Source organism: Pinus tabuliformis, chromosome 6 (genome assembly GCF_031772625.1).
Source record: "Pinus tabuliformis cultivar Carrire ecotype Pingquan chromosome 6, CPIR1, whole genome shotgun sequence".
Taxonomy (NCBI): Eukaryota; Viridiplantae; Streptophyta; class Pinopsida; order Pinales; family Pinaceae; genus Pinus; species Pinus tabuliformis.
Window position 1 is genome coordinate 201,827,595 of NC_142292.1, and position 288,358 is coordinate 202,115,952.

At 39.9% G+C, this 288,358-nt stretch overlaps 1 protein-coding gene and 1 long non-coding RNA gene across 3 annotated transcripts; both read left to right on the forward strand.

Annotated features, from left to right (window-relative positions):
- The first annotated feature begins 13,129 nt into the window (after positions 1 to 13,129).
- Positions 13,130 to 206,316, forward strand: LOC149258158 (ATP-dependent caseinolytic (Clp) protease/crotonase family protein). 2 transcript variants are annotated; one of them, XM_089414863.1, is made up of 8 exons: positions 13,131 to 13,584; positions 17,200 to 17,369; positions 61,100 to 61,174; positions 92,723 to 92,813; positions 92,972 to 93,023; positions 205,293 to 205,396; positions 205,554 to 205,630; positions 205,834 to 206,316. In XM_089414863.1, the coding sequence occupies exons 1-8, from the start codon at positions 13,287 to 13,289 to the stop codon at positions 206,008 to 206,010; spliced, it is 1,044 nt and encodes a 347-aa protein (XP_089270989.1). In that variant the 5' UTR covers positions 13,131 to 13,286; the 3' UTR covers positions 206,011 to 206,316. The 2 variants fall into 2 exon arrangements, with proteins under 2 accessions (XP_089270992.1, XP_089270989.1); XM_089414866.1 differs by lacking the exon at positions 92,972 to 93,023 and having other exon boundaries at positions 13,130 to 13,584; positions 205,298 to 205,396.
- Positions 206,317 to 207,723: 1,407 nt separating this feature from the next.
- On the forward strand, positions 207,724 to 209,632 carry LOC149258159 (uncharacterized). The gene is made up of 2 exons (XR_016246007.1): positions 207,724 to 209,188; positions 209,290 to 209,632. It is a non-coding gene; the product is annotated as an uncharacterized LOC149258159 (long non-coding RNA).
- The last annotated feature ends 78,726 nt before the right edge of the window (positions 209,633 to 288,358 follow it).

Sequence of the window (288,358 nt, forward strand, 5' to 3'; positions counted from 1 at the left end):
AATGCTGGAAGCGATGCCCAAACCCCAGGCGAAATTGTGGATCCTTATGCCATCTGGGTTCAGTATGACACCTCCAGCACCAGCTCTTCCAGGGTTGCCCTTTGCAGCCCCATCAAAAAATAGAGAATGTCTCGGATGATTTGTAATCCAGCCCTGGAACTCTTTTGCTATAGCCCTTATCTGCCAATCTTTGGGGAGGGAGATACTATTTGCAACATTTTGGAACTGAAGATCGAGAGAAGAGTCCCAATTTATATCTTGTTGGCTTAAACTTGAATCGTCTTTATGCTCTCTAAGACACTCTTTAACTGGCATTTTATCTTAACTACTACAAGCTTGGCATCTTGACCGTAGTTTCTGAAGATCCTTTAATTTCGCTCAAGCCAAACTTGCCAACAAATTATTTTAGGGAAAGTAGACCAAGCAGATTTGATAATCTTGTTTTTTGGTGGGGGACCAGGGTACCTTTGCAGCCAATTAGCGAATAGATCAGAAATGGAGGATGGCAGTGCGAAGTTGGAGCTCAAAGTTCCCAACAGCTCGGACCAAATTTGCATTGTGAAAGTGCATTCAAGCATAAGATGAATTACGCTTTCCTAATTTTCCTTACACAGGCTGCACCTTGAAGGGCTGTGGAAACCTTGCTTATGAAGATTTTCATCAGTCAAAATTTTGGAGTGGCAAAGCAGCCAACTGAAGTAGTCGATCTTTGGCAAGGAAGGATAATGCCATATCCCCTTCCACGGCGCTGGGTTCGTGGCCACGTGAGGGCACTCACACAGCTTGGCATAGCCAAGAGCTACGGTGTAGCCACCAGCCTGCGCACCCCATCCTCTTGAGTCACGTTTTCGAGCCAACGTTGGAGCCGAACCATGGAGCTTGGATAACAGGACATCGCACTCCATAAGCAGCTCTGGGGGCGTTTGAAGATTCCAACCAGCCCAACGAGGACCATGCCATATGGAAATGTCCCACAGAGAGCGCAAACCAACCTCGTTCATCCATCTACGTAGCGCTTGGAGTGAGTAGTAGTCTTCCAACGGATCATTGTTCATTATCCTATCTGTCCATAAATTGATCCTTTTGCCATTACCAGGAACCCAGTAGGCATGAGCATTGATGAGAGGGCAGGCTTTGATACAGAGCTTCAGAAAAGGTGAATTTGAATGCGGCAGAGGATGATCTAGGCAGCGAGAGCGCTGGCCTTTGAAATATTTTCTCCATAGCGCTAATTGCGCCCAGCCTGGATTAGGTGCAATGATTCTCCAAATTAATTTAGCACCCATTGCAATATTATGATTGCAAAGATTTTTGAAATTCAAACCTCCTTCCAACAACGGTTTGGAGATGGATTCCCAATTGACTAGCAGTATCTTTTTCTCATTCTGCTTGCCCCCCTTCCAAATTTTTTTTCGAATGGTCTCCTCCATTTTTCTGAGTATACCAGTGGGAGCAAGAAGGACAAAAAACTGAAATAAGGGAAGGCTGTTAAGAATAGATTTGATGAGTACAGACTTACCAGCAATGTTGAGCCAGGAAAAGCCCAAGGCAAGCAACTTATTCTTGAATTTCTCCAATTGGGGGAGCCAGTCTCTGTTGTAGGCTCTTTTGAGAAAAACAGTGAGACCCAAGTACTTTAAGGAAGTCCAAGTTGAGGAGGCAGTGAAACCAAAACATCTAGAAATGGAGTTGAGCAAACTAGGCGATGTATTCCAACAATAGATGTGGCATTTTCCATTGTTTAGTATGCTTCCCAAGACCCTACAAAACTCATCCAAAGCTCCTTTAAATCTGGAAGCCATGAGCACAGAAGCAGCTCCCAACAACAAGGTGTCATCAGCAAAGAGGGCATGATTGATGTTTTTAACGCCTCTTGCTATGCAGAGCCCAGCGATTTCCTGATCCATCATTTTCTTGTCTAAATAAAAACTGAGGACTGAGGCTTGAAGAACAAATAGTAGGGGTGAGAGAGGGCACCCCTGCCTGAGGCCTCTCGTGGCTTTGAAAAAATCAGCAGCTCTGCCATTTACTAACGGGGCAATCCAAGGCTCCGAGATGCAAGCCTGAATCTAGTTTATAAAGTTCGCACCGAATCCAAGCTTATGTAAGACTTTCAGTAGAAAACTATGCCTAACTCGATCAAATGCATTTGCTAAATCAAGTTTGACAATCATACCTTTTTCATTGCGACTTAGACTTGAGTGGATTGCCTCTTGGACGAGAATGAAATTGTCCACAATCTGTCTACCTTGAATGAAGCCTCCTTGGCTTTCCAGAATGATTTTGGGGAGGATGAGCTTCAATCTATTAGCGATTACTTTGGTAATCAATTTGTATCCCATATTACAAAGCGAGATCGGGCGAAACCTGTTGAAGGAGTTAGCTCCTTTCTCTTTGGGGATGAGAGCAAGAAAAGCAGAGTTCGTGCTGCCACCGATTTTCTAGCAAGCTTGGGACTTTAGAACCATTTTGAAGCGATCTTTTTCCACAATCGACCAACAGATTTGGAGGAATCTGGCTGAGAATCCGTCTGGCCTATTGATGCCTCGAAAATCGCTGCATCAACATCGGGGAAAACCACTCGGTCCGGACCTTAAAGGCAACTCCTTTTCCGTTTGGTGTGGTGGCTCCGACTGGATATAATGGGACCAGTTTCCCAATGATTTATGAATGGGATGGATAAGTGTTTAATTTACTTATATCTAATGGAAAATGATGAAAGATTTATTCTAAAATGCAATAATGTAATTAACTAATCTATCCCGGGAAGTCTTTGTTTTAGTGCAACTCTTAATGGTTCTTATTGAAAAGTAGGCATGTAGATGACTCTACTTTTAAACAAAAATATTCATTCATATGATAATTACTTTGTTCAAATAGTTGAACAAAGTAATAATTAAAACATTATTGCACTAATCTTTATATATCATTGACACATATATAGATGAAAGATAACAACTCTTGAACATTCAATAGTGATAAGTAAAAGAGATTGCTGTAAGAGCTTATACATACATCAATAATAGCAAAAATGAATGAATGCTAGTTCACATAAAAGAATGAAGCAAAACATAGATAATAGTACCATATGTGTTTGAATCCCCTCCGACATGAATTTGCATTTGGATTCCACCTTCTAACTTAGAAATACTCTTATAGGAAGCAGTAGTGCATATCAGACAAAAGTACTCTTCATTAAAAGCTCAGAATTCAGGTCCAGTTTCACTAAAAATATATATTGGAAGCACAATAGTGCAACTTCCAATCCAAGTCTTCATACAAAATTTTAGGACCCTTTCTAAAAACATGAAAGGGTCTATAAATACTATCTAAACTAACTAACTATGAAATAAAAATGCTGTGAGCTGGTGTAACCAAATCACAAATACATGAAAATCTCCCCGAAATAGATATGCTTGCAGTCGGTAAGGATGGTTCATTGTTTCGGCTGACTATCTTTTGGCTTGAGCTGGCATATGGTGAGCATCGGTTGCAGTTTTGGAGGATGACTCATATGCGAATGCAGCTGGGTAGTATAGGTGGCATCAATAATTTCAGGAATCATGTAACCGATTGCATCGGTCATGCATTTGATTGCTGTCCTTTGACTATATGGTTTCACAAGGAAGAACCAAAAGGTTTCCCATGTTAAAGTTTGGATGCCTGCGATTAATCTCTGCCTCTTTTCCAGCTCCTGTTTCCATGTCTGCTCCAATGCTTTGACTGATGGTAATTTCCCTGGGGTACATTCTGAAATTAAATTTGACAAATAAAGAGTATTATTAATCAATTCCACTAGATTACTAGTCGCCGATCTACATCTCGATGTTGCCCTTTCTGCTTTCATCAGTTGAGATTGCCACTCAAGGAACAAGATTTCCTTGTGTGATTCCAGAATTTGAGGCAGATTTGCGGCTTGTCCTTCCTTGGTTTCTTGCCAGGAAAGAAACTATATTAGTGTTTCATCTGCCTGCTCCAATTTTTGTCTATCGTCAACTGACTTATCAATCATAGACAAGGAAATTTCACAGAAGGGAGGAACAAGAGAAATATTGTTACATAACAAGTTCAACTTAGTAGATAATGCTTTAGTAATTCGAAGAACCTCTGATTTGAATTCCTCCACTTGAGGAAATTCTTTGAACCTTTCTATTTATAAAGACAGTTGAGCAATCTGTTCATCTTTTGATTTGCTCAACTATTCATTCATTGTCTTTAGCTTGTTCAATGCTTGAGACAATCTTTTTGCTTTTGAATTGCATGTTGGTCTATCCTCTGTTTCTCTTTTAGCAATTGCTCGTTTAATTGGTCGTTTGATTACTTCTGTGTTGCTAACTGCTGCTCTAACTGCTCTATCCTTTGTTGTCTTTCTTGTACTTGTGTCTCTAGTGAGATGATCGCTTGATCCTTTTCTTTAAGCAAATTGCTGACTTCCGATGCCTTGTCCATAGTAGCTTTTGTATATGCCCCGGCATACTGAGAGAGTTTAGTAAGATCTTTGGAAGGGTTGACTTCCTCTCTCCATACCACATTAGTTATCTCCATTTGTGTAGGTAAAAGAGAAGATTGATCAAGTTTTCTTTTTTTCCTTTGTCTCTTTATTACAACCCTATGCTTAGGGTTGTTGAGACATCTAAGGGTGGTATTTCTTCTACACGCAGAACAATCTCATCGGAAGGGTTCTCTGGAATCATTTCAACATCTGTTTGGGTCATGGACGGGCCGCTAGTTCCTTCAGTTGGAACTATATTAGTTGTTGTCTTCTGTCCAATTGTTACTTTAGGTGTACTAAATCCCTGCAAGCTCTCAGTATTGCTGATAATTGAGTTAAACTGTTGCCATTCTTTGAGTAGTTTGGGATCAATATGAATATCTGAATCAATAAGTTCACTGCCCTTTTCTTGTTCTTGCTCCTGCTCTGGTGTTTTTTTCCTTCTTAGGAACTTTTTCTACTGCAGGAGCTTTATCAACAACTTGTTGTTCAATTTCGCTTGACTGGACTGTCGGGGTTGTGGCTAATAGGTCTAAGGGCAGAGTTTGCAACCTCTGGTCCCTAAGCCTATTAAACGTTTCTAGCCCTTCATCTTGATACCTCATCCTGGCCAATGTTTTAACTTGAAATAATGATTTATCTGAGGAAAATAGATCATCGAATTCATCAGCTTTATGATCAAACTTAGCAAGTTTGGCTTGAGACGTGACATTATAAGCAACCTGTCTTGGATCATATGGCCTGTTAGGAATTGTGGCCAGATTCAGCATTAGCATCTTTTCTGTCTCCTTCTCTGCATGCTTGTAGTCATGCAGAGTGAAAATGTCGCACCGTAAAGGGAAGATTGGCCACATGTGCTTCTTTGAATCCTTAAGGGTTCTGGATGTCCCTTCTACTGTTATTTGGTAGGCCAACTCCCGAGCTAACAATTTATCAGGCACATACAAGGGAAGAACATGGGGTTTAGTAAGGCTACCAAAAAGCCTTATATAAGTAAATTTCTCCTCCCCGAACCAACTGCCTACTGCTGTTAAATCAATTTCTGCTTCCGGGGATATCCTTGGAGCAGGTTTATTAAAAATAGAATAATATACAGGGAGAATAAAACCATTGCAAATTTTATACAAATGATTTTTGTAATGTGCCTTCCATAACTGCTAGTGGTAAATATGGATTGGATTCGGGTCTTGAGGAGTCCATTTCCACCCAAGTATTGGATATTCAGAATTAAAGCAAATAGTATCCATAATATAAGCATTGTAATAGAACGGGGGGATAATCCGGAAGTTTTATGCGCATTTGTTCTGTATTCTAAAATTGTTGTGGCTAGTTCATCGAACAAGATATTAGCCCAATCCATCACATAACCATTGATTGCAGCTTCCATTAGGGGGACCATTTCTATGGTGAATTTGGCCGAATCATGTATTCCCCACATCCTACACATCATAGCCCCAACATAACAATAAGGGGAAGCCAAAGAGTCAACAAAGTACTTACCCGATGACTTATGCTTGTGCTTTTCGGGGAAATGTCTCCATTGCTTTATCGGGGTTGACTCTGAATCATTTTCCTTGGCAAACGCTTCTAAGAACACCTTGTTGTATCACTTCTCAGGTTGAGGTAAGTGGTACATCTTCCTGAGATCTTCCGGCTGGAATGAGCCAAATATCCTTCCATCAGCTGTGCAAAAGGTTCTGTCTGAGACTGGAATTTTTTCCACCACCCATCTTACTACGTTAGTATATGGCAGGATTTTAGTCACGTTGCTATTCTGTGAAGATAGGAACAGGTCAATTCTTTAAGAGTTCCTTCCAATTTGTTAGTTGAGTCAGTTGTGGCTTCCTCTGATAATTCCTCGAGCTCCTCTGCTTCTATTAGATTGTAAATGCTCTCCCAACTAGTGTTTCCTAGACCAAGACACGTCGTATCTGAGATTAATCCTTTCTTGCTTGGTCCGGGATCTTTGATTGGAGGAGCTGCTGTTGTGGGCTTCTTTGATTTCTTACCCATTTTCTCTGGATCTCTAGTTTCGAAAGAATTATGCACAAACAATTGCAAACCGTGATACAAAGAAAACACTGCTACAAGCCAATAAGATAATGAATAGAATTACGTCGATTGGCATATGATAAATAAAATATAGTTAAGGATTACCATGGATAAAATCCTTTGAAGGATCCATCCTTAATTGCAGTATTGAATAGCCGTTTAAACTGTCAATTGTGGTAAATACATCATAAATGCCCATCATGTCGTTTATATGTCGAATGATTGTTTCAAGCGTGCCTTAGATTTTATTGATCGGCAATCAGCGATAAATCGTTGATCGACAATCGGGAGTGTCAAAGGGAAGGCTTTTAAAACTTGCTTTAAATATCTTCGATCACTGAAAGGTGATACAATATAATGCATGCAGACTTTCTTAATGTATATTTGCTTTTCGAGATGTGCGCCCAATTAATAGATCGCAGTCGGGATTTGGCATGGTCTTTCATATCTTTATCATGTGACTCCGCCTAGTGCCGATTGCGATTAGCTTTATCGCATTGGGATTTTTTGGTTAGGCCTCTTCATATGTCCCTTTATTATTGACACGACCGATTTGCCGATTGCAATTTGCTTTATCGCATCGGAGGAGTTGAGGGGCTTGCTTTATTGTCCATTTGGCATTTGTTCCCCCCTATTTGCCAATCGCAATTACCTTTTCGGATCGGAGAATTGGGTGAGGTTTTGTTTTTTGTGTGTTTCCCTTAATATTGCGATATGCGATCTCCGATCGCTTTATCGCAATATAGAATGGTTTTATAATTTTTTAAAGGAACACTTTATTTCTTAAAAAGGTTCTATAAAATGATTTATTTACATTGGGGCTTTTAACAAGGATTTTCCTTGTGATGAGATACATACCATTTTATTCACACATCTAACTAAGTTTATTTTTTAAGGGACCCATTTCATATTAAGATTTTGTATAAAAATTGTACGAAATGGGGGGTTGTTGTACAACACAACACGACCCAGGGGCTTTGTCTGGGTCCATGGCAAAGAGGGCATCCTTTACTTCATTCTTGGTGACTTTAGCTTCAAGGAGGTGGTTCATTTCAGCAGTAATCAAGGAGGGGACCACGTCTATCATATCAGAGTTTTGGTCCAGATCTATATCTTCACTATACAGGCTTTTAAAGTGAAGGGAGGCTGCTTTTTTTATGTTTACAATATCCTTGTGAATGGTAGTACCATCTTTGATTTCGGAGATGGAATTGGTGCATTTCCTTGCCTGAGCTTGCTTGTGGAAAAAGGAGGAATTCCTGTCCCCTGCTTTAAGCCAAAGACTGCGTGACTTAAGCCTCCAGTATTCTTCCTCAGCTAGACAGGCCTTGTGATAGTTTTGCTGGAGTTGGGCTTCTTTATCTAGAATCTCTTTTGTGATGTCAGCTTTTTCAGCCTGGAGATGATGGTTATCCAGTGTGCATTGAATTTTTTTCTTCGTTGGCTGGATTGGGCAGAGATTTGGCCCAGCTTTTCAAAGCCCTTTTCACTCTTCTGAGCTTCTCCTCCCAGACAAAAAAGGGGGAGCCTTTGACCAGCTGCAACCAAATGTCCTTAACTATTTGCATGAAATCAGATTCCTTAGCCCAGAGCGGGCTAAATCTAAAGGGAATAGGCCCATGATCAAGCTGGGCCAAGAGCTCAAGCTTGATGTGCATGGGAGAATATGGACTCTAGCCTCTAAACCAAGCAGAAGAAAAGAGCTTTGAAGAAAGAATCTGTCCATCCTAGCAGCAATGTGGCCAGGGCCAACTCTTTATTAGTCTAAGTGTACTTACCAGAGGTTGGCTTGATGTCCAGCAGGTCCTAGTCCTGCATAAGATCCTCCGCCCATTCCCTTGCCGGATTGCGAACAATGATGCCTCCTCTCTTATCTGTTGAAAGAAGAGTGAGATTTAGATCGCCGACAATGATGTTATTCTCCAAGTTCACAAGGTCTGTTTGGTTTCTTATGGATTCCCAGCAAGCCTTTTTTCCCCCAGCGTTCACAGGGACATACACGTTGAAGAGACTAAAAATCTCTTTTGAGTCTAAATGCTATAGTTTTAAAACAGCCAGTGAGAGTTGAGGGTCTCAGAAATGACTGAGAATTTGCTAGCATTCCAGAGAGTGCCCAACCCACCGGAAGCCCCTCGGGCTGAGATTGCTTTCACCTCACATTTATTCCAGAGTTTCTTACTTGCTTGAAGGAAGGCAGAGTCCTCCAGTTTGGTCTCTTGAATGAGGAGTATGTCAAAAGCTTCTATCCTTATTAAACTTCTGATAGCTTCTTCTTTGATTCTGCTCCCCATACCTCTACAGTTCCAAGAGACGATCTTCATCATTTGTGTTTTGGTTGGCTCCCTTGGAGCCTTAGGGCTGGTTTCTCACCATCTTTGGTTTTGACGCTAATAGCTTCTCAAGAGTTGGCTCGCTGCCTTGTAGCTTATCTTTGAAAGTTTCCTACTCTCTTTTTTCCCGATCTATTTTGCGGCCTCTTGTGGATCTCCTTATTGAAGCTTGGGATTCTCCTATTTCGCCTTCTTCCTTCGAGCCTTCAGATTCTTGCTCCACTTCCTCAATTTCTACAATGTTTCCTTTGGAGCTCTCAGCAAGACTTGCCCCCTTGGGAGAAGAGGGGGTACCTTTTGCGAGTGGGGTTGATTTTTGGGTGTCTGCTTCCTGTGTTTCCTCTATTTGCGAGTTTAGGGGGGCGAATTTATTTTCTTGCTCCATTCTGGGAGGGGGTTGCTGAGCAGGGGCCTGCTGGGGGCCTTTTCCATTTGGACCACCGTGCTTGTGGGTTTTGTGGGAAGTCTTGGCATGCTTGACCTGGTTCCAGCCCTCTTCCTTACCCTTATCTGGCTCAACATTGGATGGACATCCTTTGGCAAAGTGACCGTAGACATGGCATTTTTGGCATTTGAAGGGCAGCTGCTCATAATCTAGCTTCTGCACATGAGTCCAGCTTCCTACGTTGATTTTGATGGCTTCCGGGAGTCCCACCTCTAGGTCTACTTCTACGCAGATTCGGGCACAGTCATATTGGTCTTTGTTGTTTGCCCGATCTATAAATTTCCCAAGGGCATTGCCGATGTGCTTCAACGAGTCCCAGTTCCAACAATGAACTGGGAGGTTTGGAAGCCTAACCCACACCAGGACAACCATGGGAACGTCGACTGCAGGGTCAAAATTCAGTGTCCATTTGTTGAGATAAAGACCCTGGCGGCCCATGAAATAGGGGCCATTCTGGAAGATCAGATCCTTGTCGTCCTTAGAGGTGAATTCGAAGAGGAAAAACCCTTGTCCCAAAAAATAAGATGTGACACTATTCTTGATTAATGGTGACCAGTTCTTGTTAACCAAGATCTCTGTGGACTTAGGAGATGGCCATAGTCTGGTGAACTGGCCAACGAGGGCACGCTCAACTAAGGACAGGGCGACTTGTATCGAGGCCTTTGGCGGCATGGATATTTCAGGAATATCCTCGAGCCTCTTAACAACTTGGCTGCTTCACTCTTTTTCTTCTGCGACAAAACGACCAAGAGCCGATTGAAGGCTTCGACAAATGAAGGTGGGGGGGGGGGGGGAGGGGGCTTGCCTAGGGCGAGCACAGGACCTCCATGGGGGCGAACCCTAGCTTACGGGCCACCTCCCAACAACAAACGAGCCACGCAGTGCACAACGCAGGCTCAGATGTGCGCAAGGACAAAGGGCACAGATGAGGAAGGTAGAGGGCCCAGGGCCACAGGGTCGCAGGGCAAAAGCTCCTAGGGCGCAGAACACAGAGGCGTTGTTTTGACTTTACTTTAAAATAATTTTAAAAGTTATATAATGCAGAAATATTTTATTTATAACTAAGAGTGAGAGTGAAATATTTTTACCATATACTCTTTCTATTGGGTTGTAACAACCATAATACGTTCTATAATACGTTTAAGTAAAACTAATCAAATATGTATATTTTAATTATAACTAACATTATTTTTTAATTTCAAAAATATTTTATTTTTTATTTTAAAAGGGACATGTGTCAACTCCAAGTTGAGCACGAAAGGAATTACATATCGCCATTGGGCTATAGAATGAGCCACTCAATTCAATAATATTAAAGGATAGCTAACATGATGTCTCACATTACTCAATTCAATGGATTTTATGTCACATCTTCACACCATCTTGAAAATGGCTTTGAATATGAAAAATTTAGTAGTTAAATTTAGTTTATAAGTTAATTTTCTAATAACTAACTTAGATCCATCTTAACTCCGGATTTATCAAGCGTTGAGAGATCAAACTTCTCAATGTGCAAACCTTTTTATTGAGTGCAAAACTTAAGGAAAGTTTTGCACCTCAAGATATTTGATTCCTCTCGGCTCTGAATAGATCTGAAATTAAGATAGATCTAAGATGGTTATATATATATATATATATATATATCCAATTTTAAGGTCATAGCCAACCTAAACACCAAATTGGTGTATGAGACCTTCTTGTTTGTGGGACATGTAGAATTTCCCACTGTAGATCACCTGATAATGCAATATACTAAAGCAAAATACTTGATCTACTTCTACAAACAAACTTGCGGAAGCTTAATCGATTTTGAGCAAGATCAAATAGAACACATATAACAGAGAATGAGAAATCAATCACACATGAATATAGAATAATACTCTGAGGAAAGCCTCAGCTAAAAACCCCGATCTCTGTATTATCATACAAGTGGAAATATGTCTGGATTACACAAAGCTTTAGCTCACAAGCTATCCAACTCTCAGTACAATCCCTCAATACTGCGCATACACAGAATAGACAACACTTGTGCCTTTTTTTAGTCCTCCAAACCTCCTATTTCCTTGTGCAGTTTCTCTTGGGTCCTCTGGTTGCCACATGTGTGAATTAACCTCTCACACAACTCACCAAACTTAGAAGTAACTGCGCAATCTCCAAGGAATGAATTCCTTCTGCATGCAAGAGATATCCTCAATGGAATATTCTTGCAACTGATAGTACACTATCCCATCATCTGATCTCAACTGGGTCTCTGACCGAACTGACATGCATGAGTTATTTATGAGAGAATATTCAGTTATCAACTGGGTCTCTGACCGAACTGACATGCATGAGTTATTTATGAGAGAATATTCAGTTATCTGAAGTGCAGTAGTTACATGCATGCATGCATTAACTAACTAAACTCACAATCAGTTCAACATACTATTGGAAATAATCTAACTGGACTTAACTCAGTTAACTAAGCTAACTAATTACAACTCAAAGTACAACTCATCCTGATCTCCTTAATCAAGGGATAACTTCCTCAATCAAAGGGAAACTGTTGCATGTCTTCACATAGACTTCATGTTTGATTTTCTACAACTAATTAACTCAAGATGAATTAATTAATTATTTTACAAACAGCTGCTAAGATCAAATTCGAATTTTAATTCTCAATTTCTTGTTGCTATTTTCAACCGGACAAGGGACCCACCTCCGCACAATGATTTGATTGCTAAGTGTATGAAGACATACGTACTATACCCACCTTTGCTTTTGAACCTGTGACCTCTTACGAGGAAACACATGCTTTTAGCCATTAAGCCCACTCAAGCTGTATATATATTCAATGATGATTCATGGTCCAAATACAAATTACAAAGAGTCTTTGCTCTTTTAAATAGACTATATTACATAAGAATACCTTTGGAAAAACCATGGGTTGTCAAAACCTAGAGCCCAAAAACCAGTAAATTGACTCCATGACCTCAATTTCACTTGAACCACCTTAACAATATTTATAAGCATTAGTTTCTTATAATTTGATTTCACCATTTTTTTTTTTTTTTTTTTTTTTTTTTATTTTTTTTAATTTGGTCGAGTCAAAATGTTTACATAACATTACAACTCTTCCATGTTAGATTGGAGAGCACATTTCGACATAATTAATTAATTTTCAAAATTTTATAAAACTAACCTAGATCCATCTTAACTCTATCAGGTGCCGAGAGAGATCCAATCTCTGAAGGTGCAAACCTCTTTTTTGAGTGCAAAATGAGGATCTCTCAAGGTGCAAACCTTTTTTTTGAATGCAAAACTTGGGGACATGTTTGGATTTGCATTTCCAGAGATTTGATCCCTCTCAACACTTATAGACTTGGAGTTAAATGGATATAGACTAGGTTAATGCTTGGTAGATTGAGAATTAAGATGGATCTACACTGATTTAATTATTAATTATAATTTAAAAATATATAATTATAATTATTATGTTGCTACTTTAATTACCCCTTTATATATGTTATAATTATTAATTTGCTAATTTAATTTTCTACACACTTCGTTGAAACTTCATTTCCACCGCCATTAATTAATTTGCTAATTTAATTTTCTACACACTTCGTTGAAACTTCATTTCCACGGCCATTAAGCTAATGCTGACACAGGCAGAGAACCTTACATAACTTGATGAGTCAATTTAATTAATTGAAAGTAATTTAAAAGTGTAATAGACCATTTATAATTTCTAGAAATTAAAATATTTTCAAAAATAGTATATTGAAACTTGAAATTTTTGTACATTATGTAACTACAACAATTTTTCATACCATTATTAGTTTATGATCAATTATGTAATATGCAAAAGGTAACTACTGTGTTTGAGAGTCCTGCCTTCAGGGACACAGTTTCGGAGATTTAATGTACAGTGATACAGTGAACGTGATAGTATTTGGAAGAGTCGATCTGTTTGGCTCTGAGAAACATGAATCGTGTATTGCAGCTCGCTAAAATGCGTCAGGGTGCTGAGAACATCTTCATCCGCGGAGCAGCACGATTAGCTGTGTCTGACATTCACGTATCCTCAAGTTTCGCAGCACCGTCTTTTCTGGAGCGAAGATGGAGAAATCATGATGATGCTTCAGTTCGTCGAATTCACGGCTCACCAAGGACTTCGTTGTTCCCGGCAAAAGACCAGATTGGGGGCCAATTAAGACGATGTCTCATTGTCGAAACCTGTGCAGAGCCCGTTAAAGTGCAAAGGTTATCCGGCTCTGATTCTGGTACGTCTTTCATTTTTAAAAGCCTCTGTAATCGTTTACTAAATTTGTTTCAGTGTGCGTTGAAGGACACATAACGTATGCCTGGATTAAATTTACTGGCACACACACAATACCATGACTCAAGCAAGTTGTTGGGTATGGGATTATCCCATTATCTTCTGTTTTTCTCCTTCCTCCGTGCAAGGCAATTTTGTTAAGTTGGTCTTTGTCAAGCATTTTTTGCTTCAGTTGGTCTTGGCCAAACTTTTCATTGATTTGTTTTTCAAAAGTTGCTTCAAGAAAATGCCGTGCGGTAGGGCTGCACCATATAACAGGGCTTCCTTTGGCTATATATTCCACCAAATTCACCTCAGACTTGCACCTGGTCTAGCTATATTTTTTGACATGCCATTTGGGTGGAACGGATCACAACCAAAAATGAAACCCTGTTTGAACTGCTTATTAAAAAACCAATTGCAAACCCTATATTTTTTAATTTATTTTCATATTGTCTCTCTATCAACATTGTTAGAACCAAGTGGCAAACCTTTTAGTTTTTAATCTATTTTTGTATTGATTCTGTCTATCAACATTAAACTTCAATGTTTGGTTATGGTTATTTTTCCATTTTATTTTATTAGCATCACTGATGTTAGGTGACACATCATCTTTTCCACATGTGAGTGGGACTTCATTTTCTATTTCTCATTTTATTTAATTAATGTTGGAGAGGTTACATCTCTTTCTTTCACCTGAGGTTTAAGACCCACTTGTTTCTCTCGGTGCAGTCAAGCTCACTAGTGAACCCATCTCTTCCACCTAGGGTTTAAGACCAATTTGCTTCTCTTGGTGCAATCAACCTCACCAGTAACCAATCTCTTCCGACTATGCTACAAGAGCATCTTGCTTCTCTGCCAAGTGCCATGGGACTTCAATTTTTTTTTCCATTTTATTTTATTAGTCTTGCTTTTCTTCCAAGTGCCATGGGACTTCAATTTTTTTTTCCATTTTATTTTATTAGTGTTGTGTAGGTTACATCCCTTCCACCTAGGCTGTGAGAACACCTCGCTTCTCTTGGTGCAATCAGCCTCACCATGAGACCAATCTCTTCTACCCAGGCTGTAAGAGGACCTTGTATCTGCTCCACATTTGTTGTGGGACTTAAGTTTTTTTTCAGTGTTACCCCAAGTTTCTGGGATGCGGAGTGGGGAAATGCACATTGGGGATGTGTGGGGACACCCCCAAATTTCAGGGAAATTCATGGGGGATGGGGACATTAGGGACCCTAGCATAAGGGGCCTTGTCTCCAAAATTCATCATTGTGCAATGTAAATATTAAATTATAATTTCTAAGTGATATGGATGCGATTCATCAATCACTATCGGTATTATCGTATTTCACATTGAATCAATGATAGATGTACATCGAAATTTCAAATTTATAACTATCAAAATGAAATATATTCATTTAGATTCACCATTCTAAATAATACTGAGTAAAATTTAAATACTACAAATAAATAGTAGATACCACAGTCTGATAGTAAATTAAAATTGCGAAAAAAATGGTAAAGAATGACGAGTCAAAGAATCTCTCATCAGTGTCTAGAATAAAAAATTAAAATTGAAAATTAATAATGAATACTGACACTGAAAACTAAGGGGCTAAAAGAAATCAACATCAAATGAACATTATGGAATCAATGCCATTGACTAGTCCTTTACGTCCGTCTGCTGTATGAAGGCATCAACACTATCAATGGGTATCCAAGTTACGATCACTCTAATGAGTAACTAATGGCGTACCAACCATACCATGCTGTTGCTTATTTGGTCCAACCTTCTCATCTATTCGTGCATCTTCCTTTGGATCCACATCCCATCATGTTGTTGGTCCCCTTCAATACTCCAATGTCTTTGTTTGTGCAAGACATAGAGTGCTATGCACTGCAACTAGATTCTCTGCTCTCCTAGAGGTAAGTGGATGAAGCTATATGTAGATCAATTCCTCTCTATTGTGGAGGATCTAGCAATCTGAGACAATAAGCAAATAGCATGATGTTGAACCTTTGGAGTATCATTCCCATGCATCTTCCACTAATTGATGAGGTCATCTTCGTCTATGCCTCTATGACCTTCCTTCACATTAGGCTTGTTGAAACGACCGTTAATACCTGCAAACTAAATCCACTGCCTTTGAAGTGCTCTCCCCTCATTCGTATTGCATATCTTTGTAATGGTGGCTTGAAATACCTTCTTGATTTTTGGATCAACAATGGGAAGAATTCTACCGGGCCTTTTTATACACCATTTTGTGTTGAGTGTATGCTGCCATGTGCAGAGATGTGTTCATTCAATCCCATATACATTGAATAATGGGTTAAATTTGGTTTGTAACTTTCCAGTGACTTTATTCCAAGCCCAATCAATTGGCTTGGAACAAGCTCACTTGGGGTATATGTTTAGTTGACATTGAACTTTTTCATTCCCATGGAATAGCTAGTGACCTAAGTCACAAGACACGTCCCTCAGCATCTCGTGTCTCGTATTTTACGTGTTGGACATGAAACGTGCCCTAAAACGTGTCGAAAACGTTTTTCTTCGTGTCCTCCAATCGAGACACGTGTTTTGGACATGGCAAAAATGTGCCCTAACATTTTTGGCTCTTAGTACACGTGTCCCATGAAAAGTCGAGTTTGCTCGCTGTCGAAATCAAATTTGTTGTGCAGTGTGAGGAATTCCATCATATTCGAGCAAAATGCTCACAACTTCACATTGAGAGCACAATTCACAACTTCACATCGACCTGGACCTGGAGATGCAGGAGACGAGTGTTCGTGTGCTTTGTTGAGAGTTTGGAGCACTTGAATTTCTTGTAAGTTGTGTTATAGCCTATGAAACTTAACTTTATTATACACTAGTGACATTTTATGACCAATGACCACGTATAGATCGTGTGTTAAAATAAAAATCCCACCTCCCCACCATGTGCTCACTGCTCACTACACCTTCGAGGTCTAAAGGGAGGGAAAGCTCGATTAAAGTTTGGTCAACTGTGAAGTTTGAACACAAATTTATAATTTATAAACTACCTTCTGTGAAGTTTGAAGTTAATAACAGAAGTTATTACATGAACAATGAACATTGAACTGTGAACATCATTGATGTAGTAAATTAATAAAATAACTAGTAAATTACTAAATAGTAGATATAATCATGATTCATATCTATATGGATCAAGCACTATATTTCAATATTTTTTTAATATATATATATATATATAAACTGTGTCCCTCGTGTCCTGGCCTCTGTGTCTTGTGTCTTTGTGTCGAATACTCGTATTTACGTGTCCTCTGTGTCTCATGTCCTCGTGTCATGTGACTTAGCTAGTGACTGAATTCATATTTAAAAGCTTTCAATTTCTTGATTTTGTTGGCGATAGTTAAGCTTATCAATGCTATTCTTGATAGTTTCTTCCATAGCAGTTGCATTGATTTAAAGTGAACTGCATAGTCCAGGGCTTACCTAAGAGGTAATTTCCATGTGACTTAATGTTTATATTTTGTTTATATAGTTGAATTTCTCATTTATGTGATGACTATTTATATTCCGTCAACTTGGATTAATATGTGGCAGGGATCATTGAGGTGACTTTAGATAGGCCTGGGGCCATGAATGCTATAGGGACTGATACTCTCAAATATTTGCAACGTATCATCGAAACACTAAATGAAGACTCTTCTGCTCGTGTAGTTATATTGTGCAGTTCTTTACCTAAAGTATTTTGTGCAGGCGCTGATCTGAAGGTAGTTTTTGGTTGGTACACATGCAGTTATTTTGTCATTCGAGGACTTTGTTTCCTGAGCTTTGGCAGATTTACTCTGAGTTAGAAGTGTTGTGCTTTATAATATATAAAAGTTCAGATAGCCATGTTTTTTATTATATGTTATGTTGAGGACTAGTTGTTTTTCCTACATGAGTTCTATGAAGGCCTTCTGGTTGTTCAAGTGATTAAAACTTAGAATGTTTAGGGTTCAACGCAAACAATTGATTCATTTACCAATATCTGAAGTGTTTTGTTTGTGCATCTGGATTCTCAAGTTTGTGTTTTCTCTGTGGAAATTGGACACATCTAATGATTCATGAGAATGGATAAGCAGCCTGGTATTTTTACTTATGCCTTCTATCTTCCATTCTCTAAATTGTCATTTAACAAACTTTAGGGCACTAAGATCAATGTTGTTTGAAATCTGCAAGGAGGCCCGGTAATACAACAGATACTGAAATATCCTTGACATGTTGACTTATAGCTTCCAGATAATCCAATATCTTTGATTTTATAGTTGATCCATAGCCTTTAGGTAATGTGCTTGTATGCAGAGTGGCACTGCTACTACAAACTATAAAGTTAACTGAAAATAACAGTAAATACTAAATACTAAAGATGATAGACATAAGATAAAATGGAAAAATAGAGCACAAAGCACAAAAAATAATTGGGGGCACTTGCACACTTTTGTGGATTGTGTTTGCAAACTTGATGTATGGAGAATTTAGTTCATTAGATTGTTGAAGTTTCAAAAAAGTGTGGGGAAATCCCTATTTATTCAAAAAGAGGAATTCTATTTATTCAAAAAGAGGGATTCTAACTTGAGGTTCAAGTTACGTTAAGAGGGTAGTTAGGCCCTTACTCTATGAAAGATGCCTTTCTCTCATTGAATTACAATGCTCAAGACTAAAATTATTACCAAACCATGGACTTATATACGAAATGTCTTTAATACATTGCACTTACTTGGATAATAAGATGTTATGTTTAGGAACTGTTACAACAAAATATTGCACCTAGTGCAAAGCTTCACTAGGTGACCTAGACAATGTGAAACACGCGGAAGTGTTACCATTGTCACTTTAGCAACCACTTCCCTCTCTTTAGTGAAGGACACAGTCCAACACAAGGGAGGCTTCCTTGGTAGAGCTTAGGGATCATGTAATCCAGCGATATTAAGCTAAATGCCCCCTAAGGATCCTACAACAAAATTCCACTAGATAAGGGTATGACAAATTAGGGTTTCAGTGCATGAAAGAGTAAGTTCAAGACTTGGGTTCGAATTGTTGATGTTTGTATCTTGGGAAAGTACTTCTGCATAGGCCTAAGTGTCTAGGCATGTAGAAGTCGCCCAAGATCTCCTTAGGACACTTTCTTAAGTGTGAGCAAGTTGCTTTGGTAACTTAGCCTAAGTTCAACTTAGGAAAAACACATAGTTATTATGTTGGCTAATTGAGCTAAAGTAAACTTAGGAATAGTGAAATAATTTACTTCAATGGTTATGTTTTAATCTCAACCATTGATTTCAAGTGAGGCGAGAGTTAATCTCAGTCATCAATCACTTTGGAGATTATCGTTAGGGATTTAGCTCGATGTAAAGTTATAAAAGCAAGGCTAAGGAGAGGAGAAGACACACCATACAATAACACATGATATTGAGAGAGGCATCTTAGTGAGGAGTCGAGAAGGACTTCCATTTTAGTGTGCTGGGTCGGAGGAAGTCCAAAAGTGTAGCTTGGAGATCCAGATCAGCTAAGGGGATCGAGAATCGATCTGGGGCCTATTACCCACCATTTTGTGGGTGATATCCCTAGGAGAAATTCGTTCTCCAAGATGGTACTCATCCGACAGGCATCAACTCCTTCCAGCCACCAACTAGCTCGTTGTGCCATATCTCCGCCACTTGAGCTAGCCATGTGGTCCATGTGGTCCCTCACCCATTTGTCATGATCGTATGTTTGAAGGTGGGCCTTCCAAACCTAAAGGCATGCCTTGTCATTTGGTAATTAAGTAATGTAGTTTACTTATCATGGAAACTTCCGGGCATGGATTAATGGGGGGATTCATCGGAAAGAGTGGGCTAAGCCTGTGCTCTTGTCCCTTAGACTTCTTTTGCATGTTACCCTTGGATCCTAGTCTCATGGGATCTCCTTTACTAACCTTTGGGTTTTAGGGTGGTTCTACATGGGAAACCCCGGTTTGTGAAATTTTTATCTATTGCAACTATTGGAGGTTATTCTTCTAACTCAAAAACTAATTCTGCAGTTAATTTGAGTACGAAAAATAACGAATAAAATCACTGTTGCAATTTTCACCATAAAAATACTGGAAACAGAGAAATTCTAGCACACTCACAGTAAAATTGAAACAATTATTTTTGGACAATTGTCCCTGGAAAAACCCAACTTGGGAAAACGACGCAACAGATGAGGGTTTTATTATTAATGTTCAACAACAATTATGAGTACAATAATTTAGATGCTCAACAGGCAATCTAATTTGAGGAAAACACTTGCAAAAATATTGTGAGAATTTTTCTTACCCCACAACTATTTTTATGCCTTCGAAATAACTTCACTGACCTCTGCGCTGAAATGCCTGCGTCAGCCTCTACGCAGTCCCTACGTTGGCCCTCTGAAGATTTCAACCTTCCTTCCTTAGACTCTTCCAGGAACTGAAAACTTCCTCCCATAATGTTGTTGCTTTCCTCTTCCTCTTGCTACTCACCCTGTGGCTCTATCTTCTCTGCTGAACTGTTGCTACTGAGAAAATCGAACTGCCTGGGCAACTGAGTATCTGCACTTGATGATGTCCACCGTCACATCGACTTTCTTTTATAATCCACTGCTGGAGCACCAACGACCAAGATTAAAACTTAATTAATGGCTAGGATCATTTCTGGGTCGATCTGTGTGGCTTTCTAGATGATTCTCGCCTTATCTCAATTAATACTGATTAATTAACCATATTCCCTACTTAGGAAATATTTAAAAATTGGTTAATAATCTAATTGAGACACTTCTAGGCGGAATTTCATGAAATGATTTTTGGGTTTTGGATATCTCATGTTTTCTAGCCTTTCCACAAAATTTCGTGGCTAGAACACATCTGATGCTACAAAAATTAACACTCTCTTTTAGCGAGGAATGTAGGTTTTTCATTATGTTTCTTTCAATGTTACAATACATATTTATACATGCCGAAGCATTCAGTACCATGGACCGAAAACCATTGCGTCCAAAACCATGTGCGAAAATCATGCACAAAACCATAGGTAGGTCCGCCCAACCTAACATAGGTCCAAAAACAAAATTTTTTGGGGCGCTGGACCCCATAGAGTGGGTTACTTGCACCCCTCAAATCCCTTGTGATCCCCCCGGTTATGCAATCGGCGCAACGAAGGGGGGGCTCCACCCCCATTCTAACCCTCCGGTTAACTACGTGGGCTAGTCGTGGAAAGAATATAACACAACCCAACATTTTCTCACTTGTTGTTTTATTTCCACAGGGGGCCATAAGAGAGCTTAGTCATTTATCCAGCCCTGTAACGCCCATTGTTTCTCTACACCAAGAGAACTTCTCGGAGCTCATAGATTTTGTCAATGCATCTGCAGTATTCTTCAAAGTGTCCATCTTTACTAGCAACACCTTTTTGTCTTCTATCATATCCCTCACAAAGTGATACTGAACATCAATGTGCTTTGTCTTTGAATGGTAAGCAGGGTTTTTTGCCAAGAAAATTGCACTTTGGCTGTCACAATGTATCCTTATAGCTCCTTGTATTAACCCCATACTTGAACACAATCTCTACAACCAAACTGCTTTCTTGCTTGCATGAGTGGTTGCCATGTATTCTGCCTCTGTAGTTGATAGTGCCACTACAAATTTTTTCTTACTCATCTCACTGACTGCACCTCCAAATAGGTTAAACACATACCCACTTGTAGATCTTCTCTGATCCAGATCTCCAGCCCAGTCCGCATCAACAAAGCCACGAATATTCAAAACTTTGTCCAATCCTGGTCTTCCTTGGTAGCACAAACCATAATCACTAGTGCCACGCAAATACCTGAAAACCCGCTTCACTGCTGTCCAATGCTCCTTCCTTGGTTTTGACATAAACTTGCTCAATACTCCCACTGCATGTGCAATGTCTGGTCTAGTACAGACCATCGCATACATCAGGCTACCGACTGCACTTGCATATGGAACACGAGACATGTCCTCTTCCTCTTCTTGTGTCTTGGGACACTGTTCAATAGATAACTTTACACCTACAGGAATAGGAACCTTCACCGATTTACTATCCTGCATATTAAATCTCTGCAATATTGTCTCGACATACTTCCTCTGGTTTAACTAGAGCTTCCTCTTTGTTTGATCTCTTTTAATTTCCATGCCCAAAATATAGTTTGCAGCAACAAGATCTTTCATGTCAAATTTGGAGGACAAATGGGTCTTCAAATCCTGGATAATTTCTTTGTCATTTCCAACCAACAACATATCATCCACATACAAGACCAGATAAATAACACGATAACCAATTAATTTAAAATACATACAGTGATCTCCTTTGCTTCTGGTGAAGCCAAGTCCCTACATAAATGTATCAAATTTATGATACCACATCCTTGGTGACTGTTTTAACCCATACAAAGACTTCTTTAACTTGCATACCAGTTCTTTCTTACCCTTCATTGTAAAGCCTTCAGGTTGCTTCATGTAGATTTCCTCTTCCAGATCCCGGTGAAGAAACGTTGTCTTCACATCCATCTGTTCTACCTCAAAATCAAAAGCAGCAGCAACAGATAAAAGTAATCTAATAGAAGTTACCTTGGCAACAAGAGAAAAAATATCACCAAAATCAATTCCCGACACCTAAGAATAACGTTTTGCTACCAACCGAACTTTTCTATTTCTCACCTTTCCTTCTGCATTTGTCTTCTTCTTGAACACCCATTCGCTGCCAATGGGTTTCCTTCCAGCCGGCAATTCCACCAGATCCCAAGCCTCATTTTTGTGCAAAGATGCCATTTCATCAACCATGGCCTCTTTCCAGAGTTTGCCATCCTCTGAATCCACTGCATCCTTCACAGTTCTGGGATCATCATTAGTAATAGATAAAGCAAAATTTGAACAGAAAGCAGATGGACTATACCTTTCTGGCTACCTTCTTTCTCGTACTGATCTTCTCACACCCGGAGTTTGTGGCTCTTCATCTTTTGATTTCTCCTCTGCTGTAGAGTCTAATTCCTCTTCCTTTAGCTCAAACTATATCTTCTCAGGTTCCTTTGGTTGGACTTCATGTTTAATAACATCTTTCACCTCTTTGAACACCACATCTCAGTTGTACACAACCTTCCTTGTTACTGGGTTTCAAAGCTTATAACCCTTTAAACCATCTTTATACCCAATAAAGATGCACTTTTCAGATTTACTATCCAACTTGGTTCGTTTCTCCTTTGGAACATGTACATATGCATCACATCCAAATACCCTTAGATGTGAAAGAGAGGGTTTCTTACCAGTCCATACCTCTTGTGGAGTCATCCTCCAACGCTGATGAAGGTGATCTATTGACCAGGTAACATGCTGTCTCCATCGCCTCTACCCAGAATTCCTGTCCTAACCCGGCACCACTGAGCATGCTTCTTGCCCTTTTCATCAACATCTTGTTCATTCTTTATGCAACTCCATTTTGCTGAGGTGTATATGGAGTAGTCTTCTACTGTGCTATACCACACTTCTTACAGAATTCTTCAAATTTTTTACTGCAAAAATCTCCACCGTTATCTGTCCTCAGCACCTTTATCTTCTTCTCTGTTTGGTTTTCCACCAGAGCTTTAAATTCTTTAAACCTGTCAAAGACTTCAGATTCTTCTTAAGGAAATATACCCATGTATTCCTTGAGAAGTCATCTATAAATGATACATAGTACATAGACTTACCTAGTGATGGAATCTTCATAAGTCCAAACACATCATTGTGCACAAGCTCTAATATCTGTTTCGCCCTCTTACCATCAGAGGGGAAACTCACCCGATTCTGCTTCCTATATACACAATTTTCACTGGAATCAAAATCCAGAGAGCTATTACTCATACCTTCTGCCATATCTTTACCATGAAGTATTTGAAGGCCCTTCTCTCCAATATGTCCAAGCATTTGATACCACAACATGGTTTTCTCTCCAGAGACCACTAGATTTTCTGCTCCACTTTCAGGAACCACAGAACTGTTGCACCCATCAACAACAGTGCTACCTTGCAGCTTGTATAGAGTTCCAATTCGAACTCCTCTCATCAATACCAGTGCTTCCAGAACCATCTTGCAGGTATCTTTCTTAAATACTATTTTGACACCTGTATCATCCAACTTGCTTACAGAAATCAGATTTCTGGCTAATGCAGGAATATGCAAAACACCCGGAAGTGTTCTAACCCTTCCACCTTGCAACTTCAACTTTACTTTTCCGCGACCAAAGATTCTGGCCTTCCTATCATCTCCCAAGAAGACATCACCACCATCATATTTCTCATACTCGCAGAACCACTCTCTATGGGGAGTGAAGTGAAAGGATGCACCTGAGTCAATCAACCATGCCTCATGATTTATATGTGTACTTGAAGAAGCCAAGTACACATCCCCACCTTTAGATGAGGTGGTTTTTGCCTCTGCAGAAGGAGCATCATTAGATCCCTTTCCTTTGTCAGGAGTTTTAGATTTATAGTCCCTTTTGTAGTGCCCTTCCTTTCCGCATTTTCAGCACACCACCTTTACAGGTTTTCCTACAGATTTAGATCTCCCTCTAGATTTAGATCTACCACTATATGATTTATTTTTGTTTATGTTCTAGGACTGTCCTCGTACAGACAAGGCATCACCATTCTGGCTCTCCATATTTTTCCGTCTTATCTCCTTCGTCAGCAAGGATGAGACTATTTCATCAAACTGCAAGGCAGTTGCATTGCTACCTATTGCGATAACTAGACTATCCCACGAATTTGGTAGAGAACACAACAAATTGATGCACTTATCTTCATCTGAAATTTTGATATCAACAGACGATAACTGACTTACCACAGTATTAAACGCATTCAGATGCTCTGTCACCAAGTCTCCATCTTTCATCCTTAGGTTATACAACTTTTTTCTTAGGAACAGTTTATTCACCAGAGACTTAGATTGGTACAAAGTCCTTAATTTGTCCCACAAAGCCTTTGCCGTAGCTTCCCCTGATACATTCAACAATACTGAATTTGAGACACACAATCGTATTGTGCTCTTTGCCTTCGGATCCAACTTCTTCCATTCTTCATCGGACACTCCCGTTGGTTTAGTACCTGGATCTACCCCGATCCACTGATCTTTATCCACCAACAGATCCTCCATCTTGAGTTTCCATAATTCAAAACTCTGACCATTAATTTCTCGATCTCTATCTTTCCACTGCTCGCCATCTTTTTTCACCACCAGAATCGATCCCGCACATCTCCCACTGAATAGGGTCTACCACAGGCCTGAGCGAAACCCCTCAGCAACAAAGGCCTCCCCTTGAAGCCAAAACAGCTCTGATACCAAATGTAGGTTTTTCATTATGTTCCTTTCAATGTTACAATATATATTTATACATGTCGAAGCATCCAATACCATGGACCGAAAACCATCGCGTCCAAAACTATGTGCGAAAATCATGCACAAAACCATAAGTAGGTCCGCCCAACCTAACATAGGGTCCAAAAACAAAATTTTCTGGAGCGCTGCCCCGGACCCCATAGAGTGGGGTTACTTGCACCCCTCAAACCTCCTATGATCCCCCCCACTATGCAATCGACGCAACAAAGGGGGGGCTCTGCCCCCCTTTTAACCCCTAGTTAACTACGTGGGCTAGTCATGGAAAGAATATAACACAACCCAACAAGGAATGTGTTCTAGTGTTGCTGCCCCCTATAGCAACACCCTGTCTCTGTATCATCTCCTGTCACGCTGTTGATGTCTGTCTGTTGCTGCTCACCAACTACTGCGCAACTCTGATATTTGTTGCATCTGTGCTACTACTGACCCTGCCGTATTGCAACATCCAACATAGCTTGTCTTTGCTACTGAAACAGGTTCTCCACCATACCCATTTGTTCTCTGAAATAGACGAACTTAGCTCTCCCTAGAGCTTTCGTGAGTATATTTGCAACCTGCTCTTGTGTGGGAACATACTGTAGCTGGACTGCTCCTCAATGTACACAATCTTTGATGAAGTGACACCAAATATTGATGTCCTTCGACCTGTCATGAAACATTGGATTCTCAGAGAGATTTATGCAACTCTGATTACCACAATAAACACTGGTTGCTTCCATCCTCTGCCTGAACAAGCTCACTAGCAGCTTTCAAAGCCATATAGCTTTGCACGTAGCTGTGATGGCTGCCATATACTCTGCTTTTGCAGAGCTTAGTGCTACTGACTTCTGCTTCCTACCACACAAAGAAACCATCCCTGATCCAACACTGAAGCAGTACCCGAAGGTACTTTTGCTGTCCACTAAACTGCCTACCCAATCTGCATTTGTGTACCCACAATGTCTGACATCATCCTCTCGAGTATATTTCAACCCATACTCATCTGTGCCACGAATGTACCTCAAAATATGCCTCGCTGCTTCCCGATGTACCATTTCCGGTTCCACCATGAACTAACTAAGGGTATTGACTGCGAAGCAAATGTCTGGCCTAGTGTTGACCAGATACATGAGAGACCCAAAGAGCTATCTATAGTATATACAAGGTGGGGTCAACATCCTTGTATCTGATGCATCTATCTTCTTCCAATTGGTAATCATGGGTGTAGACGTGGGTCTACAATCCTGCATTCTGAATCATTTTAGAATATTTGTAGTGTATCTTCCTTGCACAAGAAAGATCTCCCCACCCTTCTGCCACACCTCCAATCCTACGAAATAGTGCATTAACCCCAAATCCTTCATGTCAAATTCTGCTGCCAGGTTTCTCTTGCAATCGTCTATGAGCCCTGATGATCCCGTCAAGAATAGATCTTCCACATACAAAACTAGAATGAAAGGCTCATCCTGCACCATCAAATAGTAAAGGTTGGGATCTGTGTCACTCTTGACGAACCCCATCTGCTGCAAGTAGGTGTCAATTCTACCATACCATGCCCTGGGAGTCTGCTTGAGCCCATATAGAGCCTTCTTCAATTTGCACACATGTGTGTGCCTTTCATGAGTCTCAAAGCCTTCTCGCTGTTCTATGTACACTTCATCCTCTATCACTCTATTCAAGAAGGCTGTCTTGACGCCTATTGTTGAATTTTTTAAGTCTATCCGTTAGAAAATTAATCTGTATTTAGCTGGTTTATTTCTTCTACTTGTAAATTCTGAACAAGTTATTTAAAACATTTAAATACCGAAATAAACACAATACAGTGACAACATCTACAGATCATCCGCTGAAAGAAAACAAAGACACAAGTGACACCGTAATTTTTGGACAAATGTCCCCGGAAAAACCCAATGCAGGAAAACCGGTGCAACTATTTTGAGGGTTTATTATTATGCAATATTTCCTTGAGTACAACTAGGTGCCTAACCAGCTCACCTGACAGAGAAAAATACATGGCAACAATACCTCTATATTCGGAAACAGGTATTCAAAAAACCTGTCCCACGAAACCCTCTTTGGCGACTCTGAAGCTCAGCATTGGCCCTTTTGGCCTATGCGTCAGCCTCCTGCTGACCTGCGTTAGCCCCAGGACCCTCTGTGTCAGCCCCAATACCCTTTGCGTTAGCCTCCTGTTGACCTGCGTTAGCTGCAGGACCCGGTACGTCAGCCCTCTGAGGCACTGCGTAGCCTCTACATGGATGACGCAGTCCTTCTGGTCTTTGCGCTGTCTCTGCTAAGCTCTGCGTGGCCTGAACTGGCTGCTGCTCTCGCTCTCCCTGCTTCTGTGCTGGTCTCAATACTATCTTTACCTCACTGTCCAGTACTCATTGCCCCTTGCTGCTGATCACTGATTCGACTTTACTTAGCAAACCCCGCTCTAGTAAATCAAATCACTGATCACTCTGGTGTGTTTTCCAACTGACCCTCAAGCCTCCTCTTATACTTTTCCTGTTGGTCCTTCAATGACCGAGATTAAATCTCTAGTCAATGACTAAGATTAGATTTGGCTTGATCCATGACTTTTGGAACCTTCTAACCTAGTTTTATATTTTCTTTCCGCTGTGGTTCACGGTCACTGAGTGGCCGCTACATCCACGGTAAATATCGGAGCAGTTCCACCCGAAGGGATCTGCCCGTCGGCCAATCTTAACAGGCCTAACCCCGAGGGCGTCGAGGAGATTTGACCTCGTGACCTCCCAACTGGGAAAGTGCTTAGCAACGGGAACTAGACCATTTGAGCTATCCCTTGGGGCTATCCTAGTTTTATATTAATACCCATTAATATTTTATTTTCTTAAGTTTAGACTTAGGAACTCCATTAAAAATATTAATTATTTTAATATTATTCCAAACCAGGTACAATCTGTCCAAACCATTTCTGGGTCTTGGAGATCTCATGTGCTTTAGCCTCTCCACCAATTTTCATGGCGAGAGCACATCCGATGCTACCCCAAATCAACACTCCCTCTTAGCGAGGACTGTCCTCTAGTAATACTCCACACTGAGCATCACTCTGATTTTACGACGCCGATACATGTGCTAATGCTAGGCCTCTCCGTCAACATCCTCTGCATTACTGCATCCTGTACTGCTGCCCATGGCCCTACCACTGCCACTGCTGCATCCATATGCAGCTCCCTCTACATCCGTGCTGCTATTGGTCCATCCTCCCAACACTGCATCTGCACTGCATCCCCCTCTCATCATGCTGCATCATGCTACTGCATACGGCTACTGCACTGCAACTCAGTTACTGAGAAGTAAGTAACTGATCCTCCCAACTTCTGACATCCCTGTCAGGCTAGAAACACTCCCGATGCTGAAGCTCCCTCTGCCGCTAACAAATGCTCTCTCTACTGATCTCTGCGCTGCTACAACTCCTTGCATCTCGCACCGTTGCGAACCTCTCTGTGCCATCCTGCACCGTTGCAACACTCCCGTGCCTCTCGCACCCTGCTATCCTCGTGCTGCCCGGGGACTCCTGCACTGTAGCACTCTCTGCCGCTTCATCCGCATCCGTCTCTACCTACATCTGCCAGTCCTGCTACTCCTCTTTGGGGCTCCCGTAGCAAGGTATAATCCAAGAGGTTGGGTACCTCAAGGATCCTGCCCCTCATCGCCTGTAGTCCTCCTGACTACAACTTGATGTCTCCCCACTTCTTCTCTAGTGGCACATGAGCACTCATGGCACAATCGTCATCCTCCTCGACTTCTTTCTTCGCCTTCGCTGGCACTGCCTTAGAGTTAGAAGCCTCTCCCTTACTCTTCTTCCTCGGACACTGGTTCGCATAGTGACCCAGTTCCCCACAGTGGAAGCACTTGACCTTGGAGAGGTCCTTCTTCTTCCTCTTCTCTTGCTTTCCCGTAGATGCCAGAGCCGCATCCTCTTCCTCTTCCTTCTTGATCCTGACCCCTTTGCTGCTACTTCCTGTCTTGGTCAGCTGTTTGATCTCTTCTTGACGAAGAGTTGCCCACAGTTCTTCCCAATCTGGAAGACTCACCTTGCCCAGTATTCTATGGACAAATGTCTCCCACTCCTGGGAGACTGCGTTAAGTGCGGTCCTCACCATCAACTCCTAATCCGGCGTGGCCCCTATGGAGGTTAGTTGGTCACGGATCTCCTTCAACCGACCGAGGAAGAGATCTATCTGCTCTCCCTTCTGCATCTGGTATGACCGTAGTTGATTCTCCAGGAGCATCTTCCTTTGCATGGAAGTATGCTGGCACAATGTCTTCAAAGTGTCCCACATCTCCTTTGACATTTCCTTCTCGGCAATATGTTGGACCACATGATGCTTGACCCCATCAAGGATGATGCAGTTTGCCTTAGCCATTGCCTCCTTGTACCTTTCATTAGCTACCGGGTCAATTGAGATAGCCATTAATCTCAAGGCGAAGCCCTTAATATGATGTCTGTCTAGAATGGACAAGATCCTGGCCTTCCAGGCCACAAAGTTGGACGCTCCGTCTAGCCTGACCTGATCTCTCAGCCCATTCACGACCATCTCTCTGCTCTTCTCTGTCGACTCCTCCGAGTCTGTCTACTTTCCGCCTTGAAGTTCTCGGTTCGACTCCTGCTGGGTCTCTCTACTTCCCATCTGGAAGTTCTCGGTTCAAACTTCTCGTCTGGAAGTTCTCGGTTCGAATCATCCGAGTCTCTCTACTTCTCATCTAGAAGTTCTCTTCTAGACTCCCTCTGAGTCCTAATTTCCCTCCTGGAAATCCTTCTGCCAACCGTCAAGTTGCCCCTCTCCAATCGTCTGTGCAGCTGCAACACTGATCGAAATTCCTTGGCTAGAAATCCGCCTCGGCAACAACTCCCTCTACCTTGGTTTTGCTCTGTTAAGTACTGTTCTAATCACAGTACCCCACCAGCTTCGCTCCCACAAACTGCCCACAGCTTCCTTCGCCCCAGCAACTGAAGGATTGAGCCTCTTGGCTTTGAGCAACCCTGGCATGGTAAAACAACTCCCTCAGCCAACTGTGTCAACCCTCTTGGCCTCTGTGTGGCTCTTTGTGAGCCTCTCTCTGCCCTCCTCAGCCTCTGCGTTGGCCTCTCTGTGGCCCAGATTGATGACGCAGTCCCTCTGCGTCAATCCTTCCTCTGTCGCTTCTGCAAGGATCAACTACTGTCACTCGGGACAACTGATTCTGTTGCAAATGCTCTGCTTAGCTGATGCCTTCATCTCTCCTGTGATCTGCAACCATGCTCTCATACCATGTTGAATTTTCTAAGTCTATTCGTTAGAAAATTAATCTGTATTCTGCTGGTTTATTTCTTCTACTTGTAAATTCTGAACAAGTTATTTAAAACATTTAAATACCAAAATAAATACAATACAGTGACAACATCTACAGATCATCCGCTGGAAGAAAAACAAACACACAAGTGACACCGTTATTTTTGGACAAATGTCCCTGGAAAAACCCAATGCGGGAAAACTGGTGCAGCTATTATGAGGGTTTATTATTATGCAGTATTTCCTTGAGTACAACTAGGTGCCTAACCTACTCACCCAACAGAGAAAAATACACGACAACAATACCTCTATATTCGGAAATAGGTATTTAGAAAACCTGTCCCACGAAACTCTCTCTAACGACTTTGAAGCTCAGTGCTGGCCCTTCTGGCCTCTGCGTCAACCTCCTGCTGACCTGTGTCAGCCCCAGGACCCTCTGTGTCAACCCTCTGAGGCACTGTGCAACCTCTGGGACCTTCTGCGTCACTCCAGCAGCCTCTGCGTGGATGACGCAATCCCTCTAGCCTCTGCGCTGTCTCTGCTGGGCTCTGCGTGGCCTGAACTGGCTGCTGCTCTCGCTCTCTTTGCTTCTGTGTTGGTCTCTCAGTACTATCTCTGCCTCTCTGTCTAATACTCACTGCCCCTCGCTGCTGATCACTGATTCGACTTTACTTAGCAAACCCCGCTCTAGTAAATCGAATGACTGATCACTCTGGTGTGTTCTCCAACTGACCCTCAAGCGTCCTCTTATAATTTTCCTGTTGGTTCTTCGACGACTGAGATTAAATCTCTAATCAACGGCTAAGATTAGATTTGGCTTGATCCATGAATTTTGGAACTTTCTAACCCAATTTTATATTAATACCCATTAATATTTTATTTTTCTTAAGTTTAGACATAGGAACTCCTTTAAAAATATTAATTATTTTAATATCTCCCCAACCAGGTACAATCTGTCCAAACCATTTTTGTGTCTTGGAGATCTCATGTGCTTTAGCCTCTCCACCAATTTTCATGGCTAGAGCACATCCGATGCTACCCCAAATCAACAGCCATCTAGTGAATTTGCCATCCCATCTGAGGTGTTAGAGATATAACTGACTCAATAGAAGTGTATCTGGCAACTGGGGCGAAGGTTTCCTCATTCTATCCCTTCCTTTTCTGCATACCCCTTTACCACTAGCTTAGCCTTGTACTTTTCCACACTGTTGTTTGCCACATACTGATCTTATAGATCCACCTCGATGGATTTCAGTGTGCTTGCTCTTGGAGGATTTTTCTTGGTCTTTGGAGGGCTTCTACACAACTTGGACTTGTATACATTTACATAGGCTCAATAAGACCTTTCATTACACATGACATGACTCTTTGACATGTAAATAAAATCCTAAAGACATCAAGAAGAAGTCTTTGACCTACTGACACTTCTTGTGAAACCCATGTAGCAAGATATACAAAATAATTTATTATGTTTATTACATCATTCACAAAGATCATGTCATTATGAAAACCGAACCTAGTTACATTTTTTTCAACAACATTTGCATGAAGCATTAGTTTAATTTGGGGAATTAACACAATTTGCACTTCATCTAGGCATTTTAGTATAGGAAGGCCCCAAGCCTCATTAAAACTTACCTGCAACTTAAGTTGGTTGAATAGACTTTTAGGGACCCTCTACCTCTATTGACTCCTCATTGTGAGATCTAAACATTTGAGCGAGGATGAGGTCTGAGGACTAGAGTTCAATTGTAGCTTTGCGTTAGCACTAATTAATAAAATGAACCAAGAGCTCATTCCATCACATTTGCTTTGTTTGCAAAGTTCTTAAATTTCTTGCTATCTTGATGGTTTAAAGTCTCTCATGCAAATCTTATTTTAAGAGGCACTTTGGATGCAAGCATTGGAATTCCTTTTAATTTTGCAACAAGTTTAATTTTTCTTGTACTTGGAAATTGACTCCTCTTGTGGTTTAATTGCATATTGTCATGAATGGTTGATTTCACTTTCAAGTACTATTATTTTGGGTTGCAAACTTAATTGCATGTTGTCATCTTGGTCTAACATTTGAGTTATTTTTGTATCCTTTTGAGCAAGATAGTTTCCATTCTTTGATTTGTAGACTTATTCATCTTGAAAGCATTTATAATATCTTGTGCTAATAATTTATTGTTTCACTTTTCAGGATTATTTTGGCTTTCCATTTGAAAGCATCTCACTTCATTTTAAGCAAATACAATTTCATTTCTTAAAGAGCAATACTTTGAAGGCACTGGTTGTTTATGTATTTCAGGCTTATTTTTTGTATTGATGGTTATGGCTCATATCAGTTTTTGCTTATAAATCAATAAAGAAATAATTTATTTAACTCTAACAATTCTCCTAGAAACTCACATCCTTTTTAACTTAACTTTTCATTAGGGACTACCCCCTTTAGCTAACCTAGGAGATAGTTCAAATGAAGAGAGTCGAGATTAGTTTGACAACCCCTTCTCTGAGTTCCCTGCCACCAACCACACCTTGTGGGGTTGAAGGCTTTTCTCACTAACTTGTAGGTAGGTGTAGGCGGCAGGGTCAACAGGACACACTTATTTTTGGACACAATAGTCTCTGGAAAAACCCAATGCGGGAAAACCAGTGCAACAGTTCTGAGGGTTTATTATTATGTAGGAGAAATATCTGAATATAAATCGATGATGCTCATCTAGCAATCCTTTACAGAGAAAATACCAACGGAAAATTTTAGTGATTTTTACCTCACTTCACTTGGCAAAATTTCGGCTGATCCGATACAAGATTGGCTAACCCCGGCTATTTTTGCGCTGGCCTTGCGTAGGCTATGCCTTAGCTTCTCTGCCCTCTGCATCAGCTATCCCGGTTGTTCCGGCAGTTCTAGATTCTGCGTGACAGGCAACTTTTCTGCTCTGCGCTGGCCCTTTTGGCTCTGCATCAGGGCTGCGTGGGCCCAAACTAGCCTAGCGTCAACTCTCCCGGCTACTGCGCTTCCTTTCTGCAAGCTCTCTCCGCCTCTCTGTCAATATTCTTCGGAAAGTCCTTCCTCGGATTCTCACTGCCCTTTTGCTGCTGAATGATCACTTAGTTCGAATTTCTCAACTTCCTAGCTCCAAAAATCGATCTCTAGATCAATTCTGTGTGTGTGTGTGTGTTTCCAAATGAACCCCAAGCCTCCATTTTATACTTTTCCCGTTGAGTCTTCAATGGCCGAGATTAAGTCTCTAATCAATAGCTAAGATTAAAACATGACTTGATTCGCCTTATAGATCATTCTTACCCATATTTTGACTAATACCCATTAATATTTTAATGTTCCTAAGTTTAGACTTAGGAACCCCATTAAAAATATTAATTATTTTAATAAAATACAATCCGGGTGAAATTTCACCAAACGGTTTCTGGGTTCTTTAGAACTCATGTGCCTTAGCGTCTCCACCAATTTTCAAGTCTAGAGCACTTCCGGTGCTACCAAAAACTAACAATGGATTTGCAAAATGCTCACAGGTTTATTCGTTCTTAAGATGGGGCCCACCATGATTCATTATGATAATTAAAGTTGGATTAAGCTCTCGGAGAATCCAGTGTTTCATGACAAGTCCAAACACATAGAGATTAAGTACCACTTCATCAGAGATACATCTGTTGTCCTTGTGCTATTATTTTGATAATCGCTTGATGAACTTAAAGATAAAAGAAGAACATAAAGATAAAAGAATCACAAGTAATTATCTATATAAAAAAATCTTTCTGCCTTTCTGATTTTCTAACACCATTTGTGCCTCTCCTAGACAGTGAAAGAGAGACCCTTACGAAGATCATACTGGACTAGAGACACATGATAATCACCAAGGTGAAGGGAACAATACACAACCAATAGCGTCAATAATCCAATTTCAACTTGTGATCCATACTAGAATGCCTCAAACATTAAATGAAAGCACTTGAATGCAAAAATGGTTAATGTACCTCATAATAGATGACCCACCTTCATTTGAAGAGTAGACTAAATCATTGCATACACTGTCCGGAAAATGGATGAGGAGCATTTGAGGCTGGTTATCTGTGCATGACGGTAGGGCTGCTGGCTGGAAGCTGCAATGTAGGAGAAATTTTTTCTCATAGGGTTATCCATGTATATGGATGGGTAATTGGAACAAAGCATGTGCACATTCTCTAGGGATAGGTTATGCTTCTCTCACATTTGCTCTAATTCCTTTGGTTTGTAGAAATTCATAGCTCCTCCTCATGTTCTCCTTGCCTATCACATGCCTTGTTTTTATTTAAATGCACAGTAACATGCCTTCGGCAAAATTAAGACCTAGGTACCACTTCATCAGAGATACATCTGTTGTCCTTGTGCTATTATTTTGATAATTGCTTGATGAACTTAAAGATAAAAGAATCGCAATTAATTATCTATATAAAAAATTCTTTCTGCTTTTCTGATTGTCTAACACTATTTGTGCCTCTCCTAGACAGTGAAAGAGAGACCCTTACGAAGGTCATACTGGACTAGAGACACATGATAACCACCAAGGTGAAGGGAACAATACACAACCATTAGCGGTCAACTAAGTTGCACGAAACGGGGAAACGGGGAAGCGAAACGAAACGCGACCTCCCCAAATTTTGGAAACGGGGAAACGCGAATATATATAATAATAATAATAATAATAATAATATATATATATATATATATATATATATATATATATATATTAAAAACATTTAAAAATTATTAATATATATATGTGCAATCATAAAGCATTAATGATACATTTACTTAAACATTTTAACATTAAGATTAAATTTACATCACAATGATCACATTTACTCATGAGTCATCACATAATGAAAATAAAAATATAGGAACTGGAAAATCCAAAATCAGCCTTTATTTATATTAGTATATGAGGCTGCAAGTACAATAAAGACTATAAGGCTGCAAGAACTATAGAGACAAGTCACAAAAGACTAATCCTCATCATAACAATCCTCATCAAAAATAGAAGCAGCAGAATGCTCAACAGTGGATGGTGGTGCTGAAGAAGATGATGCACCAATTCCACTTCCAGAATCCTCCTCAATATTCAGGGCAGCAAGAGAGAGATCCAAATCAGGATTTTCTGCATCCACATCCCATTCTTTAGAAGGACCATTGTTGTATTCTGGACCCCTACGAGATGCAAGGCGAAGGTTGGAGTGCACATAAACAAGATCCTCTGCTTTCTGTGAGCCCAACCTATTGCGCTTCACAGAATGAATAAAACCATAAGTGCTCCAATTCCTTTCTGCTGATGAAGAGCTTGCCACTTGTGAAAGAATACGAATGGCAAGGCTTTGCAAATGTACACCATTTGCTCCATGACAAATCCACCACCTAACTGGATTCATGGTGCTTCTCTCCTCCAAAGCTGATATATCTGCATAATCATCTATTCCTGCAGCAAAACTGGCAAATTCCTCCTTTACCTCCCTATGTAGATGAGAAGGAAACATTCTCATTAGTGCTTTTTTCACCCCAGTAGCCACCTCTCTATCCTTATGGGGTGCCTTCCTCTTCCCATTGCTTTTAGCAATAAGCTCCTCATCATAAAATTTGGGGTTCAAAGCATGTGCTAAAGTGTGCAATGGTGTATTGAAATTGTTCCACCTGTCAACAATGATTTTCTTGATCAAACCAGCAAAATGATCATCAACAAACAGAAGTTGTGGAGACTCCTGCGAAATGATTTCCATAGTTTTCTCAACCATGGAATCCATGCCATCATATACCTCTCCCAAGAAAGGTTGGTCAGTGTCAGCACTCCGGAGAAGCTCAAATGCAGGGGTTGTGAACTTTAGCAAGAAATCTACCTTGCTCCACCAATCCTCATCAAGGCACAATCTACGCACCATAGATCCCCGCTCTGAATCTGCTTGTCTCCACTCAATCCACAGTTGACTCACCACCATAGAAACTAATGCATGCTTAACCTCAACAAGGCGGCGCAACATCACGAAGTTTGAGGCATATCTTGTCTCAGCAACTTTTAACAACTCCAATTTGGAGTACTCTCGAAATATGGCCTAAGACTGGTGGTGGTTGGTGATGAATTTGATAATCTCCCTTGCTTCCCCTGTGACTTCCTTTATCCAGGAAACTTTGTTGTCGATCTCCTCTAAGATCAGATTCAGATTATGGACAATGCATGGTGTCCAAAAGATGTGGTCATACCTCCCCTCAATAATTAAACCTGCAGCTTTGCAAACTGGTGCATTATCCGTGATAACTTGCACCACCCTGTTAGCCCCTATTTGTTCAATAGCTTTTATAATAACATCAGCAATGAACTGTGCATCTTTCACCTCTCCTGAGCAGTCTTCTGCCTTGATAAACATTGCTCCTTTGGGGGAAGTGGCAATGATATTTATCAATGGTCTGCGCCTCATATCTGTCCAACCATCTGAGACTATGGTAACCCCAGAGCTACTCCAGGAAGAACGAATTGGAGCTAAAACGTCCTCCACAAGTTCCTTCTCATTTTTGAGAAGCTGGGTTCTGACTTTCTCATAGTTGGGCCCCTTGTACCCTTGAGGAGCTTTGTTAACTGCCCTTATCATATCTTGCCAGTAAGGAGAGCGAACGACATTGAATGGGATACCACATGCATAAATGCACCTGGCCACTCTGGAATCAGCTTCTTCTCTTGCTTGCACATTCACCAATCTAGCAATTCTGCTATCCTGAACTGATGGGGATGGCCCTGAGCCTCTGGTATGTTTGGGTGCTGCTTGTTCATGTTCTTGACTGTGACCACCTCTCCTCTTTCTTGCTTCAACTACAATCCTTGGCTCAATGTTAGATGTAGCCTGAGTATGCTCATCATGCCTTCTCTTAGTACCATCCGCCTCATCTTGCTCTCTTTGATATGCCCTCCTTACCAACGGATCTGATGTTTTTGTGCAACCCAGAATCCCCTGTCCTCCTCCATGCAACAGATGCGCCTTCACTCTTGGGTAGGAGCCCTTGTACGTATTATTGCAAAGAGTGCATCGCCATTCCCATGAGCCACCACCTCCACATTTTTGAAGCTTCGTCACATGCTTCCAAAGAGGATAATATTCAGCCCTTGGGTTGGCCCTAGGGTTTGAAGTTGCAGCTGCACTTTGGCTGGAAGCCATTGCTGCAAAAATAAATTAAAAAAACAAATCTGTAAATAATAAATTTATAAAAACGTTTTTCATATTTTTGGCTGTATAAACCCTAGAAAAATTAAAGAAATAGTAAGAAAAAAACTAAGAAATGAATGTGGCTTACCCAAATTAATTATCTGTGGCTGAATCTACCCTAAAATGCCAGAAAAGAGGAGAAATATGGCTGTAGCTGAGCCAAATCTGCTGCAAAAATAAATTTAAAAAACAAATCTATAAATAAAAAACGTTTTTCAGCAATTTAGCTGCATAAACCCTAGAAAAATTGAAGAAATAGTAAGAAAAAACTAACAAAATGAATGTGGCTTACCCAAATTAATTTTCTGTGGTTGAAACTACCTGGAAATGCCAGAAAAGAGAAGAGAAATATGGCTGTAGCTGAGCCAAATCTGCTGCTACAGAAATCTCTCGCTGAAATCTCCTTCTCTTGCTGCTGAAATCTCTTTCTCCCGCTGCTGAAATCTACTTTGCTCACTGCTCAAAACACCAGCTACTGAAACAACTGCCAATCTCCAAGAGAAACTCCTTGCTGAATAGTGTGATGAGAGAATGAGAGGCACTGCTCTTTTATAACTTTAGAAATGGTTTCTAGAAGTGCTTAGAAACCCTAAAAAAATTTACAAATTAATTAGAAAAAAAATAATTAAAAAAACAAGTATTTTTTTGTGGGAAACGGGTCCCGTACGGCCTGGAAACGCGTTTCCGGCCGTACGGTACGCGGAAACGCGTTTCCGTTTCGTTTCCGTACGGAAACGGACCCTCCCCCTGCGTTTCCTGCAACTTAGGCGGTCAATAATCCAATTTCAACTTGTGATCCATACTAGAATGCCTCAAACATTAAATGAAAGCACTTGAATGCAAAAATGGTTAATGTACCTCATAATAGATGTCCCACCTTCATTTGAAGAGTAGACTAAATCATTGCATACACTGTCCGGAAAATGGATGAGGAGCATTTGAGGCTGGCTATCTGTGCATGACGGTAGTGCTGCTGGCTGGAAGCTGCAATGTAGGAGAAAATTTTTCTCATAGGGTTATCCATGTATATGGATGGGTAATGGGAACATAGCATGTGCACATTCTCTAGGGATAGGTTATGCTTCTCTCACTTTTGCTCTAATTCCTTTGGCTTGTAGAAATTCATAGCTCCTCCTCATGTTCTCCTTGGCTATCACATGCCTTGTTTTTATTTAAATGCACAGTAACATGCCTTCGGAAAAATTAATTATTGGATGCATTGCCTTCTCACAATTTACATATTTACTAGATGGGTTTTGGCCTGTTAGAATCTCTACTTGTTGCTCTGAAAGTTCATCCTTACTGTGCCTGTAGCAGGCTCTGTAGCCTTCTCACAATTTACACATTCACTGGCGGAGCCTTGTCCTGTTAGAGTATCTAACTGTTGCTCCAAAAGTTCCTCCTTACTGTACCTATCGTAGTCTGCAACAACAACAACATATCTGTAGCAGTATGTAGCAGAAGGTCAAGGGCACAATAATGTTTGAGGATCTGACAACGAAGGCACATGTATATATTCACCAGCCATAGATAGAAGTGCTATTTCTGTCTTCAGTTCAGTTAAGTTCTGTTTTGTTCTACATTAGATCTTTAGTTCAATGCTAAAATTAGAGTTCATGGCAGATGAGGTTTCCAATTTTAGACTAGGGCACATTATTCTAGGAGTGAGGTGCTCTATTATAGGTAACTTCTACATGTAGGTTGGGCACTCTTTCCTAGAAGGCTAGAACAAAATACGGTTTGATTAGGTTAATAAGACCTATTAGTAGAGGTGTCCCTTGATTGGTATTTCTTCACTTTACCAACGAGTATGTGCACTGTTTTCTTTGTTCCCTTAGTTAATTAAAAAGACAGATGATTTTCTGAGTGTTGCAATTTCTTATTAGTCACTATAATTACTTTTCAATTAGTGTATGTGTTTTTAGATCTAGAGAGCAAGAGTAGTTTTTGGAGCGCTAGTTGTTGGTTGATGTAGCTTGGACATGTGTTCTAGCCTCAGGTCATGTCAGTGAAGCTAGGAACACGAGTGGAAAATATCTCCAAGCCCAAGTTATTTTCTTGAATGTGAATATCTTAATTAAATTAATTAATCAATTTTCAATTATTTTCTAAGTTTTAACTTAGGGAAATAGATAATTAATTAGTAATGATTGAGACATGGTCAATTTTCCTCTAATGACCTCTAGTAAAGTTTCCAAGTGATCTTAGCCATCGATTAGATCATTTTAGATCTATATCTTGGCCATTAATTTCCAAATGATAGATTATAAAAGAAATCGATGGATAGTCTTGGAGATAAATTCATTGCAGTGAAGAGGGCGCAGTAATAGCGTGAGGATTGACACCAACGAAGGTTTCAGTAGCAGTTGAAGCAGTAAATATTTCTGGAGTTTTCTTTTATTAGTATTCTTCTAGTTTATGAGATTCAGAGGAGGAATTTTCCCAGAGTTATTCTGCAGACATAGAGGTCGAGATTGCTAGGAGAAGCTGTACGAGATTGCCAGGAGTGGTTGTACGAGTTGCTAGTTTAGTAGATTGATATTTCTAGTTGCAGCACAATTTGCAGGAAATCAGTTCGATAATAGAAAAGGTGGATTCTAGGAATTCACAACAGATTGTAGGAATAGCAGTGTGAATTGCATGAAAGGCCATGTCAGGGTATAGAGGGAAGTCGTGAGCCTTCTAGTGGTCAGATTGACCTGTGGAGGTGAAATAATATTTTTGTCGGAGCTTTGCGGCAGTGTTGAAAATATCGATATCGGCAAAATATCGGCGAGGGTCCAGAAAATATCTTATCGGCAATATCGGCGAAAATATCGGCAAAATATCAGCAAATATCGGCAAGCATAAAAAATAATTTTTTCAAATTTTTAAATATAGCCGATATTTTGCCGATATTTTCAAAATATCGCGATATTTTGCCGATATGTTCCGATATTTGCCGATATTTTGAAAATATCGCGATATTTTCTCGGCGATATATCGTTTTGCCGAAAATATCGCGATATTTCCGAATATCGCCGATATTATCAACAGTGCTTTGCGGTGGTTTGGCAAGCAATTGTAATATTTATCAATTGCAGAACTTGCTGAGGCTAATAATAAACCCTCAGATCCGAAGAGCTGGTTTTCCCTTTAGGGTTTTTCCACGGACATTTTGTCCAAAAATATTTGTCCCCATTTTTGTGATTGGTTTTCTATCAGAGTTTCTGCAGCTTTTTTTTTGTGAATATTGTAACCACTTTTTTATTCAATATTTGCAGTGAAATAGTTCTTCTCAGAATTAAATACATTGGATAATTATTGGTTGATTGCAATAAGCGACATTTTTGTCGATTTTTCACACTGGTTTTCCAGCTTTCCAGGGCCACAAATTTGCAGGTCTCTTTATCATGTACCATCACTATAAGATGGTATCAAACTATGTTTTTTGAAACCTTCTAGGAATCTTTGTATGGCTATTAGGGCTTCTACTTGGGATAGTTAGTTGTTGGAAGGTTTCAAGGGTGGAATGCCCAATGTCCTTGCTTGAGAAAAACACTAGGGACCCTTGATAGGTTGTTTTAAATTGCTAATTGTTTTGTCTAGCAATGTGTACCAAGAACACTAGTATGACTACATTTAGTCTTAGATATGTAGATAGATTGGACGATCCTTCTGACTTTATTTCGTGGAAGTGGTGGTTGCAGATGCTATTGGAGGAGCATGAGCTTTGACATCTTGTAGATAAGGAGGTTAGTTACATAGTTACACTTCCTATAGATGTCACTTTGTTGGATGAACATAACAAGAAGATGTTCAAGAAAAACCGAGACATCCTCAACATAGTGAAGAGTCACGTGATCCCCCACTTTCCTAAGGAGGTATTTGATGCTGTAGTTACTACATATGAGCAAGGTAGATACTGTCGCCAGTTATTTGATGAAGATCACTAAATTTTGTGATTGACTTGCAGTAGTTGAAGAAGAGGTCAAGGATGAAGAGTTAGTATCGATAACCTTAAATGTTTTTCATCTCCTTGGTAGCTTTTCGTTTGGGTTGTCTATGCTCGAGATAAGCTTCTCACCTTTGAGAAGCTATGGGAAGATTTCATCAAGGAGAGAAGATTAGACACAATGGCACATATAAAGGAGGCAGAGTAGAGTCTAGCTTGTTAATTTTGGGTAGCATCGGATGTGCTCTAGCCTTGAAAATTGGTGGAGAGGCTAAGGCACATGAGATCTCCAAGACCCAGAAATCGTTTGGAGAAATTCCACCCGGATGAGGAGTTATTAAAATAATTAATATTTTTAATGGGTTCCTAAGTCTAAACTTAGGAAAATAAAAATATTAATGTGTATTAATAAAATATGGGTGAGAAAGTTCTAAGTGACGAGGATCAAGCCAGTTCTAATCTTAGCCGTTGATTAGGGACTTAATCTCGGTCGTTGAAGACTCAACAGGAAAAGTATAAGAGGAGGCTTGAGGGTCAGTTGGAGATACACCAAGTGATCAAAGAATTCGATTTTCTGGGGCGAGGTTTGCTGAGGAAATTGAGTTAGTGATTAGAGTTGCAGTGAGGGGAAGTTCAGCAAGGGATTTTCATTCGGGGCTGAAGAATACATAGCAGAGAGGCAACGCAGTGGCGGGAGAGACAACGTAGGCCCTAGAAGGGCTGATGCAGGTGACGCAAAAGGTTGACACAGGTGACGCAGAAGTCGTAGAGGCTGACACTGGGCCTCAAAGGCAGCGTTGAGGAGATTCTGTGGGGTAGGCTGGGAGAAAATCAACAGAATCGAATTTCTGAGCAAGGGAGGCTCACTGTCGGGGTGACGTAGCTCCTGGAGGAGTGACACAATTCCAGAGCAGTGTTTGGAGCAACTTTCACTGCCCATGTCATAATGTACAAGACTCTTCTTGGGCTTCATTTGTCAAGAAATTTATCTATTTTAATATAAAATAGGTCAATTAGGCCTCCTCCACCATGTCGGCCTTAAACTGGACAAGTCGGCCTAATTGAGGGGCAAAATCTCCTTTATAAAGACAACAAGTTGACCTCATTTGATACTCTCATCAAATTTGATCTGCAACTTCTAGGGCTAGAAAAAGTGCGAAATTCAAGGGACAAAGAGGAAAAGGCTAGCGAAGGAGGTCTCTATCAAGCACAAGAAGTCGAAATTTTCTCTCTCTCACACGTGTGAAGCTGCTGTGCATCTGGAAGGGCCAAAACCGTAGTCCTAAAGCTGGGCTGAAATTCTAAGTTACTAGGGGCCAAAATTCTGGGTTATTGTTGGGTGGAAGTTGTTGGACAAGAAGAGACGATTGAAGTTTGCTAAATCATATTGGAAGGCTGACTTCGTGGAGGAGGAAGTTCTTTTGGTCTAGGGTCTTGGTCTATCTCAACTTGAATTTGCTAGTGGAAGAGTTTGACTGGGTTTTCCCCTATAGAGGGGTTTTAGCCTTGGCAGAGTGCCTACATCTGGTGTCTTTGATCTTCGTGTTTTGCTTTTGATAATTGCTTGATGAAACAAAGATAAAAGAAGAACATAAGAAAGTTAATAAGAACTCAAAGATATCACAAGTAATTATCAACATAAGAAAATATTTTTGCCTTTTTGATTTTCTAACATGTAGGAGTGGATGAGCTTGCATCTAAGTTTGATCCAACCTTCTCCATGGATTGATGTCGTAGTATATGGACGGTGGAGCATACATGCATATGACCTGCAACATGAAGGCTTTGAGCCAACTTCAGGAGGAGGTAGGCTACAGGTGCAACTTGGTGATGATGCCATGTATCCAGTGGAAGGTGTGGGATCCATCTCATTTGAATGCGCTCATGTGATTGTCTTGAGCTTAGTGGTGTTTGATATGTTCTTGGTTTGACTAAGAATCTACATTGAGTTTCAATTTTTCAATTATAATAGACCTAGGATGTGTTTCCAAGTTTGATGATCAACATGTCATCATCTGGTGTAGATTCCTGAATCCTAATTAAGTTTTGGCTAGAGGTGTTCAAGAGGGTGGTTTTTACAGGTTGTTGATCGATCCATGGGGAGTCTTAGTGCATGCCAATGACAAATTGTGCAAGCTTTGGCACAAGAGGTTGGGTCACTTGCACCATGGAGTGTTTCCTCTCTTGAAGGACATGGTGTAGGCATTCTCAGACTTCAACATTGGGAAGACAAGAGTGTGTAAGGATTGTGCACTTAGAAAGCATGCCAATGTTTCTTTTTCAAGCACTCAACACAGGTCAAGAGAGATTCTTGACTTGATACATTCATATGTACGTGGAGTCGTGACTTTAGCTTTACAATCAGAAACTATTTATTACATTATATTTATTAATGATTCCTCTTGAAAGACCTAGATCTACTATATAAATATCAAGGATGAGGCCTTCGAGAGGTTTCAAGTGCTTAAAGCTCTTGTAGCAAATCAAATTAGTAAAAGATTGACGTATTGAGATTAAATAATGGAGGAGAGTATGTCTCCAAGGAGTTTGCCACTTTTTGTAGGGAAGCAAAGAGGGAGCTGTGAATGCCTTGTAACCCACTATAGAATGGGGTTGTAGATTATTAGAACAAGTCCATCATAGAGATTGCCAAGGCAATGATCCGTGATTTACATCCTCCCATGTGCCTTTGGGCACAAGCATGTTGCATAGACATTCTAAACTAGTTGTCTTCATAAGATATTGAAGGACAAGACATAGAGATGTAGAAATTTCTGTTTTCCCACCCCGGTTTTCAGTTTCTCCTTATTTCTCCCATGTAGTTAAATGCCCATTCCCATAACCATACATTTAACAGACTGAAAAAATAAATATTGCTGAAAACACAAATTCTGGAAATTTTTCAGAATGCTGGAAATTGCAGAATTAAAAATCAGCAATCAAAAACAACTTTAAAACACATTAACACACTGATATTTTTGGTCAACGTGACCCTGGAAAAACCTCCTACAACTCTTGGGGAAAACCAGTTTGAGAGCTCTTCTTTATTTATGAAAATTGCCTTTTTACAGTGAGAATTATTCAGCAAAAAATCAGCAAGCAAATTTACAACTTATCTCCTTTCCGTGCCTCACAGCAATCTGGAAATTATAGCAAACAGGACAGCAATAAATGCTGTACGGCCTCCGTTTTGTGTGCAGAAAAATCAGCAAACTGCTCCTCGATTTTTGTGCAAAAATCTACCTTTCACTATGTGCTGAATCAGCTGTACAAATCTGCTCAACTGCTGCCTTGGAATGTGTGCCAAGCTGCTGTCTCCTTCTCCTCCCTGCTCAGAAATCTCTCTTGCTCTCTTGCTTTCCTTCTCCCAATCTGCTCATGAAAGAATGAATGACCTTTTCCTCCTTTAATATAACTCCAAGTGACTTTTGGGTGATCTCTAAATCCAATGGCTGAAATAGATTTAGATCAATGGCTGAGATTAAATGCTCATTTAAATCTCACTTTCTATTTTTTAATTCACCCCACTTTAATAAAGACCCATTTAGTCATTTATTTCCAAAGTCACTTTTCCTTTCTAATTTTTCATTGACTTTATAAAAGTCACTTTAAAATTAGACTTAATAACTTTATCACTTAAAGTCACTTTTAAATTAGATTTAACTTTATAAAATTATAAAGTCACTTTAGGAGAAAAGTTAAATTCTTTTGGACACTTTTCCCTAGGCCAAAGATCAAAGCCTAAGGGAACCACCTGTCCTCCGGTACCAAATTTCAACACTCCCTCTTACCGAGGAAGGTGTTCCTCACCACACCCATCTTGTCCCTGAAGTAGACATGCTTGCCCCGTGGTAAGGCTTTGGTAAGAATATCTGCAACCTGCTCATCAGTGGAAATATACTCAAGCTTCACAGCTCCCTTCTGAACATAGTCTCTGATGAAATGATATCTGATCCCGATATGCTTTGACCTGTCATGAAATACTGGATTCTCCGTGAGTTTAATGCAACTCTGATTATCACAGTAAATCACTGAAGGTCTCAACGGCTGACCAAATAAGCCAAACAACATCTTGCGAAGCCAGATAGCCTCACAACTAGCTAGACTGGCTGCCATATACTCTGCTTCCGCTGAACTCAGTGCTACTGACTGCTGCTTCCGGCTAAACCATGACACTACTGCTGAACCCAACCCAAAACAGCACCCTGAAGTGCTCTTCCTATCAGAAGCACAACCTGCCCAATCAGAATCAGTGTATCCTGCCAATCTCACTCCATCTCCCTGCCTGTAGTCCAGACCATAATCCACTGTCCCCTGCAAGTGCCGCAAAATGTGTTTTGCAGCCACCCAGTGAACCTTCCTAGGCTCACACATAAATTGACTCATCGTGTTGACTGCAAAACAGATATCTGGTCTAGTGTTGACCAAATACATCAAGGAACCAATCAGCTGCCTGTACAATGTGGGATCCACCAACTCGGAATCCGAAGCATGAAGCTTCTTCCAGTTGGTGATCATCGGTGTCGACATGGGTCTACAATCCTCCATGTGGAATCTGCTAAGGATGTCCACAATATACTTCCCCTGCCCCAGGAAGAAATGCCCCTCCTCCTGCCACACCTCCAAACCCAAAAAGTAATGCATCAAGCCGATGTCCTTCATCTCAAACTCCGCCGCAAGATCTCTCTTGCAGTGCTCTATAAGTCTCTCTGCACCTGTAATGATCAAGTCATCCACATACAGCACCAGAATGAGAGGCTCCTCACCAATCACAATAAAGTAAAGGTTTGGATCTGCCTCACTCTTTGTGAAACCCATCCCCTGCAAGTATGTATCTATCCTGGAGTACCAAGCTCTGGGAGCTTGCTTCAAGCCATAAAGGGCCTTCTTTAATCTGCACACATGGGACTCCTTCCCATGCACCTCAAAGCCCTGTGGCTGCTCAATGTACACATCCTCCTGTATGAAGCCATTGAGAAATGCGGTCTTCACATCCATCTAGTGGATCTTCCAACCCATCTCTGCTGCTATCGATATAATGGAGCGGATCGAAGTATATCGAGCCACGGGAGCGAAGGTCTCCTCATAATCAACTCCCTCTACCTGGGAGAACCCTCTAGCCACAAACCTCGCTTTGAATTTCTCAATGCTGCCATCTGCAGCATGCTTTACCTTGTAAAGCCATCTGGAAGTAACCACGGATTTGCCCTCAGGTCTCGGCACCACCTCCCAAACATCATTCTTCATGATAGAAGAATACTCCTCCTGCATGGCCTCTCTCCAGACCTGCTGGCTAGCTGCCTCCTCATAGCTAGAAGGCTCAGAGTCAAGGATGCTGGTAACCATCGCCATATAGCTACAAAACCTCTCAGGTGGTCTACTCTCTCTGATCGGCCTCTTCGGCTCAGCAACAGATGTGGCATCTCTCAAGGTGTCCTGAAGCCACTTGGGCTTCCTCTTCCCTGAGCGCACTTCTCCCACCGGAGAATGAAACTCCTCCTCCTCATCATCATCAGTAGCCTGAACTCCTGACTGTCTGTCTGCTGTCCTCCTGCCTGCACCTGAACCTGTAGAAGCTGAGGTACCGTGTGAACTGTCCATCAGTGGACTCCCTAGTGAACTGCTCTGTGAACTGCTCTGCATGCTGCCCGGAGCACCACCCCTCTGGCTCGGCGAGCCACTGCTCACTGATGGACCTGACATCCTCATGGATGTACCTCCGGATCCTCCTGATCCCTGCCCACTGGATCCCTGTGACTGACTCAACTGCTGCTGAGGGTCTGGCTGATCCAGATACTCTAACTCCCGTGACCTCCTAAAGGCCCTGTCCCCCTCAAACTTCACATCCCGTCTGACAACAACTCTCCTCTGTGCAGGAATGTAAATCCGAAAGGCCTTTGAGGTCTCACTGTAGCCCACAAAGATACCCTTCTTTGCGGTGGGCTCTAGTTTGGTCCTCTTCTCCTTGGGTATATAGGAGTATGTAATGCATCCAAAGATATGAAGATGACCAATATCAGGCTTCTTCCCAGAGAAAGCCTCCTCCGGAGTCATGTGCCCCAAGGCACGATGCGGACTCCTGTTCTGCAAGTAAACAGCTGTGTTGCAGGCCTCTGCCCACAAGAACAATGGCAACCCCTGATCATGTATCATGGCTTTGGCAGCCCCTATGATGGATCTGTTCTTCCTCTCCGCAACCCCGTTCTGCTGGGGGTTGTAAGGAACAGTGAACTCCCTCCTAATGCCTGCCTCCGCACAATAGTCAACAAACTCTCCAAGGGTGTACTCTCCTCCATTGTCCGACCTCAAGGACTTGATCTTTCGACCTGTCTGAGTCTCCACAAGAGCTTTGAACTCCTGAAATCGCTTGAAGACCTCACTCTTGGTCTTCAAAAAATAAATCCAGGTCCTCCTGGAGTGATCATCAATGAATAAAACATAGTACTCATATCCACTCAAGGAAACATGAGACATCCGACCGCTCACATCGGAATGAATCAAATCAAGTATCCCCGTCGCTCTGCTGTCACTGCTGGGAAAAGGGGATTTGGCAAACTTGCCCATCGCACAACCTCTGCAAGTATCAAAGTGATCAGTACTGAAATCTGGCACACCTGTAGTGATCTCTCGCAATGTCCTCAAGGCTCCATGATACATATGTCCCATCCTGCGGTGCCAAATCTCACACAGCTCAGAACTGCTAGCTCTGCTGTCGGTACTACTGCTCAATGCCAAAAGGGGCTGGAATGCAAACTTGTACACCTTTGCATGGCGTACCCCTATCACTCTAGCTGAATCAGCTGGAGCGCCCCTGGGATACATCAACACCTGTCCTCCCCTGAACAGTACCTCATATCCTCTGTCCTCCAAAGCTGAGACGGATATGAGGTTCTTCCTCATCCCTGGCACATAAAGAACCTCTGACACCTTCAAGGGAGGTTTGGACTCCCTCTGAAATGTCACTGTCCCCACCCCGACTGCTCTAACAACTTTGTCATCACCGAGTACTACCTCAATATCAGTGCCACTCTCTGAAAGCTCTGAGAAGTACTCACGGACTCCTGTCATGTGACGTGAAGCCCCACTGTCCACATACCAGATACCTGAAGATGCTCCGCTAATCGAGGGAAAAACATGCTCCCTCTGAACCTGTGTGGCAGGTGATTCTGCACTAGAGGACTCACATGTAGTGAACGCAAACTCCCAGTCAAAACGACCTGCAAAGTCCTCAATCTCAGCTGAAGTTGCCACATCCTGGTTCTTCCCCTTCTTCTTCTTCTTCTCCGGACACACAACTGCATAGTGTCCCATCTTTTGACAATTCCAACACTTCACCTTGGAATAGTCCTTCTGTGTGTTCCCCTGTTTACCTTTACCTTTGCCTTTGCCTCCACCACCGCTTGTGGAAGCCTGCTTCTTCCCTTTGCCTTTCTTGCCTCCTGCCACCAGTGCTACATCCTCATCCTGCTCAACTGGCTTGGCTGCCCCAAGCTGACCTTTCCTGATCTCTGTCTGAATGCAATCATCCCAAAACCTCTCCCATGTGGGAAGGGTCTCACGTGCACAAACCCCATCAGCAAAGTTCAACCATGAACGGGGGAGGCCATTCACTGCAATCCGCACCAACTCAGTGGGTGGAATGGCCTCTCCAATCGCTGCCAACTCATCTCTCACATTAGTAATCTTTGTGAGATATCCAGCTGCACTATCATTACCCATCTTAATGTTCTTCAGCTTCTCCTTCAGGACCATCTTCCGGTTCTCATTGGTACTCTGGTAGAGATTGGACAATGCTGTCCACATCTCATGGGCATTGCTCTTTCCTCTCACATGAGGAATGCAATGGTCTTTGATTCCGTCTAGAATCAGCCTCTTACCCTTATTGTTCTTCTTTTTATACTCAGCCAACTGAGTAACATCAGTGGGCACAACAACAGGGTTCTGTGCAGTATGCACCATGATATCCCAGACTTCTGCTTCCTCAAAGATACTCTGCATTCTCTCCTTCCAAACACTGTCATTTGTATGCCCATCCAACCTATCCTCCACCCTCAATCCCAATGACATCCTGCTGTCCTAAAACTGAAAAATAGCACTGCTGTGGTAAAGATAAAACTGCTGTTTATGAAAAAATCAGCTTGCTGGAATTTTCTGAGTGAAAAATCAGCAACTGTAATTTTTCCTTTTGCTGTCCCAAACTGCCCTTCAGCACTCAAGCTCCGATACCATGTAGAAATTTCTGTTTTCCCACCACGGTTTTCAATTTCCCCTTATTTCTCCCATGTAGTTAAATGCCCATTCCCATAACCATACATTTAACAGACTGAAAAAATAAATATTGCTGAAAACACAAATTCTGGAAATTTTTCAGAATGCTGGAAATTGCAGAATTAAAAATCAGCAATCAAAAACAACCATTAAAACACTGATATTTTTGGTCAACGTGACCCTGGAAAAACCCCCTACAACTCTTGGGGAAAACCAGTTTGAGAGCTCTTCTTTATTTCTGAAAATTTGCCTTTTTAAAGTGAGAATTATTCAGCAAAAAATCAGCAAGCAAATTTACAACTTATCTCCTTTCCGTGCCTCACAGCAATCTGGAAATTACAGCAAACAGGACAGCAATAAATGCTGTACGGCCTCCGTTTTGTGTGCAGAAAAATCAGCAAACTGCTCCTCGATTTTTGTGCAAAAATCTGCCTTTCACTATGTGCTGAATCCGCTGTACAAATCTGCTCAACTGCTGCCTTGGAATGTGTGCCAAGCTGCTGTCTCCTTCTCCTCCCTGCTCAGAAATCTCTCTTGCTCTCCTTCTCCCAATCTGCTCATGAAAGAATGAATGACCTTTTCCTCCTTTTCCTCCTTTAATATAACTCCAAGTGACGTTTGGGTGATCCAAGTGACTTTTGGGTGATCTCTAAATCCAATGGCTGAAATAGATTTAGATCAATGGCTGAGATTAAATGCTCATTTAAATCTCACTTTCTATTTTTTAATTCACCCCACTTTAATAAAGACCCACTTAGTCATTTATTTCCAAAGTCACTTTTCCTTTCTAATTTTTCATTGACTTTATAAAAGTCACTTTAAAATTAGACTTAATAACTTTATCACTTAAAGTCACTTTTAAATTAGATTTAACTTTATAAAATTATAAAGTCACTTTAGGAGAAAAATTAAATTTTTTTGGACACTTTTCCCTAGGCCAAAGATCAAAGCCTAAGGGAACCGCCTGTCCTCCGGTACCAAATTTCAACAAGAGAAAGCTTTTAGAGGTGAGAAACTACAAGTATCACTATTTTGTGTTTTTGGTTGTCAAATACATATTCATATTCTCAAGGAGAAAAGAACTAAGTTGGAACCCTCTAGTTTGAAGGGAATTTTTGTGGGATGCAATGAAATTTCTATGGCTTACAAAGTTTGCATTCCATCCAAGTGGAAGATAGTTTTATGCCAAGATGTCAACTTTGACAAGGATATAGGGTCCTATAAGTTTGAGGAGCCTCCAATAGAGATTGAGGAAATTGAGAAGCTTGCTGCCCAAAATGCTGATCCATAGATTTAAGATAGAGCAAAGTTTGATCTGTTGAAATTTCTAAGTCTGACACGTCAGAAATCCCTACTGCATTATTTGGTTTAATTTCTTCTACTTGTTCTTTTCATTAACAAGTTATTTATAAATATAAATACCGAAATAAACACTAATGCAGCCTTAACACATATACAGATCAAGAACTGAAATAACTGAGACAAACACACAAGGGACATTGTTATTTTTGGACAATCGTCCCCGGAAAAACCCAATGTGGGAAAACCGGTGCAACAAATATGAGGGTTTTATTTTTATGCAGTTTCTGAATACAACTAGGGCGCCAGAAATGGCTCACCCAACAGAGAATGCCCTCGGCATTAGTACCTCTCCTTGGAGACAGAGATTTCGACTGATCAGTCACCGGATGATCGATCCCACAACAACTACGACAACTCCTTAGTTAGACAACGAAAGATACTCCAAGCTTCTCCACTGCTCTGCGTCACATTGCTAGGGACTGTGTCACCCTCTCAGCTCCAGTCTACCTCACGAAAATCTCCAGCGCTGCCTCTTGGCCTTGCGTCAGCTCTGCTAGCCTCTGTGCAACTACTGATGCCTTGGCATTAGCCTCTTGGCTCTCTACGTCAGTCCTCTAGCCCTCTGTGTAACCCACACTAGCCTCCTCAACATCTGTGTAAGCCCCAACTGCCTCTGTGTTAGCCTTCCCAGGCTTTGCGCTGTCTCTCTGGCACTATCTCTGCCTCTTTGCTATGTATTCTTGGCCTCGTGCCGAACTGCCCCTCGCTGCAACAGATCACTAGTTCGATTCTCTCAGCAAACCCTGCTCTAGAAAATCGTACTGACTGTTCAATTTGGTATATCTCCAACTGACCCTCAAGCCTCCTCTTATACTTTTCCTGTTGAGTCTTCAATGGCCGAGATTAAGTCCCAAATCAACAACTAAGATTAGATTTGGCTTGATCCTCGTCTCTTGGAACCTTCTAACCCAAAATTATATTAATACACATTAATATTTTAATTTTCCCAAGTTTATACTTAGGACCCCATTTAAAAATATTAATTATTTTAATATCTCCTCATCCAGGTAGAATTTCTCCAAACGATTCTGGTTTTTGGAGATCTCATGTGCTTTAGCCTGTCCACCAGTTTTCATGGCTAGAGCACATCCGCTGCTACCACAAATCAACAATCCCTCTTAGCAAGGAATGTGCTCTAATAATGTTTCACCATGGAAACATCACACTGATCCTTCGCACCGGTACTTGTGCTGATGCATGGTCTGCTGCCTCACATCATCTGCACTGCTGTTTCTTGTACTGCTTCCCATGACACTGCCACTGCCACTGCTACATCTGTATCGCAACTCCCTCTCAATACGCTGCCTCTAGCACTGCGACTGCTAACTGTTGCATTGCAATTCAGTTACGAGAAGTAGGTAACTAACTTCTCCCAAATACTGACATCCCAATCAGTCTAGAAGCCTCGTGAAACTAAAGCTGATTCCGTGCTCCCTCTGCTGCCACTGCACTGCTACATACACCTTTGTGCCTCTCACACTATTGCAACCTCCACTGCGCTGCCTCAAATTTCTGCACCCAAGCACTGCCTTGCTGCTCCACCTGACCCCTGTCATTCTGCTACTGTCATTAAGGGCTCTCGTAGCTGGATATGATCCAAGAGTTTGGGCACCTCAAAGATCTTGCCCCTAGTTTGTGGTCCTCTTGACTACAACTCGATGTCTCGTCACCTCTTCTCTAGAGGTGCATAAGCACTCATGGAACAGTCGTCATCAGTCTTGACCTCTTTCTTCGCCTTAGCTGGAGCTGCCTTAGAATCAGAAGCCTCTCCCTTGTTTTTCTTCCTGGGACACTGGGATGCATAATGTCCCAGCTCCCCACAATGGAAGCACTTAACTTCGGAGATGTCCTCCTTCTTCCTCTTCCCTTGCTGTCCCACAGATGCTAGCGCCGCATCCTCTTCCTCCTCTTTCTTGATTCGACCTCCCTTGCCACTACTCCCCACCTTCGTCATCCTCCTGATCTCTTCTTGGCGAAGAGCTGCACACATCTCGTCCCAACCTGGAAGAGTAGCCCTGCCCAAACTACTTTGGACAAATGTCTCCCACTCCTCACAGACTGCATTAAGGGCAATCCTAACCATAAATTTAGGATCTGGTGTAGACCCCACAGAAGTAAGCTGGTCCCGAATTTTTTGCAACCTGAGAAGGAATGGATCTATCTGCTCTCCCTTCTGCATCTGATATGACCGTAGTTGATTTTCCAATAGCATCTTCTGCTGCACGGAAGTGCCCTGATACAAGGTCGTCAAAGTATCCCACATCTCCTTCGCTGTGTTCTTTTCAACTATATGTGGTATGACATGATCTTTGACCCCGTCTAGGATCATGCACTTCTCCCTCGCCATTGCATCCTCATACTTCTCATTCTCAGCTGGGTCGACCGGGATAGCCACGGTTCTCAAGGAAAAGTCCTTGATGCGATGTCGATCCAGGACTGCCAGGATCTTGCCTTCCAAATGACAAAGTTGGAAGCCTCGTCCAACTTGTCCCGATCCCTCAGTCCATTCACTGCCATTTCAAATCCTCTTCTGGACTCCCTCTGAGTTACGACTTCCTTCTTGGAAATCTCCCTTTAAGTCCTGATTTCCCTCCTGGAAATCCTCTGGCCAACTGACAAACCGCTCCTCTCCAATCCTCCTTGCAACTTCAACTCGGATCTGGATTTCTTGGCTAGAAATCCGTCAAGGTAGTGACTCCCTCTACCTTGGTTCCATCTCCTTAGGTACTATTCTGCACTGACAAAAACAACACCCCACCAGTTCCTCAAATCACAATCTGCCTACAACTCCCCAAGCCCCAACAATCGAAGAAGTTGAGCCTTTCAGGCTCTACGCAATCCCGACAACGGCTGAATTTGCACCTTCTGGCCACAACATCGATCCTTCCTGGCTGAGAAAGATGACCAGGCACTGCGTAGGTCTAATCTGCCCCTCTCTGCCTCTGCGCTGACCCTCCTCCTGGCTCGAAATGATGATGCAGGCTCTGCGTCACTTCCTCTCTAGCTGCTTCTTCTCTGGAGCAACACTGTCTCTCAGGACCGCTGCTACTGCTGCAAATTCTTCATATTATTGCTGGTGCCTTCAGTTCTCCTGTGATCTGCAATGCTCTGATACCATGTTGAAATTTCTAAGTCTGACATGTTAGAAATCCCTACTGCATTATCTGATTTATTTTCTCCTACTTGTTCTTTTCATTAACAAGTTATTTATAAATATAAATATTGAAATAAACACAACTGTAGCCTTAACACATATACATATCAACAACTGAAATAACTGAGATAAACACGCAAGGGACACCATTATTTTTGGACAATCGTCCCTGGAAAAACCTAATGTGGGAAAACCATTGCAACAGATATGAGAGTTTTATTATTATGCAATTTCTGAATACAACTAGGGTGCTAGAAATGGCTCAACCAACAGAGAATGCCCTCGGCAGAAGTACCTCTCCTCGGAGACAGATATTTCGGCTGATTAGTTACCGGATGATCGATCCCACAACAACTACAACAGCTCCTTAGCTGGACAGCGAAAGCTGCTCCAAGCTTCTCAACTGCTCTGCGTCACTCTGCTAGGGATTGCATCACCCTCTCAGCTCCAGTCTGCCTCACGAAAATCTCCAGCACTGCCTCTTGGCCCTGCGTTAGCTCTGCTAGCCTCTGTTAGCCTCCTCAGCCTCTGCGTAAGCCCCAACTGCCTCTACGTCAGCATTCCCAGGCTTTGCGCTGTCTCTTTGGCACTATCTTTGCCTCTCTGCTATGTATTCTCGGCCTCGTGTCGAACTGCCCCTCGCTGCAACAGATCACTGGTTCGATTCTCTCAGCAAACCCCACTCTAGAAAATTGAATTGACTGATCAATTTGGTGTATCTCCAACTGACCCTCAAGCCTCCTCTTATACTTTTCCTGTTGAGTCTTCAACGACCGAGATTAAGTCCCTAATCAACATCTAAGATTTGATTTGGCTTGATCCTCATCTCTTGGAACCTTCTAACCCAAAATTATATTAATACACATTAATATTTTAATTTTCCTAAGTTTATACGTAGGACCCCATTAAAAATATTAATTATTTTAATATCTCCTCATCTGGGTAGAATTCCTCCAAACGATTTCTGGGTTTTGGAGATCTCATGTGCTTTAGCCTCTCCACCGATTTTCATCGCTAGAGCACATCCGATGCTACCACAAATCAACATGATCAAGTAGATACAATGTAGGTATAGAAATCATTTTCACTTCCACTTTAGTTAGGAGGCTCAAAATGCATACCTAAACAGTTTAGGAGGCATAGGAGCAAGTAGGAGAGTCGAAGCCTTTTTTCAAGGTGAGTCATTCTTCTAAGAAGTTTCCTAATTATGTTGCACTGGTGTCTTCCCTTATTGATGTCGAGCCTTCCAGATATGAAGACACATCAAATTAGAAGTTATGGTGGGATACCATGGTACATAATACAACTCCATCCTAAAGAATGATGTTTGGGAGATAATATCAATACTTGTAGGGAAGTCAATGATTGATTCTAAGTAGTTGTACAAGGTGAAGTATGTAGTTGATAGCGATATTTAGAAGTATAAGGTGAGGTTAGTAGAATGAGGATTCTCCTAGCAATAGAGTGTAGACTATGAGGAGACATTTGTTCTAGCTGTTAGGTATGCTTCCATTAGAACCATTTTGTCTTTAACATCAAATTTTGGTTGTCCTTTGTATTAGATGGATGTTAAGACAATTTTTCTTAATGGTTCGATTGAGGAAGAAATATACATCAATGAACAAAGAGGTTATGAAGTGCATGGGTAGGATACCCATGTGTGCATGTTGAAGAAATCCCTTTATGGGTTGAAGCAAACACAAGATGCTTGGAACTCATAGATTGATGAATACTTAGAGAGCTTAGGCTTTGCTAAAAATTTTGCAGATCATAGCTTGTATAATTTGCTTAATAAATTCTATCTACTTAGTTTAGTATTGTATGTGGATGCCCTGGTTTTGATAGAGACTTTAGGGAAGCTCCATAGCATGGTGTAAGAAGAAATTGGCAAGTGAATGTGACATGAAGAACATCAACCTTATGCACTATTTCTTGGGTTTGGAGGTTCGACAGAGTCTAGGTGAGATGATCCGTGGATAAGGTATGTATGCAATTGAGATTCTAAAGAGGTTTTAGACGATGAACTATAAACCATTGGCTCTTCCTAGGATACCTAATCTCAAGTTATCACTAAGCTCAGATTTAGATTTGGTTGATCCGTCAATGTACAGACAATTGACAGGTTCCCTCATGTTTTCAATAAATACTAGACCCAATGTTTTTCTTTAGTAAACACATTGAGCTAGTATATGGTTGAACTAAGGTAGATTCACTAGGTTTTTACAAAATATGTGCTCCATTACATGAAGGGCATAGCGCATCATGGTCTGAGGTATGTAGATGGTGATGATTTAATTTGCCTGGTTTTTTGGATTCTAACCGGGTTGGAAATATGGGTGTTAAGAAGAGTATTTAAAAGTTTAGGTTTAGGTATAATATCTTGGTTTAGTAAGAAATAAATGGAAATGGAGCTGCACCATAGCAATTGCTGTGATGGGAGTTGCTCTTATTTCACTCAACATTATCTCATAAGGTACCAAACTTTTTATTTTGAAGTTGCTCATGATCAAGCATTTTTGGATTTCTCAATTTGTTTCCATTTTGAGACAGGGATGTTGCTAGCCCACAATTCACACCCATATAGCATCACTGGACAAACTAGGAGTCCAAAAAACACTTTAATCGTTTTCCAATCCCATAACTCTGCCTCTCTACATCTGTTTTGAAGAGCATATAATGCTTTCAACCCTCCTAAACTTCTCTTCTTTCTGCAGTCCTCCCAATTAAGCTTCTTGTTGAAATCAATCCTGAGGTACTTGTACTCATTTACTTCTTCAAGAATGTTGCCTTCAAAGAAGAACGCATGCTGGTTCTGCTTCCTTTTATTAGAGAAAATCAGAGGCTAAGCATGCAGAAGTTGTTTGACAACTTTTCTCAGCTTTACTTTATTTTTATCTGAAGTTAAATCAAGTGAACTTTAGTTTATATTGTGGCCCATCATCTCATTCGATCTCTTCCGTTGATCATGGTGATGATTACAAGGTTGGAGATTCAAATTTATAAAAGCAAGCTGAGACGGAAAAATGATCCACTTGAACAGGTAATCATTTTTGAGCTGAAGAGGAAGGAAATCGGTTTGGAGAGAAGAGAGGTCGATCTTTTTCAGTTTGCATGCATCCCAAGGTAGCAAACTCAAGGGGGCTGTACTGCTGTGTGCATCCTCAGGCATCTGGGCACAATTGCAGAGGCCGTAAAAGCGTGCCTAGGGCAGCGTAGAGGTTCAGATCTGCTGCATGCAGATTGAGCCAGCTTTTGGCATGATTTTGAGGTGGCATGAATCCCAAGGAGGCCAAACAGCATTGGGAAAAGGCTGGACTGAATTTTTGGCACGATTTCCAAGAAATTTCTGAATTGTGCAGGTTCATTTATTGCTGTAATAGTTTTCAGAATTTTCTCTATGGGCTGAAATTAAATTACCTGTTTGCTGGTTTTTCCCTTCAGGGTTTTTCCAGGGTAAAAATTACTGTTTCAAATTGTGTTATTAGTTTCCTATTTTTGCTGTGCATTTCATTATTAGAAGCTTGGTGTATTTCTGTTCATAAAATTCAGATCTGGAAATTTCTTGTTTTCTGTGCATAAATCTGGGTATAAAATATTTTTATTGGAATTAGAAATCAGTTCTGGGCTTTAAAAAATTAACATGCTTCTACCATAGGCTACACTCTCATGGATCACTACCATGAGTGGCTACAATGCCTCACATTCTACAGAAAAGTTACCATGATGACCTAAACTACCATGATGAGGTCATGCCGTTAAGACCTTAAGGGCTATGATATTATCCCCATTTCTTCACACATGGCTTTGATGCCATCTTAAGAATTGAGCACAAGCATAAGCGAGACAAAATATAGCTTTAAAGGCTTATGCCATATTCAGCACATTTATTGATCTCAAGAATGAATTTATATTACATGAATTTGACCATTCTAGATCTAGATCTCATTGACAACTCATTAGTGGATCATGACAACACCTCATCAAAGATAAGGACTGACAACTCTTATCAATGTGGTCTTTGACTCTGTGATTGTTTAGGGATTCACAATCTAACATCAAATATTGGTATGTTCACTGATGGGGTGGAAATAAAGAGGATGTATGACTTTTAGCTCTTTATAAAATCTTGCTACCTTTTTCTCTGAAGTTTTGTTTTTCATTTCTAAATGCCATTGAATTAGCTGATTTTAAATGCTTGGCCTATCGAATTTCCTTATTTTTCGGTTGTTTTTGCATGTTGCCTATGTACTTTCCTTTAGCAAGTAAGCTAGTATATTGGCTCTTGTGGAGGAAATCCTATCATGACTCATTGGCAATATGTGAATTGCAAAGGTAGCTTTAGAATCTTAGATATTCAATTACTGGTATGTTTAGTGATGTGGTGGAAATAACAGGGATGCAACTGGGAACAAAAGAATGACCGACGCTTACCTGTTTATAAAATATTTGTTTTTTTTTTTTGGCTCTAAAGTTTTGTTTTCCATTTCTAAATCCTATTGAATTAGTTGGCTTTTAATACTTGGCCTGTCAAATGTCCTCATTGTTTTGGTGGGTTTTGCATCTAGCCTATAACTTTCCTTTAGCAAGTAACCTGGAAGATTGGTTCTTATAAAGGAAATCCTTTTACAACTGTGTTTCGGGTTATAACCAGTGGAGAAAGAAACAAGTAATGTAGATTGATTCTTATGAAGGAAATCTTATTACAACTAAGTGTTTTTGGTTATAACCAATGGAGAAAGAAACAAGTGATGTTAATGTTAGCAGATAACCATTAAGTTTGGATTAATACATAATAATACAATAGTGATGGGTGCCTAATATATCTCTCGTTTAGACATACGTATATCTAGAAAAAGGAAGAGTGTAATAAATCCAATCGGAATCAATCTAAACTGTTTATTTTTTCCAATGTAAAATGTGGAAATATTGATCTAGGAACAGCTGGAGACTATTCTATTGACACATGTTTATGTTCCCAGGGTAAGTTCAATATATTTTGTAGCAGTTAGTGTCATGTTTCCAAAAACAATGCTTTCTGACAAATGCTGTAATAATGGTCTCATGTTTCTCAACTAATGTTAACAACTGTAAGTCACCCAATGAGGTTGCATCATTACCTAAATTAGAAGCACCACTTAAGGTTGGATTCATGATGAGGCCTTGCTCTGCAATCTTGGGAAGTTCATCTATTTCTTGGTTTATTGGTCATGTCTCTCCTACCATTCTAGTTCAAAGCATTCCTTGTAGCTGCAATGGATTTGGTAACAAATCCACTATGTTGGGCTGAGGTATCTACCTATGTTCTGTCCTAGGGATGCCGTATTTTCTATGGTGTTATCTGAGCTATTCAGTTATTACAAGGAGTGGTGACTAATGTATGAGTGATACGTCAAGGTGTTACAACAGTTACTGAGGCTCTAAGAAGTGTCAGCCTTGATTCAAGTTGCAAACAACATTTAGTTACTTTCCGATTATTGAATGAGCTTGGGGTCTACTTTTCTTGACATAGGTGAGAAAGATGTGACATCATTTTGCATCTTCATAGCCCTGTGTATGACTGAAAAGTTCCGAAGAAAAAGGCTTACATACCTGTAATTATTGTATTTCACAAAGGTGGATAGAGAGTATCCGGCAACCAATATTTCTGGAGCTATAGCTCCATTAATGCACGGGGGCAGTATATGCCACCCATTGGATTGTGTACTTGCTAAAATCCAACAGGTGGCATATATTGCTCCCGTGCATTAATGGAGCTATAGCTGCAGAAATATTGATAGCTGAGAGTATTCTGGGTCCCATTGACCTATTTTGGATAGTCATTAATTTATTTCATTTTAAATTATCACTGATTTCCTCCTGTGGAATCCCAAGTCATGTGGCACATCGGGCTTGCTTGTCTAGGGGTTAAATAGAGTCATTTTTCATATGGAGGAAATGCTGAATACAAGACAATTTGGGGGAAAGTGTTGTAGAATAGGACATCGATATAGCCTGAAACATAATTGGAAGTTGGTAGATGTCAGTGATAATCTTAACCTTGCTAATTTGGCTCTGGGATATTGAGTTTATAAATCATTCACAGTGAAGGGGATGATGGGCAGGTCACTAAGTAATGATAGGTTACTTCTTGGGTTCAGTTATGTGAAAGCCAAGTCATTTGATAATAACCAGATAGTAGCACTGTGGGATAGCTTGGTTGGTTGGACCCCTTCCACTAAGGCATAATGCCTGGGAGATTGCGGGATCCATTCCCACTGAGTTCTGTGGGGTTACCAGCAGCTATTGTGGCTGGCAATTAAAACTTAATACCATCCTCCATTTGGAAAACCAGGGAAGGAGGAGATCTGCAGGGTACTGGCAAGGCACTGGCTCCCTCATTATGAACACTCAAGTGCAGGACGGTAAGGGGAGTTTACTTCTCCAGAAGAAAAAAAAAGATAGTCTCAAATCAGTTTTAATGTCAAGTTTTCACCTCTATACTATCATATTTACATAATTATATTGTTCTATTAATAATGTTTTTTCTTTTTCTCCTTAGACTTTCAACTTGACAAAATGGAAATTTTGCAAAATAGTTCTCATCAATCATCTGTCAATAAATTCCTTCTTCCTTTAATTTTGAGTACACATCCGTCAATAGTTTTGTTTCTATTCTTGTAGACATATATTTATACATTGTGCATGGTGAAGGCAAGTGTAATGATGTCCAATATTTTTGGTTAATGTAGAAACTTAACATGCATCCTCATCCATTTTCTCTTCCAGTGGCTTTTCGGTGTTTATAAAGTATGGACCATTTACTCTACCCCTCAGGATATGAAAACTAATACATGGATTGCTTTTCTCAGGAACGCCAAAGGATGAATGTTTCTGAAGTCGAAAACTTTGTCAGCTCTTTGCGATCAACCTTCTCATTTTTAGAGGTTGTTAAAGTTTTCCATCTATAGTTTTTCCTTTCATTTTTTTGGATAAATATTTCTGTTCAATGTGAGGGCTTACAGGTGGTTATGCAATATAAAATGCAAACACTGTTTTGGGAAAATGCACACAATCTTTTTTGATCATCTGCAGTAGAAACTATTCATTGAAATCTTCGGGCTTATTTAAGTTTGTAGAGCATATATAAACATAAATATGCTCTTTCCAAGTGGGTGTGATATTAATTTTATACGCTTCGTGTACAAATGAAATTTTTGAGGCTTTGGTTGCACAAATTTTGTACTTGTTCAATGGATGAGGTAACCAAATTATTCATGTTGTTGTTTTGTTATAGGAAAAGCTCCTAGAAAATGACACAAAAGTTTCACAGAAACACATGGCAAATGTTTCCCAGGCATTTTCTATATGGAGACACCCAAGAAATGTTCTCTAGACATGTGACATGACTGAACATGTCAACTCGATACCATAACACATAAAAGCTCCCATTATAGACAATATTAATATGCACAGTAAATCAGTAATCAGAACTTAGAGATATGACCATCAGGTGGCATGCCTGCAAAACCACCCCAATATGTTAAGAGTTATGACTATTTCAAACCCCCATAAGGGACCCCCCATCTTATGGTGAAAACACTTAAGTTTGTTGCCATTGCATATTTGATAGTGCTTACTTAGGGTTGCACACCATGTCATCACTTCACAGGCATATGGCGTATTTATCTCGGTGCCTCCAATTCCTTCATTACATATGGATAAGGACAAACTAGGCACAACGGTTCTTCCTTCCACCTGTAGTTGGAGTTTCCAATACTCAACACATACCATTCCCAAGCACAGTGCAATCCTTATAATTAACTTTGGCATCACCCATGTCAGCCCATGGGTACTATTATTGCCCAAATTGCATGTTAGAATGGTAAAAATCCCTATCACACACCCTACAATCCAAGTGGAGCCTAGGAAGGTGACCCACTGTCACTTCAGCCACCTACCTTTGCTCTTTAGGTCGCCTCTCCTCTGGCTCAAGGGAGGCTTCTCTAAGGATTTACTAATTCTAAGCAATAATGATTAGGGTGGCATCACAAGTAGCCTTAGCAAATAGGATTCGAGTTTGGAGATATAGAAAAAAGGAATGATGGAAGGATGTGAAGTCTAGTGCTAAGATCAAGATGGGATATGGAGTCAAGCAATGTTGCAAACATCCCGATTTTATGGTGAAAAGATCAAGAAATCACAATTTTTTGGCCTAGCCGATTTTATTGGCTGGAAAAGATTAGTGATTTTTTCAAGGATGAAAAAATCACCATTTTATCATAAACCAAATGAAAAGATTGTGATTTGATGGAAAAAGTCATGATTTAAGTGATTGTTTTTTATTTTTTTAAGCTTTTTTAATTTTCATATATTTTAATTTGTTGATGTTTGTCGATTTTTACTGATATTTTCCCTATTTTTACAATTTTTTGGTTTTCTGGACCCAAAGTGTACACCTAAGGTGCAACGCTCAGAGTAGGGGCTGTCACCTATTCCCTACTCACTCTGTTTAAGCTCTCTCCTAGACAAGCTATGGGGGGTAGTCCCTAAAGATAAATGAAAGAGGAAAACTTGTTGGAACAACAAGTTCTAGGAGACTAAGGGCAAGGCAATCACTTCTCTAGACAACTTGATTTAAAGTTAATTGGCAAGTGAGATTATTAATGAGCAATGTAAGTGTTAAAAATAGATTCAATTAGATCAATGAGACACTTAAAATGATAAAGAGTGAGAGACCAATGCCTTAATAACAATGCTCAAAGTATAAATTAGGGTACTCTCACAAGATAAGCTATATCTCAAGTCACAAGACAAGCAATGCTGCAAGACAAGGTTAGTACGAGAGATCAAAAGATTACAACAATTGGGTATATGAGCAATGAGAGGTAAGCTTGCAATGTAAATAAGGCTTGTACTTCAACTAAAATGATATTCAAGGGACAATAACTTGAAAATGACAAGTGCAACAATATAAAACTTGCAAGTATGAAATGAGCTCATGATTCCAATTACACTAATCAATTGAAATGCAAAATGAATGAATGCAAGGTCTACCTATGTGTAATGGAAGATCTTGGTTGATTTTAATTATATGCCTATTCTAAGGTGAAAGCCTTTTGCTCAATTATTTTGAAGCAAATCTTAGAACAAAGATTTTGGGAGAAGTATTGGGGAAGGAGGCTAAGGCCTTTTTAACGATACCTACCCAAGACTTCTAGCAACCCAAGTGACTTCGTTCCTACAAGGGCTCGACCACAAGAGAACTGCAAGGTCACTCGTTTTAATTGTTGTTGAAGTGTCAAGCTTCTCAAATTGGATGTGAAGAAGGTTGTCCTATCTTTTTATCAACCAAGCTTATGCTTGGAGGTAAATTTTAGGAAAGACAAATCTAGATCTAAATCCAAATGCTTCAATGAGATCTAATTACAATGATGCTTCACTAGAAAAAACTTATAACCAAGATATATGATAACCACTTAGAAAACAAGATTATGAGCTTGCAATAATGACCAATGAAGCAAAATTTCAAGATTACCCAATGAAACAAGAAAGGTGCAATTAGATTAGATATTAGAATGATATCTGAAATGCCTTTGACAAAAAATGCTTCTTAAGATGTCTTCACTTATCTTAGACAATGGAAACAAGTGAAGTTATATGATCAAAGCACACTTGAATAATGGCAAATGAGATTGCTAGCGAGAAATTAGAGACTCTACTTTTAATCTTCAATTGCAAGTGAAACAAAAGACGAGGTATTTCAAATGCACTTTAGATCAAGTAGCAAATTAGAAGACGCAAGCTAAAGGATTAGATCTATAATGCAATGATTATGAAACTAACAATGCAAAGATAAATTAGTGTTGATTTTGGGTAGCATCGGATGTGCTCTAGCCTCGAAATTTTGTGGAGGGGCTAGAACTCATGAGATCTCCAAAACCCAGAAATCGTTTGGAGAAATTCCATCCGAATTATGAGCTATTAAAATAATTCATATTTTTAATTTAGACTTAGGAAAATAAAAATATTAATGGGTTTAAATAAAAATATGGGGGAGGAGCTTCTAAGAGATGAGGATCAAGTTTGTTTAATCTCAACCGTTGATTCATCAATAGGAAAAGTATAAGAGGAGGCTTGAGGGTCAGTTGGAGATACACCAAGTGATCAAATCAGTTCGATTTTTCTGGAGCGTGGTTTGCTGAGAAAATCGAATTAGTGATCTGAGTTGTAGTGAGAGGGGAAGAAGCAGAGATTTGGATTGGAAAGGAGTTCTGAGCCAAAGAGTACGTGGCAGAGAGGCAGCAGTAGCATTAGAGAGGCAACGCAGAGGCCTACGCAGCCTAGGAAGGGGTTCACGCAGGCTAGGAGGGTCTCTTGCAGTGGTAGTGCAGAGTATTCGTCAAAAGTCTGAGATTTTGTTGGAGAAGCGAGGTTCTGAACCAGGAGGGCTGAACAACAGTCTTCCTCCAGCAAATCGATCCAACAGAAGGGGTGACGCAATCTCCCAGAGGTAAGACGTTGGCCCAAGCAGGGATTGTGTTGGGATTTCGTAGTGTTTTTCGGAGTCAGGCCACTCAGTGGATCAATTGTGACTTGAAGAACGAGGTAAACCCTTGTATGTATTTCTTGCTGCCGTGATTTCTTTGTAAGGTTAGCTGGTGTGAGAGGCAACCTATTGTACTCAGATTCTGCTTGCTTAATAATACAAACCCTCTATCTGCTGTGCCGGTTTTCCCGCATTATGTTGGCTTGATGGGGCCTGACCCAGGTTTGGAGTTAATTAGCCAAACAAATCCCTACACTACTGGCCCTTTTGGAAACAACCCGCGGAGCATGGACTGAGGTCTCACCTGAAGCAGTATGGGGGAATGTTGGAACCAAGTTTTCACACCTTTGAGATGTCTGAGTGGTCGATTTAGATCAACTGTGAATGGCTTCGCACACTGCCCTGCCCTGCGAGGCCTTCGCGATCTGTTATAATCGCCTTCGTGCAGCCCTAACCAAGGGCTGAGGTGCTTTCGCGCTGCTAAGGCAACGATCTGCACTATTTCCCCAAGTTACACCACGGATCTTACTTATCTTCTTATAACTGTTAGTTAACTTTGCGTAAATAGATACTTTATCTTATATTCACTTAATCAACATAATCATATATGTTCGCGCATCATATAAATAGCAGAAATGTAATTTATACCCAATACATTCAATGCAGAAAACAGTAAATAAATACACAGGAATGGTATAAAACTTCTCTTTATTAATGCTTCAATTGGTTACAGACTCAACCTGCCCTGCGCACTCAGCTGCAGGGGTCCGCGCACTTAGCTGCGGACTACTAGGCCTCTGCGCACTTAGCTGCAGAGCCTTCTCCTACTCTACGACCCAAGACTCGACTCTACACTTAGATAAGACTCAATTCTTCATCCTTCATTCCTGACTTACTTCTTTCTTAAACTGATTTACAAATTAGAGCCTCGCTCTATTTATACAATCCCATGGTCCGCGGACCATGGGTAGATCTCTAAAGTTGACATTACATTACAAAAATGAGGGCGAACAACCATATGACTCAATTACAAGCTCGCGCTCCACGCCCACAAAATGCGGAGTCTTTACATTGGATTTAGTCAAAATTTGGGCTTTAAGCCCCAAAACTTCCCTTGGGGGATTCCGTGCCCAACAGGCCCCCAACACAAACATCGTGACTCGCCCTCGAGTCACTCTGTCGGTGCGAAGATCTTTGCGCGGAGACCTCCCAACTTTGCCCGGACTGTTGCAAGGTCGGCAGCACACTAAGCGGCTGCCTACTGTACCTCCTGGATGCGCTGTTCATAGACCGCTATACCTGAACTACTTCCCTACATTTGCTCCCGCGTTTCCTGCATCTGTGCGAGCTTGGCTTCGATCGAGGCTGTAATGACGAATGCCTCATCGATCCAACATTGTACACGCGCCTTCAAAACGACTTCCTTTTGTCGCGCCGTGTCTACCTGCTCCTTGAGTTCTTTTGCCTGTTGCATCCACGCGAGCCTCTGTGTAAGGGCCACCGTTTGCACAGTCCCTTTTATATCATCGTACTTTTGCTGTAGCTCACGCGCCTCTGTTTCTAAGCACTGTATGTTCGGGTCCTCCTGCAGAGTGGTGAGGACCTCGAACGACTCTTCAAATAATTTGGTGCAGTCCTTCACTGCATTGCTGATCTCCTCTATTCCCGTTGTAATGGCGCTGGTGCACTGTTCCCTCACCTCTGGTGGAGTTGAAGGCTGTGCCTTCAACTGCAACTCAGCTATCTGAAGGTTCAACTCCAGCTGAACCTTAGCCATCTCTTCCTTTGCCTCGCGCACCCCTGCTGCTAGCCTCCGGATGCGCGCCTTTGCTGGTGCCTTTGCTGGGATGGTCAACTCAGGGACCATCTGGTAGGCTTCTTCAACCACTTGCACTAGCTCCCTGTTCTGTGCCACTACCTCGTCGCGCTGCAGGCTCAATTGTTCCATGTTAATTCGCTGTTTGCTCATCACCTGGCGCGCGCGACCCTCTCTAGCTCGCAGTTCTACAATCACTCCGTCCTGCAGAACATAGAGTGTCTCCCGAGGGAGCGCAACCATGTTGATCCCAACTCCCTTTAGCGCACTGACCGTAGGCCTGTCGGTCTCATTTTCTGTAACCAATGCCCCCTCTAGTAGCACTATAGGTTGGTCATGCTAGCGCGTAGCATTTCCTCAGCTGCGGCCGTGCCTACTGCGAGGCTGGTCGACAGAGTACCAACCTGAGGAGTGTGCACTGCAACTCCTGTATCTGTGCCTGGAGGGCCCGCAACACCATCTGATTTTCCTCTGCCCACTGTTGGAGGGCCTTCGCGGTGACGTCGCGCACCGTCTCACCTATGTCATGTAGATCCCCCTCAGTGAGGGTGATCGGGTAGAAAGAAGTCTTGGAGGATTTTGACTTCTTTCGCTGCCCCACCTGCTTTCTCGGGCGTTGGCGCTTCAACTGTGTAGACGCTGTCTGTAGGTCCGCGCCGCCTTCCTCTGTCTCGGGCTCTTGTTCAGGCGAGGGTGACTTCTGGCCCTCACGCTCCTTCTCTGCTGCCTGTTGCTGTTCTGGTGTTGCCTTTGCGGCGTCCCGCGCCTCCTGCGCCTTTGTTGCTGCTGCTTCGTTCCTTCTCTTCTATGCCAACTGCGCCATCCGCAGTTTTTCCTCCTCTTTTTTCCTTTGTGCAACGAACTTCTCCGATTCCACCGCGGAGCTGGCTGGAGCGCGCCATTCTAGTGGCCACGTCTCAAGCACGGCGAATATGACATCGTCCGTGGCCAGGTAGGGGAGCTCGTTCCATTTCTTCGCGGGGTCCTTGTGCGCCCTGATATATACATGATGGAAGTTTGCCTTGAACTCCGCAAAGGTTTGCAGACTGTTATAGTCCCGGGCCTCTTTTCAACTGCCTGGAGCGCTAAGACTGTGCTTCCTGTGGCTAGTCAGTTGGCCGGGCCACCTGTGTACGGCTTCAACCGACTGCCATTTACTTTCCCTGGGAAGAGTCCGCTATTTAACTTCTCCAAGTGTACCGCGTCGCAATCTGTGATTTCCTTAATAACATACGGTCCCATCCCATGCAGCAAACAAAGAAACTCTCGGTGGTGGTCCCCAAGTCTGTCAACGTAATCAAGCTCGTCCTGCTTTATCACTACGGTTTTTCTATCAAGATAGTCCTTTATTCCTTCCTCAAGCTTCTTGACTTCCGCTTCCGCCATGGCGCTTTTCTCCCTTAATCGAACTTTTTCATTCATGAGTTCTTGGAGCCTAAGATCACCCTGCTGGATCTCTTCATCGAGTCCCAACCGTTCTTCTTCGAGCTCTTCCAACGACGCGAACCTTTCTTCCAGGGCTCTGCGGTCCGTTACCCTTGCGAGCGCCACTATGCGCGGACTAGACGTGATAGACTCCATAGACATTACGACTTCTACTCTATGGACCAACCGAAAAGGCGTCTGCCCAGGTACGCGCAAGTCCCAACCACTTCACTGCGCATTGCTTACCTTGTTCAGCGTGTTGCACACTTTATCAACTGCTTCCGCGTGGATAGCCTTCTGCGGGATTGTTCTTCCCACATACTGTCCGTCCAACCTTAAGAGCCAACTGCACATCTGCCCCCCAACACAAGTTTATTGACCATACCTCTCAACGTGCAGTTCATGTGTATCCGCGTAGGTTGTTTTCCATATGTCGGCGTCCACCTAGCTAGATGTGCGCGCGAATTATCCTGCCCATTGCATTTATTTGTCAATCGCACTCTAGGCTTCCCAAACCGTGTGCGCATCATTCTCTTGCATTCACGCCAGTCTTCAAAGCTTCCTTTGTGCGTACCCCACCACCTCGCGGGCGTAGCTAACAGTACCCAATTCAAGGCCTGGAAACGTTGCTTTTCCGGTACCTCCATTTCAAACTTATCCAAGAAAGTATCTACCTTACTTAACCCATCATAAGTAGGCAGATCCCTCACTTCTGTCGATATGCAGCGCAACGATCTTGTCATCATATTACAGTTCAATGTGGTTACCTCATGTAACCAGTTCTGCCATCGCTCTATCTCATCAGAATCCGACATACAGGAGCTTTCGCGCTCCCATGAAATCTGTCCGTTCGCGGTGGGATTTACCCAATCTTGCTCTCGTGCAGTTATTTTATAGATGCAGTCCAAATCATTGTCACTTTCATAGTTGTGCACCGGCTCTGTATCGCGTGATCCTTCCGCAGGGTCCAAAGGTATAACTATGCGCAGAGACTTCTTTTCAAATTCATCTTGCATTTCTTCAGATTAATCACCCCGTTCATGTCAATGGCCCAATCAATTCCTAAGAGCACGAGGTAGGGATTGCTGTCATCAACAATCTCTATTACTTCAAAGTCTACTAGCGCGCTCGCTCCCTCAATATCCACAGTGATTCCCTGCAATCTCCCCATAGGTATTATCTTCTGCTGGTTTGCCATTTGCAGCTGAATAGGAGACCATTGCAGCGTAGGCCTCCCCATGCGCTCCCATGTCTTCTTCGGCAGAACGTTCACGTCCGATCTTAAATCCAGAATTACTTGGTCCATCTCATATTCTCCAATCTACGCGGTTAACCTCATTTCTCTTCCCGTCCTCGTCTTATGCTTTCCAATCTTCCGGACTACGCGCGGTTCTCCTGGCGCAGTCCCAACGCATCTGTTAATGAGTTCCTGCAATCCTTTTACAGCTTTACTGTCGCGCAGTAGCTTCATGCATGTTTCTAGGAACGTCATGATCATAGATGGGTCCATCTCCGGCTCCGGTCTATCTTTGCTTCCTGAAGTGGAGGCATCAACGAAGCTCTTCTTAGCTTCCATGAAGGTTTCCTTAGCGCGCTCCAAATCAAACTCTGCTTCTTTCGCTGGAGCTTTGCGAACCCAAGTACTATCTTCAGGCTGTTTGCCTTTATCATCTCCCGTCGCGATTCCACTTCGGAGCACAATGTTCACATTTGAATCTTCCTCGCGCGGCTCAAACCTCATCATTTGGAGGTTCTGAGTTGGGGGAGGCGGTAGTGCTCCCTTGTCGCGTATCCTAGCTATCAGCGTAGGACAATATTTCGTCTCATGATCAAACAAGGTACAATATAGACATGATGGACACGTTGGGTTCGTACAATCACGGGCATAATGTCCTGGCCTTCCACAATTGTAACATATTAGTTGTCTGCAACCTCTTTCAAGTCCTCCTCCACCTTGGCCTCGTCTGCGCCCCTGAAATCCTGCGCGCCACTCCTGTGTTCTGGTCTAGGGGCCGCGTTTCGGCCTGAACTCTGTAGGTGGGAGTTCTATCCATCATTAACTCATAGCTTCTACAAGTGCACTCATCATGTCCTACTGACCTACAAAAGTTACAGAACAATTGCTGCAAATTTTGAGTATACTTCTGTAACAAATGGCAGTTGTCCGTAGCGTGTTTCCCTCCTATTTGAAAAATCGTGCACCACAAAGCAAGCGCCGTGCTAGGTCCTGCTTGTGCTTCCGGCCTTAACGGCATCGATCCTCCTCCTGTGAGGTAATTCGCGAACACCGGGCAGTGGTCCTTATCATGACCCTGACCCTTGCATTTTACGCACCATACCTCTTCGCGCACTTCTGGGCGAGCTGTCCTGTCCTGTTTTAGACTCTGCATCTCAAGGCATAAGTTTTTCAACTGCGCGTGGATTTGCTAAACTCCCAAGTTAGGATCCTGCATCGGGGTCTCATGCAGCCTCATCGCAATCTCTAAGGCCTCTGCCTGAGTCGTTAACTTCTGCTGTGATAGTGCGCTCCTTAAATGTGGCGTTAACGATGCTACAAACCATTCACGATGTTGTCCATCCGTCAGATTCATATTAGCTTCGCGAATCGTACACTTCAACCTCTGATCCAACTCCCAAGGAGTTTTGCCTGGTAGCATCGTGATTTCTTTGAACCCAATGATCGACTGTGCTTTAGACTTCGGCCTGCTAAATTCTCTGTTTAGTGCTGCTTGGATATCCGTGATTCCCGCATTCGGATTGTCATTAGAATGCTTAATATACCAGGTCAACGCGCGGTCCTGCAGGGCGCTAACCAGTGTCGCTTTCTTTATATTGTCATCTGTAACTCCCTGCGCTTCCCATATGGCTTTTATGACGAACCAAAATTGGTCCGGATCCTCATTTCCTACTCCCTTGAACACATGCAACTTTATCGTGCTTGCCATATTGACTCGCGGTGGTGGCGGAGGTGGTACAGGTGAAGATGGAGGTGAAGGCGGTGAAGTTGGTGGCGGTGTGGGTGGGGGTGGTATGCGCGGAATTCTCTGCCTTATCAAATGGATCGCACTTCGCGGAGAGACCTTCGCGAGCTCTTCCTCGTCCCCTCGCAGAGGTGAAATCAAAGGGCTATTCTCTGGTCCCTTACTTCCTTCGTTTCTGTAGGTTTTTCCGTTTTGCATAGCTTTGAACATCAAGGTAATTGCATAACCCTCTTTTCACACAATAGCATTTTAATCCAAGTATTCAGAGACTTTACGTACTTACCTCGCAGTCCTTTGAGAAAGCGTCGCTCTGCCTCGCTATAGCTGACTGAAGTATCTACCGCGAACTCAGTAATGAATCCTCCTATAATCCGATCGAGCTAGTGATCAACAACGCGCGCGATCTTATCCTCCGATGCTTCCAATTTGCACACCAACTCTGGGGTCCACACAATAGGACCGTCAAGCTTCCACCTTCCTTGGCTATCTGCTAGCTTCGCGATCCACTCGTACAACTCAGTAGGGAAAGATGTGAAGAAGATTTCGTGGATCTCTATGTATAGGTAGCAGTCTAACCACTCTTCTTTTGTCAGTCGCGGATTCCTGTTCTCCTGCGCCACGAACTTGTGAATCCTCCTGTCCAACCAACCTTCAATTTCCTTCTTAGTTGGATTCCAATGATACGACATCAGACATCTCTATGCAGATTCCGGTCCTAGCAACGGAACCATTTGTTGGCTTGATGGGGCCTGACCCAGGTTCAGAGTTAATTAGCCAAACAAATCCCTACACTACTGGCCCTTTCGGCAATAGCTCGCGGAGTGCGGACTGAGGTCTCACTTGAAGTAGTATGGGGGGATGCTGGAACCAAGTTTCTGCACCCTTGAGATGTTTGAGGGGTCGATTTAGTCCAAATGTGAATGGCTTCGCGCAGGTCACTTCGCGCACTGCCCTAACCTGCGAGGCCTTCGCGATCTGTTATAATCGCCTTCGCGTAGCCCTAACCAGGGGCTGAGGTGCTTTCGCCCCAAAATCTGGGCGTTAAGCCCCAAAACGTCCCTTGGGGGATCTTGCGCCCAACACATTGGGTTTTGCCAGGGACGTGTTGTCTAAAAATAATGGTGTCCCTTGTGTGTTTGTCTCATCTATTGTTTCGGTTTATGATCTGTATGTCAGTGTAGTCTGCAATAGTGTTTTTCATCACTGTTTATAAATTAAATAACTTGTTGAATGAAATAACAAGTAGGAGATGCTAAACCAGTAATTGCAGTAGGATTTCTGTGTCGAGATTCAGAAATTTTCACATGGTATCTGAGCATTGCAGATCATAGGATATTGAAGCCATCAGCTGGGAGATCCAACAAATCTGCTGCAGAGAGGCAGCTGTCGCGAGTGATAGCGCTGTTCCAGAGCCAAAGAACGTAGAGGAAGGGTGACGCAGTGCATAAAAGGTGACGCAGAGGCTCACGCAGTGCCTGCGTCAACTTTTTGAGCCAGGAGGAGGAGATGCAATAACCGAAAGGAGCTCACGCAGTGACTGCGTTAGCTCTCTGGGCCAGCACAGAGCCTTAGGGGCTCAGATCAGTGAGTTGCCGAGGCAGAAGCAACAGTGCTAATTCGATCTGTGGTGCTGGGAGGACGTTGTTGTTGTTGTTGCAAAACAATGTTTGTGGAGATGAAGCCGAGGTAGAGGGAGTCACTACCTTAACAAATTTCTTGCCAAAGAAGTCTAGGTTCGGGTTGCTAAGCAGCAACAAAGGAGGATTGGAGAAGGGGTGATTCGACATTATTTGGCCAGAGGATTTATGTGAAGGAAATCAGGACTCAGAGGAAGTCTAGAAAGAACTTGTCCTATAGAGGATTTCTAGCGCCAAAGAAATCCAGATTCGAGTCTTGCTGGGGCAGCAATGAGAGAGGGAGAAGAGAACCTGTTCTATACTTGCTTGAGCAGAGATGGCAGTCAATGGACTGAGGGATCAGGACAGATTGGATGGAGCATCCAACTTTGTCATCTGGAAGGTCAGGATCTTGGCAGTCTTGGACAAGAATCGCATCAAGGATTATGCCTTGAAAGTGGTTGCTATATCGGTCGATGCTGCTCCTCTCAAGAAATACGAGGAGGCTCAAGCAAAGGCGAAGTGCATGATCTTGGATGGGGTGAAGGATCACGTGGTCCCACATATTGTTGAAAAGGAAACAAGAAGGGAGATGTGGGAGGCTTTGACCACCTTGTATGAGGGAACTTCCGTCCAACGCAAGATGTTACTTGAGAACTAGCTAAGCCAATATCAGATGTAGAAGGGAGAAGAAATCGATCCCTTCCTTCTCAGATTGCAAGGGATTCGAGACCAGCTGACTTTCGTGGGGTCTACACCCTGAGTTGATGGTCAGGACTGCCCTGAATGCAGTCACTGAACACTGGGAGACCTTTGTCCAGAGCATCTTGGGTAGGGCTTCTCTCCCCAGTTGGGAGGAGATGTGGGCAACTCTTCGACAGGAAGAGATTAGGCGGTTAACCAAGGCAGGAAGTAGCGGCAAAGGAGTCAGAGTCAAGAAGGAGGAAGAGGAGGATGCAACTCTCGCATCATCGAGACAGCAAGGGCAGCAAAAGAGGAAGAAAAAGGATATAACCAAAGTCAAATGCTTCAGGTGTGGGGAAATGGGACATTTCGCCACTCAGTGCCCTCGGAAGAAGGGCAAGGAAGAGAAATCTGACTTGAAGGCTGCTCCAGCGAAAGATGACAAGGAGGACGATGATGAGGATTGTGCCATGAGTGCTCATGCACCTTTGGAGAAGAGGTGGGGCAATATCGAGCTGTAGTCGGGAGGACTACACGAGGGGCAGGATCCTTGAGGTGCCCCAACTCTTGGATCACATACGGCTACGGGAGCCCTTAATGACAGTAGCAGATTGACGAGAGTTGGTGCGAGGTATGATGGAGCGACAGTGGTAGAGCTAGAGTGCCAAAGTCTGAAGCAACGAAATAGAGTGTTAAGCAGTATAGAGGCACAGAGTAGATACAAGAACAACAACGCAGTAGCAACAGAGGGTCAACACATATTAGTAGCAGAGGTAGCTTCAGCATCACGGGGTATCTAGACCAGTGTTACTTGGGAGTGGGAGCGAAAGCGGGGAGCGGGAGAAAAAACAGGAGCGGGGGCTACATTTTCAAAAGCTCCCGATTTGGGAGCGAATCCCGGAGTGTTTTTTATATAATATATATATTTTTATATTTTGATACATATATGTCAACAAAAACATGTAGAATAATGAATTAGATATAAAAAACATAAAAAAACATAGATTGAACCATATAACAACAATCATCTAGATTCTAGAAGTTATAATCTTCATCAACCACGTCCACAAGTTAGTAACATAGTAACATACAACATATTGAGTCTCATGATTCATCAATCTTAAAGTTTCAAGCTTTCAAAATTCAATATATAACATTTATCATCATTGATCACCAAAGTTGTACTTGTAAGCTAAGTGTAACCATTACAACCAATAATATCTAACATGAAATAAAATGTTATAAAATGAAATGAAATGAAACAACTTTCAACTTTCATGAAGCATCATATTCATAATTCATTACTAATGAGTTATAATTGCCAACTTCAAACTTAAATTGTCATATATTGTTTAAAAAAATATCATAGTAAATATGAAAGAGTCAATAGTTATAAAAGCTACTAGAAACTAGAAAAGAGATGTAAATCTCTATTTCTTATGCTTGGGCCTCTTGCCACCACGAGAAATGTCTAATTTTTTAGTCTTGTTGGAAAATCAGGATCTTTGTCATTAATATCACCCTCTAAGCATTAATATCTAGAGGTATCTTTGTCATTACCTCTGTATCTGTATAGGGATCTTTGTTATTAATATCACCCTCTAAGCATTAACATAAGATAGAATAAGCATAGCATGTCAAGTCAAGATTTTGTTTGAGTGATGCGTACATTTTTAGGAGGGTCATGATAGAGGAGTTCGACAACCAATGTCACTAACATCAAGGTACATAGAGGGATTGGTGCTCTTTGATTAAATACGAGTTCCATACCCTAATACATGACAAAATTCAATGGAAACATTGCAATCCCCCAATCCTGAAATCCTAAAAAACTGATAAGTCTACTGGATTTTGAATGAAATCTAAAATTCTACTTTCTCCATATGAAATCCAGTGAGGCCGGAACCACTCTCAAACATCCTGAGTCATTTCATGGTAATGTTAAAAATTTAAGTAAAAGGATGAAAATGAATATTAAGGAGAATGTCACTTTTACTTTAAGCATATCAATACTAGGGCCTAGAATTGATCATTAAGCTGCCCCGCTCAAAAATTATTTGTTTCTTTAAAAAAAATTACATTTTGAACATTACTACAAAAAAAAAATGCAAAACGCTTCCGAAAAGGCAGGGAGCGAAATTTTTTTTAGGGAGCGCGCTCCCGATCCGCTCCCGGGTCGCTCCTGCGCGGAGCGCAGATTGGGAGCGAGATTGAGGGGGGGGGAGCGCTCCCCCGTAACACTGATCCAAACTGACCAACATGTCAGCTTTGGGTGGCTATTCAGTTGCTTACTTCTCAGCAATTGAGTTGCATTGCAGCGGTTAGCAGTGGCAATGCTATGGGCAGCATGATGCGGCATATTGAGAGGGAGCTGTAGCACAGATGCAACAGTGACAGTGGTAGTGTCATGGGCATCAGTACAGGAGGCAACAGTTCAGTGGATGAAGGGCAACAGGCCAAGCATCAATAGCACAGAGGACTGAGGTCGTGGATCAGTGTGATACTTTTGTTGGGAAGTATTGCTAGAGCACATTCCTCGCTAAGAGGGAGTGTTTATTTTGGGTAGCATCGGATGTGCTCTAGCTCCGAAATTTTGTGGAGGGGCTAGAACTCATGAGATCTCCAAAACCCAGAAATCGTTTGGAGAAATTCCCCCCGGTTTGTGAGTTATTAAAATAATTAATATTTTTAATGGGGTTCCTAAGTCTAAACTTAGGAAAATAAAAATATTAATGGGTTTTAATAAAAATATGGGTGAGAAGTTTCTAAGAGACGAGGATCAAGTTTGTTTAATCTTAGCTGTTGATTAGGGACTTAATCTTGGCCGTTGATTCATCAACAGGAAAAGTACAAGAGGAGGCTTGAGGGTCAGTTGGAGATACACCAAGTGATAAAATCAGTTCGATTTTTCTAGGGCGTGGTTTGCTGAGAAAATCGAACTAGTGATCTGAGTTGCAGTGAGAGGGGAAGAAGCAGAGAATTGGATCGGAAAGGAGTTCCAAGCCAAAGAATACGTGGCAGAGAGGCAACAGTAGCATCAGAGGGGGGGCAGCGCAGAGTCCTACGCAGCCCAGGAAGGGGTTCACGCAGGCTAGGGGGTCCCTTGTAGTGGCAGTGCAAAGTATTTGTCAGAAGTCCGAGATTTTGCTGGAGAAGCGAGATTCTGAGTCGGAGGGTTGAACGACAATCTTCCTCCAACAAATCAATCCAATAGAAGGGGTGACGCAGTCTCCTAGAGGTAAGACGCTGGCCCAAGCAGGGATTGTGCAGTGTTCGCCGGAGTCAGGCCACCCAGTGGATCAGTCGTGACTTGAAGAATGAGGTAAACCCTCGTATGTATTTCTTGCTGCTGTGATTTCTTTGTAAGGTTAGCCGGTGTGAGAGGCAACCTGTTGTACTCAGATTCTGCTCGCTTAATAATACAAACCCTCTATCTACTGCACTGGTTTTCCTGCATTGGGTTTTTCCGGGGACGTGTTGTCCAAAAATAACCTTGTCCCTTGTGTGTTTGTCTCATATGATCTGTATGTTAGTGTAGTCTGCAGTAGTGTTTTTCATCACTGTTTATAAATTAAATAACTTGTTGAATGAAATAACAAGTAGGAGATGCTAAACCAGTGATTGCAGTAGGATTTCTGTGTCGAGATTCAAAATTTTTCACAGTTAGCAAGTCAGATCTAACACTAAGGACAAGAAACAAGAGAGCCTCCCCTTCAAACAAGGAGGTGGGATACCATGAGATTTGAGATCCCAAGCAACCTGAGAAGAGGGATTTTCTCTTGAGGAGGTTTACAATAATGAATGGACTTTGGAACAACAACCCATCCTCAAGATACAAGATCAGATCTACTTATGATTTTATTGCAATTTGCTCCAAAACAACTGATCTGTCCTCAACTAGCTCACAACCTTTGGCAAAAATGAATATACTCTTCAAAAACCTCACGACCTAGGAGATGGGAGGCCTTCGAGGGCTCATGACTAGCTAAAAATATTTGAAAAATAATTATTAATTTTTTTAATGGAATTTTGTGAAGTATCATGGCTAAAAACTCTTCAAAAATTTTCGGTCAACATTGTCAAATTATTCTTTCACACCAGGTGAGAGAGGCTCCTTCTAGGGACTCTTGACCTTGAGAAAAAGGCTCAAAACAATGCGGTTTACTCCCAACCTTCAAAATTGAAATTTTTGCCTAAAAATTCATGATAAAACGCTTCTAAAAATGGATTAATCTCTGCAAAACAAATTAGGGTTAGTATATAAAATCAATGGAAAAAATTAAAACCCTAAAGGGCTTGCAGCCTAGAGAAAGAGGCCAAAAAATGCCTGCGACCCTCAAGTAAAGATCTCCAAAATTATATGAGCCACAAACAAACCCTCGCAAGGTGCCAAAACAAGCCCTAAGGCTAGCGACTATCCAAGAATGAGGTCTGAAGAGCAAAAATAGCTAAAACCCAAAGCGAGACCCCTCAAAATAAATTTGCAAAAAATTGTATCGAGTGAAAACCCTTGGAGAAAATTTTGATCTAGAAAAAGGATTCCAAACCCTTACGACCACTAGAAAAAGGCTAGAAGGTTCCTTAAAATCCTTCACTGCCCTCAAGACCCTAGTCGTCTAGGCTAGGAGAGTGATGTCGGTCCCAAAAAATGATTTTCTTTCAAACTTTAATGAGATCAATCTTGCAAAAATTATATACAACAAGATCCAAGCCAAAAACGATGCGTTCTTTAGCTTTGCAATGAAACTCAACAAAACCCAACCAATATATACAAATTGATGGAAATTATATAGAAAGCTAGGGGAGAATTATATACAAGATTTGTTCACAAATTTACAAAAATAAGCTCTTCAATAAAAAATCTATTCATTAATAGCTCTAAAAAATATTTTGAAAGATTATTGATAGATAAATTTCAATCTAGAGAAAATGGTAAGAAAACCCCTTTTCTTGATTCAAATGATGAGTCTTTAGATGATCCACTATGGGTTTTGTAGCTTCTATGCTTGAATAGTTGGTTAATTCAACCGAGAATGTACCCAAGTATCCAAGATTTAATCAACGATATTATTTTCTACACACTTGAAAAAATTGGCTAGATCCATAGAGATCTCTAGATCCATAGAGATCTGGATAGCACAATGATAGAGGAGTTTAAGAGTTTAACCGAAAACCAATAGATTTACTCCACTTAGTGTGCTTCTCCAAATCTAAACAATGATGCAAGGTAACTATACACGAATGAATCTTCAAGAGCTAATGGAAATAACAAATTTAAAACACTAGTAGAACATTAAGCACAAGAGATCCGAAAGGTTATACTGTATAAGTAAAGAATAACACCACGGCTTTGCCCCAAAGACTTTACTTTATTGCTCAGAAAAATATTACAAGAGTAACAAAGCTTCACTTGACTAAGAGCTCAAGATTTTACATTGTGTTACAAATGAGGAGCTTGGAGCTTTCTTATATAGAAAAAATGAGAGTATGAGAGCTCCCAAGTGGAAAAATTGGCTGGTTGACTTGTTCCATGGCTTGATCCTCCTCAAAATAATTCGAACCCCTTGATTAATTCTTCTTAATTATATTATTTTCTCATTATTTCTGTGGATTTCTTTCCGGATCCTCTATGTGCTCCATCTGTCTTGTGTCATTGGGATGTCCATACTTTCACTAGTCAAAGTGCATGCATGCCCAATACTATCATGGTCTTGCTAGATTCCCTACAACTGGCCAAGATCATGCTCCGATACCCCATTAATGTTCCTAATTGGAAATAATCAACAAATACCAAAGTAATTTACAAGGACCAACAAAATAAATGAAGGACACAACCACAAATTAAAACACAAGAGATAGCAGCCAAATATTCTGAGCCATTTTATTAATAAATTGGGAACATGTACATAAAATGAGCTGAAATGATAGAACCTGGGCTTGCTATGCAAGCTCTGCAAAACCCATGTGAAAATCTGATGACCCAGATGCTGGAAATGGCTCCCCACAAAATATGTGCACTGCCCAAAAGTTTTGCTAATTGCTGTTGGAAGGAAATTGAAGTTTTCCCCTCAATAATGCCTAGATTGATCTGAAATTGCAGTCACAAACTCCTCTCCTAAAACCCAGAAATACCCAGAAAAGGTTTGGCTCAACTCCAAGCCAAAATCGATCCCATGATGTGATGTGAATTGTCTAGCTAACCAACAATACACCTTTCTATAAAATGTACGTTTTTGGCCCAAATATTAATTGGAAAATTCTATCAAATTACCTGGAGCCTCCTCTCAATAAACCCACAAAAACCTAGAAATCCTTTGGGATGATTCCAACTTCACCCGGCGACCCCAAGAAATGCGAATTTCCCTCTCTATCAAGCCAAACGCACTGTTGGAAAATATATTGTTGAATGTGAGCCAAGTCCTCCCGGAAAACTGTTGGAAGGTGTTGTCATTGATGTCAACCCATGAAGTTGGCTACGTTTGACTTTAACCAAAAACACTAATCATTGATGTCAAATGGTTAATGAACGCTTCCTAGTAATTGTCGGATTACATCAAGATGGCAGCTATATTGTTGGATGGTTGAGAACCCAAGTCCTAGGGTTTGGGTTCCTTGGACTAAGGATGTACCCCGACTTTGTTGATGGTTTTTGGTAGGACATATCATTGAGTTTGGGTCGGAGATCTATACCATTAGATTCTCCTCGAAAATATGTTTCTGTTGATATGTGCTACACCCCGTGGTTCCTTCTGGTTTGAGAGAAAATTGAGTTTGAAATCGAAGACGCAATTTTGTGGGCTAAAACCCCAGGGGGTAGTGACATGACACCTCCTCCTACGGTTGTCAATATATGACATTGTTTATCACTGTAATCTCACCACGTATAAGTTGAATAACTTCAAGAAGCAAAGGAAATAAACCAATCACTTACTTCACAACCTTGGTAGGACCATATGCACTAAGCCAATCATTGATTTCAAATTTTTAGTGGTAACAAAAATATTTCTAGGCAAGATCCTTAACATAAATATTTAATTTAAAGATTATTTAGATAGATATATTATTCTTAAAGTAAAGGTTATTTATCTATAAGTCCATCATTTTAAAAAACCAAAAAGCCCACATAAGACTCACAACCCTCCTTCCTTTAATTACAAGGCTCATTTAATATAAAAAATTTAATCCTTTAATTCTTAGTAATCCCTACTCTAACGTCCATCTAAGAATCCCCTTCCTATGTCCTCAAATGTTCATCATTAGAACCCCTTCTAGACCTATAAAAAGAGGTTCATAGCTCTCTTCTTAGTTATGAACGTTATTGCAAATTAAAAAGAAGTCAAGTTCTGAAATTATAACCTTTGGCCCTTTAGAAGAACAGAAAATCAAGCATGAGGTTTTTGGGTAAAAAGAAGTAAAGTTCTGAAATTATAATCTTTGGCCCTTTAGAAAAACAAAAAATCAAGTGAGAGGTTTTTGGGAGTTTTACATTTGTTTTGGTTTGGTACTTGGGTGATCGTTGGTTTTACTGCAGAAAGGATGTCTTTAGCCCTCTAGGGCAATGATATTTGAGCAAGCCTTATCATTATATACCAACAAAAGTTAATCTATCTCTGTTGACAGTGGCCTAAAAGGGTTTCATTTGGATCTGAAGCAATCCTATCTTTTATTTCTGAAATTCTGCCCTCTCAAGGTGAACATTTCTGTGCACAAGGATTAAATTTCTGTTTAGAGACTATTTAAGTGAATATCAAAGGTATGTAACTAGTCTCCTGTACTCTCGCCCCCCTTTAAACTCTTAGTAGACACATAGAGATGGCCTAACTGTTGTAGTCGTTTGGGTGCATTTATATGGTTTGACTTGCATCTATTAAGGCTGATTTTTGTGCACCGAGCATACCTATCATATACTTTTGAAGGCATGAATTAGCAATCCAGTAGCACTGGTAATTATGTGTATTGATTGTGAAAATTCCTTGAACTCGAGAATCCTTACTGCAGCAACTGATGATATTTATACTACTTGTTAGATGTACATGAACAAGTTATTTGCAGTTTCCTACGACAAACATCGAAATACATACACTGCAGCCTACACCATTTAAATAATATGCCGAAACAAGAAATTGAACAATAGAGAAAGATACAACACAAATGACAGTTGTTTCTGGACAAACGTCCCGGGAGAAACCCAATGCGGGAAAACTGTTGCAACAGATCTGAGGGTTTTTATTATTAAGCAGAAGTATTTCTGAATACAACCTTTGGATGACTTGCTGGCAATCTAGTACAAAGAATATCACTCGGCAGAAGAAATTAGTGAGATTACCTCATGCTACACTGCAAGTCTCGGCTGATCTGGCAGCGGAACCAACGAGTCCCTGGCTACTTTTGCGCTGCCACTGTGTGAGCCTGTGTCAGCCTCTAAGGCACCGTGTCAACTCTGTTGTGAATCGATTTTCTCTCTGGAGCTGATTCCAGCCCTCCCGACTCAGAACGTCTAGCTCTCCAACAAATTCAAACCTTTGCGTGGAAGGCTTCTGCACTGCTCTGCGTGGGCCCTGCATGAGCCCTTCTTGGCTCCGCGTCATCCTCTCTGGCCTCTGCATTGCCTCCTTTGTGTGTCTCTCTGCCTCTCTCTGAGTATCCTTGGCTCCGGAGAAGATCCTCCAGCCAAAAATCTCTCTGCCCCTCTCTGCATGATGACTACGAAATCACTGCGCTGCCTCTAGCTTCAGAAATTCGATCTAACTGATCAACTTTGTGTGTGTGTCCTCCAAGTGCCCCTCAAGCCTCTTCTTATATCTTTCTGTTAGACAACCAACGACCTAGATTAACTTCTAATCAATGGCTTAGATCATTTTGGCTTGATCCTTGTCTTCTTCTAGAAGTTACACCCACAATTTAGATTAATACCCATTAATTATTTTAATTTCTTAAGTTTAGACTTAGGGTCCCATTAAAAATAATTAATTATTTTAATAAAACTGTCTTCGGGTGGAATTTTCCAAAACAATTTCTAGGTATTGGAGAATGCATGTGTCTAAGCCTCCTTGCAATATTTGAGACTTAGAAAACTTCCGATGCTACCAGAAATCAACACTCCCTCTTAGCAAGGAATGTGCTCTAGCAATGCAATCTGTTGAAGCATCACTCTATTCTGTCACATCTCCTTCTGCGCTGCTGAAGTCTGACATCCGGTCCACCAACTACTGCGCAAACGCTGCATCTGTACTGCTGCTGACCCTACCACTGTCAACACTGCATCGGTATTGCATCCACCCAAGTAACCATGCCAACCTGGGTAAACATGAGACGAGAGGCTACTATGATCATATTTGACCTCCTATGTGACCTTAAGGAACTGGAATCGACGGGACATCACACACAATCATCCAACATCATCACTAGAACCCTCAGGAGACAAGTCAACCACCCAGATAGCCTGTCTGTGGGTCCCACTACTGTTCTGGATCGATTTTGCCATAGTCACTCTCATGCTATGGGCAAGGGAGCGACTAACAACCTAAAGTCGCTCTCACAGGTTTGGCTGGCAGCGATCAGAGACCAAAATTGCTAGTACTGTGCCAGCGACCCCAGGATTTAAGCCACTTTTTCAAGCCCAGATCCTAGGCCACTGCCCAGAATCGAGTGATAGCTTGAAATCATTAAAAATACAGGGAAACAATGATGCAAAAGCAATAAGATGAACAAGACAACATCTCTGTGCACAAGAATTAAGTTTCTGTTGAGCAACTATTTTGCGAAGTGAAGATTGAAGGTATGTAACTAGTCTCTTGTACTCTCGCCCCCCTTTAAACTCTTAGCAGACACATAGAGATGGCCTAGTTGTTGTAGTCTTTTGGGTGCATTTATTTGGTTTGACTTGCATCTATTAAGGCTGATTTTTGTGCACCGAGCATACCTATCATATACTTTTGAAGGCATGAAGCAGCAATCCAGTAGCACTTGTAATTATGAGTATTGATGTGCACGTGTGATAGCAGTATGTAGACTTGACAACTTGACATATTGTAAAATAACCTTGAACAGTGACTACACGTGACAATGAATTGATACCTTAATAAATAGTTGATATTCATAGTGAGTTGACACCTTTACTGATGTTAGGATTTCCATTGACCTTATTTAATGATGCAACGTTGACAAGTGATGTGATATGATTGTTCTAAAGAAATTGTGACTTGATGTGACTTAACTCTTTGGAACTTCAACTTGGCTAGATATGACTTTACTCCTTGAGACAGTGACATACTTGGGCTTGACTTACAAGAGATCTGAACAAGGTCATGAGCTTGTATAATATATTATAACAATGATAGCAAATCTTTGGTGAACTAATACAGATTTAGTGACTTGATAATTGAATAGTGAAATTAAAATGACTATCACAATGACAATGACATCATATGAGCTGATTAACTTGACACACATTAGCACATCGATATATTAACGTGACTCATAGATATGATATTTATAGACACTTGGCATATTGAAGTTGACCTTTGACTTTGACTTGATATCAATAGAACTATGATGAATGTAATTTGACATATTGACATACAACCTTGACATGCTTGATATAAATTTGTATTATGTATCTTATAGTGATGACCTAGAGGATGTACCATCATAATGATATGTATCTTAGAGTGATGACCTAGAGGATGTACCATCATAATGATATGACTTTACATGGTAGCAAGTCTTTAAGGAAAATCTCATTTTGTTATACAACCTATTGGAGAAGGATGGATAACAAGGCTTGACCAATCAAACAACGATGTTTACTTACATGCTAGTAGCTCTTTGGGGACAAAGTTTGAAAGCATTGATTGCAGGTCATCGGAATGACCTAAGGCACCTTGGTTTGTGCCATTATTTGATAGCAGTACTAAATGTTGTAGCATCAAGTGCAGGTTGATACGATGATGACAGTGGTTGTGCACCGATGACTATTCATTCATGAGCAGTGACATGCAGTGATAGCCAACAGTTGTGTAGTGACAATGATGTGCAGTTGAACAATGATAGCTTGATGTGTAGCATTGTGTAGTGATTGGTTTGTGGGAACAATGATCAATGACTACCAAGATTCGACATTTATTCTACATCTTTCTTATAACTATTCTATAAAATATAGGGGATCCAATGTGAAAATTGTGAAATGTGATATACTGACTCTTCTGGGTGATTGGAGTCACCTTCAGGTTGTGGCCTAAAAACACTTCAGGAAGACAGGTTGGTGCTAGGGCAAGTTGTGGCTTGCACAGGGTGTTGTGGCGTCCATTTAGTTGTGGCTGATAAACTAAGAGGGCAGCGAAGCATCCTTTCCGATAACAATTGGTAAACAGAGTGTTGGGACACTCATCAGGTTGTGGCTTGATCTATAGGGCATTGGGGCTTCCTTTTGGTTGCAACATGATTTAGGGTTTATTAGCATCCTATAGGTTGTGGCTTGTGAATTAAGGTGTTGGCTCATCCCTCAGTGGTAGCTGAAATCTTGATGTAATCAATTTTCTTTTAACAAGGAGAAGACAATTACTAAAGAAGCGTTCGGTGATTTTTGACCCGGAGGGGGTTTATTGCTTAAAAATCTCTATCTCCATTGTTTTATCTTTGAGTATTATTGTATGGTGTTGTCTACTGTGGATTATTATCTGAAGAAAACAATAATAATAACTGAAGATTAATTAATGCTCTGGAAAAGATTAAAAAGTGCTAATTGCTAAGAAATACTGATTCACCCCCCGTCAGTATTTCCAACAAAACCTCCCAAACTCCTTTGAATCTCCTCTGAGAAATACTCCCTAACTTTGGCCCTTATCTCTCCACAACTCTAGTCCTCCAAACCTTGCGAAATCTCTGACTGGGAGTCCCTGCACACTGCTAGAAATGTATAAATTGGCCCTAAGAATTCCCTTGAATTTAGCCCGACAAACCACCATGGAGAAACTTGTCCTCCCTATGGATAAATCTCTGCAAATTCTTTGGCCCAGATTCTACTATTTGCTGGTCTTTCTCACACCCACGAGTTTCTTTCTACGCCCTTGGAGAAACATGCACCGGCTGTAGGAAATTTTGTGAGGCGGCTCCTCAAATGCTCAGAACTAACTCCCAAATTCTCTCCTTGGGTGACACTCGAAGTTCACCGAAGATAGAGGTGGAATCTCTGCTTGGAAATCCCTTCTGCAAAGCAGCACTGGTTTTCTTGGCTGAACAACTCAAGAGAACTCAAGTTCAAATGTCAAATTATCAAGAGATGCAAAAATGAGGCCCTTCTCTTCCCTTTATAGTTGCTGCTGCCTTCTCTCGTTGTGGGCTCCACCAATTCAACCTCCCTTCTCACTCTCTTTCTCCCTAGCTCGACTTTTTCTGAAGGGGTTCGATTATTCTTTTTTGGTGGCCCCCACATCCCACTACCAAATTAATTAATCTTTTCTCCTATGTTTGCAACCTCCTTTTTTCTAAAAATTAAGTGGAGCCTCCATAGCCCACTTTTCTTAAGTTTTATATGCCAAAAATATTTCTCAATGCCATAATTGCAATAATGATGATTTTACTTAGAAAATTATATATTGGGGACATGGCAGCTGGGGCTTTGACCAAGGTGATAGTGGGTCCTTGCCCTATGTGTGCCCATGTAGTAGGCTGCCAAGTTCTTAGCAATACTACTGATTTGATTGGTAACAGGGACTAAAGGGACTGGGCATGGTTGACCATCAAATAGCCTTGGACACCATATAGATAATTATCCACATGGCCTACAGGGCTTTGGGACTTGCACTCCCTTTTGTTCTTAAAATAGTGTTTTCCATAAAAAAGAAATACATGGTACATCCTGGGAGGTAACAGGTTAGATTGATGAGTTGTGTAGTTGCCTATCTTAGAGGTGCATACAATGTGATTGTCTTCTTAAATTGCATGGAAAAATGCTCTAAGGTATGGAGTTAGGTATCCTAGATTTAGCTTTGACATTTTCTAGGAGTTGCATTGTTTGCACTCCCACATTGTACTTGTACTGGATGTATCCATTAGTCCCATTGACCTACTTTTGTGGTCATTTGTTGGAAATTAATAAAATTATCTTATATTATCTTATGGAAGATAATTAATACAACCATTCTTCTTGTGTTTAGGAAGGGGATGGAAAGCAGAAGGAAGAAATGGTCTGTGCCTTACAGCCTATAAGAAGAATAATTTTGTTGGGTTGTGTTATATTCTTTCCACGACTAGCCCATGTAGTTAACCGGGGGGTTAGAGGGGGGGCGGAGCCCCCCTTTCGTTGCACCGATTGTGTAGTGTGGGGGGGGGGTCACAGGGGGTTTGAGGCATACCCGTAACCCCACTTTATGGGGTCTGTGGTAGCTCCCCGGAAAATTTTGGTTTTGGACCCTATGTTAGGTTGGGCGGACCCACCTATGGTTTTGTGCATGATCTTCGCACATGTTTTGGACGCGATGGTTTTCGGTCCATGGTATTGGACGCGATGGTTTTCGGTTGATGGTATTGGATGCTTCGACATGTATAAATATGTATTATAACATTGAAAGGAATATAATGAAAAATCAAGCTGGTAGTCCTGGTTTTGGGATCCAGGGGAAATCTCTGTGTATATGTGTTTTATGTGTTATGCTCTCGCATTGTTTATTTTCTGTGTTTTAGAATTCGTATGCAGGTAATTTCTGTACGGGTTTAAAACCTACATTTGGTATCAGAGTTGTTTTGGCTTTAAGGGGACGCCTTTATTGTTGAGGGGTTTCGCTCGGGCCTGTGGTAGACCCTGTTCAGTGGGAGATCTGCGAGATCGATTTTAGTGGCGAAAGAAGATGGTGAGCAGTGCAAAGATAGAGATCGATAAATTTAATGGTCAGAGTTTTGAGTTGTGGAAACTCAAGATGGAGGACCTGTTGGTGGATAAAGATCAGTGGATCGTGGTAGATCTGGATACTAAACCAACGGGAGTGTCCGATGAAGAATGGAAGAAGTTGGATCGAAAGGCAAAGAGCACAATACGATTGTGTGTCTCAGATTCAGTATTGCTGAATGTATCAGGGGAAGCTACGACGAAGGCTTTGTGGGACAAGTTAGGGACTTTATACCAATCTAAGTCTCTGGTGAATAAACTGTTCCTGCGGAAAAAGCTGTATAACTTGAGGATGAAAGATGGAGACTCGGTGATAGAGCATCTGAACGCATTTAATACTGTGGTAAGTCAGTTAGCATTTGTTGATATTAAAATTTCAGATGAAGATAAGTGCATTAGTTTGTTGTGTTCTCTACTAGATTTGTGGGATAGTCTGGTTATTGCAATAGGTAGCAATGCAATTGCCTTGCAGTTTGATGAAATAGTCTCATCCTTACTGACGGAGGAGATGAGACGGAAAAATATGGAGAGCCAGAATGGTGATGCCTTATCTGTACGAGGATGGTCTCAGAACAGAAACAAAAATAAGTCATCGAGTGGGAGATCTAAATCTAGAGGGAGATCTAAATCTCTAGGAAAACCTGTAAAGGTGGTGTGCTGGAAATGCAGAAAGGAAGGGCACTACAAAAGGTACTGTAAATCTAAAGCTCCTGATAAAGGAAAGGGATCTGATAATGCTCCTTCTGCAGAGGCGAAAACCACCTCAGATGAAGGTGGGGATGTGTACTTGGCCTCTTCAAGTACACATGTAGATCATGAGGCATGGTTGATTGACTCAGGTGGATCTTTTCACTTAACTCCCCATAGAGAGTGGTTCTGCGAGTATGAGAAATATGATGGTGGTGATGTCTTCTTGGGGGATGACAGGAAGGCTAGAATCATTGGTCGCGGAAAAGTAAAGTTGAAGTTGCAAGGTGGAAGGGTCAGAACACTTTCAGGTGTTCTGCATATTCTTGCATTAGCCAGAAATCTGATTTCTGTAAGCAAGCTGGATGATGCAGATGTAAAAACAATGTTCGAGAAGGATATCTGCAAGATGGTTCGGGGAGCACTGGTATTGATGCGGGGAGTTTGGATTGGAACTCTGTACAAGCTGCAAGGTAGCACTATTGTTAATGGGTGCAACAGTTCCGTGGTTCCTGAAAGTGGAGCAGAAAATCTAGTGGTTTCTGGAGAGAGGACCATGTTGTGGCATCAAACGCTTGGACATATTGGAGAGAAGGTATGGTAGAAAGTATGAGTAATAGCTCTCTAGATTTTGATTTTTGTGAAAATTGTGTATACGGGAAGCAGAATCGGGTGAGTTTCCCTTCTGGTGGTAAGATGGCGAAACAGATATTAGAACTTGTGCACAGTGATGTGTTTGGACCTGTGAAGGTTTCTTCACTGGGTAATTCTGTGTACTATGTATCATTTATAGACGACTTCTGAAGGAATACATGGATATATTTCCTTAAAAATAAATCTGAAGTCTTTGACAAGTTTAAAGAATTTAAGGCTCTCGTGGAAATTCAGATAGAGAAAAAGATAAAGGTGCTGAAGACAGATAATGGTGGAGAGTTTTACAGCAAGGAATTTGAAGAATTCTGTAAGAAGTGTGGTATATCACGGCAGAAGACTACTCCATATACACCTCAGCAAAAGGGAGTTGCAGAAAGAATGAATAAGACGTTGATGGAAAGGGCAAGAAGCATGCTCAGTGGTGCTGGGTTAGGACAGGAATTCTGGGTAGAGGCGGTGGATATTGCATGTTATCTGGTCAACATGTCACTTTCATCAGCGTTGGAGGATAAGAATCCACAAGAGGTATGGACTGGTAAGAAACCTTCTCTTTCACATCTAAGGGTATTTGGATGTGATGCATATGTACATGTTCCAAAGGAGAAAAGAACCAAGTTGGATATTAAATTTGAAAAGTGCATCTTTATTGGGTATAAGGATGGTTTAAAGGGTTATAAACTTTGGAACCCAGTAACAAGGAAGGTTGTGTACAGCCAAGATGTGGTGTTCAGAGAGGTGAAAGATGTTATTAAACATGAAGTCCAACCAAAGGAACCTGAGAAGATAGAGTTTGAGCTAAAGGAGGAAGAATCAGACTCTATAGCAGAGGAGGAATCAGAAGATGAAGAGCCACAAACTCCGGGTGTGAGAAGATCAGTTCGAGAAAGAAGACAGCCAAAAAGGTATAGTCCATCTGCTTTTTGTTCAAATTTTGCTTTGTTTGTCACTGATGATGATCCCAGAACTGTGAAGGAAGCAGTGGATTCAGAGGATGGAAAACTCTGGAAAGAGGCCATGGTTGATGAAATGGCATCTTTGTACAAAAATGAGGCTTGGGATCTAGTGGAGTTGCCAGCTGGAAGGAAACCCATTGGCAGCAAATGGGTGTTCAAGAAGAAGACAAATGCAGAAGGAAAGGTGGAGGAAGACAAAGCTCGGTTAGTAGCAAAAGGTTATTCCCAGGTGTCGGGAATTGATTTTGGTGATATTTTTTCTCCTGTTGCCAAGGTAACTTCTATTATATTACTTTTATCTGTTGCTACTGCTTTTGATTTTGAGGTAGAACAGATGGATGTGAAGAAAACATTTCTTCACGGGGATCTGGAAGAGGAAATATACATGAAGCAACCTGAAGGCTTTGTGGTGAAGGGTAAGAAAGAACTGGTATGCAAGTTAAATAAGTCTCTGTATGGGTTAAAACAGTCACCAAGGATGTGGTATCAGAAATTTGATACATTTATACGGGGACTTGGCTTCACCAGAAACAAAGCAGATCACTGCGTGTATTTTAAATTAATTGGTGACCATGTTATTTATCTGGTCTTGTATGTGGATAATATGTTGCTGGTTGGAAATGACAAAGAAATTATCCAGGATTTGAAGACCCAATTGTCCTCCAAATTCGACATGAAAGATCTTGGTGCTGCAAACTATATTTTGGACATGGAAATTAAAAGAGATCGGGCAAAGAGGAAGCTCTGGTTAAACCAGAGGAAGTATGTCGAGACAATACTGCAGAGGTTTAATATGCAGGATAGTAAACCAGTGAAGGTTCCTATTCCTGTAAGTGTGAGGTTATCTGCTGAACAGTGTCCCAAGACACAAGAAGAGGAAGAGGACATGTCCTGTGTTCCATATGCAAGTGCAGTCAGTAGCCTGATGTATGCAATGGTCTGTACTAGACCAGACATTGCACATGCAGTGGGAGTATTGAGCAGGTTTATGTCAAAACCGGGGAAGGAGCATTGGACAACAGTGAAGTGGGTTTTCAAGTATTTGCATGGCACTAGTGATTATGGTTTGTGCTACCAAGGAAGTCCAGGATTGGATAGAATGTTGGATATTCATGGCTTTGTTGATGTAGACTAGGCTGGAGATCTGGATCAGAGAAGATCTACAAGTGGGTATGTGTTTAATCTATTTGGAGGTGCAGTCAGCTGGATGAATAAGAAACAATTTGTAGTGGCACTATCAACTACAGAGGCAGAATACATGGCAGCCACTCATGCAAGCAAAGAAGCAGTTTGGTTGCAGAGATTGTGTTCAAGTATGGGGTTAGTACAAGGAGCTATAAGGATAGATTATGACAACCAAAGTGCAATTTTTTTGGCAAAGAACCCCGCATATCATTCAAAGACAAAGCACATTGATGTTCAGTATCACTTTGTGAGGGATATGATAGAAGACAAAAAGGTGTTGCTGGTAAAGGTGGACACTTTGAAGAATACCGCAGATGCATTGACAAAATCTGTGAGCTCTGAGAAGTTCTCTTGGTGTAGAGAGACAATGGGCATTTCAGGGCTGGAAAAATGACTGAGCTCTCTTGTGGCCCCCTGTGGAAAGAAAACAACAAGTGGGAGAATGTTGGGTTGTGTTATATTCTTTCCATGACTAGCCTACGTAGTTAACTGGGGGGTCCGCCCCCCTTTCATTGCACCGATTGTGTAGCAGGGGGGGTCATAGGGGGTTTGAGGCGTACCCGTAACCCTATGTTAGGTTGGGTGGACCCACCTATGGTTTTGTGCATGATTTTTGCAAATGTTTTGGACGCGATGGTTTTCGGTCCATGGTATTGGACGCGATGGTTTTCGGTCCATGGTATTGGATGCTTCGGCATGTATAAATATGTATTATAACATTGAAAGGAATATAATTAAAAATCAAGCTGGTAGTCCCGGTTTTGAGATCCAGGGGAAAATCTCTGTGTATATGTGTTATGCTCTCGCATTGTTTATTTTCTGTGTTTTAGAATTCGTATGCAGGTAATTTCTATACGGGGTTAAAACCTACAAATATCCAGCAAACAAAAGGCTCCAGACCGTTTGCATGACTGCTACTATGTTGTGAGTTATGATCCTTTTCTCATTCCTCTCCTTCAACTTTCTCCTTTTGGTTTCTTTAGAATTTCAATTCCTTTTGTTACTCCCTTTGAGCTGTCTGTGGCTAAGATTGTCTTGTTCACTACTACCTTTGCAGGATTTAAGGAAAGAGCTGGAATGTCTGAGAGCTTAGGGCTGTCTTCTGCATGTCATTCTTCCTGTGGTCTGCTGGATATGACCATTCCAGATTAGGTCGCATTTTTATTTTTTTTCGAGTCTGCTCTGCTTTCTTCTATGACACTGGTCCTTCCAGAGTTTTGAGGATAAATGTACCAAACTGTTTCTTGGGCGGTTAAATTCAATTATGGTATTTTATTGTTTAATACATGGGGTATTTATTTGAGTTAGCTTTCCTTAATGTGATCATTTGTTAGACATCAATAAATTTTTCTCATTTTCTTATCTTAAATTCTTGCAATGTTTCTGTCTTATTCAAGTGTGTGCTACCTCTTCTACTATTCATCAATATGTAATGAATTATGATATGGTTTGCAGTAACTGTGCATGAATATGGTAAATACCTTCAGTTCATATGGTCATCTCCTCTCATTCTCCATTGGAGAACTTCCCATTTTCTGCTCTTGTTTGATTCTGTTTTCAGCAAACTCCAATTCCAGTCCACTCCTTATGGTTTCCAAATGGCTTTAAAGGATATCATTCTAGACTCTAGAGTGGTAACAGAGGTCTAGAATGCTTCATCTCTTTTATTTTGAGTGCTGCTCGTGTGCATGAGGGAGCACCACCTGTAAAAACGAAGGGGAGATCCCTAGGCCTTCTAGTGTGTTGGCAGTTTTCTGTGTGGCTTTTAGGCACGAGTCATTCATAACTTCTAAAATCAGCCTTGAGAAAATTCCTTTTAACTGCACCTAAATGTAATTCATCATTTACAAATGCAGAGTGATATCAGCATCTAAATGCTATTCATAATTTACAAATTCAGAGTGACATGACTTCTAAAATCATCAACCCTTTCTCTTTGATTTAATTTTCTAGTTGAAGGTGATGGGAGCTGTTTTCCTGCACCAAATCTAGATATTTGTAAGTGGTCATTGAAAAATAAATATCAATCCCACTTTGTTCCTGTTATTGGTTGATAACAGGCACTTTCTGTACCTACAATTGCTGTGATTGAGGGAGCAGCGCTAGGTGGTGGGTTGGAGTTGGCTCTTTCTTGTGACCTACGTGTCTGTGGTAATCTCCTACCATATTCAACATGAACAGCATGAAATTTCTTATGGTTATAGTGGGCATTACAAATTTTGGTGTTTTATGTAATAATCTGTTTTTCAAATCTAAAGTTAACATATAGTTTTCCCTACAATAATACCCAAATGGTTCCAACTGCATAGGAGATGCGGCAACCTTTGGAATGCCAGAGACAGGACTTGCTATCATTCCTGGGTGAGTAGAAAAACTCGTATTTCTAGTGTATTGGTAATACCTTTTTGTTTGAGATCATACTCTGCACAGTGTCAGTTGAAATCTTTAAGAACCTTTCCATCTTCTTATAGTGTCTTTCCCTTCTCTTGTCTGTGCCTATGTCATAAGGTTCGTCGAATTTTAACCTTGAGGTTCGAATTTTGGTGAACCTCATCGAACCTCATAGCCAATGACCAAGTCCATAGATCAAAACTTATAACTTTATGTCACAACTCAAGCTTGTATTTTATCCTTGCAGTTTCCAAGTTTGTGATAGCATATTTTATGTTTATTGATGTTGATTCGTTACTATTTTATCCTATAATTCATTTTAAATTAATATATGTTTATATAAATAGACGAACCTAATAGCGAACCTCATCAAAAAATTCGAACTCAAACCGAATCCAATCATTGTCGAACCCGAACTCGAACTCGAACCATGTGACATTGGTCTGTGCATTGTTTCAAAATGAGTGATGAAACTTCAAAAATTATAAGGAATAAAAAACACAAAGTGCATGAAATTTTATTTATAACTTAATAGACCAATGTTTGCCAACAATAATATGTTTTGCGAAAGATATTTGGTATAAATTATAATTTAAAAAAAACACCTGTAAATTCTAAAAATTCTTCTTTGCCAAGCAACTTCATGAACAAATACAAAAGAAATGCAAAGGTAAACAGTGGCATTGAGATAGGTACTATGATAATAAATGGAAAGTACACCTTAGACAAAGAGCAGATTTTCTCCCACTCTTGTAAAGCGAAAGCATGCAAAAATCATCTCCAGAATAAAAAACGTCATGAGGAGTAAAAAATACAATGTGCATGAACTTTTATTTATAACTTAATAGCCCAATGCTTGCCAACAATAATATGTTTTGCAAAAGATATTTGGTATAAACTGTAAATAAAAAAAAGATCAGTAAATTCTCAAAAATCTTCTTTGACAAGCAACTTCATGAACAAATACAAGAGAAATGCAAAAGTAAACAGTGCATCGTGATTGGTACTATGTAAGATACCCACCACGTGTGTCTTGGAAAATACCCATGAAATTACTAAGTTTGTATGGTTTAGTTTTCTGTGTTATTTTGTCAAATACATGGCAGACACTGTGCTCTAAGTATTTCTTTCACATGTTTAACTAATATTAACACAAAAAATGCCATGCAACATGAAAGAAACACTTGAAAACAAGCTGATATCACGTTGCATTCAATTTAAAGTCATACATACCACTAATAATTGACCATCCAACATTAACAAGAGACTGAGATTAGGAATACCAGTGAACAGTGGAAAAAAGGGATGTATGTAGATCACTGTTGCAACCTCAAAATGCCGCCAGCAATGCAAATAATTCTACCTCAGATATAATGATACAAATGTACTTTCTTTCAGCCTAGAATGCACGAAGATCAGAAAAGGGATATCAACATTAAACCATCAGCTCATATGTCCAGTGTGGTGAAGGAACTCATGGCTCTTCTTAGCACAAATATATATATCCCTTTGAGAGAAGTCTGTTGCTTCCCGCTTGATGCACTATTCAGCTTGTTAGGATGGTGCTTAAATGATTAAATTATTAATATACAGCCAGGAGAAGAGTGCTATCAGTCCAAGATTATGCCCCACCAGTGATGAAGAAATACAACCCAGATTCTAGCAAATGCTCAGCAAGTACGCATTCCCTCTTTCAGAACTTCAACCCAGTGAATAGGAACACAGTTTGGTTCACTTAGAAACATGAAAGGCACCAGAATGTGAAGACTTCGACCCACAACAACAAACAAACGCCTTATCCTCTTGCAAAAGGGAAACTCGACTTGCACAAACTGATACAATATGACCTCTCTTCCACCAATGAACTCGGACCTTCCAGCAAAGATAAGTACGTCCCACTCAGCCAATGCACTTGGTGAGACTCGTCCTTGAATCTTCAGCAAACTCGACATCAAGGAGCAAGCTTTGGCTCAGCCATTCGACCCATATTCTTAGCTTGGAAACTTGCCACCTCCATAAATTCTTCAATCTGTCAAGAGTTATGGAAAACACAAATTTAGAAGATAAAATCAACCAATAAAACCTCGTACCTCCAATATCTTATGCAAATCTTTATTTGCTTTGAATGTCAATAGTGAAAACTGAGTGATTTCACTCTCATCACTAACTAAAGTGTCTAGTTTCAACATCGAAGCAAGCAATGGTGGATAGGGTTTCCAAAACCATAAACTTCTCTCCAAAAAGTCTCCAAGAGATCTTTTTTTCAAGATGAAAGTATATTAGAATGAGAAGAGACTCTTCACTTTTCTTTTTTTATAATTGAGTGGTCACTTTTGCCGCTATTCACCCTTTTAATTTTTTATTAACTTCAGGAGACTTTCACTTTATAAAATTAAAGTGACTTTTTATTAGTCTAGGATATGTCCCATTTTTCACCCTTTAGGCAATTATAAAGTTTTCCTAGGCAAATCGTGTTCCCATTATTAAAACTTTTCCCCACCTTAGCCTACAGGAACTTATTAGGCTAGCGGAACCTTTCTTATTTCTCCTAAGAGGTCAAGGACATTATGGTCCTCCCTGCCCGAGTTTGCTTGCCCTATTCGCAACTTCAACTCTAGATGTTTGAGCACCTATTCGCAACTTCAACTCTAGATGTTTGAGCACCTATTCGCCCTTCCATGTGGCGTCCTCCATAGGTAGATCCTTCCATTTAACTAGGTACTCTCATAGTTTTGTTCCTCAATTTTCACTCCCTTGTTTCTAGAATCTCCTCTGGAACCAAGATTAGCTCTCCTTCCTCATCCAATGGAGGGAGCTCAATGGAGGTGACTACCTGCTTCCCTAAGGCCTTCTTGAGGCACGATACATGAAAGACATTATGAATTTTACATCCTTCAGGAAGCGCAAGTTCATAGGCCACTTCTCCAACTCACCTCACGATTCTGTATGGCCCATAGAACCTGGGCTTTAGCTTTTCTACCCCCTTTATTTTGAGTGATGTTCGTCGATGGGGTTGAAGATGAAGGCATACCATGTCCTCCACCTCAAAAATGCACTCCACCCTGTGCCCATTTGCAATGTTGTGAACATCAGCAAGGGTCCAGAAAACCAAAAAATCGTAAAATCGCGAAAATATCGGTAAAAATTGGCAAACATCGACAAAATTAAGACGACATAAAAATATCTTTAAAAATCGGCAAACATCGGCTAGGACAAAAAATCATGATTTCGAGATAAAATCAGGATGTTATCGAGATGTTCACAACACTGCCTATTTGCATGCACATTTTGATGGTTTTGAGCCATCTGTAGGTTGTCCTTGAGGACTCATAAGATATCTTGGCTCTCCTAAATCCAATCTTTAGCCAAAGGGGCACGACTATCCCCAAATATTTGATCTGCAAATGTTGGGGCATCATAATTGTATAGTGTTTTGAAGGGTGTCATACCAATGGACATGTGGAAAGTGGTGTTGTAGCAATGTTCCCCAAGATGCAACCACTTAACCCATGCCTTTTGTTGGCTAGATACATAATTTCGGAGATAGCCCTCTAGCCACTTGTTGACTATCTCGGTCTAACCATCAGTTTGTGGGTGATAACTAGTGCTCAATGTCAGCTCAGTCCCCACAAGTCTGAATAATTCCTGCCAGAATCTGCCCATAAATCTACTGTCTCTGTCGCTCACTATGGTCTTTGGTAATCCATGCAATCGGAAGACCTCCTTGAAGAATAGTTCGATCACCTGTGATGCTAAATACTTAGATGGTATGGCAAAGAAGTGTGCGAACTTCGGGAGCTGATCCACCACCACATATATGTAATCCTTTCCTTGAACTAGAGGTAGCCTAGTAATAAAGTCCATGGAGATACTCTCGCACTTCTGCTCAGGTACAGGGGATGGTTGTAGCAACCTCGTCGGGTGAGTGTGTTCAACTTTGTTTTGCTTGCAAATGCTACATTCTTTTACAAACCTCAACACATCCATCTTGAGGCCCTTTAAGTGAACCTCTCCCTGATTTGCTGGTAGGTTTTCAGGTACACCGGGTGTCCTAACAAAGGTGAGCTATGAGCTGCCTGCATAACTTTCTCCTGTAGCTGTGATTCTGGTATAAGATAGATCCAATCCTTATAGTAGATGATGTCGTCCACGACTTGGTATTTGTCATCATGTATCAACCCTGTTACCCACCAAAAGTGGGTGACCCCATAGGAGAATTTTTCTCCAAGACATCTCTTCAATTGGCAGCCCCTGTGTAAAGACTGTAAATAATTTTAAAACAACGATTTACTCTGAACAACATATGAAATTTTCAAGAACTTGCTTTAAAATTTAACAAAATTTCATATTTCAAAATTGATTGATTTGATGAGAAGTACTTACCTGGTTTCCTGCGGATGAAGAGGCTTTAGAATTGCTTCAGCTCGCTCATGTTACCAAAAGACCATAACCTCCCAGCCAAACCAAGTACAACCTGGGTACTCAGTCCAGATTGCTTTTCAATTTCTGCAATTTGTTCCCCCGTGCCCAAAAACTACAGAACAAGCAAGGCTCCTTCCCATTGTGCTTCTTCCCACCGTCCTCAAATTCTTCGTTCTTCCTCCTTTCTCCACTCTTTTGTTTTTTTTCCCTGGTTCCGATCCCCCTCAAAAACTCCTTCTACCTCTATATGTATCCTTTTTTGGCGGTGACCGCTCCCTCCACCAGCAAACCCACCGCTTCCATTCGTAGTGACACCTTTTCCCTCTATGTAACGTGAGTCATATTCCTTTAAAGGTGTGGTTATATTATATTTAGGATTTTTGTTTGTTTAATATAAATGCCCTAGGTTCATACTAGGTACTTTATTTTGATTTACTTTATCATTTTAATAATTTATTAATATTCTAGGATATATAATTATATAACCATATTTAAAAATTAACTTAATTTTTACATCTATTTCTTTATAACCCTTTTTACTTTATACTTTTTAAATTTATATCATTGGTATTTGTTCATTAATTATGATGCATTAAGCAATATGCGTGTTGATGGGTGAAGGTAACTTCTATTTGAAGGAGTGTCATGATATTCAACATTTATAGTTAATTTTAGAATATAAATACTAGTGCAGTGCATGCGATACATGCATATGTAGCTATCATATGCATGCTAATATTCTTGCGCTCTCTATATTAAAGATGGGTCATTACATACACCCCTCCTTCAGAAAACTTCATCCCGAAGTTATGGTTTTATCGTATATCAATACTGATTTTAGTGATTAGTACATTCTCGTTAGGGTTGTGTATCGAGGTTAAATTCTTATATAATGTGAGGACACTATAAAATTGGTGTTTTGAATACTTCTAGATTTATAACTTTAATGGTTATGCCTTACTCCAACCAGGTTCCCAAGCTTTTACAAAATCATCCTATCCTTCCAAATCTCTTCTGCTCTCATCCTATCCGTCTTCTACTGGAGTATGTCATGATGTCAGTTATACTGACCTAACCATTCATAAACTCTAAGGATGGCAGCGTCAACTATATCGACCTGATTCCCAGTAGGCATCCGACAGTCATCATCACACGTCTATGGGAGCGTGACTCACACAATCCTCCCATGACTCCAGGTTTCAGAGGATAAACGGTGGGTAACACCTCCACCCCTCCCAGTAGAATCAGGGTTAATACCCTATCATGGAATCTCATTGAGCCTTAATTGTTCTGAAGTTTTTGTCATCACGTGGTCATCTTGGTAATGATATTATCTGCAATCATAAACACTTGTCCATGCATTTATAAAATGTGCATCAACATATTCAAAACAAATAGTTTATGTATAATTCATACATGTTAATTACAGTATAACATACTTGGCCATGTCCTACTCATATCATTAGCTTTCATATTAAAATGTAATCATTCTTTGATTTCTATCTCATCAATCATATTGATATGCATAAATGAAACAAAATTATAATATCTTAATTCTCATCAGAAGCAAAATTACTCAAATATTTAAGCTTTACTCTGATAACTATAATTCAGTAAGATCAATAACATATTCCGTCTTAGTATCCATGTACTAGTGGAATAAAACAGATAACATGTCATAAAAATTCACGTTTATATATGATTATTCCAAAATGGTACCGAGTTTCTGATTTATAGTAAAGTAAATATATACAAAACATGGTTTAAGGTTCTTCAAATTTGACACAAGTTGGGGTAATTTTGACATATGATTTCCGTATCTTCCCAAGTAGCCGATCCAGGACTATATCTGTCCCACTGGACCTTAACTTGGTCTACCAGATGATTCCTGAGCTGTCGAACCCTACGTTCTAGTATACATAATGGTTCGACTGATATGATTCCTTATGTCTCGAACATTCATTGATCTGTATGTTTTTGTTCTAATAACAACCAGCTGGGTTATTATCTTACTTGGTAACAAAATGCATCATGCGGATAGTCATTAGTAAAGATAGACCTCAATTCATTCCTTTTAACAATAACGTTGTTTGTTGTGCTCTTTTATATATATTGTTTGAAATACCTAGATCAAAGCATGGTATGCAACAATATTTGGGGAACATATCTTGTACTCAACATTTCCTCTAACAATAATACACCATACATTGCTTTAAGTTTAAATGGTAGTACTCTTTCAATACCTCGGCCCTATAGGTTGTATTTATGCTCATGGAACCTGTGCTCAAGTTGTATTCATCAATTATAAGGACTGCTAAATTAGGTCTGAATGTTGTCCCAACAATCATTCCTTGAAAAGTTAGTGCAAAATGTCATGCCAAAGTGATAAGCATTGCACATAAATTTCCTTTCTCTGTCCTGAACAACTTGTTTGATGTATAATTTCTGTAGTACCTTAACCCTATTTTTCAAACCTTAAGTAACCTTTTCAATGTCCTAATGTTGTTGGAACACAATCTTAGATACGGTAGTACATTGCCTAAACTCTTGCGTGATGAGGAATCTCAATCAACAATTCCCCCCATCCAGTTGTTCCCTTGCTAATATATCAAGTGAATGATACGTTTCAGCATTCTTTATAGCTGTGGATGGTTTCCCATTGAATCTTTTAATATCCCATTCCATTTTATAATAGCTCCAATACCATAATGCGTCTGGAAAGTGCTGTGCATTATTGAACATTTCGACTTATATTCCGTGTTTCATTCAGTGTTTATTGTGAAGGATTTGTAAATGCACTCAACTGTCTCTGCGGCCGTTTATAATAATACAATCACATTACTTTCCTTTAAATTAGATCAGCGAAATATCAAAAGCAGCTGAAAAACGATAGAAAATCCTATTAGTATCAGCTTTAACAATCCATAACATAGTTTTGAAACTGATCTTTCATTTGTGGTATATGCTTTCATTCCTACATGTTTAACGCTAAACATAGGTGTAATTGTTAGTTTTGGAAGTCCAAGGATATTGTTTGGCAAGTCTTGTAACAATTGAAATCCAAGTTTTGAATATTCTACAAGACCTAGATTTAGAGGAAGTAGTGAACGAATAATAACATTGAAAGAGGGCAGGAACCACAATATTTGAGGTGTCAAATTAGAATATATATATATATATATATATAAGATCTAGGATATGCATAATTATGTTATAATGTATTATTAGAAAACTATATAAAAACTAATGAATTTGAACAAGAATAATTCTTCATTCAAATCAATTATTCTAAAGGTGTATTGAACATAATGATATAGTATATATAAATACATAAAGCGACAAATAACACCTCTATATTACAACTATATCTTTAATGTTAACAATTATCTTATACTTTAGAGTTATAATTACTAAAATATCTTCACACAAATGCTTTAATAGTAAAGTAAATAGTTGAAATAATGTCTTAGATAATTGAATAACTAATTAGATGAAAAAGTCAATGTGCTAACTAAAATGCTTGCAGACCTAGAGTTTACTAATTAGTACGTATGCTAGCATCATCTTGCAGGGTTTCACTTTCAATCTGATGAGGTAAGTGCTCTGCATGTAAATCCATCCTTTTGAATTCATTGGACACCAAAATGGTCAAATAAAATAAGAAAATAACCTGAAAGTATTTCCTGGATATAGGTGTGGTTTGATTCTCTCAAAGAGACTGGATTGTACAGATCCCTGACCTTTTCAGGTTATGGGTACTTTTAATTTTTCTAACCTCGTAACTTACAAACAATTTTCATTACCCTCTGTCTTTGTCCTGCATTATCCTATATCCTCCCAAAGTTTAATGTTTTTCAGCTTGGTTTCTTCCTCCTGAACCATTTTCTTTATTATTGAAAGATTCTTAATTTTCATCAAAATTTTTGGACTTTTAGTGTATTACATTATTGTTTATATTAGTGTATTACATTATTCTTTATATGATTAAGAAAACTTTTGAAAATTTTATCAAAACCTTCAACATTTAAAATTATGATTTTACTGGAAAATGGTAAATGAGATTAAGATCAATATTAAATGAGTTTAAGATCAATATCAATACAAATTAGAATGAAATAAGACTGCCATATGACAACCATAACTTATATATTTTTGTATAATGAGCCTCTATAAGAAGATGATCTGAACAATGCCCGCATCTTAAGTGTAAATAATCTACAAGCCAAAACTTATACTTTAGCTGTTGTTTCCTTCTCAAAGCCCCAATGATTTCTTATGCTGTAGTTACACTTGGATACCATGCTAGTGCAGAAATTTAGCAGCTCATGAATAAGTTTTTTGTTGACCACTGCAATTACTTGTACCCTTGCACCATTATGTGCCTTTAATCTTTTGCAAAACCTTGAGAGAAGTCAAAATATATACCTTATTATTGGCAAAATATATACCTTCCTTGGGATATTGTTCTGCCTTTTTGGTTGGTTAATGTGAAAAACCAACGTAGTTGAGCTGCCATTAAACCAGTTGTGTTGGGCATTTGAAGAAAACAAATATCAGACACTAGTGGAAACCTGTTTTACCACTGCGTCATAAAGTTATACAACACACTGGAGAGGGCATGCTATTGGTTATGATTTGTAATGAAATGAATAGTCAGCATGAAGGTCCAGTGTTTCACGTAAGTTCAAACTCCATTAAGTCAGTTTTATATCATATCATGTTTTTTTTATAGCTTGAACTTAGATTCTAGGACATCTCTTGAGACCATCTAGTTTACTAGCCCTCCAATTAAATGATATTTCTAGTTCACTTTGTTTTGGTAATTAAATAATATTTCTAGCTCACTTCGTTTTAGTTAGTCGTGGTATCCTGACTACTCACATAGGAAAAGAAGAAAACCAATTATGTAATAATTTATTATATTATTAATTTTTGTTATCTAGTTAATTTTGTGACTATGTATAAACAGTTTTAAATCATTAACCTTTTATTTCCATACTATTGGTCTAGTTTCTTGTTGATATACTAACTAGCACAAAAATATATTACTTTTCTTTTTTTTAATTTGAATTAATACTAATTACTAACTATCTAAAAAAATCATCTAAAACCCCACATACTCGTCACGATACTAATCACTATAATCCATATAATTTTTATGGTCTATATGTTCATAATTGTTTTAGAAGGGACCTCGGTTTAGTGCTTGCTTAAAAATTGCGGCCGCCACTGTCTACAAATAGTTACCTAACGTTGAAATTGATCACAGTCCCTGAAAGTTGACAAATGTCAACCGCCACATGTATTTGGGTTGGACGAGCAGAAATGTGTCGAGCCACATGAAGATCATATGGCTATTCATGTGCCACCTCTGTACTTGTAAATTTATTAAAGAAATGTAATATAGTGCCACGGATCCAAACGTCAGGTGGTTTGTCGTAACCACCAGTGAGTAGGCCACCGTAGGTTGAGACTATCGGAGGTTAATACCTGAATTGTAATATATATCCCTCGAGTTATATTAATTGGTGAATATATATATATATATATATATATATATATATATATATATAACAATGTTTAGTTAAGATTGCGTGTTAGGGTTGCGTATCTCTCTTAGGATTTAGGTTGTAGGAAGAATGTAATTGAAGCTGACCAGTGAAATTTTGTATAAAATGTACAGAGGTGGTGCCATCCTTGGCATCTGAAAGTAGACACCGTGGTTAATTCTACCAACGAGAATTTGGATGAGATGCACAGTAGCTCAGGTTTACATGAAGCTGTTGGTCCAGTTCTTACAGATTCTAGGTTTTCGTTGGGCACTTTCATGTCCTTGCAGGTGAATCTACATCAAATTTGGCCATGTCTTCTGAGCATCATATTCTATGCGGTCCCTCTTCTACATGGTTGTTATGGAATTTGTTGAGAATGCTCCTTCTTTGAGTTTCAGCCTTCTTTTTGGGCAATATCTCTGAGCATTCTGAACAATTCGGTTCCAATTCTGATATTTGGTACCTGCGGCCTTGATTTTTCTCTGATGAATGGCATCTAATGCCACTAAATAGGCATTCTATACACATGCTCTGAAGCAAAGATTGAGCAACACGATTTTTCCCAAAGGTCATATTAAAAGAACTAATTTAAAGATTCACGAAGGATAATTGATTTGGATTGATGGGTATAAGGTTAACATGATCATCCGACCTTTCTTTTGAAGCAGATCTGGAATTGTTTGTGACTTCCTCGCAAGTATGTTGAGCACTGATCAACCTTAATTTATAAACCCTATGTCTGAGGCATTTATTTATTTATTTATATTATTTTTTTGTTTTGGCTGCTAATATTCACATATATTCTCCTTGAAACAGTCATCCAAGTTCAAGAATCAAACCAACGAAGTTCTAAAGTGATTTACTACAGTTTCGACCCTTGTATTAGGGAAACTCTTGAAGCAATACCGTAATTGTCTAGGGCTCAAATTCAAGGACCATCAGAGGACAAAAGGCATGATAAATCAGAATGTTAGAGCAAGCTGGTTCAAAGAAGTAACATGAATAGATTTCCCTCTAAATTCCTGAAGCCGCTGGGCACCATCTAAAGGTTCTTGGCCCCATACTCCGCGACTTGATTAACTTCTTCCTTCTCTGCAGCAGACCATAATTGACTTGAGGAACTCGCATGGACAGATCTTGAGATTGATCTTGCAAAATCACTTGAATTTGCTTACTGTTCTGTCCAGCTAGAGCTCACTGTTAATGAAAACTTAAGAGAATTTGTGGCAGTTATTCTAGTGTCCTTCCATTGGCCTGGTTGTTGGACAGGGACAACTAAAGTCACCAATGGTTTTGATTAAGCATGGGCTACAGTAGTTACTTCTAGGGCCTATAAGATCCCAAGGGTTTGAAAACTGGCTCTAATACCAAATGTAAAGACTGTAAATAATTTTAAAACAATGATTTACTCTGAACAACATATGAAATTTTCAAGAACCTGCTTTAAAATTTAACAAAATTTCATATTTCAAAATTGATTGATTTGATGAGAAGTACTTACCTGGTTTCCTGCGGATGAAGAGGCTTCAGAATTGCTTCAGCTCACTCCCGTTACCAAAAGACCATAACCTCCCAGCGAAACCAAGTACAACTTGGGTACTCAATCCAGATTGCTTTACAATTTCTGCAATTTGTTCCCCCGTGCCCAAAAATTTCAGAACAAGCAAGGCTCCTTCCCACTGTGCTTCTTCCCACCATCCTCAAATTCTTTGTTCTTCCTCCTTTCTCCACTCTTTTGTTTTTTTTTCCCCGGTTCCGATTCCCCTCAAAAACTACTTCTACCTCTATATGTATCCTTCCTTGGCGGTGACTGCTCCCTCCACCAGCGAACCCACCACTTTATTTGTAGTGACACCTTTTCCCTCTGTGTAACATGAGTCATATTCCTTTAAAGGTGTGGTTATATTATATTTAGGATTTTTGTTTGTTTAATATAAATGCCCTAGGTTCATACTAGGTACTTTATTTTGATTTACTTTATCATTTTAATAATTTATTAATACTCTGGGATATATAATTATATAACCATATTTAAAAATTAACTTAATTTTACATCTATTTCTTTATAACCCTTTTTACTTTATACTTTTTAAATTTATATCATTGGTATTTGTTCATTAATAATGATGCATTAAGCAATATGCGTGTTGATGGGTGAAGGTAACTTCAATTTGAAGGAGTGTCATGATATTCAACATTTATAGTTAATTTTAGAATATAAATACTAGTGCAGTGCATGCGATACATACATATGTAGCTATCATATGCATGCATCGTATGCATGCTAATATTCTTGCGCTCTCTATATTAAAGATGGGTCATTACACCCTGATAGGCACCGATGTAGTAGATGTATTGTGCCATTTGTGTTAGTTTTTATAGCATCAAATGGTGTTCTAGTCTCAAACTTTGCGGAGAGGCTAAAACACATGAGATCTCCAAAACCCAAAAATCGTTTCTGGATATTCCACTTAGAGATAGCTCAATTAAATTAATTGGTCGATAATTAAAAAATGCGTAAGTCTAACTTAAGGAAATCGATTAATTAATAGGAATTAATTGAGAAATGTGAGAATTCTCTACAAACTCACATGGATCGACCTAAAGATGATCTCAGCCATCGATGAGAATTTAATCGTGGCTGTTGGTGGTCCAACTAGAGATTCTAAGAGGAGGTCGATGGGGTTGGAGATAAACACACAGGAAGAGCGAATTTCCTTGGTAGATTGATTTTCCAGAGAGCAACATTCAGCTGGAAGAAATTGAGCCAGAAGGAAGCACGATCTAGAGGGAGATTAGTAGCAGATTTTCGGAGGAGGATTCCAAATGTGGTAGAGTTAGTTGAGAGGAGGATGAGTTTTCCTCAGGAAGCTGCTCAAGGACTACGCAGGAGGGCTTCAAAGTAGAGTTCGATTCTACTAGAGTAGTAGTCGATTTTGTTGCTGAAGGTCGGGATAAATTACAGGAGGCCAAGCAAGTCATTTCTCGGGGTAGAGACAGGAAGAGTTGCAGGATTCAATGTGTTCTAGAGGCAATGCAAATTAGCCTGCACAGAAGAAGGCGTAGGGACATTTTGCCAATATTTCTTTCAGATTGGATTGCTAGATTGTACTCAAAATTTCTGCCACTGCATAATAATAAAACCCTCATTTGCTGCATTGGTTTTTCCCACATTGGGTTTTTCTGGGGACAATTGTCCAAAAATAATTGTGTCAATTTTTTAGTGTGTGTGCGCTACTATTTTCTCAGTTTATAGTTTATTTTCCACAACATTTTATTTGTGAAGAAATTGCAGTGTGAATTATTCGTTATTTTTTCAATAACAAAATAAACTGAATAATAATTTTATTAGTTAGAAAAATAATTTCCAATTGCTGCATTTCAAGCGAATTTTCACAATTTTATCTTCGCTCCTTGAACTAGTCATACGTCTCCTCACCCATCTGTTGAGAGCATATGTTTGAAGGTGGGAAATCTGATCATAAAGGTATGCTTTTCATTGTGCAATTGGGTGCTTGTGCTTGTTTTTCCTTGGGCATATTGGGCATGGATTATTGGGTGACTAGGAAGAAGGAGGGGTTTTGACTGTAGTTTTGTTCCCTCACCTTAAATGGGGGGTTAATCTTTAATCCTAGTCTCATGGGATCTCCCCTATTGGCTTATGGCATCAGAAAAGACACTACTTGGGAAACCTTGATTTTGGTAGCACGGTCTCGTATTTCATCGTCTTCCCTCTTTGGGTCCACAAGGCACTGGATTCCTTTGTCCACATGTTTGGGTCGGGCCTGGAAATGTTGTCTCAGAGGCTAAGTTGGACGAAATGCCGAAACGCTTAGAAGTTTCTGAAACAGGGATGGCTCGAAACGTGATCCCCAGAAAATGGAAACGTGGTTGAAACCATGTTAAAATTGGCAACTAGGGCCAAACTCCATGTGGGTCATCTTATTTATGGCAGCTGATATTTTTCCTTGATTCCTCTCGTTGAGAGGTGTAGGATTGATCTAACGATCATCCGATTTTGACAAGTATTTATGGAGATATGAATTTATTTGTATTTACTTGACAAATTGTCAAGGTCGGCCATCAGCCAAATGTGTGGCACACATGCCCAGCATATCATATAAATACAAGAGAGGTTGAGGCATTATTCGCTCATCTCATCTCTTACACATTCTTCTCTCCTTAGCTGATTGGGTTTACACACAAGGAAGAGAAGCTCCCACGTGGGAAGGAGGATGTAGAAGGGCAAGGAAGGAGGACATAGGAGGACGCACAAGCTGCAGCAAGACGTTTTGACCAACGTTGACCAAGCGTTCACTTTTCAAGAGTGCGATTTTGGTGTGGCTACCTCTCCTAAGCAAGCCGCAGTTTTTGGCACACAAACCGAGGCAATCTGACCTCTAGTTTGACCAGAGTTGACTGCCTTAGTTTGTGGCAGCAGGTTGAATTCAGTTGACTGTGTTTTTGGGACTGTTTATGAGCTGCTGCTTCTTGCTGTTGGAGGACTAGATGACCGACAAATTAACCAAGCATATCGAAGGTCAATCTCATCTTGTATGACCAGATTTGACTTCGCTGGTTAGGGTTTGCTGCTGCTGTCATACAATTATAGATTTATGTATTTGTACTATTTCTCTCTGCTGAACTATTGAAGATTAAAGAAGAATTGATCAAAGGGTTTCCCCACATTGGGGTTTGTCCCTGGCTAGCCGCCACATCTGGTGTCTCTTGTTTTGGCCAATGTCACACGGTTCGAGTTCGAATTCGAGTTCGACAATGATTAAGTTCGATTCGAATTCGAATTTTCTGATTAGGTTCGAATGAGGTTCGGCATTAGGTTCGACTATACATATTTTTTAATATATATATATATATATATATATGACAAAATAATAGAAAATTCAAAATCGATCCATAAACATATGAATACAAATTCTTATTAGTAAACATACATAACTAATGTAATTATAGAATATAGTATAAATTATTATAATTATAAAACATATTATTTTAACATTCATAAAAATAATTTAACTATTAAAAAATTTATATACCTTTACATTATAGTGAATAAGTACATTATAATGACTAAGTCACAATTTTAAATAGAGATAAATTTAATTTATTTACTTTTTAAATTTTACGTTTAAAACTATTACGTTATTTAATATTTTTTTATTTTATTATATAATTTTAAATATTTTAATTTTTTTATATATTTAAAGTTTTATCTTAATGAGTTTTATAAATATTAATGGAATAATACAATTTTATCATTATTAGGAATATTTTTTTTAATATAAAAATAATTATTATTTTAATTTTAAATTTTTATAAACATTAAATTATATTTAATTACAATTTTAAATATTGATATTCACTTTATATTTAAATTCTTTATTTTCAAATACTTTCCAAAAACTTTTAAATAAACAAAATTTAGTTAGGAAGTAAAGTTTAATTTTTTATTTTCAAAAACTCATAAATAAAGCTAATTTAATTTTAAAGTAAAATTTAATTCTAGAGAAATAATTATTTTAACAATAAACCTATCATACAATTATAACTCATGATATAATTTAATTTTGTAAATTTAAATTTCAAATTTCTTCTAAAACTACATAAATAAAACTGCATATTTTTTTTTCTACTCTTTCTTTCATTTATAACCTATGGTGCAATGGATAATAAATTAGAATTCCCTCAACACCATTAGGTCCTTAACACCGTCGGAAATTTTGAAAAATATCATGCCAAAGTCGTTTAATCAAATGTGTAAATGGAGTAAGGCTTAAGTTTTAGGGTGGCTCATAATAGAATGATGAAGCTTGATTTATTAACTTTGTGGCCCCTTTGTTGGATTTTCAACAAAGGCTCAATGAAACTCGAAACTCCCTCGACCCTCTTTCATATGGGATCATGGGTGTCCATTATGAGATTTGCCCAATTCTGCTTTGCAGTGTTCGTCTGTCGTCTTTATGCGCTCTCTTCGGATCACGGTTGGCCACAGTATAACCCTCAGTGCTGGATCGACAGTGTGTGCCAAAACCTTCGTTTATAAAGAATTATTTGGCGGGAAGAGTTGCTAAAAAGCGGTATGCGGCCCCTGGTTTTTCTCCTAAACAGCCAAATAAAACCGTCAAGAAAACCGTCGAACCTCAAAAAATTCGTTTAAGTTCGCGTTGAGGTTCGTTGAAGTTCGATTAGGTTCGTTGAGGTTCGATGAAGTTCGATGAGGTTCGGGTTCGACTTGAGGTTCGAATTTCAGGTTCGGCGAACCTGAACGAACTTCAAATTTTTTTTTCAGGTTCGCCGAATTTCGAACCTGAAGCTTCAGGTTCGCCGAACCCTGTGACATAGGTTTTGGCTTGTTTTTTGTCGATCTATTAATGTTCTATTTGCATTTTACTTTATGTTTATGTGATTGCTAAACAGTGGCTAATAAGAAGAAATTGAAGTAAACTGTATTAAGCATAGAACATACCATAAATTAACAACGACACACACACACATATAATCAATATTAAATAACACATTATTTTCTATGTTGCATGAGTTTCTGGAACGTGGGAACGTTGGGAACTTGGGTAGGGGTGTCGGGAATGGTTAGAGGTTTTCCCAAAATTTACATGAAAATGTTAATCATGAGCGGTAATATTATATAATAAAAAAATAAAAAATATTTTTTTAATTATATAATTTATATAATAATCAAAATTAATATTGAATCAAAATATTCAAATATTAAAATCAATTTAAATATATAAATAATAAATATATAATCTCTCTTATATAAATATATTCTTTGGGTGTCTCTCTTGCTGAGTCTCTCCTTATAATATATATAAAATATTAAAATGTCAAGTTCATTACGACACATGACGAGTCTTTGAAACAATCTGGCTTAAAAATACAAAGGAACACTTTTACATATGTTTCTCTAGTCATTCTTAAGAGAAAAAGTAAAGCAACTCTAATGTTTAAACATTGACTGCCACATTCAATATGCACACAATATTTTGCGATATATATACATAAACAACAAAAGAAATACTCATCAGCGTGACATCCCAGATATCGCCCTTACATAGAGGTGCCACACTCTTCCTTAACCCATCAGGAGATTGCTCCAGTTTCTCAATTAAGGATATCAGTGTAAAGGATGTCTTCGGCCTTTCTTCCTGCGAAGATTTCAACTTAGGCTCATGTTTTGTGGGCAGTTCAGCATATTTCTCTACAGGCTTTATATTCCCCAACCCCAGGGAACGCCGGAACTCTAAAAAAAACAATCTTCAAAGCTCCCGAAACTTTCCCAAGCTCCCGTTGGAGCTCCCGCTGAAAAGGGGACGTTCCCATACAGTTCCAAAGTTCCCGGGAGCGCGTGAACCATTGGAACGGGTTTCCCAACTCTTGGGAGCGGTTCCTGTGTAACAGAGATTATTTTCCAAGAAAAGAAAGAATGAGACATATAAATGACATTTTAGAAGGAAATCCAAATTTAAATAAACTCCAACAGATGATTACATGATGCAAATATCCAAAATTAGCCTTTATAGATGAGGCTTTACATCCAAGACTTCAAAATCAACCTTTATATGTGAAGCTATATGTGCTAGAACTGACATAAAACATGGGCTAAAGACAATTATGGCTACATTAACATATCATTACTAATAAAACTCATCCTCATTAGCAAAGATAGAACAAGATGCTTGTTCAATAGAAGAGGCAACTCTACTAGTACTTCTAGTTGGACTTGCACCACCATTGACACAAATATCAAGAGCAGAAAGAGAGAGCTCTAATTCTGAACATTTGGGTGTTAGAATGGGCCCACACTGATCTTCACCCCTTGAGCTGGCCGAAAAAGGTAAAAAACATTTAATTTTGACTTTTTGCCCAAAACGTGGCCTGTAACAGCAAAGACGGGGTTGAAATGTCGTCGGTCATACCGTACAACGTTTCGAAATTGCGAAACGTTGTACGGTACGGCTGATGGCGTTTCGGCATTTTAAGCCATCCCCAGTACTGGTATGCCACCTTTTTAGGCATTTCTTGCGACGTAGCCTAGTGGTTGATGCAATTAAAAGAATGTTAAAAGCATACCATGGCCACAAGCACGAAACAAAAAAAAAGAATATCATATAATGCAAAAGATGGCTGGGACATTTAATATGGCACGTGGGCAAAATGTTGATTTGGGGTAGCATCGGATGTGCTCCAGCCACGAAATTTGGTGGAGAGGATGGGGCACATGAGATCTCTAATACCTAGAAAGGGTTTGGGCAGATTCTAAACAGATCAGGAGATATTAAAATAATTAATATTTTTAATGGAGTCCCTAAGTCTAAGCTTAGGGAAAATAAAATATTAATGTGTATTAATATGAATCTGTGTTAGAATGGTCCAAAAGACATGGATCAAGCCAGATCTAATCTTAGCCGTTGATTAGGGACTTAATCTCGGTTGTTGAGATGTCAACAGGAAAAGTATAAGAGGAGGCTTGAGGGTCACTTGGAGAACACACCAGAGTGATCAGTGATTCTATTCTCTAGAGCGGGGTTTGCTAAAAGAGATAGAATCAATGATTGGGAGAGCAGTTGAGGGGCATTGAGTACAGAGAAACAGAGAAGGCAGAGATTGTGCCGGGAGAGCAGCGCAGCAGCCAAGGAGAGTGACGCAGAGCTAGCAAGGGCTCACGCAGGGCCACGCAAAGGCAGCCAAGTGCTGCGCAGAGCACTAAAGAGGCCAGTCTGTCTGATGCAAAGGCTTAGAAAGTTGACGCAGGGCCAGCGTGAGACAGAGAGGGGCTGATGCAGTCTAGATTGGGCAGACATTGGGGTTGCAGAGCAGTTTTGTGTTGAGAAGCTGCCAGAAGGATTTTCCGGAGTTTCAGCCAGGATATTTCTCTCAAACTGCGAGGTATAGTTGCTAAGGAAATTCTTTGTTGGGTAGGCCAGTTTCGACACCCAGATTGTACTCTGATTTTGCTTAATAAGAAAACCCTCAGATAGCTGCATTGGTTTTCCTACATTGGGTTTTTCCGGGGACATTGGTCCAAAAATAATGGTGTCATGTGGTGTGTTTGTTCTTGTTTCTTTTAGTTGTTGATTTGTAATATGTTGAGCATGCACTGGTGTTTATTTTCAACATTTACTTTGTAAATAACTTGTTAAAGAAAAATAACAAGTAGGTAGGAATAAATCATAAAAAGTGCATGAAGGGTTTCTAAACTAAGTAAACTTAGAAACTTCAACATGGTATTAGAGGGTGATTGCAGATCACAGGAGGACTAAAAGACATCAACCGAGTGGAGCAATAGCAGTAGAAAACAGCTGTTCTGAGGTGACAGAAGCTGTTTCTAGCAGCACAGAAGCCAAGAAGTGTGACTTTCTAGCAGCACAGAAGCCAAGAAGTGTGACGCAGAGCCAGCTAGAGCCACGTAGAAGAAGCCGGGAGCTGTGCAGAGCCTCAGAGAGGCTAGCATTGCTGACACACAGGGCCAGAGAGCTGACGCAGGGCATCCCAGGGCTGACGCAGAGCCAGCGTGAGGCAGAGAGGGGCTGGCGCAGTTCACAGAGAGGCAATTGCTAGAGTCTAGAAGGCTGCAGAAATATTGCAGAGTGGAGCTGGTGAGGTACTGTAGTCAGAACAATACTTGACATAATAGGGCTAGAGGATTTGTTACCGAGGGTTTCTAGTCGAGGAACCTGGATCAGCAGTGCAGTTGCACAAGACGATCAGAGTAGGGGCATCTCGACAAGCGGCAGAAGGATTTCCAGGAGGGAAATCAAGACTCGGAGGGAGTCCAAAAGAGAACTTCCAAACGGGAAGTAGAGACTCAAAGGAGTTGAACAGAGAACTTCCAGGAGGGAAGTAGAAGCGTCATGGCACTACACGGGGTAGGAGACCAGGGTACACTGGACGGAGCATTGAACTTCGCAGTCTGGAAGGCCAAAATCTTATCAGTGCTTGACAGGATTCGTGTCAAGAACTTCGCCTTGAAGGTTATAGCTATCTCAGTCGACCCCGATGATAACGACAAGTATGAAGAGGCGATGGCGAGGGCCAAGTGCATTATCCTTGACAGGGTCAAGGATCATGTGGTACCACATATAGCCGAGAAGGAAACGACATCTGAGATGTGGGAGGCTCTCAAGAACCTGTACCAGCATACTTTTGTGCAGAGAAGAATGCTACTCGAGAACTAGATGAGGTCGTATCTGTTGGACACCTAATCCTCAATGGGTTAGTGTGGAAGCCGAATGGACAAAAGGAGTCCAAGAGACCTTGGGATGTGAAACCCAACAGTCACAACAATGTACTATAAATGTATATCAGTTGTTAATAAAAATTGGATTGTCATGTTTTATCCTTCACATTATTCTTGCTGCCCATGTGTGTTTAACATGGTATCAGAGCAGGCGATTGCTGGTCCTACTCCAATTTGAGCCACTTGTTTTGTGGTCTCTATATATATGTCAGTTCTGCCCATTACCTGAAACGCTCCATTAATTCATTGTCTGCCAGAAATCTGCTGCCTCTTCTACCTGACCTCTGGCACTGTATACGCTGCACCTGACTCTGGCTATTTTAAGACTCTCTTCTGCGTTACCTGACCTCTGTCTGCCATTACCTGCGCTCTCTGTCCATAAACGCTCCATTTAAAAGCGCTGCTCCATACAAAGCCTGCTCCGTACAATACGCTGCTATTACCTGCCTGTCAGTTGTCTGACCTTTTCTGTCAAACCTGATATCCTGTGTAAAGATACTACTTTTGGCTCCCATACGCTGCTACGTTTCTCTGTGCTCAAATCATCTCTATCTTTGCTCCTAAAATTATAGTGGTTTTATACTCTGCAATATTCTATGTAACGCACTATCCTACCTGCGCCTGTGTGACCTGCACTCCTGGAATTCTAACAGTCTTTATGGAAATAACTGTTACAATTCCAGCTAACAATCGAATGTGCATCGATCACATACATTTCTCCACAGGCTCCATACTTCTCCTGAAAAGATCCATGTTGAGTTCCTCGAAGCGAGTTCGAGTAATTATGGCGTAAAAATCAATTCCTTCATATAGAGAATCAATCTCAATCGTTGTCTGTGTAGTAGAAGACAACGTTCTTTTTGCCCTCTCACATGCTGTTCTCAGCCTGCGAAGAGCTCTGGCATTCCCGCTGATGTCTTTTCTGTGCTTTCTTTTGAATTCCTGCACAAAGTGATAGTCGAACCCCCGACCAAGACGACATCATCTATTTGGCTCTTGTCCATCTAGCATCTCGCATATTTGATCAGCTCCCATTCTGTTCACAGTTCCTTGAGTTCACTGTATGTTACATTGCTTTCTATTGTTTCCGTTGTAGCACTTACATCAAAAGAGATACCATTCATGGGTGTTCCCAATGGTTGAGATTCTTCTATCTGAACTGACAAATTTGATTGCATTGGCATTTTCTCCTTAACATAATCTTCTGAATCACTCAATGGCAACGAGAACCAAGGTTTGGAAATAGCATGATACTGGTTAGTGAAAGAATCATCACCTGTGTCAAACTGTCGTTCTCATTCATTCATATACGAAGCAAAGTCACACTGCCTGGCCTGACAACCTGAAGCTTGTCACATCTGGACGTGAAAGTCTTGCTAAGGAAAGTTCGATGGTCACATCCTTTAGTTAAGGGTTTTTTCATATATTCTACTGAACATGATTTGAAGCTTCTTGAAAGTACAGAGGTTATTAAGGGCAGAATCCGTCGAGCCTCCGCCATTGTTATTATTGATAATAACCAAATTCTTTGGATTACGAATTGGGGTTTTATTAGACACAGAGATATCGTTATCATCAGCAACAACAGCGCCACAGTTTCCACCACTGGCTTGCTTTATGTTGGGGATCTCGACCTTGAGGTCACAGACAGCCAGCTTGCCGAATTCTTTATTCCCGTGGGAACGGTGACCTCAGTTCGAGTCTGCCGCGATAGCATGACCCAGCGCTCCCTTGGCTATGGATATGTCAATTTTCTTGACCCTATAGATGCTACTCGGGCCATTGACCTTTTGAATTATAAGGAACTGAATGGGAAACCCGTTCGGATCATGTGGTCTCACCGAGACCCTATAGCACGCAGGAGTGGAGTCGGAAACGTATTGATTAAGAATCTGCATGAGTCTATTGGGAATGCAAGTCTTGCATATACCTGTTGCGGCCTTCAAAACAGAATATTTAGCTCGAAGATCTGAGAGTTACCTCAACGTATAGCAGTGTTGATCAACCCTTATTCCCTGAAGGTTATTCGATGGCCTCCTGTGTACATTTCAGAGATTGAGAGTCGATAAAATCCTTGATCTGGGTTAACCTTTGTCTGTAAAATTAAGGACAACTCCATGTCAACATTGGCATCACCAGATGCTAACATCAACAGTTGTAGAGGCACGGTTTGATCAGAATTTCGTTGATAACTTTCAACAATTGGAAGAAGGTTTCATAGTCATACCATATTATATCATTAAAGTCTGCCTTTCAACAAAGGGTCTCACTCTCATATCATTGAAGTCTGGGTTTCACAGTCATATCAGGATCTCACTGTCATAAGGGTATTACTGTCATTTGGATGTGCAGCAACCTGGCTTTAGCAGTAATGCAGATTTGAGGCAACAGACTTGTGTCTTCTTGCAAAAGGATGACAGGGGCAAAGAGCATCAGCAGTATAACGGCTTCTTGAAATGTAACCTTAGCAAAAGAAGCTTCAGATAGAGTTGGCAAGCATCAAATAGAGGTCAGCAAAAGAAGGCATACTCAAGCAGTCTGTAAGTGATTGATTTTTAATTGGTTCCCTAGTTTACCCACAAGCAAAGCCGAATTATAAAGTGTTTGTGTGTGGTACTTGGAGGAACTCAAACATAGTTACCGAGTTACCTAATATATTGCTGCTGGTTGGTCTGTTGGTATTCTGGGTCAATTTCTACCATACCAGAATGAGTTTGTCACAATTTGGATGTCATTTAGAGGCTGTTTGTGTGGCTGTATATTCTTCTCATTAGCTGATACTGAAGTATTGATATACGTTGAAGAGTGAACGAGTATTTGAAGGATCCAATCAAGTTTGCAGTTGTTGCTGCTCCAGTGTAGCATTGTATTTAAAACTCATTATAGTACATTGATTCCTTGATTCCACTGCTGCATAAAGAGTTTGGTGGGCTGATTGTAATCCTTTATGTTGCACACTGATCATTTGCTGACATTTATAAAGGATATTGCAGTGACATTGAATTGTGAATGATTGTTGCTTCTTCTTCACTGGTTGATAGTTGTGATCCGTTTCTTTAATGTATAAGATGATGAAGAAAATGACCAGACTTGATAATGCATTAGAGTTGTTAAATACTCTGATACATTCCACTGTTGATGAGATGGTTAAGATCAACAAAACCTCTTTATTCAATATTAAAATATGTCTACAAAATGCACAGGAGAATATTGAGTTTTTGCAGCTTGAGACAAAGCTACAGCAAGAAGAATTAAAACAGAGGAGTCATCATTCTGAACCTGTTTCTGTTCAGAACAATGAGACAGACTCCCATAAACAACAAGACAATATTGTTGATGTTCATTCAGATCCAGTGCCCAATAAAGCAACCATTGTAATGCAGATGCAGAAACTCAGTCTGCACTTCCCAAGCCCATCATCAGACCTTGGGAACAACTTGTCCACAACAAGCACATAACTGGTCTTGGATATGACAAGGACTTGTCCTTTCATATTCCAGACTACTCAAAGCCCATTCAGTTTCAGAGTGCTGGATTCATTCATGACAATTCAACTGCTCCTCATGACAGTTCAGCTTCAGCTGTTCCAGACTCTGCCCCTCTTCCACAACAACAACAACAACAACAACAAAAGCAACAGATTGTGAAATGCCAACACTGTGACCGAGTTGGCCATATGAAAGATCACTGTTTTGATCTTCATCCATGTAAGCACTGTCATAAAACCAGTGATTATTCAAACAGATGCTTCAAAAACAAACGTCCTGCAAGAACAAAGATTCATCTTGGATGGATCGCTTCTTGGCAATGGGCATCAACAGCCAAGAAGATATTCCAAACACATGTCAGAACTTGTTCCAGAGTATTGAACAATCTTGCAGTTGAGTTTTCTCCATCTTCTCACCTTGTATCTGACAGGGGGGGAAATGATGGTCATCTACAAGCTTCAAAGCCACATCAAGCGAGCCTGAGCCACAACCTGCCACACCAACTTCAGAGTTGTAGCCAGAGACAAAGATGCCCGTGAGCATGCCTTCAGTTGGCAATCTGGGACACTTCCTCTAGCAGAAGACTTCAGCTTCTTGCCAGTTTCGGAAGAATTCCAAGAACAAAATTGAGAACACTTCCTCTAGCAGAAGACTCCAGCTTCTTGCCAGTTTTGGAAGAGTTCCAGGAATTGCATTAAGCATTCCAGAGTTGTTGGTCATCCTTAAACCATCACAGGTTGAGACTTCCCTTTTCAGGTTGAAGTTCTCCCTTTTATGCGAGGTGAGACCTCCCTTTCATGGTTGAAGGTTTTCCTCTTCAAAACAATAGGAGCACTTCCTCTAGCAGAAGACTTCAGCTTCTTGCCAGTTTTGGAAGAGTTCCGGGAACTGCACTAAGCGTTCCAGTGTTGGTAGTCATCCTTAAACCACCTCCCTTTATACCAACATTTCAGAGAGCACATTCAGCCTAGTGCTGCCATGCATTTTGCACATTTTGTATTACAACTCTCTTCTTGGACTCATACATAACCCTTCGGATTAAGGGGGGGAATGTTGGACACCTAATCCTCAATGGGTTAGTGTGGAAGCCGAATGGACAAAAGGAGTCCAAGAGACCTTGGGATGTGAAACCCAACGGTCACAACAATGTACTATAAATGTATATCAATTGTTAATAAAAATTGGATTGTCATGTTTTATCCTTCACATTATTCTTGCTGCCCATGTGTGTTTAACAATATCAGATGAAGAAGGGTCAATCGATTGACACCTTCCTCGGAGGACTGAATGAGATCCGAGACCAGTTAACTGTTATAGGAGCGACACCGGATCAGGAGCTTATGGTGAGGACAACCTTGAATGCTATCTCAGAAGATTGGGAAGTGTTTGTCCAGAGTATCCTGGGCAGAGGGACTCTCCCACCTTAGGACGAGATGTGGGCAGCTCTTCGCCAGGAAGAGATCAGACGACAGTCGAAGACAGGTAGCAGCAGAAAAGGGATCAAGGTCAAGAAGGAGGAGGAGGATGTGGCCCTAGCATCTGAGGGAAAGCAGGAGAAGCAGAAGAAGAAAGATCTCTCCAAGATCAAGTGCTTCCACTGTGGGGAGATGGGTCATTATGCGACCCAGTGCCCAAGGAAGAAGAGTAAGGGAGAGTCTTCCGAGACTAAGGCAGCGCCAGCACGAGCAAAGAAGGAAGTTTTGATAGACGATGACTGTGCCATGAGTGCACATGCACCACTTGAGCAGAAATGGGGAGACATCGAGCTGTAGTCAAGCAGACTACGGGCGATGAGGGGCAGGATCCTTGAGGTACCCAGCCTCTTGGATTAGTCCTTGCTATGGGAGCCCCGACGAGGAGTAGCAGGACTGGCTGGGTGGGTAGAGACGGATGCGGATGAAGCAGCAGGGAGAGCTACATTGCAGGAGTCCCAAGACAACGCAGAGCTAGCAGGTTGTAGAAGTGTGAGAGGCACATGAGTGTTGCACCAGTGCAAGAAGGCACAACGAGGTGTGCAACGGTATGAGATGCATGGAATTGTTGTAGTAGCACAGAGGTCAGAGAGAGGGAGCACTTGTCAGCGGCAGAGGGAGCTTTAGCATCAGTGGGTGTTTCTAGTCCAACAGGGAGGTCAGTTGGGAGATCAGTTACTTACTTCTCAGTAACTGAGTTGCAGTGCAGCAGTGGGCAACACGATGCAACATGATGAGAGGAGGTGCAGTGCGGATGCAGTGCTGGAAGAAAGGACCAACTACAACACGGATGTAGAGGGAGCTGTCGTACAGATGCAACAGTGGTAGTGGTAGTGGCAAAAGTTAGGTTGCACGAAACGGGGAAACGAGTACGAGTTTCCGAAACGGGAAGCGATACGAAACGCGACCTCCCCAAATTTTGGAAACGGGGAAACGCGAATATATATATATATATATATTAGGAATTTAAGAAATATGTGCAATCATAAAGCATATATGATACATTCTAATTTATTACATTATGATAAAATTGTCAATTGTCAATGCATAGACTATAAGAATCTAAATTTACATCACATTTACTCATGAATAATCACATAATGAAAATAGAAATATCCAAAATCAGCCACGTGAAATTTCTAATTTTTTGTCTCGTGGTTGATTGGGAGTCTCCTCCTACATAGTCAAATGACCTTAGTGCTCTTGATTAAATACAAGTTTCATACCCTAGTACCCTACATTCTCTTGATTATTGGGAGTCTCCCCTGCATAGAGGGCTTTGTTCTCTCGATTAAATACAAGTTCCATACCCTAGTACATGATAAAATCCAATGGAAACATTGAAATCCCCCCAATCCTGAAATCCTGAAAAACAGATAAGTCTGCTGGATTTTAAGTAAGATCTAAAATTCTACTTTCTCCATATGAAATCCAATGACGGCAAAACCACTCTCAAACATCCTGAGTCATTTCATGGTAATGTTAAAAATTTAAGTAAAAGGATGAAAATGAAAAATAAAGGAGAATATCACTTTTACTTTAAGAATTTAACATTACCATGAACTGCATATCAACACTAGGGCAAACAAATGTAAGAGATCTACATTAGAAAATAAAATAAAATTGAAAAACAAATGTTTTTTTGGGGGAAACGTGGCCCGTACGGCCTGGAAACGCGTTTCCGGCCGTACGGCCACGTTTCTGTTTCGGGAAACGTGGCTGTACGGCCGGAAACGCGTTTCCAGGCCGTACGGTACGGGGAAACGCGTTTCGTTTCGTTTCCCCTGGCGAAACGCCCCCTAGGGCCACGTTTCCTGCAACTTAGGGCAAAACCATGGGCAGCAGTACAGGAGGCAACAGTGCAGAGGATGTTGGGCAGGAAGGCTTAGCATCAGCACATGTACCGATGCCGGATGATCAGAGTAATACTCAATGCGGAGTATTGCCAGAGCACAGTCCTCGCTAAGAGGGAGTGTTGATTTGGGGTAGCATCGGATGTGCTCCAACCACGAAATTTGGTGGAGAGGATGGGGCACATGAGATCTTCAATTCCCAGAAAGGGTTTGGGAAAATTGTAAACAAATCAGGAGATATTAAAATAATTAAAATATTTAATGGAGTCCCTAAGTCTAAACATAGGGAAAATGAAATGTATTAATATGAATCTGTGTTAGAATGGTCCAAAAGACATGGATCAAGCCAGATCTAATTTTAGCCATTGATTAGGGATTTATTCTCGGCCGTTGAGATGTCAACTGCAAAGGTATAAGAGGAGGCTTGAGGGTCACTTGGAGAACACACCAAAGTGATCGGTGATTCTATTCTCTAGAGTGGGGTTTGCTAAGAGAGATAGAATCAGTGATCGAGAGAGCAGTTGAGGGGCATTGAGTACAGAGAAATAGAGAAGGCAGAGATTGTGCTGGGAGAGCAGCGCAGCAGCCAAGGAGAGTGATGCAGAGCTAGCAAGGGCTCATGCAGGGCCATGCAGAGGCAGCCAAGTGCTGCGCAGAGCACCAGAGAGGCCAGCATGTCTGATGCAGAGGCCTAGAAAGCTGACACAGGGCCTCCTGGGGCTGACGTAGGGCCAGTGTGAGACAGAGAGAGGTTGACGCAGTCCAAATTGGGCAGATGCTGGGGTTGCAGAGCAGTTTTGTGTTGAGGAGCTGCCAGAAGGATTTTCCGAGTTTCAGCCATGAGATTTCTCTCAAACTGTGAGGTATAGCTGCTAAGGAAATTCTCTGTTGGGTAGGCCAGTTTCGACATCCAGATTGTACTCTGATATTGCTTAATAAGAAAACCCTCAGATCCCTGCATCGGTTTTCCCGCATTGGTTTTTTCCGGGGACATTGGTCCAAAAATAATGGTGTCATGTGGTGTGTTTGTTCTTGTTTCTTTTAGTTGCTGATCTGTAATATGTTGAGCATGCACTGGTGTTTATTTTCAGTATTTACTTTGTAAATAACTTGTTAAAGAAAAATAACAAGTAGGTAGGAATAAATCAAAAAAAGTGCATGAAGGGTTTCTAAACTAAGTAAACTTAGAAACTTCAATACAAAAGCCAAACATGAGCTTTACCCCTTCATCATGGCCATCACCCTGGTTCCTAGGGCCCTCAGGCCCACACATCATGAAGGAACCCATGCACGTCCCAACCCTTGGTGGGCAATGAACTACCACACCTTAAGAGGGTAATAGTTGTTGCATATCTCTTAGGGCATGCTCTTATTTCCTAGAGCCTCAAGTAGTAACACAAAGAAAAATCATAAAAAGGCAAAAGGAAAGTAATGAAGTGTGGAAAAACAAAAGTCAGGGGTAACTCGTGTATCCACGATTGCTCCCTCCTACATCTATACACCCAAATATGTGGGCATCCCTCGTCATTACCATTCTTGAACCCATGGCATTTGGCTTTGAGACCCCCGTGTCCCCATCCATCTCATCATTATTCACTTGATCCCTATCAATTGAAGGATGTACCTTGGATTTGTCTTTCCCTTTAGGGGTTGGGAACACCTAATAGGGTTGTTTATTAGTCACTACTGCCTAGGGAGGTAACACTATTACAGGCTTAAAGCCCCAAATTTGGAAGGGAAGTCCATTATGAAGTCTCAATGTGCCCTTGATTAACAAGCCTGGTTCACTTAAATGCACTAATGAATTATTGTACCTAATGGTGAGGAAGCGCATTGGATCTTATATGTAATCGGCAGATGTTTTCATCATGGGTTGGGCAACTTAACTAGGGCCCAAGCCCACCTGAGGATCATATATACAGTCCTAGGGGATGTGTTGAGAGCCATGGGACTCCATCATGTGTTAAAGCATCATTTCATGCCATGGGCACCTTCAACACCCTCAATAGTCTATTCATTGCCCCACATTTTTCTCGAGATGATGCACTTGGACCTGTTGACCATTGAAGCACACTTGAAGACTCCATGCCCAAGGATATGTCAGAGGATTCTACACCTACAAAGCTCAAATATCATTAGAGCTTTTAAGCTCATTCTTCTCTCTCTTCTTCTTCATTATACTCAAATCTGCAAGCCTTGTGGGGATATTATAAAGTGATGCTATCATGATGAAATAGAGTCATGTAATAGGCCTAGGTAGCTTAGGATTTTGTTAGCAAGTGAGTTCACTCTAGGGAGTTTTTTTACTTGGTTAATTATTTGTGCTTTTCAGCGTGTAATAATTAATTGAGCTTTTTCTCCCAGTTAGAACCCCAAAGTTGGAGTGCTGCTTGATAACAAAGCCTTGGGTCCTAGTGTCTAGAGTTGATGTATATTACCATGTTAGATCACTCGTAAAATTTCGCGGAATTTGATTAGGTCTAGGGGTAAATTTTTAAACTTTTAAAATTTCCCGCAGGATGGGAATTTTTAATAAATTGTTTATGTAAATTGTAATCTCATTTCCCTTCTTAAGCATGTTTGACATTACCTTCGAAATTTCTACAAAATTTGGGATAAATCTTCGCAGAAAATTTACTTTACCTTGAAATGACTACACTTCTTTTCTATTTCTTGGCTGTTCAATCTTTTGTATTGCTGTCTCACTCGGCTGGGGTCTATCTGAATGGCCTCCTTTGATACTATGTGACCCAACAAATTTCCCTCCATAGCGAAATGGGATTTTTTTCGGATTTAAAGAGACTCTGAACTTCCTGCACTTAGTGAATATTGTCCTTAAATGTTTTAAATGAGCAGATTTAGATTTTGAAAAGATAGTTATATCATCTAGATAAATTACAACAAACTTATCTCTTTCATCAACGAAAGTGATATCCATCGCTCTCTAGAAGGTGGCTCCGACATTCATGAGTCCGAATGGCATTTTTGAGTACATAAATGTGCCCCATGGCGTGGTGAAAGTAGTTTTGTCCTGATCTTTTAGATCAACTAGAATCTGATTATATTCGGAAAACTTGTCGAATATGTAAATCCTTTTTGAGCCAACCACATTTTGCATAATGTGATCCATTTTTGGTAAAGGGTAATTATCCTTCAATGAGACTTTATTTAAATTTCTGAAATCCACACATAGGGGAATTCCCTGCTCTTTTTTTATTTATTTATTTCTGGCAGCATCAGATGTGTTCTAAGTCTCAAATTTTGTAGGGAGGCTTAGACACATGCATTCTCCAATACGCAGAAATCGTTTTGGGAAATTCCACCTGGAGACAACTTTATTAAAATCATCAATTATTTTTAATGGGACCCTAAGTCTAAACTTAGGAAATTAAAATAATTAATGGGTATTAATCAAAACTGTGGGTGTAACTTCTAGAAGGCGGAGATCAAGTCAATATGATCCTAGTTATTGATTAGAATCGAATCTGGGCCGTTGATTGATCACTGAGAGGATTATAAGAGGAAGCTTGATGGGCACTTGGAGAACACACAGAGAGACTTTAGAGAATCGATTTTCTGAAGCAGAGCAGAGGAGCTGCCGAGAGAATTTCGATAGTGAGTTGTTGTAGTGAGGGGTAGGGATAGTTGGGCCGGAGTATCTTCTCCAGGACCCAGGATACGCAACAGAGAGAGGCAGAGGGACACCAGAAGGGTTGACGTTGGGCCAGAAGGGCCAATGCAGAGCTTAACGCTGGGCCAGAAGAGTTCACGTAGAGACAACACAGTCATCCAGAGCAAAACTCTGAGTTTTGCAGAGGAGCTGACATTTCTAAGCTAGGAGGGCTGGAAACTGCTCCAGAAGGCAAGTTGTTTCCCAGTTGAGTTAACGCAGAGCCTTTTGAGGCTGATGCAGGGCCTAAGGAAGGCCAGCGCGGAGATAGCTGAAGATAGTTGGTTCGGCTGCTGGAACAGCTGGGAATTGCCGGGTAGAGTGAGGTAATCTCACTAAGTTTTTCTGTCAGTTTATTTTCTCTGTAACTGGATTTCCGGAAGGGCATCCAGAGTTGTATTTAGAAACTATTGTTTAATAATATAAAACCCTTAGAGCTGTTGCATTGATTTTCCCGCATTGGGTTTTTCTGGGGACATTTGTCCAAAAAATACTATGTCACTTGTGCATTTTTCTCAATTTGTTCTGTTCTTGTTTTGGGCAAAGTAATTAATTAAGTGAAGGCTGCAGTGTGTTAGCTTAGATATTTGTTGTAGGAAACAATAAATAATTTGTTTAAATAATTAATAGATAGGAGAAGTTTAATCAGTTGCTGCAGTAGGTGATTCGGTTGGGATTCCTGAATTTTGACATCTTTTTCCTGGCAGGTACCAAGTTTGCTATCCAATTTGAAAATCTAAGTGGGATGATGATTTTTGTAGCCAACAGTCTCTTCACCTCTTTTTAAATAAGTGGCAACAACTTTGGATTGATCCTTCTCAACTTCTGTTTAATGGGATTCTGTTAAATTATGGTATGTTCTATGCTTAGAGCAGTTTACTTCTTTTCTTCTTATTAGCCGCAGATTAGCAATCACATATACATTAAGTAAAGTGCAGATAGAAAATTAAACGATCAACAGAAAACAAGCCAAGACAAGAGACACAAGATGTGGCGGCTAGCCAGGGACAAACCCCAATGCGGGGAAACCCTTTGATCAAATCTTCTTTTATCTTCAATAGTTCAGCAGAGAGAAATAGTACAAAATCAAAATTCTATAATTTTATATCAGCAGCAACAAAACTTAGATCAGCAAAGTCAAACTTGATCAAACGAGTTGAAATTGACCTCCAATATGCTTGGTCAATTTTCGGTCAACTAGCCCTTGAACAGCTTGAAGAAACAGCCCTTGAATAGCCCCAAAAACATAGTCAAATTGCTGTTGACTGAAGTCAACTTGCTGCCCAAAACTAGGGCAGACAACGCTGGTTAAACCTGTGGATAGATTGCCTCGATTTTTGTGCCAAAATCTGCGGCCTGCCTAGGAGAGGCAGCCACACCAAAACCGCACCCTTGATGAGTCAACACTTGGTCAAAGAGACCTTCAACAACTTTTGTGTCCTCCTTTCAGCGTCCTCCTTCTTCCCAAATGTGAGCTGCTCCTTGTATAACCCAAAGCTAAGGAGAGACGAGAAGAATGAGTGAGATGAGATGATGAGAAAATGAATCAACCTCTCTTTTATTTATATGGTTCACTGGGCATGTGTGCCACACATTTACTGCTGGCCGACCTTGACAATTTGTTAAGTAAATACAAATAAATTCATATCTCCATAAATACTTGTCGGAATCGGATGATCTTTAGATCAATCCTACACCTCTCGACAAGAAGAATCTAGGAAAAATATCAGCTGCAATAAATGAGGTGACCCACATGGAGTTTGGTTCTAGTTTCCAATTTTAACACTCCCTCTCAACTAGGGAGAACTCCATTTGCAATCCGTCTGACCATCGCTACTATCCCAGCCATCAAATGCACTGCCCTGCACTGCTTGGACCTGCTTTGCTCTGCTCAAACTACGAAGAAGAAGAAATGATCGAGGATGTATCATACCATCCTCCACTGACCCAAAGTCAGTCTCAGAGTGTGTCATACCACTCTCATTGATCCCAGATCAGTATCATTGATCCCATTTCAATGGAGGTCATCCTAGCATAGGGAGTACAGTAGATACGACGATGCGTCCATCGATAGTACTACTAATGGTCCCTAACCCCATTTCCCTACTCATTGATCAGATGAGAGGTACTTCCCATGAGTCCCAGACTGCATGGTAAGGATGCCTTGACAGGAGAACTAATCATCCTATCCACAAGAGAACGAATCATCTCGTCCAATAGTCGCCGCAAGAGAACTAATCATCTTGGCCCACAGGAGAACTAATCATCCTGTTCCACAGATGCCATGGAGAACTAATCATCCTGGCCCACAGGAGAACTAATCATCCGGTTCCACAGTTGCCATTGAGAACTAATCATCCTGGCCCACATGAGAACTAATCATCCTGTTCTATAGTCACCATGGGGTGTCACAGGGGAAGGTTGAACCTTTCACCCTGTACATAGTGCACCACCAGGGGATGGTGAGTCGCTGTGTGGTTGCATGTCACTCCAAGAAGTACCCTGCGCCCCCCTGGAGCTCCCAGAGCTCAATACATCATACTCGACCCTCATAAGAGGGTCTCTGAACGACACCAAGTCGTTCTCGGAAAGTCAAGAATTTGACCTTTCCCAATTGCTTCGTCAAAATGTTGGCAACCTGTTCATCTGTACCAATATGTTGGAGCCTTCTTGCTCCCCGCTGCACCATATCCCTCATATAGTGGTACTTGATATCGATATGCTTGGAGCGATCATGTAATACGAGATTCTCTGATAAACGAATCCCGCTCTAGTTGTCGCACAGGATCACTGTGGTATCCAATGTAAATCCAAACAGCTCATTGAAGTGCTTTCGCAACCAAACTGCCTCACAGGAGGCCATACTAGCAGCAATGTACTATGCCTCGGCGGTGCTCAAAGCCACTGACTTCTGCTTCCTGCTCATCCAGGATATCAAGGCAGATCCCAAAGAGAAACAACACCCGGAAGTGCTCTTTCGGTCCACCACACTGCCTGCCCAATCAACATCGGTATATCCAAGTAGTCTCACATCTCCGGTAGTGTATCTCAACCCATGAGTGATTGTGCCACGAAGATATCTCAACAGATTCTTGGCACCAATCCAATGTGTGTGGTGAGGCTCAACCATATGTTGACTCAACGTGTTGACTGCAAAGCATATATCCGGATGGGAGTTCACCAAGAACATCAATGCTCCGACGAGTTGACGATACTCAGTAGCATTTCGTAAAACAGGTCCGACAGCACTACCGCTTAACTTCTTGAAGTCAAGCTCCATCGGGGTAGTCACAGGCTTGCAGTCCACCATACCAAATCTCTCCAATATTTTCACCACATATTTTCCCTGAGATAGGAAAATATCCCTTGGTTTTTGCCAGACTTCCAGTCCTAGGAAATAGTGCATCAGTCCTAGGTCTTTCATCTCGAACTCGGAAGCCAACTCCCTCTTACATTTGAGAATGAGAGGGTCTGCACCTGTTAGAAAGAGGTTGTCAACGTACAACACTAGTATGAGAGGTTTGTCATCTTCAACCTTAAAGTAAAGGTTAGGGTCGGCTTCACTCCTAGTGAATCCCAGCTTCATTAGGTAGCTATCAATCCTCTCATACCATGCTCGGGGTGCCTGCTTTAGCCCATAGAGGGCTTTCTTCAATCTGCACACGTGAGATTCTCGATCATGAATCTCAAATCCTTCGGGTTGCTCCACATAGACCTCCTCTTTGATCGAACCATGCAAGAATGCGATCTTGACATCCATCTGATGTAGGTTCCATCCTTGCGAAGCAGCAAGGGCTATGATCGAGCGGATGGTGGTATGTCGGGCAAAGGTGCAAATATCTCATCATAGTCTAGACTCTATACCTTCCTTCTGAGAGAAGCCACGAGCGATAAAATGAGCCTTATACTTTTCCGCACTTCCATCAACTGCATGCTTTATCTTGTAGAGCCATTTTGAAGTGACCACTGCTTTGTCCTGGGGTCTGGGGACTATATCTCAGACGTCATTTTTCATGATGGACTCATATTCCTCAGTCATAGCATCCTTCCATACTTGATGCTTGACAGCTTCTGCGAATGACGAAGGCTCATTTTGGATGATCGTGCTCATGATGGTCAAGTATCCCTGATACCTGGTCGGCTTCTTACTTTCCCGGAAGGTTCCCTTGGGTGCAACGTGCCCTTCAGCATCATCAAGTGTCCCCCTTAGCCATGAAGGCCTCTTCCTAGAAGAGGAAGGCTCTTGCGGAGGGGGATCAATAGGATCCATAGGTTCTTCCACATCGGGCATCGTCTCATCTTCCTTTTCCTTTGGTTCCCTGGTGTCAGCTTCTTTAGATCCCCTTTGAGTAGGAAGATTGTCAACTTTGCTAAGAGCCATATCTTCGTCAAAGGTGACATCATGGCTAATCTCAATTTCCCTTTGACCAACCACATAGATTCTATAGCCCTTAGAGTTTTCGCTATAGCCCACGAAGATTCCTTTCTTTCCAGATGCACCCAATTTATTCCTCTTCTCCTTCGGCACATGAAAATATACCGGACTTCCAAAAATTCTAAAATGAGATACGTCAGGTTTCTTACTAGTGAACATCTCTTCGGGAGTCTTGGAACCCAATGCTTGATGAGGGCATCGGTTTTGCACATATACGGCGGTATTCGCAGCTTCGGCCCATAGAAACTTCGGAAGTCTTTGATCGTGAAGCATAGCACGAACAACTTCCACAATCGTACGATTCTTCCTTTCCGCCACACCATTCTGCTCAGGAGTATATGGTGTTGTAGTCTCCCTCTTAATGCCAGCTTCTTTGCAAAAGTCATGGAACTCATTGGATTCATACTCAGTCCCATTATCAGTCCTTAAGATCTTGATTTTCTTTTCGGTTTGATTCTCGATCAAGGCTTTGAAGTGACAAAACCAAGTGAACACTTCATCCTTCTTTTCAAGAAGTATATCCAAGTCTTGTGAGAATAGTCATCTGTAAAAGCGAGGTAATATAAATATCCTCCCAAGGAGTTCACAGGCATCATACCAGATATGTCTGAGTGAACCAACTGCAATATATCGAAGGTATTGCTTAGGCTTGAGGGGAATGGTCCCATTTTGAGCTTCCCTTCGGCACATCCCAGACATACACCTTCTTGCTCTACTTGGAACTCGGGCACCCTGTCACCATTTGTCTTGCATTGGGTAGAGCTTTATAATGAAGGTGAACAAACCTCTGATGCCATAGTGCGGATTGAAGTGATGTGTCACAAGAAATGATACTCAGTCGACTTCCTCTGACCTGATATAATGAATCGACTCGAAACCCAAGAGTGAAAGCTTCTTTAAAATTCTTTTTCCATACACATACCTTGCCATCGATGAAGGTTACCTTGTAGCCTTTGTCTTCCATTGCCGAAACGGACACCAAGTTCTTTTTGAGATCAGGTACATATAAGACTTCTTGCAAATGGATTGTATTAGCCTGATTCAATTGAAGAGTAACATTCCCTACGCCTTTCATGGGATATTTTGCGTTGTCCCCAAGAACAATTGCCAGGTTGGTCTCCTTCTCTATCAGATTAGAGAGAGCTTCTTTGAAACTAGTGAAGTGCCTTGAGGCACCACTATCAATAAGCCAATTTCCCAGCGTGTCCGGGGGAGCAGTAGTAGAGAGGGCTGCTGGTAGACAATATTCATCTTGCTTATTGTTAACAACGTTAGATTCATACCTGGAGTTTCTTGCCTTCTTGAAGGGTTGTCCTCTTCCTTGATTTCCGGCATTTCTTTTACCTTTGCCATTGGACCTGCCATTCCTTTGATTGCCTTGAGAGTGATTTTGGTCATCGTCATGGTGTGAGTCCCTTTTATCAGGGCACTCCCTTGCATAGTGGCCCATTTTATTGCAATTGTAACATCGTCCTTTTCTTCCACCCTTCGGTCCAACCTTTCCTTTGGATTTAGCCCAGAATTATTTCTTCTTTTAGCATGAGAAGAAAAGGCAGAGGGATGGCCTTTAAGTGCGGGCATTTCTTTCTCTTCCATCCTTGTCTCTTCTTGAATACATCTAGCCATCAATTCCTCAAATCCTGGGATGACATTATTGTTGAGAAGAGTAGTCCTGAATATATACCATTTAGGTGGCAGTCCTCCAAGAGTTGTGATAGTCATTTCCCTGTCAGGAACTACTTCCCCAATAGATAGGAGATCATTCTTGATCTCAGTGATCCTTAAGAAATATGCTTGCATACTCTCATCTTTGCCCTTCTTAATTTCCTTCAGCTTATTTCTAAGGAACAGAACTTGATTTGCATCATTAACTTTAAATAAACTCACCAGTCTATCGTAGATTTCCTTGGAGGTTGTCAGCTCGGAAACATAGGCCACCAGGCGCTTGTCGATAGAGTCCCGAATGATCTTCCTTGCTTTGACTTCTCCCTTGGACCACTTGCTTTTGGCAGCAACGGATGCATTTGATGGAGGCGCAACAACATTGCCTCTCACATGATCCAACACTTCCTGTTCTTCTAAAGTTAGATAGAGAGACATCTTCCATTCGTGATAGTCAAACTTCTCACGGAGCTTGTCTTCGGTGGGGAAGAGTGTTGAGGACCCCATGAAGTTTTTAGGATAGCCTTGCCAACCTTCTCTTCAGTGATTGCTCTTGCTCTTGCTCTTGCTTGGGCTTTGTCTTCACCTCAGCTCCGATACCATGTTAAATTATGGTATGTTCTATGCTTAGAGCAGTTTACTTATTTTCTTCTTATTAGCCATAGATTAGCAATCACATATACATTAAGTAAAGTGCAGATAGAACATTAAACGATTAACAGAAAACAAGCCAAGACAAGAGACACAAGATGTGAAGGCTAGCCAGGGACAAACCCCAATGCGGGGAAACCCTTTGATCAAATCTTCTTTTATCTTCAATAGTTCAGCAGAGAAAAATAGTACAAAATCAGAATTCTGTAATTTTATATCAGCAGCAACAAATCTTAGATTAGCAAAGTCAAACTTGATCAAACGAGTTGAAATTGACCTCCAATATGCTTGGTCAATTTTTGGTCAACTAGCCCTCGAACAGCCTGAAGAAACAGCTCTTGAACAACCCCAAAAACACAGTCAAACTATTGTTGACTGAAGTCAACTTGCTGCCCAAAAGTAGGGCAGACAACGCTGGTCAAACCTGTGGACGGATTGCCTCGATTTTTGTGCCAAAATCTACGGCTTGCCAAGGAGAGGCAGCCACACCAAAACTGCACCCTTGATGAGTCAACACTTGGTCAAAGAGACCTTCAGCAACTTTTGTGTCCTCCTTTCAGCGTCCTCCTTGCCCTAATGCGTCCTCCTTCCCACGTGTGAGCTGCTCCTTGTATAACCCAAAGCTAAGGAGAGAGAGAGAAGAATGAGTGAGATGAAATGATGAGAAAATGAATCAACCTCTCTTGTATTTATATGATTCACTGGGCATGTGTGCCACACATTTACTGCTGGCCAACTTTGACAATTTGTCAAGTAAATACAAATAAATTCATATCTCCATAAATACTTGTCGGAATTGGATGATCTTTAGATCAATCCTACACCTCTCGACAAGAGGAATCTAAGAAAAATATCAGCTGCCATAAATGAGGTGACCCACATGGAGTTTGGCCCTAGTTGCCAATTTTAACAGATTCTCATTCTCATTGAGTGGTATAGTATGCTAGATGATGGTTTTGTCATAGACCTTTAAGTCCTCGTATCTCCAAGAAAATACATCTGCAAACTCTAACAATTCTGCATACTTCAACTTCTGCTCTTGTTTTAAAGTGTTAGAAACTTTGACCATCTTTGGATTATCTCTAGTTCCCAAATTGTAGTCTTCTCTCTCCCCATCACTTGGCAGGATTCTAGGCTTAACTGCCACATCATTTGAATCAAACAATCGCTCTAAAGGAACTAAACCTCTAGGGATATATTAGTACTTAACTGAATTATATCCTATCCAGCAATAGTATTCAAAAACACTGTTGTTTCAATATCTTTCTCTATAGTGTCATCTTCATATTTGTCAATTGGAGTGCTAAGAAATTCATCAGTTCTTTCAAGAAATCTTCTAATTTGCTGATCGTCTTCAAACACCTGCTAGTACTTACTAGTGTTCGAAATAGATGGCCTGTGTCTCACATTGATCTGATTTTTTTCATTAGGATAAATAGGAATTCTGAATGCACTTGTATGTTGATTTGGGGTAGCATCGGATGTGTTCTAGCCATGAAAATTGGTGGAGAGGCTAAAGCACATGAGTTCCCCAAGACCCAGAAATGGTTTGGACAAATTCCACCCGGTTAGAGAGATATTAAAATAATTTATATTTTTAATGGAGTTCCTAAGTCTAAACTTAGGAAAATTAAAATATTAATGGGTATTAATATAAAACTGGGTGAGAAGGTTCTAAATGACATGGATCAAGCCAAATCTAATCTTAGCCATTGATTAGAGATTTAATCTCGGTCGTTGAAGACTCAACAGAAAAAGTATAAGAAGAGGCTTGAGGGTCAGTTGGAGAACACACCAGAGTGATCAGTCATTCATTTTGCTAGAGCGGGGTTGCTAAGCAAAGTTGAATCAGTGATCAACAGCGAGGTGCAGTGAGTATGAGGCAGAGAGGCAGAGACAATACTCAGAGATTGGCGCAGAAGCAGAGAGAGCGACGGCAACAACCAGTGCAGGCTATGCAGAGGCCAACATAGACAATGTAGAGGCCAGAGGGACTGTGTCATCCATGCAGAGGCTGCTGGAGTGACGCAGAGGGTCCCAGAGGCTGCGCAGTGCCTCAGAGGGCTGACGCAGAGGCCAAAAGGGCCAATGCTGAGTTTCAGTTGTGCCGTAGAGGGTTTCATGGGACAAGTTTTCTGAATACTGTCAATAGTTGCACACGGAAGACATGAATTGACAAACAACACAAGAGGAGCTCACAGGTGCGGATCACCAGGAGCTCCTACAAGCAAATACGCCGCTTAGGCTTCACATTAAACTCCAATATTAAATAGATACAATTTGTTAGGGACAACAAATCATATCCCTGAATGATAGGAACATAATGACTAAGAAAAGTAGAATAACAACTATGTAACAAGAATCACCTAATCTCCATTAATTCTAACACTCCCCCTTAATGGAGAAAGGGTTCTTAAACACACCTAATATGTCCCTAAACAATTCAAAGTTCAGTCTTCCCAGAGGCTTAGTAAATATATCAGCTATATTATCACAAGAATTACAATATTCAACACAAATCTCTTTGCACTGCACCTTTTCCTTGACAAAATGAAGTTGAGTGTCTATGTGCTTAGTGTTTTTATGAAACACAGGATTGTAAGCCAATTTGATGGAACTTTGATTATCGTAATTGATAATCGTAGCTTCTGTATGTTCTTCCCCTGCATCTTGGAGAAGTTTGCGCAACCAAACTGCCTCACATGTTGCTGCACACATAGCTTGATATTCTGCTTCTGCTGAGGATAAGGCTACAATACGCTGCTTCTTGCTGCACCAAGAGATGACCCTGGACCCAATGCTGAAGGCGTAACCTGTAATTGATCTTCTATCATCTAAATTTCCCGCCCAATCAGAGTCTGTATAACCTGTCAAACTAACATCAAATGAGTCAGTATACAAAATACCAAAGCCTGAAGTTCCTTGCAGATACCTTAGTACTACTTTCGCTGTAATCCAATGGTTCTCATGAGGTCGAGTCATGAACTGACTCAAAACACTCACTGCATAAGCTAGATATGGGCTCGTTGTAGTCAAATAGATAAGACTATCGACCAACTGCCTGTACAATGTTGCATCTGCATATTTCGAACCATCATCCACCTGAAGTTTGCTGTTCTGCTATAAAGGCACAAATGCAGCCTTGCACTCATCCATTTTGAATTTAGTCAACAAACTCTTAGCATACTTAACCTGGGACAAGAAAGTTTGGCTTGAATCTCTCCAAACTTCTAGACCCAAACAATAATGCATTTCTCCAAGGTCCTTCATCTCAAATTTCTGTGATAACTGCTGCTTGATTTCTTCAATGAGATTGTCTGCACTCCCTGTCATGATCAGATCATCTACATATAAAGAAATCAACACTATCTGCCCCTCATCATTAAACACAGTATACAAATTAGGATCATTTTTGCTCCGTTTATAACCATGCATGAGGAAAAATGAATCAATTTTTTTGTACTAGGATCTAGGAGCCTGCTTTAAACCATATAAAGCTTTCTTTAATCTACATACTAAGTGCTCTTCTCCCTTCTTAACAAACCCCTCAGGCTGCACTAAGTATACTTCTTCTTTTAAATCACCATTTAAGAAAGCAGATTTAACATCTAATTGATGTATTTTCCAATGATGCTTAGTGGCTAAAGCAATAATCAATCTAATGGTATTTAATTTTGCAACAGGGGCAAATGTTTCCTCAAAATCAATACCTTCTTTCTGGGAATACCCCTTTGCAACCAACCTTGCTTTATGCTTATCAATAGACCCATCTGCTTTAAATTTCAACTTAAATAACCATCTGCAACCTATGGGTTGTTTACCATGAGGAAGCTTTACTAGATCCCAGGTATTGTTCTTAATAATAGATTCATATTCCTCTTTCATTGCTTCCTTCCATTCAGAACTTTTACTAGCTTCATAGCTTCATAAAAATTAGAAGGTTCTGCAATGTTTAACATACCAATCATGAGCGCAGAATCCCTATATCGAGCTGGTAACTGTTTCGGCCTGCTAGATCTCCTGAGCGGTGGGGGTTCAACTATTCTGCTCTGTTCTTCTCTTTGTGGACTGAACTCAATTTCCTCCTCTTTATCCTACTGCTGTTGCTGTTGCTAACTGATCCCTGTTTCAACATCCTCATCTGAAAGTAAGGGTACATGCCATTCTTCATTATCTTGAATAGGATTTCCATCATCAACCTGTTCATGGAATACTACGTCTCTACTAACAAACACCTTGTGAGTAGAAGGATCAAACATTTTATAAGCCTTATACTCACTGCAGTATCCAATGAAGGTACATTTAATGGCCTTTGAATCTAACTTCTTCTTGTTCTCTTTGGGAACATGCGCAAAAGCTTTACAACCAAATACTCTAAGGTGACTTACTGTAGGCTTGAAGCCAAACAACGCTTGAAAATGAGTTTTATAATCAAGACTTTTAGTAGGACTCCTATTCTTCAAATACACTGCAGTATTAACAACTTTTGCCCAAAAAACATTAGTTAGATTCTTACCTTTCAACATACTGCGAGCACACTCCACCAGTGTTTTGTTTTTCCGCTCAGCTACTCTATTCTGCGGAGGAGTGTAAGGTGTTGTAAACTGCTGATGTATCCCATGCTCTTTACAGTATTTGTTGAAATCCCTTTCTTGAGTTCTCCGCCTTGATATGATCAAAGAATCCCGATGAAATTTCCTGTCTGCTTCTCGATCATGTTCCTAAACTGCTTGAAATACTCAAAGGCATGACTCTTCTGTCTAAGAAAGTACATCGATGTGAATCTTGTACAATCATCAACAAAGATTAAAAAGTAGTAGGCCCCACCTAACGATCTTGTCTGCATAGGGCCACATAAATCAATGTATATCCCTCTGTTTCCTATCTTTAACAACAGGAAATTCATCTCTATGCTGTTTACCAAATGCACATGCTTCACAATCAATATGCAACTTTTTCAAAATAGGAAGACCATCTACCATACCTTTGTTCTGCAACAGAAGAAGGTCATTGAAATTGATGTGCCCAAGTCGCTGATGCCACAAATTTTCAACAGACTTATCCGATGACATCAATGCTTGCTGTGGCGTACTCTTCACATCCAATTTGTAGAGTCCTCCTATACGAATACCTGTAGCAATAGGCTTCATTTGGTCCAACAAGTCTTTAATAATACAATATGATTTAAAGAATTCTACCTTGAGATCCTGATCTGTAATCTTTGATACAAAAATTAGGTTCTTCTTAATACCAGGAACATACCACACATCAGATATATTCCTGATCTTTCCATCAGGCAGAGTAACAAGAACATCTCCATGTCCCTTGATCTCATACCCTCTATTATCTCCAAGGTATACTTTTACTCCAGTGTTGGATTCTCTAAAATTTCTGAACCATTGATTTTTACCTGTCATATGTGAGGAGGCTCCAGAATCTACGAACCAAATATCTGATTCATCCTCCTCAGTAGCTAAAGCAGTCTCAACCTCAGCCATAAACAATCTGACATCCTGATTCTGATCTGCATCTGCATCAGCCAAATGACCTGCATGTCTTCTCTGCTTGTACCTCTCCCCATCTGCCTTTTTCTTATGGCAAAATTTAGCAATATGGCCTATCTTACCACAATAAAAGCATTTAGGAGCAGAGTCATGTTTATGCGAGGTCATACCTTGTGGTGTCCTTTTTCGTGATACGCTGCCTTTCCTGTGATCAACCACTGCTTTCCCCTTCGGCTTGAACTTGGTCATCAATGCAAGATTTGGATTTTGAGGTTTGAGAGACAACCTCCTTTCCTCTTCTTGTAGCAAAATCCCAGTGAGCTCTTCAAAGCCTGGAGGCTTTTCTCTTGCATTCAATCCCATTATAAACATCTGATAATCATCCGTCATGCCGTTCATGGTAATTGTCACCAGATCATCATTCGCCACGGTCTGACCGATATCAGTTAGTTTATCTTTAACTTCCTTTATCCAAGATATGAATGAAGAAACAAACTCATTTTCCTCCATCTTGATTGAGAGAATCTTCTTCCTGAGGTACAAAGTTCGACTGGTGTTCTTGATCTCGTACATCTCTTTGAGAATCGTCCAGATATCATTCGCTGTCTTGCAATCCCGAATGTGAGGGATGATGCAATCTTTGACTGATAACTTGAGAAGAACCTTCGCCTTCATCTCCCTTTTCTCCCAGTCTTGAATTGTTGTATTCGATCCACCAGTTGCAGTAGTCGGCTTGACCTCATCACCAGTGGCAATGCCATAGGCATTCTGTCCCTCAAGCAAAGTCTGGAGCTTAAATTTCCAATTTGTGTAATTGGAACCATCAAGCTTATTACTCTCATTGAGATAAGCTTCAGCGATTTGATTATTCATCTTGAATGAATAAAATCTTCAACAATTTAAGCAACCCTCAAATGTTAAAAAAATACCCTGATCACTGAGAATTTCCTTCACAATTTTTTTTTTGCCCTGAATGATAATAATTCCTCAAATTTCAATTAAAGGAACTCCAGATCTTTAAAAAAAAAAATAGATCACTCCAAATTCTCTTAAAAAATACGCACCCGTTTTTTTAAATAAGGAGCCCCTCCTTTTTTAATTAAAGATTTTTTAATTCTTTAATTAAAAAAACTTCAATTAATGGCACCCACATCCTATTTCATGACAATATATGTAGGCCCACTATTCCTTGTTTCAACCGAATTCAACGTTAGAATTTAACCTATTTCAACGTAAATTCATGGGAATGTGCGCACACCTACTCTTTGTGTGGGTCACGAATATGGTTACAATTATGATGAGGAGCAAAAAAATGGCGGGGCAAGTAAAAAACTGGGGGCTTTTCCCATCAATTGTTGTTAACGCGTGAGACGACCACTGTTCTCTTTCACCTGGGTAGACTCCTTAATATAAACAACATGTAGGTTTTTTTAATTGCACTCCCCCTCGGCGATCAAACAAAAGCCATCCACCATGCCCACTGGCTCCTTCACGCGGCAAGGCTGGGCTCCTCGACTGGCTCCTTCATGCGGCAAGGCTGGGGCGAGCTCCCCCGTCTACATGCAGCCTCCTCAAAAGAAAACGTAGGTTTTCAACCACCGCAGCCACTGTTTTCGACGCAGATTCCAGGCACACGCAGCCAAAAAACGTAGCCAACAAAACGATCGTCGCGGCTATTCACCTCGGGTTCGCGACTAGTCGCAAGTGTACACCAGAAACCTGCGACGATGCACGAAATAAAAAATGTGTGTAGTCTCCAAGAGTATCGACGCGATTACTCTTCAGTCTCCACGCGACGATGTCGCGTTTTTATAATCCTCAACTCAGCGTACAGGCTCCTCCTTCTTGCAACTCCGATACCATGTCAATAGTTGCACACGAAAGACATGAATTGACAAACAACACAAGAGGAACTCATAGGTGCGGATCACCAAGAGCTCCTACAAGCAAATACGCTGCTTAGGCTTCACATTAAACTCCAATATTAAATAGATACAATTTGTTAGGGACAACAAATCATATCCCTGAATGATAGGAACAGAATAACTAAGAAAAGTAGAATAACAACTACGTAACAAGATACACCTAATCTCCATTAATTCTAACAAATACATATTTCCAAATATAGAGGTATTGTTGCCGTATATTTTTTTCTGTTGGGTGAGCCAGTTAGGCACCCAGTTGTACGCAGATAGACTGCATAATAATATAACCCTCTGAATAGCTGCACCGATTTTCCCGCATTGGGTTTTTCCGGGGACATTTGTCCAAAAATAATGGTGTCACTTATGTGTTTGTTTTCTTTCAGTTGATGATCTGTAGATATTGTGATTGTATTGTGTTTATTTCGGTATTTAAATGTATTAAATAACTTGTTCGAATTTAAACAAGGAGAAGAAATAAAGCAACAAAATACAGATTAATTTTCTAATGGATAGACTTAGAAAATTCAACATTGTAGTTGTTGCTAACAAGTCTGCAATTCTGTTTTCTTCTATGGGAACGAGAGAGATTTCATGTTTAGAGAAACTTTATGAAAACAAATCCCATACCTCATTCCCGTAGGCTCTCATCCTCGGGTGTTTGGTTTGATAAGTGCCTTTGACTTAGTTCACAATTAGTTCTGAATCTCAAAAAATATGAATTTTCTTCTCTTTTAACAGGTTCAGCCCAATAATCAGAGCTTCATATTTTGCCACGTTGTTTGTACAATCGAAATACAATTTGTATGAATGCAACTAATGCAACTGATTAGTACAGTCTGGTGGAACATTCTAAATTCCTGCCCCAAAACCCTTCTCACCACAAATGGAGCCATCAAAATACAAATTCCATACTTCATCTGAAAATGTTTGAACCTATTTGTGCTGAACATTGATCTCAACCTGTTCTGATAATTCTCCATCAATACAGAAATCAATAAAGAAAATTTGTGATTCTACCTCTGTATCTACCGCATAAATGGGATGATTATCCAACTGAGTTCTACTGCTTACTATATAAGCTATTTGGACTTCCCTATATAATCTTTTCAACTCAGAAAACAACGGGATTAATGTGTAAGTCATGTCCATCTGTAGTGTTCCTCCTAGTCTTGCTACCCAAGACCGAGACAATAACTGTTGAAGAATCTAGGGTAGTTAGCATTAGTAAGATTCTTCTAGACTTGATAACAATTTGTGAAGTGCTTTTACCATTTATCTTAGCTTGATCTTCTTCTTATTATTAGTGTGTGTGTTTACTTCATCAAACTGCTACCAAAAAACAAAGAGACAAGAACTCAAGAAGTTGGCATTCTGCTAGGGCCAAAACCTCTCCCTCTTGGAGAGGAAAACCTGCACGTAATTCTTCTTATAGAGATTCCAATTGACGAACACCAAGACCATGACCCTTGACCTACTAGGCCACTCCAAGACTAAGACACCAATCCTCTTCTTCATCACTATTTATATCACCATCATTGCTGCACCATTGAGGCCATCACTACTGCATCCCTGAGTTCTTCATTACTGCTGCTTCACTATGTCGACGAGGTCTCTTGTCTTCATTGAGATCTTTATTGTGACCTTGATTCCATGCCTTTATCAATGCACTGAGAGCTTCATTATGATCTTGTCTAGTATGCCAATTATATTACTGTGGGATCATAGTCATGCCGAGGTTGTTAAATATACCAAGATAGTGATCGTCCGAGAGACATAGAATCACTGTACTTTATCCGAGATTCTGTACCATTGTAACCATCCGAAAATGCTGTCCACGATACTTATTCAAGGTTCCTGTACTCATGCTCATGTCCGAGATTCTTGTGCTCCCGTGCCATCCGAAATTGCAGACAAACATCCGAAATTTGTACCTTACTGTCATGCGAGGAAACTCAGTCCTGTACCCATCCGAAATAGTAGAGAAATCCGAGTTCCTGCACCTCCGAAGTTGTAGAGATACTTGTCCGAAACTCTGTTTCTGTAGTGACTCTAGCCACATATTTATAGTGGTTAGTCCTCCATAATTAGCTGACATGATAGTGAACTGATGTGTCACATTATATGAGCCGACATGACTACAGTTAATTCATTTTGCCGGCCGACATGATGAAGAGGATTGTGCTTGTCATTTGGAGGGCTGATCTAGACATTTCTATAGACTTGTATGCATTACATAGGCTTAAGAAGAGCTTCTTCATATGACATTGACTTTTTGACTTAAAAGTAAATCCTAAAGGCTTTCAATGGGAGTCACTAATAAATAAATAAGTCTCTTGCTCATGAAACCCATGCAGCAAGGCATAAATTCATTTTCTTAAAAACCATAATTACAATGTCATGAATACCGAACCTAGTTACACTTTCTTCAACACTCCCTCTTAACCAGGGAGGTATTCATAATCATACTTGGTCATTCTCAATTTGAAGAATTTATCATAAGAAGAATCAGATTGATAATCTCATATGTATAGCATCATAGTAACCAACATTATTTCCTCAACAAGGCCTTGACTGACAACTCTATCTCTCATCAGATCAGAGCACAACATTGGCGAGACCAATGACTATAGACACCCTCATCATTGTCTCTCAAGGTACATACCCACTCGGGTGTTAACTGAGTATGACCTTCTAGGACTATTCTCATCTTGTGTTCCCAACCCTCAAAGAATATCAATCCTTTTGCCTACTCTTATCTTGGATGCCCTACACATCCTCAACGAGCATCGGATGCCAGATGATTACCCAATCCTCCATTCTTTCTTCCCGAATGAAGACAAGAATGTTGTGCCTATCTCTCCTTTTCAATTAGAGGGATACATCCATCATGTGTCTACATTTCTCTTCATGGCCTTCACTAAGAATTATGGCTGTTAGTCTTGGTCTAGTGCATGACACATGAAATAGAAAAACACAATTGTCACTCCTTTTTAATCAGGGGTGATCCAATCCAAGCTCCCTCTTGATCAGGGACTTGTTAGAGCTCCCTCTTAACAAGGGGCTCTCCTTTTCATCAACAACTTCTTCTTCGTGGGTCCTTTAGTTGCTTGATCAACTTCTTTCCTTGATGTCATGAAATTCAGTTGAGCTTCTTCCTTGTAGGGCATCAGCGATTGATCACTTTCCTTCTTGGTTCGTCATGTCATTCCTTTCTTCATGGAAAGTGGCCTTGATACATATCTGGAACCTTCGTCATATAGCTACTTCTTTAACCATCATGCTTCTTTGAGGAATTTCCATCCACCAGATGAATGCCAGTTGTACTTGTACTTACAACTCTTGTTCCAGTAGCCTTGCATGCACTCGTCCAGATATTATTCAAGAAATCGAAACATAACATTAAATCAAATTGTACCTTACTAGATGGCTCTTCATCATGACATCTTCCTGTAGATATCAACATCCTGCATTCATGTTGACATATCTCCCAAAGATATTCATTATCAAGGGTCTTCATCTTTTCCATCAGAGTCTTCATATCTTTCCGGGAGATTTCCTAGTCAAGTCTTCTTGGTCTTTTGGATGTTGATTGCCTTTATTAGGGTTTCATTTCGATCTCTTCCTTCCTCACACATTCCACTCGTAGTGGCTTTCAATTAGAGTTTTTTAATTGTAGTCGACCTCCTCATATTTCATATGAGGACATATTACATTGATTTCATCTAATGTGACTTTATGCCTTCCTGCATCCTTTCAGAGGAGGAGATCCTTTTTCTCTTGATCATGCTTCTTAAGATAGAAGTAATGATCCAAGTTACCTGCAACCATACGACATGACATTATAAGATTAAACAAAAGCATACATACCGCATTTTACTTTTAGGTCATCTAAACTTCTTCCAGCAACTTCTTTGATTGAAAAGATCTTCAATCCCTTGATCTACTTTATTTCTCATGTCATCACACCATCATCCCATGAATTCCATAAGTTGGAGTTTCTAATGAAACACTTGCTTCTTCTCTAGATTAGTGAACCCTCCGATGAGGATTCCATTAGAGAATCTTGAGGATCTTGCATATCCCCATTTGGAAAATGTTTCCTTCTTGATGTATGATGAGCCTTGTCCTGGATGACTTCTTCCTTTCTTGCAATGTCCAATGAGGTTCCCAAGAGCTATATCCTTCAAGTTTGATTGCCATGGATTTTGTCCTTCATGATTCCCATGGTGATGTCACGAGCTCTTGTTCCTAATGCTTCCATGATGCCACGATGCATCTTATTATCATGGTCATATCTATAACACAAGATTTAGGAGCTTAAGATAGGACCCTTTTGTGAGGGATACTATCTCAATCATTGTTACTCCCTCTTTCCTTGGTCCTTTTCTTCAACTTCCTTCACTTATCTGATGATATGAGCTTCCATAATCTTTTCATAATCTTTAGCTATACTATTCTGTCTTGTTAGACTTATCTTTCTTTTTGCACATGTTTGAGTCCTTTATCCTTCAATACTTTTGCCATCAACTTGTCTTTCTTTGTAGAGACCACAAATTGTTGAATGAGGTAACCTTCTTGTTCATGGACATTTGTTACCTTGCCTATCAGTTAGAACAATGATGATTATCTTATTATCATCTTTCCCAGATCTCCCAATTGAGATCGTATGAAGATATTCCTTCATTCTTTGATATCTTCAATCAAGTCTAAGTGATATGACCTTCTTCACTTCATTTCAGAGAGTATATCTTCTAGCATTTCATATATCTCTTTTATGTCTCCTTTCTTGCTACATAGAGACGAGAAGACCTTAAGAGTTTCCTCCCATGAATTCAAAAGAGACCTTGTTCCTTGATATGTTCACTGACTTCTCTTATCTATGAGGATTATGACAATCCTCCTTATTCCATGCAAGGAATTTTGATGACCCATCCAATCTATAGATCTCCTTGCAATCATGAAGTCATTTTACCAAATTGATTAATGAAAATACTTATTTGAGATGTGAAGATGAAATCTTCACCTTGATCAAGTTAAAAGTGGTTGAAGCAGATGTATTGATGCTTCCTCTGGATTAGATCCTTGATGTACTGATAGGAAGATTGCCTTCTTTGCCTTTGAGCTATCTTGACTTGTATATTTGACAAACTGTTGATATACTTGGGCTACATAAGTGGACTTATGGAACCTTGTAGTATGCAACATCGTGTAGAATCATAGAGTATTGAGGTTGCTTGCCATGATGTATAGAGACCCATCAGTTAGTATTGCTGTATCATAGGACTTCTTCATTTTATATTGAGTACTGTCCATACAAACTTCTATATATGCCCTCGAATATGTATCATCAAGCTCTGAGAATCCGAGATGTCAAGACTGTTCCTTTTATAGAAAGGATTCAATCCGAGGTTGAAATCCTCATATTGTGGCATCGAGACTGTGGGTAGAATGGGACTTGTGAAATAAATGTCATCTGGCTGTGTATATCCGAACTGAACTGCTGTATGAGCTCTCCTAACTGAGTCTTCTGCCTGTGATCATTTGCATCTTTTGTCCGAGTTTTCTGAGGCTGAGAATGTGGGAAGAATCCGAGTATAGGCCATCAAGCTATGGGAGACTATAATCTGAAACTGTGACTTTGTATACTGCTGTTGTAGGCTGCTTCTTTGATCTAGGTCTTGATCTTTGAATGTAGATCTTGATCCGTTTTCTTTGACCTTCTTCAACCTGTTTTGATATTCTTCTTGAAGCTTGATCCTTGAATGTTTTTGAGACTTGATCTTTGAATGTCTCTTTGTTGCCCTTCCTTAGACTTCAACAACTTAGCTCTGATACCATGTTGAAGAATCTAGGGCAGTTAGCATTAGTAAGATTCTTCTAGACTTGATAACAATTTGTGAAGTGCTTTTTCAATTTATCTTAGCTTGACCTTCTTCTTATTATTAGCGTGTGTGCTTACTTCATCAAACTGCTACCAAAAAACAAAGAGACAAGAACTCAAGAAGTTGGCATTTTGCCAGGGCCAAAACCTCTCCCTCTTGGAGAGGAAAACCCACACGTAGTTCTTCTTATAGAGATTCCAATTGATGAACACCAAGACCATGACCCTTGACCTACTAGGCCACTCCAAGACCAAGACACCAATCCTCTTCTTCATCACTGTTTAGATCATCATCATTGCTGCACCATTGAGGCCATCAGTATTGCATCCCTGAGGTCTTCATTACTGCTGCTTGACTATGTTGGCGAGGTCTCTTGTATTCATTGAGATCTTTATTGTGACCTTGATTCCATGCCTTTATCAATGCACCGAGAGCTTCATTATGATCTTGTCTAGTATGCCGAGTATATTACTGTGGGATCATAGTTATGCCGAGGCTGTTCAATATACCAAGACAGTGACCATCCGAGAGACATAGAATCACTGTATTTTATCCGAGATTCTGTACCAATATAACCATCCTAAAATAATGTCCACTGTACTTATCCGAGGTTCCTGTAGTCTTGCCCGAGATTCCTGTGCTCCTGTGCCATCCGAAGTTGCAGACAAACATCCGAAATTTGTACCTTACTGTCATGCGAGGAAACTCAGTCCTGTACCCATCCGAAATAACAGAGAAATCCGAGTTCCTGCACCTCCGAAGTTGCAGAGATACTTGTCCGAAAATCTGTTTCTGTGGTGACTCTAGCCGCATATTTATAGTGGTTAGTCCTCCATAATTAGCCGACATGACAGTGAACCAATGTGTCACATTATATGAGCCGACATGACTGCAATTAATTCGTTTTGTTGGCCGATATGATGAAGAGGATTGTGCTTGTCATTTGGAGGGCTGATCTAGACATTTCTATAGACTTGTATGCATTACATAGGCTCAAGAAGAGCTTCTTCATATGACATTGACTTTTTGACTTAATAATAAATCCTAAAGGCTCTCAATGGGAGCCACTAATAAATAAATAAACCTCTTGCTCATGAAACCCATGCAGCAAGGCATAAATTCATTTTCTTAAAAATCATAATTACAATGTCATGAATACCGAACCTAGTTACACTTTCTTCAACAATAACATGTCGAACCTAGCTGGAATATCTGCTACCACTATGTCCATCATTAGGCTTTTAGCAGACATCTGTGCTAGAGTTACAACTAGATTGTTTATGAGCCCTAAACATTTTACTTTTTTGGAATTAAATGAGAACAGGTCTTTGTAAATTCTAGTAATCTGAAGTCCTAGATGGTCCATGACTGATTTTAGCATCAGGTTATGTGAAGCTCTGGAGTCTAACATAAAGTTACGAAGAATCATATGGTGTATGTTCAGACTTACATAAAACGGGGGAACATCATCATTTATGCCAGTGACATGTGGACCAAAAACAAATTCAGGAATATCATCTTCTAGATTTAGAGAATCCAGTGAGTTTATATTAACTTGATCACTCTCTGAACTCTTAACCATTGTAAAGATTCTTTTTCTGTATTGTTCATTTCTTAAAAGTTCAGCAAAGGGAATGGAAACTTTCAACTTACTGATTTCACTTTCCAGATTGAAAGTTGACTGTGTTTTTTCCAATTCTTTAATCTCCTTTTTAGCTTCTTCTGCCTTTTTCAGACTGTCCTTCTTAGGCTCCTCTGGTCTCTTCAGTATTTCCTTCCTTGAATCAGCTTGCTGCTCAGCTGCTGTCTTTTGTGGCAGAGTCTTAATAGGAACAGTCCGACCCCTGAGATTGTACTGCCTTTGAAAATCTGCTACTGCATTGTTATAGCCCTGTTGATAAACTACTAAATCACAAATGTTAATGTTGTCCTTTTCGCCTTAGCACCCAACAGAAAGGTCATGCTCCTCCTTGGTAGCAAACACTTGTGTTTCTTTATCATCAAAACATCCAATTTGATGATCTTCTTCCTCAGTGACCTCCTCATCAACAAATCCCTCTGGAAAAGGAGGCCGAAAAACAACTTGCTGATCTTCAACACCCTTCTGCTCTCTTGGACGATTCTGAGCCCCTTGAGGCCTCCTGAAGTTCGGATTTCTCACCTGAGGTTGATTTTCAGCCCTGGAAGGAGTTAGCTTATCAACCAATTTTTCCATTGTTTTCAACATCACATCAAATTTTAGATCGGGCGAAGAAGATTATTCTTCTTTGAACACCACTCTCTTATTAGTTTTCATTTTTGCCTTCTTGACAAACAAATTGGCTTCTACTCCGATTGCATTACTCGGCATTGCTTCTAAAGTAACAGGGTTTCTTTCCCAAAGTTGATAAGCCATTATGGCATTAAAACCGTCAGGATAATGTAACAAGGCTAATCCTGGAGGGGGTTTTATCTTAGCTGGAATTGAATTGTAGACTCTGCTAAATCTAGCTGTGAATTCTTGAACTGACTCCCCTAGATTCCTTTTTAAACCTTCATATTCCGCTAAAATCTGCAGGGGATTTTTCACCTCCCACCTGGTGAGAAATAATTATTCAAACTGCTGGAAAGTATTGATACTTGCTGCAGGTAAAGATTTGAACCATTTCTTTACCTCTATTGATAGACTTTGTGCAAAAAGTCTCAATTTGACGTCCTCATGGTCAACCTCCTCTAAATCTATAAAGTCATTAAGCTTGTCTACATGCTGCTGAGTTGTATAAAGCCCAGTGCCATCAAACTAGATCAAGCGCTGTCCATAATTCAAAGGGAGGTCATGTATCAGACCTTGAAGGTTCAAAGGTGCATATCTAGCAGCCATGGCACTGGGATATGAAATTACACTGACAACAGGAGTTTGGACAGCAAATGTCAAAGGCACTGAGACTGTTGTGATAGCAGTTGATAAAATGGGCTTTTGGACACCCACAGAGGACAAAGGAGTGGTTGAAGCAAATAAAGATGGGATAAAATAAGGAAAGGTTGAAGACTTAGCCGCAACTACCTGGAGTTCTTGGACTTTTTGTTCTAATTTCTGAAAATGAGACCAAATCTCGAAATCTTGTGGTAATAGCTCTAATTCTGGGATGGAAGAACCAGGGGTAAAGGTCTTTAGATTTGTTGGATCAAGGACAATGTCTGAAATACTACTTTCGGACTTAGATCTGAGTAAATTACTTTCAAATTTAATATCTAACAACAAATCCTCAAGAGCTTCAACCTTTGTAGGTAGAGAATAAGACCTTTCTAAGTAGATCGTACCTGATTCCTTTGGAGTTTTCTTCCTGAACAACTTTTTCAGGCTTGACAAAATCTGGGGTGGATTTGGATCAGGGTTCCTTCGAGTATAAACGCCTTTGTGAGCCAAAACTTCGTCAATAAGAGCACTTCAGATTATAGTGTGGAGTTGCCAGAGCAAACACCTTGCAGCCAAACTGATATAAAAATCTCTATTTTCTCTCAGAGATCTGATCTTCAACAATAAAATCGTTTGGGGAAAATATGCCTTTCGCTCCCCGACAACTGTGCCAAAATGTTATCTAGAGGAAACCTTGGTTGCGGGAAAACTCTAAGGTAACCTCGAACCTCTTTGAGGTTGAAAGCTGGCCCTTCAACTTGAAGAGGGATCTCTCCCTAAAAACTCAACTACTCAAGGTCACTGTAATAGAAGGTTTGCAATTGAGTTCTATGGCCAAATTTATCGAAAAATGACTGAAATTTGGTTGGGCTATGTGAAAGTTCCAACATTGGGCATGGAGCCTAACCCAGTCATGTTTTATACAAATACAGTTTCGATGAGCGAAACACAAAATAAGATTAGCAATAATTCCTTTGACACTTCAATGATTTAGAGGAATGTGAAGGAATTTAGTGTGAGGGTTAATGCCTAAGAAATAAAGAAATAGGAGCATAAAATATGAATCCCAATCATACACTCGATTTTTTAGACATGAGGAAATATAAAACAAAGCAAAAGATAGATAGGGAAATAAAACACAAGAATTTCTGTAAATGTTCATGAACACTATTTTCATTAATGATCTGCTAAAAAGTACACAAGGATGCTAAATCTCAAATAAACACCAACCCTTTTTTCTTCTACAATTCTTGCTTATATAAGCATTACAATAACTGAAACATGTTTGTAGCTAAAAAATAATTATAGTTATCCAAAAATATAAATATAAATATCTTAGGTACATGCATCTAAAATATCTTTTTTAAACATATCAAAAATCAAAATAACTTGCTGAAAATTATGCTGAAAATGGGGTTGAGAAAATGTATCATGATTGTGTTCCCCTCGTTGTAGATCAACCTTGTCATCCTCCAAAAACGAGTTTTTGTTTTGCTGTTGTCTTCTTGGTCATCCTTGCTGCAATACCGTTGTTGCCAGTCCTTTAGCTACCTGAACCGATAGTTTTACTGATGGGCCGACTGTCAACGCCCTTTCCAAATTGTTTCTTTTAGAATGCGCTGACAATGGAAATGTCAGTGCTTTCTGTGCAAAATTTGTTGACAATGGAAATGTTAGCTCTCCTCTGTGCTGTTCTGTATCTAAACGCTGACAAGTGCGTGATCAGTGATAGATCACCAAAATTCACTTTAGCAGTGACTAATCAAACACCAAAAAATGGTTATCAGCTTCCTAGCTGAGGGTATTGGTCGCCTCCAAAAGAACGTCCACCTTGTCCATTCTATGCCTCTTACTCTGTTTGGTTTCCATAGGGATTTTCTTTTTAGTTTCCTTGGCCTTTGACCTTTTAGAACTTGCAGTTTTCCCTTTGTTTATTATCAGGTCCTTTAATGGGACATTGTCCACATCTATCACTTCCTTGGCGAGGTCAGGATTTTGTTTTAACTTTATCTTCAACCTTAATTTGTTTAAAGCCTTGGTGTGAGGTCTTTTACCCCCTTGAACATTTGAAATAGAGAGGGTTCTTCTTCATCCTGGGGTTCAGTTTCAACTTCTTTTCCCTTGGTCTGCTTTGGTGGATGAGTTTCTGCAAGGGAACTCTCAGTGGGTGGCTTTTCAGTATGAGGGGAATTCACAAAATGAGGTAGATTTTCAGCGGGAGGGTTTTCAGCAGTAGGTTGGGTCTTCTTCAGTCTGTCACTTCTTCTGGCATAAACCTTAGGGATTGTAGGACCAGAGGATGAGGGAATGTCTTTCTCCTTTCGGCTTTGGGTTTCAGTGGAGGTGCCCTGAGAGGAGGTTTTTGCTTGAGTTTTCTTACCCTGTTTAGTACCCTTCTGCCTCCCTCGTTTGGCCTTAGGGGGCTGGGGTTGAAACCCTCCCCAAAACAGGAAATGGCTCCAAGTTCTGCCAGCTTTGGCCAACTGATTCTCAATTAACAACTTAATTAAGGCTTTGTGATAAACAAAATGAGGGGATGGGTCTGCCCTGGCCCAGAAATGAGCAACCATGTGCTTGAGACTCTCCAATAAATAAAAACAAGCATTCATTCTTACTTGTCCTGCTAGATGAGCTAGGAAATGAAAATGGTAAAGATTTACCCGGTTAAAATGCCCTTCACACATGAAGTATGACTGGGTAATGCGTAGCAGACCATGCCATTTGTCTCCAACGAGGATCTCTACAACCCTGCCTTCCAGTTTTTGTCCTTGAACTCAACCCTCAGGAAAAATGGGACATCAATCCTAGCTAGAATATGGCTTCTGAAAACCTTTTCCCCATCCGTAGGCAGGGCTGTAACTTTTGCGATTAGTTCCTCTGTGACCAAGAACGAAAGTCCTCCTACCTCCACATGCTGTTCGTCAAACCCTTAGGCAAATGCTTGAGCCACAACGTCATGGTAATTGGTGCATCGATGGAAAAATTCTTGCCACCCAACCTGCTGGAATTGTTGCTGAATATCTGGATAGATCTCCAGGAAGTCGGGACTTTTGGGTTCGTTTCGGTTAAGCTTTCCTCTCTTTCCCATTATCCCCATGGTTTAGCGATTGTGCAGATGAGAGACTAAGATCGAACGTTGTATCTCCGCCGATTAATTTGAAGTGAATAGCTCTCTAGCGCTAAACTAACACAACTTTGCAAATAACAATGGTGAAAATAATGTCGTAAAAACAATGAGATTTTCAAGCAAAATAACTGATTGACAGGTGAAATGATATTTTGAACCTTTGATAATTACAAAATCACACCATAGCTCTTCGGCGGTGGAAAACTTCACTTTCAATACATACCTTTCACCTCTAGATAATTTGTGGTGTGACTAAGCAATGATTATCGTGTCACTGACGTGGAATGTGTCAGTGCGATTCTAAAATCAAAATTCAAATTTTAATTTTGGCGCTGGTGTTCCTGTTATCAACCAATACTTGATAACGCTGACACTCTCATTGTCACGTATTCCTGTTAATAAATTTCTAAACTTAATAAGCATTGATAGTCCCATTATCAACATTCTCCTGTTTATTACAAATTGTTCCGTTGACACTGAAATTATCAACTTTTCTTAGAAAAAATTTCGAAGTCAAACTAAAATGTGATGACACTGGGACTAGTCAGATCTCAATGAACTGGTTTAAAAATAACATGAAATAATTAATTATGAATGAAAAAAACTATTTTTAAGATATAAAAATTAAAACCATGATTCCAAACCAATAGAGACAAAATATGCAAAGTTTGCTCATCTATATACCATGTAAAGGTGAATATATCAAAATGGCACCGAGTGCAATACATATCATCGACAAAATACATAAGCAATGAGGCTCTAAATGGCCTATAAAGTCCAAAAACAATGCTACAAGCTATGGGGCCATTGGCCTACAGTCTACTACAAGTCTACATATATGATATTAGTGATCAACATTATCACTTGAAAGTTGAAACTTCTCATCATGATCAAACTCAGTTGGTTGAGTCTCGACTCCCAAACTTTGCAACTGCTTGAGTCACAAACTTCTCTGCTGGTACAGTGACTTGAGTCTCAAACTTCTGAAGGTATTTTGCCCTAATATGCCCTATTACTTCATTTGGTGCTCCACATGGCTTTACATGGCCTCCTATCCTAGTGAAGTGTTGCTTGAACCTGTTAATAACCTAATACCCCTTCCTTCAATAGATTTTTGGCAATATTTGCAGATCATTTTGCCATCAATCATATCACAATGAGCCCATGCAGTATCCTTGGCTTTTGGAGGCATGGTGGCTAGTACTTAGCTCAAACTCTCTGTTGTTCCATTACTCTAGCAAAAATTCAACACTCTCCAAGCTCCTAAAGAAACTCACAAAAACTCCAAATGAGATGTGTGAGGAAAATGAGAAGGGAGACCTCATTTTATTGGCTTGGAGGGGGTGTTTTTGGAGGCAAACAACCCTTAAGTTCCCTCCAAACCACCTCAGAAGCTGCCAAAAAGCCACTTGGTGGGTCTGCGACCGGTGTGGCAATGAACTGACCTATTAATGACAGAACCGGCCGGTTTACCCATAAACTGGCCGGTTTCGTTATAAATTGACCGATTAGGCCCAATTTTTGTAAAAAATCGGCAAAATGGATGCTTGAACCCGATTCTTACGCTCGCCCGAGTGGTTTAGCCAATGAACTGACCAACTTGACCGATTTCCAGTTCAGACCAACCAATTTTTAATACACTGGTCACCATAAACAAGGATGACCTAACTGTAATCTTGGAGTCGACCTATGTATTAATTTTACTATTTATTTGAATTTATTTTAGGTAAATCTTCCACTATGGTAGATGTGTGTAGTTCGTGGATGATGATTGCATCATAAGTCAAAAGGCTGCTAGTCATGCAACGTTTCTTCGTTTTAGGGCATGATTCCCCTTCCACGTTTTCTGTTGATTCCTACACATATTTTAGCTGCGCATTCGGGTCTAATTCAGTTTGCAACATTCATAATTTTTGTCTCAAAGATTCTCAAATTATCTCTCAGACAAATGAATTTTGTGCTTGAAATGCACAAGTTCCTCTTTACCTCTTGGATGGATTGTTTAGGCTTGTCTGTAAATAAAGGTCACATTTGTGTTATGTATTGTTTGTGCCTCAATGTTGGCATGTATGGTCATGCTCATCTCTATGTCTTTCTAATTTGAGGCTTCTTCTATTTTCTACACATATTGGGTTTAGGCTTTCATGAGCATGTGTTTTCTCTTCTTTGCAATTGCAAGTATGGCAGATTCATTTTTGTATCTGCATGGGGTCTGTATCTAGTGGGTTGGTTCTCCACTAGCATATAGTTCATCTCCTATTATTTCTTTTACTCATCTTATGAAGTATTCTTTGAGAAACAAGGGTCCTCCATGAAACATCACCTTGAAGAGTCATAACCACCAATGTAGTTGCTTGAATTTTTCTTTGTATAAATATCAATTAGCCCAAGGCTCCCATTGAGTTTAGTCATGTTGCAATAAAGGTCGAGGTACTATAGATGACCCTTTCTTGTAGGTATGTAATATAAAGATTTGTCTCCTTATTTGATACAATGCACAACTAATGGTAGAAAGTAAATCCTTTTGCTTGGGCCATCAATGACAACATTGATAACATCTCAAGACTTGAAGTGTGTAGAAGCCCTCTAAAATCGTCTTCCAGGGGCCCTTCTAGGGTTGGCCCCTAGATATCTCTCAATCTCCCTTTGTGGAACCTAGTTTTTTACTTTGCGTCTCATGGTTCTCCAAGTGGCCAAAATGTTTGTCTCTTCTCCAACATTAAGGGCTCTCAAGGTGTTGCTAGCACTCCCATGTCTCGATGTGTTAGACCATCCTCATTTGGGCCCTGGATTAGCTGCCATCCCATCTGATCAGTGCTAAGCCGACTGGGTGCATGCTAGTCCACGTGCATCATCCCATAAAAGTCAACAATGTCAGGGAAAGTGTTGGAACGTCGTGGGTGCTGGAGGTGCCCAAGGATGCAATTGATGCTCGACAATTGTTTGGAGTCCCATGGCTCTTAACGCATCACATGTGGGTGTCAATATGTCCCTTTGGAGGACTTGGACCCTAGCTAAGTTTCCCAGACTTTAAAATGGAACCACCTGTCAATTACACACAATATCCAGTGCTGCAACTTTCACAATTAGGTACATTTAATCGTTATTGCATCTAAGTGAATCGAGCTTGAAAGTAATGGGAAAATTAACATTTCATGCAAGACTTCCCTTCCAAAATTGTGGCTTTGGGCACGTAATGGTGTTACCTCCCTAGGTAGGAGTGGTTAATAAATGACCCTATTAGGTGTTCTCAACCCCCAAGGGGAAGTGACATGTCTTTGGTCCACCCTTCAATTGATAAGTTCCATGTGAATAATGATGGAACGAAGGGGAAAAGACCTCATGGCCAAGTAATATGGTCAAAGGGACTAGTCTAAAGGGGATCCTCACCCTAGGTGTATAGATGTGAGGAGGGAGCAGTCGTGGATGCATGAGTTACCATTTTTTTTTCCACCCGTCCTATGCCTTTTACTTTTTCTTTTTTCTTCTTTTTATTATTGCTCATAGCTCAAGGAATGAGGGCTTGCTTTGTATGATGTATAGTAGTTGTTTACCCCCTTGATGACGGGGTTGTTCATCGTCCATCAGGTGTTGGGACCTGCATGGGTTCCTTTTTATTATGGTGATAGGGAAATATTGGCCAATGAATCGGATGATGGCCATAATGAGTGAGGTAGAGCTCATGCTAGGCTTTGTTGAGAAATCTAGGGCATCAATAGATAGTTGATTTCTCTACTTATGATAATTGCTTGTGATAGACTTTTTACTTCTTGATTATGATCTTCTCTTCTATAGTTATTATTGTGTTCTTTTCATTGAGACAATTACCAAATCAAGAACAATAATGTTAGGATATTCCGACACATAGGAAATAGTTAAGTACAACTTGGTCTAGTATAGAGTTAGGTAAAGTGTGTTTCTTTACCGTTGTACATTTTGTAACTTACAATCCGACGGTCACGATATGTAGTGATCCGACGGTTCATTCTCTCCTCGGTATTACCGACACTTGATCCGTGGCTTGACACCCGATTGGTCCATGATTTTTATTTAAAGCGCATGGAGGGTCATTTGTAGGGTAATCCGTGCATGAGAGAAGCATATGTAAATTTTCATTCTTTTATTAATAAATTGCCTGAAGTGGCCGCGTTGGCTCAGGCCGTGGACTGTTTCCCTCTTTGAGGGTTTTAACCACGTCAAAAATACTGGTGTATTGATCTGCGATCTGGTTGTGAGCGGTGTCCTTTGGTGTTCTGTCTGAGGAACTTACCCTGTAAATTCCTACATGGTATCAGAGCTATTTGAGGGCCGCGTCCGTTGGTGATCCAAATCTGAAGCCGGTAGAACTGCATCCGATTGCTATTTCCTAGATCTGCTGTTTCTGACTGCTTTCGGGCCGAGAGGACTGCTCTGTTGTGTTGGGAGCAGGGTTGCAGGAATCGCCCCCCCCCCCGGATCCTAACCCGGAACCGCGACCCGTGCGGAATCGTTCCGGAATCTCCAAAAGAAGCGCGATTCCGAATTTGAGGTGGCGCGATTCCTGGTTTTAAAAACGATTCCTGCCATATAGGTTGCGTTGCCCTCGGAATCGCGCTTCGGAAGGCGATTCGGGCAAGAGGTGGCGCCACGCAACCTGCCCGGAAGCGCACGCCACCCGCACGCCACCCGGGCGCAACCCGCACGCAACCCGGGCGCAACAGTTCATTGAGTGCTGGAACTGAAGACAAAATCAAACTTGGTTGAATTAGACTATGGTATAATCCTGAGAATAAACCTTCTATGGACAACAACAGAAGTTAGGAAGGTTCATAATATTTGCAAAAGCTTACTAAATGTAAATTTATATTCCGGTTGGTACAGAACAAAATGTAAATTTATATGCCTGGGAGTGGGGCCTTCATAAGGTGTTTGAGTTGACCTTTGTAGAAGCCCTAAAGAAGTATGTTTCATTGAGTGCTGGAACTAAAGACAGAATCAAACTTGGTTGAATTAGACTATGGTATAATCCTGAGAATAAACCTTCTATGGACAACAACAGAAGTTAGGAAGGTTCATAATATTTGCAAAAGCTTACTGTATATCAAGTCTTGGTTTTGTGAGTAAGGACTTCCATCACCTTCAGTGAATTATTCTTGACAGTATTACCAGTCACAATCATTGTTGCAAAGTAGTGAATCCAAGCAGTTTGTATGGTATTCAGTCTTCATTACTGTCATTATTTCTTTACACAAAGTCTGTAGCAAAGATTGAGCAGAGCACGTGAAATATATATATATATATATATATATATATATATATATATATATATATATATATATGGATACAGTTCTGGGGTTTCCACATCCATGAACAGTGAAAAGCATAGAACAGTGATAGAGATACCTAATTCAGTATACATCTGTAATAATCTTGCTGGCAAATTAAATGATGATACAAAGACATCTATAGTATTGCAACCTTACTTTACTCTTGCAAGCAGTAACATGATGATGACAGAATGCCAAAGTAACCTTGAAACAACAACCTAGTTGAAATCAGTATTTTGTGGACTGGACTTTGAAGTCCTGTTGACATAGCTTCTTTTGACAACATCTAACAAGAATGGAGTCCACACACACAACACTTGCATAATTATTCAAGGATAATCTGAAATCTGAAGTTTTGATTACAAAGACTGAGCTGGAGGGACGCACTGTATTAATTGTTACCATCATCATTTTGAACAGAACATATACATCATTGAGTTAGACTGAGACTTGTAGACTTGTGAATTTGAATTTTGAACCTTTTTGGCTTGGCGGTGACCAAGTGACATATTTTGTAAACATTATTATTTGAATTTTGGACATGACAAATGTTGACAGTTGCTCACTTGCTAGATAAATCATAATATGCTCTATGTTTTATGTTTTATAATATGTTTAAATGTTTTATGTTTTATAATATGCTTAAAAATTTGATGTATGTTTGTAATAGCTAGAATATAGATGATTGTTGTACATACTAGTAACTACAATGGAATCATGGATGCCATATCTATCTTGATTTATGCAAAAATATGCATGTTTTCATGTCTTCTACAATTAATTTGGTATTTGGGATGTTTGTTTTGAGTATAAATGCAAAAAAATATAAAAATATATATATATATATATAGCAGACGCTTCCGTGGACGCTTCGCTTCCTAGATTTTTGGAAAATGACGCTTCCGCGCTTCCGCTTCGCGCTTCCGCTTCGCTCCCGCTTCGTGCAACATTGGTTGGGAGCATCTGTTCCAGTGAGGAACCCCTTTCGTTTCACGCGAAAAGGTTTCTGGTAGCCCTAGCTGCGTCATTTTTAAGATCTGGAGGTATACAGTGTTTATTTGCAGTTTACTGTTATTTTCTCTCTGTTTATTTCGGTTTCGGTTTATTTAGCTTTTTTTATTACTGGATCTATACCTTTCATTTCTGCGTATGCTCTTTGCCCTGCGACTCTGTGCGATCTGGGCAAATTAGAAACAGAAAGGAAGGATTTTTCTCATGCGTATGCTCTTTTCCCTGCGCCTTAGGGTGATCTTGGAAAATCAGAAACATTGAGGAAAATATTTAGTTTCCGGCCAAAGCTAACTTTGAGCCGCAAGGTTCATTTTTGTAAATATTTAGTTTTTTCGGCTAAAGCTAACATCGAGCCGTAAGGTTCGTTTTCTTTGCATGTCCGTGTTGGGTTTTGTGTTTTTTGTTTTGTAGGGAAAAAGAGCCTTCTCAAAGCAAGCACGCAACCCAAAGCATCAACCCCCCCCTCTCTCTCTCTCTCTCTCAAATTTTTTGTATAGCTCAATTGGTTCAAAGCTATTCTAAGAGAGTAGAGGTCTTGGGTTCAAGTCTCCATTTTTTGGGGGCGGATTTTTTCATTTCCGCACATTCCCGCACTTCGTCGGCGACTTCATCAACTTTTTTCAAAAAGCCATAACTTCTTCATCCGGAAGCCGTTTTTTTTAAACCAGCCTAATTTTTCGAGATCTATCCATTGGAACACTTATTTTCAGCATCTTTAGCTTCAGTTTCCGTTGAAATGGAAAGTCAATACCAAGTTACCCTTGACAGCACCAACTACTTCCAATGGTTGTCCTACATTGAGGATTTACTTAGAAGTAAAGGTCTCTACCGAATAGCCTCAGGCCAAGAAAAGAAACCAAAGGATGAAGATAAGGCTGCTAAATGGGAAAATAGGCAAGATCAAGCACGTGGATTGATAGGGATGTCTATTTCTCCAGATCTTAGATTCCATATTGCAGAACTTGATACTCCTGATGAAGCAATGAAACAAATCAATAAAGTTTTTGGGATTAAAAATGAACTTAGAGCCCATCAACTTGAAATGAGTTGCTTACATTGGACCCTAATAATTTTTCTTGCATTGAAGATTTCTTGTCCAAATTCAAGACCCTTAGATATCTCTTGGAAGGTGTTAAAGTTAAGAAAGAAGATAGTAACCTTATCTATTCCATTCTTACTAAGTTGGGACCAGCCTACTCTGTGTTTGTTTCCACCTTCCATTCTACAAGAGAAGCCTTCATTTCTCAAGGAACAGATTACAAGCCCCCTTCCTTTGACTCTTTTTGTGATTCTTTAATAAGAGAACAAGAAAAACTCTTACACCTTGGCCTTCTTTCTTAATCTTGGAAACTCTTCCAAGAAAGCGTTAGCCGCCCAGCAGCAACCAAATTCAAAGAATCCTAAGAAGTCATATCCTAAAAAGAATGGTCCTAAACCAAACAGGGGTCCTAAGCAATTTCAGCCCCAAAATGAAAAATCATTTCAACAAAATGATAAGACAAATAAAAACAAAGGGAAGAAGACTGATAGACATTGCAATTTTTGTAATCGAGATGGCCACTTAGAATCAAAATGCTTTAAGAAGATGGAAGCCTTGGAAGCAGCAATGAATAAGCATAACATCCATTTGGGGCAATCTTCAACTTCAACTTCATCTTCAGGAATGGCACTTTTTGCATGTGGTTGTCAAGCATCTCGGTCTGGCTATGCATTAAATGTATCTTCTTCTTCTCATTCTCATGAGTGGCTCATTGATTCTGGAGCTTCTTATCACATGGCCAAAAACAAAGCCATGTTTTCTTCTTTAAATGATTGTAACACCAAAAATATATATGTTGGTGATGATAGATCTCTTAGTGTTGTAGGGACTGGAACTGTTCATCTAGACAATGGTCAGTTTAATGATGTATTATGTGTTCCAACCTTATCCTGCAACCTTCTATTTGTATATCAGATAACTCATTCAGGTGAAGGTAAACTCGTTGAATTTTCACCTCATGATGTTGTAATCAAGGACCTAAGAGATCCTAAAAAGATTTTAGCTACTGGCATTGCCGATGATTCTACAAGGTTGTATAAGTTTCGCAACTTTGGGTCATCATATCTTCCCTCAGTATTTGTTGCTCATAACGATGAAGTGAGGAAACTTTGGCATGAACGATTTGGTCACTTAAACTATCGCTCCCTTCAGCATCTATGTAAAGAAAATATGGTGACAGGTCTTCCTATGGTATCTTGCAGAGATGGTGTTTGTTCCGGATGTGTACTCGGAAAACATCATCGGGACAGTTTTGAAAAACGTGCCTCTTGGCACGCCTCAACCCCTTTACAGCTTGTGCATAGTGATTTATGTGGTCCACTTCCTGTTGTTTCATTCTCTGGCTGCAAGTATTTCTTAACTTTCATTGATGATTTCTCCAGACGCACTTGGGTATACTTCTTAAAACTCAAGAGTGAAGTATTTAACACATTCTTGGCCTTCAAAGCCTTTGTTGAAAAACAATCTGGACATCAAATTCTTAAGCTAAGATCTGATAATGGCGGAGAATATGTTAAAAACACATTCATCAACTTTTGCACTGAGAATGGAATACAAATGCAACATACTGTTCCATATACTCCACAACAAAATGGTGTAGCTGAAAGGAAGAATCGCACCTTAAAGGAAATGGCTAATTGTATGCTACAATCTTAAGGACTTGGTCTTAGTTTTTGGGCAGAAGCAATTAACTGTGCAAATTACATAATAAATCGCACTCCTACTAAGGCTTTAAAGAATATCACTCCAGAAGAAGCATGGAGCTCAATCAAACCAGATGTAAGTCACTTTCGTGTTTTTGGAAGTGAAGCGTGGGCCCATATTCCAGATGAAAAGCATAAAGCTTTAGAACCTAAGAGTGAAAAATGTACTTTTGTTGGATATTCTGAAGATGTCAAAGGTTATAGACTTATTCCATTTAAGTCCAAAAATGTTATCGTTAGAAGAGATGTAAAATTTGATGAAAATATATCGGCCTGCGAGCCTAGTCCGGCGGTTGTGCCACCTCTCCCTATCTCTTCTACTTTTGAAAACATTTCTTCTTCAGATGATGAAAGTGAGGATGACAATCCTCCCCCACCATCTCAGGATCCTCCTTCAGCTCAGCTTCCAAAATGGGTTCGTGCTACTCGAGATGTAGTAGGTGATCTTGCCGGTGATCCTATAGATCAGCGACGTACACGTTCTCAGTTCGAGAGAGCCTCTTCTTTACTGGCTCAAGCTCCAGTAAATTATGATCTTGACACCTTTGCAGAAGCTTCAGGCCATCCAGATTGGGAAGCAGCTATGAATGAAGAATATCATTCATTGTTGGCAAATGATACGTGGGATCTTGTTCCTTTACCAAAGGGACGAAAACTTGTTAGATGCAAATGGGTTTACAGAACCAAGTATGGACCAGATGGGAAAGTTGATAAACATAAAGCTCGTCTTGTTGCTAAGGGCTTTTCACAGGTTGAAGGCATTGACTACACTGAAACCTTCTCCTCTGTTGCCAAAATGAACTCTATCCACCTTGTTCTTTCCCTTGCTGCCTCTTTCAAATGGGAAGTCCATCAGATGGATGTTAAATCTGCCTTCTTGCATGGGGACTTGCATGAAGAAATCTATATGGAACAACCCATTGGCTTCATACAAACAGACTCCAGCCTTGTATGTCGACTTAAGAAATCCCTTTATGGTCTCAAGCAAGCTCCTCGGGCTTGGTATGCCAAAATGGATAGCTTTCCTTTAGAATCTGGCTTTTCTAGGTGTCATTCTGACAATATTGTCTACACCAAGAAAGTGGGCAACTCTCTTATCATCCTTGTTCTTTATGTTGATGATCTTATCCTTACTGGTAGTGATCTCAACCTTATAAACTATGTGAAGTCTAGCCTTAAAAGGAAATTTGAAATGACAGACTTAGGACACTTACACTATTTTCTCAGTCTTCAAGTCTTGCAATCCAAGGAGGGTCTTTCCCTTTCCCAGTCCAAGTATGCTTGTGATATTCTACATCATTTTCACATGGAAGACTGTAAGCCAGCCCCTTCTCCCTTTCAGTCTGGAGTCAAACTTTCAGTCACTTGTACTTCTCCTGAAGTTGATGCTACCTTATACTGTCAACTTGTAGGAAAACTCTTGTATCTAACTCATACTCGTCCTGACCTTTCCTTTGCTGTTGGTCTTATTGCTCGGTTTATGCAAAACCCACGTGAAAGTCATTGGAAAGCAGCTAAAAGAATACTTTGTTATGTTCGAGGTACAGTTCAGTTTGGGATTCATTACAGTGCCGAAGCAACTCCTCTATTGGTTGGTTTCACTGATTCTGATTGGGCTGGTGACCCTGATGATCGGAAGTCTACTGCCGGTTATGTGTTCACTCTTGGTTCAGGACCTATTACATGGGCTTGTAAGAAACAAGCTGCCATTTCTCTTTCATTAGCAGAAGCAGAGTATCGTGGTGCCGTAGAAGCTAGTAAGGAAGCCTTGTGGCTTCGTCAGATCCTGTCAGAGTTTGGCTTTCAGCAGCAGCATCCGACTACACTTTGGTGTGATAATCAAAGTGCCATTCAGCTATGCAAAGATCCAGTCCAACATTAGCGCAGCAAACACATTGAACTGCACATGCACTTCATCAGAAAACTCATCCATGACCATGTACTTGAAGTGCAATATTGTTCTACAGATGATCAAGTTGCAGACATCTTTACAAAGGCTCTCACAGAGGCGAAGTTCACTAAACTTCGATTTATGGTTGGAGTTCAGGAAGTTGTCACTAAGGGGGGATAGGCTCTAGTGCCTCCTTCCTTCTCCTATTGTGTCATATTTGTAAATCCTTCAATCCTATCCCAAGTTGTTCTTAAGGGGGGATGTTATGATATTCTGACACATAGGAAATAGTTAAGTACAACTTGGTCTAGTATAGAGTTAGGTAAAGTGTGTTTCTTTACCGTTGTACATTTTGTAACTTACAATCCGACGGTCACGATATGTAGTGATCCGACAGTTCATTCTCTCCTCGGTATTACCGACACTTGATCCGTGGCTTGACACCCGATTGGTCCATGATTTCTATTTAAAGCGCATGGAGGGTCATTTGTAGGGTAATCCGTGCATGAGAGAAGCATATGTAAATTTTCATTCTTTTATTAATAAATTGCCTGAAGTGGCCGCATTGGCTCAGGCCGTGGACTGTTTCCCTCTTTGAGGGTTTTAACCACGTCAAAAATACTGGTGTATTGATCTGCGATCTGGTTGTGAGCGGTGTCCTTTGGTGTTCTGTCTGAGGAACTTACCCTGTAAATTCCTACAAATAAAGAGACCAGAGACACAATATATAGGCTTGCCAACCAGGGCCAAAACTTCTCAGTCTTTGAGAGGAAAACCTAAACGAAAATTTTCTTATAGATCTTCAATTGACGAATACCAAGACCATGACATAGACCCTTGACACTAGACTCCTCTCAAGACCAAGTCACTAGCCTCCTCTCCAACGCGGCTCTTCCTCTTCTCCTTCTCGGCTTCCTTCAGATTCTCGGCCTCTTCTTGTAGGTCTGCAACCCTACAACAAAAATCTTAGTTGACTTTCGCTCCTTGAACAGTGTCCTTAAGAGAGAGACTCGTTACACTTCTACTCGGCTTCTTCTAGCGAAGTCTTCCACCCAAACAAGATCACGTCAATGTGACTGCAATCCTTTGACCTCCTCTTGACACCTTCGGATATGCTACCTTCGCACGTGAGAGGGTAAACTAGCCCAAAACAGTCCACAACGATCTTGGTTATCATTCCTTCTTGCATTGCTGATGTAGAGGCTTTTTCTAGTATGTTTTGCATACTTATATGAGAGACTTGCTTCACTGAACTGATTGTCTCCAAATTAGGTAGAGCATGGGTATATATACTTGTTTGTCGATGGCCATTAGGCTGACATGATCTGTACAGTAGGCCGACATGATATTTATCGAATCATCCTTACATTGTAAGCCGACTTGAGTGAGGACTAGTGACAAGGTCTTGTAGGGTTCCTTACAAAGACAAATATGACTCTTTACAAGGTGTAACATGCCTTCATTACATGACAATGACTCTTTAGACTTTTATGACTAGATTACAATATCCATAAGGGTTCTCAATGGGAGCCTTAACTAAAAATAAAATCTCTTGCTCATGAAACCCATGATGCAAGCATTACAATAATTTTATTTTTCTTCTTTACATATCTTACATAAAAATCACAATTACATGTCATTATGAAGACCAAACCTAGTTACACTTTTCAACATGCTTTTACCCACGTGCTAATTTGAATGTCTTGGCCATCTTTTGCATTTTGATTTTTTATTTGTTTTGCTTGTGGCCATCATATGCACTTTCTGTTTCTTTTAGCTGCATCAACCTCCCAAGGCAAATTTCTAGGCCCTACCTCAAGTATGAGGATGTGTGGGTGCCAAATCAAAATGAACCAGTGGTTAGTTGAACTTGGAAAATGGAGGTGGAATAGGGGCTTGTAATCTAAGCTGGAAAGTGGTAAGTATGGAGTAGGGAGAGATTGGTCTACATTGTCTCAATCAGCTTCCCGAGTAGTGCCCCTCCTATACTTGTTGGGCCACTAAGGGAGGTCCCATTGGACTAGGATTGAAAATTAACCCCCCATTTAAGGCGAGGGAACAAAATCACGACTAAGAGCCTTCTTTCTTCAAAGTTACCCCATAATCCATGTCAAATGCCCAAATACAAACAAGCATAAGCACCCGATTGCAAAATGAATAAAGCACCTTTTGATAAAGTCCACCTTCCAACATGTTCTCTTGCCAGATGGGCGAGGAACATTTGGCTAACGCAAGTGGTTGAGATACGAATGGCATGTCGTCATCAACTACTAGTGGCTGTAAGGGGCTACTAGCTAGTTGGATGGAAGAGATGATGGGAGAAAAAATTCTCTTATGGGGTCACCCATTTTTGGCGGGTAAAAGTACCTATTGGAGAGATGTGACCTATGGAGCATATTATGTTTTGGAGCTTTGTTCTTGTCTTTAGAGAAGTTGCCTTGGATCAATGATTGGATTGTACATGCATATTATCTTGTAAGTGCCTTTTTATTGAAAATTTATGATTTCATGTCTAATGTATGGAATAAATTGTTGATCTCGGTAAAATATTGTGCCCTAATTTTGTTGAATTTCAATTGTATTAAAAACGAGTTCATATTATTGCATTCATTACTCATTGTATGATATGTGAATGACAGTCCCCTTGGTGATCTTACATTAGCTCTCCCAAGTGAATTTGGATCCCTCACAAAGGTAACAGTTAGGGTTTTGATGCCTTGACATCAAAATCTCCTTACTCCTTTGCAAGTTCTAGCCAAGCCTAAGAATCCATAGACTCCATCAACCCTAGGACTAGGCACTGGCCATCCATTTTTGGTGATCAAGTCAATTCTTATCCACAAAATTGAATTTTCTCTCTTCTATAATTTGGCCCTCTTAAGGCCAAGTAACCTAACTAGGGCTTAGTGCGAATTGGCTAGGAAGAGGAATTTTTGGTCTTGGAAGGTCTCAACATCAAGGGTTGTAGTGGTTGCCTCAAAATCATTCCCTTTGGTGGCCATTCTTTCCATTTTCATCCATAAATTCTCTTGCCCTAGTTGTTTGCCCTAGGATAAAACCCTAGTTTGGTTATAGCTTCAACTTGAGGGCTTATTGAAGGTTTCATGTTTCCCTTGCTAACATTCACTATTGGAAACCTTTTCTTGGCTCCTTGACCTTAGGTCATCCCAACTCTCAACCTATATAATCCCTAGGTCTTACATTGCCTCAATTTGGCCTCTCCATGGAAAGCGAATTGCTTCTTCGTCATTGGAGCCTTGGACCTAAGTTAAGTTTCTCCCTTAGAAGCCTCATAGTCACACCTTATACCTTGAAAACCTAGAATATCCATTGTAGGTGACCTTATATTGGGATTCCTCCCATTGGTGAAAGTCCATAAAGAGTATGGGGTAGTAGCTATGGTGACAATGGGCTACTACCTTATTGTTGTCACTTGGTCTAGCGTTTTCCTTGCAGGGTGCCCCTTTACAAGGCCTACTAGATTTTATGGCAACAAGGACAAAGGATAAACTCTCATGATGAATGGGAATGACTGTACAATTAGGAGCGGTCAATCATCCGTCTTGGCCTGTAATCCATATTAGTATGCCCCAAAACATTAAATGAAAGCACATGATAACATAAATGGTTAGTGTACCCTTCGATACATGACCCACCTGCCTTCAAGAAGCATGCTAGATGGGAGAGAGCATTGACTAGAGCATAAATGGAGAGCTATGATGCAATGCTATTTGTGGGCCATCATAGGGTTGCTGGATGGTTGGCTAACCAATGGGGAGAAAAAAAATTCTACTATGGCTTACCTACTTTTGGTGGCTAACAAGACCTAGAAGTACACATGGCTTGGTAGGTAGCATTGGAACCTTGGAGCCCTTTGGAGGAGGAGCATTCAGCCTTTCTTGAGGAGATTTCAACCTTAGATCTTTGCTTATTGGATGTGCATGTCTTGGATCCTAACATCTGTTACCTAGAGTTGGAACTCTCCACATGTGGGCCAATCTTCTTGTAGCTAGGTTGCTTTTGGTGGTCTAGGTCCTCTTCATATTGTTGGCCTCCCTCATGTTTTAGATAAATAAAGGGAGAGAGTCTGTTCATTCCTCATTGCGTTGACACACTTTTACTAGAGATGTTTAAGCTAGAGCAACTTAGTCTTTTTCATTTTACTCTTCTTCAAATGTAATTGCTCTCTTTGTTTTGAGTGTTAAGGTTCCTGAGGCAATTCAGTAGGAAGCTAGGGTTAGGTTTTGTCCTAAGGAGACAAGGAAGCTAGGGTTTGATTTAAACCCCAGAGGAAGAAATAGAGCACTTGATCTTATATCTTTTGTGAGAGGAAAATATTAGGGTTTTGTGGTATTTGGAAACCTTAGCGCTACTTAGAAGTGCTTGATATGGATAAGATATAGAGGGACTATTTTGTACATTTTTGAGATGCAAGTGTAGGTGTGAAGGAAGACTTGCCATTGTGTATGGAAGTTTGTTGAGTATCTTTGCTGGAATGACCAACTTTGGTTGGGATTGATTACTAGCTAGGAGGAGTTGGTGGCTAGGGTTTTTTTATGGTTTCCCCTTTCTAGGATTTGGAGAATTAGGGTTTTCTTATTGTTGGTATGTACATGTACTTTATCTTCTATAAATCCAAGAGTTCCAACTATCCAAATTTTGTGTATTTGTGGATTTGAATTTAGCTTATGTTACCTTCATAAATGAGTAAATTCTAGTGTTGGTTATGTATGCTAATTTGACATAAACTCAAGTAGAATTTGTTAAGTGATTTAACACATATCTACATTATAATAAGTAATTTTCCAATTTGTAATGTACTTGGCAAGTGTGTCTTAAGATGTATAACTTGTTGGCATTGAAGTACACTTGATTCGTACTTTTTTTCTTGGGTTGTCTTGTTATTTGGGTTGATTGGGAATAATTCGACAGAATTGGACACTTATGTTAAGGAGGCCAAGGCAAAGAGAGACATTCTTGATTTGATGAAGGATCACATAATCACTCACATTGCAGAGAAGTTCATTGATAAGTAGATGAGGTTTTGGTTAGTTAATATTAGAGTTCTTGTGTCACTAGACAGATGCTCTTGAGAAACAAACTTTCGGCCATTCTGCATGAGTAACATAGATATAGTGGTCAACTACCTTGCTAGGGTCATAGAGTTGAGAGATTAGTTGGCTTCCATAAGGACAAAAGTAGAGGATGAGGAGTTGGTGTCCATTGCCTTAAATAGACTTGCTCCATCTATGGAAGTTTTTGTCCAAGGTGTTTGTGTGAAAAATCGGTTACCTGATTCCTACTGCAGCAAATTGATTATACTTCACCTACTTGTTAAATTAATTGAACAAGTTATTTGCAGTTTTCTATGACAAACACTGAAATACATACACTGCAGCCTACAACAAAATAAACTACGAAAACTAAATACAACACAAGAGAGAAATAATAAGCACACACATCTACAGAGTTATTTTTGGACAACTGTCCCCGGAAAAACCCAATGCGGGAAAACCAGTGCAGCAACTCTAAGGGTTTTTTTATTATGTAGTAGTAAATTCTGAGTACAATTCGTTGGATGCCCAACGCGCTATCCGATACAGAGAGAAACTGGACAAAACAAATAGTGAGATGATCTCACCCTGTCACTGGAAGAATCTGACCATGATCTCGCTGGAAAGAGGCTCTGCGTCCCTTCTGCGTCAGCCTTTGCACAAAATTGCGTCAACCCTATGCAGTTTCTATGTCACCTGTGCTGGGGATTGCGCTGCTGCTCTTTTGGATCCTCTGCTGCCCAAAAAATTCGATTTTCTGCGTCCCTATCTCACATCCTGGCTCCCTGTTAAAATTCGCAACTAGGGCCAAACTCTATGTGGGTCATATTATTTATGGTAGCTGATATTTTTCTTGGATTCCTCTCGTCGAGAGGTGTAGGATTGATCTAAAGATCATCCAATTCCGACATGTATTCATGGAGATATGAATTTATTTGTATTTCTTGACAATTTGTCAAGGTTGGCCAGCAAGTAAAATAGTGTTGCACACCCCCAGCTAAACCTCAACGTGGCATATAAATAGAAGAGACCTTGAGGCATTAGCACACTCATCTCATCCTCACATCTCTTCTCTCTCCTTGTCTCTTGGGTATGTGAAGGAGGAAGAAGGCTCTCTCTCTAACATGGGAAGAAGGACGCAGTTAGGGCAACAGTTATAGGAGGACGCAAGAAGGTGCAGCAACTTCGTTTTGGGTGCTAAGGGACTGTGTTGACTAGCGTATAGGCTCCCTTGACTGCGGTTTTGTGTGGGCAGCCTCTCCTAGGCTAGCCGCATTGCTGGACAACCTGCGTTGACTTGTTGGAGGACATCTTTGGGACTGCGTTGACTGGTTAGGGCTGACTGCAGTATTGCTGTAGCATTGACTGCTGTTTTGACCTCCTTCCATTGACTGTTTTGGGCTGATATCTACTGCTGTTGGAGGTCGAGTTCTCCTAGATTGTCTTCAGGACATTTGGAGCTGATTGATCAACCTTGTCATAACTGTTCGAGGGTTTTCATTACTGCTGTTGTAAATCACAAATTTGTGATATTATACTATCTCTCTCTCTGCTAAATTATGGAAGAATATGGAAGAATTGATGAAAGGGTTTCCCTGCATTGGGGTTTGTCCCTGGCTGGTGCCACATCTTGTGTCTCTTGTCTTGGCTTGTCTTCTGTTGTTTTCATTTATGTTCTATCAGCGTTTTACTTTCATGTTAATGTGATTGCTATACTGGAAATTGACATTGGGCTAATAAGAAGAATTGAAGTAAATTGCTCTTAAGCATAGAACATACCATAATTTAACATGGTATCAGAGCTGAGGTGAAGACAAAGCCCAAACAAGAGCAAGAGCAATCACCAAAGACAGTTGGAAAAAGTCAAAAGGCTTCATGGGTTCCTCATCACACTTCCCCACCGAAGACAAGCTCCGTGAGAAGTTTGACTATCACAGATGGAAGATGTCTCTTGATCTGACATTGGAAGAGCAGGAAGTGTTGGACTATGTGAGGGGTAGAATTACGGAGCCTCCATCAAATGCACCGGCTGCTACAAGGAACAAGTACACTAAGGGTGAAGTCAAAGCAAAGAAGATCATTCGGGACTCAATTGACAAGAGTCTGGTGGCCTACATTTCCGAGTTGAACACCTCCAAGGAGATCTACAATAGACTAGTAAGCTTGTTTAAAGTTAGCGATGCAAATCAAGTTTTGTTCCTCAAAAATAAGTTGAAGGATATTAAGAAGGGCAAGGACGAGGATATTCAATCCTACTTCTTAAGAATCACTGAGATCAAGAATGATCTCCTATCGATTGGAGAAGTCATCTTTGACAGGGAACTAACTATCACTACCCTCGGAGGTCTCCCATCCGAATGGTATGTATTTAGAACCACTCTTCTCAACAATGATCAAATTCTAGGATTTGAGGAATTGATGGTGAGATGCATTCAAGAAGAGACAAGGATGGTGGAGCAAGAAATGCCTTCAAGCAAAGGAAATCCCACTGCTTTCTCCTCTCATGCCAAAAGGAGAAATAATTATGGGTCTAAAGGTCACTTCAAAGGAAAGATCGGGTCGAAGGGTGGAAGGAAGGGATGATGCTTCGTTTGCAATAAATTTGGCCACTCTGCGAGGGAGTGTCCAAATAGAAAGGATTCATCACATGATGATGATCAAAATCACTCCCGGGGCAACTCCAACCACAACCAAAGGAATGACAGGTTCAATGGCAAAGGAAAGAGGAATGCGGGAAATCAAGGAAGTGGTCAACCCTCCAAGAAAGCAAGGAACTCTAGGTATGAATCAAATGTTGTTAACAATAAGCAAGATGAATATTATCTGATATCGACCCTCTCCACTACCTCTCCTCCAGACTCGTTGGGAAATTGGCTTATTGATAGTGGTGCCTCAAGGCACTTCACTGGTTACAAGGAAGCTCTCTCTAATCTGATAGAGGAGACAAACTTGGAGATTATTCTTGGAGACAATTCCACCTATCCCGTAAAGGGTGTAGGGAATGTTACTCTTCAATTAAATCAGGGTAACGCAATTCATTTTCAAGAAGTCTTATATGTACCTGATCTCAAGAAGAACCTGGTGTCCATTTCGGCTATGGAAGACAAAGGCTACAAGGTGGCCTTCATCGATGGCAAGGTACGTGTGTGGAAAAAGAATTTTAAAGATGCTTTCACTCTTGGGTTTCGAGTTGACTCTTTATATCAAGTTGGAGGAAGTTTGTTGGGAGTCATGTCTTGCGACACATCTCTTCAGTCTGAACTACGACACTGGAGGTTTGCCCACCTTCATTATAAGGCTCTACTCGATGTGAGACAAATGGTGACAGGGATGCTCGAGTTCAAAATAGAGCAAGAAGTTGTATGTCCGGGATGTGCCGAAGGAAAGCTCAAAAGGGTATCATTCCCCTCTAGCCATAGTAAGACCTCTGACATTTTGCAATTGGTTCACTCCGACATATCTGGTATGATGCCTGTGAACTCTTTGGGAGGATATCACTTTTACAGATGATTATTCTTGCAAGACTTGGATATACTTCTTGGAAAAGAAGGATGTAGTGTTCTCTTGGTTCCGTCACTTTAAAGCCTTGATCAAGAATCAAACCGAGAAGAGGAACAAGATCTTAAGGACTGATAATGGGATCAAGTATGAATCCAATGAGTTTCATGACTTTTGCAAAGAAGCTGACATTAATAGGCAAACTACAACACCATACACTCCTGAGCAGAATGGTGTGGCGGAAAGGAAGAATCGTACGATTGTGGAAGCTGTTCGTGCCATGCTTCATGATCAAAGGCTTCCGAAGTTTCTATGGGCTGAAGCTGCGAATATCGCCGTATATGTTCAAAACCGATGTCCTCATCAAGCGTTGGATTCCAAGACTCCCGAAGAGATGTTCACTGGTAAGAAACCTGATGTCTCTCATTTTAGAATTTTTGGAAGTCCCGTATATTTTCATGTGCCGAAAGAGAAAAGAAGCAAATTGGGTGCATCTGGAAAGAAGGGAATCTTCGTGGGCTATAGCGAAAATTCTAAGGGCTATAGAATCTATGTGGCTGGTCAAAGGGAAGTCAAGATAAGTCATGATGTCACCTTTGACGAAGATATGGCTCTTAGCAAGGTTGACAATCTTCCTATTCTAAGGAAAGATAAAGAAGCTGACACCAGGAAGCCGGATGAGAAGGAAGATGAGACGATGCCCAATGTGGAAGAACCTATGGATCCTATTGATCCCCCTTCGCAAGAGCCTTGCTCTTTTAGGAAGAGGCCCTCATGGCTAAGGGGGACACTTGATGATGCCAAAGGACATCTTGAACCCAGAGGGACATTCCCTGAAAGTAAGAAGCCAACCAGGTATCAGGGATACTTGACCATTATGAGCACCATCATTCAAAATGAGCCTTCATCGTTTGAAGAAGCTGTGAAGCATCAAGTATGGAAGGATGCTATGAATGAGGAATACGAGTCCATTATGAAGAATGATGTTTGGGATGTGGTCCCCAGACCCTAGGAAAAAATAGTTGTCACCTCGAAGTGGCTTTACAAAATCAAGCATGGCGCTGATGGGAGTGTTGAAAAGTATAAGGCTCGCTTTGCTGCTCGAGGCTTCCCTCAAAAAGAAGGTGTAGATTATGATGAGATATTTGCACTTGTTGCCCGATACACCACTATCTGCTCGATCATAGCCCTTGCCGCTTCGCGTGGATGCAATCTACAGTAGATGGATGTCAAGATCGCGTTCTTGCATGGTTCGATTAAAGAGGAAGTCTATGTGGAACAACTCGAGGGGTTTGAGATTCATGATCGGGAATCTCACGTATGTAGGTTGAAGAAAGCTCTCTATGGGCTGAAGCAAGCACCCCGAGCTTGGTATGAGAGGATCAATAGCTACTTGATGAAGTTGGGATTCACTAGGAGTGAAGCTGATCCAAACCTTTACTTTAAGGTTGAGGATGATAAGCCTCTCATACTGGTGCTGTATGTTGATGACCTCTTTCTGATAGGTGCAGACCCTCTCATTCACAAATGTAAGAGGGAGTTGGCTTCCGAATTTGAGATGAAGGACCTAGGACTGATGCACTATTTCCTAGGGCTGGAGGTCTGGCAAAAGCCAGGAGAAATTTTCCTATCTCAAGGAAAATACGTGGTGAAGATATTGGAGAGATTTGGTATGGTGGACTGCAAGCTCGTGACTACCCCGATGGAGCTTAACTTCAAGAAGCTATGCGTTAGTGCTGCCGGACCTGTTTTGGGAAATGCTTCCAAGTATCGTCAACTCGTAGGAGCATTGATGTTCTTGGTGAACTCCTGTCTAGATATATGTTTTGCAGTCAATACGTTGAGCCAATATATGGTTGAGCCTAGTCATTCACATTGGATTGGTGCCAAGAATCTTCTGAGACATCTTCGGTGCACAATCACTCATGGGTTGAGATACACTGTCGAAGATGTGAGGCTACATGGATATTCCGATGCTGATTGGGCAGGCAGTGTGGTGGACCGAAAGAGCACTTCCAGGTGTTGTTTCTCTTTGGGTTCTGCCTCGATATCCTAGATGAGCAAGAAGCAGAAGTTGGTGGCTTTGAGCACCGCTGAGGCAGAGTACATTGTTGCGAGTATGGCCTCCTGTGAGGCTGTCTGGTTGAGGAAGCTCTTCAGTGAGCTGTTTGGACATACATTGGATACTACCGTGATCCTTTGCAACAACCAGAGTGGGATTCATTTATCCGAGAATCCCGTATTTCATGATCGCTCCAAGCACATCGATATCAGGTACCACTTTATCCGGGATATGGTACAACGAGGAGCAATAAGGCTCCATCATATCAAGACAGAGGAGCAATTCGCCGACATTCTGACAAAGCCCTTGGGAAAGGTCAAATTTTTGACTTTCCGAGAACGACTAGGAGTCATTGAGAGACCCTCTTATGAGGGTCCTATATGATGCATACGTTGAGGTCTGGGAATTTCGGGGGGCTTGGGGTACTTCTTGGAGCGACGAGTGACCATAGGGTGACTCACCCTCCCCTAGTGGTGCGCTATGTACAGGGTGAATGATTCAGCCTTCCCTTGTGATACTCCGTGGCGACATGTAGGTAGGATGAGTGGTTCATCCTTCTCTTGCCGAGACATCCTACCCATGCAGTTTGGGACTCATGGGAAGTACTTCTCATCTGGCCAATAAGTAGGGAAATGAGGATAGGGACCATAGTAGTACCGATGGATGCATCGCGTATCTACCGTACTCCCTATGTTAGGATGACATTGATATGGGATCAATTGGAACTGACTTCGGGTTAGTAAGAGTGATATAACTCACTCTCTTTTGGAACTGACTTCGGGTCAGTAAGAGTGGTATGACACACTCTCTTCATTGGGACTGACTTCGGGTCAATAAGAGTGCTATTGGGCACTCTCTTTTATCTGGGACTGACTTCGGGTCAGTAGAGGATGGTATGATACATTCTCGGTCATTTCTTCTTCTTCATAGTTTAGCAGAGTCGAGCAGTGCAGGGCAGTGCATTTGATGGCAAAGATAGTACCGACAGACAGATGGATTAGCAGATGGAGTTCTCCCTAGTTGAGAGGGAGTGTTAAAATTGGCAACTAGGGCCAAACTCCATGTGGGTCATCTTATTTATGGCAACTGATATTTTTCTTGGATTCCTCTTGTCAAGAGGTGTAGGATTGATCTAACGATCATCTGATTCCGACATGTATTCATGGAGATATGAATTTATTTGTATTTCTTGACAATTTGTCAAGGTCGGCCAACAAGTAAAATAGCTTTGCACACCCCCAACTAAACCTCAACATGGCATATAAATAGAAGAGACCTTGTGGCATTAACACACTCATCTCATCCTCACATCTCCTCTCTCTCTTTGTCTTTTGGGTATGCGAAGGAGGAAGAAGGCTCTCTCTCTCACGTGGGAAGAAGGACACAGTTAGGGCAGCAGTTGTAGGAGGACGCAAGAAGGTGTAGCAACTTCGTTTTGGGTGCTAAGGGATTGCGTTGACCAACGTATAGGCTCCCTTGACTGCGGTTTTGTGTGGGCAACCTCTCCTAGGCTAGCTGCATTGCTGGACAACCTGCGTTGACTTGTTGGAGGACATCTTTGGGACTGCGTTGACTGGTTAGGGCTGACTGCAGTATTGCTGTAGCATTGACTGCTGTTTTGACCTCCTTCCATTGACTGTTTTGGGCTGATATCTACTGCTGTTGGAGGCCGAGTTCTCCTAGATTGTCTTGAGGACATTTGGAGTTGATTGATCAGCCTTGTCATAGCTATTCGAGGGTTTTCATTACTGCTGTTGTAAATCACAGATTTGTGATATTGTACTATCTCTCTCTCTGCTGAATTATTGAAGAATATAGAAGAATTGATCAAAGGGTTTCCCCGCATTGGGGTTTGTCCTTGGCTGGCGCCACATCTTGTGTCTCTTGTCTTGGCTTGTCTTCTGTTGTTTTCATTTATGTTCTATCAACGTTTTACTTTCATGTTAATGTGATTTCTATACTGGAAATTGACATTGGGCTAATAAGAAGAATTGAAGTAAATTGCTCTTAAGCATACAACATACGATAATTTAACACTCCTTGCTTCTGAAACTTGATTTCTTCAGCAGGAATTCAATCTCCCTCTAGGCTCTGCACTGCCACTGCGTCAGCTTTGCATGGGCCAGCATCAACCTCTCTTTAGACGTCGTTCTGCCCTCTCTGTCTTGTACTCTCCAGCCCAGGAAAACTTCCCTCTTCTGGATACTATCTCTGTCCCTCAGTGCAAAAGCTCACTTCGAATTTCTCACCAGTGTTGATTTTTGGTAGCATTATATGTGCACTAGCCTTGAAATTTGGAGGAGAGTCTAAGGCACATGAGATCTCCAAGACCCATAATTTGTTTTGAGAATTTCCATCCGAATGAGGAGTTATTAAAATAATTAATATTTTTAATGGGTTCCTAAGTCTAAACTTAGGAAAATAAAAATATTAATGGGTATTAATAAAGATAAGGATGAGAAGCTTCTAAGAGACGAGGATCAAGTTTGTTTTAATCTTAGCCGTTGATTAGGGACTTAATCTCGGCCGTTGATTCATCAACAGGAAAAGTATAAGAGAAGACTTGAGGGTCATTTGGAGACACACCGACAGATACTCAGTATCTCAAGGAAATTCGATTCTCAAGGAAGAGGAGATCGATTTCAGAGGGAGTTGCAGGGTGGAGGAAGAGGAGGGCTTCAGCAGCAGGCAATGATCGAGGAGGAGGTGACGCAGGGGCAGTGGAAGACAGTGCAAAAAGAGAGACGCAGTCCAGAGGAGAGACGCAGGCCTACGCAGGCTGACGCAGAGGGACGCAAAGCCACTCAGAGCCATGCTGGGTCAATCAGAGTGACACAGGGGTGACGCAAAAGTGGGAGCAGGGTCTCCAAAGTGTCAGATGGTCTCAGAGGGAAAGTCTCAGGTGTTTTCTTTCAGTTTCTTTGTAAAATCATTCCTTGTAAAAGCAATTGTTGCTGAAGATTAATAAAGCCCTCATCTGTTGCACCGGTTTTCCCGCATTGGGTTTTTCCAAGGACAATTGTCCAAAAATAACTGTGTCGATGTGATTGATTCTTGTGCATGTATTTTTTCTTTGGGTAATTGTGTGATAACTGCAGTAGAATTTATTTTAATATTTGCTGAAGGAATTTCGTAAATAACTTATTGAGAATAATAAGTAGGTGAAATAAATCAGTTGCTGCAGTGATAGAATTTCAGTTTAGAAATTTTCACATGGTATCAAAGCAGAGATCCGACAACAGGAAAGGAAAATCGATTATGGGTCAAGAGCATGATGCAGAGGCATCCACTCAAGGGGACTCGTGCAGATTTCCAGAAGAATGCACAAGGGACGAATATTCGATGTTAGCTTCTAGATTGGAAGAAGAAGCTACTTGCCTTGCAAGCTCTGCCTCCTTGGAGGTTTGGTATATAGACAGTGGAGCTTCCTGGCATATGACAGGAATTCGAGAATGTTTTTTAGATTATCAGGAAGAAAGAATGAATTTTCAGATCACCATGGGGAATAAGGAAAAGTGTACTCCAGTAGGAAGAGGTACCATAATTTTTCAAATCGAAGCAGGAGAGCGACTTCGGTCAACCAATGTGCTGCATGTGCTGGGATAGAGGATGAACTTACTTTCCGTATCTCAACTTCAAAACAAGGGCTATGATGTTTTCTTCATTAAGGAGAAAGTATATGTCAAACACCCAAGTTGGAAAAAGAAGGCTCAGATTGGAATCAGAAGTAACAGGTTGTACAGGTTACAACTAGAATCACCAATGGCACTGATAGGTAGTAATGGAGACAAAGACTTGAATGAGCTATGGCATAGGAGGATGGGACACTTAGGATGATGGACACTTATATCATGGGGCTCTGAGAATTCTCAGGAAAACAGTATCAGGAGTTCCAGAACTAAGTACTGAACGGGATGATGTATGCAGAGGGTGCGCTCTGGGCAAGTATGCCAAAGCTGCATTTTCCAGAAGTAACAATAGGGCGAAGAGTGTGCTAGGATTGATACACTCAAACATCTGCAAACCGATGTCCACAAAAGCTCTTAGTGGTGCCGAATACTTCGTCACCTTCATCGATGACCATTCTAGGAAGACTTGGATCTACTTTCTGAAAACCAAGGATGAGGTTTTCGGTCGATTCAAAGAGTTCAAGGCTCTAGTGGAGAATCTGACAAGAAAGAAGATAAAAGTGTTGCACTCGGACAATGGTGGAGAGTATGTTGATAAGGGCTTCACCGATTTTTGCACCAAAGAAGGCATCAGAAGAGAGTGGACAACTCCCTACAATCCGAAGTAGAATGGAGTGGCAGAAAGGAAAAACAGGACTATTGTGGAAGCAGCTAGGGTGATGTTGTATGATTAGGATATGCCTAAATTCCTGTGGGCAGAAGCATGTAGCATGACAGTTTATGTCCAGAACATGACTCCTCACAGGGCATTGGGAAAAATCACTCCGGAGAAGGTCCTCACTGGGAAGACACTTGAAATCAGTCATTTTAGGATATTTGGGAGTTTAGCATATTGCCGTATACCCGAAGAGAAGAAAAAGAAATTAGATCAAACTGCTGAGAAAGGATATCTTGTGGGATATAGCGAAAATGCCAAGGCATATTGAGTCTATCTTCCAGAGAGTAGGAAGGTAGTAGTTCGGCGGGATGTAAAGTTCATGGAGGATAGAGCTTTAAGAAAATCCCGAGAAATGCCTTCCGAGGATCTGCCGAAAGACGAGCTGTTGGCTAGACCACTTCAACTAGTGGAAACTAGTACCAGAAATCCTCCTGAAAACAAGATTGATGTACCTACTACCAGTGGAAGAATGAGTTGGGAACTCTGACAGATTCTACGGGATACAAAAGAATTCATTTTTGCACCCAGGAATAGTAAAAGGGAACAAAGACAACCAGACAGATACTAGGCTTTAGTAGCTCAGGTTGGGGAACCTTCTAGTTTTTAGGAGGTCATTCAACATAAAGTATGGGTGGATGCTATGGGGGAGGAATATAGCTCTATAATGGTCAATGATGTCTGGGAAGTGGTACCTATGCTTCAGGACAGATCAGTGGTAGGTTCGAGATGGATCTACAAGGTCAAATATGTTGCATACTGCGGTGTGGAAAAATACAAAGCCAGGTTCGTGGCTAAGGGGTGTGCCTAGAAGGAAGGGATAGACTACGAAGAAACCTTTGCCCTAGTAGCCAAGTATACTTCTATTAGGACCGTGATATCTCTTGCAGCGCAAATGGTGTGGGAGATTCATCAGATGGATGTCAAGGCGACATTCTTGAAAGGGGTAATAGAAGAGAAAGTATACATCGAACAACCAGAGGGTTTTGAGACACATGAGAAGAAATCTCATGTATGGAGATTAAAGAAAGCCTTGTATGGGCTGAAACAGGCACTTAGGGCATGGTATGGTTGAATTGATGGCTACTTGCAGAAGATGGGATTCGTCAAGAGTGACGCAGACCCTAATCTCTACTATCTGGTTGTAGAGAATGAGCCTCCAATCCTAGTGTTATATGTGGATGATCTCTTCCTTACAGGATCATCCAAGCTCATCAAAGACTGCAAGAACCTAGCCACAAAATTCGACATGAAGGATTTGGGACATATGCATTATTTTTTGGGGTTGGAAGGTTGGTAGAGAAAGGGTGAGATCTTCCTGGGACAAGGGAGATATGCTACAAAAATATTGAAGAGATTCAGGATGTAGGACTGTAGACCTATGGCTACTCCAATGATCTCCAACTGGAAGAAGATTGATGCATCAGAAGATAAAATGTTGATCCCACCTTGTACAGGCAACTTATAGGGTCCCTGAAATATCTGGTCAACACTAGGCCAGATATTTCTTACGCTGTCAACACCCTCAGTCAGTTCATGGTAGAACCTAAGAGGGCGCACTGGGCAACAGCCAAACCTGTTCTCAAGTATATACAAGGAACAATCGAGCATGGACTATTGTACACCAGAGGCAATGACATCAGGCTGAGTGGGTTCACTGATGCAGATTGGGCTGGAAGTTCAGTGGATCGGAAAAGTACAATTGGGTACTGTTTCAACATTCGATCAGGAATGACCTCCTGGTCCAGTAGGAAACAAAATCCGTGGCTTTGAGCTCAGCGGAAGCAGAATATATGGTAGCTAGCACAACTTTGTGCGAAGCCATATGACTTAGGAAATTGCTTGTGAATTTATTCAGGAGAAGGATGGAAGCGACTAGGATCATGTGTGATAATCAGAGTTACATCAAGCTCTCTGAGAATTTAGTATTTCATGATCGGTTGAAGCACATTGATATCAGGTGTCACTTTGTCAGAGACTGTGTCCAATGAGGGGCAGTACAGTTGAGGTACACTCCTATAGGAGAATAGGTGGCATACATCCTCACCAAGGCTATAGGAAGAACAAAGTTTGTTCATTTCAGGGAGAAGATGGGGATGGTAAAGAATCCATTTTAATAATGGATAAGTACTAGAAGTTGCAGTGTAGCAGTTAGCAGTGGCAAAGCTATGGGCAACATGATGCCGCAGGTTGAGAGGGAGCTTCAGTCAATGTTGTAGGAAACGTCCCCCCCGGATCAAAAGCCCGATCTACGGTCTGTACGGATGCGTGGGAGAATCGCCCTTCGAAACGCGTTTCGGAAAAACTGAAACGCGGATCGGGCTGATAAAGATGGTTCCTGCCATTTTCGGAAGCGTACAACCGATTCGCGTTTCAGTTTTCCAAAACACGATTCGTACGACGGTTCGACCGTACAAAGCGCGGTGCTTCGGGGACCGATCTGTACGGATCATGATTGCTTTGGCTGGGCATCCGCCGTTTCTGCTGCGCGGGCCAAAAAAAGTTTGTTTTTAATTTTTTTTTTTCTTTTCCTTGGTTGGGGGTGGGTCCACCTTGGGTTAGGGTGAGGAGTGAAGGGATTTAACACCCATTCATCTCTCATTTGTTCATTTTGAGTTTATGAGAGCTTGGAGAAGAGAGGAGAAGAGAAGAGAGGAGAAGAGAGGAGAGCTTGGAGGAGCTTGGAGGACTTCCATCTACAAGAGCTAAAGAGGTAAGTGCAAACCCCAAACTCACTCATTTTTTAGACTTTGTTTTTTGTATTTTTCTCTTCTCTCTCCTACTCTTTCCCATTCTTTCTACTTGCTCATTTAATTGCAGGTTGTCCACCCCCTATATCCATATTCCAAGATGGTGTTCTTTTGGCTTCTATGTATCATTCCACTTTTGGTTTTAATGATGGCAAGGGGGAGTAGGAATAGAAGGGAAGAAGAACAAGAGGATAGTGGTTCCAATATGAGTGACCCAATGTATGATGAGAGGAAGGGGATGAAGTTGAACCTGAAGGAAACACTGAAACACTAGAGAGGAAAGTTGCATTAATACCCTTGTGGAACTATGTGACCAAACTTGAAGGGGGAAAGGGTGGTGGAAGCTACAAATTTTTGTGCCCTCATGGTTGTCTTGGAGGAAAACCATTTAGTGGTTCATATACCCGTGTGAGGAGGCGTCTTTGTGGGGTGATGGACAGTGATGACAAAAAGGGTGCTGTGGGGATACAAATTTGCCCAAACATTTCAGCTGAACAAAGAAGAAAATACATATAAATAGAGGAGGTTGCACAACAAAAAAGCAAGAAACAAAAAACTCATTTTGAATCAAGTGCAACCTCTAGATTTGGTAGCTTATCTCCTCATGGTACTTCTGGAAGCTCTGGAGGTAAAAGACCAATAGGGGATTTCCTAAATGTTGTTGGGAGGGATGATGTGGATGGAAAGATAGTCCGATTTCTTTGTTCTTGTGGTGTACCATTCAATGTGCTTCGCTCTCCCTATTGGCATGAAATGGTAAAAGCCATCAATGAAGCCCCAAAAGGATACAAGTCCCCCAACTATGAAAAAGCTAGTACAATGTTATTAGAAAGAGAAAAAGCAAAGGTTCAAAGAGCTTTGACACGTTTTACAAATGAGTGGGTAGTTGTGGGGTATCCATTGTATTAGGTGGACAAATATTAGAAACCAACATTTGATAAATGTTCTTGGTGTTTCTGCTAGTGGTGCAATATTTATTACATGTCATGACTCCTCCTCCATCAGTGCATCTTCCCAAAACATAGTAGATCTCCTATTGCAATCAATCAATGATGTTGGTCCGAATAATGTGGTTCAAGTGATCACAGATAATGTAGCAAATTGTAAGGCAACAAGAAAAATTATTGAGCGTACTTATCCACACATCTTTTGGTCTGGGTGCCTAGTTCACACATTGAACCTTTTGATGTATGATACTGTGAAGCATAAAGAATGTGGGTGGATTAGTGAGCTTTACAGGAGAGGGAAGCAACTTGTTAAATTCATCACAGGGCATACAAGGGTAAACTACTTCTATGGAACTTCAAGTTGCAGTTGCTTAAACTTGCAAAAACAAGATTTGCCAATTACCTCACCTTTAGGCGGCTAGTGAAAGTGAGACAAACTTTAACTAATATTGTGTGTGCTGAATCATGGGAGGAAATTAACACTGATAGAGATGGTGCTAATGTAGCCAAGGACACTATTCTTGACATGTACTTTTGGTCACAGGTTAAATATGTTTTGCAATTCACCAAACCAATTTATTACATGATCAAGTTTGGAGATTTAGATCGACCAATAATTGGGGAGGTGTATGAGAAAATGGATAGCATGTTGGGGCAGATTAAAGACATTGTTGAGCCTAGAGATATCACCTTGTACAATTATGTTCGTGCAAAGGTGGAAAACCGATGGGAAATGCTAAATGTTCCATTGCATGGCATATGTTTTGAAACCTAAATACTATCATCCATCATGGCTTTCAACACCTGCAACTGGAGGGGGAAGCAGGAAAAAACCACACCAAGATCAAGAGGTTCATAAAAAATATATGATTGCATTGAGTAAATTAGTTCTTGATGAGGAGGAGGCTGCCATGTTACGGAGACAGTTGAGCAACTATACGCTTAACACTGGTCCATTTGGGAGCATGCATGCAATTAGAGATCGAGAGACTTTTTCTTCTCTTGAGTGGTGGAACATGCATGGAGGGGCTACTCCACTTCTACAGACTTTGGCATTGCGGGTGCTATCACAGGTGGTAAAAACTTCTTCTGCAGAGAGGTGTTGGAGCTCTTATTCTTTCATCCACAATGTTAAACGGAACAGGTTGAGTGTAGACCGGGTAGAGAGCTTGGTTTATGTTCATTACAACTTGCGATTGTTGTCCCATTACGGTGATGATGCAGACACTAATAAAGACCTTAAGATTTGGGACAGGAATTCAGAGGAGCCCGATTTGGAGGATGGAGTGTTGCGATTAGAGCAATTAGAGGATGCTCTTATCCAGGTATGTCCATTGTGGTATGAATTTTGCTTATAAAGCATTTCTCTAATTCCTGTTTTTAATTTTTTTTGGGTAATTAGTGATTTTTTTTGGTATGATTTTTTTGAGCGATTCCAGGGTGATGATGATCGAGTTGAGATGTCACCCCCATCTGGTCCCTTGGTTCCTAGGTTCCATGGTTCAACACCAACAACAGGGGGTTTGTCTTCATCAGTTTCAGTGTCACAACTTCCACAGGCACCATCTTCTTTATTGCCACCACGTTCTCTTTGTGGTGGAAGGAGGAGAGATTAGTAGATATATTCACAATTTATTACTTTTGTCATAGATTAATCATTAGACTCGTAGGCTTGTGAATTTGAACCTTTTTGTCTTGGCGGTGACCAAGTGACCTATTTTGTAAACATTATTATTTGAATTTTGGACATGACAAATGTTGACAGTTGCTCACTTGCTAGTCAAATCATAGTATGCTTTATGTTTTATGTTTTATAATATGCTTAAATGTTTTATGTTTTATAATATGCTTAAAAATTTGATGTATGTTTGTAATTGCTAGAATATAGATGGTTGATGCTCGAATAATTAATCATTGATGTACATAGTACATACTAGTAACTAAAATGGAATCATGGATGCCATATCTATCTTGGTTTATGCAAAAATATGCATGTTTTCATGTCTTCTACAACTAATTTGGTATTTGGGATGTTTGTTTTGAATATAGATGCAAAAAAATATAAAAATATATAGACGCTTCCGCAGACGCTTCGCTTCCTAGATTTTTGGAAAATGACGCTTCCGTTTCGTCCCTGCTTCCAAAAAACGTCCACGTTTCGTCCTCGCTTTGTGCAACATTGGCTGTAGTATAGGAGCAGCAATGGTAGTGGCAATGTCATGGGCAGCAGTACAGGAAGCAATAGTGCAAGGGATGTGAGGCAGCAAGCCAAGCATCAACACAGTTACCGATGCGGAAGATCAGTGTGATGTTTCTATAGTGAAATATTACTAGAATGCATTCCTTGCTAAGAGGGAGTGTTGATTTTTGGTAGTATCGGATGTGCTCTAGCCTTGAAATTTGGAGGAGAGGCTAAGGCACATGAGATCTCCAAGACCCAGAGATTGTTTTGAGAAATTCCATCCCGATGTTAAAATAATTAATATTTTTAATGGGTTCCTTAGTCTAAAGTTAGGAAAATAAAAATATTAATGGGTATTAATAAAGATAACAATGAGAAGCTTCTAAGAGACCAAGATCAAGTCTGTTTTAATCTTAGTCGTTGATTAGTGACTTAATCTCGACCATTGATTCATCAACTGGAAGTATAAGAGAAGACTTGAGGGTCATTTGGAGACACACCGATAGATACTCAGTGTCTCAAGGAAATTCGATTCTCAAGGAATAGGAGATCGATTTTAGAGGGAGTTGCAGGGTGGAGGAAGAGGAGGGCTTCAGTAGTAGGTAGTGATCGAGGAGGAGGTGATGCAGGGGCAGTGGAAGACAGCGCAGAAAAAGAGATGCAGTCCACAGGAGAGATGCAGAGGGACGCAGAGCCACTCAAAGCCACGCTGGGTCAGTCAGAGTGACGCAGGGGTGACACAGAAGTGGGAGCAGGGTCTCCAAAGTGTTAGATGGTCTAAGAGGGAAAGTCTTAGGTGTTTTCTTTCAGTTTCTCTGTAAAATCATTCTTTGTAAAAGCAATTGCTGCTGAAGATTAATAAATCCCTCATCTGCTGCACTGGTTTTCTCGCATTGGGTTTTTCTGGGGACAATTGTCTAAAAACCACTGTGTCGATGTGATTGATTCTTGTGCATGTATTTTTCTCTCGGTAATTGTGTGATAGCTGCAGTAGAATTTATTTTAATATTTGCTGAAGGAATTTCGTAAATAACTTATTGACAATAATAAGTATGTGAAATAAATCAGTTGCTGCAGTGATAGAATTTCAGTTTAGAAATTTTCACAACCGTCAGCCGCATTGTTTCAAAAATTCGATCTTCTGAACTCTCTGTGTGTGTTCTCTAAGTGTCCATCGAGCCTTCTCTTATAATCCTCTTACTGATCAATCAACAACCCAGATTAGAATCTAATCAATGGCTAGGATCATATTGACTTGATCTCCGCCTTCTTCTAGAAGTTTCACCCACAGTTTAGATTAATACCCATTAATTATTTTAATTTCCTAATTTTAGACTTAGGTTCCCATTAAAAATAATTAATTATTTTAATAAAACTGTCTCCGGGTGGAATTTCCCAAAACGATTTCTGGGTATTGGAGAATGCATGTGTCTAAGCCTCTTTGCAAATTTTGAGACTTAGAGCACATCCGATGCTACCAAAAATCAACACTCCCTCTTAGCAAGGAATGTGCTCTAGCAATGTAACCTACTGAAGCATCACTCTGTTTTGTAACATCTCCTTCTGCGCTGCTGATGTCTGACATCTTGTCCACCAACTACTGTGCAAATGCTACATCTGTACTATTGCTGATCCTGCCACTGTCAACACTGCATCCGTACTGCAACTCCCTCTCAATTCTGCATCCATGTTGCTGCTGGCGCTGCCACTGCCAACTGCATCTGCACTGCAAACTTCTCCAACTATCACTGCTACTGCATCAACAACGGAAAAGCATCCCAAATTACTGAATTGGTGTTCAGTATGATGCATCTCATTGCTAGAGTTTGACTGCTGCTAGTCTCTGCACTGACCCTCTGAAGCCTTTGTGTTACCGCTGACCTCTGCTCTGTGCCATCTGCTCTTCGCTGCTCAGTCTCTGGTGCTACTAGCCTCTGCAACTGTCAATCCGGCACTCTTCAACATCAACTAACTCTAGTCCATCCTGCTACCATTAATCTGAGCTCCTGTAGCAAGGAATTGATCTGAGAGGTGGGCTCCTCAAAGGTCCTTCCCATTTATAGCTCTTTCAAACTAAAACTCAAAATCATCCCACCTCCCTCTTGGAGGTATCTCAGCTGTCATGGCAAACAAATCCTCCTCGATCTTCGTGGCTGCAAATTTCTGTTGATTTGGGGTAGCATCGGATGTGCATTAGCCATGAAAATTGGTGGAGAGGCTAAAACACATGAGATCTCCAAGACCTAGAAATGGTTTCGGGAAATTTTGCCCGGTAAAGGAGATATTAAAATAATTAATATTTTTAATGGGTTCCTGAGTGTAAACTTAGGAAAATAAAAATATTAATGGGTATTAATATAAAACTGGGTTAGAAGGTTCTAAATGACATGGATCAAGCCAAATCTAATCTTAGCCATTGATTAGAGATGTAATCTCAGCCGTTGAAGACTCAACAGAAAAAGTATAAGAGGAGGCTTGAGGGTCAGTTGGAGATACACCAGAGTGATCAGTCAGTTTGATTTTCTAGAGTGGGGTTTGCTAAGAGAAATCAAACCAGTGATCAGTTGCAGCAAGGGGCAGTGAGTGCATAGTAGAGAGGCAGAGATAGTGTCGGAAGACCAGTGCAGAGGCAGAGAGGCAGACGTAGAGCTAGAGGAAGCCACACAGAGGCCAGTAGTGACTGCGCAAAGAGCTCGAGGGCCTGTGTGAGTGACATAGAGGCTGCAGAAGTGACACATAGGGTGAGAGAGGCTACACAGAGCCTCAGAGGGTTGACGCAGTGCCTCAGAGAGGCGCTAGAGAGGGTTTCGTGGAGTAGACTTTTAGAATATCTGCTTCCGAAGAGAGGTATTACTGCCAGATTAATTTATCTGTAGGGTGACCTAGTTTGGCACCCAGTTGTACTCAGAAAAGCTGCATAATAATAAAACCTTTAGAACTGTTGCACTGGTTTTCCCAAGTTGGGTTTTTCCGGGGATGATTGTCCAAAAATAATGGTGTCCCTTGTGTGTTTGTCTATTTCTTTCAATTGTTTATCTGTAGATGGTTGATACTGCATTGTGTTTATTTCAGTGTTTATATGGTTAAATAACTTGTTTAGTAATTAACAAGTAGGAGAAATAAAACTAGACAGTACACGAAAATTTCTAACGGGTTAGACTTAGAAAATTCAACATGGTATCAGAGCGTTGAGATCACAGGAGAGTTGAAAGCACCAGCTGAATCAGAGAATTTGCAGCAGAAACAACTGTCTCGAGTGACAACAACTGTTCCTAAGTAGAAAGCAGCAAAGAAGGGTTGACGCAGAGGGCCTTTTTCATCAGTTCGAGTCAGAGAAGGGGCCAACACAGAAGCAGAGAGAGGCAGAAGAGTCTCACGAAGAGCCACGTCATTCTGCTCAGCCAAGTACGAGTGATGTAGTTGGATAGTGGAGCGATTCAGTGACTGTCGGGATTGCGTAGTGTAGAAATTTTGAATAATTTAACACATATTCAATGGAGATTATCCTGATCATGTACTATTGCGGAAAACATACACAATACATAAGCTCCTCTACGTTGATCATCAATATAGTAGCATCAATAACAATAAAACATCAAGAGCATTCACACATTAACACAGTATGTATCCCGGGGAAAGCATCTCGCTAAAAACCCCACACTATCTGTATATTAATGATTGAGTCATGTAACATTACATAGCATAATACTTCTCACAAGTATCTCCACCTCTGTTACACACAATACAGCTCAGATCTGATCTCCAAATCTATTCCACTGCTTGCCTGCCTCCACTGCTCAATACCTGCTCAAGGACTGATGAGAATGGCTCACCAAACTCGTTTTTCACCTGCAAAATAGTCACTCACACTTTGTTGGACGTGAGCACAAGCTATAATGTGGGCAAATACGTGAGCAAACTCATTGGCATACTCAATCCCTTGATTGTGCAAGATCTGGTGCACAACTATAGTCACAACTGATAGCAATCTGATTCTCTACCACCTGTCCCTGTTGAACTGAACATGCACTGACATGCAACTGAGTTAACTGATGTATTCATTAGTTGTATTATGAGTTAATAACTTGTGAATTAACTAATAACTAATTCACCCAACTCATCTCTAGTCTATTTGCCAGTTAGACTAAATACAACCAGTTTAACAAAGCTAAACTGAACACAACTCCATCAACTCCACAATCAACTCCACCAAACTCAACTGATTGAGTTCTAACTGAAGTCATGCATGCAACAACTCAACTGACTCATAAGAAAAGCGTATTTCCTTCTGACAGCTGCATGTGCCACCTCTGTAGCTCAAACTGAAGTGCTCCAAGAGAATAAGATTAAGTTTATAGTCCAAATATTATTGTGAGATAATAATATTTGACTTTTCTATTTTTGACAGCCAGTCTAAAAATAGACTTTGATCACTCACACTGTGATCACTCACACTTTCATCAAAAATAGAAGTCCATCTATTTTTTTCCCAACTTGATCAATCATCCATAAACAGCAACCTGCAATCCATAGACATGATCCATATGTCTAAAAATAGACATAGTCTAAAAATAGACTTGCGCCAAAAATAGCCTGCGGGCCCACTTAGTGAAGGCGACTCTTTTCACTAAGCTCCATCATCTTGTTGCAATCTCAACGCTCCCTCTCGACAAGATATGGATTATCAGCAACCCCTATCCTGCCTTGGTGGTACTCGAATTTGCTCCTGGTGAGAGCCTTCGTCAGAATATCAGCATCCTGATCCTTCGTTGGAATGTACGAAAGTAACATGATCCTCCGCTGCACACAATCTCTGATATGATGGTACCTGATGTCAATATGTTTAGATCTATCATGAAATACAGGATTAGCCGAGAGTTTAATGCAACTCTGGTTATCACAGTAAATCACAGTAGGATCCAAATGAGAACCGAACAAACCAACTAGGATCTTCCTCATCCATATAGCCTCGCATGCAGCCAAACTTGCTGCCATATACTCGGCCTCCGCTGAACTGAGTGCCACGGATCTCTGTTTCCTACTGTACCAAGAAACTGCTGTCGATCCAATACTGAAGACCCCTCCTGATGTGCTCTTTCTGTCTGTTGGGCTCCCTGCCCAATCTGCATCCGTGAAGCCACATAGCTTCACCTCATCCTCCTGTCTGTACCACAAACCATATCCCGATGTGCCTCTCAAGTAGCGCAATACATGCTTGCCCGCCTTCCAGAAGAGCTTGGTAGGCTTAACCATAGCTTGTGAAAGCTGGTTAACTGCATAGCATATATCAGGTCGTGTATTGACCAAATACATCAGCGACCCCACCAACTGTCGATAAACAGTGGCATCCACTTCTTCTCCCGAAGTGGCATCCTCCTTCCTCCAACCTCCAGGAAGAGGAGTATCAACAGGGTTGCAGCCATGCATGTTGAACTTCTCCAGTATCTCCCGAGCATACTTGCCCTGAGAAACAAACAGTCCACCACTGCGCTGCCATATTTCCAATCCCAAGAAATAGTGAAGGAGGCCCAAATCCTTCATCTCAAACTCTGTAGCAAGATCCTTCTTGCATGACAGTATCAACAGCTCATTACCCGATAGAATCAAATCATCAACATACAGTACAATGATAAGCAACTTACCCTTCACCACAATCCGGTATAGGTTCGGATCCGCCTCGCTCTTGGAGAATCCAAGTCCTGTGAAATAGCTGTCAATCTGTGTGTACCAAGCACGTGGTGCTTGCTTCAACCCATACAACGCTCTCTTGAGCCGGCACACATGCGACTCGCTGCTGAAGACTTCAAAGCCTTCGGGTTGCTCAATGTACACCTCCTCCTCAATGACTCCGTTGAGGAACGTAGTCTTCAGATCCATCTGATGAATGTGCCATCCCATCTGCGCTGAGAGAGCAAGAATGGTCCGTATGGAAGAATACCTTGCGACAGGTGCAAAGGTCTCCTCATAATCGATCCCCTCAATCTGTGAAAAGCCTCGGGCAACAAATCTTGCCTTGTACTTCTCCACACTCCCGTCAGCTGCCTGCTTAACTTTGTAGATCGATCTCGAACCCACCACTGATTTCCCTTCCGGTCTAGGAACAATATCCCATGCACTGTTTCTGACAATAGAATCATACTCTTCCACCATGGCGTCTACCCATGTGGGATCCTCCACAGCTTCCTCGAAAGAGGATGGCTCAGTCACAACACACTTGCTCATAAGAGCCATGTATCCAGTGTACCGATCAGGTGACTGTGTCTGCCTGCGTTGGGCTGTAGGTGGTCCTACAACTTTCTCTGCATCTTGAGCCAGTCGCTCAGCTTCTGTCAAGCGCTTTCGCCCTCTGATGGTTGGCGCTGCATGAGTGGTCTCTTCCACTCCATGAACCTCGTCCTGTGGCTGATCCACGTCCTGAAGCTCATCCTTAGGAACTAATAGCTCCTCATCTGCATGCAAGTGTAGCTCCCTCTCAAGCGAACACTTCATGGCTTTCTCCTCCTGAAATTTTATATCCCGTCGCACAACAGTTTTACCACTGTCTGGCAAATACACACGATAGTTGTGGGGCGTATCAGTGTACCCCACAAATATCCCAACCTCTGCGGTCGGCTCCAACTTCTTCCTGGCATCCTTCGTCACATGCATGTAAACGTTAGCACCAAAAATCCTCAAATGAGAAAGATCAGGCTTCTTACCAGAATAAGTCTCCTCAGGTGTACTCATGCCAAGTATCTTATGAGGACAACGGTTCTGCACATAAACTGCTGTATTGCATGCTTCCGCCCACAAGTGAAGGGGTAGGCCCTGATCATGCAACATTGCCCGTGCAGCACCCACAATCGTTCTGTTCTTCCGCTCAGCTACCCCGTTCTGCTGTGGGTTATGGGGAGCTATGAGCTCTCTACGAATCCCTTCTGTCTTGCAGAAATCCTTGAACTCGTTCGAGATGTATTCACCACCATTATCGCTCCTAAGAGCCTTCACCTTCTTCCCCGACTCCTTCTCGACCAGTGCTTTGAATTCACAGAACTTTGAATATGTCTCGCTCTTCTTCTGTATGAAGAAGATCCAACACTTACGAGAGAAATCATCAACAAAAATCACATAATACCTGTGTTTTGCTGTCGAAGCAACTGAGAAAGGTCCACACACGTCTGTGTGAATTCTCTCAAGGATCGTCGTGGCGCGACTATCCTTCTCGTGAAAGGTGGCTTTCACAAACTTCCCCAAAGTACACCCCTTGCACTGATCTGACTGCGCAAGTGTGCCTTTAGGAAGCCCTGTAGTGATCTGCTGCAGTATCTTCAAGGCTCCATGGTGAAGGTGACCCAATCTCCTGTGCCACAACTCGCCATCATCCCGGCTCACCAATCCTTCTGCCTTGCCTGCCATTGCTGCGCATCCATCTACATGCAACTGATAAAGGTTCCTCACTCGAACCCCTATCTTCCGGGTCTCACCAGTTGTCTTGCTGCGCAGGAAGGCCTTTCCCTCTCTGAAAACAACATCATACCCCTTGTCTTCTAACATCGCCACTGAGATGAGATTCTTCTTCAATCCTGGAACATGCATGACTTCCTTCAATACAAAGGGTTTACCAGACTCCCTCTCAAAGGAAATGGTACCGATACCGGTCGCACTGTATCTACCATCATCACCCATCTCGATGTGCACTCCAAGATCTTTGTCCTTCAGATCAGAGAACAAATCTCTATCTCTCGTCATGTGAAAAGACGCACCACTGTCCAAGAACCACACTGATCCCATCACACTTGAAACCAAGCATGCGATCAATGAAAAATCAAGCTCAAACTGAGAAGCTAAGGCCTCTCCCCCTGCAGATCCAGCAGCTTGCTTGTTCTTCTTCTTCTGCGGACAATTTGTGGCATAGTGTCGGTGCTGGTGACAGTGAAAACACTTCACCTTGGACATATCCTGTTTCTTGCCTTTCGCACCAGACTGAGAAGCTTTCTTGCTCTTCCCTTTCTTTGCTTTGGCAGCCAAAGCACAATTCTCTTCATCAGCTCCCTTTGACGAAGATCAGTCCCTGGTACTCCGCCTGATCTCCTCTTGCACAAGATCTGACCATAGTCTTTCCCATCCTGGCAACTTCTCCCGACCATTGACAGAGTCCTGATAGGAATGCCAACTCTTCGGAAGACCAAGGAGAGCCAAGCTCACCAAGTCCTCATCATCGACAGTAACCCCCACACTTCCCAGCTCATCTCGACACTGAGTGAACTTCGTGAGATACTTGGGAATACTGTCACGCTTCTCGCATTTGATGTTTCTGAGTTTATCTTTGAGCGCCAGCTTCCTTTGATCGCTCTTGCTTTGGAATAATTCTGTTAATGATTTCCACATCAAATATGGAGTAGCCTTTCCATGGAGGCTGGACACAATGTGATCCTTCACGCCCTCCAACAGAATCCTTCGACATTTTGCGGTCTTCTTTTGCCAAACTTCCACCTCAGCAGCATCAGTAGGCTTTGGGATATCCGTATCTATGAACTCCTTCAGCCCGTTATCATCTAATACTGCCTCCATCCTGTCCTTCCATGCAATATAGTTTGAGCTGCCCTCAAGAGCATACTCCAATCGCAATCCGTTGAAAGACATTGCTGCGTTGTCACCAAGAAAACACTGCTGCAAATTCGAATTCCACCAGCAACCAACTCAACTGCTTCCGATCTAGAATTCGTGAGAACAAAATATTTCTCGTACAGAGATTGACTATATGGGCTTTTACCGGATATTTCACCTTCCAAAGGAAGGATGAATCCAGAGGCTACCTGGCCCGATTACAGGCTCTGCCTAGAGAAATAGAATGTAAACACTTCCTGAATAGTAGATCTGATGATCAACAGCTCGCTTGATATCCTGTAAAAATCTCTTCTACAAATCAAGCAACTCCGATACCATGTAGAAATTTTGAATAATTTAACACATATTCAATGGAGATTATCCTGATCATGTACTATTGCGGAAAACATACACAATACATAAGCTCCTCTACGTTGATCATCAATATAGCAGCATCAATAACAATAAAACATCAAGAGCATTCACACATTAACACAGTATGTATCCCGGGGAAAGCATCTCGCTAAAAACCCCACACTATCTGTATATTAATGATTGAGTCATGTAACATTACACAGCATATTACTTCTCACAAGTATCTCCACCTCTGTTACACACAATACAGCTCAAATCTGATCTCCAAATCTATTCCACTGCTTGCCTGCCTCCACTGCTCAATACCTGCTCAAGGACTGATGAGAATGGCTCACCAAACTCGTTTTTCACCTGCAAAATAGTCAATCACACTTTGTTAGACGTGAGCACAAGCTATAATGTGGGCAAATACGTGAGCAAACTCATTGGCATACTCAATCCCTTGATTGTGCAAGATCTGGTGCACAACTATAGTCACAACTGATAGCAATCTGATTCTCTACCACCTGTCCCTGTTGAACTGAACATGCACTGACATGCAACTGAGTTAACTGATGTATTCATTAGTTGTATTATGAGTTAATAACTTGTGAATTAATTAATAACTAATTCACCCAACTCATCTCTAGTCTATTTGCCAGTTAGACTAAATACAACCAGTTTAACAAAGCTAAATTGAACACAACTCCATCAACTCCACAATCAACTCCACCAAACTCAACTGATTGAGTTCTAACTGAAGTCATGCATGCAACAACTCAACTGACTCATAAGAAAAGCGTATTTCCTTCTGACAGCTGCATGTGCCACCTCTGTAGCTCAAACTGAAGTGCTCCAAGAGAATAAGATTAAGTTTATAGTCCAAATATTATTGTGAGATAATAATATTTGACTTTTCTATTTTTGACAGCCAGTCTAAAAATAGACTTTGATCACTCACACTGTGATCACTCACACTTTCATCAAAAATAGAAGTCCATCTATTTTTTTCCCAACTTGATCAATCATCCATAAACAACAACCTGCAATCCATAGACATGATCCATATGTCTAAAAATAGACATAGTCTAAAAATAGACTTGCGCCAAAAATAGCGTGCGAGCCCACTTAGTGAAGGCTACTCTTTTCACTAAGCTCCATCATCTTGTTGCAATCTCAACACGCAGAGCCTAGAGGCTCAATTCTTTAGTTGTTGGGGCATAGGAAGCTGTGGGCAGATTGTGGAGTGTGAAGCTGGTGGGGTGCTGTTGTTGTGGAGGCAGAACAGTACCTAACGGGACAGAACCAAGGTAGAAGTGAGTCGCTACCTAGGCGGATTTCTAGCCAAGAAATCCAGATGAGTGTTGCAGGAGCGAAGGAGGTCGGAGAGGTGCGATTCGACTGTTGGCAGAAGAGGACTTCTAGGAGGGAAGTAGAGACTCAGAGGGACTAAAAGAGAACTGCCAGGAGGGAAGTAGAGACTTAGAGGGATTCAAAGAGAACTTCCAGGAGGGAAGTAGAGACTCAGAGGAGTCGAAAAGAAGAGCAGAGATGGCCATGAACGGACTGAGGGATTAGGACAGGCTAGACGGGGCATCCAACTTTGTCATCTGGAAGGCCAGGATCCTGTCTGTTCTAGATAGACATCACATCAAGGCCTTTGCCTTGAGAACCGTGGCTATCCCAGTCGACCCAACTGATAACAAAAAGTATGAGGATCTGATGGCCAAGTCAAAGTGCGTAATCCTTGATGGGGTCAAGGATCATGTAGTTCAGCATATTGCCGAGAAGAATACGGCAAAGGAGATGTGGGACACCTTGACGACATTGTATCAGGGCACTTCCATGCAGAGGAAGATGCTACTGGAGAATCAACTGCGGTTGTATCAGATGCAGAAGGGGGAGCAGATAGATCACTTCCTCAGTAGGTTGCAGGAGATCTGGGACCAACTGACTTCCATAGGGGCCACGCCGGATTAAGAGTTAATGGTGAGGACCGCTGTGAACGCAGTCTCCAAGGAGTGGGAGACATTCGTCCAAAGCATTTTGGGCAGAGCGAATCTTCTAGATTGGGAAGAACTGTGGGCAACTCTTCGCCAAGAAGAGATCAGACGGCTGACCAAGGCGGGAAGTAGTGGCAAAGGAGCCCGGGTCAAGAAAGAGGAGGAAGAGGATGCAGCTCTGGCATCTGCGGGGCAGCAAGGGAAGAGGAAGAAAAAGGACCTCTCTAAGATAAAGTGCTTCAACTATGGGGAGCTGGGCCATTATGCAACCTAGTGTCCTAGGAAGAAGAATAAGGGAGAGGTGTTTGACTCCAAGGCAGCGCCAGCGAAGGCAGAGAATGAGGTAGAGGATGATGACGATTGTGCCATGAGTGCTCATGTACCTCTAGAGAAGAGGTGGGGAGACATCGAGCTATAGTGAGAAGGACTACAAGAGATGAAGGGCAGGATCCTTAAGGTACCCAAACTCATGGATCATATCCGGCTACAGGAGCTCCGAAGTGACAATAGTAGAATGGCTGATGTCGGTAGAAGCAGATGCGGATGGAGTGACAAAGAGTGCTAGAGTGTAGTAATCCCTGGCAGTGCAGAGAGGGTTGTAGTGTGCAAGAGGCACAAAGGAGGTTGCAGCAGTGCAAGAAGGCACAAAGGTGTTTGCAACAGTGCGAGAGGCACAAAGGTGTTGCAGTAGCGAAGAGGCAACAGAGGGAGCATAGGATAGCGACAAAGAGAGCTTCAACATCAGGAGGGTTTCTAGCCTAACAAGGATGTCAGTAGTTGGGTAGATCAGTTACCATCGTCTCAGTAACTGAGTTGCAGTGCAACAGTAGCAGTGGTAGTGCTATGGGCAACATGATGCAACATGATGAGAGAGGACTACAGTGCAGATGCAGTGTTGGGAGTAAGGACCAGCAGCAACACGAATGCAAAGGGAGTTGCGGTACATATGTAGCAGTGGCAGTGGTAGAGGCATGGGCAATAGTACATGATGCAGTAGTGTAGAGGATGTTGGGCAGGGAGGCCAAGCATCAACATAGGGACCGATGCCTTATGATCAGAGTAATGTTTAGTTGTGGAGCAATACTAGAGCACATTCCTCGCTAAGAGGGAGTGTTGATTTGGGGTAGCATCGAATGTGCTCTAGCCATGAAAATTGGTGGAGAGGCTAAAGCACATGAGATCTCCAAGACCCAGAAATGGTTTGGGGAAATTCTGCCGGTAAAGGAGATATTAAAATAATTAATATTCTTAATGGGTTCCTAAATCTAAACTTAGGAAAATAAAAAGATTAATGGGTATTAATATAAAATTGGGTTAGAAGGTTTTAAATGACATGGATCAAGCCAAATCTAATCTTAGTCATTGATTAGAGATGTAATCTCGGCCGTTGAAGACTCAACAAAAAAAGTATAAGAGGAGGCTTGAGGGTTAGTTGGAGATACACCAGAGTGATCAATCAGTTCGATTTTCTAGAGTAGGGTTTGCTAAGAGAAATCGAACTAGTGATCAATTGCAGCGAGGGGCAGTGAGTGCATAGCAGAGAGGCAGAGATAGTGCCGGAAGACCAGCGCAGAGGCAGAGAGGCAGACGTAGAGCTAGAGGAAGCCACGCAGAGGCCAGCAATGACTGCGCAGAGGGCTAGAGGGCCTGCGTGAGTGACGCAGAGGCTGTAGAAGTGACACAGAGGGCCAGAGAGGCTGCACAGAGCCTTAGAGGGCTGACGCAGTGCCTCAGAGAGGCGCTGGAGAGGGGTTCGTGGAGTAGACTTTCAAAATATCTGCTTTCGAAGAGAGGTATTACTGCCAGATTAATTTCTCTGTAGGGTGAGCCAGTTTGGCACCCAGTTGTACTCAAAAAAGCTGCATAATAATAAAACCCTCAGAACTGCTGCACTGGTTTTCCCAAGTTGGGTTTTTCTGGGGACGATTGTCCAAAAATAACGGTGTCCCTTGTGTGTTTGTCTATTTCTTTCAGTTGTTGATCTGTAGATGGTTGAGACTGCATTGTGTTTATTTCATTATTTATATGGTTAAATAACTTGTTCAGTGATTAACAAGTAGGAGAAATAAACCAAATAGTGTAGGAAAATTTCTAAAGGGTTAGACTTAGAAATTTCAACAATTTTGGATCATGCTTCTCATCTTTGTCCTTCTTTCTGAGAGGACATTGTGTTGCGTAGTTACCCATTTCACCACAACTGAAGCATTTAATCTTCGAAACGTCCTTCTTTCGCTTCCACTGCTCCTGCTGCCCCTTGGATGCGAGGGCTGCATTCTCATCCTCCTCCCTGGGCTTCGACCCACTATCACTGCTTCCGTCAAGTTTACACTTGATCAAGTCCCTCCTTAACTCCTCTTGCTTAATAGTTGCCCACATCTCATCCAAGTTTGGCAAAGTCGCCTTGCCTAGGATGCTCTGGACAAAGACTTGCCACTCCTCTGAGACTGAATTGAGGGCCAGTCTAACCATCTCAGATCCTTGAGGTGTCGAACCCACAGCTGCTAACTCGTCCTGGGTCTCCTGAAGTTTCGCAAGGAACGGATCAATGCGTTCCCTTTTCTGCATCTGCATAGATCTCATCTTCTGGTCCAAGTACATATTCTGCTGCTCGAAAGATCCTTGATACAACGTCAACAATGCATTCCACATATCTTTGGCAGTATTTCTGCGAGCTATGTGACAGACTATATGATCCTTCATTCTGTCGAGGATCATTCTTTTTGTCTTCGCTATATCTCCCGTGTACTTCTTGAGCTGATCTGGATCTGTGGGCTTAGTTACCACGCTGTTGACATAGACTTTGAGAAAATGCTCATCCAAAGGCATGGAATCATTGCCTTCTAGATCACATAGTTGGATGCCCCATCCAACCTATCCTGATCTCTCAGTCCACTGGCTGCCATCTCTGCCAATCGAAAAAGTCGAATGAACTCTTCTCTTCGGCTGCTGCTCAGCAAATGAGAATTCAAATTCCCTAGATAGGAATTCTCTGAGGAATAAATTCCCTCAGCGTGTCTCCTTCTCTCCCACTGATGCTATTCTCCGGGCAACTATTGCAAAATATTTGCATCCCCGCTGAAGATTTGCTTTGCAAAGAAAAATATGTTGTTCGTTCTGCCTTTGGAAGTATTCGAACTGGAAATCGAATTTCTCTGTTGACACTCTTAGAGAAATTGATTTCTCCTCGGACTTTGCCCTTTAGGCCTTCGAACTGCACTGCCTCTTGGGGTTTCGAATTGCTGCCTCTGCAGGAATTTCGAAACTCCTCTTCCTTTCTGCTTCTGAGCTCTTCTACGATTTGTGCTCTGATACCATGTGAAAAATCGGTTACCCGATTCCTACTGTAACAAACTGATTATATTTCACCTACATGTTAAATTAATTTAAAAAGTTATTTGCAGTGTTCTACGGCAAACATTGAAATACATACACTGTAGCCTACACCAAAATAAATTGCGGAAAATAAATACAACACAGGAGAGAAATAATAAGCACACACATCTACACAGTTATTTTTGGAAAAATGTCCCCGGAAAAACCTAATGCGGGAAAACTGGTGCAACAACTCTGAGGGTTTTATTACTATGCAGTAGTAATTTTTGAGTACAATTCGTTGGATGCCCAACTGGCTATCCGATATAGAGAGAAACTGGACAAAATAAATAGTGAGAGGCTTTGCATCCCTTTTGTGTCAACCTCTGCGCAGAATTGTGTCAACCCTACACAGTTTTTGTGTCACCTTTGTTGGGGACCGCGCTGCTCCTCTTCCGGATCCTCTGCTGCCCAGAAACTTCGATTTTTTGCCTCCCGGTCTCACACCTCGCCCCCCAGCTTCTGAAACTCGATTTCTTCAGCAGGAATTCGATCTCCCTCTAAGCTCTGTGCTGCCACTACGTCAGCTCTGCGTGAGCCAGCATCAGCCTCTCTTTGGACGTCGTTCTGCCCTCTCTGTCTTGTACTCTGCGACCCAAGAAAACTTCCCTCTTCTGGATACTATCTCTGCCCCTCACTGCGAAAGCTCACTTCGAATTTCTCACCAACAACTGCTCTGCTTCAGAAATTTGATCTTCTGAACTCTCTGTGTGTTCTCCAAGTGCCTATCAAGCCTTCTCTTATAATGCTCTCGCTAATCATTAAATGGCCCAAATTAGATTCTAGTCAATGGCTAGGATCATATTGACTTGATCTCCGTCTTCTTCTAGAAGTTTCACCCACAGTTTAGATTAATACCCATTAATTATTTTAATTTCCTAAGTTTAGACTTAGGGTCCCATTAAAAATATTTAATTATTTTAATAAAACTGTCTCTGGGTGGAATTTCCCAAAACCATTTTTGGGTATTGGAGAATGCATGTGTCTAAGCCTCCCTGCAAATTTTGGGACTTAGAGCACATTTGATGCTACCAGAAATCAACAATTTGTGCTTGTGAGAACCTACTCAATTATGAGAATTTTTGGGATAACCTTATGTAGGAAGATATTAGGTCGGAGTCTTGTTCAACACAACAAAAGGAGGGAAGACCTAACTCTCATTGGAAGGACGAGGAAGGGAAGCAAGAAAGGATAAAAGAAGGGTAAGAAGGAAGATTCAAATCCAGGTAAAAATGACTTAAGGTGAAATTGTTTTGGTGTCACTAGTTGTGATTATGCCATTCAATGTTTGGAGAAGAAGGGAAAGGCCAAAGTGAAATAGGTTGTAGCTAGTACTATAGTAGAAGATGATGAGGGATCATCCCAACTTGTGACCACCTTCTCCATGGTCTCTTGTCTCTCTCTAACATATGTGAAGTGTTGGATGGTATGTGGATAGTGGAGTATTAAGACATATGACAGGAAGCTCTTCAATAGGGTTTAAGAGAAGAGGGAAGTATGGGTATAGAGTTGGTTAATGATGTTGCTTATCTTGTGAGAGGGTTGGGCTCCATTCCCTTTTGAATCACCATGTGATGTTCTCGAGTTAAATGATGTTTTGATTGTTCCTAGTTTGAAGAAATTTTCTAGGCAGTGTACCTAGTGGGATTTGATCTCTTAACCTTTGTTGTAGCCTTTTTTGGTCTTGGTAAGTTAGTATCAAGTAGTAAAAAATGAAAATATATTTCATAAAAATGTTAAGTTAGGATATGGACAAAAAGAATATTAAATAAAAAATGTTAGGGATATTTTTATGAATGAGTCCATATCGAATAAAATGTTAGAATAGATGCCCTAAGAAATGTAGGCAAAAATAAAATGTTAGGCTAGAAAGAAAAAATAATAAACTCTGAAAGTGTTGCAAATCCAAATGCCACTACTCTTAGTCAATTTTATTTTTGCAAATAAAGGTTGTGTGCAGATTGTTTAAATGCCACACTAAGTTCATACAATCCAATTGTACAGTTTAATCATGATTGGATTTGATTTAAATTGTTTGTCAATAGGTAGCAAATAAAATTGGCTCAACAATTTAATCTGAGCCAATGGAGGAAATAAGGGATAGATGTAGATTAGTCATTAAAAGGAAAATATTGAGTTGCTAGCCTAAATGCACTCAGAAAACTAAGTGAGAAAATGTTAGGAAAGATAAGGGTAGGTAGACAAATGGAATACTATTGGAGCATGAAAGGATTTTATCCTAAGTTATAACATTCAAAAGATGTGCATATGGTATGGGCTTTAATTAACCATAATCCTAGGTACCAATGTATTTTACGATATCCTAACTTCATTCATTCATTCGCCATAACACCAAACTGTCACATCCGCCATAAAGCTTGTCCCCACCATCGCTTTCCGCTTCACGATGTTAAATCCCTTTCATCTCACCTTACATCCCGCACACTCCCCCGAGATCTGATGGCCCACATCGCTCCTCGGCCCTCTTTTGTCGTCCGAACTTTATCGGCCGGGGGGGGGGGGGGGGGTCCGAAGTGGGCAGTTTTGGAAACCACCCTCTTAAACCACTTTTCCCTCATTCTAGTCTTTCGGGACTTAAAATCTCGAAAAACTTACCACCTCAAGTTGCTCCTGAACACGGTTTACGTTTGACCGTTTACCGCCACTCCAATGTCACTGTCCACGTCCGCTCCATGTCACCTCCTCCGTCCAATCAATTGCCACCTATCCGTTATTCATTTAATTCGCACTCCTGCGAATTTATGCCCCATAGACTTGTTTAATAATCCCGTTGGATAATTAATGAATACTTAGCCGTTCATTAAACAATCCCGCTCCATTTTTTCCATTATAAGCCCTTTTCCTTCATGAAAACTATTACACAGTGCATTGATCACTAAAGATTTCCTCCTTACAACTCAACGACCGTTCAACACTTAAGCAGTCACTTTGTCCTGTTCAGAAGAAAGACGACATCCAGGTTCACTTGTCTCTTTTTAGTTAAACTATTTTTACTGTTATCACTCAGTTTCAGACGAATTTTTTCCATTTCCATCACTTTCAGTCTGCAATTCATTTGATAAGATGCCTCCTAAGGGAAAAGAAATTACAGAAATCCCAAATCCTCTTATTCATCCACAAGTTGACTTCCATCATACTTGGTCGACAAAGATTGTAAAATCATTGAGTCTTCTTCTCAATTTGATCTATATGAAATTTATTGCTGGATGGAGGATTAATTAATTGATCAGACAGATGAAATAGGACTGTGGGACTCCCTCCTTCTCCACTACATTTTCTCTCAGATACGCAAAGCATCTGAATTTGTCAGGAAATGCCATAAGTCTTATGATCCCATTCAAAGAGAAATCATTTCACCCACAGGAGAAATCCTCTGTTTCATCAATGCTAAGTCCATTGAAAAGATGCTGCAAGCTCCAGCTATTACACCAACCCATCCTTTTTCTCATGAAAGCCTGATAGAAGCTTATCAAAAGCTAGATTTTACTAAAAGATCCTAGACTCTTGAACTTTTCCTAGCTATAGATAGTCCTCTGCCTAAAAGAAACCCTCCCTATGATTCATCCATGTTCCCTGATAGAACCAAGCAAATCACCACTATTTTGTTCTATCTGCTTGGTTACAATTTTGATCAATATGTTAATGAAGCTATCCTAGGTTTCTTGTCAACCTTTTCTGCTGATTCCAAACCCACTGTTCTCTATAACTCTAGCCAATTCCTAGCTGAAGCCATACATGAGAAATTTGTCCAGTTCAACACAGAGGAAGTATTCAAGTATGCTTCAATACTTGTGTACCTTTTTATATATTTTCAGGGAGACAAATTTCCATTTACCTTTTTGAAGCTGGATGAGGAAGACAACTAGCAATCAGTGATCTTTTGGAGTACAATGGGAATGAAGGAGAAAGAAGAATTTACCTATAAACAGTTCATAGAATTGTTTATTCATCCAACTATTAGTCTTATGAGCAACACTCCAGTACCAAGAATCAGTGATGAAATTGTGAAAGTGTTGTAGCTAGTTGATCAAGCCACAATAGGAGATTGGTATCTTTACCAAAACTATACAGAAATCAGGGTTTATGGTTGTGAGCTTCCACCCTACAAACTTCCCAAGTACCTTCCCATTATAATCTTTGCACTGGAATATATTAGGCAGAGGTTAAATGCAGATGAAGTACACTTTGTGGCAGCAAAGAAGAAATCACAATTCAAGCTAAAAGCTCAGGTCGGTCCATTCATCTGCAATACCAGAGCAGTAGGAGAAGAAGTAGACAAGTATTAAAGGAAATGAAGTTTGGTCTTAGTTTCACTTGGTCTTATGACTCAATGAGAGTGATTTCTGAACTCAGGGTTGAAAATAAGTTTACTGCATATCACCACACAACTAGACATGAAATAGAGCAGTACAAAAATCAATTGGAATGGAAAGAGAACACCCTTCAAGAAGCTGAAGAGTAGGCAATTTCTACTTCAAATGTGCAAACTCCACTTGCACAGGAAAAGACAGCTAAAAGAGGAAGGGAAGAACAATCATCCCCTACAACTGAAGCATCAAGCCAGGGCTTTAGGATTGTGCATAGAAAGAAGAGACCTAGGATCTTTGTGATTGTTGGAGCAACACATGAGTCTCAAAAAACAACATTTGATGGACTTGGAGAGACTATGCTTTATACACAGTCTGGTGGATACCCAGTCCCCAACTCATTCCACTACTTCTCATGAACAACAGGTAATTTAGACCAGTGGAAGCATTCAGAAGGACAAGGAGGAGGACATCTTTCATGTTTTCAGTGAGATTAAAAAGAAGAATGAAGAGTTGAAATTGAACACCTATACCCAGTTCTGGAAACATTCCTCCAGCTCTCAGGCCAGACTTCTTTCAGTTTTTGATTCTGAGAAGGGAAAAATGCAGATGGCTTTCCTGCAAGCTCAGATTCCACAGCCCAGGACTCATGCACATTATCAAAAGCAATCCTCATTTGAGTTTAATGTAAAAGATGTGCATCCAATTGATCAAATTGAGATGCACAAACAAACTGGACAGATGATTTCTTCCACTTTAACTCATACTGCCATGAGTTTGTCAAAGTTGCAAGTCACCTTGGCCAATACACAGTCACAGCTGAAATTGGAAAAGGTTTCCTCACTGGCAAAGGACACCAAGATCAAATCCTTGGAAGATCTGGTGCTAAAGATGGGATATGATCCCTCAAACATAAATGCAGTAGAAGAGCTTATTAAGAAGAAAAATGCTGAGCTCTCAGCATTAAGGAAGCAACTCAAATTGCCAGCTTCTGAGGATCCAATGACCAAAGATATTGAAGAAACCGAGACTCAGAAATCTGACATGATGAAGCTCATCATGGAACAGAATCTGCAAATAAAACAGATGGAGGAGAAAATGGAAAAAATGGTCAAAGAGAAAGAAGAAGTTGTCAAGAAGGCTCAAGTTCCAATGGATGTAGTTCCTCTTTCAGCAGTCTCAATAACCAGGGTTTCTACTTCAGGCACAACATCAACTACAGGTACAACAGAAGGAGCTGAACAACTTGCAGAAGTTGTTCAAAATCTCTCCATTCAGACAGTTGAAATGAAGAAGTTGTAGGATGAACTGAAGGAATTAAAACATATGAAGGCAGTTGCAGACAATTCACATGCAGCCGAGTTGCAGAGGAAAAAAGGTCAAATTGAAGTTTTGCAGAAGGAAATCAAAGATTCCTACCTTGGAAACAAACTAGGTTTGGCAAAGGAAATTCTATGGGAAGAAATTATTGAATCAGTCAAGGATATTTGGCCCTATATCAAGATAATCTTTGATAAAAAAAACCTGTTAGAAAAAGCTCAAGAAGCTGTTGAAATTATTTCTAAAGAGCTTGAGGACATGCCTGAAATTGCTTATGAAATAATCAAGTTCCTCAATTCTAAAGGCAGCTATGAGCTTGAAGAATTGGGTATAAATGATAGGATAGCAACTATACTGGAGGTAAAGAAGATCATTAGCAAGAAAAACCTCATCCTTCAGTTGGAAGAAAAGTGTAACAGTGTGAATACTATAGTTCAAAGATTTTTTACCAAGTTAGAACCCCTGACCAGCAAGGGTTTTCCCTCTATGCTTGTGATTAATGACAAATTAATGCCCATTGAGGATTATGTTCGAAAGCTTATAGAGGTGGGTACCAATGCTGCTTCAGTTTCAAACATAAGAGGTGCAACAACACCAAGGGTTGTGCTGAATGCACTCAGAGATTCCTTTTTCATTCTAGATGAAATTAGGCATATATTTCCAGTAAAACCCACTTTTACTAAGTATACAGAGATGGATGAAGTTTATAGGAGGGTAACTAAGTTATCTATCCCAGATAAGAAATGCTGGGAAGAATTAATTGATTTACTTGACTAAAAGGGTGATCAAACAACATTCAATATTTTTAGGAACAGTCATCACCAACTCAACAGTTCTCAGTTTTTCCAGCAATAGTCATCAATAACTCAGCACCAAAATAGTGACAGATCAACTATCAATTTATATTCCTGATTTTGTATTTATCTATTTTTGTAAAATAGTTTAAGATATTTTCTCAGTTCTAAGATTGTATAAATAACTCTCTTTCACGAGTTATTAAGGGTTGCACCCTTGAAGAAGCATTTCTAAACATTGAATGTACTTGACTTTTCTGAATCATTAATACAAAAGCAAATGGATTCTGAATTCTGATTCATACAGTTTCGTTTTTCGGTAAATTTTTTCCAGTTTTATTTCAGTGTTTTCTTCATATTCTTATGTTTTACAAAGATAACTAGGTAGGAGTAATTGTGTTTCAATTATTCTTATAAGCTTCTGAAGTGATCATCTATAAAGAGAATGAACTATATAAACTGTTTGTTTTATTAATTCCCTCTAAATCATAAAATCATCAGCGTCTGTTGTAAGCTTAAGCATATTTTGTTAAACCTTCTGAACATAGTTTAAAGGTTTTCTTACTTATAGTTATTTAATTTTCAATTTGAAGACTGTGATAGTTATACCATCTCTCTATTTCTGCTCGCCACCATGCAAGCTATGTCATTGTGTGAATTTTAATAGCAGGCCTCCGTTTAAATATTAATACTATTCAAAAGGTTAGGCATCATTGTTTTAAATCTGTTTCATACATTGGTCCTCCAAATTAAAACAAAACCCCCAAAACAATCATCTTAGATGCCCTGGCATGATAGCTGACCATTATCATCTCAGAGATACAACGACCTTAACAAATCAGTTTCCAGCTTGCTGGGAATTGCATTTTGTGGCTGGTAATAGGATTTGGGGTGATCCTAAAGGATCTAACTAACATTCCCCAGCCTCCCCACCCCTAGATATTTGGTTTAGAGTGCTAAGACATTGTTTGGGTGGTCATTTTCAAGGGGATTTGCTGTTGACCCTATGTTTTTCCACAGATTTTATGGTCTGCAATCATAGGGCAACAAACCAATTTACAAGGGAACCCCTCTACTCAAAGCTTCAGTCACAAAAATAAATATATACTTGGTTAGTACATTTTAGTACACTCATTTTGACTTATTTACACTGATATATTTCTTGAATTTGAGTGTCACATCTTGCTGATTATAAGTATATTTCTGCAAATTTTCCACAGTGAATCAGTAGGAGAGAAAATAGCTAACTCCTCCACTTCATCCATAGACCCCATTCAAGGCATCGATACTATTTGCTTCGGTGAAGTATTCAAAGGGAATCCTTCCATAGCCTTTAAGGAGATAGTTGGGCTTAAAGGTGGGGATTTGGGGCAAGCTGACAGTGGGCCCTCATCCTATGTGTGTCAATCACAGCAAGAGTTTCCAAGACTTTAGCAACCCTACTATATTGATTGGTAACAATATACTTAGGCTTCCCCTTGAATAAGGTTCGACTTTTCCTTTAGGGAGTGTTTAAGTGATAAAAGTACCAAAAGATGTCATTTCTTCATTCAAAGTTTGGATTTTGGCTTACATTACTGATTATGGAACATGAATCAGCATCATCGGTGTATTTGAATTGGATTGCATCTAATTAGTTGGAAACTATAACCAATGTTGCATATGACACTACCTATTCATCCTTCCTTGAATGTGCATAAAAAACTACGTCGCCTTTTCCCTTTTCCATATTGAAGGTGGCAATTTTTTCTATCCATTTTTGTTGTTCCATTTATTTGTTGTTGTAGTAAATATTGAAGGCTATTGTGATTGATACGTATTAAGAGCTTGCTTCCTAAAAGATATTGTTTCCATTTTGCTAATACACATAATTGCAAGCATTTCCTTATCACATGTAGACTTTAAACATTATCCCTTGTTGAGCTTTTGACTTTGAAATTCTATTGGTTGATCTTCTTGCATCAATTCTGCCTCTATTCCAAATCTCGAAGCATCACATTCCATTTCAAAAGGTTTTGTAAACTCAAGGGTTGCTAATAATAGTGTCGATGACATGATAGAACATTTCTCTGCTTTACAATTCCATTTTTTTCGTAAACTTCTGCAACTGATTTACGTTAAAATGATAAAGTATTACATATTCTGTATTCCAAAAGGACCACAATAACTACGAGTTGGAAATTAAGATACAAAAGCTTATCAAGGACACAAAACCAAACAATTCCATTGAAATTATCTTTTTAAGAGATTTGCTAGGGGAGCAAACACATGAGCATAGTTTCTGAAAAAAGTACTATAATATCCCATCAAGTCTAAAATTCCCCTTAATTTGGATATGTTATTGTGCTTGGGCCATTCTATGATTTTCTTCCAAAAGAGAAAGTACTTCCCAAGTTCCCGATGATGATGGTGATGGTGGTGGTGATTGTAATTAAGGTTCACTGAGACCAAAATTGATTTATTGGACTTTGGACTTTAATAATGGTAAGGAATTACTTGGTTTGCATGATGATGATGATAGTGATGGTGATGGTGATGGTGATGGTTATTAAGGTTCACTGAGACCAAAATTGATTTATTGGAATTTGGACTTTAATAAAGGTAAGGAATTACCTGGTTTGCTTTAGAATTTTATTTTTATGATCAACAAGTTTTAAAAGAGACATTCTTCAACCCTAAAATGTCCCACACTTAGTCTAAATATTCTTGAAGTTTTAAAGGTCTTTTGGTTATCAATAAGATGTGGGCATAAAAAAAAAATGGAAAAGTGTATTCCTTATAGGACACCTACATGCTTCCCATTGACTAAATCATGGAGTAGAGGTTATATTCTCAGGGTAGTATATTAATGTTATGGTTTTCTTAGTGTAAATGGCCATTCAGTGCAGGTGGAACCCAGCGTCTTCCAAGATTGATAGGGAGGTCACAGGCAAAAGAGCTTATCTTGACAGGCCGCAAGGTTGATGGGAAACAAGCGTTGTCCCTGGGTAAGATGGTTTTTCAGGATGCTCACTTTGATTTGACATCTTTCTTGTTTCCTATTGATTTTATAATTCTAGTAGGATGGCAATTGAGCAACCCCTTAAAAATCAACAAGGGTTATTTTTGAAGTCAGGAAGTACATTTTGCATTGGAGTTCTGCAGGTCTTGTAAACCATTGTGTAGCAGCAGGAGATGCATATTCAAAGGCTCTTGAGATTGCTCGAGATATCAACGAGAAGGTATTGTGTATTTGTTATATATATATACACACACTATGAAGTAATGCATGAAAAATGTTTGATGTATTGTTACATATTGTAATTACTAATAACATAGTTCCATTGAATATGGGGTGGAACCAATTTTCAGCGTTAGTTTGCATGCTTCCTTAGTTGTGTCATGTACGTAATGCACTTAAAAGAATAGGTTAAATTCAATGCAGGGTCCTTTGGCTATTAAAATGGCCAAATTTTCCATTGATCGAGGTAGTGAGGTCGACACATATTCAGGAATGTTTGTTGAGGAATCTTGCTATGCAGAGCTCTTAAATTCAAATGACCGATTGGAAGGCTTGGCAGCATTTGCTGAGAAGCGGAAGCCAAACTACACTGGTGAATAGATTGTGGATGAGCTGGTGTATTTTCCATCAATTTCAAACATTTCTGTGCCCTGAGTTACAAATTTGTTAAACTCTGAATGGAGGGATCATTGTAACTACCTTCCAATCATGAAAATTCATTCTTATCTAAACAGTGAACGTGATATTGACCTTCCACTAATGGTAGTTCATTCTTATCTAAACAATGATTGTGATAGTTGACCATATGATACCATAATGGTTTGTGAGAATAGCATTAAGCTGAAAATGATCATATTAGAGCTGTGGACATGATATAAAATTAAGAAATAATTTTTGAATAGCAAATTGGACATGCTTTCTGCAACTAAAACAAAACCTGTGCAACTTTATTTCACCAGGGAGCTAACGTGGTAGTCCCAGTAATGGGAATGTTGCTTGATGCCATTTTTGTAAAACCCATTTCTGATACTTCATGTCCTACGACAATATAAACTTGACATATGTAGGAAACAGGCATAGCACCATCTCCATGTTGCCTATGAATGTCTTTCTTGATGTTTTTACACGTACAGCATCCGACTGTTGACATAATCTTCTTGATATTCCTAGCTTTAATGATGCTGTGTGAAATTGTAGAAAATCCTTTACTCAATACCAGTGTGAATGGTGTCCCTTCAAGGCTGCAGTCACTTGTGGAAAACTGCATACAAGATATCATAAGTGAAGAAAATCACAATACATAGATGAAGAGTTTGGGTACTTGTTATGATCATCCAAGGATCTGAGATCAAAGAATCCTTAGAAGCCTGGTTCCACTTTCACAAGAAATTCTCACAGTGCTTGTATGTTCACCAGCAATTTTTCCTGCCCAACTTAACCTATAAAGATCAAACTCTGCATGCTTCCCAAACAAGAAAACTTTATGTTCAGAAACTTATAATAGCCTTTTGGAAGCTAGAAAAACTTAAGGACTTTACAATTGCCCAGGAACCATCTTGTTTACAACTTAGTTTGCCATTACAGAATTGTATGATTGCAGGGAACAACATTGTAACTAACCCTCTGCAAAATAGAACCATCAAGTAATGGTGTATTAGAAGCTTAGAAGATCTTCTATCGTAGTAAATGCTTACGTGCTATCTTCTAACTGTTATGCTTCTGCCCCTGGAAAAATGGAAACTATCACACTTTAAAAATCTGTGGCTATTAAGATAGACTAGTCCCACCCAGAGATATGAAAACACATTAATTTTTCTATGACTAGTCTCAATGCTATTGCAACTGGACAAAGATTCCGCGAGTATGAATTTCATGTTACCAAAATGTATATATATCGCATCTTGAAACTTTGCTCTTGTTTTTAGTGCAACATCACTCTTAGAAATGTCTGTTTGGTAAATATAAAACATCAAGAACGCGGGTCAAGAATCAAACATTATCTAGGCATAATTCCACTCAAATAATGCTCGCTGTTTAATCCCAGTCTAAATAATTCAATGACAGTCATGCAAAAATTCACTTGTAGGAAGTACACGTATAAGAAGCCAACATATCGGTCATAAAAAAAATATGTTGGTGAGTAAATCCTGTTAGTGCATCTAAAAGGAAATGTGTGCCAGTTTCTTATACAGCATGTAATTATTCATCTAAATTTTTTGTGAATTTAGCAAGATGTGCTCTTTGATATACTTGAGTTTTAAAGATTATTAAGTTCTTTTTCCACCAATCATAATCATATTTAATCATAATCATAATCACCAGAGTGTCAAGTAATGGTTGCAAATGGAGGAATCATAAATTGCTCTAGAAAGTGCCATAATATCAAGCTATCCATGGGAGAATATGTCTTCAATAGTCCAATGCTTTTCATTCAAATGGGTGGTGCTGATGTTGTACTAGGAGTCCAATGGTTAAAGTCTTTGGGGATGATAGCTTTCAATTTTCAAGAACTTTTCTTGATCTCCTTTGGGAAGGAAAAGAAGTTGAATGAAGGGGTATCACAGGAAAACCAAGAGAGATAATCATCTCTAATGGCATGACAAAGCTTCTAAAGAAAGAGCAAAGGGGCGTAACTGCACAATTATGTTCAATAGAGGTTCAAACAATGAAATCATATATTTCTCATGATCTCCAAAAAGTCTTGGACAATAATCTAAGGTTCAAGCAGTGGAAGATCACATCGAGCATCGAAAACAAGTTCCCAACTCTTAAAGGATAACTTCACTTTGGCACAGAATCGAACGAAACAACAGGCAGATCAACATCGCAGCGAAGAAGTTTTGATGTAGGCAATTGGATATTTTTATGGCTACAACTATACAAACAAATGTCCCTCACACAAGCTAAGAAGGAAAATAAATTATCACGAAAGTACAAGGTGTTGCAAAAGATTGGTACTATGGCATACAAATTGGAGCTCCCTGTATCTTCCTAAGTGTACCTAGTTCTCCATGTTTCATGCTTAAGGAAGGTTATAGGTAACAAGCTCCCAGTTCAAACAATATTGCCGGAACTTGACGAGGAAGGAAAAATCATATTGGAACTTGAAACAGTCATGGAAATAAGAATGTGACAGCTACGAAATTGATCAATTTTAAAGTATCTCATCAAGTGGAAGAACTTACCCGCTGAAGATTCCACATCAGAGGACGAGAATTTCATACAGAAGCATCCAAAACTACTCAAACATTGAAGACAACACTTTTTTGAAGGAAAGGGGCATGTTAGATCCCTATACAACTAGTGTAGCCCCTTATTATTATTAGTGCATCCCCCTTATTGTATTGTTGTGCCCATGGAGTCCCCATATTGTTATTATTGTGCGCCATAGAAGCCAACTATTGTTATTGTTATGCCCTTACAATATTATTGTTATGTAGGCTTAGATTATATTGTGACTCCTTAGACTCCTATATATAGAAAGAAGGTCTTGCCATTTATATCATCCAAGAATTGTTCATTTGTGTAATGTAAAGGAGGTTGCCCTATTGAAAATGCTTATTTTGAAGTCGTTGATCTATCTCTTCTTCTATTTTGTGAGCTGGTTGCATAACAGAGTGAAATGTATTAATATGTATATTTTGTTAATGAAAGACATCTCGTGTTTCATCTAATTGCTATCTATTTTTATGAGTTTGTTAAACATGGTATTAGAACTGGTGCCTTTTGGTTGGGACGAGTTTTGGATTGATGATATTGAAGAATTGCCGATGTTGAGGTATGTGTTGTATAAATATTTATAGTCTACTTTAGTTTATATTCAAGTATTCATCTTCTTTCATTTCTTATACTCTGCCTTGTATCTTCTTTCATTTTTAGGAGAGGAACTCAATATTGACATTAAGAAGCAGGAATTGAAGAAAGAAGAAAACAATGACACTAGAGAGACAAATGCAAAAAGAGAGAGAGAAGATAATCGGTCTAGTGATACCCTTAGAGCCAATATCCTGCATAAGAAACACACATAGAGACTAATGGTCAAGTCTTCAGAGTTGGTGAATTCACTTGAAATGCCTTGGCAAGACATTGATAATGTTTTGAAGTGATAAAACATTATTTCATGTGTAAATTGTAGTCCAACCAATATTAAGTTGGAAGTTCATTGTAATAATTGAAATTTTATATAATAAAATTTATGTGGTTGATATTGTTAATATTTGCACTTGATATTATTTAGTATTTGTTGGAAATAATACTGAGAAGGGGGGTGAATCAGTATTATTAGATCAATAATTTAATTTTCAAAACTGATTTGTATACGCTACTTCAGCTTAGTGAACTAGCGTGTATACACAACTGTACTTAATGTAACCAGCGTATATGAAGAGATCTTATGATTTACCCAAATTATCATGCATTGAACTTAACCATTATATCAGGAATTCATTAGACAGTGCAGTAAAAACAGAATAAAGCATCACATATAAGCAACACACATGAACACCAAGATATAAGGTGGAAACCCAATGTGGGTGAAAACCACCTGCTACTGTCATCTCTATCTTCTTTTAATAATAAGAAAATTCTGTTTACAATTTTTGTAATGGTACAGTCTTATAACAGTATGTAGGCCACTACCTGCAAAAGACTACAACCTTCTCTTGTTCTCTAGCTTCTATTGGAAGGGAGCTACAACCCCCTAGCTCTTGTACTAGCTGATATGTTTATTAGTACGTAGGTACTGGCCTACAGAAGGCTACAACCTTCTCTTTTCTTCTGGGGACCACGTTTCATAAATTTTCAGACTAGATCCATCAATAACATCATTCAATCATTAAATATATCTACATCAACCAATCTCTTTTTGAACCAACCACAACCGAATCGATCAACCACGTTGACAACCCATCAATCTGATTATTCAGAATGGTGTCACCAGATTACAGTAACCAAAACCCAAGCCAGAATCCAAAACACTACAACAACAAACAGAGGCAACTAAAACATATTTTATAAGGTATACGCTACTTCCATGTGTCGAACATGTGTGCATACGCGCTTTACTCAAAGCGAACCAGCGTATAGATATGCAAATCAATTTTATGATGTATACACTGCTTTGATAATAGAACCAGCGTGTATACACTCATTTTCTAAAGTGAACCCGCGTACAGATCTGTAAATGATGATTTAAACATTACAACTATTCCAGGCTTCAGTCACACCTAGATCATCATATTTACAGACTACAACATGCACTAGTTATTCAGATACATGATCAAACCACATAAAGATAATTTCACTTCAAGCCTTAAGATCTTGATACATCATTAGATCTTATCCTTCATCATCAGTTAAGGTTCATCCTTGGTTCAAATCCAGCAATGCATCATAACCCAATAAGCTGCATACTAGATCTCACACTTCATCAGAGATTCAATACTTGCACCCATTGGTCTAATGATCTTCTCCTCCTTTTATAGTTTGTAGGCCTTTCTCAATACCATGGTGTTGGGTCCCTATAATACTAGTGATTACCCCATTACTATTGTAGTTACATCCCTTATTAATATTTTTGTGCCCCTATTATCCCTATATTGTTATTACTGTGCCCCATAGAATTTCTCTATTTTTATTTTTGTGGCTTTATATTATTATTGTTAGGTCGACTCGGTTATATTGTGACTCCTTAGACTCCTATATATAGAAATGATGTTTTGTCATTTGAATCATCCAACAATTGTTCATTTATGTAATGTAAAGGAGGTCGGCCCCTCGAAGAGGCTGAATTCTAAGGGGTTGATCTATCTTTTCTATCTTTTCTGTTGGCATTATGATACATATGTTGTACTTGATGGCAACCCACTCATCTCAGATGATAAATTATAGTGCAGCAAAGTTCACGCACTTTCATGAAGATAAAAGTTTCTTTCATGTAGAGAAAAGTTCATGCACTTTTATGCAGAGAAAAGTTTATTTCATGGAGAGAAAAGTTCACGCACTTTTATGCAGAGAAAAGTTTATTTCATGTAGAGAAAAAGTTCACGCACTTTCATGCAGAGAAAAGTTCCTTTCATGAAGAGAAAATTTCATGCATTTTCATGGTTGGCTCATGGTATTAGTCCGACAGTTTTTGATCCTATGGTTTTGGTCCATGGTATTGTATCCAAAAGTGTTGATCTCACGCACTTTCATGGTTGGTTCATGGTATTAGTCCTATAGTTTTTGATCCTATGGTTTTGGCTCGTGGTATTGCATCCAAAAGTATTGATCTCACGCACTTTCATGGTTGGTTCATGGTATTAGTCCAATAGTTTTTTGATCCTATGGTTTTGGACTGTGGTATTGTGGAAGGCCTAAGACTATAAAAGAGGAAAAAGATCATTTGGCAAAGCATCATCGAATGAATTGAATATCTAATAAGTGCTAGATCTGAAATATTTGTGATTGGGTTATGGTGCAGATCTGGATCTGAATGAAGGAGGAACCTTAGCGCATAAAGAAGGATAAGTTCTTTTAATGGGTCATAATCTTTATGCTTGAATAATAGTATCTTTGCATGATTTTGATCTGTTATATGAGGCGCATGCTTGATCTATAAATATGACAATCTGGGTTAATTAGTGTCTGAATATTTGAAAGAAGGAATTATCTTTTATAGATCTGCACGCAGGTTTCAGGTTGTTGAAGTAGCGTATATCTTTAAATTATGATCTAGCTGCCTCTGTCTATTGCTGCAGTATTCTGGGTTCAGATTTTGGTGTGTGGTTACTATTACTGTGTTCTGGGTACAACTGTCAGAGAAGTGTTTACTTGATTCAGTGCTAATTGGGAAAAGGAGATTGTTTGATGCAGATATACTTGATGATTGATTGATGTTCATGGATCCAGTCTGAAAATTTATGAAACGTGGTCCCTGGAAGAAAGAGAAGGTTGTAGCCTTCAGTAGGCCAGCACCTACGTACTAGTATCTTGGCTAGTACAAGAGCTAAGGGGGTTGTAGCTCCCTTCCAGGAGAAGCTGGAGAACGAGAGAGGGTTGTAGCTCTTTGCAGGTTGTAGTCTGCGTACTGGTAAATGACTGCACCAGTACAAAATCATTGTAAAAGGAATTTCTAATTGAAAGAAGATAGAGACATATTGCAGCAGGTGGTTTTCACCCACATTGGGTTTCCACCTTATATCTGGTGTTCTTTTGTGTGACTATTTGCTTTTCTTGTTCCTGCTCATTATTTTATGATACTGACATACAAAGTAATGATCAATATTTGAAGAATTATTCAAAGTATAAATAAGGAAGATAGATTGATAAGAATTTGATAATACTGATTCACCCCCCCCATCTCAGTATTATTTCCAACAATTGGTATCAGAGCAGGTCCTTTTGAAGAAGCTTGATCGCTTGAAGGAAGATCTAACATCATGAGCAACTACGAGAGGGAAGCATCAATCAGGCCACCGATTTTTGATGGAACAAACTTCATATATTGGAAGGTAAGAGTTACTGCCTATCTTCAATCTTTGGGTATAGAAGTATGAGACATTATAGAAACAGGGTATACTTTTCCATCAGCTACTCCTACAGATTCAGCTGAGAAGAAGAAATATGAAACAAATGCAAAGGCGGTTAATACTCTTCTAGGATGTCTATCTCAATCTGAATTCGTGAAGGTTATGCAATATAAATCCGCAAAAGAAATATGGGACAAGATTGTTTTGAGCTACGAAGGAGATGAACAGGTAAAACGTGCAAAACTTCAAACCCTCAGGATTCAGTATGAGAATCTCAGAATGTATAATGATGAAAGTGTGGCTAACTATTTCCTTCGGGTAGATGAGATTGTTAATTGTATGAAAAACTTGGGTGAAGAAATAAAAGAGGCTGTTGTGGTTGAAAAAGTCCTAAGATCATTGTCCCCCAAGTTTGAATCTAAAGTGCCTGCAATAGAAGAAAAGGAAAATCTACGAACTCTTACTATGTCTCAGCTACACGGAATTCTAACTGCTTATGAAATGAGAAAAGGAGGTCCATCAGACAGGAGAGAAGCTGCTTTTAAGGCTTCAGGGAAAGGAGACTACTATGAATCAAGTCACGTGCCAGAAGAAGAAGAAGAATCAAATTTTGTCAGAAATCTTCAACGAGGTATTGGAAGGTTCAGAGGTAAGCTACCTTTTAAATGTTTTGCTTGTGGAAGAGTAGGTCATTATGCTGCCAAATGTCCTCATAAGGATAAGATTGACAAAGGAAAGGAACCTGCCAGATGGAACAAGAAACAGAATGCAAATAAGAAAAGCTACTACACTCATGAAGACAGTGATGGTCTATCAAATAGTGATGAAGATGAACAAGGTAATGACTATAAACTTTTAATGGCATTTGAAGATGATGATTACATGGATGCTATAGATGTGGATAGTTTTTATGAAGAGATTTCTAGACTTAAGACATGTATAGAATAAAAGAATATGATCATTGATAGTCTACAATTTCAAATTGATGAAAAAGAAAAATATCTTGAAAAGTTAGAAGGTGAAATTGTTGGCCTTAGAAAAGAAATTGAGAAAACAAAGGCTATTAATCTTAAGTTTGTCAAAGGATCTGAAACTCTGGATGAGATCATCAATGTACAACATTCTCCGCTAAACAAGATAGGTTTGGGGTATAATGGAGAAACATCTCAAGCATCCACCTCAAAGAGTTATCTTGATGCAGTAAGAAGGAATGAGCAAAAGCACAATGGAGATCACCAGGTAAAGCAGGGACGAATTACATCAAGAACGAACAAAGACTATCAGGTAAACCAGGGGCAATCTGTCTTAAGGATGAACAAAAGCTACAACCAGCCACAGGTAAAATCTTCTCAATTTGCTTCAAGAATGGATGACAATAGAAATTACAATCATTTGGTCGGTAGATTTGATAATCACAGAAGTTTCTTCAATGGGCAATGTTTCTCTTGCCATAACTTTGGTCACAAAGCAGCTCAATGTGTTGCATATAAAACAATCTTGACTAGAGAAGTTCAAAAACAAAGAAGTATGATCAGGATTACAAAAAGGACCTATAACAACTTTTCGGCTCTTGAAAATGAAGTTGAATGTTCTATTTGCAATAACTTTGGTCATGAAGATTCTGAATGCAGGAGCAGGTTTCAGCAGACAAAGGAACAAGCCTCAAGCACCAGAACATAGAGAATAAAGGAACCACAAACAGAAAGATGTGGGATAGCATTTTATGCAGAAGGACAAGAAAATCTATGGTACATTGACAGTGGATGTTCGAAACATATGACAGGTGATAAAGAAAAACTTGAATCATATTCTGCTTTAGAAAAGGGAAAGAAAGTCTCTTTTGGAAATGATACTCCTGCAGCTATAAAAGGAAAAGACACTGCTCAGTTAAAAGAAAAGGTCAAAGCTGGAAATGTTTTGTATGTTGATGGATTGAAGCATAATCTTCTAAGTGTCAGCTAGATGTGTGATCAAGGAACTGAGGTGATATTTAGATCAAACGGATGTCGTGTTCGTGATCTTGATATAGGTGAAACAGTGATCAAAGGTAGAAGAACTCCAAATAATCTATACATATTTGAAGAAGGACAACAACAATGCTATTTGAGAAAGGATGATGAACACTGGTTATGGCACCGGAGGTTGGGGCATCTAAGTTTTTCACAAATAAGGAAAGCATGCAAATATCAGGCAGTTCGTGGTCTTTCAGATATCAAAATTCCAGACAACACCATATGCAAATCATGTCAGTTTGGAAAGCAAACCAGAACTAACTTTCCAGAGAAGGAAGGATCAGCTAGCATGCCTCTTGAGCTAGTCCATACAGATGTATGTGGTCCATTTAGGAAAAGGACACCTCGAGGAGAATAATACTTGATATTATTCATTGACGATTTCTCCAGGTTTGTTTGGCTAGGACTTTTGAAGCACAAAGACGAAGCATTCGAAAAATTCAAATCCTTCAAAGCCTTGGTTGAAAATGAATCAGGTTACAAAATTAAGTGCCTCAGGTCCGACAGAGGTGGGGAGTTTACCTCAAATGAATTTTTCGATTTCTGTGAAGAACATGGGATAAGAAGGGAATTCTCTACAGCTAGAACTCCTCAACAAAATGGAGTGGTGGAAAGGATGAACAGAACAGTGCAACAAATGGCCCGTGCTATGCTTGATGAGTCTGGAACTCCCGCAACTTTCTGGAGTGAAGCTGCATATGCTGCGGTTGTTATTCTCAATAAAACAAATGTTCGAGTGAACATCACTCAAACTCCTCATGAACTCTGGTATGGTGAGACTCTTTCGGTAAAACACTTCAAAATCTTTGGGAGCAAATGCTATATTAAGAATACTGATGAGCAACTTGGCAAACTTGAACCTAGAGCAGATGAAGGCATTCTTCTTGGTTATTCTCCACACAGCAAAGCATATAAGTGCTACAATAAAAGACTTGGAAGAATTGTTGACATCATTGATGTAGTGGTTGATGAAAAAGGATACATTCCTAGGCAAGTAAATCATGAAAATATTGAAGAAGATGAAGACTACCCTCAAAGACAGAATGATGAAGAAGAAGAACCTCAAGAAGCACCAGAGGAACAGATAAGGGTAGAAGAGAAGACTCCATCCAGGTACGTTCAGAAGAATCATCCAGAATCTCAGATTTTGGGGCAAAAAGAAGCAGGTGTATAAACAAGAAGAATAATTGCAAAAGCTTCAAGCTATTTGGCATTACTCTCATCCACTGAACCACAAAATGTAAAAGAGGCATGCAAAGATGAATGTTGGGTCAAAGCAATGGATGAAGAACTTGAGCAGATCGAAAAGAACAACACTTGGGAGTTGGTTCCTAGAATAAAGGATAAGAATGTTATAGGGACAAAATGGGTCTTCAAAAATAAGTTGAATGAAAATGGGGAAGTAATTAGAAACAAGGCCAGACTTGTTTGTAAAGGGTATGTGCAGCAAGAAGGAATAGATTTTGAAGAAACTTTTGCTCCTGTTGCAAGACTTGAGGCCATCCGAATGTTCCTTGCTCTCTCAAGCTTTCAAAAGTTCAAAGTATTTCAAATGGACGTGAAATCAGCCTTTCTGAATGGAGACTTAGAAGAAGAAGTATACATTGAGCAGCCAGATGGTTTCATTCTTGGAAATGATCCAAATCTTGTATGCAGATTGAAAAAGGCTCTCTATGGTCTTAAACAAGCTCCAAGGGCTTGGTACTATCGTTTGGACAAATATCTTCATCAACAAGGTTTTTCAAAAGGATTAGCAGATAGCAATCTTTATATAAAAATTGAAAATGACAAATTGCTGATACTTGTTGTGTATGTAGATGACATTATCTTTGGCAGCAATGAAGAATCTATGAGTCAAAGCTTTGCCTTGGTGATGCAGAAAGAATTTGAAATGTCCTTGCTTGGAGAATTGACATATTTTCTTGGCCTGCAAATCCAACAAAAGGAAGGAGGGATCTTCTTGTCTCAAACTAAGTATCTCAAGCAGATTTTGAAGAAATATGGCATGGAAGATGCAAAACCAGTATGTACACCCATGGTCACAGGATGTAGCCTCAGTGCAAATGATGAATCAACAGCAGTACATCAACCAACCTACATATCTATGATTGGAAGTCTACTTTATTTGACAGGTACCCGACCAGACATCATGCATGCAGTGGGAATAGTTGGAAGATTTCAGACAAATCCAAAGGAAACTCATCTTCAGGCAGTAAAGAGAATCTTCAAATATCTTCAAGGGATTCAAAATTATGGCTTATGGTATCCTAGAGATACAGATCTCACACTTCATGCTTATACTGATGCAGATTGGGCCGGAAGCGTGGATGACAGGAAGAGCACAAGTAGTGGTGCATTCTTTATGGGTTCCAGATTAGTATCTTGGTTCAGCAAGAAACAGAGTTCGATTGCCTTGTCTACAGCTGAAGCAGAATATGTTGCTGCTGCATCTTGCTGCACTCAACTCCTTTGGATGATGCAGACCTTGCAGGATTTTCAAATCACTTGTACACCACCCATCTCCATCTTATGTGATAATACAAGTGCAATCAGCATTTCAAAGAACCCAGTCATGCATTCAAAAACCAAGCACATACCAATCAAGTATCACTTTCTCCGGGAACAAGTGCTTGAACAAAAGGTCAAGTTGGAGTATGTTCCTTCTAAGGAACAGGTTGCTGATATACTCACCAAACCATTGCCTAGGGAGACCTTTGAATACCTCAGGCAAAAGCTGGGGGTTGTTGATGTATCATCTTGTTGTTGAATCTCTTCTGATTGTTGGTTGTACGCAAGGTTCATCTGAAGTATATGCGTACATGTGCTGGGTTGCGGATTGGTCAAAGATCGAATGGCACAGGTTCAGGGGGAGCATATCATGCATTGTTGGCATTATGGAGGAAGTACAGAAGGAGATCATGGATGCTGGTCTGAATATTGCTGCAATACGTCTCTATCTCTTTCATGGTCATTTATGGTGTTTAATGAATTATGGTTCTTCTTTGCAGATCTGGTTTATAGTCAGGGGGAGCATGTTCTTAGGGGAGCATAACCCTTTGCCCTTGATGTCAAAGGGGGAGAGTGATTGGTTGTTGTTGCCATCAAGTCCAAAGGGGGAGATTGTTGGCATTATGATACATATGTTGTACTTGATGGCAACCCACTCATCTCAGATGATAAATTATAGTGCAGCAAAGTTCACGCACTTTCATGAAGATAAAAGTTTCTTTCATGTAGAGAAAAGTTCACGCACTTTTATGCAGAGAAAAGTTTATTTCATGGAGAGAAAAGTTCACGCACTTTTATGCAGAGAAAAGTTTATTTCATGTAGAGAAAAAGTTCACGCACTTTCATGCAGAGAAAAGTTCCTTTCATGAAGAGAAAATTTCACGCACTTTCATGGTTGGCTCATGGTATTAGTCCGACAGTTTTTGATCCTATGGTTTTGGTCCGTGGTATTGCATCCAAAAGTGTTGATCTCACGCACTTTCATGGTTGGTTCATGGTATTAGTCCTATAGTTTTTGATGCTATGGTTTTGGCTCGTGGTATTGCATCCAAAAGTATTGATCTCACACACTTTCATGGTTGGTTCATGGTATTAGTCCAATAGTTTTTTGATCTTATGGTTTTGGACCGTGGTATTGTGGAAGGCCTAAGACTATAAAAGAGGAAGGAGATCATTTGGCAACGCATCATCGAATGAATTGAATATCTAATAAGTGTTAGATCTGAAATATTTATGATTGGGTTATGGTGCAGATTTAGATCTAAATGAAGGAGGAACCCTAGCGCATAAAGAAGGATAAGTTCTTTTAATGGGTCATAATCTTTATGCTTGAATAATAGTATCTTTGCATGATTTTGATCTGTTATATGAGGCGCATGCTTGATCTATAAATCTGACAATCTGGGTTAATTAGTGTCTGAATATTTGAAAGAAGGAATTATCCTTTATAGATCTGCACGAAGGTTTCAGGTTGTTGAAGTAGCGTATATCTTTAAATTATGATCTAGCTGCCTCTGTCTATTGCTGCAGTATTCTGGGTTCAGATTTTGGTGTGTGGTTACTGTTACTGTGTTCTGGGTACAGCTGTCAGAGAAGTGTTTACTTGATTTAGTGCTATTTGGGAAAAGGAGATTGTTTGATGCAGATATACTTGATGATTGATTAATTTTCATGGATCCAGTCTGAAAATTTATGAAACGTGGTCCCTGGAAGAAAGAGAAGGTTGTAGCCTTCAGTAGGCCAGCATCTACGTACTAGTATCTTGGCTAGTACAAGAGCTAAGGGGGTTGTAGCTCCCTTCCAGGAGAAGCTGGAGAACGAGAGAGGGTTGTAGCTCTCTGCAGGTTGTAGCCTGCGTACTGGTAAAGGACTGTACCAGTACAAAATCATTGTAAAAGGAATTTCTAATTGAAAGAAGATAGAGACATATTGCAGCAGGTGGTTTTCACCCACATTGGGTTTCCACCTTATATCTGGTGTTCTTTTGTGTGACTATTTGCTTTTCTTGTTCCTGCTCATTATTTTATGATACTGACATACAAAGTAATGATCAATATTTGAAGAATTATTCAAAGTATAAATAAGGAAGATAGATTGATAAGAATTTGATAATACTGATTCACCCCCCCCTCTCAGTATTATTTCCAACATTTTCTTGAGTTGGTTTCATAACATTTGGTATCAGAGCTTTGGATTCTAGGGTTTTGCTGCTCCAAATAGGTCATCGTGGCATTTTCACTATAATTTTTATTTTTATTTTTATTTTATTTTATTATTTATTTATTTGTTTATTTTTTTCCGTTATGTTTCAGAAGCTAAAAAAAACCCATTTGAGAAGACATCGCACTGAACCTCAGGTCCAATTTGCAGAGCTTTTTGCACTATATTTGCAGAGATATGATCTAAGGAAGTTGGTCTTTTTGCAGACTCCTAAATTACATTCCAAACAGGTGACCTGGGGAAATCGTGATAACTTTCTCTCTGAGCATCAGATTGAAATTTCGTAAGAAGTTACAAAAAGAGGATGGACTATAGTTTCTTGTAGATATTTTTTAGAGCCAAAGGTTGAAACAGTGACTCGTGGCATGTCGTACAAGTTCGCTCTACTGAACTAGTCTATAATCAAGTCACTGTGGGAGATTTTGCATAAATCTTCCTTGGAGAATCCAATTTGGGTCAGACTAGCGGCATTGGAAAGAGGACACAGAGGGCTACTACAAGTCACAATTTCAGAACTAGATGATTAGAAAGTACAGAGATACATTAGAGGCAATATCGAATTCCTACAAAGTGAAAAAAGGTGTATAGATTTTTTTTAAATTTTTGCTTAAGCTTGGTTTGAAAATTTATTTTGAAGGAATTCAAAGGGCATAGTAGAGAATTATTATTGGTAACTGATGCCTCGAAGAAAGAAAATGCAAACACCTAGTAAGCAACCTGAAAGCTCTAGCATGACTCATGAAGAAGAGGAAGAAATGCTACATGATATATCAAAATTACAAGAACAAGTGCAACAAATATCACTCTCACAAAAGCTAACAGAAGCTAAGATAAATGGCGTGGAAGCTAAGATGGACGATTTGAAGATAGATTTGAAGAGAGATTTGAAGAGAGACATGGCAGATTTGAAGACAGATTTGACAAATTTTCTACAAGAAATACTTACTAATGGTGAAATGTTAGTAAATGAAACTCATGATGCGAACAAAAGAAATGTTAATCATGATTTTTTAGACTCTAATGTGGGATCGAAGACCCACCATATTCCAAAAATCGATATGAGGAAGTTTGATGGCAAAGATCCTACAACATGGATATTACAAATGGAGCAATTTTTCGATCTCAATAATGTGCAAAACACACAAAAGGTACGTATTGCAACTTTATATTTGGAACCAAATCAGTTTGTAGGGTATCAATGGCTTTGCTCTCGTGAACAAATTATCATTTGGGCAATTTTTACGGAAGAATTGACAACACATTATGAGGATACAAAAAACAACATTTTTTTTAGCCAATTGATAAGTCTCAAACAAAAGGGTTTAATAATGGAGCACATTGAGGAGTTTTAGAAATTGAACATAAGGGTAAAAAATATTCCAGAGGAGCATATGATTGATGTGTTCATAGGGACTTTAAAGTATAATATCCAACATGATGTTTGCCTTTGGGAACTTGATTCATTAGAGAAGACATTCAGGTTAGCAAGAAAAATGGAAAGCAAAATTATGGCAACTAGGAAGCATACCACTCACAACTATAAAGATGGAAGTGTTGTTGCCCCTAGTCTTCCACAACCTATAAGGTTGACACCACAACAATTGGAAGAAAAAGTAGCAAAAGAGCTTTGTTATAGTTGTGATAGCAAATACACTAAAGGTCATAAGTGAGTTGAGAAAAAATTATTCTACATAGATTGGGAAGAGGAAGAAGAAAATGAGCAAGAAAGGTCAAAAGAAGAGGATATACTCCAGGAACAAAGCCTAAATAAAGAAGAAATGAATCCAACCATATCTTGTAATGCATTGGCAGGAATTACCACTCCTCAAACCATCAAGATAGAAGGACAAATCAAGAAGAAAAAGGTAATAGTGTTGATTGATTCAGGAAGCACCCACAATTTTATTCATTGTAAGGTAGCAAAAGAATTGAATTGCTTCTTATATCCAGCACCAGAGTGTCAAGTGATGGTTGCAAATGGAGGAACAACAAATTGCTCTGGAAAGTGCCATAATATTAAGCTATCGATGGTAGAATATGTATTGACTAGCCCAATGCTTTCCATTCCAATGGGAGGTGCTGATGTTGTACTAGGAGTCCAATGGCTACAATCCTTGGGTACAACAGCTTTTAATTTTCAAGAACTTTTCATGAAATTTTCTGTGGAAGGAAAGGAAGTTGAATTAAGGGGTATTGCAGGGAAACCGGGAAAGATAATCAACTCTAATGGTATGAAAAAGCTTCTAAAAAAGGAACAAATGGGTGTAATTGCACATTTATGTTTGCTAGATGTTTTCACATTGCAATCATCTATTTTTCCAGATCTCCAAAAAGTCTTGGACAATCATTCCAAGGTATTTGAGACTCCCAAATGTCTCCCACCTATTCATAATCATGATCAAGGTATTCCTCTAATTCCAGGAAGTGTTCCTCCAAACATTAGGCCGTACAGATATCCCTATGCCCAAAAGAGTGAAATTGAACGTATGGTTGCAGAAATGTTAGAGGCTGGTATAATTCAACCGAGTCAAAGTTCTTTCTATGCTCCAGTAGTATTAGTGCACAAGAAGGATGGATCATGGCGCATGTGTCTGGATTATAGGGAGCTCAACAAGCTCATTATTAAAGATAAGTTTTCCATTCCCGCCATTGATGAATTACTGGATGAATTGCATGGATCAATTTACTTCAGCAAGTTGGATCTTTGTTCAGGATATCATCAAATCAGAATGAAGAATGAAGACATTTCGAAAACAACATTTATAACTCATGAGGGTCATTATGAATTTTTGGTCATGCCTTTTGGTTTTACCAATGCACCGTCAACATTCCAAAGTTTGATGAATTCCATTTTCAAACCATTCCTTAGAAAATTTGTGTTAGTATTTTTTGATGATATACTAATCTACAGCAAGTCTTGGAAGGATCATATTGAACATGTTGACAGGGTGCTACAACTATTGGAGGAGAAACACTTATATGCAAAAAGATCCAAATGTTTCTTTGGAGTACAAGAGGTGGAATATCTGGGTCATATTGTATCTCATGAAGGAGTTAAGGTAGACCCTAGCAAAATTAAAGCCATTAAGGAATGGAAAATCCCCACATCCATAAAGCATTTGCGAGGATTTCTTGGGTTGGCAGGGTATTGTCGCAAGTTTGTTAAGAATTATGGGAGAATAGCAGCACCTCTAACAAACATTATTGAAGAAAGATGCATTTTCATGGACTCCAGAAGCAACAAAGGTCTTCGAACATCTTAAAAAGGCAATGTGCCAAGCACCGGTCTTAGCTACACCGGACTTCACAAAAACATTTATTGTGGAATGTGATGCTTCAAGAAATGGAATTGGTGCTATTTTAATGTAAGATGAAAGACCCATTGCTTTTGAAAGTTGTCCAATCAAGGGAAAGTTTTTACACAAAGCTATTTATGATAAGGAAATGTTGGCAATACTCCATGCACTTAAGAAATGGCGACCCTACCTAATGGGAAGACACTTAAAGGTAAAAATGGATCATGATAGCCTTAAATACTTTTTAGAACAAAGACTATCCTCTGAAGAGCAACAAAAGTGGGTCACAAAGATGTTGGGTTATGACTTTGAAATCATCTACAAAAAAGGGAAGCAAAATGTGGTGGCAGATGCACTCTCAAGAAAAGATGAGGATGTGGAAGCATTGTTGTGCGCAATTTCTATTATCCAACTAGATTGGATAAACGAAGCGAGAGGAATTGAAGAATGACGAAGAAGTGTGGGCACTTATTCGAAAGTTACAACAAGATTCCAGTACGTCTGATACATTTAGCTGGCAAAATGATTCTTTATGGTACAAAGATCCCTTATACCTCTGTAAGAATTCCCAACTAGAGCAAAAGATTCTTATGGAATTGCACACTTCTCCCTTAGGAGGGCACTCAGGATTTTTAAAAACTTACCACAGGGTTAAGAAGGATTTTTTTTTGGGATGGCTTTAAATCAGATATTCAAAAATTTGTGGCGGAATGTTTGGTTTGCCAACAAAATAAAGTTGAAACAATTAAGACACCGGGTCTATTACAAACTTTATGCATTCCAAGCCAACGTTGCGAGGAGGCTTCAATGGATTTTATCATAGGTTTACCCAAGTCTGAGGGAAATAGTGTCATCATGGTGGTAGTTGACAGACTTACCAAGTATGCACACTTTTGTGCATTATCACATCCATTTAAAACCAGTACAATTTCTACTACATTTATGGAAACAATTCAAAAGCTACATTGTTATAGACAATTTTGTGCCTTACAGCAACAAGCATGAATTGTCAATAATCCAAGGGATCCAAAGTTCCCTAAACATGATGTTCCTACCCCTAGAGGAACAAGGTCAGCAAACCAACAGCTCTCAGATCAGTTCTCCACCTGAAAACACTCAAAAACAAGCAATCCTGAAATCAAAGCAGGTGCTCCACTAGACTTCTGCGCTGAAACTCAGATCCTCCATGGGGTACCTGCGTTGCAAAGCAAGTGGAACAAAGGCCACCTGCGCTGAGCGAGATGGGACAAGTGGCACAATGAGTCATTGCTCTGGAATCTTCCAAAAATGACACTTGGATCAGGGATTTCGCCTTGTGATGAGTCAGAGGCTCTGTTTCTCCAAGTGGAAGCAAGGTTCTCCAAGTGGACTCAAGAACTGAAGATCAACTAAAGATTAACTGAAGAGAGAGAGGACACAAGGCAGCTACACATCAGTTGCAAGCTGACTCATCCTTTCTCAATTCATCTATATATTGAGCTCTTTCCTATGAGCTCTGGAGGCTGGAATTTGGTGCAAAGTAATGATATGCTGTTGGTTTCACTATAGAGCTATTGGGTGATTGTTTGAGAGAGGTGAAGAGGAGAAATTCTTTCTGCTGGGAGGTGTTGCTGGATTGGAGCCTTCAATGGTTGTAATACTCTCAGAACCTTTACTTCTTCATTAATAAAAGCTATTGAGGTTCTTCTATGTGCTCTTGTTTCAATAATATATTGTGATAATGGCATGTTTGGTTTACACTAATCCTTGAACCAGTTATGATTGCATGCTTCTTGTAGTTTCCTTCTTTGTTATTTTGCAGGATCTCATTGTAGCTGGGCCAGCAAAAGAGCAAGGAGCTGGGAGCAAGCAGCCAAAGAGAAGAGTTTGGATTCGACATTAAGCGCAAGGCAACGGTTAGTGCATTTCTCCATTCTCTTTTGCTTTCATAAAGAAGTAAACCTTAAGTAGTTTGTTTTACAGTTGTTGCTAAGGTACTATCACCCTTAGAGTGGGATAGGGTCATCCGAGTCGGATACTTTTCCCTACAACAAACTGGCGACTCCGCTGGGGATCGTATCTGTTTGATTGTTTGTAGTATTTTACTATTCATTTCCTGAACAAAAGAGTACCAAATCGAAAAGCTTTTGACTATATCAAAAGCGAAGTAGAGGGCAGCTACTCTAGCTCATTTCTGAGCATGTTCATGATTTGAAGAGCTGATCTACAAGGATCCTTGTAAGCTCTTAGTGATAGCTTTTCATCCTCCTAATCATCCCTTTGAGTGTGCTTGACTGATTGTTTCTGATTTGAGCAAAAACTGTGCATTTTTGAGAAAATTATGACCCGGAAACTGTGAAAACGCAACTTTCGTTTTCCAAAGCAGGTAGTACACAGGCTACCTGCTTTGCAACGCAGGTCCCGAAGGGGCTACCTGCGCTGAGAGCCAGACTGGCTGTGCAGCACCTGCGTTGGCCCAATTTTGCCTAGTGCTGTTGGGGTTTCCTCCTTTTCTCTTGCCTGTTTTCACTATAGATTTGGCAGCGAGTTACCAGTCTTGTACCTGTTCTGAAACCAACCTTACTTGCCATCATTCCGCCTCTGTTATATAACGAAATTGTACTTGTTCTTTGTATTTCTTACTCATTTACAATTTCCCATAACGAAGAGTAAACTAGTCTTGCTTTTGGCCTCTTAGATCTGAACCTGTGTTAGGCATTTTGCTGGTCTAAAGAGTTAGCTTGTTTGCTGTCCATAGCTGATTAGTCATTTTACTTTCGTCATTATGGTTTGATTTCATGCATTTCCAGCGATTAAGCAAGTAAATCTTAAGGTGTCTTTTGATTTTGGACAAGCTTGTTTGTTTTCACTTTAAATCGAAATCAAAGTTATATAACAACTTTCTTTTTGTAACCCATCTACATTAAGAAAGGGAAAAGAAAATACATGCATTGTGCATTTTGCATTTGACTGTTTGCTTGACGATTTAGGAAAAATTTGCATTTAGTGTGTGCTCTATGATCTGTGTGAAAAGATTTGCCTTTCGTTTCCCTCAGTAGTTAAGGTTTTCAAAGTTGAAAGATTGAAAAGTTTGCTTCTCATCTTAGACTGCATTCAGGAATTTGTTACATACATCTCGTGGTGATCCTTAAAGGCAAACTGCTAAGCAAGATCAACATTAAAATAAATCCAATTTACATAACAACGCTTTGTAACATAACGCAAACAAATAGAGGTCTAGGTAGAGACGTGTTCCGACGTCGTTAAACATAGTGACTGTCGATCTCTACGAAGGTGGGTGATTCCTCCTGAGAGTCGGTGGCACTAATACGGACTTGTGCTCCCACGTACCGTCGAGTATATATTGGGAGACCCCTATAGGCAATTATCCTTTATCCATAGGAAGCCGTGTCGGCCGCCCTACTGATCGCGATGCAGTGAACACAGCATTCACGAAGATCGACCACCCGTACCGTAAAACGTATTCTGTGGTTTCGCGAAAAGTTTGGCACACCCTCTGCCTAGAACTCCAGAGAAGTTTCTTTTGGCCTTTTTCAAACTCTATAACTGAAAAAGTCCATCCGAGCATTTGTCACTTCGGGCTCGTTAAAACATCGAAGGCGACTAGAGTCATCTTTAGCTTTTTCTCGATTCTTAAAACATGAAAAAGCAAGTTTGTGTCTAAAAGCGTCGTTAATAAAATTTATTTTAAACGGAACATAATCACCTGTTATTCCCACGTTGATCTTTCAATTGAAAAGTATGGAGCCCACCAACCAAGGAGGTAACCTTGGCGAAAGTCCAAATCCCTTCTCCTCTTGGGGAGATGTTGGTGCGCCTCATATGGCCACATTGTCACTTCCAGGATTGACAATCGGCCTACCTGTATGGCTCTTTTCAACTAATGTAGTCCAGATCGCCACTAATCCTGAGCAGTCGAATCAACAGTCAGAACGGTCTAGAGTTACCCACCAGCCTTCCACTTCTTATAATTCTTCCTCTGATCCTTCATCTTCACAAGGTAGAGCCGGCAAAAGTCAGCCTCCCATGGAGAAGAAAGAAAAGAAGAAAAGAGAAAAGAAGCAGAAGGGGCCTATGGCGAAGGCGACTAGGGGCAAGCAAAAGACAGCTGACAAAAACCCACACACTGCACCGACCGGGCCTAAATCGCCATGTGTCATTTGCAAAGGGGCCCACTTCCATCGTGATTGTCCTTGTATTCCCCGGATACTAAGGGACTGGTCCCCAAGGTTGCACAATCCGGTAGCATCAACCTCTGGTAGTCATGTTGATTGCAGTCCGTCAACTAGCGAGAGTGAAGGACGAAGAGGGAGACCAAGATCACCCTGTATGTTGTGTGAAGGCGATCATGCCATCCACCGATGTCCATTCTTAGATGAGGCAAAGAGAGTTTTGGAAGATCGTCCGGTTTCACCGTTACGACTTCCTCCTGGATACCAAAAACTCGCGCCTAATCCCTCGATAGTTGAAAATCCAGCTGACCCGCTCAAGTGGTCGACTGAAGTGTCGATCATTGAGAATGAACCTACTGAATCCAGACCAGACGAAAGTCTAAAGGTCGAAACGACAGTTGACCCGGTTCTTCCTTCAGAGGTTTCATCCTCCAATGACTCCGTCATTGAAGACCCATCTTCAAATGACACCCTCACTGAAGAGGATAAAGATGACACCGTCCATATCCTTTTCATCAACACAGACTCTGATGAGCATCAGGGCAATGCGCCCATTCCTTTATCGCAGGAAGGAACATCGTCAGGGTCGTATCCGGTCGTATATTCGGTCCCACCACCAAGCAACCTAGTTGTATCCTTTGATTGGAATCAACTAGGCAGACCCCGGTTACCAGCCAGTATCCCATTCAGAATCATAGTCCAAATCTACAGAATGGTGATGGCTGGAACTATCATTGATGAAGGGGCATCTGTGAGTATCCTTTCCTCTATTGCTTGGAAAGCACTGGGTTGCCCGACGCTTTTACCTGAGATAAGAAATCTATCAGGTTTTGATAAAGGAACCAGTCACCCGTTAGGGATTCTCCCCAATGTTCCAGTTACATTGAAAGGGAAGACAGTTCATATGAACATCATGGTCGTCCAGGGACCCTTGGTTTATAACTTACTCCTTGGACGAGACTATATATATTGCATGGAGGCAATAGTGTCCTCGCTCTTTAGAGTCATGTGTTTTCCGCACGAAGGAAGAATGGTCAAGCTCGTAGACCAACTTTCATTTCCAGGATCACGCATCGCAAATAGTCAAATACCATCCCTTAACGGTTTATTCACTCAAGGAATGCCACCACCCCCGGTTCTACTTCCCGATGAATGCGAGTAATTCGGAAAGAAAGAACTGGGACCCAGGGGGCATGCACCCTGGCCTGCCTTGGGCAGAGAAAACCTTGGGTATAAAGTTAATTTCCACAGAAGAATGGACTAGTCCGTACCCCGTCCGAAAAAGGAAGAGAGGGTTGTTCTAGGATAAAATTCTTTTGTCAAAGTTATGTGAAGCGGAAGAATCGCTCCCTTTGTCTAAAAAAGTAGGCTCTCCTAAGGAGGAAATCCACTTGTGGCAGCAAGTAGCCACCATCTTTGAATGTCAAGCCTCACCCATTAAAACAATATGTTTTGAAAGAGAGTAGGGGCAGTCTCCAAAGAAAGAGATGAAATTGTTGAAACAAGTAGTCACCATCCTTAGCAACCTAATGATAGACATCGCGGAAAAGAGAATTTAGTTTGCGGCAGCGAACAAAACCATTTTTCGGATAATAAGTAAGAGGACAGAATCTCGAAATTATACTTTATACCTGGGGGCATGCAAACCTTTTGGAGTGCAAGCACGGGACGACTATTTATTTTTTTTAAATTTTTAGGTCCTCCCTTTAAACCCGTAGGTCTAACCCGTTAAACTCGTAGGATTAGCCGTTTCCAGCTTGCATAAAGAAAGGATGAAAGGTAAAAGTTAAAACCTGCCAAATTGGAGTAATTAGTGAGGTATCGCTCCTTAAATAAGATTACCTCACCTAAGGCATTCCTTGTATTAAGACTGGTATAAATTGAGCAGTTTTAGCAATGTTCATGCTCGTTAAAAAATAAACGCAAGAATCGAGCAGTTTTTGTGCAGAGTTCATGCTCGTTAAAAAATAAACATAAATTGTGAGCAATCTTTCCCTAGCAATTCAAGCTCACTCAGAAAAAATGAACCGGTAAATAACCATTGAGAAAAGTAACCTTTGAAAGCCATATTAAAAGCCCTTGGTCGTGTTTATATGCCATCACCTCCATCCGTTCATTTTGGCCAATCGTTCATCTCCATATGTGTGTTTACCCATTTTGAGGAACAGATGCGAAGAGTGATTTCACTTAGCCATCCTTGTGACACTGCCGTGATTTGAAAATTCCAACCTGTACCTGGAATCTGCTGCTATCCCTGTTTATCACTCGTTCCTCAAAAGACGAGTCTTCTTTGAGCTCTTTTCACTGACTCGTAAAATATGAAAAGTTTGCCGAGTTTTGGCCTTCCAGCTCGTTAAAAGGACCGGAAGAGCTATCCCTCCTCTAGATTTTAATCTTTTTGGACCTGAGGGATTATTACACAAAAAGATCGAGCGCTTGTTTTGTTCGGCTCGTTAAAGAAATCGAAAATTCATCCCTTCTGTATGGTTTTATACTTTTTCGGACTTAAGGGATTAGAAGACGAAAAATGAATTTTGGAGTTAACTTTTCGTACCTTTTCAGACTCTCTAAAAATGAAAAGGACCGAGTTTTCCTTGTCGTTAGACTCGTTAAAATGATTAAATAGCGACAAACTTGTCTTTAGACGAGAACGAGTTTCCCTATCGCTAGGCTCGTTAAAACATAGCGATGGGCTTGCCCGAAGGGCAGGTTATAGAACAAGCATATGTTATCCTCCTCAAGCTTGACAAAAATAAAGAGGTACTGGTCAGCAATGACTGGGGAAAAATTGGGAGAACCTCACAGCATTAATGGTAGCAAGTCGTTCTTGAACATGACACTTTGTCCTCCGTATCACATCGGGTTGGGTTGTTTCATTCACCGGTCTCATAACCATGGTCCTCGCCACACCATCCAAAATTGGGGTAATGCTACCAATCCATCACATCAGTGTCGTTATATGTTCAAGAGATGTGGTTTTGCAAAGAGTCAACCGTGTCCCATCCACTGCCATACATTATCCTTCATCCACTTCATGACCGCCACCCTGAATCATACATCACAGTTTGTTTTCACCTCATCACAATCACTAGCTCCGTTCCGTGTCACTGATGTGGGATTCATTAAGGCCCTCCTTTGACGGATCGCTCCTTGTCGACATCAGCTCATTATCCAAGGAGTTGATCTAGGAACACCCCCTTCAGTACTTTGAAGCTTGCATGCCTCAATGGCAAGTTTCTCACTTCCGGCGACAGGTATACATCAATGACCTTCGACCAGAAGATTTTGCATGGTGGTTGACGCCAAGTCCTTTATTCCCACCATGTGGATTGTACTGCCGTACCTTGAGGGTCATCATCCTTATCGGTGATTCCTCTCGCGCTTGTTAACGGTTTACATCATTGACCGGTAATCAAGCGATGTCTTTCCATGTTCGACTTCAAGAAATTCTCACATGGATTGACTTGTACATCGAGTGAAGATCGGAAGAGATTGAAGACCCCGGATCTAGTTTCATCCATCCGGGCTGCGATATATATTCAGGACATAAAGACATTTGATATGTACATCATTACAGCAGATGATCATCCTTCTCAAAGGATGATAATTTCAGCAGAGAATTATCAGTCTACAATCAGACGATCGTCTGTTCTATGTACCAAAATGTATTTATAAAGCTGAGCATGGGAATGCCCGCCTCAGCTAGATCATGAAAATGTATGAAAAATAATGTATTGTATTGTATCTTATTACAGGACACTTCTCAGCAGATTGAATGAACTTCGGATCCTCTCAATAAAGCATTTCACCCGATAAACGACCTCATACTTTAGGGGGCATCTGTTATAGACAATTTTGTGCCTTACAGCAACAGGCATGAATTGTCAATAATCCAAGGGATCCAAAGTTCCCTAAACATGATGTTCCTACCCCTAGAGGAACAAAGTCAGCAAACCAACAACTCTCAGATCAGTTCTCCACCTGAAAACACTAAAAAACAAGCAATCCTGAAATCAAAGCAGGTGCTCCACTAGACTTCTGCGCTGAAACTCAGATCCTCCATGGGGTACCTGCGTTGCAAAGCAAGTGGAACAAAGGCCACCTGCGCTGAGCGAGATGGGACAAGTGGCACAATGAGTCATTGCTCTGGAATCTTCCAAAAATGACACTTGGATCAGGGATTTCGCCTTGTGATGAGTCAGAGGCTCTGTTTCTCCAAGTGGAAGCAAGGTTCTCCAAGTGGACTCAAGAACTGAAGATCAACTAAAGATTAACTGAAGAGAGAGAGGACACAAGGCAGCTACACATCAGTTGTAAGCTGACTCATCCTTTCTCAATTCATCTATATATTGAGCTCTCTCCTATGAGCTCTGGAGGCTAGAATTTGGTGCAAAGTAATGATATGCTGTTGGTTTCACTATAGAGCTATTGGGTGATTGTTTGAGAGAGGTGAAGAGGAGAAATTCTTTCTGCTGGGAGGTGTTGCTGGATTGGAGCCTTCAATGGTTGTAATACTCTCAGAACCTTTACTTCTTCATTAATAAAAGCTATTGAGGTTCTTCTATGTGCTCTTGTTTCAATAATATATTGTGATAATGGCATGTTTGGTTTACACTAATCCTTGAACCAGTTATGATTGCATGCTTCTTGTAGTTTCCTTCTTTGTTATTTTGCAGGATCTCATTGTAGCTGGGCCAGCAAAAGAGCAAGGAGCTGGGAGCAAGCAGCCAAAGAGAAGAGTTTGGATTCGACATTAAGCGCAAGGCAACGGTTAATGCATTTCTCCATTCTCTTTTGCTTTCATAAAGAAGTAAACCTTAAGTAGTTTGTTTTACAGTTGTTGCTAAGGTACTATCACCCTTAGAGTGGGATAGGGTCATCCGAGTCGGATACTTTTCCCTACAACATACATGGAAACCCAAAGATTATTGTAAGTGACAAAGATCCCATTTTCACTGGAAATTTTTGGACATAATTATTTTCTTGTCTTGGTACTCAGTTAGCTCATAGCTCATCTTATCATCCTTAATCTGATGGGCAAATTGAGATAGTAAACAAATGTTTGGAAGGATATCTTTGTTGCTTTGTATATGATAAACAGACACAATGGGTCAAATGGTTGTCTCTGGCTGAATGGTGGTATAACACTTCCTTCCATACAACAACAAAAATGACCCCATTTATGGTACTTTATGGATATCAGCCACCATCCATCACATTTTATCTAAGAGAAAAATCTAAGGTTCAAGCAGTGGAACATCACATCGAACATCAACAACAAGTCCTCCAACTCTTAAAGGATAACCTCGTGTTGGCACAGAATAGAATGAAACAATAGGCAGATCAACATCGCAACGAAAGAAGTTTTGATGTAGGTGATTGGGTATTCCTACGGCTACAACCATATAAGAAAATGTCCCTCAAGCAAGCTAAGAAGGATAATAAATTATCACCAAAGTATTATGGTCCGTACAAGGTGTTACAAAAGATTGGTACTATGGCATACAAATTGGAGCTTCTTGCAGCTTCTCGATTGCACCCAGTTTTCCATGTTTCATGTTTAAAGAAAGTTATAGGTGACAAGCTCCCAGTTCAAACAATATTACTAAAACTTGACGAGGAAGGAAAAATTATATTGGAACCGGAAGCAGTCACAGAAACAAGAAATCGACAGCTACGAAATAGATCAATTTCGGAGTATCTTATCAAGTGGAAGAACTTATCCGCTGAAGATTCCACATGGGAGGATGAGAATTTTATATAGAAATATCCAGAACTACTCAAGCGTTGAGGACAACACTTTTTTGAAGGAGAGGGGCATGTTGGGTCCCTATAATACTAGTGATTACCCCATTACTATTGTAGTTGCATCCCTTATTAATATTGTTGTGCCCCTGTTATCCCCATATTGTTATTACTGTGCCCCATAGAATCCCTCTATTGTTATTTTTGTGGCTTTATATTATTATTGTTAGGTTGACTCAGTTATATTGTGACTCCTTAGACTCCTATATATAGAAAGGAGGTTTTGTCATTTGAATCATCCAACAATTGTTCATTTATGTAATGTAAAGGAGGTTGGCCCCTCAAAGAGGCTGAATTCTAAGGTGGTGTTCTATCTTTTCTTGAGTTGGTTTCATAACACATGGACCAAAACCACTTAGGACCAATACCTTGGACCAAATACCTAGGGTCAATACCTTAGACCCGATACCTTGGACCAATACCATGGATCAAAATACCATGGACCAAATACTTCGGACCAAAAATTTATATTTCCAAGGTATATGTGCTTTTCCTTCTATGAAAGTGTGTGTGTACACATATGCGACTTGTATACAGTGAACCTGCATGTATACACAGCTTGGTCAGTGGTGAACTTGCATAGACCTTTCTTTCTTCATTCTGTGAAGACTGATTTGTAATTCTTTGCTGTTTATACTGTGATTTTTCATCTAAGTGAGTTGCCTTCTGAACTATTTCCTTGAAGATGCCCTGCATTTCATCACATCTGTAAACACTACTGTCATGCATTCTATCACATCTGATATCTCTTCTGTAGATTCATCTAGTTCCCATATACACGAGAGTTGTTCTGCTACAAGAGGGTTGCCATCAAGTACAACACATACATCATAATGCCAATAATCTCCCCCTTTGGACTTGATGGCAACAACAACCACACCAAGTCACTCTCCCCCTTTGTCATCAAGGGCAAAGGGTCATGCTCCCCCTGAGTGCATGCTGAATTCTCTGATATGTTGAAGTGTGCTGATTGAGCTCCCCTAAGCATAAGAAAAGTCTGCAAAAAGATGTTCTAAAAGAAGAACATGACTCTATACATACATCACAAATTACCTTCCTATCACCAATGACTCATACATGCATCCATCTCCCAACCAAGTGAGGATATACCAAATTTGACTCATCCAACCAACCAAGTGGGGATATACCAATTGTTTATACATGACAAAAACAAGAAACATTACAACATTCGTCCCATGCATAGCGGGGTTACAAATTAGGTCTTTTCATGACCTTTACATTAAAAGATATACTTGACATATATAACAGTGACCAAACAAGACCATTATAGTCATTAGAAACTATCATCAGCAACATCTGTCAATAGCATCCAAACCAGCAACTTGTATATGTTCATCATTAGTTCCCAAAATATCATCAACCATGTTCTCCCCCTGAACCTATCTACCTATTCATTGTCAGATCTGATCATTGCATATGTCAGTAAGAGATATCAAAGCATCATCATCATCATCATATATACATCAAGTGATAAACGACACTATGAGGACTAATATATCAGTAGATTGAAACCATCATCAAACATAGCAGATAATTGTCAGAACCATAGCAGACCCCTTTTCCCTGAGTCTGGCCCACTGCTTTTCTTCAAACCAATATATACAAGACTATGCCCACAGAAACTAGCGTATGTACACGACTATGCTTCATGAAACTCGCGTATAACCACCTTTTTCTGAAAAATGGGATTTAACAGCAAGATGATGCAGAAACTACTCCCAGCTTTTGTTTGAGATATTCAAATGTCTCTATGGGCAGTCATTTAGTGAATATATCAGCAACCTATTATTTGGAGGGAACATACTCCAATTTGACCTTTTGTTCAAGCACTTGTTCACATAAGAAATGATATTTGATGGGTATGTGATTGGTCTTAGAGTGCATGACTAGATTCTTTGAAATACTGATGGCACTTGTATTATCACATAGAATGGGGATGGGTGGAGTACATGTGATTTGAATGTCTTGCAAGGTTTGCATCATCCAAAGTAGTTGTGTGCAGCAAGACACAATAGCCACATATTTTGCTTCAGCCGTAGATAATGCAATTAAACTTTGTTTCTTGCTGAACCAAGACACCAACCTGGAACCCATATAGAATGCACCACCAATAGTGCTTTTTCTGTCATCAACACTTCCTACCCAATCTGTATCTGTATATGCATGAAGTGTAAGATCTGTATCTCTAGGATACCATAAACCAAAGTTCTATGTTCCTTAAAGATATTTGAAGATCCTTTTGACTGTCTGAAGGTGTGATTCCTTTGGATTTGCTTGGAATCTTCCAATTATTCCCACTACATGCATAATGTTCGGTCAGGTACTTGTTAGATAAAGAAAACTACCAATCATGGATCTGTAATTTGGTTGATGTACTGCTGCTGATTCATCATTTGAGCTAAGAATGCATCCTGTTACCATTGGGGTACATACTGGTTTAGAATTTTCCATGCCATACTTTTTCAGGATCTGTCTGAGATATTTGGTTTGTGAGACAAAAATACCATCTTTATTTTTTTGAACTTGTAGACCAAGAAAATAGGTAAGCTCACCAAGCAAGGACATTTCAAATTCTTGCTGCATTACTGAAGCAAAATTCTGACTCATGGATTCCTCATTGCTACCAAAAATGATATCATCAACATACACAATAATTATTAGCAATTTACCAGTGTCCATCTTTGTATATAGATTGCTATTTAGTGACCCCTTTAAAAAACCCTATTGGTGGATATATTTGTCGAGACGGTAATACCATGCCCTTGGAGCCTATTTTAGACCATAGAGAGATTTTCTGAGTTTGCATACAAGTTTTGCACCATTTCCAAGAATGAATCCTTCTAGTTGTTCAATATAGACTTCTTCTTCTAAGTCTCCATTAAGAAAGACAGATTTTACATCCATTTGGTATACTTTGAATTTCTGAAAACTAGAAATAGCAAGAAACATTCTTATGGCTTCAAGTCTAGCAACAGGTGCAAAAGTTTCTTCAAAATCTATACCTTCTTGTTCAGAATATCCTTTACAAACAATTATGGCCTTGTTTCTAATAACTTCTCCATTTTTGTTCAGCTTGTTTTTGAATATCCATTTAGTTCCTATGATATTCTTATCATGAGATCTAGGAACTAATTCCCAAGTATTATTCTTTTCAATTTTCTTAAGTTCTTCATTCATGGCCTTAACCCAACATTCATCTTTGCATGCTTCATTTACATTTTGAGGTTCAGTGGAAGATAGTAATGCTAGATAGCTTGAAGCTTCGACAATGGTTCTTCTAGTCTGCACACCTACCCCTTTTTCCCCTAAAATTTGACTTTCTAGATGATTTTTCTGAACATACCTGGATGGAGTCTTTTCTTCTATTGCTAACTCTTCTTTTGGTGCTTCATTGGTTTCTTCTTCAGAATCAGTGTGATTTGATGTGGGAAAATTATCCTCATCTTCTTCATTGTCATAATCTTCAGTTTTTATCTGTTTTGGATTTTTGCATGCTTCATCAACCACAACATCAATACTTTCAATAATTTTCCCAAGTCTTTTATTATAACATCTATATCTTTTACTTTGGGAAGAGTAGCCAAGAAGAATACCTTCATCTGCTCTGGGTTCAAACTTACCAAGTTTTTCATCAGTCATTTTGATGTAACATTTTCTTCCAAAAACTTTGAAGTATTTTATAGCAGGAGCCTTACCATACCAAAGTTCATGTGGAGTTTGAGTGTTTTTTTTCCATACATTTGCTTGGTTGAGAATAGTGACGACGGTGAATGAAGCTTCACCCCAGAAAGTTGCAGGAGTTCCAGATTCATCTAGCATAGCACGAGCCATTTGTTGAATAGTAATGTTCATCCTTTCTACCACTCCATTTTTTTGAGGAGTCTTTGCAATGGAGAACTGCCTTTTTATTCCATGTTGTTCACAAAATTCAAAGAATTCATCCGAGTTAAATTCCCCTCCTCGATCAGATCTGAGGCATTTGATTTTGTGATTTGATTCATTTTCAACCAAGGCTTTGAAGGCTTTGAATTTTTCAAATGCTTCATCTTTATGCTTTAGAAGACCTATCCAACACATTCTGGAAAAATAATCGATGAACAATATAAAGTATTCTTCTCCATGAGGTGACTTTTTCCTTGATGGTCCACATAAATCAGTATGAACAAGTTCAAGAGGCTTACTAGCCGACCCTTCCTTTTCGATGAAGTGAGATCTGGTTTTCTTATCGAATTGACATGATTTGCATATAGTATTTTTAGGAATGTCGATATCTGGAAGATCACGAACTATCTGGAATATGCATGCTTTTCTTATTTGAGAAAAGTTTAGATGTCCCAATCTTTTGTGCCATAGCAATTTTTCATCATTTTTGCTTAGATAGCACTGTTGTTGTCCTCCCTTGAGTATGTATAAGTTGTTTTGAGTTCTTGTCCCTTTGATCACAGTTTTTCCTGTATCAAGCTCACGAACAACACATCCATTTGATTGAAACACTACTTCATTTCCTTGATCACACATTTGACTCACACTCAACAAGTTATGCTTTAAGCCATCAACATACATAACATTCCCAACTTTAAATTTTTCTTTCAAGAAAACAGAGCCTTTACCTTTTATTACAGCAGGAGTGTCGTTTCCAAATGAGACACTCTTTTCCTTTTCTAAGGCATTATATGAGTGTAGTTTTTCTTTGTCACCTGTCATGTGTTTTGAGCATCCAATGTCGATGTACCACTAGTTTTCTTGTCCTTCTGCATACAAGGCTATACCACATCTTTCTGTTTGCGGTTCTTTTTTTCTCCATATTTGGGATTTAATGGAGTTTGCTCTTTTTGAGCTATTTGCCGAAATTTATTCATGCATTTAGATTCTTCATGGCCAAAGTTGTTATAGATTGAGCATTCTATTTCATTTTCAAGAAGAAAAAAGTTATTAAAGGAAATTTTCTTGATCCCTGTCACATTCCTTTGATTTCGTGCTTCTCTAGTCATGATAGTTTTGTAAGCAACACATTGAGCAGCATTGTATCCAAAATAATGACATGAGAAACATTGACCATTAAAGAAGTTCCTACAATTATCGAATCTACTGACCTAGTGATTGTAGTTTCTATTGATATTTATCTTTGAAGCAAATTGAGTACGATTTACCTGAGGTTGATTTTGGTTTCTGTTCATCCTTGAAGTAAATTGAGCTTGATTCACCTGGTGATCTGCTTTATGCCTTTTCTGACAATTGTCAAACTGTTCACTGCTCTTTGCTGCATCAAGATAGCTTTTAGTGGAGGTTGACAACTTCTGTGATTGAGATGTTTCTTCAGTATATCCAAGACGTTTCTTTATCAGAGGAGAACGTTGCACTTTGATAATTTAATTTAAGGTTTCTGATCCTTTAGCAAATCTAACACTGAGAGCTTTTGTTTTCTCAAGATCTTTTCTTAGACCCACAATTTCACATTCTAGCTTTTCATTGTGTTTTTCTCTTTCAACAAGTTGGTATGTCAAGGTATCTATAATCATATTCTTTTCTTATAAATAGATTTTGAGTTTAGAGATTTCTTCATAAAGGTCATCTTCATCTAAAGCAACCAAAAAATCATCATCTACATAAGCCATTAGAAGTCTATAGTCATTACTATTCTCATCTTCATCACTATTTGATAAACCATCGCTATCTTCATGACTATAGTAGCTCTTTTTACTTACACTTTGTTTTATATTCCATTTTGCAGATTTCTTCCCTTTATCATATTTATTTTTATGAGGACATTTGGCAGCATAATGACCGACTCTACCGCAAGCAAAACATTTGAAAGGTAGTTTACCTCTGAATCTTCCGGAACCCCGTTGAAGCTTCTTGACAAAGTTTGCTTCCTCTTCTTCTTTTGAAATATGTCTTGATTCATTGAGTTCTTATTTTCCTTTTACTGAAGCTTTAAATGTGGCTTCTCTCATATCTGATGGACCTTTTCTCATCTCAAAGGCAATTAAGATTCCGTGAAGCTGTGTCATAGTAATAGTCTGTAGATCCTGCTTTTCTTCTATGGTAGATACTTTTGATTCAAATTTAGCAGATAAGGATCTTAAAACTTTTTCAACTAAGGTAACTTCGTTTATCTCTTCACCCAGATGCTTTACACAACTAACAATCTCATCTATACGTAAGAAGTAACTAGCTATACTTTCATCATTATGCATCTTGAGAGTTTCATATTGAATTCTGAGAGTTTGCAGTTTTGCACGTTTTACCTGAGAGTCTCCTTCGTAGCTTAGAACGATTTTGTCCCAGTTTTCTTTGGTTGATTTGAGCTGCATAACTTTGACAAACTTTGATTTTGACAGACTTCCCAATAATGTATTGACAACCTTGGAATTGGTTTCTTATTGCTTTTTACCTGTTGTATCTATAGGAATTGCTAATGGAAATGTATATCCTCCTTTGACGATTTCCCAGACATCTGTTCCAAGAGATTGAAGAGAGGTTGTGGTTCTTACCTCGCAATAAACAAGGTTGCTCCCATCAAAGATTGGCGGTCTGATGGAACCCCTGCTTTCTTGATTACTCATGATGATGGATCTTCCTTCAAGCGATTAAGCTTCTTCTGAAGGACGTGCTCTGATACCAATTGTTGGAAATAATATTGGAGGGTGTGGGGAGGGTGAATCAGTATTATTAGATCAATAATTTAATTTTCAAAACTGATTTGTATACGCTACTTCAGCTTAGTGAACTAGCATGTATACGCAACTATACTTAATGCAACCAACGTATATGAAGAGATCTTTTGATTTACTCAAATTATCATGCATTGAACTTTAACTAGTATATCAGGAATTCATTAGACAATGTAGTAAAAACAAAATAAAGCATCACACATAAGCAACACACATGAACACCAAGATATAAGGTGGAAACCCAATGTGGGTGAAAACCACCTGCTGCTGTCGTCTCTATCTTCTTTTAATAATAAGAAAATTCTATTTACAATTTTTGTAGTGGTGTAGTCTTATACCAGTACGTAGACTACTACCTGCAAAAGGCTACAACCTTCTCTCGTTCTCCAGCTTCTATGGAAGGAAGCTACAATCCCCTAGCTCTTGTACTAGCTGATATGTTTACTAGTACGTAGGTGCCAACCTACAAAATGATATAACCTTCTCTTTTCTTCCAGGGACCACATTTCATAAATTTTCAGATTGGATCCATCAACAACATCATTCAATCATCAAATATATCTGCATCAACCAATCTCCTTTTGAACCAACCACAACCAAACCGATCAACCACTTTGACAACCCATCAATCTGATTATTCAGAATGCTGTCACCAGATTACAGTAACTAGAACCCAAGCCAGAACCCAGAACACTACAACAACAAATAGAAGCAACTAAAACATATTTTATAAGGAAGATGCTACTTCCATGTGTCAAACCTGTGTGCATACGCGCTTTCCTCAAAACGAACCAATGTACAGTTCTGCAACTCAAATTTATGATGTATACACTGCTTTGATATGCAAAACCAACGTGTATATGATCCTTTTCTAAAGTGAACCTGCGTACAGATCTGTGAATGATGATTTAAACATTACAACAATTCCAGACTTTAGTCATACACAGATCATCATATTTATAGACTACAACATGTGCCAGTTGTTTAGATACATGATCAAACCACATAAAGATAATTTCACTTCAAGCCTTAAGATCCTGATAGATCATTAGATCTTATCGTTCATCTTCAGCTAAGGTTCATCATTGGTTCAGATCCAACAATGCATCATAACCCAATAACCTACATACTAGATCTCACACTTCATCAGATATTCGATACTTGCACCCATTGACCTAATGATCTGCTCTTCCTTTTATAGTTTTAGGCCTTTCTCAATACCATGGACCAAAACCACTTAGGATCAATACCTTGGATCAAATACCTAGGGTCAATACCTCGGACACGATACCTTGGACCAATACCATGGACCAAATACTTCGGATGAAAAAATTATTTTTCCAAGGTATACACATTTTTCCTTCTATGAAAGTGCGTGTGTACATATACACGACTTGTATACAGTGAACTTGCATGTATACGCAGCTTGGTCAGTGGTGAACCTATGTATACCTTTCTTTCTTCATTTTGTGAAGACTGATCTGTAATTCTTTGTTGTTTGTACTATGATCTTTCATCTGAGTAAGTTGCCTTCTGAACTGATTCCTTGAAGTTGCCCTGCATTTCATCACATCTGTAAACACTATTGTCATGTATTTTGTCACATCTGATATCTCTTCTGTAGATTCATCTAGTTCCCATATACACGAGAGTTGTTTTGCTACAAGAGGGTTGCCATCAAGTACAACAGATACATCATAATGCCAACAATATTGTAATTAACATACGTAACTTTGCATTTTCATATTAGATGAACATGCACATTGTATGACATTTTTTTAATTTAGTCACAAAATCATAGTCATTAATTTATGTTGATTAATAATGAATACAAAATCAATCTAAAACTACTAAATTAGTAATTTATATTGATTAATGATGAACACAAATAAAATGAATATATGATTAAATTAGTCGTTTATAATGATTATTAATGAAATGAAATGAAATGAATAGAAACTACTAAATTAGTTGTTTATATAATGAATATGAAATTTCCAAAAAGGGATAAATGACTACGGCAAATGATAAATTTGTGATTACAAATGACAACTACATTTTCCATATATACGACTATTAGTAGCTAATCTACATTACCTTATAACACGAGCGAAATTTAGTCACGATTCTTTGGTCGTTAATTGGTTTTAAATTATGACTAAAATTTGCACATATATGACTATTAGTAGCTAATTTATAATATCTTATAACATGACCAACATTTTGGTCATTAATTGGTTTTCGCAAGTAATCATATAGTAATATATTTTGTTGTATATTTCATCATTAATTGTGGCAATTAATGACTAAATTAATGACTAAATATACTACTAGATAATAAAATTGAGATAACCAATTAATGACTAAGCTAAAAACAACCAAAAGTTATGAGTTACTGAAAATTAGCTACTATTGGTCACCGATTGAAAAATGGTCATTTATATGTAATTTTCAGTCATTTTTTAGTAACTAATTAGCCATTTTGTACTAGTAGTAGAGTTGGAAGGTTGATCATCATAATTTCCTGTTGAAGGATTAAGCTTTCCATAATTATTATTCCTTGTAGCCACCATGACACCATTCTTATGGTTAACAACATATAACATCATTACCTAGGAAGAGGAAGATGGATTTTGAGCAACCATATTTGTCTCCTATTGTAGAAAGGGGTCTGTCAAAATGGCAAGGGTAGTAGATGCAAATTTCAAAAATTTATTAATCTCTACACATTGTGGATAGTCCTTTGTGAAATTTTCATCATCAACGATAATACATTGATAACAAGCCTTTCACTTCTCATCAGGGGACTGATTTTTCTACTTTTAATGTGGAGGGTTTTGTTGCTTATTCTTTCCTTTACCCTTTTTCTTACTTTAAATTTGATGAGACTTGCCTTTATCGGATTGAACAATGTTTATCTTGGAAACACTCACAAGAGCAAGATTGGAATGGTTTTTATTGGTCAGAGCAAGAGAAAATTTAGAATTAGATAGATTATAAGATTTTTTCGCCTATGGTTGACCAATGCAACCAATCATGCCATTAACAGAGTGTGATTCCTTCGAAGTGAGAGCAAGTGAAATAGTACATTGGGGTCTCAGAGCATTGGGTATCTTATCATAGTGTGTGCTAGATTAAGTATAGATCAAATATAAATATTGAGTAAGAGAAATTATTTACTCTTCAATGATTACTTTGCCTTTGGAAATGTCTCCAGTCATAGATGACAAGATGGATTTGACAAACCCCTCGGCCAATAACTGGTCAGGAATGTAAGTTTTGCCCAATCGACATTAGTGTCTCCACTCACGAATGTGATCACATATGTGAGTGGAATCTGGTTATTTCAAGGAGGTCAAAAGCTCAGTCCTAGTTTCATAATAGATGGGCAATTGGAAATGGGTTAGAAACATGGTTTCCAAGGAATTGAAGTTGATGAAAGGATCTCGTGGAAATTCAAAATACTGCTTGGATATCATACCAATAAGAGTTCTCTGGAAAAGTTTTAAATGATTGGAATCATCATTCAAGGATATGTATGAACACCATAAATGATAGGTCATAAGGTGAGTGGAAAAATATTCTCCAAGAGTCTCGTTGAATTTTGAATTGTCACTCAGAAATTTAGTAGGAATAGCCAGCCACCAAGGAGAATGACAAATGGGGTCATTTGTGAGATGGGATAAATTTGGGAAATCAAGTATTGAAACAAATTGCAACTGTATATTAAATTCCATTTGGTAAAATTGATCTTGCGGATAAAGGTTAACATGTGGTGTAGGGTAACAAGGGTATGATGGAATGGATTGGGCAACAGGAATTTGCATTCCAATATAAGGAGGATTTTGATAACCAAGCTAACCATAACTAGGTTGCCCATTTCCATGAAAACCTTGATAAGGTTAGAAGGACTGAGTTTGCATTTTTTGGTCTTGATAAGAAATTTGTGGAATGGTATATTGACCAATAAGTATTTGAGGAATACCTTGGAAAGGTTGTGTTGATGGATTGTGCATCATTCCAACATTGGGTTAAGTGGTTGTTACCTGTATCATGCCATGCATAGGTTGGTTTACTTTTATTTGAGGTATAGAGCAACTAGGAGGTGGGGTTGTATCATTCCCTAAAGAGGCTAGGTATATGAAATTTGATAAATTCCCAATGAAGTAGGTTGTATTTTACATACAACTTGAATAGGTTGACTCACTTGAGGTATAACTTGGGAAGACTGAGGTATAGATTTAATAGATGACAAGTAGGAACCTATGGTGTAGCCAAAATAGATTGATAGATAGAGATTTGATTTAAAACCAAACCAGGTTGAATGGGCAACATAGGAATCCAAGGATTAGCAACCATTCCTGGAAATGGAGGACCTGTAGGAAGAGGACTTGAATAGGAAAAAGCACTAGATTGTATTATTTGATCAACATATGGGAACATTCCAACAACAGGTTTCCCCTCTGTTGAAGGATAAGGAGTATATGGAGGTAACTTCCCCCCTTGGGGAGGGTACTGAATATAGGATGGAGTAGGATGTTGTAAATGTCCATATCCACTAAGATATGCACCATATTATTGTTTCAAAGGAGTCAGGGGCACAACACGTGGAATATATGGTGGGGTGCATCTTAAAGAAGGACCAGATAATATTCCTGATGAACTTGATAAGTGAGAAGTCCATGGACTAATCAATACAATAGAAAAGGTTCAAGACAATGACTGGTAACTAAGTGGTACTAATGGACCACCATACAAATGGGTTTTTGGTGAAGTCGCAAACATAGAAGAGGTTGTAACTTTAGTCGATGCATTCATGATAGCATACACAGGTTCATAGACTATTTTTGACTTAGTCATGGTTGAACTTCTCAAAAGAGTTTGTCAAGGGAGTTTCAAAGGTGAATTGAAATGAGGAATTCAATAGGAAGGAAAATTTGTTTGAATAGGAGGAGTAAGAAAAGGATGATCTCGATAGAGAGGACTCCTTCTTAGATGAACGAGAGTTGAAGGTCGAGACTCTTCTTCAGTAAATTACTCAATTCTCAAAAGACTAGGTGGAAGTTTTTCTCTGTCAAGACCGAAATATACAGGTTGTGGTTGTGACAAAGGAAGAGGGAGAGAAGGAGAAACTCCTGAAGTAGTTGATTGAGTTATTTGAGGTTCCTCAGGTTGTATGATCTCAATTTGTAAAGATTCTAAATATGTAACTGTAGGTCTAACGACCTCTGCTTCTAATTTTTCAAGGGATTTTGTTTCGACTGCATCTTATTCACTAGCCAGTAAGGATATAATTTCAGGTTCATTACTTATGGGAAGTGATGATTCTGGTTGGTTAATTTTGGATGCAATGCTAAAAGGGGTAGCTTCTGAAGTACCAGTTTCGGTAGTATGCATTTTCATATTCTTATGATGACTAGTTATTGCCTCTAGAGGTAAAGAAGGCAATCTTTTCAATCTACATGAATGACAGGGTTGTTGAGGGTGTTCTTCCATGATGGATTAATCAATTTTAGAAATTAACAACACAAATAAAAAAAGTAGGGGTAACTAGGAAAAATGGTTTACCAAGCCATTGTGAACTATGGAATACCTTTTCCAGTACGTGCAGGAAATATCATCGAATGTTGTGGTTAGTGTATCACAGTAAGAAAGGTGTTTGGTTCAATTACCTATGGAAGGAAAACAACCTATATGTGATCCAGACTTAAACAGGAACGCAACAAATTACAGAGATAACCATAAACACAGATATGCAGCGGAAATAATACTTCACTTCATTAATGTAAAATACTGAAATATGCTTACAAACAGTAATGGAAATAAACCAGCTAGGGCGATGGTAGCTTATCTCTGAGAAGAGATGTGGTGGCTACATGCCTCTGAACTGTCTTACAATGAGGTTCGAAGGCCTATTTATTGTTGAGAAACAATGGAAAACCCTTAACATTCCAAAACCTAACCCTAGAAGATGAAACGCCAAACTGTGGGCCCCATTTGGGTAAATTGGTACATCAACTTCCCGGGGTCGTAACTTTGGCATACGATCTCCGTTTGACACGTACAATAGCTCGTTAGAAATACCTATCGGAGCACTACCACTTTGGGAGGAAACATGAACTCATGTTGCCCCAAATTTCCCAAAAAATGTCGTTTAGGGCCTCAAAACGGCTCCAGAAGTTCAGGACCCGAAAAACTGCTAAAAATAGTAAGTTGTGCTATAATTAAGGAAACTGAAAATGCTGAGAGAAACAAAGGTGGGGGTCCAAGTGGACTTGGCAGGTGGCCACCAAGATCCACCTGGATCATTCCTCCCCCCTTAGGAAGCAATGATTCCCATTGTGTTGAGTTCCTCCATGAGATGAGGAAACTTTTGCTGAACTTGGTCCCTTGTGAGCCACTTGCCCTGGTGAAGGAGTTGGCCTGCTTTGACAACTCGATACACTTGGATATTCTGTTGGCGAGTGTTCTTGATCTGTGTGTCCATGATCCGATTAGTTGCAGCTTGTTCCATGCAATCTAGATTTAATTCTGTGGGTGTGAGTTGTTCTGCAATGTCGAATGTGTCTAGCAATGGTGGAAAGTATGGCTGAAGGCGGTCCACATTGAACACTGGGTGTAGGCCAAGGAATGGGGGAATGCTGACCTCAAATGCATTGTATCCCATAGCCTTAGTAATGGTGTAAGGACCATATCGGAGTGGTCTCAGTTTCCGATAGGCTCCAGTAAGGCGTTCCTTTTGCAAATGCAACTAGACTTTGTCGCCCACCTGAAACTTGTGTGACACCCGATGTTGATCATGTCGCTGCTTGTACTTGGCATTTGATTTCTCCAGAATGTCATGGACCTGCTGGCGAATATGTTGGATATGCTCAATGAAGCTGGTTGCCTTATCTGTTTCGAACTGGACATGAGCCGAATCTGTGTGAGTAGCTGCAAGTGGCATGGCCACATCAATGGGGCATAATGGCTGGAATCCCAAGCCCACTTGAAAATGGCTATGGCCAGTCAAGCTGTGAAGAGCTCGGTTGTAGCTGTGCTGAACATAAGGGAGGCTCTCGTCCCATGTGCGTGGATGCTTTGAGTTGTACATGCACAGAATGTGTACAATCATCCAATTGACAACCTCTGTCTGGCCATCAGTTTGAGGATGGAAGGCTGTGGACTTAGTGAGTTTGGTGTCCAGCATTGACCAAAGACTGGACCAAAATGTACTGAGGAACTGACTGTCCCGATCTGAGATGATAGACTGTGGGATCCCAAAGTGCACCCACACTCGTTCAAAAAAGAGTTTAGCAGTGGCTTCTGCTGTGATATTCTTCTTGCAGGCCGTCATAATAGCCATCTTCGAGAACCTGTCAACGAGCACAAAAACACAATCATTTCCATGCTTAGTGGAAGGAAGGCCTGACATGTAATCCATGGAGATGGATTCCCAAGGTCGACTAGGGGTAGGCAGCGGGGTATAGAGGCCTCGCTTCTTGATGGTTGGTTTGGCAATGGCACAGACAGTACATGATCTAATGTACTTCCCAACATCCTATCGAAGATTCGGCCAATAGAAATAATTTTGCAGTACTGCCACTATTTTCTCGACCCCGAAATGCCCAGCAGCCCGACTGTAGTGTGCTTCCCAAATCATCTTGGCACGCTCGCTTGAAGGAACACAAAGGTGACCTAGGTGGCATAACAGGGCATCCTGGAGGTGAAAATCTGGAACATGCCGACCCCCCAAGAGTGTCTGGTATGTGTGGCCAAATTCTGGGTCGCTTTTGTAGAGAAGTGGCCAATCAGAAGTCTCGTGCCCACAAGAGTTGAGCACGGTGGTTAACGCCATGATTGGTGGTCGACTGAGGCAATCTGCAACATTATTGGTGTTGCCCTTCTTATACTTGATATTCAAATGGAACTGTTGCAGATATGTAGACCACTTCTGATGGCGATCATTCTGCAATTTCCCTTGGGTCTGTATGAACTGCAGGGGTCGGTGGTCTGTGTGGATGACCGTTTCCTTCCCCAAAATGTAATGCTTCCATTGTCAGCAGGCCTGCACAATGGAATACATCTCTTTATCATAAGTGGGATACTTCCAGACTGTGTCTGAAAGTGTTTCACTGTGATATTCCACTGGATGCCCGTGTTGAGTAAGGACTGCCCTAATAGCATAGTCAGAGGCATCTGTCTCGACCTCAAATGGTTGTTGTAAATCTGGTAACGCGAGCACTGGTGCCGTGTAGAGGCGATCTTTCAACTCTATGAATGCCTTCTGTTGAGATTCAGACCAAAAGAATTTCGCTTTCGCTCCTCCCTTGGTGACTTGACTCAAGGGCCAAGTGATATGAGAAAACCCCAACACGAACCTGCGGTAGAAGTTGGCAAGACCTAGAAAGCTGTGGAGCTCTGTGAAAGTGGTTGGAGATGGCCAATCCCGAATGACTTGGATCTTGGCTGGATCCACATGCACTCCCTTTTCATCAATAATGTATCCCAGATACTGAACCTGGGTCAGGCCAAAAGTGCATTTCTCCAAATTGGCACATAGCTTGTGTTGTCGCAGTGTTTGAAGAACCTGTCGGATGTGGTGGAGGTGCTCTTCCCAACTCTGGCTGAAGATCAGATTGTCATCCAAGTATACCACTACAAATGAGTTGGTGAATGGCCACAAGATGTCATCCATTAGCCTCATGAAGGTTGCAGGAGCATTCGTCAATCCGAAAGGCATAACCAACCATTCGAAGAGGCCCTCCTTGGCTTTGAAGGCAGTCTTCCACACATCAGAGGGTTCGATTGGTACCTGGTGATATCCTGACTTCAAATCGATCTTGCTGAAATATTTTCCCCCCTTTAGTTGGTCCAAGAGGTCATCAATCCGCGGGATCGGGTACCTATTATGGACAGTGATCTTGTTCAGCGCCCGATAGTCAATACAGAGTCTCCAAGTCCCATCCTTCTTCTGTACCAACACGATCGGGCTCCCACAAGGCGATGAACTCGGACGGATGTGACCTTTCTACAGTAGCTCCTGAATCTGCCTCTTGATTTCATCGTTCTCCAGAACAGAGCGCCGATAAATTGGTCCATTGGGTAGCGGCGCTCCTGGGGTCAGATTGATGGAGTGCTTGACCTGATAGTGCAGAGGAACCCCTATGGGGGAGGTGAAGATGTCCTCGTACTCCTTCATGACCTTATCCACCTGTAGTTGTCGTGCGGAGGGGTCCTATCTGGAGGCCGTGGCCACCATCTTCTTCTTTCCTTGAGGGCGTATCATCAGGAAAACAAATTTCCCAGTCTTGGAAATGAGCTTACTGCATTGTTTTGCAGTAATCAACGAGATGGCGGTAGGCGGTGCTACCTCTGGTATCCTGTACAACTTATTTCCCAATGTAATAATAACAACACGGGGCCTTGATTCATACACAACATGTCACTTCCACAAGTATGGTTGTCCTAATAATACATCACAAACTTCAAGGGGAGCAATCTCACACAATACCTCATCCGTGAAGGGCTTGATGTTGTACGGAAGGTGACACTGCTGGCTCACGTGAAGATCCCGTCCTTGGTGAAGCCACCCGATGGTGTATGGTTGTGGATGTGCTGTGGTCGGTAAGCCCAACCGCTTCACGACCTCTATAGAAATGAGGTTCTTTTGGCTCTCGCTATCGACAATGAACTGTAGCGGGGAGCCCTTTACCCACATCTGGGAGTGGAAGAGACGCTCCTCCTCCTCTAGATCTTCGGGTTCATTTTTCTGGATCTTGGCGGTAGCAACAGTGGCGTTGGGATCCACGTCAATGATCTGCTTCCCTTTGTCATTCCCCTTGTCGGGTTCTGACTCAGAGTCGGAACATGCATCTGATTCTGGAACCTTTAGCTCAGCCACCAGTGACTGCTTGGCCCGACACTCACTGGTGTTGTGAGTGGAGCTCTTATGGAACTCACACCATTTTCCCATGTCCTTTTTCGTCTTGGCGGCATTGTTCTTTGCCTGCAACTTTGGCGGGTTGTCTTGGGCTGCCCCACCTTGGCTTTTCCCTTTGTTCTGTGTTTTAGGGGCACCTTTCCCTTGCTTCAGGTTCGCAGATCCAAATTCTCCCTTCTTTTGTTTAAACTTCTGCTCGACCTTGATAGCATATCGGTACACTGTGCTGAGCGAGAAGATGTTCAGGAATTGTATTTCTTCCTGGATGTACTTGTGCAGGCAGCGGCGATATTTGAGTATCAAATGCTGCTCCGTATCCTTGATACCCAACTTTGTGCGAAGGGTATGGAAAAGATTGGTGAACTCCGGCACGTCTTGGTCCCTTCCCTGCCGCAGCGTGGTCCATTTTATGTATTCATCCTCATAGCTTCTGACAAGGTAGTACTGCTCCTTGATGGCATCCCGGAATGAATTCCAGGTGGGTGTGGCTGAAAATAGTGAGCTGGTATTTTCATCCTTCTGCTCGCAGTAGGTTTCCCACCAGTCCTTGATGTGGGAGGTTGCTTTGAGAAGAGCAAAAACATTCTTTTCCTGACTCGAAAATTCATGAACAGAAAAATAACCCTCTAGCAGATTTAACCATTTATCTATGGCATATGCATCTATCTAACCCTCAAATATGGGGATTTCAAAATTAACTTGTACCTTAAAGGGCATGGTGTTTCCAGAGTAGCTGCTGGAAGCCGATGCGTCGCTTCTGGGTAGCCGCTGAAGGATTTGGGCAAAGTTGTCCATCATCGCGTTCCGTTTTCGCTCGAGGGCTTCTTCGAGCAAGATTTTGATAGGATCTCCTGCCCCCTCGTCTTTCTTCTCATCCTCCATAGGAGGCCGTCGGGATTTGCGAGGATGGTCTTGCAAAGGTTCGACCAGTTCAAGCCCTAACTCCTTATATCCCGACCTCGTTGAGGACATGCAAAGAAAAACAGAGAAAAAGCAGACTGCTCTGATACCACTGATCCAAACTTAAACAGGAATGCAAAAAATTACAGAGATAACCATAAACACAGATATGAAGTGGAAATAATACTTCACTTCATTAATGTAAAACACTGAAATATGCTTACAAACAGTAATGGAAATAAACTAGCTAGGGTGATGGTAGCTTATCTCTGAGAAGAGATGTGGTGGCTACATGCCTCTGAACTGTCTTACAATGAGGCTCGAAGGCCTATTTATTGTTGAGAAACAATGGAAAACCCTTAACATTCGAAAACCTAACCCTAGAAGATGAAACGCCAAACTGTGGGCCCCATTTGGGTAAATTGGTACATCAACTTCCCGGGGTCGTAACTTTAGCATACGATCTCCATTTGACACGTACAATAGCTCGTTAGAAAGACCTATCCGAGCACTACCACTTTGGGAGGAAGCATCGGTCCATGGACCCATGTTGCCCTAGATTTCCCAAAAAACGTCGTTTAGGGCCTCAAAACGGCTCCGAAAGTTCAGGACCCGAAAAACTGCTAAAAATAGTAAGTTGTGCTACAATTAAGGAAACTGAAAATGCCGAGAGAAACAAAGGTGGGGGTCCAGGTGGACTTGGTAGGTGGCCACCAAGATCCACCTAGATCAATAAGGGACTTCCAAAATATACCTTGAGGTATGTGGAAGTGTAGTCCGTGGTAATGTTGTATAATGCATATTGTATGATAGGAAGTATTCTGATATAATTTTCATACAAGAAACACCATCTAATAGCCCTAAAGGTATGTGGAGAACAATCTAATATAGTTATGTATGTGGAATACCGACTATCCCCAAAATGTATCACAGAAAAAAAATGAGGGCTCCTATGTTTAAAGATGACGGAACATATCTCTAGCCTAGATCTCTATGTGTGCCATTAATGTTTCAAATGCTCCTTAGGTTAATTGAGTAACTTTTAAAGCTGGTCTTCAATTAAGTTTTAGTTTCAAGGATCGTGGTATGAATTCACATGAAATTCCCTGGATGCAACTAGTATGATGAGAATAACTCTTTCATTTTAATGAAGATCTATCTACGGGAAGGAAGAGGCAAAAAATAATGCAGAAATCAAATATGAAGCAAATGAAAACTTCCTAATAAGACGTTTCAATATATTATTCCATTGCAGCTTGAAAAAATGTTATATGCAATATCAAAAGATATTTTTCTTTTATTTTCTTTTCAATTTCAAAATTCAATGAAAACAAAAATGAAGCTAGATCATTGACAAAAATAACTCACACAGAATGCAATTGTAATATGAAAATTCTTTTCATTCAATCAACAATCAAGCTTAGTGTTTACAAACCCTAATTGACTAGCAGGAAGAAAAATTAAACAAATCACCATCAAAGGGTAATCAAACATAAATGTAAACATGCTGATGTCTTTTTCAGAGACAATGGCTATTATAGTGGCTTAGAAAAATTAAGTGGAAAAAATAAAAACTAAGAGAAAGACATAGAAATGAAATTTAAGCATCCTACAGGAACCATTGCAGGCTAGACACAGACACTAGTGTGATGCATCACACTTATAGAGAGAGATAGGTGCGTTGGGTTGCTCTATCTAAGACTAGAAAGTGTGTTGGGGTTTCTTTTGTTCAAAAGGAAAAACAAAAACCCTACCAATATCATACTAATTCTTTACCATGACTAATTAGTCTGTAAAAAATTCAAATCAAGTCGAATTGAAATTTATAAAATGGATAAACTAAGGAAGCCACTAAAGGAACGTCTCATTCCCCAATGGATTTGCCAAGTTTTTTTATGGAAAATTGTTTTCTACAGACATAAGTGAATATCCTAAATCTAATAGATTATCTATAAACAATAGAAACTAAAAAGGACAATTTTTTCCTTAGAGATTAATTAATGGAGGAGAGGCATACCTGGAGTCAAACACTACTCCTCCTCTTCTCTTGACTTGTGGATTTTAGGTCCAACTATGAATACTATAAACGGAACCCGCAAGATAATCACAACAAAAAAAGAACTACAAAACATCCATAACATAAACTAACATCTCTATTCAATGAGTCAAGTGGGAATTTAAATACTTATACATGAAATAGACACAAAGCATAGAAAAACAAGTCTTGTTGTATTAATGAAAATGTAGGAGAATATTACAACCCTTTTTGCGGTTCTTTATAATGTAGAATCTCCCACCAAGCTTGTCCTTCCTTATCCACAAGGCAAGACTTCAATCAACTCAAGGATGGTAATGGGTCCTTAGATGAAAAGCAACAACATGAGGGCATAGCAAAGAGTCCCCAAAAGCCAACCCAAACTCTATGGGAGGTAATGAATTTATAGGGTCAAAATGGTAGTTTAGGATTTACCAATCTAGGCTTGAGATCCACATAAGAAGGAGGATAAGATCTAGGGATGGAGGAGGATAAGATCTAGAGTAGGATAGGATAGGAATTCAGGATCTTAAACAATAGTAAATGGTTAAAACCAACTTATAAGCTTTTGTAAGAAGAAGATTCTTAAATATTTTTTATTGTGCCCGAAATTCTAGAAATATTGCACATGGAAAGTAGAGAAACATGTGCTGGTCAATGTAGTTGATCAAGTATGCAACATGTGGCCATCGCAGGACCAAAAGATAGGGTGCGTTGGGGCCAAAAATGTGTTTTTAAGCTGATAAACTCAAAATTCTTGGAATTTTTGGAAAATCAATGCTCAAGGCTTTGCAAATGGATAATGATAAGGTGTTTAGGATGTTGATTGATCTGGTTTCTAGGCCATTTGAATGAATGTGACAAAATGACCTGTAACACCTTGTATTTCCCTTTCTTCCTCAACAATAGTGAATCAATTTCTCACCTTTTTTTGGATTGGAAGTATTCTAAGACAATGTGGGATTAATCCTTACAAATCTTATCAAAAGATTAAGTTGGCCAATCCATTCTTGAAATATATTTGATTCTTGGGAGAAATCATATTATGATATTTTGAGGGAAGTTTCTCTTTAAAAGAGTCTAGGTTGTGATTCCAAAATTTCCATGTTGGAAATTATGGTTAGCCAGAAATAGGGCTATCTTCTAGTATGAAAGAGATCCTCCTTAGGTGGTTTCCTCAAGATCTATCAGACTTCTTTTTGAGAATACGAATACTAAACTTCTATATTCCTTTATCCCTCAAAAGTTGGATACAAGAGAAGAAAATTAGTGGAATGGATTGAATATTAATACTACTAGACTTGTAATTGCATCCAAGAAATAAATATGGTAACTTATAATGTGAAACAAGAATCGTTTGTATTGGAATATATTAAGGTAAGAACATATCCTCTATGTTGATGGATATTATAGTCTAGGGTTGTTAGGAGCATGTGGTGGGGTGGGGGTGGAGGGGGGGGTGCGGAGATAGCTGGTCTTTTTCCCTAGAGAACAAGTGGAATTTTGTTTTTCTTGGGTTCTAGGAGTAGCATCAAACAATCAAGAAGAGGCATGTGATCTTCTCCAAGGAATAATCCAAGCTAAATTACTACATATTTAGAAATTATTATTTATTGGGGACTCCAAAAATAAACATCTCCAAAATCATCAAAAAATATATCTCGAGGGAGGTAAAATTAAATGAAATTCTTAAAAGAAATATATTTCATCTTAATCATATAAGGGACTAATCATTTTTCCATGTTCTTAGAGAAAATGATCAACCAAAAGGTATAATAGATAACAAAGGAACATATAGGGCTATTGGATCCCTGATTGTCAATGAGTAAGAGGTTTGTATTCCAAATCCATTATTTGTTTATGCTGGTTATAAATCTAAGTAGAATGGGGGAATATGTGTCCTTTTCATGTATTAAGGGACATGAATGAGCTTTATACAAAGGGGAATGTATCACTCACAATTGGAAATTTGGAATCTCCTTGCAAGCATGGCAAGGGGGCCATAATCGAGCCATTATTGTGGTGATGATAGTAAGTATTGTAGATTATCATGTTGATAACAACTCATGGATGTAATATTATTTCATATGGTCAAATTTTCATCATGAGGGAATAACACTAGTTTAATGGTGGCTATGGAAAGACACCCTAATCTATGTTGGAATGGTTTGTTGGTTGGAGAAATCATGGGAAGGGTTGAATTGTATGGAATATTGGTAGCTTAGCATGAAATCCTTTCTTAACTCACTATCCTTCAAAGAATATTGAATTTATCAAGCACAATGAAAGGAATTGAAAACATCAATGTAAATTTAGAGGTGAGGTTTGAAGCATTTAATAGTGGTGTTAATATATAGTTTGGGGACTTAGATTACTACCATCATTCAATTCAATTGTGCTATAATTCCATTACATTTAAATCATTAATTCAGGTTTATAAACTTGTGAAGTGTAATGCACAATATATGGTAGGTTTGGTTTTCTAACTTAATCTATCGAAATTTTACATGAAAGAAAAACTATGATCTATGAAAGAAATTCCAAACTATAAACTCAACATTATCATGGTTCTAAACATTTTTAAATCCACATGCCATGGAAATATTTGATATGAGACAATCACAAGCTCAATTGAACATATAACTTGTAATTTTACTATTGAGCTATTTTATTGCAGATGAACAAGTCTTTATTCAATCAGAAAATTTGAATGAGTATTCTACACTGTTGACACACCACACTAAAGTATAAGAAAATGAAATTGAAAATGTACACTTAAATCAACTAGAATTAACAAGGACTAGAAGCATTAAACTAAGCATAAAATCAAATTAACTGTAACTAGAAAAAACTAAGAGAAGAGGAGAAACACATCCCTTACATAGGGGGCCCTCATAGCTTGGTGAAGTGTTGCTAAAGAGTCTACATAGTTGAAGTTAACTTAGAACACATGCAATGGAAAAGACAAAGCTAATGTTTGGTATTAATCAAATGAGAAAATATAAATATTCTACATTCTATTCATAAACATATGCCTAACACGTAGCCTCTCCTCTTCCTTAATCTAGCTCTAGCCTCCTCCAAATGACTAATATCCTCTCATATTTATACATATAACTCGTCGTTCATAAAAAGAAAATAGGTTACAACAAGATAGAACCAACCCCTAAATAAGTGGATCTAAAACTAACATATATTGGATGTACGATAATGGAGATCATATGAAGATTATGTGGGTATCATATGTATATCATGTGGAGATCATAAGAATCTAAAATGGCATCAAACCTCCTAAATTTCACATGCCCAAATTCATACACAAGACTTGTTGGTCAAATAGAGAATTGCATATTTTAAGGAACATTTTTAATAAATCCCTTTTTAAACATCATCCAGACATCCCCTATTTTGTACATTTTGAGGATTCTACTCGGACATTACCTAAACAACCATAATTAGCATAAAACCCATGTTTTATATTTTCTTGATTCATCTTCATTGAATTTTAAATGGTGTTAAAACTATCTGTCCAGCTATCCACTACAAGAACTTTTTTTACCTACACCAAACCTTTTAGAAGCAGGTTAGGAAAAGACAAAAAAACATTTCAAGTAACCATCAAATCATGCAAATCAGCCATGTTATGCTCATATGCCTTATGAATTTTGTATGAAATGAGAATGGATAAATATATGGCAATGAAGATAATAATCATCTATCCCACACCAAATATTTTTCATGTCCTCCTGCAAATTATAGAGGTAGTTAATATTCCTAACATTAAAGTAAAATGATCTACGTATCCTCCACTACTTGGATTTCGGTATTCTTATCAATGTTTTATTATATAAAGATATAATAAGTTATATTTCTTATAACATTTATTAGAAAACTTGAATAATTTTTTGTTCCAAGATGACAATTTTATATTGTCTTTGTATAGCTAAAAATCATCATCCCCTTAATACATTATTTCTAGCCAAGGCAATGAATTTTTTCAAATTCCATTTTTATTATTTCAAATCAGGGGATTCCACATACTTGATGGTTTGATCATCTTTTGCATTTAGGATGTTTTAATCATAAGGAAAGAAGGAAACACCCTCATGTAAGAAGGATATAGGAAGGTTTATCAAGGTAATAGTGTAATGGATGATGATGGATGGACAATGGGGTGTGTATATCAAGCAAGTGGACTTGTGAAGGAATGCCAAACCGCAAAAGTTTTATGTGCATGAAATCCACATTAGAAAACTACTTAGAAAGAGATATTGCTTACCTAACTTTACCTTTTTGTATGATGCTCTAATAGACAAGCACTAAACTCTGGTTGTATGATATGGAAGGGAATTTGCTAGAAACCCACTGAAGAGAACTCATGCTATAAAGCTTTGAGAATTTTGGTAGTGGTTAGTAATGTCATCCATGGAAATACAAGAATGTTAAAACCAATGTTGCAAATGATGACCTATTGATGGATGCCAGAAATAAGTTTATTGTTGATAGATATCCTTATAACCACCTCTTGTAGCATACTTCTTTAGCCAATATCTCTTAAATTGCAAATTGATTTATCATGAAGTTTGGTGAGGTTGTTACCATCACCTTTATGCATATTCTCAACAAACATCACAACTAATGGATGTACAAATCTCAAGAAAGATGAGAAATGGTTGTAGGTGATGACAGGTAGTTTCTTGAAAAATATAAACTATAATCGCTTGAAGTTTATTGTATTTATTTACCATACCATGATGGTTTATCCTCCAAATTTTTGGACCAACTTATGCACGTTTTTCAAGATATGGTCAAATCAATTTCTACCCTATTTCATCTTTCATATTCTCTAAGGTTGCATAAAAATATACACCACTAACTCATTTAAGGAAACATAGAGTGCTTCAAAAGGGAGAAAATGTATGTTTACCTATTTTACCATAACATTCCTTCAAAGTTGCATTTTGATGAAGAAAATAGGTTGTTGCATAAATATATTGAATTCTAGTTTTATTTGTGCACAGTGAAAAAAGTAAAAATCTTCCATAAACTCTTGCTCACATATTCCTCAAATTTGCATTTTTTTGGAATTTTACCTACATTTTACTCAATTTATCATATTTTCTTCAAAACCCATGACTCAGAAAAATTTAATTTAACCTCCTTTTCTTCTAATATTTGTGTAAAAAATGCCCTTGATGCAAGATGCTATAGGTAGCTGCATGTTTCTGTAGCTATTTAAATTGTACTGATGTGAACATGACTACTAGAATCATATCTTTCTCTTGTTCTTGATCAAATAGGGTTGGTATCATTCAACTTGAGTATGATCTAATTAACACAAAATTTTCTCAAAAACATATTTCAATTCATACATTCATTAAAAATAAGAAATTCCACAACATATTGACAATGGCATGGTGAAGGGAATGGTGAAATAAAGGAGTAAGTATGACATATGATCAAAGAGTTCAACACATGTTTAAAATTTTCCCATTACAAAATATTTGGCATACTTTGCCCAGCCTATTGTCATGGCCTCAACATATGATAATCCTGATATTGAGTTTAAATAAAATGTGTATCCTCATTTATGCACTTTAAATTCATTCCATACTCTATTAATTTAATCAAATATCTATTTCATGGTTCATAACTTGAAACCTTTTGAAATTTTGAATACATGCTAAAATTCTTGCTCTATATTGACATTTTGAACACTGATAGTAGGAAAATTAGTTTATGGTTCTAAGTGATGTAGGAAAATAGTGAAAATGATGCATGGAAAATGAAATGGATGTGATAAGTGATAAGTGATAGTGTGATAGTGTATACAAGAAACACAAATTGCAAGTAATTGAGGTCTATATGATTGTCAATATATATAAAATCCATTATTCAAAATGAATAAATAATTTGAAATAATGCTTTTACCTTTTATTACTTGTTTCCCCATGAAGTCTTGGACTAGTATTGTGTATTTAAGTAGAAACCGTGAAACATGATATGTGTTGACTGAGGGCTAAAGATGAAGTGTATGGATTCAAGAGAACATTTGAATTTTTTCGAATGAGCAAGCTAATGTTGATTGTGAGAACTTATCTAAATGTGTTGACTTTTTGGAAAAGACAGTGAATGAAGAGGAGTTGTAGTTGTTGTGATCATGCTTCTATAGGAAATTTTAGAACAAGAAAATTAATTGTTGCAAGATGTTGTTGATATCATAAACAATATAATATTCAAATTCAACCCCTATTAGTACAATTCAATCTATGTGAATGGATTTACTTGATGTTGAAAAATATAGAAAGAATTGATTTGATTTTTGACCACCAATGTCAATTGTTAATCAATGTGAAAAAACTCACCAATAATGTGAATGAGTGCCAATGTACTATAGTGCATTATGATAAGTACAAATAAATGTTCTCAAGTCAAATCACTCTTTGGATCTGAAAATTAATAGACATTGAGGTATTTCCTAGTTGTCGGTGAGGAAATCTGCCATTGATGTATGAAAACTCCAAGGAACTCAAAAGAATCTTTGATCTTGGTCCCAAATAAGGTGTTGAAGTTTATGCGACGAGATGTTTTCAAAGGTGGAAATTAAGGAATCCCACATCGTCCAACTCAAGCATAATACAAAAAATATTTTGAAGAACATGTTGACATTTTTGGTTGCCTCCAACATAGTAAGGGGATATCCCCAATGTGAAGTCCCAACTAGACCTCACTACATTTGGTATAGGAGTTTCATATTGTCATACAGTCCGACCATCATTGAAATCTTTATGGGTATTCCTTGGTTAAAATACAACACAAGAGAAAAAAACTCTACTTTGGGGTAGCAATAATGTGATATTTTTGAGACATCCAATGTAAGGTGTCTGAGGGAGAATTCCACAATTAGTGAGGGAAATGAGCCACTGGATAGAAAATTAATAATATTATACTAAAGGGGGACCTGGGAAGATAGGGAAAGGCTTGTTGAATACCTTCACATTAGTCCACATAATAAACGACAATCGTTAAAGCATAACAACATTTATTCAATAATAGGCATAGATAAGAAACAAATTAGTTGATTAGCTTACTATGTAATTTAAACAACATATACCATAGACATAACCAGAAAACTCCAACTACATCTATGATACGTGTATGAAGAAGTGTCGACTCATTGATATTTTGATTAAAAGTGCAATATCCCAAGTACATTGTTACATGGATGAAACAATGTATCCAATAATGGAACACGAAGCCACAACTTGCTTCTCCTGAGAATGATCTATCTCCTATGTCTTACTAGAGAAGCAAGGCAAGACCTCTAGAATCTAAGCCTTCGAGAAAAAATCCCCTCTTTTTCGTGAGTTATGAGGAACTATTTATAACAAGTAACAATGACCTTTGAGTTTCCTCATGGCTCTTTGACTTCTATGACTATTCATATTCTATGCATGACTCATTACATTCCATTGTGTGTCTATTGACATTCCACATGTGTCCCTTGGACTTCATTACATATCATTAATTACACAAGACAACTTACAAATGATAAAATGGCTATATAAGACAAAATGATAATGAGACAAAGACTCATCAAATTGATAATTCATTTGCTTCTACATGGAACTCATTTGTAATTTAAGGGTGCTATGCTCTGAACTTCATTGAGATGTCTTTGACCTAAACTGACAAGTCCCCAATGTAGTGCATCTTTACCTCTAGTTCTCTAGTTAATATGTTCTTGGAGGTTGACTATACATTATGCCAGAGCCATGAAAGTTTCATATTCGCTTTGATTGATGTAAAGGCATACTGCTGAATAATTTCTTTGGTTACCTTCAAGCCTTATTATTCCATTGCCTACTTGATCTGCTCAAGTATTTCCTGATCTCTAGGAAAATGACCTCCCTGCTTATGATTACTTCAAGTGTACCTATTGAACGCATCCCATGCTTATGTGTAAGATAATAAAAGCCATTTTGCATTTTATTATATGTATAAATGGTAGTAATCGATTATTTTCAAAAACACATATAGTTTTGGTGGTGGAGTCTCAACTAAAATCTCTCCATCTCTACAGAAATCCTATCATTCTTCTGTAAATTTTGTAGAGCATATGGATACTTGAAAATCCACTCCTAAAGATGATCGACTACTCTATTTTTTACCTTTAGGAGTTTCACCTGTATAAATTTTGAATAATATGACATTCATTCACAGAGATTATCCCGATTATACACTATTGCGGAATGCATGCATAATACATAACCTCCTCTACGTTGATCATCAATTTTGCGGAATTAAAAATAATGAAACATCAATCGCATGCGCACATTAACACACTATATAACCCGGGGAAAGCATACAGCTGAAAACCCCACACTATATGTATATTATAATGATTGAGAACATGTAACAATACATAGTACAATACTCCTCACAAGTACTCAGTACTATCTCCACCTGCTACACACAAACTAGCTTAGTTCTGAATCAATCACAGGTTCAAATCTCCTCCACTGCTTGCTTGCCTCCACTGCGCAATCCTGCATGAGAATAATGATGAATGGCTGAAGCAAACTCATAGTTCCTTGGCTGAACCACACAATCCTCATTGGCATTACTCATTCCATTGATTGTGCAAGATCTCATGCACAACTATAGTCACAACTGATAGCAATCTCAACCTCTAACACCTGTCTCCACTGAACTGTCCATGCACTGAGTTAACTGATGTATTCTTTAGTTGCTTTATGAGTTAATAATTAGTGAATTAATTAACAATTAATTCACATCACTCATCACTAGTGTATTCTGTAGTTAGACTAAATACAACTAGTTTAACCAAGTCAAACAGAACATAACTCCATCAACTCCTCAATCAACTCCACCAAAACTCAACCACTTGAGTTCTAACTGAAGTCCACCATGCAATAGCTCAACTGACTCACAAGAAAAGTGTATTTCCTTCTGACAGCTGCATGTGCCACATCTGTAGCTCAAACTGAAGTGCTCCAAGAGGATAAGATAATGTTTATAGTCCAAATATTATTATGAGCTAATAATATTCGACTGTTCTATTTTTAGCCTGGCAGTCTAAAAATAGAAGTCCATCTATTTTTACCAACATGACCAATCATCCACAAATAGCATCCTGCAACTCATAGACCATGATCCATATGTCTAAAAATAGACTTTGCGCCAAAAATAGCCTGCAGGCCCACTTAGTGAAGGCGACTTCTTTCCACTAAGCTCCATCATCTTGTTGCATTCTCAACACTCCCTCTCAACAAGATATGGATTATCAGCAACCCCTATCCTACCTCGGTGGTATTCGAATTTGCTCCTGGTGAGTGCCTTCATCAAGATATCAGCATCCTGATCCTCCATTGGAATGTATGAAAGTAACATGATTCTCTGCTGCACACAATCTCTGATATGATGGTACCTAATGTCAATGTGCTTAGATCTATCATGAAATACTGGATTAGCCAAGAGTTTAATGCAACTCTGGTTATCACAATAAATCATTTTAGGCTCCAAGCATGAACCGAACAACCTGACCAGGATCTTCCTCATCCATATAGCCTCGCATGCAGCCAAACTTGTTGCCATATACTCGGCCTTTGCTGAACTGAGTGCCACAGATCTCTGCTTCCTGAGGTACCAAGAAACTGCTGTCGACCCAACACTGAAGACCCCTCCAGAAGTGCTCTTTCTATCTGTTGGGCTCCCTGCCCAATCTGCATCGGTGAAGCCACATAGCTTCACCTCATCCTTCTGTCTATACCACAATCCATATCCCGATGTGCCTCTGAGATAACGCAAAACATGCTTGCCTGCCTTCCAGAAGAGCTTGGTTTGCTTAACCATAGCTTGTGAAAGCTGGTTAACAGCATAGCATATATCAGGTCGTGTATTGACCAGATACATAAGCGACCCCACCAATTGTCGATAAACAGTGGCATCCACTACCTCCGCCGAAGTAGCATCCTCCTTCCTCCAACCTCCAAGAAGAGGAGTATCAACAGGCTTGCAGCCATGCATGTTGAGCTTCTCTAGTATCTCCCAAGCATACTTACCCTGAGAAACAAATAGTCCATCACTGCGCTGCCAGATTTCCAATCCCAGGAAATAATGAAGGAGGCCCAAGTCCTTCATCTCAAACTCCTTAGCAAGATCATCCTTGCATGAAAGTATCAACAGCTCATCACCTGTTAGAATCAAATAATCTACATAAAGTACAACGATAAGCAACTTACCGTCCACCACAATCTGGTATAGGTTAGGATCCGCCTCACTCTTGGAGAATCCAAGTCGGGTGAAATAACTATCTATCTGTGTGTACCAAGCACATGGTGCTTGTTTCAACACACACAACGCTCTCTTGAGCCTGCACACATGCGACTCACTGCTGAAGATCTCGAGACCTTCGGGCTGCTCTATGTACACCTCCTCCTCAATGACTCCGTTGAGGAACACAGTCTTCACATCCATCTGATGAATGTGCCACCCCATCTACGCTGAGAGAGCAAGAATCGTCTGTATGGAAGAATACCTTGCGACAGGTGCAAAGGTCTCCTCATAATCAATCCCCTCTATCTATGAGAAGCCTCGGGCAATAAATATTGCCTTGTACTTCTCCACACTCTCGTCAGCTGCCTGCTTCACTTTGTAGATCCATCTCAAACCCACCACTGATTTCCCCTCCAGTCTTCGGACAATCTCCCATGCACTGTTTTTGACAATCGAATCATACTCTTCCACCATGGCATCTACCCATGCGAGATCCTCCACAGCTTGAAAGAGGATGGCTCAGTCACAACACATTTGCTCACAAGAGCCATGTATCCAGTGTACTGATCAGGTGACTGTCTCTGTCTACGTTGAGCTGTAGGTGGTCCTAAAACCTTCTCTGCATCTTGAGCCAGTCGCTCAGCTTCTGTCAAGCGCTTTCGCCCTCTGATGGTTAGCGCTGCATGAGTGGTCTCTTCCACTCCATGAACTTCGTCCTGTGGCTGATACACATCCTGAAGCTCATCTTTAGGAACTAATAGCTCCTCATCTGCATGTAAGTGTGGCTCCCTCTCAAGCGAACACTTCATGGCTTTCTCCTCCTGAAATTTTATATCCCGTCGCACAACAGTCTTGTGACTGTCTGGCAAATACACATGATAGTTATGGGGCGTATCAGTGTACCCCACAAATATACCAACCTCTGTGGTTGGCTCTAGCTTCTTCCTGGCATCCTTCGTCACATGCATGTAAACGTTAGAACAAAAATTCCTCAAATGAGAAATATCAGGCCTCTTACTAGAATAAGCCTCCTCGGGTGTACTCATGCCAGGTATCCTGTGAGGACAACGCATCTGCACATATACTGCAGTATTGCATGCTTCCACCCACAAGTGAAGGGGTAGGTCCTGATCATGCAAGATCGCCCATGCAACACCCACGATCGTTCTATTCTTCCGCTCAGCAACCCCGTTTCGCTGTGGGTTATGGGGAGCTATGATCTCTCTTTGAATCCCTTCTGCGCTGCAGAAATCCTTGAACTCATCAGAGATGTATTCACCACCATTGTCACTCCTAAGAGCCTTCACCTTCTTCCCTGACTCCTTCTTGACCAGTGCTTTGAACTCACAAGAACTTTGAGTATGTATCGCTCTTCTGCATGAAGAAGATCTAGCACTTTCGAGAGAAATCATCAACAAAGATCACATAGTACTTGTGCTTTGCTATCGAAGCTACTGAGAAAGCTCCACACACGTCTGTGTGAATTCTCTCAAGAATCGTCGTGGTGTGACTATCCTTCTCGTGAAAGGTGGTTTTCACAAATTTTCCCAAAGTACACCCCTTGCACTAATCTGACTGCGCAAGAGTGCCTTTAGGAAGCCCTGTAGTAATCTGCTGCAGTATCTTCAAGGCTCCATGGTGAAGGTGACCCAATCTCTTGTGCCACAGCTCACCATCATCTTGGCTCACCAATCCTTCTGCCTTGCATGCCATTGCTGCACAACCATCTACATGCAACTGATAAAGGTTCCTGACTCGAACCCCTATCTTCCGGGCTTCTCCAGTTATCTTACTGCACAGGAAAGCCTTTCCCTCGCTGAAAACAACATCATATCCCTTGTCTTCTAACATCGCCATAGAGATAAGATTCTTCTTCAATCCTAGAACATGCATCACTTCCTTCAATATGAAGGGTTTACCAGACTCCCTCTCAAGGGAAATGGTACCAATACCGGTCGCACTGTATCTACCATCATCGCCCATCTCGATGTGCACTCCAAGATCTTTCTCGTCCAGATCAGAAAACAAATCTCGATCTCCTGTCATGTGAAATGACGCACCACTATCCAAGAACCATACCGATCCCATCACACTTGATACCAAGCATGCTGCGAGGCTAAGGCCTCTTCTGTTGCAGATCCAGCAGCTTGCTTATTTTTCTTCTTCTGCGGACAATTTGTGGCATAGTGTCCGTGCTGGTGACAATGAAAGAACTTCACCTTGGACATGTCCTACTTCTTGCCTTTCGCACCGGAATGAGAAGTTTTCTTGTTCTTCCCCTTCTTTGCTTTGGCAGCCAAAGCGAAAATTTCTTCATCAGGTGCCTTTGATGAAGATCCGTCCCTGGTATTCCACCTGATCTTCTCCTGCACAAGATCTGACCAAAGTCTCTCCCATCCTGGAAATTTCTCCCGACCATTGACAAAGTCCTGATAGGAATGCCAACTCTTTGGAAGACCAAGGAGAGCCAAGCTCACGAAGTCCTCATCATCGACAGTCACCCCCACACTTCCCAGCTCATCCCTGCACTGAGTGAACTTCGTGAGATACTTGGGCATACTATCTCCTTTCTCACACTTATGTTTCTGAGTTTATCCTTGAGCGCCAGCTTCCTCTGATCGCTCTTGCTTTGGAATAGATCTGTCAACGCTTTCCACATCAAGTATGGAGAAGCCTTTCCATGCAGGTTGGACACAATGTGATACTTCACGCCCTCCAACGGAATCCTTCGACACTTTACTGTCTTCTTTTGCCAAGCATCAACGTGAGCAACATCAGTAGGCTTTGGGACATCAACATCTATGAACTCCTTCAACCCATTATCATCTAACACTTCCTCCATCCTATCTTTCCATGCAATATAATTCGAGCTGCCTTCAAGAGCATACTCCAATTGCAATCCGTTGAAAGACATTTCAACTATGACACCAAGAAAACACTACTGCAAATTCGAATTCCACCAGCTCAAAACTTAACCGCTTCTGATCTAAAATTCGTGAGAACAAAGTATTTCTCATACATAGATTGACTGTATGGGCTTTTACCGGATATCTCACCTTCCAAAGGAAGGATGAATCTAGAGGCTACCTGGCCCGATTATAGACTCTGCTTGAAGAAATAAAATGTAAACACTTTCTGAATAATAGATCTGATGATCAACTCTGCTCTGATACCATGTATAAATTTTGAATAATATGACACTTATTCATAGAGATTATCCCAATTATACGCTATTGCGGAATACATGCATAATACATAATCTCCTCTACGTTGATCATCAATTTTGCGGAATTAAAAACAATGAAACATCAATCGCACGCGCACATTAACACAGTATGTAACCCAGGGAAAGCATACAGCTGAAAACCCCACACTATATGTATATTATAATGATTGAGAACATGTAACAATACATAGTAAAATACTCCTCACAAGTACTCAGTACTATCTCCTCCTGCTACACACAAACTAGCTCAAATTTGAATCAATCACAGGTTCAAATCTCCTCCACTGCTTGCCTGCCTCCATTGCGCAATCCTGCATGAGAATAATGATGAATGGCTGAAGAAAACTCGTATTTCCTTGGCTGAACCACGCAATCCTCATTGGCATTACTCAATCCATTGATTGTGCAAGATCTCATGCACAACTATAGTAACAACTGATAGCAATCTCAACCTCTAACACCTGTTTCCACTGAACTATCCATGCACTGAGTTAACTGATGTATTCTTTAGTTGCTTTATGAGTTAATAATTAGTGAATTAATTAACAATTAATTCACATCACTCATCACTAGTGTATTCTGCAGTTAGACTAAATACAACTAGTTTAACCAAGTCAAACTGAACACAACTCCATCAACTCCTCAATCAACTCCACCAAAACTCAACCACTTGAGTTCTAACTGAAGTCCACCATGCAATAGCTCAACTGACTCACAAAAAAATAGTATTTCCTTCTGACAGCTACATGTGCCACATCTGTAGCTCAAACTGAAGTGCTCCAAGAGGATAAGATAATGTTTATAGTCCAAATATTATTATGAGCTAATAATATTCGACTGTTCTATTTTTAGCCTGGTAGTATAAAAATAGAATCCGCCAATATGTCTAAAAATAGAAGTCCATCTATTTTTACCAACATGACCAATCATCCACAAATAGCATCTTGCAACTCATAGACCATGATCCATATGTCTAAAAATAGACATAGTCTAAAAATAGACTTTGCGTCAAAAATAGCCTGCGGGCCCACTTAGTGAAGGCGACTTCTTTCCACTAAGCTCCATCATCTTGTTGCATTCTCAACATCACCACTTCCTATGCCTTCTTCTATGTGCCAAGAAGAGGATACCACTTGTTGTAGAAGAATCATCTCATCGTGTAATCGTGACATGGTGTCCTCCATTGGCCCCAGTTCTTCCTGAATGGTTGACTTTCATTCGATGGTGATGAATCTTTGTGATGAGAATTTTTTATTCTCCACCTAAATATGTTCCACCTGTTGCTTCACTGCAGAAACTTCTCTTCTTAGCTTGAAATTCTCATTCAACAAGTACTCATATTATCCGATGTCATTATAGAAAATGTAGCATTTAACACCATGAATGCCCTAGGATTCCTTCTGGTGTTGACAGTAATCACCTTCTTTATAATAACTGAGACTGGATTTTGAGGATCACTGGGCAAGTATATATGCCTATGTTGCATGATCCTCTTCTTAAGTTGATCAAATGTTACACTGCATATATCCATGACTCTATCTACTGGTGGAGGTATGATCCCCATATCTCTAAACAAAATATTACCACCTGTGAGAGGATGTTCTCCTGGAGTATATGATTATTCCTCCTTTGGTTGGATTGTATTCACTTCCTCCAATTATTCCTCTTCCAGCTCTTGAGTCATATTTTCTTCTTCTAATATTTGTGTTGCTTCCTCCTCCTTATCCTTTCTTCTTCTTCTTCTTTCTTCTGGAGAAACTCATATTGCTTCCTCTTATCCTCTTATTCTTCTTCTTCTCTCCTCTCCTGCTTTGCTTAGATAGATCCTGTGTTCATAGGGTTGACTTTCCATTTCTTTCTGCTCACTCTTGCCAAATCATATCCAATCCTTTTCTTAGGATCTAGTTTCCTTAGTTGAGGGGTTATATGTTCTTCCTCCTATTCTTGCAAGTCTTGAGATGGTGGATCATGGGGTGAACTAGTCTCGATCCCTATATGTGCCTTAATTTTTGCATTGTACCAATTATTTATCTTCTCATCTTGTGTTGTGGACTTTGATGACTACCCTGTATTGTGACCTATCCTTTCAAAGTGTTTCTTGACCACTCACTTAGGATCATATCCATGAAATTATTTAGTGGCAAAGTGTTCTTGGTCCAACTCCTTTATCTCTGTTGTTGTCACTTTATGGCTCTTTAGCTCATATAATCTAATCCTCAATGGAAATATGGGCTAAGGGGATTTCTTCATCCTTTGAAGAATTCCTAGCAATAATTTGTCTAACTAATTTTCCACTTCTTGCACGACCACCTTGTTAGTCACATATCGCATCATAAGGTGAGAGGATATTTGAAAACCAAAACATTTGCTATATGTACCTTTGGCATCTGCAAACCAATTTGTGATATCTCAGAGCGACTCCTTCGCCTGATTGGTCATGCAAGGAGGACCGATCACAAATATCATCTAAAATATAACTACAAAGAAGTGTCTAGCCAATTTGTCATACACGCTTTTGAACCTTAGTTCTGATAACACTCTTGTAATGGAAATAAACTAGAAACTTCTTCTCAGGGGTCCAGTTCCATTACATTCCTGGGAATGCATACTATGCACAAATTCCATCTAAGAGAAATGGAGACATGTAAAATTTTAGTGCTTGGTTCGCTCTCAAAGATTCTTTTTCTTGCCCCACCTGAAATTGCAACTCATATGATAATATATATGCCTAAATGAAAACTTGGTCATGTGTCACCACTATATAGAATGTATATTTCCAATTTTCCTTGAATACCCCAGCCTTCTTGTGCCCAAAAAACCATAATACATGGTTGCCATATGTTGATATACATCTTTAAGAATATTTATCAGATAGACAATGTATGGGTTGCTGGGCCTTAGTTTTGGTATTATTTTTGCTCTAAGAAACTTACTAATCCATCTATTTGCCATCCATTTTCCCTTCATTCATCTCATTTTGATGTATATTTCATATCCATTCAGGTATTTAATTTTAATTTTTCAATTTCTAAAGTTTTTATGAAAGTTTGGTTTTTAGTGCAAAATTGGCAGATTCAGAAATTCCCGTAATAGCTCTATGGTTGATATGGTTGTAGGACACTTGGGCATTAATTGAATGCATTGATGGACAACTTGGGAACTAGGACTAAGCCAGCTATGCTTAGTTCGAACAGAACAAGCTTTATTAGTCCCATTTGGTGCTAGTCAATCATGACTAGTCATTCAGAAATCCCATAGAAATAGGGCAGTTTTGAGATTCTATAGGATTGGTCATATTTCTTGGGATGGGAGTAATGAATTCGACTTAGATAGGTGGATGAGAGTAGATGGGTTTATTTTAGTGAATATAGATCAGTTTGTTTCATGAGACTTCTTATTTAAGAGCCAAAACTTTGATAGCTTATGTATTGACTTATTATACTTTTATGCTGTGACACCTTTGGATTGAAGAGTTAATTTGAAGACTTGTGTTATTATTATTTTTCTGTTCAATGCTATGGATTTGTGACTGAATTTAAGCTTCTGATATCACCTCTCAAGTGTGCAAGGCAAGGGTGGAGGGCCCCCATTCCAAGCTAAGTACACTTCCTTGTTAACTAGTTTTATTTCTTGTAATCTGGTTATTGTAGAACTGGTTTTTCAAAGCTTTATTTCAGATTGTTTTATGGTTCATGCATGGTGATTGATTTCATTAGTTCTTAGCTTATTCATCACTTTATCAAGTTGGAAAAACAAGTGTTCAAGTTGAGCATCCCTTCTACTAAAATGATGAATTAAAACTAGTTTCCTTTGTTTGCATGTAAGTAGTTTCTTATTGAGATTTTAATATTGAGATGAATGAATTATGATGAAATACCTTATGTGTCTCTTAAGTTAAGAGCTTCTTTCATTAATAATTTATTCATCATAAGTTCTTGGTTTTAACCTCTGATTCATTAAGTGGTAATTGAGGCAAAAGTGGATTACTTGAGTCAAGAACCATTTCAATGTTTTTCCTCTTTTAAACTAATTGAATTAGAGTTGTAGGATGTATTACTTTAAGCTTTTGAATAACTTATCTTTCAAGGTTTGATTACATCTGATCTTCACATATAGTGAACTTGCCTCAAAGCATAAACAACCCGGATTGATAAGAAATAATTGTGTTAATTTAGGTACACAAATTAGCTCAACATGGGTGATGGAAAAACTTGATAGGCTCTCGACACCATGATTTTATAATGTCACTTGCATCGAGATCATCCCATCTTGTGTAAAATTTATCGTTTTCATATTCAGTGGGCTTGAGGATCCTATAAAATTTCTGCATATCTTCACCATAATAGGTGCTGAGTTGATTTCCACTCTTACTGCGAAGCACAAGGTGAGAGCCATCCATATGTGTAAATATATATTCAATCACCTCTACACATGGCATGACTGGGAATTTGCTTCTAATCCTATGCATCCTAGACTTCTTGATGTTGATTTATTCATGCACATCTTCCAAGTCCTCGGGAAACTTATCCTACGTGAATGTGTTGTATATCTTTCTCTATGTGAACTTCGTATTTTTATTGATAAAACACTAGGTGTATGCATATATGGGAATGTTTGACATTGTAAATTCAATAGGTTCATCAATGCTTTCTTCTAAGGGCTCTTTGGAGGCCACTTTTTGAGGTGACATGGCTCCAAAAAATGACGATAGAGTGACAATACTTGTAAAACGAGCAGCTATTTGTGGCAGCACACTCATAATGAGAATATTACCTTAAAACAACCTAGTTATGAAGCAATACTTATAAATAATGTATAAAGAGAAATCACATGTAACTGGACATGAAAATATATGAATGACAACAAAATATAACTTGCATGCATGAGAAAGTGGCCATGCAAACTAGGAGGGTGCACTTTCAAGGCATGAAGGGGTGAGTTGGGATCAATCAAGGCTTTGTAGTATGCTCATATGATTAAGCAAGTGGAGAAAAACTATCCAAGACGCAATTTCACACTTTGAAGGGTTGAAGGGGTGAGTTCTTGGGTCTTCGTTCCTTCACCATGCACTCAAGGAGAAAAGGAGGGCACATTAGCGCACCTGAAAGGGATGAAGGATGATGTAGTAACATCTTCGGGCCTTTGATGTGTGCTCATGTGCTCAAAATAAATAAGGGCACATTATTTTATACCGAAGGGCCAAAGGAAGATGCTTCGTGTCTTCATGATGCTCTCATGTGCTCAAGGGAGGGCAACGTTCTTCGTGGGGAAGAAGTGTGATCTAGAGGAAAATTTGACTATTAGGGCTCAGTTTTTCGATAATGATCAGGTTTCGAGCTGAAGAAGTTAAATCTACCTGTTAGAAGCTGAGAAAAAGTTTAAACGATAATATTTGATGATCAAAATGAGTAGAAGAAGGATCCACAAGGTTATATAGTTGTTGTCACATTCATGGTGGAATATGAAAGGGTTAAATAATGTGAAAAGTTTTTTCATGCGACAATAGATTAACACTTGTAGCATGAAGATTAAGCATAAACGGAAAAAATCAAATTAAACACCCAAGAAACGACAACAATAAAAGTAAGAATTACAATGGAATCATGAAAGGCAATGAAAAGATTCAACATGCAAAACTTACTTCCAGCATTGGTTGATGAAGAGTTTCTTGATTCCCATTTGTGCGCCTAACTCGGATGGGTTGATTATGAAAAATGATGAGTAACTAAGCTGATTTAAAGAAGTTAGCATGCAAAATTGATTCATGCATGAGCTCCACTTGTCGACGAGTGAAAGGATTAGTTAAGAGAAGTTAAGTGGGCTACTATTTTCTAAGAGTGCACCCACATGCAACAAGTTTCTCATGCATGCACCCAAAAAGAGTGCACCCACATGCAACATTTTGTTCATGCATACACCCAGAAAGAGTGCATGTCTTTGACATGAAGGCGTGTTCTCAAGAAGGGTTCACTTACTTAGCATGAAAAAGTGCACTTCAGGAAGGCACACTTATTCAACCCAAAGGAGTACACTCAAGTTGGGCACATGTCGTCACCAACTTGGAGTGAGCTTTTGTTTCTCTAAGTGATTTTCTTGCTTTTATTTTCTTTTCTTTTTTCTTTTGAGTGTTTTTCGATTGTGTGCATGGAGAGAAGGCAAGTTTCTAAGTCAATATAAGTGATGAGTTCACTCAACCATTGACTAGCTAACCCAATCACTTCTAATAGTTAAGTGACAATCCTTAGGAAACATTGACTTAGGAGGGTGTGGCACTGGGATTAAAAAAAGAAATAACAAATGAAATAACATGATGAAGCAAAGGAGCTTTTAATGACAATTTATGTAGGCTCCAAAATTTACATAGGAAAAAAATTTGGAGGGTCATTGTCTTAGCGACGACACTTAGTGACACACTAGGAGAACCCCTTCTTCTCTAAAATGGTTTCATTTAAGTGCAGAGTCTCATTTTGTTGGGTCCGTATAATACTAGTAATTACCCCATTACTATTGTAGTTGCATCCCTTATTAATATTGTTGTGCCCCTATTATCCCCATATTGTTATTACTGTGCCCCATAGAATCCCTCTATCGTTATTTTTGTGGCTTTATATTATTATTGTTAGGTCGGCTGGGTTATATTGTGACTCCTTAGACTCCTATATATAGAAAAGAGGTTTTGTCATTTGAATCATCCAAGAATTTTTCATTTATGTAATCTAAAGGAGGTTTACCCCTCGAAGAGGCTAAATTCTAAGGCATTGATCTATCTTTTCTATCTTTTCTTGAGCTGGTTTCATAACATTTGGTATCAGAGCTTTGGATTCTAGGGTTTCGCTGCTCTAAACAGGTCATTGTGGAATTTTCACTATAACATTTTTTATGCGATGTTTCAGAAGTTGAAAAAAAAACCCATTTGAGAAGAAATCGTGCTAAATCTCGGGTCGAAATTTTAGAGCTTTTAGCAGTATATTTACGGAGATATGATCTGAGGAAGTTGGTCTTTTTGCAGACTCCTGAATTACATTCCAAACAGGTGACCTGGGGAAAATCATCATAACTTTCTCTCTGGGGATCGGATTGAAATTTCATAAGAAGGTACAGAAAGAGAACAGACTGTAGCTTCTTTTATGCAGTTTTTAGATCCAAAGGTCGAAACAGTGACTCGTGACACGTCGTACAATTTCGCTCTACTGAACTAGTCTATAATCAAGTCACTGTGGGAGATTTCACATAACTCTTCTTTGGAGAATCCAATTTGGGTTAGAATTGTGGCATTGGAAAGAGGACACAAAGGGCTACTGCAGATCACAAATTCAGAACTAGATGATCAGAAAGTACAGAGATACATCAGAGGCAATATCAAGCTCCTACAAAGTGAAAAAAGGTGTGTAGATTTTCTTAAATTTTTGCTTAAGCTTGGTTTGAAAATTATTTTGAAGGAATTCAAAGGGCATAGTAGAGAATTATTATCGGTAACTGATGCCCCGAGGAAAGAAAATGCAAACACCTAGTAAGGAACCTGAAAGCTCTAGCATGACTCATGAAGAAGAGGAAGAAATGCTACATGATATATCAAAATTACAAGAACAAGTGCAACAAATGTCACTGTCACAAAAGCTAACAGAAACTAAGATAAATGGCGTGGAAGCTAATATGAATGGCATGGAAGTTAAGATGGACAACTTGAAGATAGATTTGAACACAAATTTGAAGACAGGCATGGCAGATTTGAAGACAGATTTGACAAATATTCTACAAGAAATACTTACCAATGGTGAAAAGGTAGTAAAGGAAACTCATGATGCGAACAAAAGAAATGTTAATCATGATTTCTTAGACTCTGACGTGGAATCGAAAACCAACCATATTCCAAAAATTGATATGAGGAAGTTTGATGGCAAGGATCCCGCAACATGGATATTACAAATGGAGCAATTATTCGATCTCAATAATGTGCAAAACACACAAAAGGTACGTATTGCAACTTTATATTTGGAACCAAATCAGTTTGTATGGTATCAATGGCTTTTCTCTCGTAAACAAATTATCGCTTGGGCAATTTTTACGGAAGAATTGATAGCACATTATGAGGATACAAAAAGCAACACTTTTTTTAGCCAATTGATAAGTCTCAAACAAAAGGGTTCAATAATGGAGCACACTGAGGAGTTCCAAAAATTGAACATAAGGGTAAAAGATATTCCAGAGGAGCATAGGATTGATGTGTTCATAGGGACTTTAAAGGATAATATCCAACATGATGTTCGCCTTTGGGAACTTGATTCATTAGAGAAGGCATTTAGGTTAGCAAGAAAAATGGAAAGCAAAATTATGGCAACCAGGAAGCATACCACTCACAACTATAAAGATGGAAGTGTGGTTGCTCCTAGTATTCCACAACCTATAAGGTTGACACCACAACAATTGGAAGAAAAAAGAGCAAAAGGGCTTTGTTACAGTTGTGATAGCAAATACACTAAAGGTCATAAGTGTGCTGAGAAGAAATTATTCTACATAGATTGCGAAGAGGAAGAAGAAAAGGAGCAAGAAAGGTCAAAAGAAGAGGATATACTCCAGGAACAAAGCCTAGATAAAGAAGAAATGAATCCAACCATATCTTGTAATGCATTGGCGGGAATTACCACTCCTCAAACCATCAAGATAGAAGGACAAATCAAGAAGAAAAAGGTACTAGTGTTGATTGATTCAGGAAGTACCCACAATTTTATTCATTGTAAGGTAGCAAAAGAATTGAATTGCTTCTTATACCCAGCACCAGAGTGTCAAGTGATGGTTGCAAATGGAGGAACAATAAATTGCTCTGGAAAGTGCCATAATATCAAGCTATCGATGGGAGAATATGTATTAACTAGCCCAATGCTTTCCATTCCAATGGGAGGTGCTGATGTTGTACTAGGAGTACAATGGCTACAATCCTTGGGTACAATAGCTTTCAATTTTCAAGAAATTTTCATGAAATTTTCTGTGGAAGGAAAGGAAGTTGAATTAAGGGGTATTGCAGGGAAACTGGGAAAGATAATTAGCTCTAATGGTATGACAAAGCTTCTAAAAAGGGAACAAAGGGGTGTAATTGCACAATTATGTTCACTAGATGTTTCCACATTGCAATCATCTATTTCTCCAGATCTCCAAAAAGTCTTGGACAATCATTCCAAGGTATTTGAAACTCCCAAAGGTCTCCCACCTATTCGTGATCATGATCATGCTATTCATTTGATTCCAGGAAGTGTTCCTCCAAACATCAGGCCGTACAGATATCCCTATGCCCAAAAGAGTGAAATTGAACGTATGGTTGCAGAAATGCTAGAGGCTGGTAAAATTCAACCGAGTCAAAGTTATTTCTCTGCTCCAGTAGTATTAGTGCACAAGAAGGATGGATCATGGCGCATGTGTCCGGATTATAGGGAGCTCAACAAGCTCACTATTAAAGATAAGTTTCCCATTCCCGTCATTGATGAATTACTGGATGAATTGCATGGATCAATTTACTTCACCAAGTTGGATCTTCATTCAGGATATCATCAAATCAGAATGAAGACTGAAGACATTTCAAAAATAACATTTAGAACTCATGAGGGTCATTATGAATTTTTGGTCATGCCCTTTGGCCTTACCAATGCACCTTCAACATTTCAAGGTTTGATGAATTCCATTTTCAAACCATTCCTTAGAAAATTTGAGTTAGTATTTTTTGATGATATACTAATCTACAGCAAGTCTTGGAAGGATCATGTTGAACATGTTGACAGGGAGCTACAACTATTGGAGGAGAAACAATTATATGCAAAAGATCCAAATTTTTCTTTGGAGTATAAGAGGTGGAATATCTGGGTCATATTGTATCTCATGAAGGAGTTATGGTAGACCCTAGCAAAATTAAAGCCATTAAGGAATGGAAAATCCCCACATCTATAAAGCATCTGCGAGGATTTCTCAGGTTGACAGGGTATTATCGCAAGTTTGTTAAGAATTATGGGAGAATAGCAGCACCTCTAACAACATTATTGAAGAAAGATGCATTTTCATGGACTCCAGAAGCAACAAAGGCCTTCGAACATCTTAAAGAGGCAATGTGCCAAGCAACGGTCTTAGCTACACTAGACTTCACAAAAACCTTTATTGTGGAATGCGATGTTTCAGGAAATGGAATTGGTGCTATTTTAATGCAAGATGAAAGACCCATTGCTTTTGAAAGTCGTCCAATCAAGGGAAAGTTTTTACACAAGCAATTTATGAGAAGGAAATGTTGGCAATACTCCAGGCACTTAAGAAATGGCGACCCTACCTAATGGGAAGACACTTCAAGGTAAAAACAGATCATGATAGCCTTAAATATTTTTTAGAACAAAGACTATCCTCTGAAGAGCAACAAAAAGTGGGTCACAAAGATGTTGGGTTATGACTTTGAAATCATCTACAAAAAAGGGAAGCAAAATGTGGTGGCAGATGCACTCTCAAGAAAGGATGAGGATGTGGAAGCATTGTGGTGTGCCATTTCTATTATCCAACCAGATTGGATAAATGAAGCAAGGGAGGAATGGAAGAATGACGAAGAAGTATGGGCACTTATTCGAAAGTTACAACAAGATTCCAGTACATCTGATACATTTAGCTGGCAAAATGATTCTTTCTGGTAAAAAGATCACTTATACCTCTATAAGAATTCCCAAATAAAACAAAAGTTTCTTATGGAATTGAACACTTCTCCCTTAGGAGGGAACTCAGGATTTTTAAAAACTTACCACAGGGTTAAGAAGGAATTTTTTTGGGATGACCTTAAATCGGATATTCAAAAATTTGTGGCGGAATGTTTGGTTTTCCAACAAAATAAAGTTGAAACAATTAAGACACCGGGTCTATTACAACCTTTATCCATTCCAAGCCAACATTGGGAGGAGGTTTCAATGGATTTTATGACAGGTTTACCCAAGTATGAGGGAAAGAGTGTCATCATGGTGGTAGTTGACAGACTTACCAAGTATGCACACTTTTGTGCATTATCACATCCATTTAAAGCCAGTACGGTTTCTACTGCATTTATGGAAACAATTCAAAAGCTACATGGAAACCCAAAGATTATTGTAAGTGACAGAGATCCCATTTTCACTAGAAATTTTTGGACATAATTATTTTCTTGTCTTGGTACTCAGTTAGCTCATAGCTCATCTTATCATCCTCAATCTGATGGGAAAACTGAGATAGTAAACAAATGTTTGGAAGGATATCTTCGTTGCTTTGTATCTGATAAACAGACACAATGGGTCAAATGGTTTCCTCTCGCTGAATGGTGGTATAACACTTCCTTCCATACAACAACAAAAATGACCCCATTTATGGCACTTTATGGATATCAGCCACCATCCATCACATCATATTTAAGAGAAAATTATAAGGTTCAAGCAGTGGAAAATCACATCGAACATCAACAACAAGTCCTACAACTCTTAAAGGTAACCTCGTGTTGGCACAAAATAGAATGAAACAACGGGCAGATCAACATCGCAGCGAAAAAAGTTTTGATGTAGGTGATTGGGTATTCCTATGGCTACAACCATATAAGCAAATGTCCCTCAAGCAAGCTAAGAAGGATAATAAATTATCAACAAATTATTATGGTCTGTACAAGGTGTTGCAAAAGATTGGTACTATGGCATACAAATTGGAGCTTCCTGCAGCTTCTCGATTGCACCTAGTTTTCGATGTTTCATGTTTAAAGAAGGTTATAGGCGACAAGCTCCCAGTTCAAACAATATTGCCAGAACTTGACGAGGAAGGAAAAATTATATTGGAACTAGAAGCAGTCACAGAAACAAGAACTCGACAGCTACGAAATCGATCAATTTCAGAGTATCTTATCAAGTGGAAGAACTTATCCGCTGAAGATTCCACATGGGAGGATGAGAATTTTATATAGAAGCATCCAGAACTACTCAAGTGTTGAGGACAACACTTTTTTTGAAGGAGAGGGGCATGTTGGGTCCCTATAATACTAGTAATTACCCCATTACTATTGTAGTTGCATCCCTTATTAATATTGTTGTGCCCCTATTATCCCCATATTGTTATTACTGTGCCCCATAGAATCCCTCTATTGTTATTTTTGTGGCTTTATATTATTATTGTTAGGTCGCCTGGGTTATATTGTGACTCCTTAGACTCCTATATATAGAAAGGAGGTTTTGTCATTTGAATCATCCAAGAATTGTTCATTTATGTAATCTAAAGGAGGTTGCCCCCTCGAAGAGGCTAAATTCTAAGGCGTTGATCTATCTTTTCTATCTTTTCTTGAGCTGGTTTCATAACACATTTCTCCAAGAAGTATTGATTCAATCAATGGGTTACCCTAGCTCTCCATTCTTACCAAATTAAATATATAGTCTTCCCAGTTCCACTACTAAGTGTAACACAACATAAAACAAGACATATCATTATCCTGTCAATGTAAGTAAGGTAATATAGCATGGTGAAAATAAAAAATAAAAATTATAGTATGAGCTTTACATCTTTGGAATTGCTCCACTACCATCAAGCTTGGGAAGTACCCCAATGGAGTTTCTTTAGGAACACAAATGTTTCTTCACTACCAGTGAGCTTGGATAGTACCCCAGCAAAGTCGCTTGCATGACCTCCCTGCGTAGGAAGCCTTTATCTTCTTTCACCCTTTATTTTTATTTTATTTTCAATAGGATTGTGCATAGGCACTTATTATTTTTCAATAGGTGGAAGAGGGATCATGATTTATTGAGACTAGAGGAGGTTTCTCCTTCAGAGATAGGTTTTATATCTATGATGCTTTGTTCACTAGAAATTTTCCCCTTATCTTACTTGACACAGATAGATAAGAAAGAAGACATTTTTCATAAATATGACCAAGTATAGGAAAGATATTCCTAAAAAGATGCGGGCCTCATGGTTTGCTTACAACTTCCCAGCTAAAGGATAGTATTTTCCATCGAAAAATCATCAACTCAAAAGTTATTAACCAAATCAAGGAAGAGGGTAATAGATAAGCCAAGGGTTGTGTTACTACAACTTGCCATTTAGAAAATATTAGCCATGTCATCTCAAAGCTCAATACTGACTTTATTCAAAGACAAAGAAAACTAAGAGAATAAAATTGAAACATGAAAGATGAAAACATACAATAAGAATGTAGTGCATCTAACTACATGTAACCTATCCTATCCTAACCTTAAAAGGGTGAGGTTGGCTCATGTAAAGTGAAATTTCCAATGCAACCATAAAAGATTCTCTCGACCTTCAGATTGAAAGATATGATCGTGTAGAACCAAACCAAAAAATTAGTGCAATGAAACAAAGAAAATATGCAGACATCTACATTGAAAAATGGAAATAGGAAGTGCAAATACAATGGTGCTTTACATTCAACTGCTCTTTGAAACAAAAGACTCCACAACAACAAAAAATACAATTCTTGTGATCATATAAAACTTGGCAAAGCACAAGCAAATGTAGGCCATGAGACATGGGTTTGGACTGACAAGAATATTCTAATGTGCCTACAATAGTATCATGAGAACAACCTTTAGGGAAATACGGACAAGAAATAATAAACAAAGAAAAATCCATGTCATAAGCAATGTTATCAAGTTGACCATAATCCATGTTGTCGTGCATGAGAGATTCTTCGATGGATGATGTAAAAGATTCACTAAATTTTTCCCCTGTTTCTACATTACAAATTAGAGATTTGCTTGAGATGGAATGTAGTGGTGGGAGTTAAATAGTCAAATTAAGTTTCCTCCTCTTGGGGTTGAAGAATTTTATGTGAAGAAAATAAGCATCCCTCAAGAGAGATTAAACATCCCATGTGATGGCATGAGTGATAAATTTGTGCAAAAGAATCATGAACTGACCGACATCACAAATACCGTCATGGTGACAAGAACCGACATAACCATACGTGTAGGCTAAAGCATCCTACTCATCTAACTCATATTTGAATTTTGAGAAAGCACCATCAACTTCTTATCAAAATAAGAGTCAATATTTAAATCATGAGATTTAATAGAAGATATATTTCAAGATTAATGAAAAAATATGTGATGATCAACATGTCATCTTCTTGATCAAAAGGAGATATACCTAAAACAAATCTTTGATAATGGCATTAGAACCCATTTGAAATTGTTACATCCAAAACTTCATGTAAGAACAAAGACTCATCCATATTACTTGAACGATCATCATGACCATATAATTTAGAGAATATAAAATCATTATGGTCATGATCATCCAAGGGTTAAATTTGATTAACGGGTGAAGGATCGACCAATGGAATATCAAGATCCAGAGATGGTTGAATTATAAGATCAGATAAATCACCATCAGGGGAAAAATGTGAAAGGAAAATGAATTCTACATAAGGAATTTGATCTTCTGGTTTAGTTATTGGTTTAGGTCTAACATATGGAACATCGAAAGGAGGAGGACATGGAACAAAAAGCATATATGATTCTTCCTTAGGGTTTTGAAATTCTTCTTGATCAGGGAGACAAGAAGAGTCTAATTCAAAATATTTCCTTGAAATCCTTACTAAGAAATGAAACTTCTCATCTAAGAACTAAGAGTCCACATCCTCATCTAGAAATTGATAACAAAGATGAAGGAATCAATCAAAAAAATGTTCAAGACATTCATTCAATTCCATTCTAAGTTGGTTAATTTCATTAATAACATCTTGATACTCATATTTGTCAAAGACGTGATGAATCTCATTAATCAAATGTTTAAAAGATGATACATAAGTAGTGGGTAGAGAATAACACCATTTCTTCGCACGACCATCCAATGTAAAGCTAAATAACCACATGATAATTTCTTCATAATAGACACCACTTGAAAAACAAAATTGAAAGAATTCAACTACAAGATCAAGGACAATTATTGTACCCTTTCCTTCAATTTAAAATGTGACAAGTTATGTAAATTTTCAGTGGGGATTGAAAGATATAAATCTTTGGATAAACACCTTAGGATTATGATCTGGGATGAAGCCATTAAAGGTACGAGATTCAAAAAGACTTCACAGGCTCAACTTGTCATCTGCCCTCCTTCTAGCGCCAAAGTTGTTGATGATGTTGGATGCTGCCAACATTGTAAAGGGATCTCCCCGCTGTGAATTCCCAATTAGACATCACACATTTGGTGTAGGAGTCTCGTCCGGTCATATGGTCCTGCCACCATTGAAAGGTTTAAAGATATGCCTTGGTTATAATCCAACACAAGAGAACACAACACCACTTCTGGGTAGCAAGGATGTGAGCTTTGTGAGACATCCAATGTAAGGTGTACGAGGGAGAATTCCATGGCTGGTGAGGGAATAGAGCCACTGGTTATAAAAGTAATAGTATTATCCTAAAGGGGTGCCAAGGAAGATAGGGAAAGGATTGTTGAATACCTACAACTTAGTCCACATAATAAATGACAATCATTAAAGAATAATATTGTTATGTAACCAACTCACAAAATAGAAGAAAGAGATAGATCAATGACTTCAAAAGTATCCTCTTCGAGGGGGAAACATCCTTTACATTACATAAAATGAACAATTCTTGGATGATACAAATGAAAAGACCTCCTTTTTATATATAGGATATTAAGGGGTCACAATATAATCAGATCCAACATAACAATAATAATGTAAGGGCACAATAATAACAATAGTGGGCTTCTTTGGAGCACAATAATAACAATATGGGGAAAACATGGGCACAACAATAACAATAATGGGTACAATGAAAATAATAATAATAAGGTAATACACTAGTATTATAGGGACCTAACATGCCCCTCTCCTTCAAAAAAGTGTTATCCTCAACGCTTGAGTAGTTTTGGATGCTTCTGTATAAAATCTCATCCTCACATGCAGAATCTTCAGTGGGTAAGTTCTTCCACTTGATGAGATACTCTGAAATTGATCGATTTTGTAGCCGTCGAGTTCTTGTTTCTATGGCTGCTTCATGTTCCAATATGATTTTCCCTTCCTCATCAAGTTCTGGCAATATTGTTTGAACTAGGAGCTTGTCACCTATAACCTTCTTTAAGCATGAAACTTGGAAAATTGGGTGCATTCGAGAAGATGCAGGAAGTTCCAATTTGTATGCCATAGTACCAATGTTTTGCAACACCTTGTACGAACCATAATACTTTGGTGATAATTTATTATCCTTCTTAGCTTGCTTGAGGGACATTTGTTTGTATGGTTGTAGTCATAGAAATACCTAGTCACCTACATCAAAGCTTCTTTTGTTGAGATGTTGATCTTCGTGTTGTTTCATTCTATTCTACGCCAAAGTGAGGCTATCCTATAAGAGTTGGAGAACTTTTTGTTGATGCTCGATGTCATCTTCCACCACTTGAACCTTATAATTTTCTCTTAAATATGATGTGATGGACGGTGGATGATATCCATAAAGTTCCATAAATGGGGTCATTTTTGCTGCACTATGGAATGAAGTGTTATACCACCATTCAGCCAGAGGCACCCATTTGACCCATTGTGTCTGTTTAAAATATACAAAACAACGAAGATATCCTTCCAAACATTTTTTAACTATCTCAATTTTCCCATCAGATTGATGATGATAAGGTGAACTATGAGCTAACTGAGTACCCAAACAAGAAAATAATTTTGTCCAAAAAGTTCCAGTGAAAGTAGGTTCTCTGTCACTTACAATAATCTTTGGGCTTCCATGTAGCTTTTTAACTCTTTCCATAAATGCAACATCAACTGTACTAGCTTTAAATGGATCATATAATTCACAAAAGTGTGCATACTTGGTACCTCTATCAACTACCACCATGATGACACTCTTTCGTTCAGACTTGGGTAAACTTGTGATAAAATCCACTGAAACCTCCTCCCAAAATTGACTTGGAATGGATAAAGGTTGTAATAGACCTAGGGTAATAATTGTCTCAACTTTATTTTGTTGGCAGACCAAACATTCCACCACAAACTTTTGAATATCAAATTTAAGGCCATCCCAAAAAAATCCTTCTTAACCTTGTGGTAAGTTTTTAAAAATCTTGAACTCCCTCCTAAGGGAGAGGTGTACAATTGCAAAAGAATCTTTTGTTTGAGTTGGGAATTCTTACAGAGGTATAAGTGATATTTGTACCATAACAAATCATTTTTCCAGCTAAATGTGTCAGATGTACTGGGATGTTGCTGCAACTTTTGAATGAGTGCCCACACATCTTCTTCATTCTTCCATTCATCCCTTACTTCGTTTATCCAATATGGTTGGATAATAGAAATGGAACAAAGTGATGCTTCCACATCCTCATTCTTTCTTAAGAGTGCATCTGCAAAAACATTTTGCTTCCATTTTTTGTAGATGATTTCAACATCAAACAAACATCTTTGTGACCCAATTTTGGTACTCTTCTAAAAGATAATCTTTGTTCTAAAAAGTATTTAAGACTATCATGATCTGTTTTTACCTTGAAGTGTCTTCCCATTAGGTAAGGTCACTATTTCTTAAGTGCATGTAGTATTGCCAACATTTCCTTCTCATAAATAGCTTTGTGTGAATATTTTCCTTTGATTGGATGACTTTAGAAAGAAATGGGTCTTTCTTCTTGCATTTAGACAACACCAATTCCATTTCCTAAGGCATCACATTCCACAATAAAGGTTATTGTGAAGTCTGGTGTAGCTAATATTGATGCTTGGCACATTGCCTCGTTAAGATGTTCAAAGGCCTTTGTTGCTTCTGGAGTCCAAGAAAATGCATATTTATTATGTAATGTTATTAGAGGTGCTACTATTCTCCCATAATTTTTAACAAACTTGCGATAATACCCTGTCAATTCGAGAAATCCTTGCAGATTCTTTATGGATGTGGGGATTTTCCATTCCTTGATGGATTTAAGTTTTCAAGGGTCTACCTTAACACCTTCATGAGATGTAATATGACCCAAATATTCCACCTCTTGTACTCCAAAGAAAAGTTTGGAGTTTTTTGCATATAATTGTTTCTCCTCCAATAGTTTGAGCACTCTGTCAACATGTTGAACGTGATCCTTCCAAGACTTGTTGTAGATTAGTATATCATAAAAAAATACTAACACAAATTTTATAAGGAAGGGTTTGAAAATGGAATTCATCAAACCTTGAAATGTAGAAGGTACATTGGTAAGGCCAAAAGGCATGACCAAAAATTCATAATGACCCTCATGAGTTGTAAACGTGTGTTTTTTTTTTTTTTTAGAATGTCTTCAATCTTCGTTCTGATTTGATGATATCCTGAACAAAGGTCCAAACAGGTGAAGTAAATTGCTCCATGCAATTCCTCCAATAATTCATCAATTTCAGGAATGATAAATTTATCTTTAATAATGATCTCGTTGAGCTCCCTATAATTTGGACACATGTGCCATGATCTATCCTTCTTGTGCACCAATATTACTGGAGTGAGAAAGAACTTTGACTAGGTTGAATTATACCAGTCTCTAGCATTTCGGCAACCATATGTTCAATTTCACACTTTTGGGCATAGGGATATCTATAAGGCCTGATGTTTGGAGGAACAATTACTAGAATAAAATTATAGCATGATCATGATCACAAATAGGTGGGAGGCTTTTGGGAGTCTCAAATACCCTAGAATGATTGTCCAAGTCTTTTTGGAGATCTTGGGAAATAGATGATTCCAATGTGGGAACCTCTAGCAAACATAATTGTGCAATTACGCCTCATTTTTATTTCCTTAGAGGATTTTTCATGTTGTTAGAGTTGATTATATTTCCTAGTTTCCCTACGATACCCCTTAATTCAACTTCCTTTCCTCCAGAAAAAAAAATTCAAGAAAATTTCTTGAAAACTAAAAGCTAATGTACCCAAAGATTGTAGCCATTGGATTACTAGTGCAACATCAACACCACCAATTGGAATGGAAAGCATTGGATTATTCAACACATATTCTACCATGGATAGCTTGATATTATGGCACTTGTTGAAAATGGCAACAATAAATGCTAAAAATAGAAATGCTAAACATAGCATTGATATAAATAGCAGTTCAGGTACCAGTGTTGGACATAGCAACAAGGAATGAAAAATGGAAGTGCTAGTAATATCATTGCTATAAATAGAATTTCAGGTTAGATTCCTATTTTAGTTAGTCCTTGAATTAAAGTAGAGAAGTAAAATTCAAATTTAATCTTAGTAGTTGTTTGTAAAATAATTAATTAATTCATCTTGAGTTAATTAGTTGGAGAAAATCAAACATGAAGTCTATGTGAAGACATGCAACAATTATCCCTTTGACTGAGGAAGATATCCTTTAATTAAGGAGATAAGGATAAGTTGTAATTTGAGTTGTAATTAGTTAGCTTAGTTAACTGAGTTAAGTCCAGTTAGATTAGTTCCAACAGTTTGTGGAATTAATTGTGAGTTCAGTTAGTTAATGCTTGCATGCATGTAACTGTTGCTCTCCAAATAACTGAATATTATCTCATAAATAACTCATGCATGTCAGTTCAGTCAGAGACCCAGTTGAGATCAGAGGAAGGGATAGTGTACTATAAGTTGGAAGATTTTTCCTATATATGGAACTCATCCATGTAGAAGGAATTATCTCCTTCAGGATTGTGCAGTTAGATCAGAGGTTAGTGAGTGTGTGAAGAGGCCAATTCACACAGGTGGCAACACTGGACCCCAAGGAAAAATGCACAAGGAAATAGGAGGCTTGGATGGCAAAGGAGAAGGTTGTGAGAGCCTTTGACTGTCTATGAGCAGTATTATTTGATTGCAAAGAGAGAAGGATAGCTTGAGAGCTGATTCTTTTTCTAACTTGAACAAGATTTCCACTTGTATGATAATACAGAGATTGGGGTTTTAGGCTGAGGCTTTCCCTGGGTTATTTCTTATGTGTTATGTGTGATTGATTTCACATTCTCAGTTATATGTGTTCTCTTGATCTTGCTCAATTCGATTAAGCTTCCACAAAGTGTTGTAGAAGTAGATATTGTATTTTTCTTTAGTCTATTGCATAATTTGTTGATCTACAGTGGGAATTTCTACAACACTTTCCAGAGAAATTTATTTTTCCTCCATTTGCAACCATCACTTGACACTCTAGTGCTAGATATAGGAATAAATTCAATTCCTTGGCTATCTTACAATGAATAAAATTATGGGTACTACCTGAATCAATCAACACTATTACCTTTTTCTTCTTGATATGTCCTTCTATCTTAATAGTTTGAGGAGTGGTAATTCTGGCCAATGCATTACAAGATATGGTCAGATTCATTTCTTCTTTATCTAGGGTTTGTTCCTGCTGTGTATCCTCTTCTTTTGATGTTTCTTGTTCCTTTTCTTCCTCCTCTTCACAATCTATGTAAAATAATTTTTTCTTAGCACACTTATGACTTTTAATGTATTTTTTATCAAAACTGTAACAAAGCCATTTTACTCTTTTTTCTTCCAATTGTTGTGGTGTTAACCTTGTAGGTTGTGGAAGGCTAGGGGCAACAATACTTCCATCTTTATAGTTGTGAGTGATAGGCTTCCTTGTTGGCATAATTTTTCTTTCATTTTTTCTTGCCAACCTGAATGCCTTGTTCAATCAATCAGGTTCCCAAAGTTGAACTTCATGTTGGATGTTATCCTTTAAATTCCCTATGAACACAACAATCCTATGCTCCTCTAGAATCTCTTTTACCCTTATATTCAATTTTTGGAAGTCCTCAATGTGCTCCTGTTACGTTTAGGTATGTTCTATGCTAGAGCAATTTATTAATTTCTTTTCCATATTAGCAATCACATCAGCATAAATTAAACTACAGATAGAACATAAATATAAATCACAGAAGACAAGCCAAGACAAGAGGACACAGGATGTGGCGCAAGCCAGGGACAAACCCCACAATGTGTGGGGAAACCCTTTGATCAAATCTTCTTTTATCTTCAAAGTTCAGCAGAGAGAGAGAGAGAGAGAGAGTACATTTACAACAGAAGTCAACACTTTGAATTTATCTAGATCTAAGCATAGATCATCTCATATAATGATGAGATCAGTTGAAGACATTTTACTTCAACTGATACCTATCATCATGCTGCATTTGGTTCTCTAGTTGCACCATTGCATACTACATCATGCGGCTGTCCATGTCCATGATCTTATCCATCATAACGCTGCTCAAACTAATGTGCATCATCATCACGCTGCTGCCCCTGCTAATGTATCATTGTGCTACCCATGCACATGATCTCATAGTGCTGCCCATGCTCCATGTATTCGTTGCACAACCCATCCACAATATATCATGTTGCTGCCCAAGATTGCGTTATGTATATGTACCCAGATCACACAACGTTCTTATCTCTATGCCACCGAAGTTTATATACCTAAGCAATATCACTTTATGAACACAGTATATAATCCCTGATGACTACGTTCCATTATATATATGACTGTCTACATACAACATATGTCTATGGCTGTGTACAACAGCGTATGTATATACTCTCGCATTTCATACATCATCAACTGTATCATGCTGCGTTCCATATAGCTGCTGTCGTTCCATAATATATGACTGCGTTCTTATATGACAACGTTTATAATGAATATGACATATATACCTGCGTTCCATTATCTATCTACATACAACTGCTGTCCAATAGCATATATATTTGCATTCCAACATCTAGCTGCTGTCTAATAGCATATGTATTTGCGTTCCAATATCTAGCTGTTGTCCAATAGCATTTATATTTGCGTTCCAACATCTGTCTGCATACAACTACGTTCAATAGCTGCGGGTTTCATCTACCGTGGCTCCCTTCTATTGCGGCTTCATCATGAACAGTCTATGCTCTGCGCATGAATAGCGTATATGTGTCAACATATATGAACAGTGTATTAATCTTTCAACCCTACGTAAAGAACAACATATATGATCTGCATATGTGTCTCTATTACCAGCATACTGATTTGCGTATTAGGGCACTATTACCAGCGTACTGATCTGCGTATTAGGGCACTATTACCAGCGTATATATGTATGTTTGCACTGCGGCTGATCTGCGTATTAGGGCACTATTATCAGTGTATATATGTCTTCATTCACTGTGGATAAGGTGTCCATATTTACCTGCATATATCCTCATCATGAACAATGTGTATTGATCTCTATTGCTGTGTATATATATCGCCATTGCTGCGTATATGTATCTCCATTGCCTGCGTATATGTATTGCCTTTGCCTGCGTGTAGACTTCTCCATCTAGGATTTCTTCCATAACAAACAACGTATAAGTCTCGTATGTCTCTATTATGAACAACGTAT

Bases quoted from the DNA above. Each gene is read 5' to 3' on its own strand.
- LOC149258158 (XM_089414863.1), top strand. From the start codon at position 13,287: ATGAATCGTGTATTGCAGCTCGCTAAAATGCGTCAGGGTGCTGAGAAC. The intron at 17,370-61,099 runs GTAGTTTTTGGT...TGCTTTTCTCAG, and splicing joins GTGCAGGCGCTGATCTGAAG to GAACGCCAAAGGATGAATGT. The intron at 93,024-205,292 runs GTGAGTAGAAAA...ATGGCCATTCAG, and splicing joins GGACTTGCTATCATTCCTGG to TGCAGGTGGAACCCAGCGTC.